The 237500-nt window shown below is 39.6% G+C and overlaps 11 protein-coding genes and 2 long non-coding RNA genes across 45 annotated transcripts in view; 2 read left to right on the plus strand and 11 right to left on the minus strand.

Annotated features, from left to right (window-relative positions):
- The window catches only part of stradb (STE20 related adaptor beta), an 11733-nt gene extending 7228 nt beyond the window's left edge, over positions 1-4505 (minus strand). Inside the window, exons 1-6 of the mRNA XM_046860337.1 lie at positions 4366-4505; positions 2754-2844; positions 1536-1619; positions 1018-1105; positions 721-842; positions 494-602 (exon numbers count right to left, since the gene is read on the minus strand). Coding sequence (XP_046716293.1) covers positions 494-602; positions 721-842; positions 1018-1105; positions 1536-1619; positions 2754-2765 — 415 coding nt within the window. The 5' untranslated portion in view covers positions 2766-2844; positions 4366-4505. The remainder of the gene's footprint in view (positions 1-493; positions 603-720; positions 843-1017; positions 1106-1535; positions 1620-2753; positions 2845-4365) is intronic.
- Positions 4506-5272: 767 nt separating this feature from the next.
- On the plus strand, positions 5273-25615 carry trak2 (trafficking protein, kinesin binding 2). Of its 11 annotated transcripts, none has more exons than XM_046847942.1 (17): positions 5273-5403; positions 9338-9552; positions 11354-11497; positions 15069-15137; positions 16030-16106; positions 16195-16311; positions 16408-16626; positions 18170-18248; positions 18325-18455; positions 18670-18744; positions 19239-19376; positions 19535-19614; positions 19711-19890; positions 19973-20271; positions 21179-21598; positions 21768-21867; positions 22010-25615. In XM_046847942.1, the coding sequence occupies exons 2-17, from the start codon at positions 9498-9500 to the stop codon at positions 22635-22637; spliced, it is 2811 nt and encodes a 936-aa protein (XP_046703898.1). In that variant the 5' UTR covers positions 5273-5403; positions 9338-9497; the 3' UTR covers positions 22638-25615. The 11 variants fall into 11 exon arrangements, with proteins under 11 accessions (XP_046703898.1, XP_046703924.1, XP_046703915.1 ...); XM_046847968.1 differs by having other exon boundaries at positions 21771-21867; XM_046847959.1 differs by having other exon boundaries at positions 19976-20271.
- A 1181-nt stretch (positions 25616-26796) lies between these two features.
- LOC124389161 (gastrula zinc finger protein XlCGF7.1-like) lies at positions 26797-29179 on the plus strand. Its single transcript, XM_046854465.1, has 2 exons — positions 26797-26897; positions 28165-29179. Exon 2 carries the CDS (start codon positions 28235-28237, stop codon positions 28949-28951), a length of 717 nt encoding a protein of 238 aa, XP_046710421.1. The 5' UTR covers positions 26797-26897; positions 28165-28234; the 3' UTR covers positions 28952-29179.
- Positions 29180-32704: 3525 nt separating this feature from the next.
- On the minus strand, positions 32705-54333 carry trim25l (tripartite motif containing 25, like). 2 transcript variants are annotated; one of them, XM_046859957.1, is made up of 23 exons: positions 53260-54333; positions 48745-48840; positions 46902-47135; positions 45594-45750; positions 43677-43742; positions 43510-43554; positions 43335-43373; positions 42442-42504; positions 41846-41911; positions 40742-40807; positions 39908-39970; positions 39739-39804; positions 39559-39630; positions 39078-39143; positions 38898-38969; positions 37336-37404; positions 37146-37208; positions 36957-37016; positions 36321-36371; positions 36212-36229; positions 35958-36020; positions 35778-35873; positions 32705-34070 (listed from the first exon to the last, which is right to left on the minus strand). In XM_046859957.1, the coding sequence occupies exons 1-23, from the start codon at positions 53917-53919 to the stop codon at positions 33493-33495; spliced, it is 2829 nt and encodes a 942-aa protein (XP_046715913.1). In that variant the 5' UTR covers positions 53920-54333; the 3' UTR covers positions 32705-33492. The 2 variants fall into 2 exon arrangements, with proteins under 2 accessions (XP_046715913.1, XP_046715907.1); XM_046859951.1 differs by having other exon boundaries at positions 43335-43376.
- A 2276-nt stretch (positions 54334-56609) lies between these two features.
- LOC124387633 (polymeric immunoglobulin receptor-like) lies at positions 56610-63495 on the minus strand. 2 transcript variants are annotated; one of them, XM_046852097.1, is made up of 9 exons: positions 63306-63343; positions 63174-63212; positions 62892-63075; positions 62124-62447; positions 61660-62001; positions 61027-61176; positions 60811-60915; positions 57650-57699; positions 56610-57460 (listed from the first exon to the last, which is right to left on the minus strand). In XM_046852097.1, the coding sequence occupies exons 3-9, from the start codon at positions 63058-63060 to the stop codon at positions 57056-57058; spliced, it is 1545 nt and encodes a 514-aa protein (XP_046708053.1). In that variant the 5' UTR covers positions 63061-63075; positions 63174-63212; positions 63306-63343; the 3' UTR covers positions 56610-57055. The 2 variants fall into 2 exon arrangements, with proteins under 2 accessions (XP_046708053.1, XP_046708044.1); XM_046852088.1 differs by having other exon boundaries at positions 62892-63212; positions 63306-63495.
- Positions 63496-67091: 3596 nt separating this feature from the next.
- LOC124387860 lies at positions 67092-84861 on the minus strand. Of its 2 annotated transcripts, XR_006926256.1 has the most exons (4): positions 84781-84861; positions 84592-84696; positions 67347-67402; positions 67092-67245 (listed from the first exon to the last, which is right to left on the minus strand). It is a non-coding gene; the product is annotated as an uncharacterized LOC124387860 (long non-coding RNA). The 2 variants fall into 2 exon arrangements; XR_006926257.1 differs by lacking the exons at positions 84592-84696; positions 84781-84861 and adding an exon at positions 67721-67748.
- A 10223-nt stretch (positions 84862-95084) lies between these two features.
- LOC124387485 (polymeric immunoglobulin receptor-like) lies at positions 95085-212354 on the minus strand. Of its 5 annotated transcripts, XM_046851896.1 has the most exons (17): positions 212181-212354; positions 211767-212087; positions 211292-211612; positions 210874-211194; positions 210458-210775; positions 207779-208120; positions 207318-207638; positions 204726-205067; positions 196721-197041; positions 113460-113801; positions 113162-113293; positions 99054-99158; positions 98666-98721; positions 98548-98563; positions 95526-95593; positions 95318-95433; positions 95085-95111 (listed from the first exon to the last, which is right to left on the minus strand). In XM_046851896.1, exons 1-16 carry the CDS (start codon positions 212221-212223, stop codon positions 95332-95334), a joined length of 3471 nt encoding a protein of 1156 aa, XP_046707852.1. In that variant the 5' UTR covers positions 212224-212354; the 3' UTR covers positions 95085-95111; positions 95318-95331. The 5 variants fall into 5 exon arrangements, with proteins under 5 accessions (XP_046707852.1, XP_046707868.1, XP_046707860.1 ...); XM_046851912.1 differs by lacking the exons at positions 95085-95111; positions 95318-95433; positions 95526-95593; ... (1 more) ...; positions 98666-98721; positions 99054-99158 and adding exons at positions 112078-112637; positions 112735-112799; positions 112970-113050; XM_046851904.1 differs by lacking the exons at positions 95085-95111; positions 95318-95433; positions 95526-95593; ... (1 more) ...; positions 98666-98721; positions 99054-99158 and adding exons at positions 112078-112637; positions 112735-112802; positions 112970-113050.
- LOC124387842 lies at positions 106435-110038 on the minus strand. 5 transcript variants are annotated; one of them, XR_006926254.1, is made up of 5 exons: positions 108645-110038; positions 108491-108551; positions 107245-108408; positions 106795-106862; positions 106435-106697 (listed from the first exon to the last, which is right to left on the minus strand). It is a non-coding gene; the product is annotated as an uncharacterized LOC124387842 (long non-coding RNA). The 5 variants fall into 5 exon arrangements; XR_006926252.1 differs by having other exon boundaries at positions 106795-106859; positions 107245-107343; positions 108226-108551; XR_006926250.1 differs by having other exon boundaries at positions 107245-107343; positions 108226-108551.
- LOC124387695 (polymeric immunoglobulin receptor-like) lies at positions 120743-130462 on the minus strand. 4 transcript variants are annotated; one of them, XM_046852216.1, is made up of 9 exons: positions 130241-130462; positions 128164-128207; positions 127750-128070; positions 126544-126885; positions 126227-126376; positions 126009-126113; positions 122405-122469; positions 122157-122305; positions 120743-121976 (listed from the first exon to the last, which is right to left on the minus strand). In XM_046852216.1, exons 1-8 carry the CDS (start codon positions 130246-130248, stop codon positions 122210-122212), a joined length of 1131 nt encoding a protein of 376 aa, XP_046708172.1. In that variant the 5' UTR covers positions 130249-130462; the 3' UTR covers positions 120743-121976; positions 122157-122209. The 4 variants fall into 4 exon arrangements, with proteins under 4 accessions (XP_046708172.1, XP_046708167.1, XP_046708160.1 ...); XM_046852211.1 differs by having other exon boundaries at positions 122405-122472; XM_046852204.1 differs by lacking the exons at positions 120743-121976; positions 122157-122305; positions 122405-122469 and adding exons at positions 123474-125544; positions 125648-125703.
- On the minus strand, positions 133351-189931 carry LOC124387734 (CMRF35-like molecule 8). Of its 7 annotated transcripts, none has more exons than XM_046852272.1 (9): positions 188004-189052; positions 187642-187688; positions 184999-185132; positions 177845-178002; positions 155353-155673; positions 134617-134958; positions 134381-134479; positions 133931-133995; positions 133395-133847 (listed from the first exon to the last, which is right to left on the minus strand). In XM_046852272.1, exons 4-9 carry the CDS (start codon positions 177885-177887, stop codon positions 133677-133679), a joined length of 1041 nt encoding a protein of 346 aa, XP_046708228.1. In that variant the 5' UTR covers positions 177888-178002; positions 184999-185132; positions 187642-187688; positions 188004-189052; the 3' UTR covers positions 133395-133676. The 7 variants fall into 7 exon arrangements, with proteins under 7 accessions (XP_046708271.1, XP_046708263.1, XP_046708228.1 ...); XM_046852265.1 differs by having other exon boundaries at positions 133931-133998; XM_046852315.1 differs by lacking the exons at positions 155353-155673; positions 177845-178002; positions 184999-185132; positions 187642-187688; positions 188004-189052 and adding exons at positions 136822-136860; positions 136943-137068 and having other exon boundaries at positions 133351-133847; positions 133931-133998.
- Positions 138710-142307, minus strand: LOC124387813. The gene is made up of 4 exons (XM_046852417.1): positions 141824-142307; positions 141538-141646; positions 141322-141426; positions 138710-140882 (listed from the first exon to the last, which is right to left on the minus strand). The coding sequence occupies exons 1-4, from the start codon at positions 142161-142163 to the stop codon at positions 140711-140713; spliced, it is 726 nt and encodes a 241-aa protein (XP_046708373.1). The 5' UTR covers positions 142164-142307; the 3' UTR covers positions 138710-140710.
- Positions 212355-216915: 4561 nt separating the features above from the next.
- LOC124387715 (polymeric immunoglobulin receptor-like) lies at positions 216916-220160 on the minus strand. 2 transcript variants are annotated; one of them, XM_046852243.1, is made up of 7 exons: positions 220061-220160; positions 219907-219967; positions 218992-219336; positions 218587-218694; positions 218372-218476; positions 217763-217803; positions 216916-217677 (listed from the first exon to the last, which is right to left on the minus strand). In XM_046852243.1, the coding sequence occupies exons 2-7, from the start codon at positions 219965-219967 to the stop codon at positions 217408-217410; spliced, it is 930 nt and encodes a 309-aa protein (XP_046708199.1). In that variant the 5' UTR covers positions 220061-220160; the 3' UTR covers positions 216916-217407. The 2 variants fall into 2 exon arrangements, with proteins under 2 accessions (XP_046708199.1, XP_046708190.1); XM_046852234.1 differs by having other exon boundaries at positions 219644-219967.
- A 3125-nt stretch (positions 220161-223285) lies between these two features.
- LOC124387768 lies at positions 223286-227209 on the minus strand. 2 transcript variants are annotated; one of them, XM_046852334.1, is made up of 7 exons: positions 226984-227209; positions 226561-226890; positions 225941-226204; positions 225698-225775; positions 225494-225592; positions 224730-224782; positions 223286-224622 (listed from the first exon to the last, which is right to left on the minus strand). In XM_046852334.1, exons 1-7 carry the CDS (start codon positions 227021-227023, stop codon positions 224482-224484), a joined length of 1005 nt encoding a protein of 334 aa, XP_046708290.1. In that variant the 5' UTR covers positions 227024-227209; the 3' UTR covers positions 223286-224481. The 2 variants fall into 2 exon arrangements, with proteins under 2 accessions (XP_046708290.1, XP_046708283.1); XM_046852327.1 differs by having other exon boundaries at positions 223288-224622; positions 224730-224785.
- Between the last annotated feature and the right edge of the window lie 10291 nt (positions 227210-237500).

Raw genomic sequence — 237500 nt, forward strand, 5'->3', positions numbered from 1 at the left:
AACCACCTAGCAACACTCTAGAAACCATATGAATTACCATAAAAACCACCTAGCAGCAACATAGCAACCACCTAGCAGCAACATCAAAACAACATAGATTACCATAGCAACCACCTAGCAAAAATCTTGAAACATCAGTGATTACCACAACAACCACCTTGTGACAACCTTAACACAACATCGATTACCATAGCAACCACCTACTGACAATCCTGGAATTACATAGATTACCATATCAACCATCTAGCAATACTCTAAAAACCATATGGATTACCATGGAAACAACCTAGCAATAACCTTGAAATAACAGATTACCATAGCAACCACCAAGTACCACTCTAGAAACCACACAGGTCATAGTAAAGTGTATAAAGCTTTACAAACACATTATTACACGATATGAACAGCCAAAGAATGTGACCTTTATAGATGTGTGTGTGTGTATGTGTGTGTGTGTGTGTGTGTGTGTGTGTGTGTGTGTGTGTGTGTATACCATAGCTCATCAGCGGAGAGAGCACCCACAGCTGGCAGCAGGAACTGAACACTAATCTGGACGTCAACAGGTTTGGGTGACGAAACAATCTGGACAAGAGCGCCTCGTTCTCATCACACACACACACACACACACACACACACACACACTTAGAGATAACGTTTATATAGCATATATAGAGTATTATTACAATTAAGCCATTAATTTTGCACAAAGCAGGAATTTACCATAAGTTGCAGAAGCTCCTCCTCCGTACACTCATCCAGATTGGTGTTTTTCACCGCCACCAGTCGTCCGGATGGTGTGTGACGAGCCATGCTCACCTGGCTTAGGTTATTAAATCCCTGCCCTACACACAGACACACAGACACACAGACACACACACACACGATGTTCTAACTCAATATCTAACTGAATATAGCTGTAATATCCAGTATTTCATGCAAACCACATCAATGTGTTTAAATGACTTACAAACACACACACACACACACACACACACACACACACACACACACACATACCAAGTACTGAGAGCAGCTGATAGTCTGCAGGATCAGCAGACAAGCTGGAGAGGTCATCATTAGCTCCGAAGAACGAGCCATCACTGCTCTGTTTTACACACACACACACACACACACACACACACACACACACACACACACAAACAATTTGCTATAGCTACAGCACTTAAATGAAGGTAACATTAGAGGGTGACTAATTTATTGGTTTTACTGATTAATTGCTGCAAAAAATCCACAACAATAGTTTTTCCAGGTTGCGCTATACAGTACGAGAGTGGCCTCTAGAGGTGAATACCTGACACCACATGCTGTTTATTTAAAGTGTCTTTTTTATTAATTCTGGAAGTAACTGTTTTTATTTACTTGGAGTGTTACTTTTGGTTTCAGTTTGAATGCTTGTCTTTTATTTACCTCAATATTATACCCTGTATAATGAACAAATTCATATTTATATAATTCTTTGTCACATTTTCATGATTCGGGTTTTTGTCCACAGTTAAAATCAGCTTCTTACTGACCAGGTACGACCCGCTTATGTCCTCATAGTGATCCTCACAGCTAACTGGCTGGACCTGAGAGTGGGTGGAGATACAGGAGCAATCCTGGGAGGAGCACAAATATGAACAACAGTCAGAACAACAGTGTGAGTGCACTACAACGACAGTCAGACAGTATTATATGTTAGTCATTACAGAAAAAACCTCAACACAGAATTGGGAGAAATTATGTGTTTTAGAACAGATTTTAAGTTTCGTACAAGGAACTGTGTGATTTAAATGGAGAATGTAATCCAATTTCGGCCATCATCAAACAAACATCAGATGGTCCACCACCCCCCAAATCTGTAAACAACCCTGTAAATGACCACAACAACCAACTAGCAACACTCTATACACAACCCTGTAAATAACCCCAACAACCAACTAGCAACACTCTATAAACAACCCTGTAAATGACCACAACAACCACTTAGCAACATTCTATAAACTACCTGAATTACCATCGCAACCACCTAGCAACACTGTAGAATCTATATAAAATCCCGTAGCAACCACCCAACAACATTCTAGGATTCACATAATTTACCATAGCAACAATGGAGAATTCATATTAACTACCATAGCAACCACCTAGCAACATTTCAGAAACCACCTAGACTACCTAGCAACCACATAGCAAAACTCTAGGAACCACTAGAATTACCATAGAAACAACCTAGCAACACTCCCAAAACCAACTGTTACCATAGCAACCACCTAGCAACACTGCAGAAACTGATAAGATTTCCATAGTAAGCACCTAGCATAACTGTAGAAAGCATCTGGATTGTATCAACCACAATAGCAACACTCTAAAAAAGCATCTAGAGCACCATAGCAACCACCAAGCAACACTTATTGTATTAAGTTTTATTTCAGAATTGTTCAGATTTTAAAACTGACTGTATTATTGTCACAAGAAAAAAAATACAAACAAATGAAATGTTAATAAAACCAATGGAAAAGTTGTTCAGGAACGAGAAATAAACAACCTGAAATGTGGGAAGAAAAGAAAGCAGGAAACAGAAAGCAGAGAGTTTGAGAGCAGCACATTCCCTCAGAGACACAGAAAAGATTAACAAGGACATTTATTCTTAATGGCTCGAGTCCCCAGGAGGACACAGAACCAGGACAGGGAGGATGTGTTTCTCAGACACTGAACCAAAATTCTGGATAAAAGCATGAGATCATTTTCACCAGGAACGACATGAGGGACGTCTGACGGCGGTTCTGCTGTGCTGCAGTGTCTTCATCAGCTTCTTAAAGCAACATGGACAAACCTGATCAGCTGTAACACACACAGACAGGAGAAGAGAATTAACACCAATACACACGATCTCACACACACACACAATCACACACACACACACACACACCTGTAACACCAGCTCACACAGTTCTCAGTAAACAAGTTCAGCTTAACTTAAGTTCCTAAAATTCCCGTAACTTCTTACGTGTCTTTCGTTCTCTTTCTTAAAACAATTATTTTATTAAATATTAAAATTTTTTATCTGAAATATTTTTTTTTTTTAAGTTTTAAATTAAACAAATACAATATTTCCTGGAATTAATAATAACAATAATTGTGAGTAAAAAAAATTTTTTTAGAAATTAAAAATACAAAAGCAAAACTAAAAATGTCTGGTTTAAAAACAAATCTAAAATGTCATCTAGATGTTATAACTGAAATTTTTTTTTTTATGTAATAATAATGTAATTAAAAAATATAATATAAAATTAAATATAAAAAGATATATAAAAAAAAAAAAAAAAAAATATATATATATATATATATATATATATATATATATATATATATATATATATATATATATATATATAGGTGTACATACAATTTTTTTTAAAGAAAAATAAAACAATAAATTAAAAATATGTCTGGAATAATAATAACATAAAAAATAATATTACAAATAATGTAATAATTGCATAATTTAATAAATTAAACCTTGTGTGAGGCATCTGCAAATAAAAAGTTTGGAATTAAAAAAAAATATTTTTTTAACTTTTAAAAATAACAAAAAATAATAATTATAATTTTAAACTTCAGATATAATTTACACATGATATTTTATATATAAATAAATAAACTATGCCTAAAAGTGAAAAATAATTATGCCTGAAGTGACAAACAAACAAACAAACAAACAGAAAACTAGTGAGTTTTCGGTGAACAACGAAACAGCATTAAGTATAAATGATCTTTAGCCATTACATTAGTGATTGAATCTTTTACATCGTGTAGCACAGGGTCGTCTGTCAAAGTGTTTAGAAACCCTGAGATCTCCTCCAGCATGGGGCCCAAAACGTTCTTCTATCACTTGATAGAGTCATTTGACTTCAGTCAACACTGAGGAGTGAAACCTAAGCAGGAAAAAGTGTTTGCTAAAAGGTCAGTGTATGAAATCAGATCCAAACAAAACAAACCTGACCATAAAGTTACTAATGTTGATCTTCAGTACGAGGAGAGTTTCAGTCTCACTGAGCCGTGATGTTCTGAAGCCCCCTGTGGGGCAGAAGGGCAGCTGAGATCAGAGAACATCTAATCTGATCTGACCCCATCTGCTCTGAGAATACTGATGACCACGACACCTTCAGTGAATTTTGGACTACTTAATCAGCTTTTAGAGACACACAGGGACAAGACACACACTTCAACATGACGTCACTTCCGGAGATAATTACATTACTGCAATCACATCAACACACTGATACACATCTCATTCATCTGGGTCACCTTTAACATGTCCAGCTCTCTCACACACACACACACACACACACACACACTCACCACGCGTGGTCTGGCTTCAAGGATGATCTTGGATTATTATGTTAGAATCAAAACTCCACTGTTACAAAAGGAGGGCAGCCTCTGAGTGTGTACACACACACACACACACACACACACACATACACACACACACACACACACTCCCCTCTTCGCAGCTGATCCCACATAGTGACGTCACAACCTATCACACAATAAAAGTCTCAAGCCTAGAAATCGTTATAACGATATTAATAAACAACCAAATAAATCAATTAATTAATTAAATAAAGTTAATAAATGATCAATTACATTAACGAACAATTACATTAATTCCAAAAACATTTTTAAAACAAACAAATACATGTAAATAAATAAAAAATAAAATAAATAAATATTTTAAGCATTTTAAAGAAAAAGGTCGCTATATCCTAAAGCATATTCCAAGTTATTTTTTATTCTTATATTACATTAAATGGAAAATTCTTACTTTTTTTACTCGTAATTATCTGATGTCGATGGGTCAGAAGATGAAGTATTTCTTTTTTTTTATTTCTAAAACTAATAAAATGTGTTATATAATGATGAATATATAAAGCAGAAATAGTAATAACGTAACACATTTTATAAGGGAATAGAGTATTTTTTTAATAAACATTTAAAGCAGAAATCCACGATCTCCTTTACATTAAGAAACGGGTTTTGCTCTAATAATGTGTTTAAAATAATAATAATAATAATAATAATAATAATAATAATAATAATAATAAAAAGTTAATAATAATGAAATATGTAGTTAAATTTTTTTGGATGTATTTCTCAGTCCGCGACTCTTATTCTAAAAAATGTTAGAACCGTTAGTAGCGATACGGCGGCCATGTTTAAATTCTTTTCCTTTTTTTGTATTCCGGAAGCGCGCGCGGCGCTTCTCCTTGGCGGACTTCCGGCTCGCTCGCGCGTCGTCGTGTTGTTGGTGGTTGGTTTGAGGAGTCGCAGTGTGACAGCAGCGGAGAGTCTCAGCGCGAAACGGCGTGTTTTCTTCATTTAAAGGAGGCGCACAAGGTCCGTGTGGGTTTATTGTTTTCATGTTATTCATTTGATGAAGAATGAATGGAGTTTGTATTTGTAAACGTGTAGAAAAGCGAAACTGAAGCGGTGGGATTGAGGTGAAAGCCCCGGATGTTGTGCGCTCGCGCGAATCAGGGCTGCAGCTCAAATACACTGCGTTTATTCTGATCTATTTATATTTCTCTTAAATCAAATATTCATACAGTTTAGATTAATGCACGCGTGCATGATGGACAGATGCATCATTAATTAATTTATTTATGTAGAAATGCATTGATCAACATTTGTTTTAATGCCAGAGCTTTTATATTTATTTGATGTGCATTTATTCCTTTAATAATAATTAATCCCCTTATATATTACATGCTGTACATATATTTGTATATTTATTTGCAATTGTCAATATGCACAATTGCTCCTATTTGCACTTGTGGTAGAAGCTAAACTGCTGTGTATCTGTACTGTGCAATGACAATGATGATCGATCATGAACATTGTCTCAAAGCAGCTTTACACAGATAAAGTGCTGATAAAGAATGAAGATGTTCTTAATAAGTGTAAGTTTGTCCCTGATGAGCGAGCCGGTGGAGACTGTGGTGAAGGAAACATGAGGGCATAAAGAAGAAACCTTGAGAGGAACCAGACTCTTGAGGGAACCTCATCCTCATCTGGGTGGCACCGAATGTCCATTTATTACAGATGTTGAGGTGCAGTGATGATGATCAGAGCAGACTGTAGTCTTGAGTCAGTGTAGCAGACTGTTGACATTAACTACAGTCTGATGAATGAATTAATGATTTAAACTGTATATTTATCTGAGCAGTTGAGTTGAGGATGGAGGAACCAGGAAGGAGGAAAAGAGGAAGATCAAGGAGGAGGTTTATGGATGTGGTGAGAGAAGACATGCAGGTAGTTGGGTTGAAAGAGGTTGTAGAGGACAGGGTGGGATGGAGACGGATGATCCGCTGTGGCGCCCCCTAATGGGAGAAGCTGAAAGAAGAAGTAGAAGATGCAGTGACTCGTTATTGTGAATGGAAGGATCTGTCAAAGCGTTTTGTTAAACTGATATTCGTGATCAGTTTTTGTACATTGGTATGAATCGGCAGGTTGTTTTTGTTGATCTACGTGAGCGCCGTGATGTGGTGTTAAACGCTTCTTAAGTGTAACCATGGAAACGACCCGTGGAGGATTTGAAAATCAATCGCTGTAGATCAGAAGAGCAGTGTGTTTAGTCCTTGATGTACGTTGAATAGATAAAGTCTTGGGAAAAAAAATGGAGCAACCCATAACATTCTAGTGGAAAACAATTCGAATCTTTAGGAAGAAAACTATTTTTTTTTCATCCACAAAATACCCTGGTTCACATTTGACCTTTCCATAAGTCCCTTTATCTCGATTAAAACTTCAGTTCCAGCTGAAGAGAAGCAGGTCTTTATGCATCCACCACCATGCTTCACCATAGATGTGATGATCTTTGAGTGATAAATTCAGGGAAAAATCACCCACAAAAAATGTTTGTGGACACCTAAATAGAAGATTGGTACGGGAAACTTTTTGAACATCCCATGCACATTTCATCTGCTGTTATAATGATCTCCACTCTTCTGGGAAGATGTTCCATTAGATTTTGTGGAGATTTGTGCTTATTAGCTACAAGACTGTTAGTAAAGTCAGGCAGTGATGGAGGTGAGGTGAGGAGGCCTGTGGTGTCGTTCCAATTCATCCCAGAGTTGTTCAATAGGGTTGAGGTCAGAGCTTTATAGCAGGAGCTCCTCCACTCCAACACATGTAAAGCAGATCTTCATGGAGTTTGCTTTGTGCACAGGGGCAGTGTCATGCTGGAGCAGGTTTGGATCTTCTAGTTCAAGTGAAAGGGAAAATTTCAGGCTACAACATTTCAAAACGTTCTACACAATTGAGGTCCTCCAGCTTTGTGGTAACAGTTTGAGGAAGAACCACATATGGGTGGAAAAGTCAGGTGTCCCAATAATGTCTTTCTAAAGCCAAAGTCCAAAGAGGCCTGAAAGCATGTTTGTGAGAAATACTTTCCATACCCAGACAACATGAAAGCCATCTCTCATATTCGTCACATGCCGTGGACTCACCAGAACTTGACAGATCTTCCAGCAGCTCGTTTAATGGTGCTTTGAGTCTCTTGATGTCCTCACTGTTCGGTTTGTCCATTTTATAGACACGCCTTGTTCTTATTGATGCTCCGTTTTCTCTGCTTGGTTACGGATGACCTTCACGGTGTTCTATGGCGCGTGATCCGGATGTCTCCATGTCTACAACGAGAGCCAGTGATATGCCTGCGTAATGCATAGTGCCTCTTTCCTGTGTGTGTGTGTGTGTGTGTGTGTGTGTGTGTGTGTGTGTGTGTGTGTGTGTTAGGGATCATGAGAATTAAGGGACAACAGGAACTAAAGTTTGTTTATGCAGAACTGAATTTACAGTAAACCTCATCAACCACAAAGTTATATCCAAGTGTAGGTCTCTCCCAAAATGGTGTGTGCGTGTGTGCGTGTGTGCGTGCGTGCGTGCGTGCGTGCGTGCGTGCGTGCGTGCGTGCGTGCGTGCGTGCGTGCGTGCGTGCGTGTGTGTGTTAGGGATCATGAGAATTAAGGGACAACAGGAACTAAAGTTTGTTTATGCAGAACTGAATTTACAGTAAACCTCATCAACCACAAAGTTATATCCAAGTGTAGGTCTCTCCCAAAATGGTGTGTGCGTGCGTGTGTGCGTGCGTGCGTGCGTGCGTGCGTGCGTGCGTGCGTGCGTGCGTGCGCGTGTGTGTGTGTGTGTGTGGTATTAAAAGACTGCGAGTGGCATCATGCTGCTCTACTGACAACTTCCTTTTTGAAAGCAAAATATTGAACAATAATGGCAATAAATAGCGGTTGTTTCTTGTGTGTGTACTCGCACGCGTGTGTACGCACACGTACACGTGTGTGTGTGAGAGAGCAACTCTCAGTCTCTGTTCATTTTTGCTAGCTGCCTCTCCATCTCTCTGTCTGTGTGTCTCTCTCTCTCTCTCTCTCTCTCTCTCTCTCTCTCATACTCTGTTGTTCTCTCTTTTCTGTATCTCATACAGTTTCTCTCTCTCTCTCTCTCTCTCTCTCTCTCTCTCTCTCTCATTCTTCTCACCCTTTGTCTCTGTGTGATTTATTTTCTGTCATACTTCCTTTTCTTTCTATTTTTGTTGCTGTTTCTCCATTTTTTTCACATTCTCTCTCTCTCTCTCTCTCTCTCTCTCTCTCTTTCTCTCTCTCTCCATTTGTTGTTCTCTCCTCTTGCTCTCTGTACATCGCCACTTATGACCTCACTTCCTGTTTGTGGCTTCTGTAAACTCGTGGCAGTGACTTAAGTCTTCAAAAACAGGAAAAACCCTGATTGGTGAAGCGCACACACTCTCTCTCTCTCTCTCTCTCTCTCTCTCTCTCTCTCTCACACACACACACACACACACACACACACACACACACACAGAATGAGCTGGATGAATGTTTGGCTGATGCACAGCTGTGGATGAAGAAATGTCACTGAGTGTGGGATGAAGGGAGAGAGGCACCAAGAATAAACAACCACAGTGAGATGAGAGCGAGCGATGAAGGGAGAGAAAGTGAAACAATGAACAAATCGAGAGAAACGACAGATCGTCTGAGACAAACATTTCTTCTGCTGTGTTCCAGTTTTTAGATACACTCTTTAGTAATCAAGCTGCATTGAATTGAACAAATGAGGGCATCTGCTGCTTTTAGAAAAGATTAATTTACATTTACCACCCGGGCATTGATTCATTTCCCCGAGAGCAGCACATCATGAAGCGGTTCTTTTATCCCTTTAACGTTTTGAAAGTAACGTATGTTGGAAGTCGGGTTTGTATGATCCCTTAATTTCTAATCCTGCAGCAGTGTGTTTTCTCTTTTAGGTGGAGGACCGCACGTGTGTGTGTGTGTGTTTGTGCACATGCACGTGAGGTGGAGGCGGGACAGGATGTGAGGTCATGATCGGCCTTTTCCCACTTGCCTTGCTGCACTTTGGGTAGGATTGAGGAGCTCCGCCCTCTCTCCACCCAGCAGCCAATCAGGATGCTCGAGGTCAAGCATATGAGTGCGGAGAAGAAGGAGGCGGCCGTGGGAACAGGTGCGTGTGTGTGTGTGTGTGTGTGTGTGTGTGTGTGTGTGTGTGTGTGTGTGTGTGTGTGTGTGTGTGTGTGTCTTTAAACGCATGGGTGTAAAGCATGCACCAGCATCTATATTTATCTGTTGCCCCAGTAAATTACATATTGACCCAGTTGAACTGCTCTGAACTCAGAGAGACAAGGCTGTGTCTCAAATCGTTCTCATCACATCCCTCTGGACTTAATGGACACTTGATGAGTATATGGGAGACGAGTCTGACACCGAGGGACAGCCTTTATTTTTTTTTTCAAATCTTCTTTAAGTGGGAAATACAGGCTCCCATCGATATTAGTGATCTTAATTAAAGCCGACGCTCGTTACAGAAAACAAAGCATCACCTTCTGACCAATCAGAATCGAGAGTTTAAGATTGCTAATTTAATTGAAACAATATTATAACACCGCCAGTCAGTATATCTGAGAATTTTGCTTATTTACTTTCTTTGCTTCTGTTGTGTTTTTGTTTTGTTTTTATGTCTAGAAAATGTGTTTATGTAATGTTTAATAATCCTATATTTATATAAGTGTGTATAGGTATTCTACATTAATAATAACGTCCACTCTTTTGGGAGGATGTTCCACTATATTTTGGTTTGTGCTCATGATAAAGTCAGGTGCTAATGAAGGTGAGATGAGGAGGCCTGGGGTGCATTCAGTGTTCACATTCATTGTTCAGTAGGGTTGAAAGTGAAAGCTCTATAGCGAGAGATTTTCCATTTAAAGCATATCTTCATGGAGCAGGTTTTGATCTCCTGGTTCATGTGAAGGGAATATTTTGTCCTACAGCATCCAAAGACTTCCTGTACAAATGTCTGTTTGGCAGTTTGGGGAAGAACCACATATGGCTGGAAAGTCATGTGTCCCAATACTTTTGTCCACATAGTGCATTTTTACTTTCTAAGATTTATTTATTTATTTAAAAAAATTTTTTTTTTCCTTGAAGCATTTGCATATCAATATTAACTATTGAAAAACTATGTTAAACTATATGGTTTGTTTGTATTCAAGCAAATCTAGAAAAGACAGCACTTTTCTAAAGTGTGGAAACATCTAGTCTTATATGTTTTTTGAGACACATGGATGTTCCTTTTGTTTCTAGGCAACAAACACGGGAAAAAGCAAAAACACACAAGAATTATAAAGTAAATGAGTGGAAGAAAGTTGGACATTTTTGTCTCTAGCAGGAGAACTTGTGACAGAGACCAGGAGAGAAGATGTTAGCAGACTGTTTTACCCCCACAGGTAAACACAGAGACAAAAGCTTAATGGTTTGGGGTTGTTTTGGATCAGGGAAGGTTGGAGACTTATTTCGGGTGAAAGGACCCAACATGGCAACCAGTCACTGCATCTAAATCCTATTGAACTGCTCTGGGATGAACTGGATCACAAAGAACATCTCCGACTAGTGACAAACATCTTGAACGTTTTGCATGTCAAAGTATTTCAGCTGAATGTTTGGAGAAATGAACTGTCGGGATGCTGAGTGTGTGTAAAGCTGTTCTTCATGCTGGGGGGGAGGGGGGACCTCTGGACATTTATCTATTTGTTTGGTCAAACGAAATCTTCATACTGATACCAAGTTTGTTGCGTAGGAAAAAAAAGGAACATGCACATGTCTCTTAAAAGACACTTTTGACTGAGACACATTCACAACAGGGGGTGTTGGTGTTATACTGCATTTCCTAAAAGGATTTTGTGTGTGGGTGTGTGTGTGTGTGTGTGTGTGTGTGTGTGTGTGTGTGTGTGTGTGTGTGTGTGTGTTAGATGAGGGCCGTAGCGTGTGCGTGACCAATGCAGAACCTGTGTACGTGTACGAGACTCAGGACTGGATGGTTTCTCCTGCGTGCTCTCCGGATGAACACGGCTCCATCTCTTCACTGCTGGCTGAGGAGACATTTCGCTACATGAGTGAGTCGTCTGTCTCTGTGTGTGTGTGTGTGTGTGTGTGTGTGTGTGTGTGTGTGTGTGTGTGTCTGTTTTAGATCTGCATTTTAAAACAGACAGAAACACAGAACAGTTTCTATTCATTCAGGTGTGATGACTGGACAAAAGAATAGAAACATGACCACGATCGTGAGACCTGCAAGAGTTGGAATTCTTACACACACACACACACACACACACACACACACACACACACAGTCTCTGTCTCTCTCTCACACATGCGCACACACACACTTTGTCTCTCTCTCACACACACACACGCGCGCACACACTCACTCACACTGTCTCTCTCTCTCTCACTCATGCCCGCACACACACACACACACACACACACACACACACACAGTCTCTGTCTCTCTCTCACACATGCACACACACACACACACACACTCTGTCTCTCTCTCTGCTCTGTGTGTGTGCACGTGTGTGAACCTGTTCTGTGTTTCAGACAGTGCACAGAGGTTCGGCTATTTATATACACTTTATTCAGTGTCAAGTGTACACTGAACGTCCCTGTGTGTGTGTCTGTGAGCGTGTGTGTGTGTGTGTGTGTGTGTGTGTGTGCGCGCGCAGCAGGCTCAGTGGAATTTATTGCTGGTCCCTTAAGTGTAATCTGACAGCAGATCCAGGGCTGAAGTCATGGGATAGAAGGATGGAGAGAAAGGGGGAGGGAAGTGAGAGAAGGGGGGAGAGAGAGAGAGCGAGCGCGAGAGAGAGAGAGCGAGAGCGGAGCAGCAGCCATGGCGGTTTTAAATCTTCAGAATGAGGAGCTGTATGACCGCTTCGTTATTGAAGGTCAGAGTTTAAAGGGCATTGAGTTGTTTGTGTGTATGTTGTGTGCATGCATATGCATGACCTATAATTACAAGGTTACATAGCAGTTGTGTGTGTGTGTGTGTGTGTGTGTGTGTGTGTGTGTGTGTTTTGATCTGTATCAGTGAAAAGAAGTATGTATTAAAACTGGTGTATTTGTCAGTGTTGATGTGAGTCTGGTATCATATTTCAGTGCTCATTGCTGATGTCATATTTCAGTGTACTCTACATGCTACCTCTAATGTCCTGACATATTTAATCTTACAGCCCAAACTGTAATATATATACTATATGGCCAAAAGTATGTGCGCCCCTAACAATCACTCTTGCATGTGCGGATCAGTGTGCACTCAGCTACAAGAGCATGATTTAGTTTGGGTACTGATATTGAGGAAGTCTGAGGTTCAAAAGGTTTTCCAGTTTATTCCAGAACACTTGAGTTGTACCACTCGAACCCTGGCACACACCATGTCTTTATGGACTTCACATTGTTATGCTGGAACAGGTTTGAGGCCTCTTAGTTCCAGAGAAGGGAAATGGTAAAGCTGTATAATTATGTGGCAACAGTTTGGGGAAGAAGATCTTTTGTGGTGGGCAGGTGTCTCTGTACTTTTGGTTTGTGGTAATGCACAGAAAGAATACAGAAACTATATAAACCACTAAAAGTGTGAATAGACACTGAGGACTAAGTTAAAAAAAGCAGAAGTTGTCAGTGTAAGTGTGTTTAATTGATTTCCTCAGTCGATTGTCTCATTTAGAGGACATTTAACGGTAAATAAAAAGGTCTGTGTTTGTTTTGATGCCTGTGCTGTGTATTAAGTCATACTGGAAATGGGGGAAGAGTCTTTGGCTGTACTTCTTTATGTGCAATGTGTATTGGTTTTGACACCGAGGCAGACATTGGGTTGTGTCCTCAATTGATCTTACGGTGCAGGGACACGGAGTTGGGTGAAAAATTCCAGATTGGAAACTTACCAGAAATCTATGGGAATTTATGTCGAATCATTAGAAATTTTGGGGAAATTGTATATAAACTGTATCATATACAATCATATAAATATAATCTTTTTGTTTAATCATAAACTGACATGCATGCAAACTAATCCAGATATAAAAAAGAAATTTTTGCCTGATGTAATAAAATGTATGTAATGTTTCTGAAATGTATGTGAATACTCACGAAGGTGGACATTATTTTGTGTTTTAACCAAGATATTTTTTTTCAACCACAATTAAGTTTCCTGTTATTGGATAACCTGCGATTTTAAAATCCCAATTTAATCCCATTAATACGTGTAAAGTCTCCAGCCTTGAAAATCCTTGGAATTTTGCAACCCTATCCGCAAACCTTTCTGTATAAAAGTGGTAAATGATGATGATGATGATGAGGGTGGATGAAAACTTGAATAATAAACGGCTCCAAACTTTGACCCTCAGTGTGAGATTGTGTGCTGCACTTAAACAGGCAGTAAAAAAGTGTTTTTACTTAGTTTATGTGTGTCTCGGTTATATAACGTAATAAACACACTTCCGTGCGTGATTTATTTACTACCTCTGCCCCATCCTGTATAATGTCATTGAACCTGTTTGGTGTTTATTGTCCGGGGATGAAACCGGTTCTGAAGGACAGATTTTTACAAGGAGACGTATCTGTACCGTTGAGTTTCTTGACCTGCAATAACCTCTTGTGACCTGAATGTGTATATATATAATTTTTGCCTCATCATTGTGAATCTGTGAAAAATTCACTTATTCGACGTACAGGAGTGCAGCTTCGTGTATCTTAAAGCGCCTCTGAAAGAAAAATCTTTGAACCTTGCATTGCATATTAACCGTTGCACCATGATCAGGGTGAATGATCAATTCACACACAAGGGTGTTGTTAAAGTGAGGTGGGTGAAGGGAGGATGTCAGTGTTCACATTCATTCTAACCCATGTGAATCATATCTGCATGGAGTTCGCTTTGTGCACCGAGGAACTGTCATGCTGGATCAGCTTTGGGTCTCCAAGTTCAAGTGAAGGGAAAGTTTCATGCTAACAGTGGTAACCGTGGTAACAGGGGGGAAAAAGGTGTCCCAATACTTTTTTCTCTTTTTTTTTTGTTGGCATTTGTCTTATTTGCTTTAATTCTGGTCACACTACAGGAAGGAGACAATAGACAACGAAGTGCATGATGAACATGTAGATCAATTCATTCCAGGAGTGTTTGTGTCTGTGAAGGATATGGTTTTGTGTACAGAGGTGTGTATTCTGGGATTTGTGTTTTTGTGTATGCATTCGTTTGGGGTGTGTGTGTGTGTGTGTGTGTGTGTGTGTGTGTGTGTGTGTGTGTGTGTGTGTAAAACAGATTGCACTTAAATGTGTATCTAAGAGGTGTGTGTTGTTTGTCTTGAAATGTTTGTCTTAATGTGTGTGTGTGTGTGTGTGTGTGTGTGTGTGTGTGTGTGTGTGTGTGTGTGTGTCTTTAATGCAAGCATTTGTCACATTATGAATTTCTCTTTGCCCAGGTGTGCTTGCTCTCTGGGTGAGGGGCGGAGCCTGTGGTCAGGTGCTGAGGCTCTTTGCAGCTCTCCACTCAACCCTCCATCATTTTCTCTCTTTTTTTTAACCATCCTTTTTCTCTCTCTCTTTTTTTCTCTCTCTGGTATATGGATTCAGCTGATTATACCCTCAGTGTCCAGCATTTAACATCTCTCTCTCTCTCTCTCGCTCTCTCTCTAGCTTTTCTCACCCTGGAGCCCTCCTCCTCCTCCTCCACCTCTCTCCCCCGCTCTCACACTTTCTCCAAAGGTATCTCGCTCCATAACTCCTCTAATAAACTCCTCTACCCCTCCCTCCCTCCCTCTGTATTATAGTATTGCATGTGACGTAGCTGCGCCCATGCTCAGTATCATGTGATTTGCTGTAGTTTTTGCAGTAGCTGGTGTTCCTGCTCAATGCTAATTGTAGCATGTAGCATGACCCTGTAGAGAACATTTAGTCTAGATTGTGTTTCCTGCATGCAGGGAATTATAGGTAGTACTGTGTGTTTGTGTTTGTGTGTGCAGGACTGTGAACAAATAGTCCTTGTGTATATACACACTGTGTGTAGGCATGTGCCAAAATTCAATATTGATATTACTAAAGTATTACAGGAGCTGACCCAGAAAGCCCTCTCAGTGTCCAGCTCATTCGGGAGGCCCTCTCAATGTCCATCTCATTATAGAAGTCCCTCTTAGTATCCAGCTCATCCAGGAGGCACTTTATGTGTAGATCATACAGAAGGCCCTTTCGGTGTGTTCAGATCCAAAAGATCTTCTTCGTGTCCAGTTCATTCAGGAGGCCCTTGCAGTGTGTAGCTTATCCAGCAGGCCCTCTCAATGTATATCTCATCCACTGGGCCCTCTCGGTGCAAAGTACATTTGGGATCCCTCTCAGTGTAGGTAACTTATCCAGCAGGCCTTCTTAGTTTTTAGATCTTTTATGAACCCTTCTCATTATGTAGCTTATCCAGGAAGCTCTCTTACAGCTTACAGATTTTACTGTAACCAGCACTAGTACTGGAGACTCCTTCCATAAATTATTAAAAGACAATAATTTATTGGCACATGCCTACATGTGGTGTATGTATCTTTGTGTGTGTGTGGGTTTGACCCTCTCTCTCTCTCCCTCTCTCTCTCTCTCTCCTCCTTTCTTCCTGCAGTTCTCACGTCTGATCGTGTGGAGCAGATGACCAAGACCTACAATGACATTGAAGTGGTCACACACCTGTTGGCTGAGGTGAGTAACAGATTGGATTGTTTGGAGCTGTAACAGGTCCTGATACCGATTCGCTGTCTGATTCCTGTACTCTGTATTGATTGAACAGCGGGATCGGGATCTAGAGCTGGCTGCTCGGATTGGCCAGTCTCTGCTGCAGAGGAACCATGTCCTTCAGGAGCGCAACGAATCACTGGAGGAGCAGCTCGCGCAGGCGCTGGATCAGGTAAAGACGCGTGCGCACGCACGCACAAAACACCAAGGGCTGTAAATATTTGTGTTATTTGTGTTGTGTGACTTATGGTCTTGTGGTCGTCTTCAGGTCCACCAGCTGCAGCATGAGCTGATAAAGAAGGATGAGCTTTTGCGAGTGGTGTCGAGTGTGAGTGAGGAGAGTGAAACAGACTCCAGCTCATCTCCATCGCTCCCCTACACTCCCTCTGCACACACACTCACACACACACTGACACTCAGCCAGCTGGAGGCACTGCAGAGCAAACTGCAGGAGCTCGAGGAGGAGAACCAGAAACTCCGGGTAGAGGTGAGGGACATCATGGTTAAACTCTTTCTCTCTCACACACACACACACACACACACACACACACACACACACACACACACACACACACAGGATGGAATCTAATGGGTCTTGTAAAATAACACAAAGTTTTGGCACCCCACATTTAATGATTGGTTGATCCTCTGTAGACCCTCTAACTAATCCAGGAAACCCTTTCAATTTAATGAGGAGGCCCTCTCAGTGTATGATCTACGCCAAACCTGGGCATTTTATGGCCTGCGGGCCACATACGGCTCTTTAGGCATCCCTGTCCAGCCCGCGGTATGTCAGTCATAAACACAAATGAACAAGTATTTATGCTGAGCATGCAATACAACTGTGTTGCTTTTATTTTAAAAAACCATGACATATAATTTACGTATGGTCGCACGTATCTGCGTCTGTCTGCGACAGGTGATGCTAGCTACCCTTGGCCCCCCCAAAAAATGTCGGCTCACATTAAAAAAATGCTGCGTTTTCAACAAGACATGGACTGCTAAATATTTCTTTACAAAAGTCAAAGGTAAAGCCGTGTGCTTAATTCTGGTACTTAGTTGGTACACAAGTCGAGCTTATCTGATAAAGAGCACACAAAGGAGTCGGAGGCTTTGCTAGCCAAGCTGGAAACTTAACAAACGCTTCTTACAAAACTTTACAAATCCAGATACAGATCCTCTATAACTGATCACCTCTCAGCTGTCCTTCGCATAGCCACCTCAGACATTCAGCCAGATTTCAGTGCACTTGTTCAAGCCCAAGACATAATATTAAGCAGAATTAATTTCTAGTTATCATTGGTTCGGCCCTCCAACACAGACCCCTATAGAAATAAATTGCCCTGCCCTGATCTACACTGTGGATCATACAGTAGACCCATTTAAAGTGTAACTCATCCAGGAGACCCACTCAGTGTGTAACTCATCCAGGAGACCCACTCGGAGTGTAACTCATCCAGGAGACCCCTTTCAGTGTGTAACTCATCCAGGAGACCCTCTCAGTGTGTAACTTATCCAGGAGACCCTCTCAGAGTGTAACTCATCCAGGAGACCCTCTCAGTGTGTAACTCATCCAGGAGACCCACTCGGAGTGTAACTCATCCAGGAGACCCCTTTCAGTGTGTAACTCATCCAGGAGACCCTCTCAGTGTGTAACTTATCCAGGAGACCCTCTCAGAGTGTAACTCATCCAGGAGACCCTCTCAGAGTGTAACTCATCCAGGAGACCCTCTCGGTGTGTAACTCATCCAGGAGACCCTCTCAGTATTCACTTTTTGTGTGTAGTTAATCCATGAGTTCTTTATTATTTTAGACGATACAGTAGACCCATTTAGAGAGTAACTCATGGTGTTTAGCTAATAGGTCCTCTTAGTATGTAGATCATCAAGGAGGTTAAAAAGAAATCCAGGACCACTAGCTACAATTCATTTATGATCTACATACACATTTTTCTCATTTCTGACAAGCATGATGTTCTACATGACCATATCTTTCAACTTTGATCTCAACACACAGTTTCTGTTCTACAGGCTTGTCAGCTGAAGAAAGAGACCATAACATACGAGGAGAAAGAGCAGCAGCTGGTCAGCGATTGTGTTAAAGAGCTCCGTAAGTTCATTACACGCTGTCTAATGTCATGTCTTTGTTTTGGAATGTTTTGGAAGAAGAATGTTGTGTTTCTTAGGTGAGTCGAACACTCAGATGGTGAGTCTGACTGAGGAACTTTCTCAGAAGAATGAAGATCTGATGAAGCAGCAGGAGGAAATCTCTCAGCTCCTGTCTCAGATCGTGGGGCTCCAACAGCGCCTCAAACAGGTGAACCACTGTGGGGTTGGGGGGAGAGAGAGAGGGGGGGGGATGCAGGGTAGAAAAATGAGAAAACAAGGAAAGAGAGAATAAGAGACAGAGGAAGGAGGTATAGAAGGTGAAGAGGTGGAATCAGACAGATGGAGAGAGTGAGGTTCAGAGGGAAAAGTGGAAAGACAGATGGAGATGTTTGAAGGTGATTTGTGTGTTAATGTTTTTTCAGTTAGCGCTGGAGAAAGAAGAGCTGAGGATTCATCTACAAGCCTCAAAGGATTCCCAGAGACAGCTTACTGCTGAGGTATACACACACACACACACACACACACACACACACACACATTTTAATAGAATAAAATTAATTGTTCACAAAAATATTAAAGATTTAAAGAAAGTATTTAGTCTTGGAAATAGACTATTCATCTGTGAATCAATGGATAAAATCGTAAAGGACTATTTTAGGTATAAAATATAGTTGGAACTGGGAGAAATACAGTCAGAATTGGGGAAAAATATAGTCTGAATCGCAAGGAAAAAAAATCAAACTCTTGGGGAATCAGGAGAAATCAAGTCGGATTTGCAAAAACAGGTTTTCATAAGCAAGCATGTTACAATAGTGTGTGAAGTTTTTTTTAACATTAAATTCAATCATGTATTTATATTTCTGTGGGGACCCTGGGACCTTGTGGACAAGAAAAACCTTTTCCTGGATTGTTGGTTGCTGAAAATGTTTGATGCTGGTGGACAAAGGTGTATGACTGGGACTGGATGGTGAAAAACTCTGTGTGTTTTTAGCTAAATGAACTTGCTGACAGGAATGCAGAATGTGTAGGGATGCTGCACGAGTCCCAGGAGGAGGTGAAGGAGCTGCGCAGTAAGATCGCGCCGTCCTCAGGGCTGCGCAGACATCTCTCCCACAGCCTCTACCCCATGGTGAGACACACACCTGTCTTTCTCTCTCTGTCTCCCTAAGCAGCCTTTCCTACAGGTAGTAATACATAATATTCCTCTGTCCCACTGTATCTCCCTTTACCTGTTTATTCAATATATATGACTTTTACATGTCTTGTCTGTCTGCCTCGTTTTCTCAGGAGTGTCTAGCCGCTGAGATTGAAGGCACCATGAGGAAGGAGTTGAGTGTAGAGGAGGAGATCGTGTTTCAGGACCAGAGGTAACACCTGAGATGTAGGATTTCCAGACCTACAGAGATGCTGTATGGTGTTTATGGTGTAATTATTTTTAAAAGGGCATTACTTGATTGTTGCAGGTCGAGCCATAAGCGTGTGTTTCAGACAGTGAGGTCAGCGAATGAGTCGATAATTCGAGCAGGAGCAGCAACACCTCCTATTCCCGGGTCAGGGCACTGCGGCGTGGTTATGACGTCGCAGCCGTTTCACTCCAGCACACACCAAACACCTAATGAAGACGCACAGCACGCCACGGACAGGTGAGTGTGTGCTCCACAACGTACGTTTCTCTGTGTCAGGGTTCTGGTAGTAACCCTTGTGTGTGTTTTGTGTCTATTTCAGCAGCGTGTTCGTGGGGTGTCCCGGGTCTCCCGGAGGAAGCGACCTCGTCTCTGCGCTGCGTCGCCTCACTCTGAGGAGGCAGAATTTCCTGTGTGAGCGCCAATACTTTCAGGCCGAGAAGAACCGGAAGCTGCAGGAGCTCTCCGAAGGGGTGGAGTCAGAGGGTGGCAGCAGCGGCTGCAGCTCTCCAACAGGAAGCGTCCGCTCATCCTTCACCAACCTGTCGGAGTTTTCAGTGTCCTCCAGCTGTTTCAGGACCTTTTTACCTGAAAAGCTGCAGATTGTAAAGCCCATTGAGGGTGAGTCCTAAATAGTGCCTTGTGCACTAGAGATGGAGCGATGGATTTGACCTGTACCGCTAGCTAGGCTAAATCGTGCATGCTAATAATCTGTTAATCAACTTATAGTTTTAAAAGTAGATGCTGGTAAAAAAAACACTGTAAAATAGTGCTGAACTTAATTACAAAAATAATTTACTGAATTATGAAAATGTGATAAAAATTATATAAATACAAATATATTAATTATCTTATAAATGTTAAGGTAATAAATGACATGCATTGAATTTGAAACGAAAATTAACAAATAAATAAAAAGAGTTGCATCCAAAATAAATTTAAAAAGACACTTTAAAATAAGAGTGTGTGATATCAGTGAATCGCCTCTAGTGGCCGCTCTTATGCTCTATAATACAACCCGGAAAAACCATCGGTATGGATTGTTGCCGATGTTAATTTGCCAAACCAATAAAGCGGTTGATTTTTAACGTTGTGACTCTGCAGTACATATGCAAACACACATGAACTGTATTATAAAAATATTTCTAAATGGATACTAAGATAAAAAGCAAACACTCCATGTACAATAGTACTGAACTTTATTACTTTATTTATTATATAAAAAAAAACAAATCTTGGAAACGTGCTAAATCAAATAAATATCAATATATTCATTAATAAATGGAATTATATAATTAATACATTTTAATGAAATTTTTAAAAATAAATTGATTTTAATCGTAATATAGGGTATAGGGTGCACAAACACCATTAGAATTGCCTGATTATTAAATGACCATGGGCATATACTCGGAATATTCTGTTCTCTGTGGATGTCCCTGAAACCAGACGTCCTACTTAAAACAGTATATTCAGTCTACCATGTCCCAATTCACGTCCTTTTCCTCTTTTCCATTTCCTCCTGAAGGCTCTCTGACCTTGCACCACTGGCAGCAGCTGGCAAAGCCTCACTTGGCCACCATCCTCGATCTGCACCCCGGGGTGGTCACTAAGGGCTTTAGGCCCCTCCCCCAGGATGCTGTGTATCATCTGAGCGACCTGGAGGAGGATGAGGAGAATGACAAAGCGCCGTGGATGGACAACACAAAGACTGAAGATGAAGGGATCACGTTCAATGTGCGCTCGTCCTCCACCCCGGATGGAAGAAAAGAGAGGAGTGTTTTTACGCCACTCAAAGCCCCGCCTCTTTCTCCATCTGTACGAGCGTCTCCTGTCTCCTCGGCTGCAGCAGTGACCTTTGACACCTTACTAAACCTGGCTTCGGGTTCCACGTCACTTCCTGTGTATCAACCAGGCCTGGGTGTTACTACAACAGCACCCTCTATAGGTCAGAGATTATTATTGTGTTTGTTACAGTGTTGCTGAATTCTAGAACCTGATTGGTCCGAAGATGTTTATTAAATTTCTATGCTGTGTGTGTGTGTGTGTGTGTGTGTGTGTGTGTGTGTGTGTGTGTGTGTGTGTGTGTGTGTGTGTGTGATGATTATTTTCTAAAGCAGTGAATCCTGGTAAGTGCCAGAGCTCCACGTTCTCCACCTACACCTTCACCACCTGTCGCATCCTGCATCCTAGTGATGTCACACAGGTCACACCCAGGTACTGCCCTCTGATTAGCTGTTGCCTCTCTTGTCCTCTTTCTCCTTTCTTACTCTCAAACTTAGTTTCTGTCTTTGGTATTGTTTCATTCTTGTATTTTTCCATCTTTTATAACAGTTTTTACCTTTTCTTTTTCCCTTAGCTGTGCGACCACCCCAAGTTCTCTCCGCTCCGTCCCCTCCACTCCGGTCACCCCGTGCAGGTTGAGTCTGGGTGACTCATTTCCTCCTCGCCGTGCCACAGCACCCCCTGCAGGCCTGGCTAAGCTCCTGTTGGAGAAAGGCATATCTGCCCAGAAAGTTCCTGCTTCCTCCAAACCTCCTCAGCCCCTGCACCTGCCCCCCAATACCCCTCCTAACTCCCTCTGCCCCTCCCCTGTACCCTTTGAGTCCACCTCCACACTTTCCGACAACTTCCTGACGTCGCGGCCGGCCGAGTTCTTCCTGCAGGACGTGTACGGTGTGAAACCCGACCTCGTCGAGCGTCTGCGCAAGCTCGGATTGGACAAACCCGTCATCCGGGCCGACTCAGACACCGCTCACTGCCCGTCCACTCTGTTACCCACAGGAGGAGGGAGCTTGTTGGTGGGTTTGAGGCGGAACCAAAGCTTGCCAGCTATGGTTGGTCAACGCAGCCCTTCTTACCCTGCTCCGCCCCCTCATCCTACCTCCCTCGCTCTGCACACACCTTCCTGGGGTAACTTGAAACCACGCCCTACTCGTAGACACGCCTCCCTTTCTCAAGCTTCTTCCCGTCCATATGAGCATTAAAGAGTGAAAACGGGGATTTTCAATCGGACGAGAATGTATCGTGTGGGTGTGGCCAAAGGGTATGGCGTAAACACTGACCTTTTTTCTTTCTTTTTTTTTTACCTTTGCTTGCCTTCTTGTTCACTAACTTCTATCAGAAAGCACAATTGTGTAAATAGATGTTTCGGCGTAGTTCTGAGACTAGTCGTTCGTATCAGCGAGAAATATTATGTCCAGATTGGCCAGGATCAACAAGGGTGGAGATTTGAGAGGTGGAGCTTAAGGGCGTGAGCACATGGCCTTAGCGTTGGCTCTTATTTCCTTTTCATAAAGCCTGAATATGCTGTCTTTACCATGATATCTTGCGAGCAAACTCTACAATGCGTTAGCCCGTATATAGCGAGCATCCAGATTCTAATCCCGCATATAATAATAATAATATTCACCTTAACCATAGCTAGCTTGCTCGGAAACATGATTAGCTATATGTAGTAAATGTTGAACAGAAAGGGATACCAGGCTAATGTTCTGTTTTCTTTTTTAACTAGCTGTCTAGATTAGCAAGTCAGACTGGATTGTGTAAATGAGACCAGTACTTTATGCTAAACACTGCCCTTGTTTACTCAGGAAGCTTTCATCCGAACAATATTTTCCCCCTACTACATTGAAGCATCTCAGCCTCTGAGTTCTAGTCACGGGGTCTGGTTATCCACGAGGCTCTGCAGGACAAGAAAGGTGAGAGAACTTTGAAGATGGATACTGCACGTAGGGGCAAAGGGGAAAGGAAAGTGTGTTAGGGAGTAAATTAGCGCTTTGCTATGGGTATGGTACATTTTTGAAAGTCTGAGGTAAGTCGCATATAAGAATGGGTCAAGAAGGTGACTTAAAGGTGATGGAAAAGTCGAATAAGAGGAAGAGAATAGATGAGAATGCAGAGCCTCTGGAAACCAGGCGTAGTCAACACTTTGGATCCGAAGGTTGAGAGTTCAAATCCCAGCTACACTAAGCTGGGCCCCTAAACAAGGCCCCTGACACTGTAGCGGCACAGTTGTACGAGTCTATGGATTCCATGTTCGCTGTACTGTGAGGGATTTAACAGTACATTAGGTAAGATAGTCGTCTCCTTGGAGCACTGAACGTTCGGTAGGTCTCACATTCGATTGAAGTTCACGAAGCTCCGCCCCTCTCAGATCCTACAGTGAGCCGTAGAGAGTGTATATATAAAACAACTGACAGGTGAGTAGATTTTCAAACTCGTTTTTTTCCTGCGATTTCTTTATCATGTACTACATATCAAGCGTGTATCGAGGGACGAGAGTCTCAAAGCCGATTGAAGAATATTGTCTTCAGGGAGGAAAAGGAGGGACGTGGACACGCCCGTGTTACGTATTTCATTTATATCGCGCTTATAATGAAGAGAACGCGTGTGCAAGTCCGCCTCGAAATTTACACAGTATTTAAATACGGATTTTAGGTTACTGTTTGTTTAAAGTCCTCGTGTCTGAGTATCATCCAGGTTCTCTGGTTTCCTTTAACTCCAAGAACATGTTAGTGTGTAGTATCTAATTTAAATGTGTGTGAATATCTGCCTGCCTCGAATACGTTCCGGATAAAACCCTGACCCGCTCATTACCACGGTTCAATAGTAATATTTCAGAACGCTGTGTTCTGATTGGCCGAGACCACTAACAACATGACACACAAATCAGTATTAGCATTAACGTTTCTGAACGTTTTTTTCTCATGACGCAGAGACTCCGTGACCCTCCTCAGTCTCCACTTTGCCACTGAAGTTTCCTTTATATTCAATGCACTTTTTTTTTTTATATTTTAACCAACTAACATACTCATATTTATTCTGAAATGACCACGTCGGATCTACAGAGCACAGTCAGGAGGCATGAAGGAATTTTATTAAGCACTTTTATTTATATTTCGTGATATACTTTGCTTGTGTGAGTTTATTCTGGCGAAAAAAAAGGGTTCGCTTTTTTTAAAACGTTTTCGTCCAGGTCCAAACCAAAACGAACCTGATCTGACCAGCTTTTTCTTTTTTTGCTGGCTCGGCTTTATTACTGTTATTTGTTATAATAATATTTTTGTTTTTTGTCAGCTAAACACGTATGTTTGGTGGATGTTGTGGGCAAAGTCTGGCTTTTTTTGTGCCTTTTTTTTTTTTTTTTTTTTTTTACCAGCCATTGGATAATGCACTAAAACAGGGCGGGGCTTGTAAGGTCACAACGTCTTCAGGTGTTTTTTTTTCTTTCATATAATTTAATAGACTTAAAATAAATTGTGCCGTGAATTTATAGCCATGTTTTTCTGTATAAATCCTGCTGGAAAAAAATAGTAGAAACCATCACATGTTGTAAATTCCACTACCATTACAAACTATCAGGTGTTTAACCACTCAAACCAAAGTGTGGAGATTAGTCAGAATCTGGATGCTTAATGGTGTCCTTATGGTCCCTATTGGTGTACCATGCGTTCTCCAAGTGGCTAAATTGGTCTTTAAGACATAACATGCCACCACCAATAGAAGGCATCTAATTACCACTAACATCAGTTTCCATTAAAACCAATATAATTCCCATTACAAATTCTATAGGTTTTTTTCCAGCAGATTTTTTTTAACAGATGTAAATAGTGCAGATTATTTACTCCAAAATGTTCCACCCATTTTACAGTATATTGCTTGTCTATTACAATGGTGTCCTAATGCCATATTTCTGAACATTGCGTGAAAAATTATAGCTTTGTAGCTCCAATTTAAATCTAACTACCGTCTATCTACTGTCCTCGTCCTCACTTACATCATCTCAGACACACACAGGGTGAGTGATGGAGACGACGTCTTTGCCCTGAGGATGTGTTTTTACGACATTTATTCAATAAGCACATTGATATGACTGTTGCCCCGACTAAACCCCGATCAGTGCCGATTTATTGCCTGATTTTGTTTGTTTTTGTTTTTTATAATAAAGCAATGAAAAAATGCAGTTGTCTTTCTTTATTTCTTCATTTAATATTTAACGGTGCACAGCCATTTTAGATCTCTCCAGAGATGTTCAATTAGGTTCAAGTCTGGGCTCTGGCTGGGCCACTCGAGGACATTCACAGAGTCGTCCTGTAGCCACTCCTTTATCTTCTTGGCTGTGTGTTTAGGGCCGTTGTCCTGTTGGAAGATAAACCGTTGCCCCAGTCTGGGGTCCAGAGCGCTGTGGTTCACCTACCACCATAACCACCCATCCACCCTAATCCTCCACCTACCACCATAATCAAAGATCCACCCTTACCTACCACCATAACCACCCATCCACCCTAATCCTCCACCTACCACCATAAACAAAGATCCACCCTTACCTACCACCATAACCACCCATCCACCCTAATCCTCCACCTACCACCATAACAACACATCCACCATCACCTACCACCATAACAACACATATACCATCACCTACCACCATAACCACCCATCCACCATCACATCCACCATCACCTACCACCATAACCAACTATCCACCATCACCTACCACCATAACAACACATCCACCATCACCTACCACCATCACATCCACCATAACCAACTAACCACCATCACCATCATCTACCACCATAACCACCCATCCACCTAATCCTCCACCTACCACCATAAACAAAGATCCACCCTTACCTACCACCATAACCACCCATCCACCCTAATCCTCCACCTACCACCATAACAACACATCCACCATCACCTACCACCATAACCACCCATCCACCATCACATCCACCATCACCTACCACCATCACATCCACCATAACCAACTATCCACCATCACCTACCACCATAACCACATCCACCATCACATCCACCATCACCTACCACCATAACCATCATCTACCACCATAACCACCCATCCACCATCACATCCACCATCACCTACCACCATCACATCCACCATCACCTACCACCATAACCAACTATCCACCATCACCTACCACCATAACCACATCCACCATCACATCCACCATCACCTACCACCATAACCAACTATCCACCATCACCTACCACCATAACCACACATCCACCATCACATCCACCATAACCAACTATCCACCATCACCTACCACCATAACCAACTATCCACCATCACCTACCACCATAACCACACATCCATCCTGAGAAAATGAAAATGAAATGAACACTGTTTGCCGCTAGGGGCGCGCTACTGTTCGCAACCGCCTATAATTGAAAGAAGAAGAAAAAAAGCAGCGATTGCGCAAAATAGCCAGGTAACGTGAACAAAAATACATCTTTACGCGATAATAAAACATAATTATATTACCATAAGTTTTAAAAAAGATAGTTTTTTTTATTTGTATATAAAATGGTTAATTACAGTCGCCTTTTAAAGGCGGCTTTAAGCTTGGTAATACTTTCTCTTCCTATCTTATCGAGCGGCTGAATCCCAAATCTGTCTCTGTGTGATGTTTAGGGAAACTACATAGGGACTGAATGACTTGTACATGCGCCCTATGCAGTGCACTATTAAGTCTCTTAAAGCTTCATTTTGTATTGGGAACACTGTCTTGTATGGATTTCACAGTATATTAAATTCTAATTCTTGAGATTGGATTGGTGAGATTGGATTGGTGAGATTGAAGCAATGATTAATTATTATAGATAATTAAGATCAATTTAATTACTTAGTTGATTTTTACATAACATTCTATGCCTTGAAATGCAACTCAGCTGTAAATGAATATTAACCTGCTGCTCTCTGGTGTGAGGGTGAGATTTCATACTAGGGAAGAAGTATTATGGAAGTATATATTCCCACTCTTTTGGTAAAGCTTTCCACTAGATTTGGGGGGATTAGTGCAGAAATCTGTTCTTCTTCTTCTTTCGGCTTCTCCCATTAGGGGGCGCCACAGAGGATCATCTGTCTCCACACCCCCCTGTCCTCTACATCTGCCTCTTTCAACCCAACTACCTGCATGTCTTCTCTCACCACATCCATAAACCTCCTCCATGGTCTTCCTCTTTTCCTCCTTCCTGGTGTCTCCATCTTCAGCATTCTCCTACTGATATACCCCATGTCCCTCCTCTGCACATGTCCAAACCATCTCAACCTCGCCTCCCTCACCTTGTCTCTAAAACGTCCTACATGCACTGTCCCTCTAATAAACTCATTTCTAATCCTGTCCATCCTTGTCAATCCCAACGAAAACCTTAACAACTTCAGCTCTGCTACCTCCAGCTCCACCTCCTGTCTTTTACTCAATGCCACTGTCTCTAAACCATACAACATAGCAGGTCTCACCACAGTCCTATAAACTTTCCCTTTTACTCTCACAGATACTCTTCTATCACAAATCACTCCTGCTATCACTCTTCTCCACCCACTCCACCCTGCCTGCACTCTTTTCTTCACTTCTCTAACACACTCTCCATTACTTTAAGTGCAGAAATCTGTTAAATGCAAAAATACTGATTATACATTAGATGTTTTGTATCGCACCAGGAAGGTTGCTTTATGAGGCTATTTTTCATTCTCAGTTTCAGGAACCAGAAACCCCCCAGGCACTATCCTCCTTCTTGTTTTCAATCAAATTGACTCTATTCTGCGATGATAAAATCGGAGGAGATTAAAAGCGAGAACGTGCCCGTGAGCATCTCCTGTGTTCAGAAGGTTTCTGGAATCCTGGGGGCGCACGGTTGCGTCGGTGCAGGAGCGAAACCGTATTTGTGCTCGGAGTGCGGGAAGAGATTCATGGAGCGAAGACATCTGGAGCGTCACGGGCGCATTCACACGGGGGAGAAGCCGTACCGGTGCTCGCATTGCGACAAGAGTTTTACCCGAGAGGACACGCTGCAGCAGCACCTGCGCCTCCACACCGGGGAGAAGCCGTACCGCTGTACGGAGTGCGGCACCAGTTTTACGCAGCAGAGCACGTTCCAGCTGCACCGGCGCGTCCACACGGGAGTGAAGCCCTACGAGTGTGTTCAGTGCGGCGCGAGGTTCAGGCGGCAGGACACGCTCCAGCAGCACCAGCGCATCCACACAGGCGAGAAGCCCTACCACTGCTCCGAGTGTGGAAAGAGTTTCCGGCAGCAGAGTCACCTCCAGCTCCATCAGCGCGTCCACACGGGGGAGAAGCCTTTCCAGTGCGTGTACTGCGGGAAGAGTTTTAGCGATAACCGCAATCTGAAAACGCACCTGTACGTTCACACGGGGGAGAAGCCCCATCACTGCTCACACTGCGGACTGAGCTTCACTTACTCAAGTGTATTCAAGACGCACAAGTGCATCGCAGCAGATCATCTGTCTGAGCAAGAAATATAATTCATAATGTTGCTTCAACTGGAGAAACATCTCGAGCTATAGCGAGACGTGAAGCTGATAACGGGATGAAAAAAAAATCACGGTTCAATACGTCGATATTTAAGTCTCGGTTCGGTTCGATTTCAGTATGATGTGGGGGTGGGGGGATTTTTTATTTTATTAAAAAGCAACGTTTATTATTATTACCATTTGTGAACCGTCGGCAGTTTATATTTTTCAAAACGATTTTAAATAAAATGCCTGTTTGGTTAACGAATATAATAAATAATATTTTATCATTTAAAAAAAAAAAATATATATATATATATATATATATATATAAAATAAATGTATGCAATACATGTTTTTATTAGATCGATCAAATTGAGTCATCAACTAACTTGGCACAAATTGAATGGATTCAATCAAATTCAATAAATAGAAATATTCAAATAAATAAATAAATAAATAGTTTTCATTTGTAACCCTATTTGGGTGATGCAGATGTGTGTGTGTGTATGTTACATTTAAAAGATTTTCATAACTGTTCTGTTTATTTCAGCAGCATGTCTTTATTCCTTCCATCCTTTATTCCAGGGGTTTTCAACCGGTGGTCCGCGGCCCCCTGGTGGTCCGCGGCGGCATTGCATGTGGTCCGTGACAGCCTACATAATTTCACTATTAAAATCACTTTTTTTCCATAATTTGTTTTTCCAAACATTTCCAGAATATTTGTACATTAGTGGGAAAACTGAATTTAATGGAAATATCTAAAATATTTAAACTGACACAGGATAGGCTAGCTTTGCACCTATCAGGCCTATGCCTTGCTAACGTTGTGTTTTGCGTCATTTACGTACACGTTCATCTTGAGCACGAAATAGACCAGCATCTCAGAGTTAAGAAAACATTTTGTTCAGGTTTTATTGAATAGACGCTTAATAGTTTTGGTGAATTGAAATTTGGAGTGGAGCTGCTAGCTAACGTTTCTAACTAAGGTGAAGTTTGCTAGTCAGCACCAGCATGGATCGCTTTTTACAATAGTGGGCCGTGGATTACTTGTTAGTCAGAATGGTGGTCCCTGGCACAGAACCAGTTGAAAACCCCTGCTTTATTCATTCACTCCCTCTATATGCGGATTGTCCGAAAATTGTCCGGAAAATCCGTAAGTAGCCGCGATTATCATTCTTTTCTTCATTAATAACGTAAGAATAAGTAAGAAGTGTCTTTATTTCTTGAACATTTTTTACCTCATATCCCTCAATTTGTATAAATTTAAATATTCCAATTTCTTAATTATTTAACATAAAATAATTTTCATGATATTTTCATGATATTTGGAAGTCGCATTCATGTAGCCATATCTGAACATTTATCTGCTATGGACTTTGTTCTTTGAGGTGAGGTGAGGTGAGGTGAGGGCAACAGTTATCCTGTTGATTATCTGCAGTATCTTCATGACATAACCTGCGGTACAGGAATAAGAAAGAGTCCTCACAGTGTATTATGTGGAATTGTTGTGTACATGGTATTGTTTAAAAGGCTATGCATGTGAGCAATCTAGAACACCTTCATGATTAAAATCATGAAATCATGATTAAAAAGCAATTTTCGCAACTCTGCTCGTTGACTCTGCTTGTAAAGTCCTCATGGGCACGTCTTTGTTTAGACCAGGCATCCCCTTGTGTCTTTCCCCTCTGATGAACAGTTTTTCTGAGGACCAGATGACTGCTGTCTGGGGGATATAGGAGACAGCATGAAGTCTTCAGGTTTATACTGTTATGGAACACTGTGAGTGCAATACCATTGTGGAACTGTAGGGGCCTTGGAGAGAAATCCTGGTTAAAACCATAGTCAGGCCTATAGTCAGGTCAGGCATAGTCATACTAAAAAATGTAAATTTTTTAGTAACTATTTCAATCCTGGATTCCCAGGAAAACTTTCAATTACGACTTTCGATTAGGAGGGACCTAATGGGACCCCAGGTACTGATCCAACACAAGGAATATTGTGAATCCTGGTTAATGGATGTGTGGAAAGGTGATGTACGAGTTCCCATCGATGATACTGCGACTTGCTGTGTATAAAGAAAAGTTTTTTGGCAGTTTAAGTACTGCAATGGGTCCAGATCATGAGGTGCAAGAAGTATGCAAGACTCATGTACTACTCATGAGGCTCAAGGTTGCGGTGCAGTTTATTCAGAGGTGCCAAATAGGGTTGCAAAATTTCAGAAATTTTCAAGAAAGTTTTCATGGGAATTATCCAAATATATGGGAATTATTTTAACTGGGAATTTGCTAAATTGCAGGTTAGCCAATAACATGAAACTTAAATGTATTTGACATTTTTTGTGCAGGATAATTTTGGTTAAAACAACCAGAATTAATGCAATTTAAGTCGAATTTCTACACTGCACATTCATTAATCACTCACACACAGCACACTTACTGCAGGGTTACTGAGGCCACACCCCACAAAAAATGTCAATCTTGGCGAAAATTCACGTAATTTACATGGATATTACATACTTCCTTGTGCTGTGTGTGAGCTGTTGTTCAACAAAATTATATCAGAAATGCCATTTTTTAAAACCTGTATTAGTTTCAAACCATTTAGCTTATGAAAAAAAAGACAATGTTTATGGTTGCATATGATTTCTAATTAATTCCCACAAATTCCTGGAAATTCAAATCAATTCCTGATAAGTTTCAAACTTGGAATATTTCCTAAATTCTCCAGATAAAGTTCCGATAAAAGGTTTTCGGAAATTTACCAGACATTGTACTCCCCTTTGCGACCGTGGTGCTAAATAACATGACTAGGGGTGCGAAATCCTTTTAGAAGTGCTCTCAGTCGATTTGGAACAGCAGGTCCGCTTACAGAAGAAGGATCTCATTCTAGATCTGGTTCTAACATGTCTGGATTTTGCTTAGTTAACAAACAGTGATTACAAAGAACCATGTCAAAAAGACTTTTATAATCAGAACAAAAATTATAATATAGTTTATATAACTTTAATTATTCATGACTAAAAGACAGGAGGTGGAGCTGGAGGTAGCAGAGCTGAAGATGTTGAGGTGTTTGTTGGGAGTGACGACGATGGACAGGATTAGAAATGAGTTTATTAAAGGGACAGCGCATGTAGGACATTTTGGAGACAAGGTGAGGGAGGCGCGATTGAGATGGTTTGGACATGTACAGAGGAGGGACATAGGGTATATCAGTAGAAGAATGCTGAGGATGGAGCCACCAGGAAGGAGGAAAAGAAGAAGATCAAGGAGGAGGTTTATGGATGTGGTGAGAGAAGACATGCAGGTTGGTTTAAAAAAGGCAGATGTAGAGGACAGGGGGGGTATAGGGACGGATTATCTCCTGTGGCGCCCCCTAATGGGAGCATCGGAAAGAACAACTGTGTTGTTTATTCATATTTGATTTAGTTTACATGTATAGCATTTGACAGACGTAACTTAGAATTATCATATTTATACACAAAGCAGTTGAGGGTTAAGGGTCTTTCTCAAGGGCCCAACAATGACAGTTAGATAAGACTGGAATTTGAATTGTCTTGAAGTGAGAAAACAGTAAGAACATTGCATGTAAAACATAAAAACAAGCAAATTAATGCTAGATAGTATGTAATGCTTTTACTATGTTAAAGTTCACTGGAGTAAATTAAAACCACAACGAACCAGCAGTGGCTGATAAAATACACCAGTGGTTCTCAAAGTGTGGTGTGCAGCTCCTCTACTGGGGAATAAAGACATGACAGGAGGGGCGAATTGAACGGCAGGATTTATTAAACTTTTTGTGTTTTTCATAATTCTTCATTTATGATTTTCTCTGCCAAAAATAATACACTCAAAGCAAACAATTAAGTCATTAATGCAAGTAAATTAAAACAACATCAGTTAAGCCACCTAACACAAGTACACCTATTTTTCTATTTTTGATTAATGTTTTTGATTAAGAAATTGATATTTCAATAAATTAGACATTTTTTTTTCTTGAAGTATTTCATTACAATTTTTTTGGGAGATGGAGGACAGAAGGGGATTTAATGGGGAATGGCAGCAAAAGTTTGGGAACCACTGGAAAATGCTACCTTTCTGTATTGCTAGTAGACATAAAGGCTAACTCCAAACCAAATAAACCTTGCAAGTAAATGAAACTGTATTGAGTGGTTGATGATAAACTCTCTCCAAGTTGATATCTGAAGGCAGCCAATTCATTCTTTACAAATGTTCAGAGTTCAAGAGAGGCAGTTTGTCCTATTATGTAACCATGTGCTAAGACTGTGATTGGATAGAGTTACTCTGATTCTCTGAGTGAGACAGAATTGCTTGTATGGTGTTTAAAGGCACACAAGGCCCATATTTAAGTTTTTTAAATTGCTCTCTTGTACATGGATATGATGACTAAATGTTAGTTCATCATGGCAAATAAATGTCTGTACCATTCCAGTCCAAATCTTTATGTCTTTACCAAAGCGCAACTCGTTTTCTTTTCTTCTAACTGAAATTGTGGCATCAGTAACCTGCAAAAAGGTTCGGCAACAATCCGAGTTAGATAGAGCAGATTTTAATGCTGTCTGTGGAGGCGCTGAAGTTTCCCATGGCGAAATCGAGACCGACTCCGACGCCGCTCCCGACTCCAAAAGCGGCAAACAGCGGCTGACTGCACGAGACGCTATGGAAAGTGTGTAGGTGCATGAGCACATCGTCAACACCATAAAAGGACAGAGACTCCTCCTCCTGGTTGAGGAACACACCCACTCGGGGGCAGTACGTCACCGAGATCTCCTGCTTCTGATTGGCGTGCATAGCAGCGCAGAACATGTCTGACAACTCCAAACTCCAGGATTGGTTGTTGTAACCAAGACCTGCCTTCGCGTCTGCACCTTTGCGAGGCATGGAGGCGCTGGCCACACCCACTGAGGAGCCCCGGCCACGCCACTCTACCTCCCAGTAACAGCGCGTAGAGCTGATGGGCTGGAGGCTGAGAATCTGTGTCCAGCTGTCAAATCGCTCTGGGACATCGGGGTAGGACTGGGCGGCAGTGTGCAGCGTGGCCTTGGTGTCGTCTTCACTGAGAACTAATCGGCGGTGAGCCGTGTTGGGGTCAAACGTCAAGTCGCAGGCATCTTAGAGAAAAGAGAAAAGAAAGAGTTATTAACAGGCTCACAGACTCAAGTCCAGTCTCAAGATGTTTTCCTGGATTTTATTGGAATTGGTACTTGGACTAGGATTTGGTATTGGTCTCATTAAAAGTAAACTAAAATGTTGACTGAATGTTCACAAAATTTATATCTTTGCTTTTGTAAACCCAAATTTGAGCCAAGAAGTATTTTCTTCTTGTAGCTTATTCAAAGCTAGTTGATGTTTGGCTGAACAACACCAAAATCTAAACACTTGGATTTGGACTCAATCTTGTCATGGCATTTAGATTCGGTGATCTTATCGCACTAGTTTACCTCTGTATATGATTTAGAGTAAGTAGACATTTAAAGCTGTGAAATAAACCATTAATGGTGTAATTTAATTACTATTATACATACATTGTCTGATTAAATTAATGATTTAATATTAGACACACTATATTACCAAAAAGTTTCCGGACACCTGGTCAAAAGTTATGGTATGTGCTTTTTGAGCATCGCGTCCCACATTTAGTACAAATTTGCTCTTATAATTCCCTAGTGCAGTCAGAGTTCACATTCATCCCAGACATGTTCAGTGGGGTAGAAATCAGAGCTCTATAGCAGGCCACTCAAGATCTTCCTCTCCAAACCATGTAAAGCATATCTTCTTGGTGCTGAAGATTTATAATCACACTCTCGATGTCACCCAAATGAGGATGGGTTCCCTTTTGAGTCTGGTTCCTCTTAAGGTTTCTTCCTCATAACATCTAAGGGAGTTTTTCCTTGCCACAGTCGCCACGGCTGCTCATCAGGGATAAATACACATCATTCACCTTAACTGTTGATTTCTGTAAAGCTGCTTTGAGACAATGTCTGTTGTCCAAAGCGCTATAGAAATAAACTTGACTTGACTTGACTTGCTCAGTTGGTGCACAGAGGCATCACCATGTTGGAACAGGTTTGGATTTCCATATGTGGCAAGAAAGATCAGGTCATGTTTCAAAGTTTGCAAAAATCAATAAAATGGAAATTAAAAAAGCAAATTTGTATTTAATTTTGTATGTGCAGCCTGGTACCTAATCTAATGCTACCAAATGATTGGGAGCCCCTGGTAAAGATGACCTTTCCTTTTTTTTTTTTTTTATCTGCATGCATAGAAGTGGTCATTTTTCTAAATTATTCAGGCAGGTGAAAGTCACTAAAATAGAAATAAAAGTGGATGATCCACATCCTGGTACCAGTCCATGGCAATGTGGTTTGGTGACCCCTACCTTACACAATATATCTTTAATATAAGTCTCTAATTAAGTGATCTGTGTGTGTGAGTGGTTGTAAAGATGAAATTAGAAGTGTAAAGTTTGTTTGAAAGTGTAACTGCTGTACTGTTTGTTTCTTTTTCTTTTGTATTTATACACTCTGATATATATTTTGGTGCTATGTCTCTACTTTATATTTGCACATTTATCTTTCTTTGCTGCTGTAACAGAGAAATTTCCCCACTGCGGGACAAATAAAGGTTTATCTCATCTCATCTCATCTCATCTCATCTCATCTCATCTCATCTCATCTCATCTCATCTCATCAAGTTTAACCCTTCAAGATATGTATTATGTAAATGAATTATGATCCCATGATCGCAATTCGTGCATCATGTGTGTGTGTGTGTGTGTGTGTGTGTGTGTGTGTGTGTGTGTGTGTGTGTGCATTTACACTGCAGGAACTCGTCTCTGTTCCGGGGTTCAGGAGCCTGAATGCTGTCGATGTCGATCTCTCTCAGAGCAGGGGGAAGCGAGAAGGACGGTGAAGCTGTCAAAAATAAAAGTATTGATATGTACACAGAGAGATTTGACGCATAGAATTAGACAATGACGAGAAGATAAAGATGCTCACTTGGAAATGCAGGTGTAAAGGAGGAGTCTGAGGATGGAGAGTCCAGGAAAATTCCAGGGTTGACTAAGCAAAGACATAAGCAGATTGAAGAGATCAGGCAGCACGATTACAGTCAGCAGGTAAAAAATGCAAAGCCTTTTTGGGATTTTTACAGTAGGAACTGAAACCCAACATCATCAATGTTATTAGGTTTATAAATACAATGTAAATGGAATCTAATCTGATGGAATCTAAGTACAAGATCATCTTTTTACCTTCAGTCTGGTTTCCCCCTGCAGAGAGAAACTTCAGTTACCAGACATGATACTAAAATGTAAAGCATGAACACTTCAGTGGAGAGTGTACTGAATGGGCATGGCTTACACTGATCCTGAGGAGACTCTATTTCCTGTTGAATAGGTGTGGCCTGTTTCACTGGAAGAACAGAACATCAAACGTTAACGCATCCCTGAATAGTAACACGAAGACTGACAGAGTGAGGTTTAGTTTTTTAGGGTTCCTACAAATTTCCAAACTCAAATCTGCAGACTTCCCTAAAGATTCCTAAGACCATATCAAATTCCGACTATAACGTACCTTACTTTAAAATCTCGGATGTATGTCAGAGTCAAAATCTCTGATGTTTGCTATTATATTACCAAATAATTGTCGGAAGGTTGTAGCTATTGTAGCTTATAGAAATGTACATCAAACCATTTACAGCATTTTAATAAAACTGCAATTCTAAAACAGTGCAATGTACAATCCAGACCTGGAAATCACTCAAACCAAATTCCATACTTTTCCAAAATGCGTAGGAACTCTGAGAATTATGTGACTAACTAGCAAAGCCAAATGATGTTTATTTTTGATACTAAGATTAGACATGGATTTGGGATTCGGTGTAGGTGTAGACAGAGTTTCATGGAAAAATCCAAGATGGGTTTTAAATTGTGTGTGTGTGTGTGTGTGTGTGTGTGTGTGTGTGTGTGTGTGTGAGTGCTTCACTCCTTCTCTCACCTGACTCTTGTCTTTTCTTGCGGTTCTTCGGTAACAGTGAGCTCAGACTCCAGCGATCAGCTGATATTACAGATCAGTATGAAAAAGAAAAAGACACTTTTAAATGTATGTGTGTGTGTGTGTGTGTGTGTGTGTGTGTGTGTGTGTGTGTGTGTGTGTGTGAGTGAATAAGTCTGTAGAGCAGCTTACATTGTCTTTCAGGCTGCTGTCTGACTGGTGCCATCTGCTGTTGGCTTTGGACATCTGCATTAGCTAAAAAGATAGAATAAAAAAAAGAGAGAAAGAGTGAGAGAGAGAGAGAGAGAGAGAGAGAGAGAGAGGGTGTAAATGTGTGTACAAAGACAGAATAAGTGTTAAGTCACTCTAAGACGTTTTATACCTGTTTTGTTCTCTTCTTTCTTCTCTCTGCCTCTGATGGACCTAATTGAACTTAAGCTCCAGGTGTCAGCTGGAAGAGAGGTAAAGTGTTAATATGTGTATCTGCATGTTTCTGTGTGTGTGTGTGTGTGTGTGTGTGTGTGTGTGTGTGTGTGTGTGTGTGTGTGTAGACACTGGGGCTGCATGTGATCTAATGATAATGCTTGTACTTAATATTTACTTTACTTAAACACATGCTGACCCCCTCAGACCTCCTAAACATCAGTACCTGATCTTACTAATGCTCTTGTAGCTGAGTGAACAACAATCCTCACAGCCATGCCGCAAAATCTATGGAGCTTACTGCGAGGGAATAAATGTCAAATCGGAAATAGGCTCCTATAGTGTTTACCTGTGCAGAGCGGGCGGTGCGCCAGTAATAATGGTTTGGAAACACAGTGCTCCATGTGTAGTTAAATAGATTAATGGTGCATTTTTGTATTTGAATTACTCGAGTTACTCGAGGAATAGTTTTACCCCTACTAAATATATATTAATACAAAAATAAATTCTGATTTTGTTGTCAAATGAATGTATCCATGCTGAACAACCACCATAAGCAGAGAAAAGATGCTGATGATCAGGAATGTGTCTGTTCTCAGTCATGTTTACATCACTGACTCCCTCTGTCAGAGCCAGTAAATTATACACATGCGGTAGATTGAAAAAGCAGCACAATGACAAGAAATAGGTTGATGAGATGAAAACGGCGTGCAATGACAAGAAAAAATATTGGTAATGTCACCGAATAGATTAAAACTAAAGTAACGAGGTAACAAAGTATTTGTAATTCATTGCTTCCCTCCTCTGCCCAATGAACACAATTCCACTAGTCTCCTTTCACTGTAGCCACAGCTGCACCACCACATACATCATCTCTAGCAGAAGCATTAATATTATCCTTATGAGCCAAAATGCAGTCCACTCCAGGTTTTTAATTCATTTGTGTAGTACTTTTTGAGTTCTCCAACCATAAAATTTTGATTCTGATATAGTTTAGGCTTTTTTTTCTTTTTTCAAACCTTAAAGATTATAGTCCCAATTAAGAAAGTAATCTAAAGCATTTAGATATTTAAAGACAATCAGAAATTGTAATAACCTTGTTACTTCATGTCCCTGGTTTTATTCCTCACAATTTCATCACCATTATGTACTTTTAGCCAGTGGAATCCATGCATTTCACACCTAGGTCCTAGGTCCTAGTCCTACCTAAGTCAATCCACTTAATAACATCAATAGGAGCTACAGCTGTAGAAACCATCAGTATTATAGAGAAATGCAGTAGAACAGAGCACTGCATCACACACAGGATCTCATACAGGAAGAATGAATGTCATCACTAAAGCAAGAAACCCAATGAACACAATTCAACACGTCTTCTTTTACTGTAGCCACAACTGCACCTCCCACATACATCATCTCTAACAGAAGCATCGATATTCACCTCATTACATGACCCAGTATGCCTGTATTTCTGTCTGTGCACTGGGAATAATTTGATACATATTCATATCGGAATCTTACATTGTCTCTCTGGTTGTTGTTTGGTCATCGCTGTGTCCTGCACTTTCTGGGAACCCTGCACTTCTCCATTAGCTAACAGAGAGATAATAATAGATCATTAGAGAGCCCAAGAGAGATCGAAGTGAAACACATTGTAGGTGTGTGAAGAGATCAGTCAGGTATGGTTACGATTCCACATACCCGTCTCACTTTCGTCTCTTCTCTGTCTGCCTCTGGACCTGACAGAACTTAAGCTCCAGGTGTCAGCTATAAAGAAAAAAAGAGTTTGTGTGTGTGCAGATGCAGTCATACATTTACAAGAGACTTCACTATGTACTTATTATGTGTTTGTGTGTAAGAGATGACATTCAGTAATAAATGTCATTACTGAAGCAAAAAACCCAATGAACACAATTCAACAAGTCTCCTTTCACTGTAGCCGCAACTGCACCTCCCACATACATCATCTCTAACAGAAGCATCGATAATAACCTTATTTTATGACCCCTTTTCTCTGCATTTCTGTCTGGGCATTGGGAATAATTGTATAAATATTTATAGACAAAAATATATTAAAATGTATGTCAGTGATTGATTTCTTATAAATCTAATGTGTGATGTTACTGAGCTGAAATATTCGGTTACTATAATAACACTTATTACACAATGTTCAGAATCTTACATTGCTTCTCTGGTTGTTGTTTGGTCATCGCTGTGTCCTGCACTTTCTGGGAACCCTGCACTTCTCCATTAGCTAACAGAGAGATAATAATGGATCATTTGAGAGCCCAAGAGAGATAAAAGTGAAACACATCGTAGGTGTGTAAAGAGATCAGTCAGGCATGGATACGATTCCACATACCCGTCTCACTTTCGTCTCTTCTCTGTCTGCCTCTGGACCTGACAGAACTTAAGCTCCAGGTGTCAGCTATAAAGAAAAAAAAGAGTTTGTGTGTGTGCAGATGCAGTCATACATTTACAAGAGATTTCACTATGTATTTATTATATGTGTGTGTAAAAGAGAAACTTACCTTGCTCCTGGTTTTCTCTTCTGTGTGTCGACTGTCGTAGAGATTGTACACCCGAGGTGTCAGCTAACGGGGGAGAAAATAATGAAAATAAATCACTTTTTTTAATGTACAAACACATTTACCTCAGAACACATCCTGATCATCTAAAACATCTGCATTATAATATAGTATATGGGCACAAGTTTGTAGACATCTGACCATAAGCTTGGTAATATGTATCTTTTTCAACATCACCTGGGAACCTAAGGAACATTATAAATAAAAAAAAAAAAAAAAAGGTCATTTTTGTATATCCCAGCTTGTCAGGAAGCTGGGGTCAGACCCGAGGTTTAGCCATGGGATGGCACCCCTAGAGGAGATAGGATTAAGTGTCTAGCTTAAGCGCCCTTCATGTATCCCCAAATGTATCATGAGTAACCCAGAACTCAAGAACAGAAATTAGTGATTAACCTCTGAATCACTACTTCCCCAGAAACACCACTGCCCTGAAACCACCACTAGCATATCTTCATGGAGCTGGCTTTGTGCAAAGGAACCAATTTGGGTCTCCTTTCTTAAGTTAAACGAAAAATATAAATCTATAAAATCGTGTGCCTCCAACTTTGTGGTAACAGTTTGGGGAAGACACACATATGGCTGGTAGAAAAAAAGACATCATAAGAACACAACAAAGCTTTTCTTTGTGTATAACCTTTTCTGTAATGCTGGATTTCTGTACTGTATTTCTCGTTTTTTTCACAAGCGTGATTGCTTTTTCTGTCTTGCATGTAATCTTGTACACAAGTGCTAATAATCATTACAAGGCTAATGCAAATTTAGTAAATGTAAACTTACCCTCGTCTTTATTTGTGCTGCTGTTTTGTCTGCTTTGAGATCTTGCTGTGCTCTGAATCTCCCTTTCTGTAGATAATAGACATGAAGAAAACAAATATAAATGATGAGGAAATACATGCCATATTCTCAGGACTGTAGAATGATCGTGTAGTCGATTTAACGAGTATAGTGTAACTATTGTAAAGGCAGTAACATATGACAGAACAGTGACCCGTTACACTGATGCAAATGATCAAATGAAGGAATTGGATGTGGAAACAGAGGTGGAAAAGGTAATAAAATATTCTACTTAAGTAAAAGTACTGTTAATTTAATAATATTTTTACTTAAGTATACGTTACCAGTCTAAAAACCTAATCACCTAAAAGTAAAAAAGGAACTTTTCAAACTAGTTGTTTTTAATTGAAGGGGCACCTTAACAAAATAAAGTGTAATACCAAAAAAAACAAACAAAAAAAAAACACTACAGGCAATGATTTGGGTCTGTTGTAAGTTTTGCAATTTTGCAGCAAAAATGAAATTCTTCTTTATAATGTAATTTATGACAATAAAAGAAATCGCAAATGCAGATTCCGAATTCAGAGCGTCAGCACACACATTGAACAACTCCGGCCATTTCTGCAGTGACAAATCAAAACGCTTGATTGGACACCACATTCTCAACAAAATTGTGTGATCGGTTATAGTAACACAAATCTAACGCAACATCAACATTAAAAATGTAACACTTTTCATTAATTTCATATGACACTTAAATCCTGATACTGATAACATAGCTGGCTTCATTTGTACACACAATTTTAATCCAAGTCCCCATTAATTTCCAACATTATGTTGGTTTAATCCTTTTGTTTAATCGCATTTGTTCTTTTTTCTATTTACTTTGTAACAGATATGATTTAAAATGTTAAATACAATTAAGTACAATATTACAAACAAAGCATACCTAAGTAAGAGTACAATTACATATTTCAAAAACGACTTAGTAAAAGTACCCAAAAAACTACAGTAAAGCGAGTAAATGTAATTTGTTACTTTCCACCTCTGTGTGTATGCTGTATACTGTGTGTATTGTTACTGTAGAATGAGGTATGATTAGAAGACCTTGCTCTCGTTCCTCTCTCCTCTGCCTCTCTCTTGGTCTCAGAGAACTCACACTGCGGTTATTAGCTAAAACAAAACACACATTTCAACACTGCTTATAAAGGAGACATGAGAAAAAAAATCAACATTTAATATGTTTTTACATTTAAGACTTTTTTTTACATTTCCGCACACAACTGAGAAGTTAAGGGCCTTGCTCAGGGGCCCAGCAGAGACAGCTTAGTAGGGGTGGGATGCAAACGTATGACCCTTTAAGACAAAGGCCATCAACTATACCACCGAACTACCACCTCCCTGATGGTCCCATGAGACTGATCAGGTGGTTTGCATCTGGCTGGACTGATACGCATGATGTTTCAGATAAAAGGGAAATGCACTTATGTGGTGCAAAGGTTTGCATATCCTCTGGGTGGAACTTAGAAACACATTTCTGTTTAATTCTGTTTTTAAGTCGCAAAATTCAAGTTCAATTAGCATTTTATTCATAAATAAAATTGAAAAAATCCTCTTTGTGCCGTAAACTACAGCAATGAAAACTTATAAACTGAAAAGATGATGCAATATAATACACGTATCATGTACATGTGTGTTCCTACCTTGCTCTCGCTCCTCTCTGTTGTAGCTCGCTCTTGGTCTCGGGGAATTCGTTGCTCTTTCAGCTAACACAAAGACAAAAGTGCTTCATAAAACATTTTATCGTACGTATTCATCGTGTATATTAGTGTCAAATATTGTCAATATTGTGATTATTACAGGATGCAGTCTTTTTTATACAGAAGACATTGAAAGGGCTGTTGATTAAATTAGATTGCCATTGTAAAAACAACGAAACAGTGTAATCTAGTCTAATCTAATATCAGCTAATTAATCTAATCTGAAAAATAGGAATAAAAAACCATGATAATTCATTTATGATTGTGTTTTTGGATATGATTTAAAAGTAGATTATTGTAAAACGGATTAATTTTTAGCTTGTATTAATTATTATTCTGTCCAAGATGGCTGTGGATTGTGAGCCTTGTTGGAAAACTCTCACTGCAATGCTTATACATGATCATGGGGTTGTCTAAAATATATTACTGGAAAGGTGGAGGAAACTTGAGAACCTGGAGGAAAACCCAGTAGGAAAATTTCCTTGTATAGAGTTATCAAAGCACTAATGTAAAAATGGAAATTTTAAGTTGACACGTGACCCAAGAAATTTTGTTTCTTTCTCTTGCTCTCTTTCTCACACACACACACACTCATCTTGTGGCTAGTTTTGCCTCCTAATATACCGTGGACGTTACAGAAAAGTAAACGTTTAACAGAAAGACAACTATTTTGTACTTAGTTATGATTTTAGATACAGATAGATATATTTTGTGAGAAATATAGGAAAGTTTATAGACAGAGGGTCAGATTTTAGAAGCAGAAATACACATAGAGTTGGATTTAGAGGCAGATTTTGAACCGCAAACATCTGATTAAAATGAAATAGTAATGATACCTGGGCCTCGAACGCTCACAGAGGGTAGTGGAGGGGGACCTGCTATACACACACACACACACACACACACACACACACACACACACACAGATATATTAAATTTAACACAAAATTAATAAAATATAAACATTTGTAAAATCATGTATTATTATAAGTATATACACTTAAAGGGCACCTTGTGTGCGACTGCTTGACGTTTTGCCTCCGATTGCAGAAAACACTGACACACACACACACACACACACACACACACACACACACACAGAAATTGTTTTATTTTATATAATACTTTATATTTAATTTGTTATATATACAGAGTAAATGTAGTGAACTTTTACTCACATTTTAAAATGCCCGGCTTCTGCCCACTCTGTCGGTCGGTTATCGTAAACGCTGTTGTGTTGAACACTGTAGAAAAACCATTGGTGGTACGGTTAAGCCGCATGTGGGCTTGTGTGAACAAGAAAGAAAAGTGTGGGACATGCACCAGTGCTTCAGTAAGAACCGCAGATTCTTATCAAACCAAAACCCAAGATTAGAATTATAATCATCTAATTCTAATGCAATTGCAAAATGTCCAATAATGAAGAGTTGGAATGGTTTTAACTGCTGTCAGTCTGGTCAGAAATATTAAAACATAATAATAATAATAATAATAATAATAATAATAATAATAATAGCAACAATAATAATAATAATAAATATAGTTGCAAGCAGTGAGGACCGGGGTTCAAGCACCTAAGGCATTGAAGCTCATAAGAAAAAAAACATTAGGAACATAATCACTCCATTCGACCTCCATTAACCTTGTGTAAAAGGTGCTTGAGATCCCTTGGCTAAATGGCGTCCATGTTTTTGAGATATGCGAATGTCCTCATAGACCCTTGAGGCACATTGAACATAGACACTGCAGGCCAATTTGATGGATGCGTAGTTATAGACGTTTTTAGGTTTTTTCTATCTTACAGCACCACCAAGTAGTCAAGCTCTGCAAAGTTTACAACTTGACCTCAAAGTGAGTCATACACACGTCTAAAGTTTGGTGAAGATATCTCATTCCATTCATGAGTTATAGCCATTTCAGTGAAAGTGGCCCCGCCTATATTTTTTTTCTAGAAGTTTTTTTTTTAATAACTTTTTTAAATAATTATTGATAGTCCAGGGAACGTGAGGAGGAGATCTTTCAAATGATATGAAGATTGAGTGTATCAATCATTTATACACCATAAAAACACGATATTGCCCCCTGTGGCCTATTTCTTTTTAAATTAAAACCCTTAAGGACACACGGGTTGAACATGCACACAGAGTTTCATTCCGATCGGCCTCCTTTAGCCACGTGGAATAGGTGCTCGATATTTATTGGCTTATTGGCAAATTTTTTGAGATACATAAATTTCCTCATAGCTCCTTGTATCCCATTGGACACAGTTAATTTTCAGGTCGATGAGACTTATGGTTGCGAAGTTATAGCCTAGGAATAGTTTGCAAAACTAGGTTTTAAACATAACTAAATTTAGCTGAAAAAAGACTAAATTTGTAGAGCGAACTCCCAAATATTGCAAGGATGTAAAACTTTTGAGTCAATGACATACGGAGTATGAGCTTTGGCCACAAATGTGTAAATTATATATATATATATATATATATATATAGTATAGTAGTATAGGAGTTATAGTAGCACCCCCCTTTGGCCAATTGGGTTGATGCGTTGTCAATCTCTCCCCAAATTGAGCTCTACCGTCTGGCTACATTTTAAGTCTCTAGGCCTTACAGTTTGGTCTACACGATCAGTTTTACGGCAGAATAATAAACATAATAATAAAAATCCCATAGGATTTCTGCACTACGTGCTTGAACCCCTAATAGTTTATAGTCTGAGTTCAATGTGAGTAGATCTAGAGTTGCATGGGAATAAAAGGTTATGCTAAACACTTTACTCTTATGATCCAGACCTCCCTGATTCATCCTGACTTTCTGCACATTCTACTGAGGAAGATTTTCTTCCAAGCGACACTAAACATCTGTATTTCCCATAAAAAGTTTATACCCAAGTTTAATTGCTTCAGGTAATAATTTTATCTGTAATTAGTACATTTGTTCCTAAAGGATTCTTTAATAGGGACTGAAATTTTAATTTTTATAGAGATATCTTATTAAACACTAGAGGAACATATAAAGTATACACAGGCACCAAGTAATCAATTTCTTACACGTGATGATCAATCAAGCAGTGGAAACTGGACAGTGGTTCCTGACCTGACTTGTTAATTTTTTCCAGCTCTTGGTTGCACATGTTCTCCACTTTCTCTCTGAGATCCGAAATGATGTTTCGTACAGGATCGAACGAGGTCTCCAGATTCGCTGTAACACTGCCAAGCTCACTGAGCTCCGGGGAACAAAGACACTGATACGTCTGGGGAAAAGCAGAGGGAGAAAAAAACAAGCAGGAAATATGGTTATGATATATGGTTTAACTCAGTGGCAAGCAGTGCATTTCACACCTTCAGTGGTGTCCTGCCTGAATCAATAAGTTTCTTGACCAAAACACGTCTCCTTTCACTGTAGCCACAGCTGCACTGCCGGCATACATCATCTCTAGTGGAAGCATCGATTTTATCCTAATAAAATAACCCTGGGTTTCCAATGCATTTTTGTAGTACCTTTTGAGTTCTCCAACCACAAAAACACCTAGGATTTTGGTTTCCAGGGGATTTGAAATGAAGGCAAATTGTGTGTTTTTGTGCATATTCTACAGGAAAGAACACGCAAAAGTATAAATGTTTTTATGAAAATGTTTAACTGTTTTGAACTGTTTCTGCCGACATGTTCTCACAATGTTCAGCTTTTCTTAAAAAGGCTATCTTGTTAATGGCCTTGTAAGTATATTTAAAACCAAATATATTTCTTCTTCTCTGTCAGCCAATGTGGAATAAAAAAAATTCAATCTACATAAATATATTTGATTTGAACAGTTTGCTACAGATGCAGCTTGCGAGCTCTGAGTAGTGCGCTCTCATCCAAACAAAGGACGTGAAATGTTATTGTAGGCCTGCTAGATGGCCCCAGTGTCGCCAATTTAAAATCTGATTGGTTAAAGCAACAGTTGGATTGTCATGTATTTGAAGCTATCTGGCCACAGCGCTGTTCATTCTGAAAGCCTCATGGCAGCTTTATTTTAACCCTGGCAACAGGTGATGACTGAAATATGATTGGATAAAAATTATAACATAAACATTCACTTCTGGAAGCAGAGCAGTCAAGAAGAAAATCTATGAAATTTTGAGAATAGAGTATTGGGAATTAGTCTTTTCTGACTCCTATGGCTTTCCATACTCTGCTTGTCTTGTTTGTTATATTCTTGGTTACCCACAAACAATTTTTTTTTTATTAGCATTTTATTTATATTTATATTTAATGCATCCAATTAATAAAGACACCAGCATTTAAAATAACTTTAAAGAAGCAAGACGCATTATTGATAATTTTCCCAGCATTTTCCTTCACTATGATTCAATCGTTAGCAAAATAATTAGATGATGTGAAAAAATGTTTGTGAGCACATACCCTGAGAAAGTAGATATTATCCTGGCACGTCACCAGATCCTTCAAATCTGAATCTTTCTTCCTCAGCTGACGGATCTCCATCTCCAGTTTGTCCACCACCTGCTTGGACTCATTGATCTTCTCCTGGCCGCTCGTGCTCATCACCTGCTGGATCAGATCCGCCAGACGCTGCACTGAACGCTGAAGCTCATCCAGCACTGTTTCAGTCTCCTCACTCGCTGTTACGGATGAGCACTACACACACACACACACACACACACACACACACACACACACACACACACACCTTCAGCTACTACATTACATACTCCTGGTATTCATTTATATGAATAAATATGATGTATACACAAAAGCTGATCTAATACATTCAAATACATAAAAATAAATACTTATATTACTCAAATAAATACATTAAAATGTATTTATTGATGGAGACCTCAAAGCACGTTTGTAATTTTTGTTAAGTGTGATGAATGTAGCTGCTCAGCTATTTTAGATAATATTTCTATATGCCATTGCTACAGAATTATTGTACTGATTTATAGTCTTTTATGGTTTTATAGAGACAAGTGCATGTTTCTTTTTGTCTATGCAGAAAACTCGGTCATTTAAAGGTATGAAGATGTTCTTTGACCAAACAAATCTAGAAATGTCCAGATGTTCCATTTTATTTTCAGTGAAACATCCTCTCTTATCATGAAGAACAGCTTTACACACTCTCAGCATCCGAACAGGTCGTTTCTCCAAACATTCAGCTGAAATACTTTGCCATGCCTCTTGTAAAACTCGCCAGAGATGTTCTTCAGTAGATGGAAATGTCTTTCTTGTGATTCAATTTATCCAAGAGCAGTTCAATAGGATTTAGGATGCAGTGACTGTGCAGGCCAATCCATGATAGATATCATGATGATAGATATCACTTCTGATGACTGCGGTTCCCATGAGCCGCAGTTTAGATGGAATTGTATGGTTTTGAAGTATGGAATGGTTGCCATGTTGATTCCTTTTACCCGGAATAAGTCTCCAACCTTCCCTGCTCCAAAACAAACCCCAAACTATTACACTTCCACCTCCATGTTTGACTGTGGGGGGTGAGGCAGCCTGGTAATATCTTCTATTCTGTTCTTTATCTTACACAAGTTCTTCTGTTAAAGACAAAACTTGTATTCATCTGTACACACTTTCATCAGTCCTTTACTGTCCGATCATTGTATTTTTGCATTTTTTAACAAGTTTATTGCATAAAAACAACAGAAACATGGATTTAAGTGTTCCATACCTTTTTCAGGCAATGTAAACTCGTACACCTTAACCCTGAATCTAATCCCTAACCATAACACAAACCCTAAAACTGCAGCTAAATAACACTAGACTACACCTTTAACTAACCCGAAGTTCAACCTCCAAAAGTGAAAGGAAATATTTCGGCCTTTTTCATACTGTACAAGGTGCAACTGTGGTTAAAAAGCAGTTTCCTGAAAGGAGCTAACAGGCAAATATTCTTATTCTTTCTCTTCTCTCTCTCTCTCTCTCTCTCTCTCTCTCTCTCTCTCTCTCTCTCCATCTCACACACACATGCCCAGTGTACATGCCAAGTGTGTAGAAACAGTGTGAAAGAATCACATGTGCATTCACTCATCCACCACCCTCACACATGATACTGAGCTCCTTTACCCGTCTTACACACATTCAGACCTGTTTAACTTGTGTGATGGCTTAATACCAGGACAGGGTGCATGCATATAAAAAGCATGAGGTGTGTTTAGGGTGTTCACAAACCTGTTTATTACTTTAATCTATGTCTAAAAAAAAGATAAAGTGGGTTAATGCACTTATCAGTCACCTTGAGGGTCTCCAGGACTTTCTTCATGTCTTTTAGTTCCCTCTCTCTGTCTTGTAGCTTCTGCAGATTCTCTGTTTGAACCGCCAGCAGGGTTTTCTGACAGGGGAGAGAGGCAGTGATGTGGGATTAAACATTGTTAATACGCCTCAGATATTGCAAAAAATACAGTACATACATTGATTAGGCATAACATTATAACCACCTGCCTACTGTAATATTTTGTTGGTCGCTCTTTTGCTGCCAAAACAGTCCTGACCCATGGAGCATTAAAAGCATTAACTTCTTAAGCAATTTGAGCTACAGGAGCTCGTCTGTTGGATCAGACCACATGGACCAGCCTTTGTTCCCAACTTTATCAATGAGCTTTAGACTCGGACTCACCACCGTTCCTTCCTTGGACCTCTTTTGATAAATACTGACCAGTAAACCTACTGTATGTAATACAGTACAATGTGCAAAAGAGAACTGGATATAGGAGTGAACTTGGAAATAAACACTAAATGTGGATGTGTATATTAAATAAAACAAATAAGTAAAATAAAGTTTTTACATTTTTTACATTTTTTTTCAACTGCTCCTATGTATCTTATACATGACACCTCATATGAGAGTTGGAAGCTCAGTGGTAAAGGCGTTGGACTTTGAACCATAGGGTTAAATGTTCAAATCCCAGCTTTAAACAAGCTACCACTGATGGGCCCTTGAGCAAGGCCCTTTACCCTTAACTTCACAGTTGGATAGGGGCATCTCCTAGATGCTGTAAATGTACAAAGCAGGCCAGGTGAAGGATCACCACAGGCTCCAGTTTGGGCGTCTCTGCTCTAATACACTACAAAACTCTCTAAGATTGTATCTTTGCTAACATACTTTATAGCACAGTGCTGTTCAATTCTTAATTCTGATTGGTCAGATGGAATTGAGCAATTTTATGTAACAGCTCGAACAGAAGTGCTACTTCAAGCAAACAGCCATTACTTGTCACATATAAGCACAGGGAAATGATTTTTTTCACATATAGCACCTTGTTTGCGTATGTTCCATGCAGTTTGCGTATACCCCATGCAGTTTGCGTATCGTCCAAACGGTTCCACGGACGATGCTATCTCCACAACCCTTCATCTGGCACTCACCCACCTGGATAACAAGGACTCGTATGTACGAATGCTGTTCATTGACTTCAGCTCAGCATTCAACACAATCATTCCTCAGCACCTGATCGAGAAGTTGAACCTTCTGGGCCTGAACACCTCCCTCTGTAACTGGATCCTGGACTTCCTGACTGAGAGACCTCAGTCAGTCAGGATCGGGAACAGCATCTCCAGCACCACCACACTGAGCACTGGGGCCCCCCAGGGCTGTGTGCTCAGCCCACTGCTGTTCACTCTGCTGACTCACGACTGTGTAGCAATGCACAGCTCGAACCACATCATCAAGTTCGCTGATGACACGACCGTGGTGGGTCTAATCAGCAAGAACGACGAGTCAGCATATAGAGAAGAGGTGCAACGGCTAACTGCCTGGTGTGGAGCAAACAACCTGTCTCTGAACGTGGACAAAACGAAAGAGATGGTTGTGGACTTCAGGAGAGCACAGAGCGACCAATCTCCACTGATTATTGATGGATCCTCAGTGGAGATCGTCAAGAGCACCAAATTCCTTGGTGTTCATCTGGCAGACAACCTCACCTGGTCACTTAACACCAGCTCCATCACCAAGAAAGCCCAGCAGCGTCTCTACTTTCTGAGAAGGCTGAGGAAAACCCACCTCCCTCCCCCCATCCTGTCCATGTTCTACAGAGGGACCATTGAGAGCATCTTGAGCAGCTGCATCACTGCCTGGTTTGGGAACTGCACCGTCTCGGACCGCAAGTCCCTACAGAGGGTAGTGAGGACAGCTGAGAAGATCATCGGAATCTCTCTCCCCTCTATCATGGACATTTACACTACACACTGCATCCGCAGCACACAGCGTTGTGGACGATCACACACACCCTCACACACACTTTTACACTCCTACCATCAGGAAAACGTTCCAAGCATTCGGCCGCCACAACAAGACTGTGTAACAGTTTCTTTCCACAAGCCATCAGGCTTCTTAATGCAGAGAAATGAAATGGAACTCTCACACACACACACACACACACACACACACACACACACACACACACACACACACACGCACTCAAATGTGTGTAACGAACTGTAAAATTTTTCCTGGACTTAACACTTAACACACTCATCACTCATCTCAATCCATTCCACCACCATTCATTTATTTATTTATTATTCTCAACTGTATCATACTCTCAACTGCTGTTTTTTGCACATTTATCATTATCATTGTATTATACTGTTTACATGCTGTTTTTTGCACCTTCGACTGCTGCTGTATTTTTGCACTACATTGTACTGTTTATACTCACTTCTGGGATAGTTTTTTTATTTTGTATAGTTTTTTACAGTTTTCTTGGACAGTACTGTATAATCAAGTATACAGTAGGTTTACTGGTCGGCGCTATATAGGGTTTTATGTCTTGTCTTGTGTCGTCTGTCTGCACTGTCTGTCTGCACTGTTTGCACCAGGTTGCACTCGATGCACTTTATGTAGCTTGTGTTGTAGCTCTATGTTGTTTTGTTTGTTGTTGTTTAGTGTAGCACCAGGGTTCTGGAGAAACGTTGTCTCATTTTTACTGTGTACTGTGTACCACTGTGTATAGTAGAAATGACAATAAAAGCCTCTTGACTTGACTTGACTTGACTTGTTAGGGGTCTGAGTGCAGGGTCAGTATGATACAGCATCCCCGAAGCAGAGAGAGTTAAGGGCATTGCTCAAGGACCAAACAGTCGTAACTTAACATTGCTGGATCTGATCAGTAACCCAGAGTCTCCAACACTGCACCATATATATTATTCTTAACAATGAAACTTGGTGGTGAATGAATGTCTGTTTAACACTGCAATAAGTAGGAGCTAGTAATAATAAATTGTAAAATGCGTTGCATTGTTCAGTCATACATTTAAAACTGTAATTGCTAATTCTTCATTTTTTTCTTTCGGCTGCTCCCATTAGGGGGCGCCACATCAGATCATCCGTCTCCACACCCCCCTGTCCTCTACATCTGCCTCTTTCACACCAACTACCTGCATGTCTTCCCTCACAACATCCATAAACCTCCTCCATGGTCTTCCTCTTTTCCTCCTTCCTGGTGTCTCCATCCTCAGCATTCTCCTACTGATATACCCCATGTCCCTCCTCTGCACATGTCCAAACCATCTCAATCACACCTCCCTCACCTTGTCACCAAAACGTCCTACATGGGCTGTCCCTCTAATAAACTCATTTCAAATCCTGTCCATCGTCGTCACTCCCAACGAAAACCTCAACATCTTCAGCTCTGCCACCTCCAGCTCCGCCTCCTGTCTTTTACTCAATGCCACTGTCTCTAAACCATACAACATCTCAGGTCTCACCACAGTCCTATAAACTTTCCCTTTTACTCATGCAGATACTCTTCTATCACAAAATTGTAATTGCTAATTAAAATGAATAATTAAAACACTTCAGGACAGGCAATTCTTCGATTGTAAAATTACAGTATGTGTAGAAGACATTTTTCACCACAGACTTTTACAAAGGGCCTCTGTAGGTTATCTAGTTTATGTTAGGCTGCTTCGAATGCCACACTTATTTACATAGATGAAGCGAAAAGAGGACCTGGCAAATTAGTACATTTCATAGGAATTTAAATGCAAACAATATGAATGTGAATGTGACCAATAAATGATAAATCAAACGTTTGATCACTGTACAGTATCTTTCACGGTACAGTAAGTTGGCAGTGATTTGACTTTAACCCTGCTTCCTGTGTGAAAACACACCTTCATTTTGTGTTTCAGCATCTTAATGCTATATTACGCTTTGAAACCGGATAATACTCATAACTGAGAAACCTGCTTTGACTTTCAATGTGCTCAGTCCAGTAAATCAGAGCAGGAAACTCATGAAAGAAAATAATCTGCAATAGTGATGGAAATTCCAGCTCTTTTCAATGAGTCACATCAGTTTGCATGAAGCTAGTCAGACCACTGCATACCGGGAACACCTCACCAGAGATGCAGTTTTGGAGCTTCATCGACCCAGTCGTCTAGACATCACAATTTGTCCTTTGTCAAACTCGCTCAAATCCTTGCACATGCCCATTTTTCCTGCTTTTAACACATCAACTTTGAGTGTAATAATGTCATAATGTTATGCCTGATCGTTGTATAAATTGTTAGGAAACACCTTTTGTTCCTTACCTTCCAAAAAATTATTTCAATTATTTCAGATAAAATTATTTCTGATAAATATAAATATCACCAAAGATGCTACACAAAGTAATACAATAATAAGCTGCTGTTAAATTAAACTGATTATCCTTAATAATTAAATAATTGTATACCACTATGAGGTGCAGAACCTCATCTTGACCTTCATCTTGCACCACACACACACACATGCACGCGCATCTCTCACCTGTTTCTCTGCGCGCTCCGCCTGCGTGGAGACGCTCTCGTGCTCCTTGTGCTGGTTGCTCGTGCACAGCCAGCAGATGTAGGTCTGGCACGAACGGCAGTAGAACTCCTGCAGGTACTTGTGCTCGGGGCAGATCTTCTGCGTCAGGTCCGCGGTGGGCGCGATGAGCTCGTGGCTCTTCAGCTTGGCCTGCGTCTCGTGCGGCTTGAGGTGGTCCTCGCAGAACGACGCCATGCACGTCAGGCAGGTTTTCACGGCCGCCCTGGGCTCCACGCACCGGCCGCACGGCGCGCTCGAGGCGGGCAGCTGTCTTCCGGAGGGGACCCGTCCGCCGCCGTCGCGCGCCGAGCGCTCCGACGCTGCGGCGGCCGCGCGGCGCGCGTCGCGGATCGACTCGCGCGCCTTCGAGCTCAGGTTCCCCACGCGCAGCTGCTCCACCGCCTCCGCCAACATGGTGTTCCTGCACAGCCGCGGGCGAGGGTCGAAGTTCTGGCGGCACTCGGGGCAGCTACAGGAGCCCGTCTTCTTGCGCTCCGAGTCCCAGAAGTCGGTGATGCACTCCATGCAGTAGCTGTGGCCGCACGGGATCGTCACGGGCTCGAAGGGCAAATCGAGACAAACGGGGCAGTTAAACTGCTCCTCAGTCCACAGACGACTCATTTTGGAGAAATAAAATAAATAAACCACCTAATGCATGCAGTGTAATGGAGATCTGGCACTAAACTCGATGTATTGGGTTTGATGGGGTGAGGAGTCACTGTCACCTTTCAGGTGTTCAGGGGCGGGGCTTCACCCACAGAGCAGGTTAGAGAAGAAAAACTGGGACCAACATTCCTGTCATTCCAGCATCTCTCTTTTCTTTCTCTTTCTTCCCGTCTCTCTCTATCATAACTTGTCATTGTCTGGTTTCTTGCAGTTGCATTTGCACTATTACAGCTTCAGCTTCACATCTCTATCCATGTAGAACAAATTCTAAGGTTCAGCTTGACCCGGTATCTCTCAAGGAACAAGGAAAAAACGATTCACAGTCCAATACTAAAGACCAACCTTTTCATGAAATAAGTACTTCAGTGTTTTTATCTATTACTATCTACCAGCCCTCATCCATAACTCTATACATTTATATTCTTTTTATTTTTTAAATTTTATTTAAATTACTCATCAATCACTTTTGAGTCACCAACGATTTTAAAATAATTTTCAAATTATTTTTTAAAATTTGATATTATTAGTCGATGTCCTGTAGATCTGAATAACTTTCTAGATCAGGGGTGGCCAACCAGTCAGAGACCGAGAGCCACACCGCAAAGTGCCACATCATACACATGGGCACACATGAACATCACCCATCCCTTTCTCTTACACACACACACACACGCACACACCTCTGCTCAGCCAGATTTATTGTAAATGTCACACACCAGCATAATGACAGAAATTGACTCCTACAGTTCTAAGACCACAGGACAGTCATTTTCAACAATGAACATTGTGTGCACTGTCTCACACACACAAACTCTTAGTTTAACCAAGTCTACAAACAAAAATATAATAATTTACAATAGAGTTTTTCTTTTACTATGCATGTTGCTTAGTGGGACTTTTGGCATTCCTTGCCTTGAACAATCCCCTTCAAATCTGCCTCGGATTCCGTTGTTGCCACTCGAAGCAATTCTTTCACGTGTCAGAACAGATCGATGCTTTAATTTCACGTGTTTCAGGGTAGAAAACAAGGACTTTGTTTGTGGTTTTTTTATGTGCGTGTTCACTTCGCTTGAGTTCAATACGGTATTTTCGTCAAATGCGCATGCGCGTGAGATGAATATACCGCAGGGGTGGGCAATTAATTTTTACAAGGGGCCACATGAGAAACCTGAATTGTGTCAGAGGGCCACACCAACGATAATATTTTAGGGATGCACCGAAATGAAAATTCAATTCAAAAGGCAATGAAATCCATAATTTTTTGTGTTATGCCTTTTGCCTTGGCACCATCACTGGAAAACTTTCCTGCCTTTTCAAAAACGTCCACTACAGACGGAGTGCGCATGCTCGGATTGACTACTTTTCTGCGCCGCGTTCTTCTCATATTTAGAAGGCAATCGGGATGTTTGGATTTCAGGTGATAAATTAAACCCGACTTGTAGAAACTCTTTGCAGATACACCCCCTCTTGAAATTTCAGCATTGCATGTTTTGCAAATCGCTCTCCGCACTCCGCAGACATGTTGCTCTTATCCAGACAACCGTGTGCTGCTGCGCTTTTTTATTGCGTCATTACAATTGTGTTTCTGCCGTGTTGTTTCAGTGATTTAGGTATTTCCGAAAATTCTTGGTGCATCCCTGTAATTTATAATTGGCCTCATGCCAAGGTCTGATATACCGCAAAGTTTCCCAGTAGGGGCAAGCTCATTTAAGTCTTAAAAATACCGTATTGAACTCAAGCAAAGCGAACACACACATTAAAAATCAAACACACACAAACTTCGAAAGTAACATAAGAGCCGCATGAAACCAGTTAAAGAGCCGCAGGTTGGCCACCCCTGTTCTAGATGTTACGCAATCGCAGTTCTCATTTGAACTCTTCTGAGTTATTTAACCTAGCGGTCAAACCAATGAACTACAACAGCACTAACTGAGACCCATTGGGACAGGTATCAGGATGCCCCATGCTCCAGGGAGGAAAAGAACATAACAGTTAAACTGGTTGCCAGATTAGACTAGTTGAAAAATATTGGGAGAGGGAATAGGTGAATCATAGATTGGATAATGTTTTTACATTAAACATACATTAAAGGCTGAGAAAAATATTTATTTATTGCTAGTTTAAAGCATTTTGTGTATTTGGGGTTAGAAGTCTTGTTAAATTTGAGCAATGCTTTGCTAATTATATTAATTTTAATGTTCACTGTTCACATTTCTCTGATCTTGCATTTTTTTCACCCTCTTAGGTTCATATTGTATTTTCAAGAAGGTAGAAATTCTAGGACTCTATGGAAAAACAATGCACTTGGTCTTTTATTGGCAAACTCACACTTGCAGCACAAACACAGGCTTGATGGTTAGCCATTGAACATATAGAATAGGAATAACATGGCAGTAAACAGAAACATGGCAAACCTATAAACACATTAAATTTTACACTAATAAATACTCATTGTAATAAAATATAAAAAAAAAGCATCATGGTATCAACAAGCCAACACAGGATATTTATACACTATATACACTTTATACACATATACACTATATGAACAAAAGTTTGTAGACACCATACCATAAGATTGCTATGTGCTTAATGAACATCTTATTTCATATTTAGTTACCATTTGCTGTTATAATAACATTTACTCTTCTGGGAAGATGTTCCACTAGATCCTGGAGTGTGCTTTATGGAGATTTGTGCTCATTCAGCCACAAGGTCTATATTATATACTATAGTATAGTGCACAAATGTGTTTATATTACATAACTTTTGGCCAAATTCAGAATTTTACAGACATTAGCTAAACATGAGTGTATTTGAGTGCATGTATGCTGAAGAGGGCAGATAGTGATGTTTCTATGGGAGTAATGCAGCATGAGTTTGCAGCAGTTTGTAATGATTTAGTTAATTAACTTTACATGTCTCAAACGATATACTACTAGTTAGTTACTGTCGCATGAAAGGGTTAGGGTTTGGACAAAACCAAATTAGGAAAAAAACAAGGAAGAAAGAATAAAAAATAATATATACTGTATATATAAACTGTTGAAAAGGTCAAGAATCACATTTTTGGAGCCCTAATGATGAGAAACTAGCCAGATGAAGGTAAATTACTGACCATATCATAGTCACATGAGACTCCTACCTTATTAAAGCTAATCTTTGCAACTGCATCATTAGACCTGGTGGATTTGGTGTGAAAACTCACTGTTGCGTAAATCGGACCTTGAGTGGATTTCTCAGCTTCGCGGCTTGTAGGTAACTGAACTGTGGAGTAGATGTCCTGCTCAGGCTTTCTGGGTAGTTGAGCATTAGAATAAACCCCAGAATCACAGGGGATTGAGGGTAAATCATGGTTGGCATAAACGGTTTGAGAAGGATCAGAGGGGTTTGTGGGGAGGTGAGCAGTAGAATAAACTGTAGAAGTATCAGTGTCCAAGGCAGGACATTGCGTAATGTTTTTAATCTCCTCATAATTACAGTCATCTAAGGGAACCTGAGAGCAAAGAGAAAGAGAAATAAAAGATGTATAAGTGTGTTTACCTTTTGTTTATTATTTCTTCCAAAGAAGGTTTTGCTACAGAACACACACACACACACACACACACACACACACACACACACACACACACACACACACACACACACACATACACACACACACACACAGTGATAAAGACATTACCCCATTGTTGTTTCCTGCGTTTTGGACAGACCCTCTGGCAGTAGAAGTTGCTGAAAGAAGCAATAAAAGAGTCAGTAATTATTTTTACTGTTTTTATTCAGTTTTGGACTGTTTCATGCCCAATGAGGTTATTCCACAAAGCACATCAATTCATAGGAAGGTATATCTATAAACAGAGATATAACACATTTATAATTGATTTAATTCAATATTTATATATTTGTCCAACTTTTGAATTTGTCTGTGTGTTCTTCTAATTATTAAAACAAAATCTTGAACACATAATACAGTTTCTAGTATACTGCATGTAAAGGAAAACTGCTTCTAACATATCTGTGTCCATAGATGTGTATCAAGGAAACCATCTGGGAGACATAATTTCAGTGGTTTAGTAGTTTAGTTTTATTCTCAGTAACAGGGTTAAAATATTATTTGAAGGCCTAGTACCAATCTAATTGTTTGTCTTTTCTTATTTTTAGGGTGCCAAGAGCCAAACATCATTCTATTTCTACATCTTCTACATCTTCATCTTGTTCTTCTTCATCTTGTTCTTCTTCATCTTCGTCTTCATCTTTGTATGGCTTGGGTGTCTATGACAGCTTATCAAACTCTCTGGTAAAAAATGGAATTTAAAAATTTAGCACTCTGTTTTGGTATGGTCTATGGAACTTCTCCAATTTGGGCCAAAATTCTAGCGCCACCATTGGGTCAATTTTGGACCTAATTTACATGTACAATTTTTAATTTCTTTTAACTGTGCCTGAAGTTTAAAATCCATGAGTTCAATCTGCAATATAATGTCAAATTCTGAACAAAAGTAAACAATAGAATTTTATATACAAAAAAAATAAAAAATAAAAATGCTGCTTTCAAGCTTAAATTATTATGGACATTCATTAGTCACATTTAAATCATTCATTAGTCAGTAACAAGATTTTTAAAAATCTTCTCCAAATCCATCATCAGCAGATATTACAATTATATATAGAGGTAGTAGACTCAGTAAAATAGACTACATATTGCGAATCTGAAGTAAAATAGTCCATAATTATTTTCTTACCACAATAACAAGGATAGCAGTGTTTATGAATAAAACAAAATAATAATAAAAATAACGACCTTAAATTCTTCCAGTTATTTCAGTTGTATGATTTTGTCAGATGTGAATAGAACAAAATATAAATATTTGTGTCTATTATTTATATTTCTATAATATATATTATATGCCTTGTAGAATTAACCCCTGCACCCCAAACACACACACTCACACACACACACACACACACACACACACACACACACACACACACACACACACACAGTGTGCAAACTGTGCAAAGGTTATAGGCAGGTATGAAGAAATCCTGTAATGTTAGAATGCTTTTGAAAATATATATTTTAATTTTTTTTTTTATCATTTTAAATTTGAAGTAAATGACAAAAGAAAAATTAAAATCAAATCAATATTTGGTGTGTCCATTGTTTGGGTTTCTGTTGGGGACCGTAGATGCAGTGATCAGCCAAGGAATCTTAATGCAGCAGATGAAAGACACATCATTCTTACGTCCCTCTGACATAGGAGGAGGTCCAGCAGTGCCATCAGCAAAAAAACGGCAGAAACCAATGGCACCCAGGTAAACCCATTTACTGTTAGAAAGTTTGACCAGAAGTGGTCTTCATGGAGGAATTGTAGCAAAAAATCTTACTTATCCATCATGCAGCACCATCAGAGAAGGATCTGATTCTGCAGAAGGACAAAGTCCCAAAACATACAGCCAATGTCATTAATAACTATCTTCACTGTTAAGAAGAACAAGGAGTCCTGGAAGTAATAATTTTCAGCCCCACAGAACCCTGATATCTCAACATCATTGTGTCTGTATGGGATTACATGAAAAGGCAAAAGGATTTGATAGCGCCATCCACAGAAGATCTGTGGTTAGTTCTCCAAGATGTCTGCAACCTAACTGCTGAGCCCAATTGTGCACTTGAAAGAATAGGTGCTGTTCTGCATGTACACAACAAAAATTGATTTCATTTGTATTACTTTTCTATTTATTTACTTGCCATTTATTTCTTTAATTACTAAAAACAAATGATTAACACTTATTTGTGAAAGCATTCTTACTGTAAATCGTTTTTCATACCTGCCTAAATCTTTTGCACAATACTGCATGTATTGATAAATATACATACACCAATCAGGCATAACTTTATGACCACCTGCCTAATATTGTGTTGGTCCCCCTTTTGCTGCCATAACAGTCCTGACACGTTGAGCTTTAACAGCATTAACTTCTTCTGCAATTTGAGCTACAGGAGCTCAAATTGCACAAATCTGTTTACATTTTTCTGTTTACATTTTTCTGCTACTGTGCACCTTATTCTGTCACGACAGGTTTTACTGGTGGAGCTATTGCTATTCTTATTTTTATATTTTGTGTATTGTGTATTGTCCTGCACTGTCCTGTGTTGTCTTGCACTGTCTTGTGTTGTCTTTTGCACTGTTTGCACCAGTTGCACACATGCACTTTATGTGGTGAGGATCTTAGTCCTTGGCCCTGTGTTCTTCTGTTCTGTGACTGTTGTTTTATGTTGTTTTATGTAGCACCTGGGTTCAGGAGGAACGTTGTTTCATTTTATTGTGTACTGCATCAGCTATATATGGTTGAAATGACAATAAAAGCTTCTTGACTTGACAGAGATCAACCTTCGCTCCCCACGTGCATCAGTGAGCCTTGGCAGCCCATGACCCTGTCACCTGTTCATCACTGTTCATTCCTTGGAGCACATTTGATAGAAAAAGACCACTGCAGACAGAGAATATTTCAGAAGAGCTGCAGTTTTAGAGATGCTCTGAACCAGTCCTCTAGACATCACAATTTAGTCCTTGTCAAACTTGCTGAAATCCTTTCGCTTGCCCATTTTTCCTGCTTCTTACACGTCAACTTTGAAGACAAAATGTTCACTTGCTGCCTAAAAAATCCCACCCACTAACAGGTGCCATAATGAAGAGATAATCAGTGTTATTTACTTCACCGCTCATAATGTTATAATGTCATGCTTGATTGGTGTTTGTGTATATATATATATATATATATATATATATATATATATATATATATATATATATATATATATATGTGTGTGTGTGTGTGTACCTTTAATTTGGTGTCTTTTTCGCAAAATCATAGTCAGGACTGAGATTCCAATCAGAAACAGCAGCAGAATCACAAACACAGTGATCACAGTGGAAGCTGAAAATCCTGTAAAAGAAACAGTCACTGTTACCTAAACGTTGAACATACATAAGGGATCAGATTAATCAAAGTCATGTAGTTAGAGTACGGATGTGATGTGCATCCGAGCAGAATCACCTGCTGCTGATGATGATGATGACGATGGTGTTGTTGGTGATGATGAGGATGATGATAGTGGTGATGTTAATGTTGATGTTGATGATGATGTTATTGAGGATGATAATAATGGAGAAGGCTGTTTCGAGGTTAAAGCCGGGACACTTGAATCTAAAGCAGTGAAAGGTTTAGTTGGACACTGAATGACATGAAGTGAGTGAATATAATATCTGAATGATAATAAACATGTATCACAATACAGTTTACATTTTGTACGTGTGTATGGCAGCTTTTAGCAGAGAAAGTCTCTATTTATAGACTTGTGAGAAATTGCTGTTGTTGCTATTAATACAACTAGAGAAGTGAGAACATCTAGCGATCTGAAGCAAAAAACATGTGCAAAGGAAGAACAGAAAACCGATTTGAGCCTAATAAAAAATCTGCTCATCACATCATTTGGTGTGAAAGGACAGAAGTCAGAAGTCATTCAGTTCCATGTGGTAACAAACTTCTTTCTTAAAAATATCTGCTCTATTTGTACTGCTAATGTCGTTCTATTCACTAATCACCGATAATATCACAGGCTAGTGTTGGTTATGATGTGCACTGACTCTATGCTTCACACAAAGTCTCTCCACGTCTCTACAAACTCACCAGTAACTGTCAGGTTGATCTGTGTGAAATAAACCTTGTATCCATGATCAGATGTCCAGGCTGCTTCAGCTCCACACCAGAATTCACCAGAGTCTGTTTTAGCTACATTTCTAATACTCACAGTGAAGATTTGTTCTGTTCTGTCATCATACAGGGAGAATTTCCCAAAATGTACATCTTTTCTACTTTCTGTAACAGATTCTTTATAAACACAAGCAGCAGGTTGCAGCCCCTTGCAGAAAAATTTGTGTTGATTCTTGAGGGATTGTGGGTATTTACAGCTGATGTTCAAATCTCCTCCTACTTGGACAGTCTTATTGATGGACTTATCATAGGACAGATCTGCAAATCACAACCAGTAAGGTCAAATCAGATGTCACTCCTAGCTCTCAGTAACCACATAAAGTGTTATAAAGTATTTTCTCACATTACATATCACATTGTTTCCGCTTATAACATCTTACCTTCTCCAACATTCAGCTTTACTACAGTGTAGGTCTCTATTTCCTCAAACACACTTACAGCACATGAGTATTTTCCAGTGTCCTTCATAATCAGTTCTCTGATAAACACACTGAAGTATCCTGCACGTCTGTTGTCATGAATTGAGAATTTTCCATTATGTGTCCATTCACTGTTCAGTTTTGTTGTTATTTGAGTAAAACACCACTGATGTGTTCCAATCTTACAGAAAGATTTTGGTTTGTCTTTATATGTATCCTCATATCTGCACTTGATGTTGACTCCTTCCCCTGCATATGCACTCACTTCTCTAGAGCCTGAGCTTCCTGTGAAAAGCAAGTTCAATTAAAATATCATTATCTAATAATATTTATGTTTATATTCAAGTGAACTTTTCCCCCCAAGATGTCTTACGGGCAAATTTATGATTAAAAGAGTCATGGCAAAAAATACTAAGTACATGAACTGTTTAAGGCAATCAAAAATAAAATGAAATATCTAAGCGAACAGTCAAACCACAAAAATAATGAGCAAAAACAGCATAGAAAGACAAAGAAAGGTGACTGATTCTGCAGCCAGGAAAATAAAACATAACAATAAATATTAAGATGTGTTAAAATGATATTATCTATTCCTATAATATAAAATTAATGTTAAAATTATACTTAAGCATTTAAATAAAATACCACTGCCTTCTGTTTATCTTCACAAAGCTCTAGTGTCATTAGAGCTTTGTGAAGATAAACAGAAAGCAGTGGTTGGAGACTCACCTTCCTTTACTTTTAGTTCCACTGGTGTGTAAATGTCGTTTCCCCAAGATATATCAACTCCACACTGATACGTCCCAGTGTCCTCTACAGTGATCTCTCTGATCATCACCCTGAACTCTGCTGATTTGGTGTCATCAAACAGTGAGAATCTTCCTGAAGTTACCCACATGTTTTTATCTCCTGTCTTTATTAGATCAGAACAGCCTGGCCATGATCCCTTACAGAAATATTTTTGTTTTTGTGTGTAATCTGTATCATACTTGCACTTGATAAGGACTTCACCTCCTGAATATCCTGTTACTTCCTTGGAGGCTCCTCCATCTAACAAAACACCAAATATCCATCTGAGCAAAACCTTCCTTCATGTAACACTGCTGCAAATAGTGAGGGTTATTATAAAGTGTATTTATTTACCTGAGATCAGGCAGATGTTAAAGATGAGGAGGAGGATCTTCATCCTGAGTTCCCAATTACAGATCTCCACACCAACTCCCATTCTCTTAACCACTGGTATTGTCTGCCTTTGTTAATGTGCAGTGTATTTGTTTTGCGTACATTTTAATCAGTTAAATGATGCAGTAACCACTTCCTCTTCTGCCCCGAAAAGGAAACAGCTGCAAACCTTATCACTACCAGAGCTCTAAGCAAGACCACCTGCTTTAGACCTGCTATTAAAGGACTTTGCAGTGCAAAAGCTAAGTGAAAAAAATCATACATGGCTTTAGGACTATGAAACAAACAAGTGCCCAAGCAACACAAACAAGTACCCATATGTAGTTTTATTGTCTGAATATGAAACTCAAGACAAATGTGAATGTATGAAAGTCAAAATTATTGTAGAGTTGGATATTTAGAGATAAATAGTCCCAGAAATGGTAAACATACCAAAATAAATGACATTTTCCTTTTTTTGTGGATTGTCAACTGATGAGTGATACTGGTCTCTACACAATGAAGAATTATTTTTAAAAGTAAGCTGTACTATTTTATAATTCTATAAATGTAGGCTTGGTTTGGCAAACTATTCTCAACCCAGCAGTGATACTAATTTGTTCTACCCAAGAAGAAATTTACAAGGCGCACCTTCATCAGCATAGACATCAGCACACATTTTCCAACCCATATGTCAGGCATAACTTTATGAAATTATAACATTATGAGCGGCACCTGTAAATGGGTGGTATATTATTAGGCAGCAAGCGAACATTTTGTCCTCAAAGTTGACGTGTTAGAAGCAGGAAAAATGGGCGAGCGTAAGGATTTGAGTTTAAAAATGGCCAAATTGTGACGGTTAGACGACTGGGGCAGAGCATCTCCAAAAGTGCAGCTCTTGTGGGATGTTCCTGGTCTGCAGTGGTCTTTATCTATCAAAAGTGTTCCAAGGAAGAAACATTGGGGAACCAGTGACAGGGTCATGGGTGGCTGATGCTCATTGATGTACGTGGGGAGAGAAGGCTGCCCCGCGTGGTCCGATCCAACAGACGAGCTCCTGTAGGTCAAATTTCTGAAGAAGTTAATGCTGTTGACGCTTAATGGGTCAGGAGTGTGATGGCAGCATAAGGGGACCAACATAATATTACGCAAGTGGTTATAATGTTATGCCTGATTTGTGACCATGAAGTTATGCCTGGTTGGTGTATGTCTTTGAAGATAAGCAGAACGAGTTACACTTGTGTTGAATGTGTCTGCATCACATAAATCTCAGAAAAAGTGTTTGAGTTATTTAGATCATACTCTAATTTGAGTATAGAGTCCCTTTGCATTAACATGATGCACTCAGATGAAACTATGAATTTCAGATATGTAACACTGAAATTCATAGTGTAATGGGTGGAAGGGTTTCATCTGTCATGATAGACACACTGATAACTCAGATTTACTGCTGCATGTAATACTTTGCTGTGAGGAATGTATTTGCTTCTAAATAAGTTTAGTTTGTATGTGGTAAAAAAAAACAAGAGAGGGATTTTAGGAATTAGGATCCCTTTTTATGCTTTATGCCAGACAGTCGTATAAAGCATTTCACTGCATGTCGTATTCTGTATGTATGTGTATGTGACAAATAAAATTTGAATGAATGCCATTACTAAAGAAACCCAATGAACACAATTCAATAAGTCTCATTTTACTGTAGCCACAGCTGCACCACTCATATACATAATTTCTTACAGAAGCATCAACATTAAAATCAACAGGAGAGAAACAATTCATTTTGTTATTCATTTAAAGTGAAAACAGCCAAATATAACCTAAAAAAACATGAACAATTTTGGGATAGGCAACACTGGTAAACTCGAGAAAAGACAGGAGACTCAGGAAAAAACAAACTCTGGAAATGGACCACACAACATCACAACGAACAGCAACCAACAGACACAAAAGGGAAACTCAAATGCACACAGGCTAATAGAAGTAGAAGCACTGAGAACTAATTAGGGACTAAGGAACACTCTGGCAACATTTGGTGGGGAACACTGGAAACACAAGGAGAGAAAAAACAAAGGGTCTCTGCTGGGTTCACGGCTGGCTTGTTTGTTCTGTCTATTTCCTGAGTGTTTTTTTTTTTCTCAAGTCTCCTGTTTCCCGGATAAGTCTTTGGGATTAATAATGTGGGAAGCACTTTATCTGGAATAAATCTGGAACAGCAGCGTATGAAATACCAAATTTATCAAAATTATGATATCGTTCTGTTTGAAATATAATATATACTGGTATTTTTCCACTATCTGAATACCGCACATCCCTAGCCCTGATCCTGACACCATTGGGAATATTTCCATCCATATTCGTGAACAAAAATATACTAAAACCTAAAGACAGCGATTGTGATAGAGTTTAGACGAGCAGAGACGACCTTGCTAGGCCACCACTGCTGCCAACTCTGATTTGTGCCTAATTAATACAGCCATCATTTAACATTATGTATCAAATAATAGACAAAGTAAATTGAGGCACAAAAAAATGCATCACAATCTGGACATAGTTTTATTTAATTACAGCATCCCCTAATCTCAACATCACATGGCTATGGATCAGAATTAAAATGTCTGAATTTAGGAAATCCATGAAAATAACTGGACCATGGGTAATGTGAGGTCACGTCCCAATCAGAACAGGCTGTATGTTGTGATTAATTAAAATGAGAGCAGGCGCAGGTTGTCTCACTGTAGAGGAAACTCTTGTTAGAGTTTGAGTATGAGTCACACTAGTTCCCTTATCAGAGCTGTACTTTTCAGTCTGACCCACAAGAACGCAATGACACACAGAGGGGAAACAACAAATATGTAGAAATATATTCATCCAAACCACAAGCATGAGAATGGAGCCCACAAAGCAACACACTGATCTTTTCCTCAAACGCTACTTACAGATTTTTGGCTAACTGAGACCCCCAGCAGCTGTCAACTGACTGATTTTGGACACAAAAAGCATTTTAACCACCTAATAAAAAACGAAGCCTCTTCCTGTTCTTGCTGCTCTTATCACACTTCTGATATGCACGTGTGACTCACAATACTGGTAGCTAACGCTTTAAAACCACAGATAGAAATAGCAAAATGAAATAAATAAATAATAATAAATAGTCTTCTATTATTAGGTCAAATTGTGTCACAGAATAATAGCAGTGCGGAGTCTATACTTTAGAGAAAAAAATAACCCTGTAAGATTGAACATTAGTTTAGAACTGAAGTAGGGCTTTAGTCTATTGAGGTAAATAATGATTTACATTTATATTTGCAGCATTTATCAGACGTCCGGAGCGTTGTCCAGAGCGCCGTACAAAGTGCTTTTTAACCAGTGCCTGTGATGCTACAGCATTTAAAATTTAATTTCAGGCTAAAATTACTAGATTTTGTTTCATACTATTTTGGGGATAAAAGATGGAAGGGATGATGAAAATAAAGAATTAGCTGAAGATCTGTCTAAACAAAGCAGTGCATGTCCAATGCCACTTACTCAGAGTTAAAATCAGTCACATGAAGTGACATGACAACTAAAATGAATATATAAATATAATCTGTGGTACTGCATCATTAATGCTGGTGGTTGTGGTTTGGAAACTCACTGTTGCTACGTCAAACTTTCTGCTGTTCTCTATCAGAGGGACTTTAGTGTAACTGAGCTGTGGAGTAAAAGTCCTGATCAGGAGGGTTTGTGGAGGTTTAACAGTAGAATAAACAGTAGTATGACAGAGGCTTGCAGGTAACTCAGTATTTGCATAAACAGTTTGAGGAAGCTCAGAAGGGAATGTGTGTAGTTGAGGAGTAGCGTAAATGATGGAAAATCCATTGTCTGAGGCAGAAAGTCGTCTGGTGTCTTTAATCTCCTCATACTCACAGAGAGCAGGAGGAACCTGACAGAAAAGTGAACTAGAAAGAAATAGAAAGGTTTTTCACCCCTCTTTGTTTGGTAATAAACTTTGTAGTGAATAAAGTCAGTGATAAAGACAATCACCTCTTGGTTGTTCCCTGAACTTTGGACAGAAGTCCTGTGAGAAGCAGCTGTACCTCCTTAAAACAGCAGTCAAGTCGTCAGAAAATGTTATAACATTTAATGTTAATGTTTGATTTTGTTTTGTTTGTATAATCAGTCATGAATCATTATTTTAATTAAATTCTTTACATTGGTGCATTACACCACACATCCCCCTACCAGTATGTCTTTATGAGGTCAGATATGTAGAGCAGGAACCTGAGCTCAGGATTAAATGCTGGACACTGGAACTGTGAGGCAGCATCAATACCTGCTTGACCACTGTACCACCTGATCATGAACCAATCACACATTTGATAATGTGTGTGTGTGTGTGTGTGTGTGTGTGTGTGTACCTTTCATCTTTTGTCTTTTTTGTAGAACCGCAAGCAGAAGCAGAATTACAGATACAGTGACCAAAGTGGAAGTTGAAGATCCTGGAAGAGAAACAAAACACTTTAACCTACACATTGATTATTCATATGGGGTCAGATCAGGGTCGGGGCTAGCTATAGTCAGAGCAGGAGACACAGTATCCATGGAGCAGCATGGAAATGGTCTGCTTTCTCCCTAGAAGGTCACTCTTAAACAAACGCTTTTCATGTTTGCTTTGATTAAAAAAGAAATCCTCTCAACAGATTTGTAGGCTAATTTATCTTAAGTTTGTAATCTAGCGTAGGATTGTAGGTCTATTCATTGATAGAGACTCTAAGCACTTTTGTACGTCCCTTTGTACGTCCCTTTACGACTCTTTGTTCATTGGATATAAAATAACTGTCACTCATCTAAAGTGTAACAAGTTAATATCACTACTACTAAGTGTGGGTCCCCACCATCTGAATGCATGAAGAGACTGCGTACAGTGATGAATAAAATGCATCTTTTCGGCGTACTTACCTGATAATGCAGAACAAATGCATTTTTGATTATAATGTATTTTGTTAATAAACTGAGCCTTATTCTTTCAATTCACGTCAGCGCCACCTGAAGATGGATCATTATTTGCAGCCATTTTTTAAAACAGCACGAGCACCACGATGCATTAAAACTTTACGTTCACGGATGTTTGACGCTTTTAATCTGATCTGATCGACTGTACAGTGACACTGCATCAGATCAGAATTATCCAAGTCATGTTAGAGTATTGGTGTGGTGTGCATCTGAACAGAATCACCTCCTGGAGTAGAAGCTGAAGTAGGCTCAAATGATGACATTGAAAATGATGATGAAGGTGATGAGGTTTTTGTTGGTTTTGAAGTTGAACCAGGGACATGTGACCCTAAAGCAGGAAAAAGAATGACATGAAGTGAGTGAATCTAGTATATGAGTGAACACAAGTACAGCTGCAACACAATACAGATTACATTTAGTAAATTTAGAAGATCAGAAATACTGGCTGATGGACATGGAAACAATGTGTATCCATTTCTCTACAAACTCACAAGTAAATTTCAGGCTGATCTGTGTGAAATAAACTTTGTATCCATGATCACATGTCCAGGCTGCTTCAGCTCCACACCAGAATTCACCAGAGTCCTGCTTAGTTACATTTCTAATACTCACAGTGAAGATTTGTTCTGTTCTGTCATCATACAGGGAGAATTTCCCCACATTTACATCTTTTCTACTTTCTGTAACAGATTCATTATAAACACAAGCAGCAGGTTGCAGCCTCTTGCAGAGAAACTTGGCATGATTCATGAGGGATTGTGGGTATTTACATCTGAGGTTCAAATCTCCTCCAACATGGACAGTCTTACTGATGGACTTCTCATATGACAAATCTACAAATCCCAACCAATCAGATCAGTTTATACAGTGAGGAAAATAGTATTTGAACACCCTGCTATTTTGCAAGTTCTCCCACTTAGAAATCATGGAGGGGTCTGAAATTGTCATCGTAGGTGCATGTCCACCTGTGAGAGACATAATCTAAAAAAAAAATTTAGAAATCACAATATATGATTTTTTAACTATTTATTTGTATGATACAGCTGCAAATAAGTATTTGAACACCTGAGAAAGTTGTAGCGACTGGGGGATAAGAGGGACAAACTTATAATACAGATAGATTGAGTATATAGTTGGAAGCACAATCTGCCCGCATTCTCCACCATCATATGTAGCGAATTTAGCTCGTAAACAAAGGTAACTATTTATAAGTAATTATAAATATTTAAATTAAGTTGAATTGACGGTAATGGAATTAACATTACACTTATTTGTCTGTTCGTCCGGCAAACAGACAGTATAATTTTATATTAATTCTTTAAAAGAGGTATCTCCCTGGCCAAGAAAGACATAACCCCCTTTTACTTTATACCGTAAATTAAATTAAATTAAATATAGCATGTAGTTCAGACCTGATGTTGCAGGAACTTTGCATTTATGAAACGTACTCAGAGACAATCACTTATGAAAAATACGGCGTTTAATGAATGAGACAAACACAACATAAAACTAACTACACAAACAAACAAACAAAGAGAAATAAAGAAAATTAAAATAAAATAAAAGAAAGTTGAAATTAGGAAAGGAGGAAGAGAAAGGAAAAGAAGAAGGAGAAAAAGGGAGGAAAGGCAGCTTAAGCTTCAAATTAATCACATCCTAACTGAGAAATCGTCACGGAAATTTAAATTCGCCTTAATATTAAGGGGTTCAAACTTAACACGCATCTAAATTAGTTGGTAAACCGGTTACTTGCATTGACTTGTTGCACAAGAGTCCGGATGCGGTAGACTAAAGAATGTTGGACGAGTCGGTTAGGATGGAGTCAGATGTTCTTCCAGCTTCTTCTGAAGATCAGAGCAGTTGGTGTTTTGAAGATAAAGCTTGCTGGAAGATCTCAAACGAGATTTGAGATCTCGTCCGGAAGAGTCGCTGCTGAGCTGTTCGAAGCATCCGACTCTCCGGGCCATCGGGGGTCCGAGCCTTTCCGGTCGAGCCGAGTGAGCGAGTTGCTTTCTTGACTGAACTCTGACTGGACACGACTGAACCCTGACTAGTTGGGTTCAAGATGTTTTAAAGGTCCTGAACCCCACCCATCTTTAGGGGAATGGCCAATGCTATGGCCTGAAATTTTGGAGGGAAAAACTTCCTTTGTTCATGCATCTGTGGGCATGGTTTCCGGGTTATACTTGCTTTTGGAGGACTTTAAAGTTTTATTCAAAGTGAATTAAGATGGTATGGTACATTTCATGATCAAATAAAATGCACCATTGTTTGAAAAATAAGGAAACAGATAATTTTGCGGTCATTTGGATACTAAACATGAAAAGGAATGACAGTATAAGGCAGAGGTACATTAACTTACAGAGATCAGTAATTAACTGATGTTAATACAATGTTGTATTCTGATAAATAAAATGCACCCTTGTCAGGAAAGTAAAGAACAGATAATTCTAAGTCAATCAAGCTTTAAGAAGAGAAGAGACAACATTTAACACAGAGTTATATTACTAAACATTTTAAGGTTTAAATATTATTGATGTAGAGTTAAACAATTGCTTTATTTATAGTAGAAGATACAAACAAGATGTATGTTTGTATCATGTGAATTGGGACATTCTATTTATTATTTAATTAATAAAAGAATGCTCCCTTTTGGTGTGTGTGTGTCTGCATATGTGTGTGTGTCACAAACAGACGTACTGGGGCCGAGTTCCGAGAGTGAATTGTTTTATGGGTCCCGGTAAACTAAACAAGAGTTCAGGGTTTGGTCCTGTTAAGTGTTTCCGGAGGGGGAATGTGACACTTTACGGATATACCATCCCAATAAAAGTTTCACCTTTTGATTGAAATGTAGATGTCATAGGTTAAAAGGAATGCCTGGGACATGAAGTCTAAATGACTTGTGCCAGACGCTACAAAGTCAATGTTAATATTTGGTACAGTAGCCTTTGTTTGCAATTACAGAAGTCAAATGTTTCCTGTAGTTTTTCACCAGGTTTGCACACACTGCAAGAGGGATTTTGGCCCACTCCTCCACACAGATCTTCTCTAGATCAGTCAGGTTTCTGGCCTGTCGCTGAGAAACACGGAGTTTGAGCTCCTGCCAAAGATTCTCTATTGGGTTTAGGTCTGGAGACTGGCTAGGCCATGCCAGAACCTTGATATGCTTCTTACAGAGCCACTCCTTGGTAATCCTGGCTGTGTGCTTCGGGTCATTGTCATGTTGGAAGACCCAGCCTCGACCCATCTTCAATGCTCTAACTGAGGGAAGGAGGTTGTTCCCCAAAATCTCGCAATACATGGCCCCGGTCATTCTCTCCTTAATACAGTGCAGTCGCCCTGTCCCATGTGCAGAAAAACTTCACAAAAATGCTTCACAGTAGGGATGGTGTTCTTGGGATACTCATCATTCTTCTTCCTCCAAACACGTTTAGTGGAATTATGACCCAAAGGTTCTATTTTGGTCTCATCTGACCACATGGCTTTCTCCCATGACTCCTCTGGATCATCCAAATGGTCATTGGCAAACTTAAGATGTGCCTGGACATGTGCTTCTGTTCTTTTTAGATTATGTCTCTCACAGTGGACATGCACCTATGATGACAATTTCAGACCCCTCCATGATTTCTAAGTGGGAGAACTAGCAGGGTGTTCAAATACTTATTTTCCTCACTGTATGTGTGTGTGTGTGTGTGTGTGTGTGTGTGTGTGTGTGTGTATATATATATATATATATATATATATATATATATATATATATATATATATATATATACAGTGCCCTCCACAATTATTGGCACCCCTGTTTAAGATGTGGTCGTGGACTTCTAAAAATTCTCCTTTTTCTTAAAACAACATAGAACCCAAATGCAAAAAAGAGAAAAATCCAACCTTTCATTTAAGTACATTACTTTGGTGGTAAAAAAATCACACATTTAGAAAAAAAAAAAACTTGAAATCATGTGTGCCACAATGATTGGCACCTCTGATGTTAATACTTTGTACAACCTCCTTTTGCCAACAAGACAGCACTTAATCTCCTCCTATAACATTTCACAAGATTGGAGAACACAGAGAGGATTTTGACCATTCTTCTTTGCACAATCTTTCTAGATCATCCAGTGTCCTGGGTCCTCTCTTATGCACTCTTCTCTTTAGCTCGCCCCACAGGTTTTCGATTGGGTTGAGGTCTGGGGACTGGCTAGGCCATGCCAGAACCTTGATATGCTTCTTACAGAGCCACTCCTTGGTAATCCTGGCTGTGTGCTTGGTCATTGTCATGTTGGAAGACCCAGCCTCGACCCATCTTCAATGCTCTAACTGAGGGAAGGAGGTTGTTCCCCAAAATCTCGCAATACATGGCCCCGGTCATTCTCTCCTTAATACAGTGCAGTCGCCCTGTCCCATGTGCAGAAAAACTTCACAAAAATGCTTCACAGTAGGGATGGTGTTCTTGGGATACTCATCATTCTTCTTCCTCCAAACACGTTTAGTGGAATTATGACCCAAAGGTTCTATTTTGGTCTCATCTGACCACATGGCTTTCTCCCATGACTCCTCTGGATCATCCAAATGGTCATTGGCAAACTTAAGATGTGCCTGGACATGTGCTTCTGTTCTTTTTAGATTATGTCTCTCACAGTGGACATGCACCTATGATGACAATTTCAGACCCCTCCATGATTTCTAAGTGGGAGAACTAGCAGGGTGTTCAAATACTTATTTTCCTCACTGTATGTGTGTGTGTGTGTGTGTGTGTGTGTGTGTGTGTGTGTGTGTGTGTGTGTGTGTATATATATATATATATATATATATATATATATATATATATATATATATATATATATATATACAGTGCCTCCACAATTATTGGCACCCTGTTTAAGATGTGGTCGTGGACTTCTAAAAATTCTCCTTTTTTTTAAAACAACATAGAACCCAAATGCAAAAAGAGAAAATCCAACCTTTATTTAAGTACATTACTTTGGTGGTAAAAAAATCACACATTTAGAAAAAAAAACAAAAACTTGAAATCATGTGTGCCACAATGATTGGCACCTCTGATGTTAATACTTTGTACAACCTCCTTTTGCCAACAAGACAGCACTTAATCTCCTCCTATAACATTTCACAAGATTGGAGAACACAGAGAGAGGGATTTTTGACCATTCTTCTTTGCACAATCTTTCTAGATCATCCAGTGTCCTGGGTCCTCTCTTATGCACTCTTCTCTTTAGCTCGCCCCACAGGTTTTCGATTGGGTTGAGGTCTGGGGACTGAGATGGCCATGGGAGGACCTTGAGTTTGTGACTGCTGAACCACTTTTGTGTAGATTTTGCCACATGTTTTGGATCATTATCCTGCTGAAAGACCCAATGACGACCCATCTTCAGCTTTCTGGCAGAGGCCATCAGGTTTTATTTAAAATATCCTGGTACTTCAAAGCGTTCATAATGCCATGCACCCTAACAAGGTTCCCAGGGCCTTTGGAAGAGAAACAGGCCCACAGCATCACAGATCCTCCACCATACTTCACGGTGGGCATGAGGTGCTTTTCGGCATACTCATCTTTTGTTTTACGCCAGACCCACTTAGAGTGTTTGTTGCCAAAAAGCTCAATCTTAGTCTCATCTGACCAAAGCACACGATCCCAGTTGAAGTCCCAGTACCGCTTAGCAAACTCCAGGCGTTTACGTTTGTGAGTGTTAGTGAGAAAAGGCTTTTCCTTGCATGCCTCCCAAACAGCTTGTTGGCATGTAGAGAGCGTCTGATGGTTGTTTTGGAGACTCTGTGACCCCAAGATGCCACTCTTTGATGCAATTCTGTGACGGTGAGCTTGGGAAATTTTTTTACTTCTCTTACCATCCTCCTCACTGTGCGTTGTGGCAAGATAAACTTGGGACCTCTTCCAGCCTTGTTTGTCACTGTTCCAGTTGTTTTAAACTTCTTAATGATTCCTCTGACTGTAGATACCGGCAAGTTAAGGCGAGTGGCTATTTTCTTGTAGCCATTGCCTGACTTATGAAGGTCGACACACATCTGCCTTACTTGAATGGTGTGTTCTCTTGTCTTTGCCATGTTGACAAATGGGTAAGAGAATTAGGCCTCTGTGTCACGTCATATTTATACCCCAGGAAACAGGAAATCATGAATTACTAATTAAAAGTCCCTAGATACCCTGACCAACCTTAGCAACTACAGAAAATATATAAAAAAAAAAAATTAAATTTTTCAGAGGAATTGTTAGGGGTGCCAATAATTGTGGGACACATGATTTCAAGTTTTTTTTTTTTTCTAAATGTATGATTTTTTACCACCAAAGTTATGTACTTAAATGAAAGGTTGGATTTTCTCTTTTTGCATTTGGGTTCTATGTTGTTTTAAAAAAAAGGAGAATTTTTAGAAGTCCACAACCACATCTTAAACAGGGGTGCCAATAATTGTGGAGGGCACTATATATATATATATATATATATATATATATATATATATACACAGGAGTGCAGAATTATTAGGCAAGTTGTATTTTGAGGATTAATTTTATTTGAGGATTTAATTTGAACAACAACCATGTTCTCAATGAACACAAAAAACTCATTAATATCAAAGCTGAATATTTTTGGAAGTAGTTTTTAGTTTTAGCTATTTTAGGGGGATATCTGTGTGTGCAGGTGACTATTACTGTGCATAATTATTAGGCAACTTAACAAAAAACAAATTTATACCCATTTCAATTATTTATTTTTACCAGTGAAACCAATATAACATCTCAACATTCACAAATATACATTTCTGACATTCAAAACCAAACAAAAACAAATCAGTGACCAATATAGCCACCTTTCTTTGCAAGGACACTCAAAAGCCTGCCATCCATGGATTCTGTCAGTGTTTTGATCTGTTCACCATCAACATTGCAGCAGCAACCACAGCCTCCCAGACACTGTTCAGAGAGGTGTACTGTTTTCCTCCTTGTAAATCGCACATTTGATGATGGACCACAGGTTCTCAATGGGGTTCAGATCAGGTGAACAAGGAGGCCATATCATTAGATTTTCTTCTTTTATACCCTTTCTTGCCAGCCACGCTGTGGAGTACTTGGACGTGTGTGATGGAGCATTGTCCTGCATGAAAATCATGTTTTCTTGAAGGATGCAGACTTCTTCCTGTACCACTGCTTGAAGAAGGTGTCTTCCAGAAACTGGCAGTAGGACTGGGAGTTCAGCTTGACTCCATCCTCAACCCGAAAAGGCCCCACAAGCTCATCTTTGATGATACCAGCCCAAACCAGTACTCCACCTCCACCTTGCTGGCGTCTGAGTCGGACTGGAGCTCTCTGCCCTTTACCAATCCAGCCACGGGCCCATCCATCTGGCCCATCAAGACTCACTCTCATTTCCTCAGTCCATAAAACCTTAGAAAAATCAGTCTTGAGATATTTCTTGGCCCAGTCTTGACGTTTCAGCTTGTGTGTCTTGTTCAGTGGTGGTCGACTTTCTGCCTTTCTTACCTTGGCCATGTCTCTGAGTATTGCACACCTTGTGCTTTTGGGCACTCCAGTGATGTTGCAGTGATGAATATGGCCAAACTGGTGGCAAGTGGCATCTTGGCAGCTGCACGCTTGACTTTTCTCAGTTCACGGGCAGTTATTTTGCGCCTTGGTTTTTCCACACGCTTCTTGCGACCCTGTCGACTATTTTGAATGAAACGCTTGATTGTTCGATGATCACGCTTCAGAAGCTTGGCTATTTTAAGACTGCTGCATCCCTCTGCAATATATCTCACTATTTTTGACTTTTCTGAGCCTGTCAAGTCCTTCTTTTGACCCATTTTGCCAAAGGAAAGGAAGTTGCCTAATAATTATGCACACCTGATATAGGGTGTTGATGTCATTAGACCACACCCCTTCTCATTACAGAGATGCACATCACCTAATATGCTTAATTGGTAGTAGGCTTTCCAGCCTATACAGCTTGGAGTAAGACAACATGCATAACGAGGATGATGTGGTCAAAATACTCATTTGCCTAATAATTCTGCACTCCCTGTATATATACAGTGAGGAAAATAAGTATTTGAACACCCTGCTATTTTGCAAGTTCTCCCACTTAGAAATCATGGAGGGGTCTAAAATTGCCATCGTAGGTGCAAAGCCAAGACCAAAGAGCTGTCCAAAGACACTAGAGACAAAATTGTACACCTCCACAAGACTGGAAAGGGCTACGGGGAAATTGCCAAGCAGCTTGGTGAAAAAAGGTCCACTGTTGGAGCAATCATTAGAAAATGGAAGAAGCTAAACATGACTGTCAATCGGACTGGGGCTCCATGCAAGATCTTACCTCGTGGGGTCTCAATGATCCGTCTTAAGTTTGCCAATGACCATTTGGATGATCCAGAGGAGTCATGGGAGAAGGTCATGTGGTCAGATGAGACCAAAATAGAACCTTTGGGTCATAATTCCACTAAACGTGTTTGGAGGAAGAAGAATGATGAGTACCATCCCAAGAACACCATCCCTACTGTGAAGCATGGGGATGGTAGCATCATGCTTTGGGGGTGTTTTTCTGCACATGGGACAGGGCGACTGCACTGTATTAAGGAGAGGATGACCGGGGCCATGTATTGCAAGATTTTGGGGAACAACCTCCTTCCCTCCGTTAGAGCATTGAAGATGGGTCGAGGCTGGGTCTTCCAACATGACAATGACCCGAAGCACACAGCCAGGATAACCAAGGAGTGGCTCTGTAAGAAGCATATCAAGGTTCTGGCATAGCCTAGCCAGTCTCCAGACCTAAACCCAATAGAGAATCTTTGGCGGGAGCTCAAACTCTGTGTTTCTCAGCGACAGGCCAGAAACCTGACTGATCTAGAGAAGATCTGTGTGGAGGAGTGGGCCAAAATCCCTCCTGCACTGTGTGCAAACCTGGTGAAAAACTACAGGAAACGTTTGACCTCTGTAATTGCAAACAAAGGCTACTGTACCAAATATTAACATTGACTTTCTCAGGTGTTCAAATACTTATTTGCAGCTGTATTATACAAATAAATAGTAAATACAAATAAATACTATGTAAAATCATACATTGTGATTTCTGGATTTTTTTTTTAGATTATGTCTCTCACAGTGGACATGCACCAACGATGACAATTTCAGACCCCTCCATGATTTCTAAGTGGGAGAACTTGCAAAATAGCAGGGTGTTCAAATACTTATTTTCCTCACTGTATATATATATATATATATATATATATATATATATATATATATATATATATATATATATATATATATTTTTTTTTTTTTTATTTTGTTGGTATTTGAGTAAAACACCTCTGGTGTGTTTTGGAGACGAGGTGAGATTGAGATGGTTTGGACATGTGCAGAGGAGAGAAATGTAGTATCTCATTAGAAGAAAGCTTAGGAAGGAGCTGCCAGGCAGGAGGAAAAGAGGAAGTCCAAGGAGGAGGTTTATGGATGTGGTAAGGAAAGTGTCGCCCCTAACAGGAGCAGGCGATAAAAGAAAAAAAGAAGATAATTGATGTGTTCTAATCTTACAAAATGATTTTGGATTGAATATATATTCATCCTCATATCTGCACTTAATGTTGGTTCCTCCCCCTGCATATCTAATTCTGTATATTCCAAGCTTCCTGTTAAAAGTTCAAATCATGCTCATTCAATTATACAAAAAAAAAATAGTAAAAAAAAAGTAAAAATATCAACTTCAAGGTGATGTCTCATTGGCAAATTCATGACTATGCACATAATTTAATTTGTATGAAACATTAAAAAGGTTCAGTTTAGAGTGAGACAATTTAATCAGAAAAGTCATGGTAAAAAAGGAAGAAGTTGAAATGTCAGGCAAACAGAACAGTACAGGACAATCAGATACATAATGAATGCTCAGAAACACACATACTAATGAAAAGTCTTGCAACAATGGATAACAAATGAACTGATATAAATACAGGAAGTGACTAAAGGATGCATAAAAGTTCAGTAGGCAGTTTGCAGGTTAGTTTGGATTTAATTTGCTGTTTTAAATATAATCAGGAAATAAAGTTAAAGGCTCAGAAAGGTGATTTATATTTTAGTCAGGAAAAATGGGAAACATTTAAATCATGATTTTAGTATTTAAAGCGTATAAATTTATATAAAAATTATACTTAAGTTTAGTACTGAAGGGTGATAACTTTGGCTTATGGCTAACAAGGTATTGACACTGGAGCTTTGTGAAGATAAACAGAAGGCAGTGGTTGGAGACTCACCTTCCTTTACTTTTAGTTCCACTGGTGTGTAAATGTCGTTTTCCCAAGATTTATCAACTCCACACTGATACGTCCCAGTGTCCTCTACAGTGATCTCTCTGATCATCACGCTGAACTCTGCTGATTTGGTGTCATCAAACATTGAGAATCTTCCTGAAGTTACCCACATGTTTTTATCTCCTGTCTTTATTAGATCATAACAGCCTGACAATGAAACCTTACAGAAATATCTTTGGTTTTCTGTGTATTTTTTATTATACTTGCATTTAATAAGAACTACATTAGCACAATACAAAATGTTTACAATTTCTGACACAAAAAGGTCTTCAGCCAGTTCCAGTGTCCAAACAATCAAATGTTAATAATAATGTGAGATAAAAATAACTACATGTGAGTAAATGTTTTCTCTTAGTGCTCCAGGATCAAACTTACTGAGGATATTTATTACTGTATGTCAGTGTGTAATGTCTACTGCCTTTTGGAGTACAAGGTGGTTAACAGAGGAATAAGTGAGAGCTGGACTGTGTTTGAGTTCTAAAAGGTTCAGAACATTGCAGAGTTCAGTTTTCTGCAAAACAAACTTTCTGCTGACTGTCTGTGAACATGAGGGGTGTAACACAGTGACACTTTCTGTATCTGTATCTGTATCTCTACATAGTCCCTTCTGTAAGTCACTGCAGATAAGGGGATCTGCTAAATTCTGTAAATATGTAATTTGGATGCTGATATAATATTACTTTTTTTGGTGTTTCAGCTTTGAAGCTCTTGAATATTTTATTTTGTATATTCCACCAGTCATGATTCTGAACTTAGAATGTTTAGACGGTAGAAGCATGGAGATGTTTAGAAGAGATGACATTGAGGTGGAGCAGGAGGTAGCAGAGCTGAAGATATTAGGATTTTCATTGGGAGTGACGACGATGGACAGGATTAGAAATGAGTTTATTAGAGGGACAGTGCATGTAGGACGTTTTGGAAACAAGGTGAAGGACATTTTGAATAAATTGACTTTTCATATGAAAATCTGCAAATCCCAACCAATCAGATCAGTTTACTGTCTAGGTTTTATGTATGTATGTATGTATGTATGTATGTGTGTAATATATATATATTCCTAGAACATAAAGAACATAACAAATGTTTAACCTGATAAATTTTACACTTTTATGCACAAAATGAGCTCATTTCAAATTTGATGCCTGCTACAGGTTTTTAAAAATGTTGGCACTGGGGGCATGTTTAACATGGTGTAGCATCTCCTCTTCTTCTTAAAACAGATTGAAGACGTATGGGCATTGAGGTTATGAGTTTCTGGAGTTTTGCTGTTGGAATTTGGTCCCATTCTTGCTCGATATCAGTTTTCAGCTGCTGAACAGTTTGGTCATCTTTGGCGCATTTTTTCATTTAATGATGCGCCCAAATGTTCTTTACAGGTGAAAGATTTGGACTGCAGGCTACGAAGCGATGCTGTTGTAATAGCTGCAGTATGTGGTTTTGCATTGTCCTGCTGTTATACACAAGGCTTTCCCTGAAATAGATGTCATCTGGAGGAGAGCATATGTTGCTCTAAAAACTTTATATACCTTTTTAGCATTCATAGACCCTTCCAAAACATGCAAGCTTCCCATACAGTATGCACTTATGCACCCCTATACCATCAGAGATGCTGGCTTTTAAACAGAATGCTGATAGCACGCTGGAGGGTCTTCTTTCTTTATGGGCATAGAAATTTCTAAATAATAAAGAGAAGTAAACAATTTGTCAAATGCTGCATTGACTACTGTAACTAATTTTGCTGTGTATTCACTGCGTTTTCTAAAAGATTGGTGTTTCTTCATGTAACAGTCAAGATTTTGGGGTAAGAAGAAAAAGACGTGACAATTTCCATCCAAAAATGTGTTCAATTACTGCAGTGTAACTGTCTGAAGAATATTCACATGATTCCTCATCCTTAATCCTCATTAGAGCTGGTGGAATTGCTGTACATAAATCACTGTTGTGTACATCAGACCTTCAGTAGATTTCTCCTCCTCATAGTCACACATTGGTAGATGAACCTGAAAGAAAAGAGAAATAGAATTAAAATATACTCACGATTTCACACTTATCTTTATTTTTTTCCAAATTAACATGCACATTTGACGATAATTACCCCTTTGTCATTTCCTGATTCTTGATCAGAATGCCTAGAAAAAGAAGCTGTAGTCCAAATAAAACCTGCTGAAACAAAAGCGGTCGAGTAATCAGTAGATATTACTGTTATTTACTGTTACTGTTAAACACCTCCTTATTTCTTTATATTTCTTTATGTTTTTAATTGCCATTTTCTATGAGACTCACACAGAACTTAAATTTGCTGGTGCATGTCAGTCTTTGTCTTTCACTGTTTGCACTAGGCTGCACACGATGCACTTTTGTGAATAGGACAACACATTTTAGTCCTTAGCTCTGCGTTCCCCATTCCGGAACTCATAGTCATAGTCGGGCGATGTTGCGACAACCAGGAGCTACAAAATGGCTGCACGGTGGTAGCGACATTAGATCGTTCGCATAGGGTTAGGGTTGAACCAGGGTTAGGGTTCAGTTCTGGAGTTCTAACAGGAGCAGTTTGCCACGGGGTTGACTCCTTCAAGCCTGAGGGTTTCTGTGTCCGCTATCGCGGCTTATATTACCCCGCCTGCAGGGCAGTCACTGGGTAGTCACCCTGTGGTGACACGTTTCCTACGTGGCGCCCAGAGGCTGAGGCCTGGGACACGACCCAGAGTGCCTGTCTGGGACTTGGCCGTTGTGTTGGTGACTCTATCTGAGCCCCCCCTTCGAGCCCCTGGCCGAAGTGGTCCTTAGGTACGCTTTCCTCATGGCAATTTCTTCCCTGAAGACGGTCGGGGACCAGCAGGCTCTGTCCGTGGCCCCATCTCGCCTGGAATATGCCCCTGGCATGGCCAGTGTGTTTCTCTACACAAAACCTGGGTACGTGCCTAAGGTGCCTACAGCTCCCTCACATCCTGTTGTGCTGCAGGCATTCTGACCTCCTCCATTCCGAGCCCCTGACCAGGAGAAGCAGAACCGGCTGTGTCCAGTGCGAGTCCGTGGAGGAAGTCTGAGCAGCTGTTTGCCTGCTATAACCATAACAGGAAGGTATTCCCTGCCAATAAGCAGACTCTCTCTTTTCATTACTTAACTTTAACATTTAGGGCATTCTCTGCAGGACTTGACGGCTGGGCGAGAAAGACAGCAGTCTACATAAGTCTTGTATTGCATACTTAAGGTCTATTGAATTGGCAAGGAGTGTCTTGAAGTGCTCTATTCTCTCCTGGTGCATGAGTCTAGAATTTAAGTGTCTCTGCTGGGTTCATGGCTGGCTTGTTTGTTCTGTCCATTTCCTGAGTTTGTTTTTTTAAGTCTACTGTTTCTCAGGTAAATCTTTGTGTTTGCATTTGTTTCATTCTGAGAGAGACTTTGTTTTTGTAGTCTGGAATCTTCTTCCTAAAGAGTTCTGCTTTTTCTTTTGATTTTTTAACTGTTTTTTTACTCTGCCTTTGTTTGAATTTGTTGGAACCTGAGTTGAGGGTATTTATTTTTCCTGCTTTCCCTTTATGGACATTTATAAATAAAATATAGATTTTTCATCATTCCTGAGTCTGTTTCTGCATTTGAGTTTAAATACATCCCTGTGTCAGATTGCATGAGCTCCAGCCTCTCATGAAGTTGTGGTTTTCGAGGGGCTTGATACCACAAGTTTAGCTTCGGGACGATACCAATGTAATACCTCTGCATTGATGCTACACCAATACCATAAGTGACAAATAACCAGCCTCAAAATATAAGTGAATTGAAAACAATTTTATTGAAATAATAATAAGAAAAGTAGATTCATATCTTAATACCTTAAACCTAAATTACATTTTGCTGTTGGATATATATACTGAAGTAATAGAATGAAAATATATTAAAATGTTCTTATATTTACAGTTCAAACACATATAAAATATCAGGATCATAGATTACATTTTGAAAAATAATGCAACTGAAGTACCACAATTAATGTGCATATGCATATCTTTTCAGTTTTCTAATGGTTTCGAAGCAATATGGGAAGCACATATTGAACACCTCTATAGATTATCAAAATAAATAAATGGACAAAGTGAATTCAGGCACAAGAAAATGCATCACAATCTGAACATGTTTAGTTTTATTTAATTACTGCATCCCGTAATCTCAACATCACATGGCTATGGATAAGAACTGAAATGTCTGAAATTAGGAAATCCATGGATATAACTGGACCATGGGTAATGTGAGGTCACGTCCCAATCAGAACAGGCTGTATGTTGTGATTAATTAAAATGAGAGCAGGCCCAATTTGTCTCACTGTAGAGAAAACTCTTGTTAGAGTTTGAGTATGAGTTACACTAGTTCCCTTATCAGAACTGTACTTTTCAGTCTGACCCACAAGAACGCAAAGACACATAGAGGAGAAACAACAAATATGTAGAAATATATTCATCCAAACCACAAGCATGAAAATGGAGCCCACAGAGCAACAAACTGATCTTTACCTCAAACGCTACTTGCAGATTTCTGGCTAACTGAGACCCCCAGCAGCTGTCAACTGAGTGATTTTTTACACAAAAAGCATTTGAACCACCTAATAAAAAAAGAAGCCTCTTCCTGTTCTTGCTGCTCTTATCATACTTATGATATGCACATGTGTGACTCACAATACCGGTAGCTGACACTTTAAACTTGACGTGCTTAGAGTCAGTTGGTTAAAAAGAAATGGCAAAAATGAGTAATGTCCTGTATTATTAGAGGTCAAATTGTGTCACAGAATCGTAGCTGTACAGAGTCTATACTTTAGAGAAAAATATAACCTGTAAGATTGAACATTAGCTCAGAACTGAAGAAGGGCTTTAGTCTATTGAGGTAAATAGTGATGCAATACCACAGCTATAACATTTAAAATTCTTAGAAATTGTTTAATACTGTTATGGGGATGGAAGATGGAAGGGATGATGAAGATGAAGAATAAGCAGAAGAACGGTTTAAACAAAGCAGTGCATGTCCAATGAAAATCACTCAGAGTTAAACTGATAAATAGAAACAGTCAAATTAATCAACATAACTGACTGCATTGTATTTTTTTGACAACTAAAACAAATATATAAATATAATCTGTGGTACTGCATCATTAATGCTGGTGGTTGTGGTTTGGAAACTCACTGTTGCTACGTCAAACTTTCTGCTGTTCTCTATCAGAGGGACTTTAGTGTAACTGAGCTGTGGAGTTAAAGTCCTGATCAGGAGGGTTTGTGGGATGTTTAACAGTAGAATAAACAGTAGGATCACAGGGGCTTGCAGGTAACTCAGTGTTTGTATAAACAGTTTGAGGAAGCTCAGAAGGGAATGTGTGTAGTTGAGGAGTAGCGTAAATGGTGGAAAATCCATTGTCTGAGACAGAAAGTCGTCTGGTGTCTTTAATCTCCTCATACTCACAGAGAGCAGGAGGAACCTGACAGAAAAGTAAAATAGAAAGAAATAGAAAGGTTTTTCACCCTTCTTTGTTTGGTAATAAACTTTGGTAGTGAATAAAGTCAGTGATAAAGACAATCACCTTTTGGTTGTTCCCTGAACTTTGGACAGAAGTCCTGTGAGAAGCAGCTGTACCGCCTTAAAACAGCAGTCAAGTCGTCAGAAAATGTTATAATTGTTGTTATTGTAATGTTTGATTGAGTTTTGTTTGGAAAATTAATTATTATCCATTTCCAGTAAATTCTTTAATTAGTCCATTACAGGACGTCACACATCCACCTACCAGTATGCCTTTATGAGATCAGATATGTAGAGCAGGAACCTGAGCTCAAGATTAAATGCTGGACACTGGAACTGTGAGGCAGCAAAACTACCTGCTGCACCACCTGATCATGAACCACTCACACATTTCTTAATATAATGTGTGTGTGTGTGTGTGTGTGTGTGTGTGTGTGTGTGTGTGTGTTTATACCTTTCATCTTTTGTCTTTTCTGTAGAATCACAAGCAGGACTGAGATTCCAATCAGAAGTAACAGCAGAATTACAGATACAGTGATCACAGTGGAAGCTGAAAATACTGGAAGAGAAACAGTCACTTTTACATCCATTCTGTACATTCATAAGGGACCAAATTCATCAAGATCATGTAGTTCAGAATCACCTGCTGGAGGAGAAGCTGGAGCAGGCTCATACAATGATGATGATGATGATGATGATGATAATAATGATGAATGCAACGATGATGATGAAGTTGATGATGATGATGATAATGATGATAATGATGATAATGATGAATACAAAGATGACAAAGGTTGTGTAGGTATTGAGGTTGAAACTGGTGCACGTGGATCTAAAGCAGTGAAGTATTTAATTCACTAATCAATAACATGAAGTAAGTGAATGTAATAAATGACTGATAGCAGTACAGATGCAACACAATACATTTTACATTTTCTAAGTTTGGAGCATCAGACAAACTGTATGATGGACATGGAGACAATGTGGAGACAAACTCACCAGTAACTGTCAGGTTGATCTCAATGAAATAAACCTTGTATCCATGATCAGATGTCCAGGCTGCTTCGGCTCCACACCAGTATTCACCAGAATCCTGCTCAATTACATTTCTAATACTCACAGTGAAGATTTGTTCTGTTCTGTCATCATACAGGGAGAATTTCCCCACATTTACATCTTTTCTACTTTCTGTAACAGATTCATTATAAACACAAGCAGCAGGTTGCAGCCTCTTGCAGAGAAACTTGGGGTGATTCCTGAGGGATTGTGGGTATTTGCAGCTGATGTTCAAATCTCCTCCTACATGGACAGTCTTACTGATGAACTTCTCATAGGACAAATCTGCAAATCCCAACCAATCAGATCAGTTCATATGTATTTGACAGTTATGCAGTATATTTAAAGATAAAAATTACCACAGGATGTTTTATCTGCAAAAAAACATTTTTGTTTCCCTCCTTCTCTAACATTCAGCTTTACTACAGTGTAGGTCTCTATTCTATTAGCCACAGAAACAGGACATGATCCAGTGTCCTCTATAATCAGCTCTCTTATTAACACACTAAAGAATCCTGCACTTCTTTTGTCATGAATTTATTATCTGCCATTATGTTACAATTCACTGTTTAGTTTTGTTGGTATTTGAGTAAAACACCTCTGATGTGTTTTGTAGACGAGGTGAGAGGTGAGATTGAGATGGTTTGAACGTGTGCAATGGAGGGATGTGGAGTATATCAGTAGAAGAAAGCTGAGGAAGGAGCTGCCATGCAGGAGGAAAAGAGAAAGTACAAGGAAGGGGTTATGGATGTGGTGAGGAAAGACATGCAGGTGGTTGGTCTGAAAGAGGCAGATGGGATTGAGAAAGATGATCCACTGTGGCCCCTAACAGGATCAGCCGAAAAAGAAAAAAGATTATCATTGATGTATTCTAATTTTACAAAACGATTTTGGATTGAATATATATATTTATTCTCATATCTGCACTTAATGTTGATTCCTTTCTGATCTAATTCTTTAGGGTCCAAGCTTCCTGTTAAACATTTAAATCATGCTTATTTAATTATACCTCTAAAAACATAATAAAATTAGAATTAATGTAAAAATATCTACTTCAAGGTGATGTCTCATTGGCAAATTCATGAATATGCACATGATTCAATTTGTATGAAACATTACAAAGGTTCAGTTTAAAGTGAGACAACCCGAAAACTCATGGTAAAAAAAGGAAGGAGTGAAATGTCAGGCAAACAGAAGAGTACAGGACAATCAGCTACTGTCAGGGAGCTACCTGTTCCTTCTCCTGTGCAGGCCGCGCCCACTCGTAGCTCATCCCCAGCATACTAAGGACACACACCTGAACCTCGTTTATTTCATTCATCACCTAACCCATATAAGCCCCTCACCTACACACACACTCGGTCAGTTATTGTTTCATGGTTTTGCTGCCCGTCACACGCTTTCCGTTGGACTGTTCAGCACCGTGCTTCTTCCCCGAGCGCACCGGGATTCATACACCGACTGCCCTGTGTTTGTTCTCATGCACCGTGGACCGCGCTGCTTCTGCGCCCCACCGGATATTATACCCTTTTTTCAGCGAGTGTATCTGGATTTGCCTTGTGTTACAAATAAACTTTCGTTTGCTTTCACTTCGGCTTTCGCCTCCAGTTTCCTCGCGTGACAGAATAACTGACCTACGAAGAACAGTAAGGAGCTGTTTTCCGGCTCTTACCTGTAGATGGATACCGACCCAGCGGCTCCTCCGGGAGCAGCTCCGCCGACCCGGTTCGATCTCGCCGCCGCTGCAAGCCGCCTTTCCAACAGCCGCGGCTCGAACAACCCCCTGCGGTTACCGGCAGTCCCATGGCGCCCCGGGACGCTGGAGAAGCGTCGGAGTGCCGCGGCTTCCTGCTCCAGGTGAACCTCTACATAGAGATGCAACCGCAGCGGTTCCCATCCGAACGGTCCAAGGTAGCGTTCTTTATTTCTCTACTTTCCGGGAGAGCGCTAGCTTGGGCACAATCACTGTGGGACTCGGAGAGCCCAGTATTAAACACCTACGCTTTGTTTACGCGCACTTCCTGGAAGTTTTCAGCGCCGCCTCCGGGGTCCTAACCACCGCCGACCAGCTGCTCAGTTTGCGACAGGGGAGTGATGACATCAGGGCTTACAGCCTGCGCTTCCGCACACTGGCGGCATCTAGTGGTTGGAACGAGTCAGCTTCTGAGCATATATCGAGTGGGACTCTCACCAGAAATTAAACAGGCAATGGCGATCTATGGCGACAGGATGGGGCTGGAGGAGTTCATAGGAAAGTCCATCGGCCTTTCACAGCGGCTCGCGGCATGCCCACCGATACACCATCCCTCAGGGACCCATCCTGCAACCACCCCGGCTTCCGATACCGAACCGATGCAGCTGGGCTCACAAAGGCTGTCCAGGAGAGAGAGAAACAGCCGATTGGCCACCGGAAAGTGCCTGTACTGCGGTGACCGGGTCATTCCATCGCCAGATGCACCAGGCGTCCGTTCGCGGCGGTGAGTACTGTTGAGTTCCCTGCAGACATATCTCCTTTGTCTAAGCTCACGGTAATGCTTCTAACCCCAAGCCTATCTGTCTCCGTATGTGCTTTGGTGGACTCTGGATCAGCAGGTAACTTCATCTCCCAAGCCTGCCTCGACCGCCTTGGCTCCCGAGAGGGCTCCCAGGACTTAGCCGTCCAGACCATCCAGGGCCGCCCACTGGGAAGGGGCTGGGTGAAGTACTGTCGCCAGTTGTCACCCTCCAGGTGGGGCTGTTCCATCGGGAGGACATCCGGTTCATGGTACTCGACGACTCTACAGTCAGTGTGATCTTGGGACGGCCCTGGTTACAACAACACGCCCCACGGTGTTCCTGGGACCCGTGCGACATTCTAGAGTGGAGTGCACACTGCCGGAAAACTGCCTCCCAGCTACCCACACGGGTCCATAAGGTCGTGGTCGGTGCCACCAGGGTGGAAGAAGCCACCACAAAGACCCAGGCGGCGATTCCTGTGGAATACCAGGCATTCAAGGATGTGTTTTGTGCCAAAGCAGCCACTCGTCTTCCCCCTCACCGGCCTGGGGATTGCTGCATCGACCTGCTTCCTGGGGCTAAGCTGCCCAAGGGCCGTGTCTATCCCCTATCCGCTCCTGAACATCGAGCTATGGAGGAGTACGTCCAACAGGCGCTCCAGCAGGGGTTCATCACCCAATCCACCTCACCGCAGCCTCAAGCTTTTCTTTGTGGGAAAGAAGGACGGGGGTCTTCGTCCATGCATCGACTACCGGCAGCTAAACGCCCAGATCGCTCCTCTCCCTTATCCCCTCCCTCTCGTACCGTCAGCTCTGGAGGACCTAAGGGAGGCTAGGGTATTCTCCAAACTCGACCTCCGGAGCGCATACAACCTAGTACGCATCAGAAGAGGAGACGAATGGAAGACCGCCTTCATTACACCCTCAGGGCACTACGAGTACCGGGTCATGCCGTACGGCCTCTCGATCGCTCCGCAGTGTTCCAGGGGTTCATGAGCGAGGTGCTCCGGCCCTTCCTCCAGAAGTGTGTCATGGTCTACATCGATGACATCCTGATCTACTCACGTAACCTGGAGGAGCACCATCATCACGTGCTTGACGTACTAGGGCACTTCGTTCCCACCAGCTCTATCTGAACCTCTCCAAGTGCGAGTTCCACCTGGACGAGATACAGTTCCTGGGCTACGTGATTAGTGCACGGGGAATACAGATGGATGAAGGCAAGGTGAAGGCTGTAAGGAACTGGCCCGTTCCTGAGTCAATCAAAGAGCTCCAACGGTTCCTGGGCTTTGCTAACTTCTATCGCCGGTTCATCCAGGGTTACAGCCAGATCACGGCACCCCTCACGACCCTCCTCAGGGGTAAAGCACGGACCCTGAGATGGACCCCAGAGGCTCAGGAGGCTTTCGACGAGCTCCGCCAGCGTTTCTGCCTCGCCCCTGTGTTACGTCATCCAGATCCCCGGAGACCGTTTGTGGTCGAAGTCGACGCCTCCTCCACCGGCGTAGGGGCGGCTCTCCCAGCTATCAGGCAACCCGCCACAGCTCCATCCCCGCGCTTACTTCGCATAAGCTCTCAGCGGCTGAACAGAACTACGACATCGGCAACCGTGAGCTGTTGGCAATAAAGATGGCTCTGGCGAATGGAGGCACTGGCTGGAGGGCGCCGAGCACCCATTCACTGTTATCACAGACCACAAGAACCTCCAGTACCTACGGGAGGCCCGGAGGCTCAACCCCAGGCAGGCCCGCTGGGCCCTCTTCTTCACTCGGTTCCGGTTCCACGTCACCTACCGAGCCGGGCGCTTAATGGTAAGGCCGACGCCTCTCCCGGGTGTTCGGGCCGAGGAACCCAGCGATCCGGACCCCATCCTTCCTCCCACACTCGTCGTGGGGCCCATCGCCTGGGACGTGGACAGTGAGATCCGCTCAGCTTCTCTCCAGGAACCGGCCCCCGAGGGGTGTCCTGAAGGACGTGTCTTTGTCCCCACCTCCTGCCGACGAGGGCTCATGCAGTCGGTACACGAGGGGCCCGCACGGGTCACCCAGGGAGAGGAGGACAGTTCAGCTCGTCCAGACGCGTTACTGGTGGCCGGGATGGCAGAGGAGATCACCGGTTCGTCCAGGGTGTGCCACCTGCGCCATGTCAAAGTGCCACGGCACCTACCCGTAGGCAAGCTGGTGCCACTCCCGTCCGCAGCGCCCTGGTCCCACCTGGGATCGACTTCGTGACCGACCTGCCACGGTCAGGGGACACACGTGCGTCCTGGTAGCGGTGGACCGCTTCTCCAAAGCCTGCCGTTTGTTCCCCTCAAGGGCCTGCCCACCGCCTCGAAACAGCCGAGGCCCTGTTCACCCACGTTTTCAGGAATTTTGGTCTCCGGAGGAGATAGTCTCAGATCGTGGGCCCCAGTTCACGCCTCGGGTGTGGAAGGCCTTCTTCCAGCTCCTGGGGTTTCGGTGAACCTAACGCCTGGTTACCACCCGCAGTCGAACGGCCAGGCGGAGCGGAAGATCCAGGAGCTGAGCAGGTACCTGAGGACTTACTGCAGCCAGGACCAGGAGGACTGGGCTCGTTTCCTGCCCTGGGCGAATCGCCCAGAACTCGCTCCGGCAGGATTCCACAGGTCTCACCCTTTCCAGTGCGTGCTGGGGTTCCAGCCACCCCTGTTCCCGTGGTCGGACGAGCCCAGCGACGCACTCGGTGGACGCCTGGTTCCGGAGAGTAACCGGGTCTGGGAGTCGGCGCACACCCAGCTGCGCCGGGCCCTTCGCAATACCGCCGCACGCTGACGCCAGGCGCCTGGAGGCTCCTCGTTTCCGCCCCGGGGATCTGGTATGGTTGTCAACACGGGACCTGAGGCTGAAGCTGCCGTGCCGTAAGCTGAGCCCCCGGTACATCGGGCCCTTCAGGGTTTCCAGGCAGATCGAGACGTATCCTACCGGCTGGAGCTGCCACCCGGGTACCGCATTCATCCCACCTTCCATGTGTCCCTGCTAAAACCATGTGTCTCGCCTTCCTCTCGTCCTCCAGGTGACCCCGACGTCCGTCCAGCCGGAGGTCGTGGCGCAGCCGGACGTGTATGCTGTGCGGGAAGTCTTGGATTCCAGGCGGCGCAGGGGTCACCTCGAGTACCTCGTGGATTGGGAGGGCTACGGCCCGGAGGAGCGGTCTTGGGTGGCCCGACGGGACGTGCTGGACCCAGCGTTGCTGGCGGAGTTCCACGCGGCTCACCCGCGCCGCCCGGCACCCCGGGCTAGGGGTCGCCCTCGCCGCAGAGTCCGGGCGTCCGGTGCCGCCCCTGGGGGAGGGGGTGGTGTCAGGGAGCTACCTGTTCCTTCTCCTGTGCAGGCCGCGCCCACTCGTAGCTCATCCCCAGCATACTAAGGACACACACCTGAACCTCGTTTATTTCATTCATCACCTAACCCATATAAGCCCCTCACCTACACACACACTTGGTCAGTTATTGTTTCATGGTTTTGCTGCCCGTCACACGCTTTCCGTTGGACTGTTCAGCACCGTGCTTCTTCCCCGAGCGCACCGGGATTCATACACCGACTGCCCTGTGTTTGTTCTCATGCACCGTGGACCGCGCTGCTTCTGCGCCCCACCGGATATTATACCCTTTTTTCAGCGAGTGTATCTGGATTTGCCTTGTGTTACAAATAAACTTTCGTTTGCTTTCACTTCGGCTTTCGCCTCCAGTTTCCTCGCGTGACAGCTACATAATGAATGTTCAGAAATACAAATGCTAATAAAAAGTCTTGCAACAATGGATAACAAATGAAATATAAATACAGGAAGTGACTAAAGGATGCATAAAAGTTCAGTAGGCAGTTTGCAGGTTAGTTTGGATTTAATTTGCTGTTATTAAATATAATCAGGAAATAAAATTAAAGGCCCAGAAAGGGGATTATTATTTTAGGCAGTAAAAGGGGAAACTTTTATATAATGATCTTAGTGTTTGAAGTGTAAAATTATACTTAAATTTAGTAATAAAGTATAATTACTTGGTATTGTGTTTGCCAATGACACTGGAGCTTTGTGAAGATAAACAGAAGGCAGTGGTTGAAGACTCACCTTCATGCACCTTCAGTTCCACAGGTGTGTAAATGTCTATCCAATTCTTATCAACTCCACACTGATACGTCCCAGTGTCCTCTACAGTGATCTCTCTGATCATCACCATGAACTCTGCTGATTTGGTGTCATCAAACAGTGAGAATCTTCCTGATGTTACCCAAATGTTTTTATCTTCTGTCTTTATTTGGTGAGGACAGCCTGGCCATGAACCCTTACAGAAATATTTAATGTTTTGTGTGTATTCTGTATTATACTTGCGCTTGATAAGGACTCCTCCTCCTGAATATCCTGTTACTTTCTTAGATGCTCCTCCGTCTAACAAAACACCAAATATCCATCTGAGCAAAACCTTCCTTCATGTAACACTGCTGCTGATAGTGAGGATTATCATGAAGTACATTTCTTTACCTGAGATCAGGCAGAAGGTGAAGATGATGAGGAGAATCTTCATCCTGAGTTTACACACACACACACACACACACGCACACGCACACACACACAGATCTCCACACCAAATCCACTTCAGAAAGATATTAAAGCTCCTGTTCTGCTACACACCGTTACTGTCTCTGTCCTGCTCTGTAAATGTGCTGCATCTTTAACAGTGTCTTAACCAGTAACTGATGTCATACCCACTTCCCCTTCTATATTCATGAGAACGAGCTTTTCAGGGAATGTGTGTGTGTGTGTGCGTGTGTGTGTGTGTGTGCGTGTGTGTGTGTGTGTGTGTGTGTGTGTGTGAAATATGTGTTAACTACATTAGCACAATACAAAATGTTTACAATTTCTGACACAAAAATGTCTTCAGCCAGTTCCAGTGTGCAAACAATCAAACTGTTAATAATAATAATGTGATAATTAATAATTATAGTCCATAAATTCTGGACTATAAAGCGCACCTATATATATATAAGCTGCACCCTCTGATTTTTACAAATATTTTTATTTTGAACATAAATAATCCGCACCTGTCTATAAGCCGCAGTCTACACTAATGAACTTTACACAGGCTTTAACAAAAGACAGTGTCTGTAACACGGTGTAACGGGTGAAATATGTTGCGCTTCCTTTAGGAGCATAGCGGTATTTTGGGAACAGCCTGGCACTGCATTTTTCCGCTACTACTGCATGTGTGGAGACCGAGGAATATGTCCTTATTATTTTCTGATGCTCATTTCTAAGTTTCTTTGACTAACCCGTAACGCTGTTGCAAAGAAAAATAAAAAAGCACGAGTTTTGGAAACCTGTCTGTGCTTATATGATTTCTGTTGTAACTGGAGTTAGCGAGCTCTCCCTTCACCCAGACTCAACGCGTTACAACGGCTTGTATCTAAACAGTAGCCTACCAAGAAAGTCATTGTTCACTGTCTTCCTCCTTCCTTTCACAACTATTTCTCTCTGGAGTTTATCTTTCGGCAGACCCTAACCCTTCGGAAAGCCGAAGTGAAAGCAAACAAGAGTTTATTTGCGACACAGGGCAAATCCAAACACAACACTCGCCTTGAAAGGTGAATAATCCGGTGGGGCGCAGCAGAAGCGCGGTCCACGGTGAAAGAACAAAAAAAAGAAAGGTAGTCGGTGTACAATCCAGGGTGCGCTTAGGAAGAAACGCGGCACTGAACAGTTCACGGATAACGCGTGTGATGAGCAGCAAAACCATAGATAATAACTGACAATGTGAATGTGGAGGTGAGGGGTTTATATGGGTTTGGTGATGAGTGCTCAATGAGTCTCAGGTGTGTGTGCCTAGTACGCTGGAGAGGAGCTTCGAGCGGGCGTAGCCCGCACAGTAGAAAGAACAGGGAGCTCCCTGACACGTGCGTTTAAAAAAACGTTTTTTCTCTTGATGCTGTGCAGTTCAGAACACACGTTATTTTGTTTCCGTTCGGAAATTTCATTGGTCTTTCATTGGGGTTTAGTTTTTTGGCTTGAAGTTTGTGAAACCGGGAAAAACCCAGGAAAAATCCACAAATTAGCCGCTTTGTTGTTTAAGGTTTCAAAACGTGGGGAAAAAGTAGAAAAATACGGTAAATTATTTATTACTGCATGTCAGTGTGTATTGTCTACTGCCCCCTAGAGTGCAAGGTGGTTAACAAAGGAATGAGTGAAAGCAGGACTGTGGTCAAATTCTGAAAGTTTCAGAACATTGCAGAGATCAGCTTCCTGCACAAATTTTCTGCTGACTGTCTGTAAACCGGAGGAGTGGAACAGAGTGACACTTTCTGTATCTGTACAAAGCCCTTCTGTAAGTCACTGCAGATAAGGGGATCTGCTAAATTCTGTATTTCTGTAATATAGATGCTGATATAATATTATTTTTTTGGTGTTTTAGCTTTTAAGCTCCTGATTATTTTATTTTGTAAATTCCACCAGTCATGATTCTGAGCTTAGAAGAGTGGAAAGTCAGTTGGACCAGATGACATACCAGTAGAAGCATGGAGATGTTTAGGACAGATGACAGTGTGGTGGTGCAGGAAGTAGCAGAGCTAAAGATGTTAAGATTTTCATTGGGAGTGACGACGATGGACAGGATTAGAAATGAATTTATTAGAGGGACAGCGCATGTGGGACGTACAACGTTTATCTGCTAAAACACACATTTTTGTTTTCCCCCTTCTCTAACATTTAGCTGCACTACAGTGTAGGTCTCTATTCCATTAGCCACAGAAACAAAAATAACTGAAAAACTTTCAAATCACCTGAGCCAATTTTCCTTTCACAATAGAACATAAAGAACATACCAAATGTTTAAACTGATAAATTTGACACTTTTATGCACAAAATGAGCTCGATTCTAATTTGATTCCTGCTACAGGTTTTTAAAAAAGTTGGCACCGGGGGCATGTTTAACATGGTGTAGCATCTCCTCTTCTTTTGAAAACAGATTGATGACGTATGGGCATTGAGGTCATGAGTTTCTGAAGTTTTGCTGTTGGAATTTGGTCCCATTCTTGCCTGACATCGGTTTCCAGCTGCTGAACAGTTTAGTCGTCTTTGGTGCATTTTCCGTTCAATGATGCACCCAAATGTTCTTTACAGGTGAAAGATCTGGACTGCAGGCTACGAGGCCATGCTGTTGTAATAGCTGCAGTATGTGGTTTTGCATTGTCCTGCTGTTATACACAAGGCTTTCCCTGAAATAGATGTCATCTGGAGGGGAGAATATTTTGCTCTAAAACCTTTATATACCTTTCAGCATTCATAGACCCTTCCAAAACATGCAAGCTTCCCATACAGTATGCACTTATGCACCTCCATACCATCAGAGATGCTGGCTTCAAGACAGAATGCTGATAGCACGCTGGAGGGTCTTCTTTCCCCTTGGGCATAGAGATTTCTAAATAATAAAGAGAAGCAAACATTTCGTCAAATGCTGTATTGACTACTGTAACTAATTTTGCTGTGTATTCACTGCGTTTTCTAGAAGATTTGGTGTTTCTACATGTAACAGTCATGATTTTGGGGTAAGAAGAAAAAGACATGACAATCTCCATCCAAAAATCTATTCAATTACTGCAGTGTAACTGACTGAAGAATATTCACATGATTCTTCATCCTTAATCCTCATTAGAGCTGGTGGAATTGCTGTACATAATCACTGTTGTGTACATCAGACCTTCAGTAGATTTACCCTCACAGTCACACACTGGAAGAAGAACCTGAAAGAAAAGAGAAATAAAACATATACTCACTATTTCACACTTATCTTTTTTTCCCCCAAATGAACATGCACACTGATGAAGATAATTACCCCTTTGTCATTTCCTGATTCTTGATCAGAATGCCTAGAAAAAGAAACTGTAGTACAAATAGAACCTGCTGAAACACAAGAGGTCAAATAATCAGTAGATATTACTGTTATTTACTGTTACAACACCTCCTTATTTCTTTATATTTCTTTATGTTTTTATTTGCTATTTTCTGAGACTCACACAGAACTCAGATTTGCTGGTGCATGTCATTCTTTGCACTGTCTTTGTTTTGCACTGTTTGCACCAGGCTGCACACGATGCACTTTATGTGGCTAGGACAACACATTTTAATTCTTAGCTCTGCGTTCTGTATGTAGCTCTATGTTGTGTTGTGTAGCTCTATGTTGTTTTATGTAGCACCAGGGTTTCTGGAGAAACATTGTCTGATTTCACTGTATACAGCATCATATATATATATATATATATATATATATTGTTGAAATTACAATAAAAGCTTCTTGACTTGACTCTTTGTTGTCAGAAATGTAAAACACACTTCTCAACCCAGTGTTTATGCGGTTAAAATAAACTGAAATTGATTTTGGGAATCAAGATCCCCTTCCCTGGTGTCATTCAGAAGATCACAGGTTCCCATTTTGAGACTGGTCTCTTCTTCAGGGACTTTTACTCCTTATCATTGTCACCTCTGACTTATTTAATATATAAAGCTAAAGTTCTGCAAAGTTCTTTTTAATAGATTCTATAGTTAAAAATCGGGACCTTCAAGGCCTTCTCTAATGGTATAAACACTCAGAACCAGTGAATTTAATATTTTTAACATTAATATGAATTCAATTATTCCCAATAGTCTATTCTCTTCATTACATAACTTTCACATTTAGGGCATTCTCTGTAGGACTTGACGGCTGGGCGAGAAAGTCAGCAGTCTACATAAGTCTTGTATTGGATACTTAAGGTCTATTGAATATTGAAGTGCTCCATTCTCTCCTGGTGAATGAGTCTAGGATTTAAGTGTATCTGCTGGGTTCACGGCTGGCTTGTTTGTTCTGTCCATTTCCTGAGTTTGTTTTTTAAGCATCCTGTTTCCCAGGTAAATCTTTGTGTTTGCATTTGTTTCAATCTGAGAGAGACTTTGTTTTTGTAGTCTGGAATCTTTTTCCTGAGGAGTTCTTTTTATCCCTTTTGAGTTTTGGAACCTGAATTGTTAGTGTTTATTTTACCTGCTTTCCCTTTTTGTGTTTCATGGACATTTTAATAAAATATGGATTTTTCATCATTCCTGAGTCTGTCTCTGCATCAGATTGCAGAGGTTCCATACCATAATTTTAGCTTTGGTACGATACCAGAATGTAATACCTCAGCAGCATTGCTAAATCAATACCATAAGTGACAAATAACCAGCCTCAAAAGATTGAATTGAATTGAAAACAATTTTATTGGAAAAATGATAAGAAAAATAGATTCATATCTTAATACCTTAAACCTAAATTACATTTTGCTGTTGAATATATATATATATATATATATATATATATATATATATATATATATATATATATATATATATATATATATATATATTTATATATAAAATTAACTGAAACAAACTGCAAACACATAGTGCAAACAAAATATCATGATCATAGATTACATTTGGACTTTGAAGAAAAATACTGCAACTGAAGTACCACAATTAATGTGCATATGCATATCTTTTCAGTCTTCTAACGGTTTCGAAGTAATTTGGGAAGCACTGCCGCCTACAGGTAATATTTGGAAGAGCAGCGTATGAAATACCTAACTCAGCAAAATAATGATATTGTACCGGTTGAAATATAATATATACCAGTATTTTTCAGTACCCGTATACCGCATATCCCTAACCCTGATCCTCGAGCAAGCCCAATTTGTCTCACTGTAGAGAAAACTCTTGTTAGAGTTTGAGTATGAGTCACACTAGTTCCCTTATCAGAGCTGTAATTTTCATCTCTGGCCCTCAAGAACACAATTACACAGAGTGGAAACAACAAATATGTAGAAATATATTCATCAAACCACAAGTATGAGAGTGGAGCCCACAGAGCAACACACTGATCTTTACCTTAAATACTACTTGCAGATTTCTGGCTAACTGAGACCCCCAGCTGCTGTCAACTGAGATATTTTGGACACAAAAAGCATTTTAACCACCTAATAAAAAAAGAAGCCTCTTCCTGTTGTTGCTGCTCTTATCACACTTATGATATGCATATGTGTGACTCACAATACCGGTAGCTAACGCTTTAAAACCACACGACTTGACGTGCTTAGAGTCAGTTGGTTGAGATAGAAATGACAAAATGAGTAATGTTCTGTATTATTAGAGGTCAAATTGTGTCACAGAATCGTAGCTGTACAGAGTCTATACTTTAGAGAAAAATAACCCGTAAGAATAAACATTAGCTCAGAACTGAAGAAGGGCTTTAGTCCATTGAGGTAAATAGTGATGCTATACCGCAGCTATATCTAAAATTTATTTTCAGGCAAAAATTACTAGATTTTGTTCCACACTGTTTTGGGGATAGAAGATGGAAGGGATGATGAAGATGAAGAATAAGCAGAAGAACAGATTAAACGGAGCAGTGCATTTCCGATGAAATTACTCATAGTTAAACTGATTAAAACATAAACAGTCAAATGAATCAACATAACTGACTGCATTGTATTTTTTTGACAACTAAAATGAATATATAAATATAATCTGTGGTACTGCATCATTAATGCTGGTGGTTGTGGTTTGAAAACTCACTGTTGCTACGTCAAACTTTCTGCTGTTTCTATCAGAGCGACTTTAGTGTAACTGAGCTGTGGAGTAAAAGTCCTGATCAGGAGGGTTTGTGGGAGGTTTAACAGTAGAATAAACAGTAGTATCACAGGAGCTTGCAGGTAACTCAGTGTTTGCATAAACAGTTTGAGGAAGCTCAGAAGGAAATGTGTGTAGTTGAGGAGTAGCGTAAATGGTGGAAAATCCAGTATCTGAGGCAGAAAGTCGTCTGGTGTCTTTAATCTCCTCATACTCACAGAGAGCAGGAGGAACCTGACAGAAAAGTGAAATAGAAAGAAATAGAAAGGTTTTTTACCCCTCTTTGTTTGGTAATAAACTTTGATAGTGAATAAACTCAGTGATAAAGACAATCACCTCTTGGTTGTTCCCTGAACTTTGGACAGAAGTCCTGTGAGAAGCAGCTGTACCTCCTTAAAACAGCAGTCAATTCGTCAGAAAATGTTATAATTGTTGTTATTGTAATGTTTGATTGAGTTTGTTTGGAAAATTAATTATTATCCATTTCCAGTAAATTCTTTAATTAGTCCATTACAGGACGTCACACATCCCCCTACCAGTATGCCTTTATGAGATCAGATATGTAGAGCAGGAACCTGAGCTCAAGATTAAATGCTGGACACTGGAACTGTGAGGCAGCAAAACTACCTGCTGCACCACCTGATCATGAACCAGTCACACATTTGATTGTGTGTGTGTGTGTGTGTGTGTGTGTGTGTGTGTGTGTGTGTGTGTGTGTTTATACCTTTCATCTTTTGTCCTTTCTGTAGAATCACAAGCAGGACTGAGATTCCAATCAGAAGTAACAACAGAATTACAGATACAGTGATCACAGTGGAAGCTGAAAATCCTGGAAGAGAAACAGTCACTTTTACGTACATTCTGTACATTCATAAGGGATCAAATTCACCAAAGTCATGTAGTTATAGTGTGTGTGTGATGTGCATTTGAGCAGAATCACCTTCTGAAGGAGAAGCTGGAGGAGGCTCATACAATGATGATGATGATGATGAGGATGACGATAATGATGATAATGATGATGATGATGATGTTGATGATGATGATGATGATGATGATAATGATGATAATGATGACAATGATGATGAAGGTTGTGTAGGTATTGAGGTTGAAACTGGGGCACGTGGATCTAAAGCAGTGAAGTATTTAATTCACTAATCAATAACAAATGAATCTAATAAATGACTGATAACAGTACAGATTTAACACAATACATTTTACATGTTCAAGTTTGGAGCATCAGAAAAACTGTATGATGGACATGGAGACAATGTGGAGACAAACTCACCAGTGGCTGTCAGTCTGATCTGTGTGAAATAAATCTTGTATCCATGATCAGATGTCCAGGCTGCTTCAGCTCCACACCAGTATTCACCAGAATCCTGCTCAGTTACATTTCTAATACTCACAGTGAAGATTTGTTCTGTTCTGTCATCATACAGGGAGAATTTCCCCACATTTACATCTTTTCTACTTTCTGTAACAGATTCATTATAAACACAAGCAGCAGGTTGCAGCCTCTTGCAGAGAAACTTGGCGTGATTCCTGAGGGATTGTGGGTATTTACAGCTGATGTTCAAATCTCCTCCTACATGGACAGTCTTACTGATGGACTTCTCATAGGACAGATCTGCAAATCCCAACCAAACAGATCAGTTTATATGTATATAAACTAGATATTTATACAGTATATTTACAGAGTAATCTGGCAGCAACGTTTCATTTTTTTAAACACAAAATTATAATTTTTCTAAACATTAACATTCAGCTTCAATAAATTGTAGGTCTCTATTTCATCAGACACACTAACAGCACACGGGTATGTTCCAGTGTCCCTTACTGTTTAGTTTTGTTGGTATTTAAGTAAAACACCACTGATTTGTTCTGATCTTACAGAAAGATTTTAGTTTGTCTTTATATTCATCCTCATATCTGCACTTAATGCTGATTCCTACCCCTGTATATGCACTCACTTCTCTAGAGCCTGAGCTTCCTGTAAAATGTTAAAATCATGTTCAAATAATTACAACTGTAATGAGGTAATTTATGGTGAAAAAAAGGCAGGAGTGAAATATCAGACAAACAGAACAGTACAGAGCAATCAGAAACATAATGAAGTGTCTAAGCAAAAAGGTGAAGGATATAATGAGCAAAGACAACATGCTCAGATTCACACATTGTAATGAAACGTCTTGCAAATGAACTGATATAAATACAAGAAATGACTGAAAGAAGAATAAAAGTTCAGTTTGCAGGTTGGTTTAATTTGCTGTTTTAAATATAGTCAGAAAATAAAATTAAATGCACAGAAAGATGATTAATATTTTAGGCAGGAAAATGGGAACATGTTTAATATCAGTATTTCAACAGAAGAGTAAAAAGTAAAAAATATGTTAAAATGATCAAGTTTAGTAATGAAGTGTGATTACTTGGTATTGTGTCTGCTAATGACACTAGGGCTTTGTGAAGATAAACAGAAGGCAGTTGTTGGAGACTCACCTTCCTTTACTTTTAGTTCCACTGGTGTGTAAATGTCCTTTCCCAAAGATATATCAACTCCACACTGATACGTTCCAGTGTCCTCTACAGTGATCTCTCTGATCATCACCCTGAACTCTGCTGATTTGGTGTCATCAAACAGTGAGAATCTTCCTGAAGTTACCCACATGTTTTTATCTCCTGTCTTTATTAGATCAGAACAGCCTGGCCATGAATCCTTACAGAAATATTTTAGGTTTTGTGTGTATTCTGTATCATACTTGCACTTGATAAGGACTCCTCCTCCTGAATATCCTGTTACTTCCTTGGAGTCTCCTCCATCTAACAAAACACCAAATATCCATCTGAGCAAAACCTTCCTTCATGTAACACTGCTGCTGATAGTGAGGATTATTATAAAGTGCATTTCTTTACCTGAGATCAGGCAGAAGGTGAAGATGAGGAGGAGGATCTTCATCCTGAGGTCACACACACAGATCTCCACACCAAATCCACTTCAGAAAGATATTAAAGCTCCTGTTCTGCTACACACTGTTACTGTCTCTGTCCTGCTCTGTGAATGTGCTGCATCTTTAACTGTTTTAACCAGTAACTGATGTCGTACCCACTTCCCCTTCTATATTCATGAGAAAGAGCTGTTCAGGAAGTGTATGTGTGAAATATGTGTGAACAACATACTGTAAACATAAAAATATATCTGATCAAAAAATAAATAAAATAAAACAGCCTTTGGTCAGTTCCTGTGTGTAAACAAACATAAGAAGGTGTATGAGTGTTTAATATCAGGGCATGTGAGCATTTTCCTCCATGTGTTATTTTTCCTCTCAGTGCTCCATGATTACATTTACTCAAGATATTTATTACTCCATGTCACTGTGGACTTTCTACTGCCCTCTAAAGGACAATGTGGTTAACAGCAGAATGAGAGAGCGCAGGACTGTGTATGATTTATAACAACAAATTCTCTGCTGTCCGTCTGAACACGAGGGGTGTAACACAGTGACACTTACTGTATCTGTATCTAAATCTACAGTAAATCTCTACAAAGCCCTTCTGTAAGTCACTGAAGATAAGGGATCTGCTAAATTCTGTAAATATGTAATATAGATGCTGATATAATATTAAATTGTGGTGTTTAAGCTTAAAGTTTGTGCTTAAACATTTTATTTGTTAAATTCCACCAGTCATGATTCAGTATTTGATATTTCAGCTCAGTAGTCATCACCATTGTTCCTCAACACCTGATCAGGAAGCTGAGCTTGTTGGACCTGAACACCTCCTTATTTATTTATATTTTTATTTGCCATTTTTTTCTGAGACTCACACAGAAATCAGATTTCAGATTTGCTGGTTCATGTAATACTTTTCTCTGTCTTTTGTGTGGGATTGTGGGTAGTTGAGGAGTAGCGTAAATTTAGATTACATTAGCGTATTTGGATCTGAAATATGCAACATCAAAATTGTAATATACAGATGTATCTAAAGACCTAAACACATGTCAGCTATATACAGGTGCATCTCAATAAATTAGAATATCATTAAAAAGTAGTTTTTATTAATTCAATACAAAAAGTGAAACTCATATATTATATAGATTCATCACACACAGACTGATATATTTCAAGTGTTTATTTATTTCAATTTTGATGATTTTGGCTCACATTTAAAAAAGCCAATCAAAAAAACTTTTTTTCTGTGTGCAAACAATCAAATGTTAATAATAATGTGAGATTAAAAAAAAAAAACTACATGCCAGTAAATGTTTTATCTTAGTGCTCCAGGATTAAACTTACTGAGGATATATTTTACTGAATGTCAGTGTGTATTGTTTACTGCCCTCTAGAGTACAAGGTGTTTAACAGAGGAATGAGTGAGAGCTGGACTGTGTTTGAATTTTGAACATGAGGGGTGTAACACAGTGACACTTTCTGTATCTGTATCTGTATCTGTACAAAGCCCTTCTGTAAGTCACTGCAGATAAGGGGATCTTCTAAACTCTGTAAATATGTAATTTAAAAGCTGATATAATATTACTTTTTTTGGTGTTTCAGCATTTAAGCTTCTGAATATTTTATTTTGTAAATTCCGCCAGTCATGATTCTGAACATAGAAGAGTGGAAAGTCGGTTGGACCAGATGACATACCAGCAGAAACATGGAGATGTTTAGGAGAGATGACAGTGAGGTGGAGCAGGAGGTAGCACACATTGTAATAAAACTTATATAAATACAAGAAGTGACTGATTGAAAAATTAAAGTTCAGTTTACAGGTTGGTTTGGATTTAATTTTCTGTTTTAAATATAATCAGGAAATAAAGTTAAATGCACAGAAAGATAATTTAATTTTTCAGGCAGGAAAATATGAACATGTTTGATGTCAGTATTTAAACAGAAGAGTAAAAAGTAAAGAATATGTTAAAATGATAAAGTTTAGTAATAAAGTGTGATTACTTGGTATTTTGTCTGCTAATGACACTAAAACTTTGTGAAGATAAAAAAAAAGTTTGCTGCATCTTTAACTGTTTTATCCAGTGTTAGATTCGTTTTCATGCTCAAACGAAACTTAATTCTTGGAGAGGTTTTCCATGCGACCTGCGATGCCCGTGGTGCCTTTCTGATATCAGGGAAGAATCACACAGCACACAGCATGGAGCAATGTTCTTCTTTGTTTTTTGCAGGCAACAGACACGTACAGTACAGACCAAAAGTTTGGACACACCTTCTCATTCAAAGAGTTTTCTTTATTTTCATGACTATGAAAATTGTAGATTCACACTGAAGGCATCAAAACTATGAATTAACACATGTGGAATTATATACATAACAAAAAAGTGTGAAACAACTGAAAATGTCATATTCTAGGTTCTTCAAAGTAGCCACCTTTTGCTTTGATTACTGCTTTGCACACTCTTGGCATTTTCTTGATGAGCTTCAAGAGGTAGTCACCTGAAATGGTCTCCCAACAGTCTTGAAGGAGTTCCCCGAGAGATGCTTGGCACTTGTTGGCCCTTTTGCCTTCACTCTGCGGTCCAGCTCACCCCTAAACCATCTCGATTGGGTTCAGGTCCGGTGACTGTGGAGGCCAGGTCATCTGGCGCAGCACCCCATCACTCTCCTTCTTGGTCAAATGGCCCTTGATGTCTTCAGTGTGACTCTACAATTTTCATAGTCATGAAAATAAAGAAAACTCTTTGAATGAGAAGGTGTGTCCAAACCTTTGGTCTGTACTGTATATATACACACATTGGAAAGAAAGCTGACCTAAAATTGTTTCCTGTTTAGACAAGAGGATATACTAGCCGGAGATGTGTAAGCCCAGATAAAGGCTCCCTGTGTACCTTACATACTAACATCATAAATATTCTATAGACACTGAACAGACAAAGAATGTATGTGAACCAGTGTGAGAACCATCTTAACACTAACAACCAGTAACTGATGTTGTGCCCACTTCCCCTTCTATATTCATGAGAAAGAGCTGTCCAGGAAGTGTATGTGTGAAATATGTATGAACTACATATTGTTAACATAAAAGTGTTTTTCAAATATATGACAAAAAAACAGCCTTTGGTCAGTTCCTGTATGTAATCAATCATAAGAAGGTGTATGAGTGTTTAATATCAGGGCATGTGAGCATTTTCCATGTGTTATTTTTCCTCTCAGTGCTCCACGGTTACATTTACTCAGGAGAATTTTTACTCTATGTCACATGGACTTTCTACTGCCCTCTAGAGTACAAGGTGGGTAACAGCAGAATGAGAGAGCAGGACTGTTTGAATTATTCCAAAAAATTCTCTTCTGTCCGTCTGAACACGAGGGGTGTAACACAGTGACACTTTCTGTAGCTGTATCTAAATCTACAGTAAATCTGTACAAAGCCCTTCTGTACGTCACTGAAGATAAGGGGATCTGTAAATTCTGTAAATATGTAATATAGATGCTGATATAATATTAAATTGTGGTGTTTAATCTTAAAGTTTGTGCTTGAACATTTTATTTGTTAAATTCCACCAGTCATGATTCAGTACTTAATATTTCAGCTCAGTATTCATCACCATTGTTCCTCAACACCTGATCAGGAAGCTGAGCTTGTTGGACCTGAACACCTCCTTATTTATTTATATTTTAATTTGCCATTTTTTTTATGAGACTCACACAGAACTCAGATTTATGTAATACTTTTCTCTGTCTTTTGTGTGGGATTGTGTGTAGTTGAGGAGTAGCGTAAATTTAGATTACATTAGCGTATTTGGATCCGAAATATGCAACATCAATACTGTTATATACAGATGTATCTAAAGACCTAAACACGTCAGCTATATACAGGTGCATCTCAATAAATTAGAATATCATTAAAAAGTTGATTTATTTTAGTAATTCAATACAAAAAGTGAAAATTGTATATTATATAAATTCATCACACACAGACTGATATATTTCAAATGTTTATTTATTTTAATTTTGATGATTTTGGCTAACATTTAACAAAAAACAACCGAACAATTATATACGTAGGTCAAAAAACATTTTTAATGCTAAAATAGATTAATAAAAAAAATTGGAGAGTGTAGTCATTAGCCCTTGGTGTCCTCCTGGTTCAGAGCCTGAATTGCCTGCAGGAAGAAGCTCGTCCTCACCGTCTACTGTATGTTTTGGCCTTTAGCGTGCAATAACATTTCCTGATCACAACAGAAAAAACAGTCCATAGTTATTATAGCTGTGATCCTTCTTTACATTCTTGGACTTGGTCCAGCACCACTTGCAGTAGATGTGTCAGCCCGCTTGAGCACTTCAGGCATTACCGCCTCAATCACCGAGGAAACGCCCACTCCCAACCAGCTGCACGGATATGGCGTCTAATTTTCTGGCACTTATAAGTCCCTGAATCGGCTTCCCGATTCAGCTCTGCACAGCTTTTCTCCCCTGCTCCTTTTGCATCTGCCTTGGATCCTATAACCTGAACTTTCTGACAAGATGGACTGCAAGTCAGGAAGCTCAGTGCAGATGGTACTCTCAGCTGATCACACCACCTTCTCGAGAACTTGGTGGAAAACCACCCTCTTGTCTGGCTTTTTTACTGTTCCCAAACCCAGCTGTAATGTTTCCTTTCAGAATCATCTCAATTGTGTAGGTGTAAAAGTTCCTGGTCACCCTAGAAAGCAAGTTTAAAGTCTCTAAAAAATCATCTCTAAGGTGGAAAAGAAGCTGATGGGCTTTCTTCACTGGGGTGTTGCTGTAACAGAATCATATCACGTCCTGTAGATGTTCACACAAAGGTATAGGACACTCCAATTATTTTTGTGTGTATTTTGTTCCTTCTTCTAGTGGAACATCTTCCCAGAAGAGTGGAGGGAATTATAAGGGCAAATTGGGACTAAATGTGAAATGCAATGCTCAAAAATCACATACCCTACTTATGACCAGGAATTATTTTTATTTATTTATTATTTAATTTTGGAAATATCAGGACCAGGAATATTCATAAAGATTTGACACAAAATCTAAGATGGCAGGAACTCTGGACTTGGAGCTTTCTAAATAATGAAGAGAAGCAAACATTTTGTGAAATGCTGTATTAATTGACTACATAACTAATGTTTTTGTGTGTTCACTGCATTTTATTGAAGATTTGGTGTTTCTACATGTAACAGTCATGATTTTGGGGTAAGAAGAAAAATAAATGACATAATCTCCATCCAATAATTTATCCACATAAAGCAGTGTAACTGACAAGTATATTCACATGAGTCCTCATCTTTAATGCTTATAACTGCATCATTAGAGCTGGTGGAATTGCTGTACATAATCACTGTTGTGTACATCAGACCTTCAGCATATTTCTCCCCCTCATATTCACACACTGCAAGAGGAACCTGAAAGAAAAATAAACAGTATCAAAATATACTCATGTTTTCACACTTTGCTTTTTTCCCCCTCCAAATTAACATGCACACTGATGAAGAAAATTACCCCTTTGTCATTTCCTGAATCTTGGTCAGAATGACTACAAAATGAAGCTGTAGTACAAATAGAACCTGCTGAAACACAAGAGGTCAAATAATCAGTAGTTATTAGTGTTTGATTTTTTAACAGTGTGTGTTACAGTGTGTGCAGATATTATATAATGTTTATGGTGGTAAATTTGAAATTATAGTAAAATTAAACATGATTAAACAGTAAATCAAGCACTAAATGTGTTTTTAGTGGATTAATAAAAACCCTCAGAATTGTAGTGGAACTTGAACTTAAGCCACAAATCTGCATATAGATGGATATGATACACACAGGAACTCAGTGTTCATTAATTCATTTATTTGATTCAACAATTAATTACTTCATAAATTAATTTAATAATACATTAATTTTCAGTAATTAATTTGGTCCCATTCATCACAAGGCAAAACTAATAAAGAGACTTACCTTGTATATTGCATCTCTTTTGTAAAATCACAAAAGAGATTAAAATTCCAATCAAAAGCAAAATTACAGACACAGTGATCACAGTGGAAGCTGAAAATCCTGGAGGAGAAACAGTCACTTTTATTTACCTGCTGTACATTTATAAGGGATCAAATTCACCAAATGTAGTTAGTGTATGTGTTATTGATGAGACAATGTGTCTTCATGTCTCTACAAACTCTCCAATGTGGCTGAATTACAACAATTCTGCATAGATGACAAAAATTTCTCCACAGCGCTGTAACAGACTCAGCACAAGTTATTGCAAAAGCTTGATAGCAGTTGTTGCTGCTAATGGCGGCCCAACCAGTTAGGTTTAGGGGCCAAACACTTTTTCACACAGGGCCATGTCGTTTTGGATTTTATTTTCCTCAATAATAAAAACCTTCATTTAAAAACTGCATGTTGTGTTCACTTGTGTTATCTTTTACTAATATTTAAATCATGTTCAAACAATTACAACTGTAATGAGGTAACTTATGGTGAAAAAAGGCAGGAGTGAAATATCAGGCAAACAGAACAGTACAGAGCAATCAGAAACATAATGAAGTGTCTAAGCAAAGAGGTAAATTATATAATGAGCAAAGACAACATGCTCAGATACACACATTGTAATGAAAAGTCTTGCAAAGATAAGTGGCACATGAACTGAAATAAATACAAGAAGTGACTAAAAGAAGAATGAATGTTCTGTTTGCAGGTTGGTTTAATTTGCTGTTTTAAATATAATCAGGAAATAAATTAAAATGCACAGAAATATAATTAATATTTCAGGCAGGAAAAGGGAAACGTTTTATGTCAGTATTTGAACAGAAGAGTAAAAAGTAAAAAATATGTTACAATGATAAAGTTTTGTAATGAATATGAATAAATATATGTGTGAAAACTTGGTCTTTCGTCTGCTAATGACAGATAAACAGAAGGCAGTGGTTGGAGACTCACCTTCCTTTACTTTTAGTTCCACTGGTGTGTAAATGTCCATAAAAATCTTTTCAACTCCACACTGGTATGTCCCAGTGTCCTTTACAGTGAGTTCTCTCACTGATCATCACCCTGAACTCTGCTGATTTGGTGTCATCAAACAGTGAGAATCTTCCTGAAGTTACCCACGTTTTTATCTCCTGTCTTTATTAGATCAGAACAGCTCAACTTTGGCCATGAACCCTTACAGAAATATTTTGGGTTTTGTGTGTATTCTGTATCATACTTGCACTTGATAAGGACTCCTCCTCCTAAATATCCAGTTACTTCCTTGGAGGCTCCTCCATCTAACAAAACACCAAATATTCATCTGATCAAAACCTTCCTTCTTGTAACACTGCTGCTGATAGTGAGGATTATTATAAAGTGCATTTCTTTACCTGAGATCAGGCAGAAGGTGAAGATGAGGAGGAAAATCTTCATCCTGAGGTCACACTTACAGATCTCCAAACAAACTTCACTTCAGAAAGATATTAAAGCTCCTGTTCTGCTACACACTGTTACTGTCTCTGTCCTGCTCTGTAAATGTGCTGCATCTTTAACAGTGTCTTAACCAGTAACTGATGTCGTACCCACTTCCCCTTCTATATTCATGAGTAAGAGCTGTTCAGGAAGTGTATGTGTGAAATATGTATGAACTACATACAGTAAACATGAAAAAGGGTTTTAGATATATGACAAAAAAAACAAACAAAAAAAACCCAGCCTTTGGTCAGTTCCTGTGTGTAAACAAACATAAGAAGGTGTATGAGTGTTTAATATCAGGGCATGTGAGCATTTTCCTCCATGTGTTATTTTTCCTCTCAGTGCTCCAAGATTACATTTAAAGTACTCAGCATATTTATTACTCCATGTAACTGGGGACTTTCTACTGCCCTATAGAGTACATGGTGGTTAACAGCAGAATGAGAGAGCAGGACTGTTTGATTTATAACAACAAATTATCTGCTGTCCATCTGAACACGAGGGGTGTAACACAGTGACACTTTCTGTATCTGATATATTTCTAGTGTATATATTTTTTTTATGTTGATGATTTTGGCTCACATTTATAAAAACCCCCACCAATTCACTCAATCTCAAAAAAATGAGAATACTTCCAATCAAAAAAACATTTTTAATGCTAAAATCTATTAATGAAAAAAACGTAGAGACTGTAGTCAGTAGCTTTTGGTGTTCTCCTGGTTCAGAGCCTGAATTGCCTGCAGGAAGAAGCTCGTCCACACTGTCTACTGCAGGGGTTACAAACGTGGTGACCCGCGGGCACCAGTTCGCCCGCAAGGACCACATGAGTCGCCCGCAAGCCTTTTCTAAAAATATCTGTTTCCTACCTTGTTAAATCATTGTTGATAATTATTGTGGGAAATCATTAACATGATCAGTGTCTTCACATAGATCAGGGGTGTCAAAATCAGTGTCAAATCCGGCCCATGTACAGTTATATCCGGCCCAAGAGATGATTTGATATAGATCTATTATTATTGTTATTAATGTCCCAGCGATATGAAGCGCTAATAACACAAACTACAGATCCCATAATGCAGCGCTTCAGCTGCCTTTCCAAACGCTAGACTACCTGGGAACATTCCAGCGTCAATCAAGTCGAGCTTCTGTTGATGTATTTAACCCTATTGTACAGTTATTTTGAAACAGCGCCTCACAGTGGCGAAGACTTTCAAAACTGATGGGATTTTGAGTAGATGTTTACTGACACTGCCGGTGAACACGTGTGTCTGATTTGTGGAGCGAATGTGGCTGTAATTAAGGAATTGAATTCAAGACGGAACTACGAGACAAAACATCAGGAGAAGCTGAAAGACCTGAATGCAGAGCAGAAGATACAGTAAGTCGAAGAGTTAAAGAAGAATCTGACATTTCAGCAGACGTTTTTTACCAGAGCAAAATCACAAAGTGAAGCTGGTGTGAAAACAGAGGAGATCAGTCTCATCAGCCGGTTATTTACTGAGGGAGCGTTTCTGAAGAGCTGCATGATGAAGCTGTGAGACGTCTGGTGTTTGACAGGAGATATTTTTATGGAGAGCAAAATATTTTAAGTTATTTATAGCTTGAAATTATTTTTTATAAAATGGCATAAGAAATCTAATTGTTTTGATTTGTTGTTATTTTAACGTTTACTTAAAAGCACAATTTTTATTTACAGCATGTTTTTCGCAGCATGTTCATATTTCTAACTTGTATAATTTTGACAGGAGATTTTTTATGGAGAGATATTTATTTAAATTTTAAGTTTATTTATTTTGGAATAATATTCCTGTCTGTTTTTATTTATGTTTATGTTAAAAAAACATTTAGTTTAAGTGTGTTCAATAAATGTTTATCCTGTTCGGCCCACAACCTAAAGTGTGCTTTGAGTTTTGGCCCCCTGTTCAATTGAGTTTGACATAGATAAATATAAATAATTATTAATAATAACATATAATTAAAGGTAAATTGAGCAAATTTGTTATTTCAGAAGTGTGTATCAAACTGGTAGCCCTTCACATTAGTCGGTACCCAAGAAGTACCTCTCAGTGTCAAAAAGGTTGGTGATCCCTGGTCTACTGTATGTTTTGACTTTTAGGGAGCAATAACATTTCCCTGACAGCAACAAAGAAAACAGTCCATAGTTATTATAGCTGTGGTCCTTCATTACATTCTTGGACTTGATCCAGCACCACTTGCAGTAGATGGACTGCAAGTCAGGGAGCTCAGTGCAGATGTTACACTCAGCTGATCACAGCACCCTCTGGAGAACTTGGTGGAGAACCACCCTCTGTCCTGCTTGGTGCTGTTCTAAAACCCAGCTGTAATGTTTCCTTTCAAGATGATCTCAATTGTGTAGGTGTAAAAGTTCCCGGTCACCCTGGAGGGCAGTTTAAAGTCTCTAGAACATCTAAGGTGGAAAAGAAGCTGATGGGCTTTCTTCACTGGGGTGTTGCTGTGACAGAATCATATCACGTCCTGTAGATGTTCACACAAAGGTATCGAAAACTCCATTATTTTTGTGTGTACAGTGGAACCTCGGAGCTCGCGAGGGTTAGGGACCAAGACCGGTCGCAAGTACCGAATTTTCGCGACCTTTTGATACTCCCCTTCCAACCCAGTAAAAACCCAAAGAACACTATACGAAATCGATTTAAATGAGTAAATAACACTATTTTACTCCACAATACTTAATTAATAGACTGTTTTAACAATACTTTTATGTAAATTAACAGCAATTAGCGTTTTGAGCAGCTCGCGGTTGCTCACAAGCCGATCTGAATGAGAGTCGCCGGTCGGAATGAAAGTCGCGAGCATGCGACGTCGCGAGCGCTGAGGCCACGAGCTCCGAGGTTTCACTGTATTTTGTTCCTTCTTTTCTTTGTTAAGCCACTGCTTACCAGGTTCTTTACTATAATTTCTAATGTAACTTGGGATTTCCTACCCATTAAATTTTGTACATAGTCTAATCATTTGATTGTGCTACTACCCCATCATACACTATATTGCCAAAAGTATTGGGTCACCTGACCTTTCCTGTTATATGTCGTTCTTTTTCTGTTACCACAAAGCTGGAGGACTCAATAGTACAGGACGTCTTTAGCTGCGCTATAATATAATTTTGCATTCACTTAAACTTGGAAAACCAAACCTGTTCCAGCATGGCGATGCCCCTGTGCACAAAGTGAGCTCCTTAAAGATCTAGTTCACATGCTTTGGAGAGGAAGATCTTGAGTGGCCTGCTATAAAGCTCTGATCTCATCCCCACTGAACACCTTTGGGATTAATTGGAATGCTGACTGCACCCCAGGTCTCCTCACCTACTGTACATCAGTACCTGCCTTTCGTAACACTCTTCTGGCTGATGAACAAAAATATCCATAAGCACACTCCAAAATCTAGTGGAACATCTTCCCAGAAGAGTGGAGGGAATTATAAGGGCAAATTGGGACTAAATGTGGACTGCAATGCTCAAAAATCACATACAACCAGGTGACCTAAGACTTTTGGAAATATCAGGATCAGGAATATTCATAAAGATTTGACACACAATCTAAGATGGCAGGAACTCTGGACTCTGAGCTTTCTAAATAATTAAGAGGAGCAAACATTTTGTTAAATGCTGTATTAATTGACTACATAACTCATTGTTCTGTGTATTCACTGCATTATATTGAAGATTTGCTGTTTCTACATGTAATAGTCATGATTTTGGGGTAAGAAGAAAAAGATGGACATAATCTCCATCCAATAATTTATCCACATAAAGCAGTGTAATGCTGATAACTGCATCATTAGAGCTGGTGGAATTGCTGCACATAAATCACTGTTGTGTACATCAGACCTTCAGCAGATTTCTCCCCCTCATATTCACACACTGCAAGAGGAACCTGAAAGAAAAGAGAAATAGAAGAAACATATAATCATGTTTTCACACTTTGCTTTTTATCCACCCCAAATTTACATGCACACTGATGAAGAAATTACCCCTTTGTCATTTCCTGATTCTTGGTCAGAAGGACTACAAGAAGAAGCTGTAGTACAAATAGAACCTGCTGAAACAAAAAGGTCAAGTAATCAGTAGTTATTACTGTTTAATTTTTTAACAGTGTGTGTTACAGTGTGTACAGATAAAAGTTATATAATGTTTATGGTGGTGAATTTGAAATGATGGTAAAATTGGTTTCATTCTTCACAGGGCAAAACTGATAAAGTGATTTACCTTGAAACATCACAAAAGGGATTGAAATTCCAATCAAAAGGGAAATTACAGATACAGTGATCACAGTGGAAGCTGAAAATCCTGGAAGAGAAACAGTCACTTTTACATTCATTCTGTACATTCATAAGGAATCAAATTCACCAAAGTCATGTGGTTATAGTGTGTGTGTGATGTGCATCTGAGCAGAATCACCTCCTGGAGGAGAAGCTGGAGTAGGCTCATACAATGATGATGATGATGATGATGACAAAGATGATGATGATGATGATGACAATGCTGATGAAGGTTGTGTAGGTATTAAGGTTGAAACTGGGGCACGTGGATCTAAAGCAGTGAAGTATTTAATTTACTAATCAATAACATGAAGTAAGTGAATTTATTAAATGACTGATAGCAGTACAGATGCAACACAATACATTTTACATTTAGTATGTGTGAAACTTCAGAAATACTGAAGAGACAATGTGTCACAACGTCTCTACAAACTCACCAGTAACTGTCAGTCTGATCTGTGTGAAATAAACCTTGTATCCATGATCAGATGTCCAGGCTGCTTCAGCTCCACACCAGTATTCACCAGAATCCTGCTCAATTACATTTCTAATACTCACAGTGAAGATTTGTTCTGTTCTGTCATCATACAGGGAGAATTTCCCCACATTTACATCTTTTCTACTTTCTGTAACAGATTCTTTATAAACACAAGCAGCAGGTTGCAGCCTCTGGCAGAGAAACTTGGCGTGATTCCTGAGGGATTGTGGGTATTTACAGCTGATGTGCAAATCTCCTCCTACATGGACAGTCTTACTGATGAACTTCTCATATGACAGATCTGCAAATCACAACCAATCAAATCAGTTTATATTAGGGATGCACCGAATATTCGGTCACTGAAAATGTCCGTCTGAAAATGGCCCAAAAGTGCAAAGAAACAGTTTGTTGTGATGACGCAAACAGAAACCGCGGCCTGCACGTGCTTGTCTGAAGCAACATGTCTGAGGTGTGGACGTATTTCAGTATATCTGAGAAAGACCCACGGATAGCGATTTGCAAAACATGCAATGCCGAAATTTCAAGAGGAATGCGTCTGCAAAGACTTTCTCCACGTCGGGTTTAATTTATCACCTGAAATCCAAACATTCCGATCGCTATGCTGAATATGAGAGGAACGCGGCACAGAAAAGCAAAACCCCTCCGAGAACGCGCACTCCGTCTGTGGCAGATGTTTTTGAAAAGGCAAAGAAGTTTCCCAGTGATAGTGTCAAGGCAAAGGTCATAACACAAAAGATTATGGAATTCATCGCCTTAGATGATCAGCCATTCTCTGTTGTAGAAGATGTGGGGTTTTGTAGGCTGATCGAGCACATTGAGCCCCGTTATGCCATGCCGAGCAGACAACATTTTTCAGAAGTGTGTTTACCTGAGCTGTTTAATGTTGTTGCAACTCACGTCCATAAGAATATAACTGCAAATATTTCAGCAATCAGTTTCACAACAGACATATGGAGCTCAGACGTCAGCTTTACCAGTATGCTCAGTCTAACCGCACAATGGATCAACATCGATTTCCAGCTGCAAAAGATTCTGCTCCATTCACAAGAGTTTCGAAGGTCACATACAGCAGCAGCCATTTCTGATGTTCGACACCTGGCATATCGACCGATCTAAAGTGCATGCTATTGTCAGTGACAATGCAAAAAATATGGCAAAAGCGATAGAAGACAGCCAGCTGAAGGGAATACGGTACATGGCCCATACACTACATCTGGTTGTGAGTAAGGGACAGAGGTGGGAAGTAACGGAGTACAAATACTTCGTTACTGTACTTAAGTAGATTTTTCTGGTATCAGTACTTTACTCCACTATTTATAACTTTTTACTTTTACTCATAAAATTTTTACACAAATATCTGTACTTTTTACTTCTTACATTTTCAAAACTGGCTCATTACTTTAGTTTTAATCCATTGATTTGGTGAAATATATATTTTTTATTTCCACTGCGTGCCGATTTCAGCCGAACAACCGATTTCCTGTTACTTCGCGTCTTTTTCAATCCGCTGGTGTATAAAGTCCTGACTCTCACTCTTTACGAAGATAAGAATCAGCAGGCAGAAGGTAGTTAGAAGTTTGGGGTTAATGTGGATGAGACAGAGGGAGTCAGTGATTAAACATGACTGACACATTCATGACATTTTTTTGTTTTTTCTCTGCTTGTTTTCTATACGTGGATCTTCAGCCTGGATACAGTCATTCTGTAACATTTTTAATTCGTTTTGTATTAATATATATATTTGGCTGTCAAAATTAAAATTATTTTAAACGGCACTAGATGTTAAGATCAGATGTTATCAATTCAGTGCTTATTTCTGTTTTTACCATTTTTATAAAAAATATAAATACATAAATAAATAACCAAATATAAAAGAGGCGAAATTAAAACCTCGAGCAAAACATACACAACATTCACGACGTCCTTTCTTTACTTATAGATATAAAATAAATAAATAAACTCCAGATAAAAATATTTTTAATCAGTAAACTTTTGTTTTATTTCTGCACCAAGTCTCAAATCAAACACAAAATCCACCATGTTTTACACAATTAACTCTAGGTGGTGAGTAAATTACTCTACGTGGCGTTTTGTGGGTTTTTCCCTCATAATGGCGACACGAACATAAATTACTGTCTTTATTGATCGTACAGATAAAAACAATACATCATTCAAATCTGTAAAATCTCTATGATTATATATAAAAGCTTCTTAATTTGAAGAGGTGCACTTTCTCCGGTATCACCTCATTACTGTCTGTGTGGAAACATAGCAAAGGCTCTTAATGATGTCCACACGTCTCTGCACTGTTATAGCCTTTATATTTAAACACTGTACATATGCTTACATATATATCACATGCTGTACATATGATACATGTTTATCTGCACTATTTGCACGATTGCTACTTTTTGCACTTCTGGTAGATGCCAAACTGCATTTTGTTGCTATCTATCTATCTATCTATCTATCTATCTATCTATCTATCTATCTATCTATCTATCTATCTATCTGTCTGTCTGTCTGTCTGTCTGTCTGTCTGTCTGTCTGTCTGTCTGTCTGTCTGTCAAATATTAATATGAGGTGAGGTCCAGTTAACAGCTAAAACAGGTAGAAGTAATAACTACTTTTTACTTAAGTACATGTCTGAGCCAAGACTTCTTTACTTTTACTTAAGTAAAAATGTATAATCAGTACTTCAACTTTTACCCGAATATTTTTAAACATGAGTATCTGTACTTCTTTTTAAGTAATGGATGTGTGTGCTTTTGCCACCTCTGGTGAGGGAGTGTTGTCTCAAAGCAGCGTAAACGACTTACTGGCTATAGGCAGAAGAATTGTTGGACACGTTTGGAACACAAATAAAACGGTTCCAGCAAGACGTGAGTACGCGGTGGAACAGCACTTATTACATGTTGCACAGCCTCTTTGCACAAAAACGAGTCGTGGCTGCATATAGCGCAGATCACGAGCTCCCCGTGACATTCACTTCACACCAGTGGGCTTAATAGAGAACATTCTCTCTCTTCTTGCCCCCTTTAAGCAGCTCATTAAAGAGATCAGCTCCTCTGATGCATCTGTGGCGGACGTTATTCCTTTAATCGCAGCACTAAAGCGTCTCTTAAGCAAAGAGGTTGAGACGGATCACGGAGTGAAAACAATGAAAAGTACACTCTTAGAGTTTCACTGAGATCTATTCGGATCCTCTGCACTTCATTGCGACTGTACTTGATCCGCGTTATAAAGATCATTACCTGATGCGGAAATAAAGCAGCGCGCAGGAGAAATGATCCAGACTGCGATAGAGAACCCACAGGGAGACAGAGAGGGAGCAGCGCACAGTGCAGGAGAAGGAGATCAGAGCACAGAAAAAAAGAATTGTCTCTCTGCACCAGATGAGGGGCATGCACCCTCGTTGTCTGATATGTTCACTGAAACCTGCAAGAAAGTGCCTCAAATAAGAATAGGTAGGCTATTTATTCTGTTTTGGCTTAGGCTACTATATGTGACTATCAGATTATAGCCATATTTTTTGCTAGATATTTTTTTAATTTAAAATTTTAATTTATGTACTGGTCCTATTTAAATACACTCTCTCAAATCTTTCTCAAATGTCAGGCAGTCGACAAGCTCAACCACTCAACAGCTAGATGGTTATCTGTCTGAAGTCCCCATCCCCAGAAGTGATAACCCTCTTGTCTACTGGAAAAATAATTACGGCCGCTTTTCTGACCTGGCAAAGTTGGCACGCAAGTACTTGTCTGCTCCGTGCACAAGCACTGACAGCAAGAGACTGTTCAGTGCAGCAGCCCATGTTCTCGATGAGAAAAGGAACAGAATTCACTGTGATAAAGCAGAAAAGCTACTCTTCATCAAGAAAAACCTGCTAGTACAGTGGAACCCGGTTATGTCACCGGCCTAGGGGAAGCCAAAAAGCGTCGAGATAACTGATGATGGAGATAAACGAAAACCAATATGGCGGCAATACATTAACTAATTAATATATTAATTAATTAATATGCGTTATTAAATGAGAATGTGCATGCACGTGTTTTTTGAGGTTTTTTTACACAGCAGCGTTGCCGCGATTTGTTTAATTGGTCATGCGGATAACCTGTAATGTGGATAAGGAGGTGGAAGCCGAAGTAAACGCAAACAAAGTTTATTGAGAATACTCAGGAGATAATCCACTAATACTTGTAGAGAAGCAGTAATATCCAGTGGTGCGCTCCGGGAGCGCGGTCCACGGAGTTCTGTAAAAGCAGAGACAGTTCGTGTAGAGAATCCACGGATCCACGCTATGGAAAGCACAGCACTGAGCAGCAACAGATAAACGTGGTGCAGACAGCGTAAACATAGAAAACAGCAGGAGCGGGGTAATCCGGGGTGCCGTTGAGAGAATGCGGAGTCCGAGAAGAAGGGTACGTAGCGGGATACGTATACGCGATTACACAGACCGACATGAACCAACACATACGATCATGCACAAACAATAACGGACCGCGAGTGTGTGGAGGTGAGGGGCTTAAATAGGAGATTGGATGAGTGAGTGAATGAGAGTCAGGTGTGTGTGATCAGCATGACTGCGAGGAGCTCCGTGCGGGAGAAGAAGGTGCTTTGGGGAATGCCGCCGCCAAAGGGGACGTGGGGGATTCCTGACATAAACGACGATAAGTGGCAAAGTTTTCCCCCCTTGTGCTCGAGATTTTAGGGTTCGGCGACATAAAAAAATCGACATAACCGATTAAAAAATGCTTAGACAAAGCGAGAATTTGGCGGTTCCACTTCATAAACGTCGACTTAATAGGGTTGGCGAGATAACCGAGGTCGAGATAAGTGGGTTTGACTGTATATTTACAGAGTAATCTGGAAGCAACATGTTTCATCTGTTAAAACACAAAATTATAGTTTTTCCTTCTCTAACATTCAGCTTTAATACAGTGTAGATCTCTATTTTATCAGACACACTAAAAGCACACAGGCATGTTCCAGTGTCCTTCACTGTTTAGTTTTGTTCTGATCTTACAGAATGATTTTGTTTTTTTCTTTATATTCATCCTCTTATCTGCACTTAATGCTGATTCCTACTCCTGTATATGCACTCACTTCTCTAGTGCCTGAGCTTCCTGTAAAATGTTCAAATCATGTTCAAACTATTACAACTGTAATGAGGTAACTTATGATGAAAAAAAGGCAGGAGTGAAATATCAGACAAACAGAACAATACAGAGCAATCAGAAACATAATGACGTGTCTAAGCAAAAAGGTAAAGGATATAATGAGCAAAGACGACATGCTCAGATACACACATTGTAATGAAACGTCTTGCAAAGTGTCAGGGATCCACCTGCCATTACCCCCTCGGAGGTTCTCACGCTTCCTCTCTCTGCCGCGCTCTGCTAAATGCCGACACCTGACACTCTTTACCGATTCCCCTACACCAGGGGTGTCAAACTCAAATTCACAGTGGGCCAAAATTAAAAACTGGGACGAAGTCGCGGTCCAAACTCAAATTGTGAGTGCAATTGTGCATGTTTTCCGTCTCTCCAGATCTGTAATGTTTAACCTTTTCATATGGAAACAAACTTTAGTTTTGCATAAACATTGAATCTGGAACAACCAAAGTTTAATATTATAAACACATTAGAAATTAAATTTGAAATAAAACACACCAGTGGTATTCGTTTCTTATTCTCTCTCTCTCTCTCTCTCTCTCGATCTGTAGACTTTCTAATTCCTTTATAATGTCAACCTTTTTTCACAGGGCAACAACAAAACAACCAAAATTAATAATAATTTCCTTCAATTAAAAAAAGCAATCATTCAACCATTAACAGTTCATGCTTTAGAGTAGAAAAAGTGCATAAAGACAACATTCATTCAAGCTCAGTTTTTACACTCTGATTTACTCTGATTGGTTAAAGTCAGATTCCTGCATCTCTTCTTAGATGCAAGTGCATCATGTCTGGGGTTTAGGCTCTGAGCTGAGCATCATGTCTGGGTTTAGGCTCTGAGCTGAGCATCATGTCTGGGTTTAGGCTCTGAGCTGAGCATCATGTCTGGGGTTAATCTGAGCTAATGAAATCCTCAGGATTAAGTGAAGATGTTCATCAGTGAGAATCCTGAGTGGTGTTTTGTTCATCTTCATTAAAGAGAACAGTTACACACCCAGATAATGTGCTGGTGAACTTAGAGAGTGTTTGAGCAGCTTGGGCACGGAGTTGGTGCAGTGTGTCGGAGAGAAACATGGAAACTGTGCAGCACACACAGAGTCGTACTTTGACTTGATCGTGTCTCTACACTGGAGTTCAATCAGCTCGATTTGGAGGTTGGTTGGTGCGCTTTCCAAACCAACCACAAACGGATTACTGAACAGTTCAAATATGCATTTCTGGGATTCAAAGTCGGTAAATCTCCTGGTAAATTCAGCGCTGAGTACGCGGAATTTTTCAGCGGTCCCGACTGACACGCCCGCGCGCTAACAAAGCATTCTGGGATTTGTAGTATTAGCGGTGTATGCGCTATACACTGGCAGGCTCTAATACACACTTGATTTGATCTCGCGGGCCAAATCTGGCAAGCGGGCCCGAGTTTGACACCCCTGCCCTACACAGTATAAACTCCCATTCCCATCTCACTTGTGTCGGATCTACTTCATGGCTTCTGTGAGTTCCTAGGTTCCTGACTGCCAGCATTCCCTACTGGTTCCTGATCCTTCTTCATGTCCCACGAATTACCCTCATTTACCTTAAACATTTTATTTGTTAAATTCCACCAGTCATGATTCAGTATTTAATATTTCAGCTCAGTAGTCATCACCATTGTTTCTCAACACCTGATCAGGAAGCTGAGCTTGTTGGACCTGAAGCCCTCCTTATTTATTTAGGTTTTAATTTGCTATTTTTTTAAGAGACTCACACAGAACCTACACAGATTTGCTTGTGCATGTAATACTTTGCACTGTCTTTTGTGTGGGATTGTGTGTAGTTGAGGAGTAGCGTAAATTTAGATTAGAGTAGCGTATTTGGATCTAAAATATGCAACATCAAAAATGTTTTATACAGATGTATTTAAAGCCCTAAACACATGTCAGCTATATACAGGTGCATCTCAATAAAATAAAATATAACTGAAAAGTTAATTTATTTTATTATTTCAATCTAAAAAGTGAAACTCGTATATATTATATAGATTCATCACACACAGACTGATATATTTCAATTGTTTATTTCTTTTAATTTTGATGATTTTGGCTCACATATAACAAAGACCAATCAAAAAAACCCTAGTTTTTCAGCCAGTTCCAGTGTGCAAACAATCAAATGTTAATAATACTGTGAGATAAAAAATAACTACATGTGAGTAAATGTTTTCTCTTAGTGCTCCAGGATCAAACTTACTGAGGATATTTATTACTGCATATCAGTGTGTAATGTCTACTGCCCCCTAGAGTACAAGGTGGTTGACAGAGGAATGAGTGAGAGCTGGATTGTGTTTGAATTCTGAAAGGTTCAGAACATTGCAGAGATCAGCTTCCTGCACAACAAACTTTCTGCTGACTGTCTGTGAACATGAGGGATGTAACACAGTGACACTTTCTGTATCTGTATCTCTGCAAAATTCTTCTGTGAGTCACTGCAGATAAGGGGATGTTGGATTTGGTGTTTCAGCTTTTAAGCTCTTGAATATTTTATTCTGTAAATTCCACCAGTCATGATTCTGAACTTGGAAGAGTGGGAAGTCAGTTGGACCAAATGACATACCGGTAGAAGCATGGAATTGTTTAGGAGAGATGACAGTGAAGTGAAGCAGGAGGTAGCAGAGCTGAAGATTTTCATTGGGATTGTGGACGATGGACAGGATTAGAAACATATAAAAATTACCACAGTATGTTTTATCTGCTAAAACACATATTTTTGTTTCCCTCCTTCTCTAACATTCTGCTTCACTACAGTGTAGGTCTCTATTCCATTAGCCACAGAAACAGCAATACAATGAAAACTGAAAACTTTCAAATCACTTGAGCCAATATTTTTTTTTCATATATGTTCAATAGAACATAGAGAACATAACAAATATCGGTTTCCAGCTGCTGAACAGATTAGTCGTCTTTGGTGCATTTTCCGTTTAATGATGCACCCAAATGTTCTTTACAGGTGAAAGATCTGGACTGCAGGCTACGAACCCATGCTGTTGTAATAGCTGCAGTATGTGGTTTTGCATTGTCCTGCTGTTATACACAAGGTTTTACCTGAAATAGACGTCATCTGGAGGGGAGCATATGTTGCTCTAAAACCTTTATATACCTTTAAGCATTCATAGACCCTTCCAAAACATACCAGCTTCCCATATAGTATGCACTTATGCACCACCATACCATCAGAGATGCTGGCTTTTAAGACAGAATGCTGATAGCACACTGGAGGGTCTTCTTTCTCTTTGGGTATAGAGCTTTCTAAATAATAAAGAGAAGCAAACATTTAGTCAAATGCTGTATTGACTACCGTAACTAATTTTGTTGTGTATTCACTGCGTTTTCTAGAATATTTGATGTTTCTACATGTAACAGTCATGATTTGGGTAAAAAGAAAAGAAAAAGACGTGACAATCTCCATCCAAAAATCTATTCAATTACCACAGTGTAACTGACTGAAGAATATTCACATGATTCCTCATCCTTAATCCTCATTAGAGCTGGTGGAATTGCTGTACATAAATCACTGTTGTGTACATCAGACCTTCAGTATATTTCTCCTCCTCATAGTCACACACTGGAAGATGAGCCTTAAAGAAAAGAGAAATAGAATTAAAATATATTTACGATTTCACACTTATCTTTTATTTTTTTTGCAAATTAAGATGCACACTGATGAAGATAATTACCCCTTTGTCATTTCCTGATTCTTGATCAGAATGCCTAGAAAAAGAAACTGTAGTACAAATAGAACCTGCTGAAACACAAGAGGTCAAATAATCAGTAGATATTACTGTTATTTACTGTTACAACACCTCCTTATTTCTTTATATTTCTTTATGTTTTTATTTGCTATTTTCTGAGACTCACACAGAACTCAGATTTGCTGGTGCATGTCATTCTTTGCACTGTCTTTGTTTTATGTAGCACCAGGGTTTCTGGAGAAACATTGTCTGATTTCACTGTATACAGCATCATATATATATATATATATATATATATATATATATATATATATATATATATATATATATATATTGTTGAAATGACAATAAAAGCTTCTTGACTTGACTCTTTGCTGTCAGAAATGTAAAACGCTTCTCAACCCAGTGTTTTTGCAGTTAAAAATAAACTGAAATGGATTTTGGGAATCAAGATCCCCTTCCCTGGTGTCATTCAGAAGATCACAGGTTCCCATGTTTAGACTGGTCTTTTCTTCAGAGACTTTTACTCCTTATTATTGTCACCTCTGACTTGCTAAATCTGGATCTCTGCAAAGTTGCTCTTTGATAAATGCTATAATTAAAAGCACATACATATAAAAATCCACATTTATAGCATTTCTCCAGTGGTGAAGAATCAGGACCTGCAAGACCTTCTTTAATGGCATAAACACTATCAGAACCAGTGAATTTAATCTAGATTTTTTATAAACTTTCACATTTAGGGCATTCTGGTTAGGACTTTATGGCTGGTTCACACCCCCAATGGGTTTGCATTTGTTTTATTCTGAGAGAGACTTTGTTTTTGTAATCTGGAATCTTTTTCATATATGGATTTGGAATATGGATTTTTCATTATTCCTGCGTCTGTCTCTGCATTTGAGTTCAAATACCTCTCTGTATCAGATTGCTTGAGCTCCAGCCTCTCATGAAGTTGACCCTAGTTTTCGAGGGGCTACAATACCAGAATGTAATACCTGTGCATTGATGCTAAATCAATACCATAAGTGACAAATAACCAGCCTCCAAAGATAAGTAAATTGGAAACAATTTTACTGAAATAATAAGGAAAATAGATTCATATCTTAATACCTTAATCCTAAATTACATTTTGCTGTTAGATATTTATATATTTTTAAATGAAGTAATACAATGAAAATATTTTTAAATCTTCTTATCTTTTCAGTGCAAAAACATAGTGCAAACAAAATATCAGGATCATAGGTTACATTTTGACTTTGAAAACAAATAATGCATCTGAAGTACCACAATTAATGTGCATATGCATATCTTTTCAGTCTTCTAACGGTTTCGAAGCAATTTGGGAAGCACTGCCGCCTACAGGTGACATTTGGAACAGCAGCGTATGAAATACCGAGTTCAACAAAATTATGACATTGTACCGGTTGAAATATATTATATGCAGGCATTTTTCCAGTACCGGTATACCGCATATCCTCGAGCAGAGATGACCTTGCTAGGTCGCCACTACTACCAACTCTTATTTGTTCAGTAGTGATCTTAGGCTAAATTTGGATCTCTGCACTGGTGTTTTCTTATAGTTTAAAAACAATTAATGGCATTTTGTGGCATCTCTTATCTAAAAAATAAAATAAAATAATGCAATCTAATAGTTGTTTAGCTGCTCAAACACTAAAGAAACACTGAACTGCAGAAATGTGTCTATTTTACTGAGTAACATCCTAACAAATGCAACAGTGAATATATAATACAGCCATCATTTAACATAATTTATCAAAAAAAAAATTATTAAACAGCAACATTATACCAATATATCAGCACCTCTATAGATTATCAAAATAAATGAATGGACAAAGTGAATTCAGGCACAAGAAAATGCATCACAATCTGGACATGTTTAGTTTTATTTAGTTACAGCATCCTCTAATCTCAACATCACATGGCTATGGATCAGAACTGAAATGTCTGAATTTAGGAAATCCATTAAAATAACTGGACCATGGGTAATGTGAGGTCACGTGCCAATCAGAACAGGCTGTATGTTGTGATTAATTAAAATAAGAGCAGGCCCAAATTGTCTCACTCTAGAGCAGGGGTCACCAACATGGTCATTATTGATAATTATTGTGAGAAATCATTAACATGATCAGTTTCTTAACATAGATGAATATCATTCATTATTAATAATAACATATAATTAAATGTAAATTGAGCTAATTTTTTATTTCAGGAGTGTGAAATATGCAAAAAATTAATCGGTACCCAAGTAGTAGCTCTCTGTGTCAAAAAGGTTGGTGACCCCTGCTCTAGAGGAAACTCTTGTTAGAGTTTGAGCATGAGTCACACTAGTTCCCTTATCAGAGCGGTACTAGGCCGACAAGAACACAATGACACACACAGAGGGGAAACCACAAATATGAAGAAATATATTCAATCAAACCACAAGTATGAGAGTGGAGCCCACAGAGCAACAAACTGATCTTTACATCAAATGCTACTTGCAGATTTCTGGCTAACTGAGACCCCCAGCAGCTGTAAACTGACTGATTTTAGGCACAAAAAGCATTTCAACTATCTAATAAAAAACTAAGCCTTTTTGAATCGTAGCTGTAGGGTTTTGGTCCATTGAGGTAAATAATAATGCAACACCACAGCTATAACATCTAAAATACATTTTCAGGCAAAAATTACTAGATTGTGTTTAATACTGTTTTGGGCATGGAAGATAAAAGGGATGAGGAAGATGAAAATAAGCAAAAGAACAGTTTAAACGAAGCAGTGCATTTCCAATGCCACTTACTCAGAGTTAAAATCATCAAAATAAAAACAGTCAAATCAATCAACATAAATGACTTTCTGCTGCTTCTATCAGAGGGACTTTAGTGTAACTGAACTGTGGAGTAAAAGTCCTGATCAGGAGGGTCTGTGGGACATTTAACAGTAGAATAAACAGTAGGATCACAGGGGCTTGCAGGTAACTCAGTGTTTGCATAAACAGTTTGAGGAAGCTCAGAAGGAAATGTGTGTAGTTGAGGAGTAGCGTAAATGATTGAAAATCCTGTGTCTGAGGCAGAAAGTCGTCTGGTGTCTTTAATCTCCTCATACTCACAGAGAGCAGGAGGAACCTGACAGAAAAGTGAAATAGAAAGAAATAGAAAGGTTTTTTTACCCTTCTTTGTTTGGTAATAAACTTTGGTAGTGAATAAAGTCAGTGATAAAGACAATCACCTCTTGGTTGTTCCCTGAACTTTGGACAGAAGTCCTGTGAGAAGCAGCTGTACCTCCTTAAAACAGCAGTCAAGTCGTCAGAAAATGTTATTATTGTTGTTATTGTGAAGTTTGATTGAGTTTTGTTTGGAAAATCAATTAAGTATCATCCATTAGGACATCGCACATCCACCTACCAGGATGCCTTTATGAGATCAGATATGTAGAGCAGGAACCTGAGCTCAATAATAAATGATGGACACTGGAACTGTGAGGCAGCAAAACTACCTGCTGCACCACCTGATCATGAACCAGTCACACATTTGATAATGTGTGTGTCTGTGCATGTGTGTGTGTGTGTGTGTGTGTGTGTGTTTTATACCTTTCATCTTTTGTCTTTTCTGTAGAATCACAAGCAGGACTGAGATTCCAATTAGAAGTAGCAGTAGAATTACAGATACAGTGATCACAGTGGAAGCTGAAAATACTGGAAGAGAAACAGTCACTTTTACGTACATTCTGTACATTCATAAGGGATCAAATTCACCAAAGTCATGTAGTTATAGTGTGTGTGTGTGATGTGCATCTGAGCGGAATCACCTCCTGGAGGAGAAGCTGGAGGAGGCTCATACAATGATGATGATGATGATGATGATGACGATGAAGATATTGATGATGATGATGATGATGATGAATATAAAGATGATGAAGGTTGTGTAGGTATTGAGGTTGGAACCAGGGCACGTGGATCTAAAGCAGTGAAGCATTCAATTCACTAATAAATAACATGAAGTAAGTGAATCTAATAAATGACTGATAGCAGTACAGATTTAACACAATACATTTTACATGTTCTAAGTTTTGAGCATCAGAAAAACTGTATGATGGACATGAAGACAATGTAGAGACAAACTCACCAGTAACTGTCACTCTGATCTGTGTGAAATAAACCTTGTATCCATGATCAGATGTCCAGGCTGCTTCAGCTCCACACCAGAATTCACCAGAATCCTGCTCAGCTACATTTCTAATACTCACAGTGAAGATTTGTTCTGTTCTGTCATCATACAGAGAAAATTTCCCAACATTTACATCTTTTCTACTTTCTTTAACAGATTCTTTATAAACACAAGCAGCAGGTTGCAGCCTCTTGCAGAGAAACTTGGAGTGATTCCTGAGGGATTGTGGGTATTTACAGCTGATGTTTAAATCTCCTCCTACATGGACAGTCTTACTGATGAACTTCTCATAGGACAGATCTGCAAATCAGAAAGATTCAGATCAGTTTATATGTATATAAACTAGATATTTATACAGTATATTTACAGAGTAATGTGGAAGCAACATGTTTCATCTGCTAAAACACAATTATAGTTTGTTTTCTTCTCTAAAATTCAGCTCCATTACAGTGTACTATTGCATCAGACACACTAACAGCACACGGGTATGTTCCAGTGTCCTTCACTGTTTAGTTTTGTTGTAATTTAAGTAAAACACCACTGATTTGTTCTGATCTTACAGAAAGATTTTGGTTTGTCTTTATATTCATCCTCGTATCTGCACTTAATGCTGATTCCTACCCCTGTATATGCACTCACTTCTCTAGAGCCTGAGCTTCCTGTAAAATGTTCAAATCATGTTCAAACAATTACAACTGTAATGAGGTAACTTATGGTGAAAAAAGGCAGGAGTGAAATATCAGACAAACAGAACAGTACAGAGCAATCAGAAACATAATGAAGTGTCTAAGCACAAAGGTAAAGGATATAATTAGCAAAGACAACATGCTCAGATACACACATTGTAATGAAACGTCTTGCAAATGAACTGATATAAATACAAGAAGTGACTGAAAGAAGAATGAAAATTCAGTTTGCAGGTTGGTTTAATTTGCTGTTTTAAATATAGTCAGAAAATAAAATTAAATGCACAGAAAGATGATTAATATTTTAGGCAGGAAAATATGAACATGTTTGATGTCAGTATTTAAACAGAAGAGTAAAAAGTAAAAAATATGTTAAAATGATAAAGTTTAATAATGAAGTGTGATAACTTGGTATTGTGTCTGCTAATGACATTAGAGCTTTGTGAAGATAAACAGAAGGCAGTGGTTGGAGACTCACCTTCCTTTACTTTTAGTTCCACTGGTGTGTAAATGTCCTTTCCCAAAGATATATCAACTCCACACTGATACGTTCCAGTGTCCTCTACAGTGAGCTCTCTGATCATCACACTGAACTCTGCTGATTTGGTGTCATCAAACAGTGAGAATCTTCCTGAAGTTACCAACATGTTTTTATCCTTTGTCCTTATTAGATCAGAACAGCCTGGCGATGAACCCTTACAGAAATATTTTTGTTTTTGTGTGTAATCTGTATCATACTTGCACTTGATAAGGACTCCTCCTCCTGAATATCCTGTTACTTCCTTGGAGTCTCCTCCATCTAACAAAACACCAAATATCCATCTAAGCAAAACCTTCCTTCATGTAACACTGCTGCTGATAGTGAGGATTATTATAAAGTGCATTTCTTTACCTGAGATCAGGCAGAAGGTGAAGATGAAGAGGAGGATCTTCATCCTGAAGTCACACACACACAAAATCCACTTCAGGAAGATATTAAAGCTCCTGTTCTGCTACACACTGTTACTGTCTCTGTCCTGCTCTGTGAATGTGCTGCATCTTTAACTGTGTCTTAACCAGTAACTGATGCCGTACCCACTTCCCCTTCTATCTGCGTGAGTAAGAGCTGTTCAGGAAGTGTATTTGTGAAATATGTATGAACTACATACCGTAAACATGAATAACGGTTTCAAATATATGACAAAAAAAAAACAACCTTTGGTAAGTTCCTGTGTGTAAACAATCATTAGAAGGTGTATAAGTATGAGTTGAATGTGGTGAATATCAGGGCATATGAGTTTTGTTCAGTTTAGACTACTGTAACGCTTTACTGTCTGGGTGTGCGAGTAAATGCATAAATAAGCTTCAGTTAGTTCAGAATGCAGCAGCAAGGGTCCTCACTAGATCTAGGGAATACGACCACATCACCCCTGTTTTAATCAGTCTACACTGGCTCCCAATCAAATCTCACATTGATTATAAAATATTACTACTGACGTATAAAGCACTTAACGGTCTCGCACCGCAGTATCTGAGTGAACTTCTGTATCAGTATGACCCTCCACGCCTACTGGCTATCTGTTGGTTCCTCACATAATGAAGACTACAGCAGGGGGCAGATCTTTCTCTTATAAAGCCCCACAGTTATGGAACAGCCTTCCAACCAGTGTTCGGGACTCGGACACAGTCTCAGTGTTCAAGTCGAGGTTGAAAACTTATTTATTTAGTCAAGCCTTTTATCAGTAGATTTTTCTTAGGTAAAGGCTCAGATCTGGAGGGAGCATGGATATAGAGTGTTTGGTGAACTGGTATATTTGTATGCTGTCGTCCCCTCACATTCACACGTTCACTCAGGTTTGTTGACGGTGGTGTGGTGGGTCGTCTCTTATCCCAGAGATCCCTCATGTCTGTGTTACCTTCTGGTTCTCCCTTTTAGTTATGCTGCCATAGCGAGTCTTGCCGGAGTCCAAACTGCACAGTGACATTAACTTTCATACACCAATAGTTACACTTAATAATCCATATCCTTCTCTTCCCGTCACCCCTCTCTCTCTCTCTCTCTCTCTCTCTCTCTCTCTCTCTCTCGATCGAGTTAAACATGCTCCTGAGGCTCCAGTGACCACTGTTCCTGCCCCTCTTCCCTCCGTGGATCTTCACACGTCTGTGCAGCTTGGGACGGTCTCTCATCGACACCTTGGGTGGTTCCATGTAATCCTGGAGTAGAACGGGTGCTTTTGAGGACGGATTGGACTGTAGTTGGTGTCGGCGGTCTGCTGCACTGACTCGGGAGTGCAGTTTGCTTCTTCACTGTACCCCGCAACATTGTATATCTGCTTCAAATGGACATTTGGTGCAACCCAGATGAGGATGGGTTCCCTCTTGAGTCTGGTTCCTCTCAAGGTTTCTTCCTTATGCCATCTCGGGGAGTTTTTCCTTGCCACAGTTGCTCATCAGGGACAAACATACTTACAAAGAACATATTTACGTTCAATCACCACATTATCTGTGTAAAGCTGCTTTGAGACAATGTTCATTGTTAAAAGCGCTATACAAATAAAAATTAATTGAATTGAATTGAATATGAGCATTTTCCATGTGATATTTTTCCTCTCAGAGATCCACGATTAAATTTACTTAGGAAATGTATTACTCCATGTCACTGTGGGCTGTCTACTGCCCTCTAGAGTACAAGATGGTTAACAGCAGAATGAGAGAGAGCAGAACTGTTTTTGAATTATTTCAACAAATTCTCTGCTGTCCGTCTGAACACGAGTGTCAGCCCGCTTGAGCACTTCAGGCATTACCGCCTCAATCACAGAGGAAACGCCCACTCCCAACCAGCTGCACGGATATGGCGTATGATTTTCTGGCACTTATAAGGACGCCTGAATCCTCCAGTCAGTGCCAGATTGTCTTTAGGCTTGCCCTGATCACTCTCCAGCGTATTCTGTTTTGCTTATTCGTTCTTTTGTTTGTTCTTTGTCTCTGACCTGACCATTCTGTCCTCCGGCTCGGCTCGGCTCGGCTCGCGCTGAACGCGCTCCGGTTTCCGGTTCGGCTCTGCTCAGCTCGCGCTGAAAGCGCGCCGGTTTCTGGTTCGGCTCTGCTCTGCTCGCGCTGAACGCGCTCCGGTTTCCGGCTCGGCTCTGCTCGCGCTGAACGCGCGTTTCGGTTTCCAGCTCTGCTCTGCTCGCGCTGAACGCGCGTTTCGGTTTCCGGCTCGCGCTGAACGCGCTCTGGTGTCCGGCTCGGAATCCTCACCCTCCGCGCACATCGGCTCCCTGAATCGACTCCCGGAATCGGCTTCCCGATTCAGCTCTGCACAGCTTTTCTCCCCTGCTCCTTTTGCATCTGCCTTGGATCCTATAACCTGAACTTTCTGACAACGAGAGGTGTAACACAGTGACACTTTCTGTATCTGTATCTAAATCTACAGTAAATCTGTACAAAGCCCTTCTGTAAGTCACTGAAGATAAGGGGATCTGCTAAATTCTGTAAATATGTAATATAGATGCTGATATAAACCCAGCCATTATGGATGCACAAGCCAGTGCACTCTTAGGGCCGGTCCCAAGCCCGGGTAAATGGGGAGGGTTGCGTTAGGAAGGGCATCCAGCGTAAAACATGTGCCAAATTAAATTTGCTGATCACCAATGAGAATTTCATACCGGATTGGTCGAGGCCCGGGTTAACAACGACCACCACAGGTATCGTTAGCCGACAGGGTACCGGTGGAAATTGGGCTACTGTTTGCCGAAGGAGGAGGAGAAGAGGAGGAAGACGTCTACAGAGACGGCAGGGAAAGGAGCAGTGTAGGAAAGTGGAGGTTCGGGTTGGTACTTTAAATGTTGGTACTATGACAGGTAAAGGGAGAGAGGTAGCTGATATGATGGAGAGTAGAAAGGTAGATATGTGTGTTCAGGAGGCCAAGTGGAAAGGAAGTAAGCCCAGGAACATTGAAGGTGGGTTTAAACTGTTTTATCATGGTGTGGATGAAAAGAGAAATGGTGTAGGGGTGATTCTGAAGGAAGAGTGCAGTAAGAGTGTAGTGGAGGTGAAGAGAGTTTCTGATATGGTGACGTGAAGGTGAAAGTTGAAGGGATGATGATAAATGTCATCAGTGCCTATGCTCCACAAGTTGGCTGTGAGATGGAGGAGAAGGAAAAATTCTGGAGTGAATTAGATGAAGTGGTAGATGGTGTACCTAGGAAAGACCGATTGGTTCAGGTACCTGGGGTCAACAGTGCAAAGTAATGGAGAGAGTTTTAGAGAAGTAAAGAAAAGAGTGCAGGCAGGGTGAAGTGGGTGGAGAAGAGTGGCAGGAGTGATTTGTGATAGTAGGGTATCTGCAAGAATGAAAGGGAAAGTTTATAGGATTGTGGTGGGACCTGAGATGTTGTATGGATTAGAGACAGTGGCATTGAGTACAGGAGGTTGAGCTGGAGGTAGCAGAGCTGAAGATATTGAGGTTTTCATTGGGAGTGACGAGAATGGACAAGATTAGAAATTAGTTTATTAGAGAGACAGCTCATGTAGGATGTTTTGGTTGAGATTGAAATGGTTTGGACATGTGCAGAGGAGGGACATGAATTATATTGGTAGAATATCAGTACTTAATATTTCAGCTCAGAATTCATCACCATTGTTCCTCAACACCTGATCAGTAAGCTGAGATTGTTAGACCTAAACACCTCCTTATTTATTTATATTTTTATTTCCTATTTTTTATGAGACTCACACAGAACATTGCAGGTGCATGTTATTCTTTTGTGTGGGATTGTGGGTGGTTGAGGATGCAAGTAAATTTAGATTAGAATAGCGTATTTGAATCTGAAATATGCAACATCAAAACTGTTATATTCAGATGTATCCAAACACCTAAACACATGCCAGCTTTATACCGGTGTATCTTATTAAATTTGAATATCATTAAAAAGTTGATTTATTTTAGTAATTCAACACAAAAAGAGAAACTTGTATATTATATAGATTAATCACACACAGGCTGATATACAAACCCGATTCCAAAAAGTTGAATCACTAATTCCCCCAATGCTGCGGTGAAAAATAGTAAAGCAATATCAGAAAGGAGTTTCTCAGAGAAAAATTGCAAAGAGTTTGAAGTTCTCATCATCTACAGTGCATAATATCATCCAAAGATTCTGGGAATCTGGAACAATCTCTGTGCGTAAGGGTCAAGGCCGGAAAACCATAATGGATGCCCTTGATGTTCAGGCCCTTAGACGTCACTGCATCACGTACAGGAATGCTACTGTAATAGAAATCACAGCATGGGCTCAGGAATACTTCCAGAAAACGTTGTCGGTGAACACAATCCACCGTGCCATTCGCCGTTGCTGGCTAAAACTCTATAGGTCAAAAAAGAAGCCATATCTAAACATGACTCAGAAGCGCAGGCGTTTTCTCTGGGCCAAGGCTCATTTAAAATGGGCTGTTGCAAAGTGAAAAACTGTTCTGTGGTCAGAAAAATCTAAATTTAAAGTTATTTTTGGAAAACTGGGACGTCATGTCATCTGGAATAAAGATGATAAGGACAACACAAGTTGTTATCAGCGCTCAGTTCAGAAGCCTGCATCTCTGATGGTATGGGGTTGCATGAGTGCTTGTGGCATGGGCAGCTTACACATCTGGAAAGGCACCATCAATCCTGAAAGGTATATCCAAGTTCTAGAACAACATATGCTTCCATCCAGATGTGGTCTCTATCAGGGAAGACCTTCTATTTTCCAACATGACAATGCCAGACCACATATTGCATCAATTACAACATCATGGCTGCGTAGAAGGAGGAGCCGGGTACTGAAATGGCCAGCCTGCAGTCCAGATCTTTCACCCACAGAAAACATTTGCACATCATCAAGAGGAAGATGCGACAAAGAAGACTGAAGACAGTTGATCAACTAGAAGCCTGTATTAGACAAGAATGGGATAACATTCCTATTCATAAACTTGAGCAACTTGTCTACTCAGTCCCCAGATGTTTGCAGACTGTTATAAAAAGAATAGTGGATGCCACACAGTGGTATACATGGCCTTGTCCCAACTTTTTTGAGATGTGTTGATGCCATGAAATTAAATATCAACTTATTTTTCCCTTGAAATGATACATTTTCTCAGTTTGAACATCTGATATGTCATCTATGTTTTATTCTGGTATTCCTGTATTCAGGAACAGAAACATTCATAAAGATTTGACACACAATCTAAGATGGCAGGAACTCTGGACTTGAAGCTTTTTTAATAATACAGAGAAGCAAACATTTTGTCAAATGCTGTATTTATTGACTACATAACTCATTTTTCTGTGTATTCACTGCATTTCATTGAAGATTTTGTGTTTCTACATGTAACAGTCATGATTTTGGGGTAAGAAGAAAAAGACGTGACCTAATCCCATCCAATAATTTATCCACATAAAGCAGTGTAACTGACTGAAGTATATTCACATGAGTCCTCATCTTTAATGCTTATAACCGCATTATTAGAGCTGGTGGAATTGCTGTACATCATCACTGTTGTGTACATCAGACCTTCAGCAGATTTCTCCCCCTCATAGTCACACACTGCAAGAGGAACCTGAAAGAAAAGAGAAATAGAATAAACATATACTCACTTTTTTCCCACCACAAATTAACATGCACACTGATGAAGAAAATTACCGTTTTGTCATTTCCTGAATCTTGGTCAGAACGACTACAAAATGAAGCTGTAGTACAAATAGAACCTGCTGAAACAAAAAGGTCAAGTAATCAGTAGTTATTAGTGTTTAATCTTTTAACAGTGTGTGTTACAGTGTGTACAGATAAAAGTTATATAATGTTTTTGGTGGTGAATTCGAAATGATAGTTAAATTAAACATGATTAAACAGTAAATCAAGCACTAAATGTGTTTTTAGTGGATTAACAGAAGCGCTCAAAATTGTAGTGGAACTTGAACTTAGCCACAAATCTGCATATGGATGGATATGATACACACAGGACCTCAGTGTTCATTAACTCATTTATTTGATTCAACAATTAATTACTTCATAAATTAATTTAATAATATTCATTTTCAGTAATTAATTTGGTCTTATTAATCACAGGGCAAAACTAATAAAGAGATTTACCTTGTATATTGCATCTCTTTTGTAAAATCACAAAAGGGATTGAAATTCCAATCAAAAGCAAAATTACAGACACAGTGATCACAGTGGAAGCTGAAAATCCTGGAGGAGAAACAGTCACTTTTATTTACCTGCTGTACATTCATAAGGGATCAAATTCACCAAATGTAGTTAGTGTATGTGTTATTGATGAGACAATTTTGATGAGACAATGTGTCTCCATGTCTCTACAAACTCACCAGTGACTGTCAGTCTGATCCGTGTAAAATAAACCTTGTATCCATGATCAGATGTCCAGGCTGCTTCAGCTCCACACCAGTATTCACCAGAGTCCTGCTCAGTTACATTTCTAATACTCACAGTCAGGATTTGTTCTGTTCTGTCATCATACAGGGAGAATTTCCCCACATTTACATCTTTTCTACTTTCTGTAACAGATTCATTATAAACACAAGCAGCAGGTTGCAGCCTCTTGCAGAGAAACTTGGCCTGATCCCTGTGGAATTGTGGGTATTTACAGCTGATGTTCAAATCTCCTCCTACATGGACAGTCTTACTGATGGACTTCTCATAGGACAAATCTGCAAATCCCAACCAAACAGATCAGGTTATATGTGTATAAATTAGACATTTATATAGTATATTTACAGAGTAATCTGGAAGCAACATGTTTCATCTGTTAAAACACAAAATGATAGTTTGTTTTCTTCTCTAACATTCAGCTTCAATACAGTGTAGGTCTCTATTTCATCAGAAACACTTATAGCACGTGTATGTTCCAGTGTCCCTTACTGTTTAGTTTAGTTGGTATTTAAGTAAAACACCACTGATTTGTTCTGATCTTACAGAAAGACTTTGGTTTGTCTTTATATTCATCCTCATATCTGCACCTGTTGCTGATTCCTACCCCTGTACAGTGAGAGCCATTATTCACAAATGGTAAAAACATGGAACTGTGGAGAACCTTCCCAGGATTGGCTGGATGACCAAAATTACCCCAAGAGCACATCGATGACTCATCCAAAAGGGTCACAAAAGACCCCACAACAACATCCAAAGAACTGCAGGCCTCACTTGCCTCAGTTAAGGTCAGTGTTCATGACTCCACCATAAGAAAGATACTAGGGGAAAATGGTATGCATGCAACCATGAATTCTGCTGTTTACCAAAAAATCCTGAAGCATAATGTCTCTCCATCTGTTCATGACTTCAAACTGAAGTGAACTTGGGTTCTGCAGCAGTGCAATGATCAAAAACACACTAACAAGTCCACTGCTGAATGGCTGAAGAAAAAAAAAAGAAGACTTTGATGTCGCCTTTTTCTGACCTGAATTCTATTGAGATCCTGTGGCATAACCTTAAAAAATGTGATTTATGCTTGAAAACATTCCATTGTGGCTGAATTACAACAATTCTGCATAAATGACAGAAATTTCTCCACAGCGCTGTAACAGACTTAAGTTATTGCAAACGCTTGATAGCAGTTGTTGCTGCTCAGGGTGACCCAACCAGTTAGGTTTAGGGGGCAAACACTTTTTCACACAGGGCCATGTAGTTTGGAATTTTATTTTCCCTCAATAATAAAAACCTTCATTTAAAAACTGCATGTTGTGTTTACTTGTGTTATCTTTTACTAATATTTAAATCACGTTTAAACAATTACAACTGTAATGACTTACAGTTACCGGTAACTTTTGGAGGAAAATATCAGTCAGGAGTGAAATATCAGGCAAACAGAACAGTACAGAGCAATCAGAAACATAATGAAGTGTCTAAGCAAAAAGGTAAAGGATATAATGAGCAAAGACAACATGCTCAGATACACACATTGTAATGAAAAGTCTTGCAAAAATAAATGGCACATGAACTGATATAAATACAAGAAGTGATTGAAGAAGAATTAAAGTTCAGTTTGCAGGTTGGTTTAATTTGCTGTTTTAAATATAATCAGGAAATAAATCAAAATGCACAGAAAGATGATTAATATTTCAGGCAGGAAAAGGGAATTATTTGAACAAAAGAGTACTAAGTAAAAAATATGTTAAAATGATAAGGTTTAGTAATGAATATGAATGAATATATGTGTGATAACTTGGTCTTGCATCTGCCAATGACACTAGAGCTTTGTGAAGATAAACAGAAGGCAGTGGTTGGAGACTCACCTTCCTTTACTTTTAGTTCCACTGCTGTGTAAATGTCCACTGCCCAAGATTTATCAACTCCACACTGATACATCCCAGTGTCCTCTACAGTGATCTCTCTGATCATCACCCTGAACTCTGCTGATTTGGTGTCATCAAACAGTGAGAATCTTCCTGATGTTACCCACATGTTTTTATCTCCTGTCTTTATTTGGTCAGAACAGCCTGGCCTTGAACCCTTACAGAAATATTTTGGGTTTTGTGTGTATTTTGTATTATACTTGCACTTGATTAAGACTTCACCTCCTAAATATCCTGTTACTTCCCTGGAGGCTCCTCCATCTAACAAAACACCAAATATTTATCTTCCTTCATGTAACACTGCTGCTGATAGTGAGAATGATTATAAAGTGCATTTCTTTACCTGAGATCAGGCAGAGAATGAAGATGAGGAGGAGGATCTTCATCCTGAGGTCACCCTCACAGATCTCCAAACCAACTTCACTTCAGAAAGATATTGAAGCTCCTGTTCTGCTACACACTGTTTCTGTCTCTGTCCTGCTCTGTGAATGTCATATTTAACTGTTTTAACCAGTAACTGATACCGTGCCAACTTCCCCTTCTATATTCATTAGAAAGAGCTGTGGAAAGAGCTCAGGATGTGTGTGTGTGTGTGTGTGTGTGTGTGTGTGTGTGTGTGTGTGAAATAAGTGTGAATTGCAATATAACAATACAAAATATTTCTGACAGAAAACACAGCCTTTGTAAACAATTATATAAAGGTGTATGAGTGTTTAATATCACGGCATGTGAGCAATTTACTGGATATTAATTACTTCACGTCAGTGTGTACTGTCTACTGCCCTCTACAGTACTTTTAGAGGTTAACCGCAGAATGAGAGAGAGCTTGACTGTTTGATTTATAAAAGGTTTCGAAAATTTCAGAGATCAGCTTCCTGCACAACAAATTCTCCGCTGTTCAGTGTGGGCACTAAAATACATGAGAATGAAGCTGTGGCTTTAAACAATCAGATCTGCAGTGGGTAAACTAGGGCTATCTAACAGGCATACAATAATGGTGGCATTTTCAAATACTTTGATTGGATGGTTACAGAGCGCACTAGTCAGAGCTCCCAAACCGCATCTGTAGCAGGCTACGGAAGCTAAAATATATTTTTGTAGCTAATAGATGTTTTTGTATTCCACAATGGCTGACAGAGAAGAAGAAATTCATTTGGTTTCACATACAGTTAAAAGGCCATTTTTAAATGAACTTTTCAAGAAAAGCTGAACATTTGTCTAGAATTGACACAAAAACACACAATTCGCCTTTATTAAAAATTCCAAGGAAACCCGCAATCCCCAGGGCTTGTGTGGTCTGAGAACTCAAAGGGTGCTAAAAAAATCCACGGAAAATTCGAGATCATTTTATGATGTTAATATTGATGTTTCTGCTAAAGTTGATGTATGTGGTGCAGGTGTAGCTGCAGTGAAAGGAGACTTGTTGAATTGCTTTAGTAATGCATTCATTCTGGCTGCATGAGAGAGACCTGTCTGTGATACAGCGCTCTGTTATACTGCGTTTCTGTTTGATATTGATGTATATATTTCGATAACTGTGGTGTAAAATGCACAGCCTGCCAATACATTTCACAGATGCCCTTAATCAATAAATACATCATTATATTGGTTCAGCCAATAAAATACTTAAGTAACATTAAACTGCAGAAAATTATTGTTCATTATTTTATTGCATAACAAATGTAACAGTGCCTAATCAATTTCTTCACAAAAACAACAACTTTATATCTGTAAAAGAACATATCATTATACTGTATCCTGTAAATAGAGGCACTGATGTCAATAAAAAAAATCAATTCAGACACAAAGAAATGCACCACAATCTGCACCTGTCTAATAATACAAAATTAAATTGTCTGAACTAAGGAAATTCATGGAATTAAGTGGACTACAGGTGTGGTAATGTCACTTAATAATATAATGTAATAATATATCTGAATAATGAGAATATTAGATATATAATTGAAATAATTAAATTATAAATAATCAAATACATATATATATATATATATATATATATATATATATATATATATATATATATATATATATATATATATATATATATATATATATATATATAAATATAAATGAGAGCAGTACAATTTTTTGTATCACTGTGGAAGAATATCTGCTCAGGTTATCACCCTATTTCCCTCATTAAAGCTGTTTTTTCAGTCAGGCCCACAACAGTGCAAGAACAACTAGAGAGAAAATGATAATGTCAAGAAATCTATCACAAGGAAGTCTATTTGTCCAGAAACAAATAACAGAAATCCACAGGAAAAAAAGGGGAAAACTAAATCTTCTCAGGAATACTAAAACAAAAGCCCAGCTCAGGAAATACAAGGTAAGCGCTTTGTGTGTGGATCTGTGCAGTCATGAGCTTTAAATGCAAGCAGAATTCCGACTGTGTGTGTTCCTTCTTGCCCCGCTTTATTCAGGGGGGATACACACAGCCGATGTGTTGTTTGCTTAGCTTTGGAGCTTGCTTAGTCGGCTCGAGAGAGTGTCAACTGTTATCATTTTTAGCCGTGCGGCTATGCACTCCCAGAGAGCGCTCTCCGAGGTAAGCGCTCTCCCTCGCGACACAGGTCCCGCTTTTGCCGAAGTGAAGCGGCGCCGAAGGTCGTGGGGCTCGTAGGCCGACCTAGCGGAAGGCATGGAGATAGATGAGTCCTCTCCAGCCTCTCCTGCTGGGCCGTGCTCCCGGGGAAAGCACCACATCGGCGGTTCCTTCTTCCGGCACATGTAACGTGGTGCTCATGATTTCTTCCTCCAAAGAGGAAAATTTTTAGAATGCTAGCAAGCCCATGGACTCCTCACAGCCTCAAGGAGCTCCTGGAGGTAGTGACATGGATCGTTGCTAAGCTAATGATAGCTTGGCTCGATGAGTAGCGGAAGCAATGCATTTCCAGCAAGCTGGAGGAGCATTTCCTGCGTCCTGTAGCACAGCCTCTGCCCCGGGGCCTACCGTTTTTTTTTTTCCCCCAGACCAACAGACCGAGGTGTCTAGGTCTCCCAGGAGTGAAGTAGGTTGGAAAAAAAAAACCAAGACCCCCAGGGTGGGCCCCGAGCAGGCTCTGGTCCTGGAGCAAGAAGTACGCATCCTCCTGAGGCAAAGGGGCCATCAAATTGGTTCCTCCCTCTGTCAGAGAGTCGGTCTAATACGGCCAGTGCTTTGTTGTTCCGAAGAAGGACGGCGGATTGAGGCCGATGGTATGGGACTTGGGCGTGGTATGGGACTTGACCATGCTGTGGGCAGTATTGTCTCCCGCCCGGATTGCAGCCATTCTCACAGCAGTCAGGAGAGTGAGAGAAGGCCAACCACTCACTGTAAGGCCAAAAGGACAGAGGGTTCTCCCGAGGGGGCAGGCCACTACGTACTATCAAGGTTTTGAGGTGAGCTCTTCGAACCTTGGATATATGGAGGGTTCCTGACTTAAGGCCCCTTCCTGGGAGCACCTTGTCATCACGTAACGCTAACGACAGACGCATCCCTCATGGGGTGGGGAGTGGTAACGAGTGCCAACTATACTCCCTGCATCCCTGAAAGTGCTTACCTTCTTTTTCCTCAGAAGCCTCCTACCATCGCTCAGCCGTTTTGTAGCTTCCTGGTTTACGCAACGTCTCCCGCTGATGACGTCACGACTTGCCAATTGGGTGGATTTTACACGTGATTCAGAGCGTGGACAATGCGGGGGCATTCCCAAAGCGGTTTGACGCAGTGTCTTGTACCCTCAGGGATCTACGGTTACATACGTAACCTAAAGACATTCTATACCACAACTAAACCATCTACATCTTTTTGCTTCACATTGTTCAGGAGATGGAAAACAATGAGAATAAGCAGAATAAATATCTAAACAAAACAGTACATTTTCAATGCCACTTAGAGTTAAAATGATGAAAAAAGAGTCAAATGAATCACCATAACTGACTGCATTGTATTCACTTGGCAAAAAAAAATCTGCCTTACTACATCATTAGAGCTGGTGGTTGTGTTGTGAAAACTGTTGCTACATCAAACTTTCTGCTGTTCTCTATCAGAGGGACGTTAGTGTAACTGAACTGTGGAGTAAAAGTCCTGATCAGGAGGGTTTGTGAGAACTTAAACAGTATAATAAACAATAGGATCACAGTCGCTTGCAGGTAACTCTGTGTTTGCATAATTGGATTGTGTGTAGTTGAGGAGTAGCGTAAATGGTGGAAAATCCAGTGTCTGAGGCAGAAAGTCGTCTGGTGTCTTTAATTTCCTCATACTCACAGAGAGCGGGAGGAACCTGATAGAAATGGAAACAGACAGAAATAAATAAAATGTTTTTCACCCTAATTTGTTTCTTAATAAACTTTGGTAGTGAATAAACTCAGTGATGAAGGCAATCACCACTTGGTTGTTCCCTGTGATTTGGACAGAAGTCCTGTGAGAAGCAGCTGTACCTCCTTAAACAGCAGTCAAGTCCTCAGAAAATGTTATAATTGTTGTTATTGTAATGTTTGATTGAGTTTTTTTTGGAAAATCAATTAAGAATTATCCATTTCCAGTAAATTCTTTAATCAGTCCATTACAGGACGTCACACATCCACCTACCAGTATGCCTTTACAAGGTCAGATATGTTAAGCAGGAACCTGAGCTCAAGATTAAATACTGGACACTGAAACTGTGAGACAGCAAAACTACCTGCTGTGTGTGGTTTTTTTTTGTGTGTATGTGTGTATACCTTTCATCTTTTGTCCTTTTTGTAGAATCACAAGCAGGACTGAGATTCCAATCAGAAGTAGCAGCAGAATTACACCTACATTGATCACAGTGGAAGTTGAAAATCCTGGAAGAGAAACAATCACTTTTACATACATTCTGTACATTCATAAGGGATCAAATTCACCAAAATCATGTAGTTATAGTATGTGTGCGGTGCACATCTGAGCAAAATCACCTCCTGAAGGAGAAGCTGGAGTACATACAATGATGATGATGATGATGATGATGATGAAGACAAAAGTGGTGAAGGTTGTGTAGGTATTGAGGTTGAAACTGCGGTGAATCTAAATCAGTGAAGCATTTAATTAGATAATGAATAACATGTAGTAAGTGTAAGTACATGAATCAAATAAATGACTGATAGCAGTAAAGATGCAACACAATACATTTTACATTTTGTAAGTTTGAAACGTCAGAAAAACTGTATGATGGACATGAAGACAATGCAGAGACAAACTCACCAGTAACTATCAGGTTGATCTGTGTGAAATAAACCTTGTATCCATGATCAGATGTCCAGGCTGCTTCAGCTCCACACCAGTATTCACCAGAATCCTGCTCAGTTACATTTCTAATACTCACAGTGAAGATTTGTTTTGTTCTGTCATCATACAGGAAGTATTTCCTCACATTTAATGTTTTTTTACTGTCTTTAACAGATTCTTTATAAGGACATGAAGCAGGTTGAAGTCCTTTGCAGACAAACTTGGTCTCACTCCTAAACAATTGTGGGTATTTACAGCTGACGTTAAAATCTCCTCCTTCATGGACCGTCTTACTGATGGACTTCTGATAGGACATCAAACAGTGAGAATTTTCCTGGAGTTACCCACTCGTTTTTAGCTCCTGTCTAGATGTGGAACTATCCCCAGCTGCACAGAGTGGTCTCCAATTAAAGAGAACTCCATCCATGTAGGGCATTCGGATGACTCATGCAGATCAGAAGAGAGGAAAATGACAGGAACACTTGTCACTGGTACCTCAGGAGCATGTAAACTAGACAGACAGAGAAAGAGAGTGAGAGAGAAAGAGTGAGATAGAGAGAGAGAGAGAGAGAGAGAGAGAGAGAGAGAGAGAGAGAAGGAGGGAGGGAGAGAAGGAGAGAAAAGGGGTGCCAGGAAGAAAGAAAATAAAGATTGTTTAACATTGTAAATGTTTGCTTGGCACCATCTTCCCACCTTTTATCATTATTGCACTGGTTCGGTGGGACATTATGAAGGAGACATAGCAGGCTCAATCCAATAAGCCCACTCCATCAAACTGTCCACCTAACAAACAATGCATGTCTTGCACCACATCCTTAAACCTCCTCGTTGGCCTTTTTTCTTTTCCTCCTTTCTGGCGGCTCCATTCTCAGCATTCTTGTACAGACAAACCCCATATCCCTCTTCTGCACATGTCCAAACCAACTCAATCTTGTCTCTCTAACTTTGTCCCCAATACGTTCTACATGCGCTGTTTCTCTAATAACCTCATTTCTAATCCTGTCTATCCTTGTCACTCCCAATAGAAATCTTTGCATCTTCAGCTCTGCTGCCTCCAGCTCCACCTCCTGTCTTTATTTGGACAGGACATCTCAACCCTGCCAATTAATCCTTACAGAAATATTTTAGGTTTTGTATGAATTTTCTATCATACTAGCACTTGATAAGGACTCCTTCACCAATATATCCTTCACAAGTGCAATGCAAAATGCTTTCAAATTTCTTCAAAATTCAGTTCTCCAGAATTAACTTCACTAAGGATATTTATTACTCTATTTATTTGATGCAAGTGTGTACTGCATTACTGCCCTCTAGAGTCCAAGGTGTGTAACAAAGGGAGAAAGATTTAATTATTCTGAATGCCACAGAGTATGGACGGTATGTGTGTGTGTAGTGAGGTCCTTTATGGGGCCTTTTATCTTAAAATGTACCTTTTTTTAAAAGCATAAAAAAACGCAGCCTATGGAAGAGAAAAACCCCAAAAAACAATACTTCTTTCTACCTGAACACAAAAGAAAACATCGATTGCTCACCTTATTAGAGAAGAAATCTGACGATGAAACAAACAGACAATCAAGCAGCAACCATTCCTCACAGCTGCTCAGACACTTTATAAGAGTACGGAATCTGAAGCGTTTGTTCATTCGCTCACGCTAATCGGGACACTTCCTCTTAAAGGGGCAATGCACTCACTGGGGCCTACCTCTTAAAGGGGCTATGCTTTTTTATGCGTTTAAAAAAAGGTACATTTTAAGATAAAAGGCCCCATAAAGGACCTCACTACAATCTACCCCCTTTTGTTATCGGCGCTCCGACGATAAGAGAAAAACTAAACCCATGGCCTAAAAACAGCCAATGTCATATTACTAGACCCAGGGACTTGAGAGGCTGTAGCCCTATCAACTCTACTTATAGCTACTGGCAAATGATGAGGATTGGAATGTCTTCCTGCAGTCTCTCTGGTACTCCGTCTGGGCTAAAATCCACTAGTACTAGGAACAGAATCCCAACTTTCGTCCGTGTGATTTACATCTTCATCAACGACTGGGACACCCACTTCTTGACTCAAGGTACGTTCAACAAGATCCAAAATTGGGGCCTCTTCTACAGACTGAGGAGCAATCCACCAATCTCCCGCCAGCTCTTCATCACCTACTGATGAACCAGTATCTGTTGATGGACCCAGGGATGCAGGTGGCAAGTTGACCGGTGCAGCTCGAAGATGGGCACAATGCACGTTTGACATTACCACTTCCATGAAGGGGCAAGATGGAATAGGCAGCCCCACCGTCTTTGGGGGCTTTAATTATTCTATAAACTGTAGGCCCCCAAACATCTTGGATTTTTGCTCTTCCTCGAATATCATTAGCTCGAAGATAGAACAGCTCACCTTCCCTGAAACCCACAGAAGTCACCTGCTGGTCATGACGCTCCTTCCGAAGGACTGCAGCAGCTCTCAGCCGTTCCTTAGCTGTATCAAAAGCTATTTGCAGACATTGGCGATGCTCTTGCACCCACTCACTCACAGATCCTGTTACTGGCTCCTTAACTCGCCCCTCACGCTACATGTGGATATACACTAGACCCCAACCCCTGGGCTGCGGACTGGCACCAGTCCGTGGGTCAATTAGTACCGGGCTGCACAGAAAGAATACATAACTTACATTATTTTCGTTTTATTTATTATCTGATTATGAACAATGTTTTATTTTGGAAAATTACCGGAATCTCTCCGCCACATCTGTCTATGACTCACTCTTGATGCATGTAAAGATGCCTCGGTCACATCTTACCAACATCCGCTACCTTCCTAAAGGGGCTGCTCCTGCCGGTAACACATAAAACATTACCGCTAAATTTAATCCCCCAAGCTAGCAAAATGAACATAAAACAACACAGTGGATTCACGTTTATTATTCATATTCAATATATCATTTTACTTTGTTGTATTAATCCACCACACCTTAAAGGCCGGTCCCTGTAAATATTGTCCAACATTAAACCCGGTCTGTGAAAATATTGTCCAACATTAATCCGGTCCGTGGTGCAAAAAAGGTTGGGGACCACTGCACTAGAGGTCTCTGTGACACTTTCTGCATCTGCCTTCACATGAATAATTTACATATACACACACATTTGCATGCAAATATTTGCCCTAATTAAAATTTATTCTGCAGATTCCAAATGTACTATTTGTACACAGGGAGCTCAGTGGTTAAGGTGCTGGGTTACTGATCGGAAAGTTAGGGGTTCAAGCCCCGGTATCGCCAAGCTGCCACTCTTGGGCCCTTGAGCAAGGCCCTTAACCCTCTATGCTCCAGGGATGTCGTATCATGGCTGACCCTGCGATCTGATCCCAGCTTCTGGGTAAGCTGATATATGCGAAGAACGAATTTCACTGTACTGTAATGTATATGTGAAAAATAGGCTATTCTATTCTATTCCAACAGTGCACAGTGTAACAAACTGAGTCACCCAACTATGAACAATAATGAATCTAAATTCAATAATCAATAATTAAAAAAAAATTTGTGGACCTACCACAACTGATTGGCTGAAAATAATATCAATTAACCTTAAAACAAACAACCTAATAGTGAACATATGAGACATGCCAGTAAACAATTATATTTTTAGTTTTAGTTTTGTATTTAGTTAATTTTTTGTATTAAGTTAATTTTAAATAATCAGTCAGGAATCATTAATTTCTAGTAAATGCTTTATACCAGTGCAATTCATTACATTGCACATCCACAGACCAGCTGTATTTCTGTGAGGCAGAGTTGCATTACTTTTACATAATCATTGTTCAGTTACACAACACTAAATGTGTTGAACATTTTGTAATGTCCTTTGTGTGCACATCTTTCATCTTGTGTCATGTCTGTAGAACCACAAGCAGGACTTCGATTTCAAACAGAAGTCCTAGAAGCAGTAAGGTAGAAGCAGTGATGGCTTGGCCATTGCCATATAATATTAAGGAATTACAAAGGTTCCTGGGTTTTGTGAACGTCTTTTAAATAATTTATTTGAAATGACAGGTCTATTCATTACATTTCCATTGTTGAGATGTGTGGTAATAGTTTCTCATTTTCAGAACTGTTCATGCAAACTGTGGTCCTGAGCTATTGTAGTAGACAAGTGATATTGATTACAGACCAAATCCATTCACAGGTTCTTGAGTTGCTCAGTGACTTCTTAAATCTTTAGACTAGATGTGGAACTATCCCCAGCTGCACAAAGTGGCCTTCAATTGAAGAGAACTCCATCCATGTAGGGCATCAGGACAGCATCTGACTCAGGCAGATCAGAAGAGAGGAAAATGACAGGAACACTTGTCACTGGTACCTCAGAAACATGTAAACTAGACAGAGAGTGAGAGAGAAAGAGTGAGTGAGAGAGAAAGAGTGAGTGAGTGAGAGAGAGAGAGAGAGAGAGAGAGAGAGAGAGAGAGAGAGCAGGAGGGAGGGAGAAAAGGAGAGAAAAGGGGTGCCAGGAAGAGAGAAAATAAAGATTGTTTAACATTGTAAATGTTTGCTTGGCACCATCTTGCCACCTTTTATCATTATTGCACTGGTTCGGTGGGACATTATGAAGGAGACACAGCGGGCTCAATCCAACAAGCCCACTCCATCAAACTGACCACCTAACAAACAATGCATTCTTGTACAGACAAACCCCATATCCCTCCTCTGCACATGTCCAAACCAACTCAATCTTGTCTTTCTTACTTTGTCCAAAAAACGTCCTACATGTGCTGTTCATCTAATAACCTTATTTCTTAACCTGTCTATCCTTGTCACCCCCAATGGAAATCTTAGCATCTTCAGCTCTGCTACCTCCAGCTCCACCTCCTGTCTTTTACTCAATGTCAAAGCCTTTAAACCATACAACATTGCAGGCCTCACCACAGTCCTATAAACTTTCCCTTTCACTCTTGCAGGTACCCTTCTATCACAAATCACTCCTGCCACTCTTCTCCACCCACTCCACCCTGCCTGCACTCTTTTCTTCACTTTTCAAACACACTCTCCATTACTTTGCACTGTTGACCCCAGGTACCTGAACTCCTGAACTCACACACATGTACTTTGTCTTACTCTTACTGACTTTTATTCCCCTTCTTTCCAGCGTGTACCTCCACCTCTCCAGGCTCTTTTAAACCTGCTCCCTACTCTCCCCACAAATCACAATATTATCCACAAACATCATAGTCCACAGAGACTCCTGTCTGACCCTGTCCTTCAACGTGTCCATCACCACTGCAAACAGGAAAGGGCTCAGAGCCGATCCTTGATGCAGCCCAAACTCCAGTCTGTCGTTCCTACTGCACACTTCATTGCTGTCACACTGTCCTTATACCTGTCCTGCACCACCCTCACATACTTCTCTGACACACCTGACTTTCTCATACAACTCCTCTCTCGCAACCCAGTCGTACGCTTTCTCAAAATCTACAAACACATCATGCAACTCCTTCTAACCTACTCTATACTTCTCCATCAACGTTCTCAAAGAAAATATTGTGTTCTCAGCATGGAACAATACTGTTGCTCACAGATGGTCACCTCGTCACTCAGCCTGACTTTCACTGATCTTTCTCATAACTTCATGGTTTGACTGATCAACTTTATTTCCCTGTAGTTACTGCAGGTCTGCACATCTCCCTTATTCCTAAAGATCAGCACCATCACACTCCTTCTCTTTTTCTCAGTCATCCTCTCACCTTCTAAAATCTTGTTAAACAATCTGGTTAAAAACTCCACTGCCATCTCTCCTAAACATCTCCATGCTTCTACTGGTATGTCATCTGGGCCTACTGACTTTCCACTCTTCATGCTGTTAATCACTGCTTTCACTTCCCCCTTACTAATCGTTTCCACTTCCTGCTTCACCATCTTCACATCATCCAACCTTCTCTCTCTCTCTCATTTTCCTTATTCATCAGCTGCTCAAAATATTCTCACCACACACTCCTCACTAGTCAACACACTTCCATCTCTATTCTTTATTGCTCTAAATTGTAGCACATCCACCGAGCCCCTGTCTGACCTCTTCCCTAAACCTCACACTACAGTCTTCCTCCTTCAGTTTCCACCATCTTATTCTTCTTTCAGTCTTCACTCTCCTCCTCTTCTTCCTCACCACCAAAGCCATCCAACAGACCACTATCTAATGCTGTCTAACTACACTTTCCCTTGCCAACACCTTATAGTCTCCAATCTCCTTCAGGTTGCATCTTCTACATAGGACATAGTCCAACTGTGTGTTTTTTCCTTCACTCTTATATGTTAACCACCGCTATTTCCATTCTTTAGCAAGCTCTACCTCCATCTCCCTTCCACATTCCTCTTCTTAAAGCCATACCTACCCATCACTTCCTCATCACCTCTATTCCCTTCACCTACATGCCCATTAAAGTCTTCCCCAATCACTAATCTTTCTTTCCTAGGTTAACTCTTCACCAATTCATTTAACTCACTCCAGAATTTTTCTTTCTCCTCCATCTCACAACCCACTTGTGGAGCAAAGGCACTGATACCATTTATCATCACCCCTTTAACTTTCAGCTTCACATTCATCACTCTATTAGAAACTCTTTTTACCTCCACTACACTCTTACTGTACTCTTCCTTCAGAATCACCCCTACACCATTTATCTTTCCATCCACACCATAATAGAACAGTTAAAAAGGTTGCACAAGTTTTGGGATTACCAATCCAAACCTCCACTCTCCTCCACTTCTCCTTTCCCTGCTGTCTCTGTAGATGTCTTCCTTCTCTCGTTCTCCTCCGGCCAACAGTAGCCCAATTTCCACCGGTACCCTGTTGGCTAACAATACTTGTGCCGGTCGTTGGTAACCTGGGCCTTGACCAATCCAGTAGGAAATTCTGGTTCGTGACTGTCAGGGATCCTCCTGCCACGCCTCCCTCCGAGGCTCTCTCTCAGCCTCTCCCGGCGCTAATCGCCGGCACCTGTTCCTCAGTTCCCGTTTTCACCTCACTCATTGTCGGATCTACATGGTTAATACAGTGATCTACTGGACTCCTGACCGCCAGCGTTTCCCGCTGGTTCCTGCTCCTGGTTCTGGAGGAATGGATTACACTCATGATCCTGGATCCGGGGCTTGAACCCCTAATCCTGGTAACATCATTATATGTTATTTTATAGTGCAATGTGCAATGAGGCGCAGTATTAGCTTTAATTTGCCACTTTTTAATGACACTCACACAGAAGTCAGATTTGCTGGTGCATGTAATTCTTTGCTGTCAGAAACATTCTAATGATGTTTCTTTATAAATCCCAGTGTTTAAGTGATCACAAAAAACCTGAAATGTATTTTGAGAATCCGGATCCCAGACACCGATTTCTTTCTCAGCGACTTACTTTTTCCATTTATCATTGTCACCTCTGACTTATTTAGTATACAAGGCTAAATCTGGATCTCTGCAAAGTTGCTTTTTGATAGATTCTATTAAATGCACATACAAATAAAAATCCAAATTATAGCATTTCTTCAGTGGCAGACCATCAGGACCTGCAAGGCCTTCTCATGGCCTAAACACTATCAGAACTATTGACTTTATTATATTTTTTACAGTAATATAAAATAAATTATTCCCAATAGTCTATTCTCTTCATTACAAAACTTCCACATTTAGGGCATTTGGCAGATGCCCTTATTCAAAGCATGTAACATTTATCTCAATCATACAGCTAAGCATCTATGGGTTTAAGGGCCTTGTTTAGGGGAAAAGGAATGGCAGCTTGGTGTGGCTGGGATTTTAACTCGAACTTTGGATGCAAAGTCCAATGACTCAACCACTAAATTACCACCTCCCTATTTTCCCTTGGTTGGGCTGCTTCCAGGAGTGTATGTTTATGTTAGAGTTCTGTCCAATTCTATTTCAGACAACGTGTTGCCAGAATCAAGGAAGATTGCTGTAAGGCCTTCAGAATCAGTGTGGGCACCTGAAGCCTAAAATACATGAGAATGAAGCTGTGCTTTTAACCAATGAGATCTGCAATGAGTAAACTGGGGACATCTAGCCATCACATCCTTTGATTGAATGACTACGGATGCGCACTAGTCAGAGCTCACAAACAACATCTGTACCATTCGACACAAGCTGAAATGTACAGCGGGGAAAATAAGTATTTGACACATCAGCATTTTTATCAGTATCATACAAAAGAATCAGAACATTTAAGTATACAAGTTGAGTCATAATAAATAAAGTGAAATGACACAGGGAATAAGTATTGAACACATGAAGATAACACGGTGCAAAATGGCATAGAAAGCCAGGAGATCACCTGAAATCTGTCAGTATTGAGAGGAACCCTGCCCCCTATCAGTACTAATTGATATCAGCTGCTTTAGTCCTAATTGATGGCCTATAAAGGCTTCTCATTACCCAGGAGGCACACAGGAAAGACTTCATAATGGGTAAAAGCAAAGAACTCTCTCAAGATCTTCGTAATCTTATCGTTGAAAAGCATTTTGATGGGAATGGTTATAGGCTCATTTCCAGAATGCTGAATGTTCGGGTGAGCACTGTGGGGGCCATTATCCGGAAATGGAAAGAGCATCAGTTCACCATAAGCTGGCCACGATCAGGTGCTCCACGTAAGATCCCTGTCTGAGGAGTCCAAAGAATAATCAGGAGAGTTTGCCAAGAGCCAAGAACCAATCGCGCAGAACTTCAGGAATATCTTGCATCAGCAGGTACTGTTGTTTCAAAGAAAACTATAAGCAATGCACTGAACCGCCATGGCATCCATGCACGCTGACCACACAAGACAGATCAGATGAAAGCAAAATTGAACTTTTTGGCAATCATTCTACACACCATGTTTGAAGAAGAAATAGCACTGCCCACCACCCCAAGAACACCATACCAACAGTTAAGTTTGGGGGTAGAAGCATCATGGTTTGGGGCCGCTTTTTAGCAAGGGGTACTGGCAGACTTCATATTATTGAAGGCAGGATGAATGGAGAAATGTACCAGGACATTCTGGATAAAAATCTGCTGCCATCTACCAGAAAGCTGAAAATGAAAAGAAGGTGGATATTTCAGCAAGACAATGTTCTCAAACACAAGGCCAAGGAAACAATGAAGTGGTTTCAAAGAAAGAAAATCAAGTTGCTTGAATGGCCCAGTCAATCACCTGACCTAAATCCCATAGAAATTCAATGGAGAGAACTGAAGATCAAGGTTCATAAAAGAGGCCCAAGAAACCTTCAAGATTTAAAGACCATTTGTGTGGTAGAATAGGCCAGAATCACTCCTGAGCAATGCAGATGACTGGTCTCTCCATACAAGAGGCGTCTAGAAGCTGTAATCACCAACAAAGGCTTTTCTACAAAGTATTAAATAAAGTGTGTTCAATACTTATTCCCTGTGTCATTTCACTTTATTTATTATGACTTAACTTGTATACTTAAATGGTCTGATTTCATTGTATGAATTCAATATTTGGCTTGATGGCTACATCTGGTGGAAATTTTGTCAATAGCCCACTTAGAAATCCCCTTACTGATAAAAATGCTGATGTGTCAAATACTTATTTCCCCCAATGTATTTGTTTAGCCAATAGCTGTTTTTTATTTTATAAGGGTAATATTGATGCTTCTGCTAGAGATGTGGCACAGGTGTAGCTACAGTGAAAGGAGACTTGTTAAATTGCTTTAGAAATGTCATTCCTTCTAGCTGCATGAGATACCTGTCTGTCCGATATTGATGATTTCTATAGCCGTGGTGTCATGATGAAATTATTATATGATGGTATTAAGAGGTGGATTGATTCAGGTAACACACATCTAAAAGGTGTAGGTGTAAAATATGCACCGCTGCATTTAACAGATGCCCTTAATCAATAAATACATCCTTACAGTGGTTCAGCTAATCTAATACTTAAGTAACATTTTACTGCAGAAAATTATTGGTTATTATTTTATTGCATATCAACAGTGCATACTCAATACATCCATAACTGTACAAAAAATATAATAAAAAAATAAACCAAAACAACATAGCATTGTATCAGTGCTTCTGTAAAATATGAAAATAAATACAATATTAATTAATTAAATATTAAGGAAATGCTCCTCAATATCAGCATGTCTATGTACCATGAAATGAACTAAAAAATCTATGGAAATAAGTGGACTACATGTGTTGTCACTTCTGCATCAGGCCAACAAACTGTACATAGTAAATAATTAAAATAAAAGCAGGCCCAATTTGTTGTATCACTCTGGGGAAAACTCTGCTCAGGGATTGAGTTTCTGGCACAGGAATGCAAATGACATAGTGTGGAAAATATATATAAAAAAAACTGTAGCCATGAGAAGGTAAACTGCAGAACAACATACTGATTTTTATCTCCTATGTTGCCTGCTGATTTCTATCTAATAGACAGGATCTCCAGCAGCTATGGTTTCAATGTACATATTTGGGCTGTTTCAAAAAGCATTTCAGCACAAACAGCATTTCAACTTCTTAATTACAAACGGAGTCTTTTCCTGTTCTCACTGCTCCTATTACACTTATTATGTGCACTTGCAATGTGACACAAAATAATGGTAGATAAAAAATACTCTAAAGTATATAGGAAAACAGGCATTAGGATTCACACATCATTAACAATACGTAGCTCAGAAATAAAGCAAGGCTTTGGTCTTTTTGAGAAATGACCTGAAACAAGAATATTAAGGTAAATAATAATGTTATACCCCAACTATAACATCTAAAATTTATTTTTAGGCTGAAATTACTAGATTTAGTTTTACACTGTTTTGGGGATGGGAGAATGAAGATGAAGAATAAGCAGAAGAACAGCCTAAATAAAACAGTATATTTCCAATGACACTTACTCAGAGTTAAAATAATGGAAAAAAATCTGTCAAATAAATCACCATAACTGACTGCATTGTATTCACTTGGCAACTCTTTTTTATTAAAAATAATCTGTGACACTGCATCATTGGAGCTGGTGGTTGTGATGTGAAAACTGTTGCTATGTCAAACTTTCTGCTGTTCTCTATCAGAGGGACTTTAGTGTAACTGAACTGTGGAGTAAAAGTCCTGATCAGGAGGGTTTGTGGGAAATTTAACAGTAGAATAAACAGTGGGATCACAGGGGCTTGCAGGTAACTCTGTGTTTGCATAAACAGTTTGAGGAAGCTCAGAAGGGATTGTAAGTAGTTGAAGAGAAGCGTAAATGGTGGAAAATCTAGTTTCTGAGGCAGAAAGTTGTCTGGTGTCTTTAATTTCCTCAAAATCACAGAGAGCAAGAAGAACCTGATCGAAAAGAGAAAACAAAGAAATAAATAAAAAGGTTTTTCAACCTAGTTTGTTTGCTAATAAATTTTGGTAGTGAATAAACTCAGTGATAAAGACAATCACCTCTTGGTTGTTCCCTGTGATTTGGACAGAAGTCCTGTGAGAAGCAGCTGTACCTCCGTAAAAAAAAAAAAAAAAAACAGTAGTCAAGTCGTCAGAAATTATTTTATTTTAATGGTTGATTCAAATTTTGGTTTGTAAAATTAATTACAAATGACCCATTTCCTGTAACATCTTTAATTAGTCCATTACAGGACATCACACATCCACCTACCAGTATTCCTTTATGAGGTCAGATATGTAGAGCAGGAACCTGAGCTCAAGATTAAAAGCTGGACACTGGAACTGTGAGGCAGCAAAACTACCTGCTGCACCACCTGATCATGAACCAGTCACACATTTGATAATGTGGGTGTGTGTGTGTGTGTGTGTGTGTGTGTGTGTGTGTGTGTGTGTGTATGTTTATACCTTTCATCTTTCGTCCTTTCTGTAGAATCACAAGCAGGACTGAGATTCCAATTAGAAGAAGCAGTAGAATTACACATACAGTGATTATAGTGGAAGCTCTAAATCCTGGAAGAGAAACAGTCACTTTTACGTACATTCTGTACATTCATAATGGATCAAATTCACCAAAGTCATGAAGTTTTAGTATGTGTGTGATGTGCATCTGAGCAGAATCACCTCCTGAAGAAGAAGCTGGAGTAGGCTCATACAATGATGAAGATGATGACAAAGATGATGAATGTTGTGTAGGTATTGAGGTTGAAACTGGGGCACGTGAATCAAAACAGTAAAACATTTATTTAGATAATAAATAACATGTAAGTGAATCTAGTATATAACTAATAACAGTACAAATGCAACACAATACATTTTACATTTTGTAAATTTGGAGCATCAGAAAAACTGTATGATGGACATGGAGACAATGTGGACACAAATTCACCAATAACTGGCAGGTTGATCTGTTTGAAATAAACCCTGTATCCGTGATCAGATGTTCAGGCTGCTTCAGCTCCACACCAGTATTCACCAGAATCCTGTTTAGTTACATTTCAAATTCTCACAGTGACGATTTGTTTTGTTCTGTCATCATACAGGGAGAATTTCCCCACATTTACATTTTTTCTACTTTCTGTAACAGATTCATTATAAACACAAGCAGCAGGTTGCAGCCTCTTGCAGAGAAACTTGGGGTGATTCCTGAGGGATTGGGGGTATTTACAGCTTATGTTCAAATCTCCTCCTACATGCAGAGTCTTACTGATGGACTTCTCATAGGACAGATCTGCAAATCCCAACCAATCAAATCAGTGTATATGTATATAAACTAGACATTTATATAGTATATATACAGAGTAATCTGGAAGCAACATGTTTCTGCTAAAACACACAATTATAGTTTGTTTTCTTCTCTAACATTTAGCTTCATTACAGTGCAGTATTGCATCAGACACACTAACAGCACATGATTATGTTCCAGTGTCCTTAACTGTTTAGTTTTGTTGTTATTTGAGTAAAACACCACTGATTTGTTCTGATCTTACAGGAAGATTTTGGTTTGTCTTTACATTCATCCTCATATCTGCACTTAATGCTGATTCCTACCCCTGTATATGCACTCACTTCTCTAGAGCCTGAGCTTCCTCTAAAATGTTCAAATCATGTTTAAACAATTACAACTGTAATGAGGTAACTTATAATGAAAAAAGGCAGGAGTGAAATATCAGGCAAACAGAACAGTACAGAGCAATCAGAAACATAATGAAGTGTCTAAGCAAAAAAGGTAAAGAATATAATGAGCAAAGACAACATGCTCAGATACACACATAGTAATGAAACGTCTTGCAAATGAACTGATATAAATACAAGAAGCAACTGAAAGAAGCATGAACGTTCAGCTTGCAGGTTCGTTTGGATTTTATTTGCTGTTTTAAAAATAAATAAAAGTTAAATGCACAGAAAGATGATTAATATTTCAGGCAGGAAAATGGGAACATGTTTGATGTCAGTATTTGAACAGAAGAGTAAAAAGTAAAAAACGTTAAAATGATGATAAATTTTAGTAATGAAGTGTGATTACTTGGTCTTGTGTCTGCTAATGACACTAGAGCTTTGTGAAGATAAACAGAAGGCAGTGGTTGGAGACTCACCTTCCTTTACTTTTAGTTCCACTGTTGTGTAAATGTCGTTTCCCAAAGATATATCAACTCCACACTGATACATCCCAGTGTCCTCTACAGTGAGCTCTCTGATCATCACGCTGATCTCTGCTGATTTGGTGTCATCAAACAGTGAGAATTGTCCTGAATTTACCCACATGTTTTTATCTCCTGTCTTTATTAGATCAGAACAGCCTGGCGATGAACCCTTACAGAAATATTTTGGGTTTTGTGTGTATTCTGTATTATACTTGCACTTGATTAGAACTTCACCTCCTAAATATCCTGTTACTTCCTTGGATGCTCCTCCATCTAACAAAACACCAAATATCATCTGAGCAAAACTTTACTTTATGTACCACTGCCGCTGATAATGAGGATTATTATAAAGTGCATTTCTTTACCTGAGATCAGGCAGAAGGTGAAGATGATGAGGAGGATCTTCATCCTGAGGCCACACACGGATCTCCACACCAAGTCCACTTCATACAGTTATTAAAGTTCCTGTTCTGCTACACACTGTTACTGTCTTTATCCTGCTCTGTGACTGTGCTGCAACTTTACCTGTTTTAACCAGAAACTGATGCCGTGCCCACTTCCCCTTCTATCTGCACAAGAAAGAGCTGTTCAGGAAGTGCGTGTGTGAAATATATGTGAATTGCATTAGCACAATACAAAATCTTTCTGACAAAAAAAAACAGCCTTTGGTCTGTTCCCGTGTGTAAACAATCAAACGAAGGTGTATGAGTGTTTAACTGAAGACACAGGCGCCCATCGCATGCCAGGCATTTCCATGGTGTTTTGTGGTCCTTACTGTAAGAAAGGATTCCTATTCAGTTGTATTTCCACGCGTCACTACTAGAGGCAGACATACAGTTAGCTTTGCATGCTACCATCCTCTAATCCATGGCTAAATGTCTTTCAAGGAATTATAGATTGCTTTGCATGTCTTAAGGATTTTGTCCATAAGCGGTTTTACTCTGAACTGACGGTCATGTTCAGATGTGCCCCTCTTTCTGTCATTTTCTTTGTCTGCATCTGGCTGACTCATGTGTACATTTCACGAAATTGTCCTGTATCTGTCCCTTGACATAATTGTTGCTGGAAAGGGAACTGTGAAAATACTGCTCTGTCATCAGTAGTCTATGATGGAGGGCAACTTTACCATTGCCATGTAAAATAAGAGCACAATGTAGCGATACATCTCACTCATGGTTACATCTCTCCATTTGTATTTGCGTCCCTTGGCTATTGACTTGGCAGCTTGAGCATTTGTGTTGTGGCACAGAGTTGACACAACACTCTCTGGGAAAAACATTTTAAATAGACTAAATGGAGAATGAGAGTCAGAAGACCTCAGTTGAGGTCCAGGTTCACATGTGCGGGCAGGAATCGCAGAGTCTGTGGAACTGTGTCATTATCTGTCTGATCCTTCCATGACATGGTGGACTGTGTGTGCTGCCTTTGCCCTTTTTGGAGCAGGTGCTTGATCACATCTGTTTATGAAACACACACACACACACACACACACACACACACACACACACACACATGAACATCACTAATTGTGTCATTGGTAAAGTTGTTTGCATATGTCATACAATGCAATAATGATTCAAACTAAATATAATTTAAGAAAATATAAAATATACTTACTCAGGATGATTCTCAGTCGAGCTTAAAATGGAGCGACGCCTGCGTGGCCTGGTGTGAGTTTTCAGTGAAGGCAAGGGTGAAGCAGCCACATTCCTAAAAATAACCAAACAATATATTTTAGGATGATGAATACACTTGAACAATATATATTTGTTAGCATTCATTGTATAGCCTATAGGCCTATTTGTTGATGGGCAATAGGACAGATAAATGTTTGTTGATGGGCCATAGACCATAATGCATCTCAGACATTTACACCATCACCATTTACAGCTGAGCAAATAATATTGTCATTGATAAAGTTGTTTGCATATGTCATACAATGCAATAATGATTCAAACTAAATATAATTTAAGAAAATATAAAATATACTTACTCAGGATGATTCTCAGTCGAGCTTAAAATGGAGCGACGCCTGCGTGGCCTGGTGTGAGTTTTCAGTGAAGGCAAGGGTGAAGCAGCCACATTCCTAAAAATAACCAAACAATATATTTTAGGATGATGAATACACTTGAACAATATATATTTGTTAGCATTCATTGTATAGCCTATAGGCCTATTTGTTGATGGGCTATAGGACAGATAAATGTTTGTTGATGGGGCATAGACCATAATGCATCTCAGACATTTACACTATCACCATTTACAGCTGAGCAAATAATATTGTCATTGATAAAGTTGTTTGCATATGTCATACAATGCAATAATGATTCAAACTAAATATAATTTAAGAAAATATAAAATATACTTACTCAGGATGATTCTCAGTCGAGCTTAAAATGGAGCGACGCCTGCGTGGCCTGGTGTGAGTTTTCAGTGAAGGCAAGGGTGAAGCAGCCACATTCCTAAAAATAACCAAACAATATATTTTAGGATGATGAATACACTTGAACAATATATATTTGTTAGCATTCATTGTATAGCCTATAGGCCTATTTGTTGATGGGCTATAGGACAGATAAATGTTTGTTGATGGGGCATAGACCATAATGCATCTCAGACATTTACACTATCACCATTTACAGCTGAGCAAATAATATTGTCATTGATAAAGTTGTTTGCATATGTCATACAATGCAATAATGATTCAAACTAAATATAATTTAAGAAAATACAAAATATGTACTTACTCAGGATGATTCTGGGTCGAACTCAAAATGGAGCGACACCTGCGTGGCCTGGTGTGAGTTTCCAGTAAAGGCAAGGGTGATGCAGCCACACTTCTAAAAATAACCAAACAATATATTTTAGGATGATAAATACACTTAAACAATATATATTTGTTAGCATGCATTGTACATATAGCATTTACACCTCAGCATTCCGGAACATCTCTGCTAGCTAACACTACATAACAGCCTTTCAGGATGATAAGTGAGACTAATCAAAACTGAACTGAGGCTAAAATATAACTTTATATAACGTCAACAATATTTAGGGCATACAATTACAAACAGTTAATGTTACAAATGAGCAGATATTGGCGTATTTTTGTTGTAACATTAAAAGGCAATGCTGACAAAAGCTAGGCAGAGATGTCTACAAACAATATTAGTTTTATATGATCAGAATGTAAGACTTAATAACTTACTCATCATAGCAACTTGATGGAAAGTCCTCGAATGGGTCGATTCGCTCTTCAAACTGCAAATGCTCCTCGTCGGAATTGCAATCTTCTTCGGATAAAAATGTAAATTCTTCATCACTGTCCAAAACCATCTGAAGAGCTTCCTCACCGGTATAGCGTGTCATCTTTCAAACACAGCTGGATGTGTAATAATCTCAGTGGAATCGCATTGTTTTATGCCACTGTCCGGGGGGCATGTGACTCATCGTGTGAACTATTTTACCTGTGAATAGCGGAGGGGTTCGTGTCTGGTCGCAGCTCATTATCAGATAATGACCTGCGGTGGAAAATCTGTGCCTCTACTTGGTTTCACATGATTTATATTCATTGGTAACTACATACTTGTCAGGGATCCACCAGCCACACCTTCACTTATCACTCCAAGCCACTCTCCCACTTACTAATCAGCTACACCTGGCCCTCATCAGCTCCCATGCTATATAACCTCCGTCCCTCCACCAGCTCATTGTCCGTTCTACAGCTTAGGCGATAGAACACTGTCGGACTACTTTGCATTGTTTATTTGTTTTGCTTCTGCCTGATCACCGCTCTTACCTGGTTTAGCAAACCTGGGGTTTCCTTATTTTTGTGCTTTTCTCATTAAAAGCCTTGTGGCATCTACTTCGGTTTCCGGCACGTTCTTTGCCTGACAGAAGAACGGACCTTTCACACACGGAGGGGCACCTAACACGGAAGAAAAGAAACCGCGTTACCTCAGCATGGAGGACCAGCCCGTTGCCACGTCCGAGTTTGTGAGGGAGCTCACCGCCGCGCTTCGAGAGGCTTTCCGGCCGGAAGCCGCGCACCAAACCCCTCCGTCATCTGGCAGCCCGATGGCTCTCCCAGCGTCTTTTTCCGGAGACGCGGCGGAATGTCAGGGATTCCTGCTCCAGGCGGCCGTCTACATCGAGATGCGACCACAATGTTTTCCTAGCGAACGAGCGAAGGTCGCGTTTCTGATTTCGCTGCTCACCGGAAGAGCGCTAGCGTGGGCAAGAGCGCTCTGGAGCGCAGCGAGCCCGGCCCTGACGTCATACGCCGCGTTCACGAGTCATTTCGCCGAGGTATTTAGCACCGCCCCCGGGGATACCTCAACCGCTGATCAGCTGCTCAATCTCCACCAGGGGACAGACAGCGTTTCGAGTTACAGCCTCCGCTTCCGCACTCTGGCGGCATCTGCTGGTTGGGATGAGAAAGCGCTGTTGGCTGTATACCGCAGAGGCCTAAATCAGGAGCTCAGGCTGGCGATGGCCACTTATGATGACTCTCTGGGGCTTGAGGCTTTTATTCAGAGATCCATCCGAGTCTCTCAACACCTGGCAGCCTGCAAATCCCCCGAGGTCGAACCAGCACAGGCTATGGCAGTACCAACAACTCCAGAACCAGAACCCATGCAACTCGGGTCACAGCGGCTGTCTCGGCAAGAAAGGGAGCGCCGGTGGGCAGCGGGAGCTTGCCTCTACTGTGGAGAGAGAGGACATCGCGTGGCCCAATGCCCAGTGAGGCCTCCTCGTCGGACGGTGAGTACGGTCACCCTTTCTTCTGACATTACTCACCTGTCACGCTCAGGGTCACCTTAGTAACCCCTGCTCTCTCTCTATCGGCTTCTGCCCTAGTCGACTCAGGATCCGCGGGGAACTTCATCTCCCAGGCGTGCCTAGAACGCCTCCAGCTACGCCGGCAGAGGGGATCCCAGGAACTGGCCGTCCAGACCATCCAGGGACGACCATTAGGGAAGGGCAAGGTGAAGTACTGTGCTCCACCTATTGTCCTCCAAGTCGGAGTGCTACACCAAGAAGAGATTCAACTGCTCGTACTGGAGGATTCGACAGTGGACGTGATCCTGGGTCGCCCCTGGTTAGCCAAGCACTCCCCACTTGTTCCTGGGACCCGTCGACATCCTGGAGTGGAGCCCGCCTGCCGGCATAAGTGCTTACTTCCACTCCCGACTCCTCCGGACCGTCTTAACCCTGGCAGCTACTCAAGTGGAAGGAGCACCCCAACCCGCTCAGGTAGAGATCCCGCATGAATACCGGGCCTTTTCTGACGCCTTTAGTGAGGAGGCCGCCACTCAGTTACCCCACACCGGCCGTGGGACTGTGCCATTGATCTAAAGCCGGGGCTAAGCTACCAAAGGCGGGTCTACCCTTGTCAGCCCCGGAACACCAAGCCATGGAGGGCTACATCCAACAGGCCCTCCGACAGGGCTTCATCACCCAGTCTTCCTCCCCGGCGGCCTCTAGCTTCTTCTTCGTGGCTAAGAAGGACGGGGGTCTGCGCCCTTGTATCGACTACAGGGGCCTAAATGCACAGATCGCTCCGCTTCCATACCCGCTCCCCCTGGTCCCAGCGGCCTTGGAAGAACTACGTGAGGCTCGCGTCTTTACCAAGCTGGACCTCCGAAGCGCGTACAACCTGGTGCGCATCCGCAAAGGGGACGAGTGGAAGACGGCGCTCATTACTCCCTCTGGTCATTATGAGTATCGGGTCATGCCGTATGGCCTTTCCATTGCTCCGCGGTCTTTCAGAACTGTATGAACGAGGTTTTCCGTCCCTTCCTCCATCGGTTTGTAATTGTTTACATCGACGACATCCTGATCTACTCCAGGACGCTGCAAGAACACCACAAGCACGTCACCCAGGTCCTAGACCGGCTGCGAGAACACCGACTGTTTCTCAACCTTCCCAAGTGTGAATTCCATCGCCGGAGATACAGTTCCTGGGTTACAACATCAACGCAGCAGGCATCAGGATGGATGAAAGGAAGGTGATGGCCGACGGGATTGGCCCGTTCCCACCTCAATCAAGGAACTCCAGAGGTTTCTTGGCTTCGCCAACTTCTACCGCCGGTTCATTGGAGGTTTCAGCCTGGTTTCCGCCTCACTCACGCCTCTCCTGCGAGGAAAAGCCAAGACTCTCTCCTGGACCCCGGATGCACAAAGGGCCTTCGAGGAGCTACGACGAGGTTCTGTACCGCTCCGCTTCTCCATCATCCTGACCCCAGCTCCCGCTTGTTGTCGAGGTGGACGCATCTTCCACAGGCGTGGGGCCACCCTCTCCCAGCATTCAGGAATCCCCTCGACTCCATCCCTGCGCCTACTTCTCAAAAAGCTGTCTCCAGCGGAACAGAATTACGACATCGGCAACCGGAACTCCTAGCCATCAAACTAGCCCTGGAGGAGTGGAGACACTGGCTGGAGGGGCTGTCCATCCTTTTATAGTCATCACGGATCACAAGAACCTTCAGTACCTCCGTGAGGCCAAGCGCCTAAATCCTCGCCAGGCACGGTGGGCTCTCTTTACCCGGTTCAATTTCAGCATCACCTATCGGCCAGGATCAAAGAACGGCAAGGCCGATGCTCTCCAGGGTGTATGGACCTGAGGAACCCACCGAGCCTGGGCCTATCTTGCCTCCGACGATCATTCTGAGCCCGATCATATGGGAGCTAGACGAGAACATCCGCAGGGCCACACGAGGAGAACAGACGCCCCCTGGTTGTCCCGAGGACCGGACCTTTGTTCCTCCAGAGTGTCGACAGGCCTTACTTAGAGCAGTCCACGAAGTCCCGGTTCAGGGCACCCAGGCAGGAGGCAGACCCTGCGTCTGGTTCAGGGACGATACTGGTGGCCAGGTATGAGCACCACAGTGGCCGAGTTTGTCCGAGGCTGCAACATCTGTGCCATCTCAAAAACTCCCCGACATCTACCAATGGGCAAACTCGTCCCCCTGCCTACTCCACAAAGGCCATGGTCTCATATCGGCATAGACTTTGTCACAGACCTGCCACGGTCGGAGGGTTTCACCTGCGTTCGTGGTCGTTGACCGGTTCTCCAAGGCCTGCCGCTTTGTCCCTCTCCGAGGCCTCCCCACAGCTCTGGAAACCGCGGAGGCGCTCTTCCATCACGTCTTCCGCAACCACGGCCTCCTGAGGAGATAGTGTCTGACCGGGCTCTCAGTTCACCTCACATGTCTGGAGGGCGTTTTTCCGGCTACTGGGAGTCACCGTCAACCTGTCATCCGGTTACCACCCCCAGTCGAACGGCCAGACCAAGCGGAAGATCCAAGAGCTGGGGAGGTACCTGAGGTCATATTGCCATCAGGACCAGGAGGAGGAGCCGGTTCCTGCCCTGGGCGGAGTACGCCCAAAACTCGTTGCGCCAAGACACCACAGGTCTCACGCCTTTTCAATGCGTGTTGGGGTTCCAACCCCCACTGTTTCCCTGGTCCGACGAGCCCTCCAACGTGCCCGCTGTGGACCACTGGTTTCGGGAGAGCGTCCGGACATGGGATGCTGCACACACTCAGCTGCGCAGGGCAGTGAGGGAAACCCGGCGACATGCGGATGCACGAAGGTCGGAAGCCCCCGCTTACAGGCCCGGAGACTGGGTCTGGCTATCCACCAGAGATCTCCGACTGCGGCTTCCCTGTCGGAAGTTATGCCCCCGGTACATCGGGCCGTTCAGGATTGAAAGGCAGGTCAACGAGGTGGCATACCGTCTGGAACTCCCGCCACAGTACCGGATACACCCCACCTTCCACGTGTCACTCAAGCCACACCATCCACCGACTGCCCAACGACCCAACGAGGTCAGGCCCCCTCCGCCTGAAGTGTTGGAACAACCCTCGGTCTATACGGCACGGGAGGTGCTGGACTCTCGCCGCCGAGGCAGGGTGCTGGAATACCTGTGGACTGGGAGGGCTACGGCCCTGAGGAACGGTCATGGGTGGCGAGGCAGAACATCCTGGATCCAGCGCTCCTAGAGGAGTTCCACGCTGCTCATCCGCTTCGGCCAGCGCCCGGGTCGGGTCACCCAGGCGCAGGGTTAGGCGTCGAGCCGCCCCTGGGGAGGGGGTACTGTCAGGGATCCACCAGCCACACCTTCACTTATCACCCAAGCCACTCTCCCACTTACTAATCAGCTACACCTGGCCCTCATCAGCTCCCATGCTATATAACCTCCGTCCCTCCACCAGCTCATTGTCCGTTCTACAGCTTAGGCGATAGAACACTGTCGGACTACTTTGCATTGTTTATTTGTTTTGCTTCTGCCTGATCACCGCTCTTACCTGGTTTAGCAAACCTGGGGTTTCCTTATTTTTGTGCTTTTCTCATTAAAAGCCTTGTGGCATCTACTTCGGTTTCCGGCACGTTCTTTGCCTGACAATACTTTAAGCTGTCTAAAGATATATTTTTTTTAATTTCCATGTGTCAGCTATTGGCCGAGTTTCAGCGCTTTTTGATGACGTGTTTCTAAACGAAGATCATGCAGACAAAGGCGACAGATGGCGCACCCTGATTATTTTATTAATTAAAAAAAAATACAACATTTTGTTTATATAGTGAGCATACACAAATGAAAGTAGACCCTTTACAGATAATGATGTATTACTTTGACATGTTTGATTAAATATGACCAAGCAGCCCTAACAGCCACAGAAATATATCTGTGGTTCACCCTGTCTGAAATTTCTGGCAGGGACAAGGCTGTGCTGCTGGATACACCACTCTTGCCCTCACTCCGTAACTCCCTAGTCGAAAGGTTTCATGACGCGAAGAAACAAATTTCACCAGTACCTCCGACTCTGCTCTCATGGGGCTGCACGGCGTTCGCAGCCCCAAACCTCACAACCCTCCCACCAGGAAGTGCAGAGACAGAGCGTCGCAACGTGCTCTCCCCGTGTAAGGGATCCCTCATGGCACTCTGGTCTGAAGCCCTGTGAGCTGACATATCTGAGGACTGTCATCTTCAATAAGAGGGCTTCGACCAAGAGGTCCTGACAGGACCTTCTGCGGGTGAAAGGAGTGCGTGTACCACCACCTTCCGCGTATCTCTCTTTACCCCCTCAGGGACCTGGCTAATTAACCCTGCCACAAAATGTGTTTCAGGGCATAGCTAGCTCCAGCAAGCTCTCTCCTTGGTTTCGGCCTGGCGTCGTTGTGGACCAGGAGGTCTCGTCAATAAAAGCTGCATCAGGGCACTGTCCGGCTCAAAGAGTACCAGAGGCTGATAGAGACTGATACCCATAAGAGGCAGCCTGGGAAGCTCTGCCAGATGTGTCTTGATGGTCCAATACAATTCAGTTCGGGTCTAGTCTGCCCCGGTTCAACAGGCTTTGCACCACTCTGGTGGAAATCAAACAGGCTCTGGTCATGCCTGCCTGCCTTGCATGTTTGGAGAGATCCCAGGTTCCTATCTCAAGGCCCCATACTGGGAGTCCCTGGTCGTTGCATAGTACGATGACCATGGTTGGGGAGTGGTCATGAGTGGCAGCTCCACACAAGGTCTATGGGAGAGGGCCCACCTTCTTCTTCCTCATTTGGCTTCTCCCATTAGGGAAAGCCATAGCAGATCATCCTTCTCCATACCCACCTGTCTGCTACATCTGCCTCTATTAACCCATTGCATGTCTTTCCTCACCACATGCATAAACCTCCTCCTTGACCTTCATCTTTTCTTTCATCTTGGTGACTCCATTCTCAGCATTCACCTACTGATACACCTTATGTCCCTCCACTGCACATGTCCAAAGCATCTCAATCATGCCTCCCTCACCTTGCCTCCAAAATGTCCCACATGTGAGGTCCATCTAATAAACCTAGTTACTCCTAACGAAAATGACAAACACTTCAGCTCTACCTCCTGTTGTTTAGTCAGTGCCACTGTCTCTAAACCAAACAACATTGCAGGTCTTACCACAGTCCTATAAACTTTTCCTTTCACTCTTGCAGATACCGTTCTATCACAAATCACTCCTACTATCACTCTTCTCCACCCCTTCCACCCCGCCTACACTCTTTTCCTCACTTCTTCACACAGTCCACCTATCTACACCTTCCTCCACAATTATACATTACCATATGCTCCTCTTTCTTCTTAAAATAAGCATTTACCACTGCCATTTCCATCCTTTAAGCAAAATCTACCACCATCTGCCCTTTCATATTCCTCTACTTAAGGCCATACCTACCCATCATCTCCTCATCACCTCTGTTCCCTTTACCTACATGCCCATTACAGTTTGCCCCAATCACCAATCGTTCATTCCAAGGTATACCTTCAACCACTTCATTTAACTTACTCCAGAATTTTTCCTTCTCCATCCTACAACCCACTTGTGGAGCATAGGCACTGATGACATTTATCATCACCCTTTCAGGCTTCACATTCATAACTATCAGAATCTCTCTTTATCTCCACTACACTCTTACTGTACACTTCTTTTAGAACCACCCCTACACCATTTCTCTTTCCATCCACACCATGATAGAACAGTTTAAACTCACTTCAAATGTTTCTGGCATTACTCCATTTTCATTTGGTCTCCTGAACACACAACATATCTACCTTTCCCCTCTCCATCATATGAGCTAACTCTTCCCCTTTCTCAGTTATAGTACAAACATTTCATGTACCAACCCTAACTTTCACTCTCCTACACTTCTCCATCCCCTGCCATCTTCCTCCTTTCCTTCTCCTTCTTTGGCCAACAGTAGCCCAATTTCCACCGGTATCCTGTTGGCCAACAATACCTGTGGTTGTCATTGGTGAATTTCTGGTTTGTGATCAGAACATTTGATTTGCCAAATGTTTTTACGCTGGATGCCCTTCTTAATGCAACCTTTCCAGTTTTTTTGGGCTTGGGACCCGCACTAATAGTGCACTGGCTTGTGCAACCCTAATGGCTCGGTTAGATGCCCCATCTACTATGGCACATTAATTGGCTAGAGATGCTGGCTGCGCTTCATGCTCTGGAGCATTTCCTCCCAGTCCTCAAAAGCCATCATGGGTTGATCCGCTCGGGCAACACCTCTGTGGTCTCGTACTTTAACCACCAGGGGGGTGTCTCAGATCCTCCTCTCACTGAGAGCAGCTTATATTCCAGGCTGGTTGCACAAAGCAGCAGACACCCTGGGGTGGTCGATACACCCTGGGGGGTCGAGACCCAGGGAATGGCACCTCCACCCTCATGTGGTGAAGCGGATCTGGGAGAAGTTTGCCAAAGCCCAAGTAGACCTATCTGCATCTCGAGAGATGTCGAACTGTCCTCTGTGGTTGTCCATTTATCCACCAGCCCCTCCAGGGCTCAACAGTATGGCACAGGCTCAGCCGAGGCTGCGCTTTACTCCAAGCATGCCAGGGTGGCCGGGCCGACCATGGTGTGCAGACCTGGTGGCCCTCCTCAAGCAACATCCATGGAAGATTCCTCTGAAGAGGGATCTCCTCTCCCAATCAGAGTCTACTGCCTGGTTGGTTCAGTGCTGGAGTTCCTGCAGGAACAGTTCGCAAAAGGGTTGAATCCTTCCCCCGTTAAAGTCGTCTGCCGTTTCAGCATATGGCCCCTGTGTTGGGGCATTTACTGGGCAGAGACTTGCTCCTGATGCATTTTCTCCATGGCACCAACAGTGCCTGGGTGGGACCTGGCCATTGTGCTGGAGCCTCTGTCTGAGCCCCCCTTCAAGCCTTTGGCTGAGACTTCATGGAGGCACTTGTCTATTAAGAGGTGGATTGATTCAGGTGGGACACTACTAAAGGCCTGGTTGTAAAATCCACATCCCACCACTGCATTTCACAGATCCGCTTAATCAGTAAATACATTATTGTAGTGGTTCAGCTAATAAAATACTTAAGTAACATTAAACTACTGGGATTTTGATTTAATACACAATAAAACTTCTTTTATTTCAGGATCGTCTGCTTGAGCTTGTTTTAGAACTGCCTTGGGGATCCCTACAACTGATTGGAGCAGCTCCTCTTCCAGTTCTACTGACATTGCTGATTTCATGGTGAGTGAACACAACCATGAGCCTCTCTCCTGGCATTGTACTATCACTGACTGGGATATACTGACCATAACTTCGGGTTGCACTTCTTTCGAGCAGGTTCCCATGCACTGTTACATTGACAGTGGCAGGCGTGAGAGACCATTAACATCCCCATTCAACTTCCCTGGACTGTATTTAATGACGAATCGAAAATCAGCAAGTTTGGCTACCCATCTGTATGTGGCTGCATTTAGCTTGGCTGTTGACAACACATTTGTGAGAGGGTTATTGTCTGTGTACACAATAAATGGTGGTGCATGGCACAAATAATCTCTAAACCGCTCACATATGCCCAAGAACTCCAACTTTCCTGAGTGCAGAAACAGAAACAGTTAAGCTTCTTGATTCATATGCTATTACCAATAACATGCCTCCTTGCCTTTGCCTAAATTATCATCTAAATAAAGCTGACACACCTCATCACACAGTTCTCTCAGGCACTTCTCCATGCTCCTTTGGAATTCAGCCAGTGCATTGGACAAACCAAAAAGGACCCTTACCAATTTATATAATCCCCACGGTGTTATAAACGCAGTGAGAGGTCAACTGGATTCCTCTACAAAGTCCTGGTGATAGGCATTACCTTGTTCGAGAACTGAAAACCAGGTGCTGCCTTCCATCCTTCTTATGCACACAGACTACAAGCAAAGAATTTGGTGACTTTGAGCTAGTGATCTTTCTCTTATTCAACAAATCGTCCAAATATTTTTTAACCTCTTTATGCAGTTTCTTCGGGACCGACATGTATGGTGCAAGCTTCCGGTGACGTAGCTTCCTGTGTTTGACTTGTTTGCCGCGAGTTCCGTGTTTTTTCGTGTTTGTTCTCTCGGCGTTTTCAAACAAACTTTACTATTTATCTATCCTTTTTTCCTCTTTTAATAATCCTAAATTGTTTTTGTCTTCCTGACTTGTGCCTGTAGTTTGTTAACTATTTATTTGATACAACACTGCACCAAAGTCTTCCTGTGAAGCACCACAGTGAAGTACAAAGGGTTCATTCAGATCTGGATAGCCCAACCCGGGTGGGTTGGACAAGCAGTCCACTAACTCACAGGGACCTTTTGATGCTCGATTGTCCTTGTGACAGGATGTGATGATGCAGGTGTCCCTGAAGACTTTTTCCCTTGCCCTTCTGCTTTGGCGGTACTTTTGTTTTTTGGTGTCATTGTATTAATGAGCCATATATAAAGAGGTGCAGCCTTGTGGGAGAAGTTCTTAATGTATGACCTTTAGTAAAAGAGAAATCCTAGTAACTCTCTTCACCATATGTTTCAGGGGTCCACTCTTTTAGGGCTTGGACCGGAGAAATGTCAGCAGGGTCCATCGTGTACCCATCTTTGGCCACCAGCCTCCCTAGAAATCAGTACTGATTCTGGATTCTGGATGCTCTCTGATAAACACACTGAAGAACCCTGCACTTCTGTTGTTATAAATTGAAAGTCTGTCATGTAAACATTCACTGTTACAGATGGTTAGTTGGTATTTGAGTAAAACACCACTGATGTGTTCTGGAAATGGTAAAAAAGGTGCAGTTGAAAGCAGCATGAAAGTTCAATTAGTAGTTTGCAGGTTGGTTTGTTTTATAATTTGCTGTTTAAAATATAGTCCGAAAAATAAAGTTAACTCTACACAAAGGTGATTAATATTTTAGGCAGGAAAAGGGAAACCATTTAAATCATTAACTTTACAGAAAAGTAAAAAGTTAAAAATTCTGTAAAACTTTACCCAAGTATATTAATGAAGTGTGATAACTTGTGCTAATGACACTGATTATTGTTAAGATAAACAGAAGGCAGTGTTTGGAGACTCAACATCCTTTACTCTTAGTTCCACTGTTGTGTAAATGTCTATCCAACGTTTATCAACTCCACACTTGTATTTCCCAGTGTCCTCTACAGTGATCTCTCTGATCATCACCCTGAACTCTGCTGATTTGGTGTCATCAAACAGTGAGAATCTTCCTGAAGTTACCCACATGTTTGTATCTCCTGTCTTTATTAGATCAGAACAGCCTGACCATGAAACCATACAGAAATATTTTTTGTTTTCTTTGTATTTTGTATTATACTTGCACTTGATAAGGACTCCTCCTCCTGAATATCCTGTTACTTCCTTGGAGGCTCCTCCATCTAACAAACACCAAATATCCATCTGAGCAAAACCTTCCTTTATGTAACACTGCTGCTGATAGTGATAATTATTATAAGGTGCATTTCTTTACCTAAGATCAGGCAGATGGTGAAGATAATGATGAGGATCTTCATCCTGAGTTCACACCCAAAGATCTACTCACCAAATCCATTTTAGAAAGATATTAAAGCTCCTGTTCTGCTACACACTGTTACTGTCTCTGTCCTGCTCTGTGAATGTGCTGCATCTTTAACAGTGTCTTAACCAGAAACTGATTCTGCACCCATTTCCCCTTCTATATGTGTGTGAAAGAGCTGTTCAGGAAATGAATGTGTGAAATATGTATGAACTACATACTGTAAACATAAACAAGGCTTTCAGATATATGACAAAATAAACAGCCTCTGGTCAGTTCCAGTGTGTAAACAATCATGTAAATTAGTAGGAGTGTTTAATATATGCATTCTGGATATAAGCATTTTTACTCTATGCAAGTATTTTTTCTCTCAGTGCTACAAGAGTAATTTCACTGAGGATATTTATTACCCATGTATGTGTACTGCTCTACTGCCAAAAGGTCTCTACTGCCCTATAGAACACAAGGTGTGTAAAAGAGGAACGAGTAAGAACAGGACTGTGTTTGAATTCTAAAAAATTTCAGAGACTTTCAGGACATTTCAGAAATCATTATCCTTCACAACAAACTCTGGATTCTGTCTGTGAACATAAAGGGTGTAACACGATGAGACTTTCTGTTTCTGTATTTATATTTGTATCTCTACAAAGCCCTTCTGTAAGTCACTGTAGACCAGGGCATTGCTAAGAACCGTTTTTTATTCAAGCATTCTTTAATAAACACTTTTTAACCTCAACAATGATACTATGGATAATAAACATCCAATGTCACCTCGAAGGATGGGTTATATACAGACATATCTAAAGACCTAAATACATGGCAGCTATATACATTCAATGTAGCAAAAAAATACATCAAACTCCACTCACCTATTTAAAACAGATATGCAGGCTTTATTAATGGTTGTGCAGTGGGAAGAAGAGGGCTGGTTTGTTCTGATTCATATTCAGTACTGTCATCTTTAAAAAGTGGTGAATCTTCATCAGACAACTTGATTGTCATGATTGGTGCTGTTTTCAAACCCAGCTGTAATGTTCCCTTTCAGAATGCTTTCAGTGGCACAGGTGTTAAAGTTCCTTCTTAAAGACTAGACCATATAAGGTGGAAAAGAAGCTGATGGGCTTTCTTTACCATGATGTTGCTGTGACAGAACCATATCACGTCCTGTAGATGTTGATACGAAGGTAGCGAAAACTGTCCACTCTCAATGGGGTGGAAACTCTGATCCAGGTCTTGCTAAAGTCCACAATCAGTTCTTTTGTACTGCTGAAATTCAGGCTCAAATTTTTCTCAAGGCATGAGTACTCCTGGCTTTTTATCACCTTCAAGCAGGCCTTCTTGTTGTTTTCAGAGATTAAAAGGCCTACTTGGATGAGATTACAAACCTTTTGTTTGTACTTTTGTCTGTATTTTGTTTCTTCTTTTCTCTTGTTAACCCACTGACAACTATATCTATACCATATTTCCTAATGCAACTTAGGATTTCCTACCCAAAAAAACTAATTTAATTTGCATAGTCTGGTCATTTGATAGTGCCCCTACACCGTCACGTCAGGATTAGAAATATTCATATTGTTTTGACACACAATCTAAGATAGCAGGAACTCTGGCCTTTGATCTTTCTAAATAATATAGAGAAACAAACATTTTGTCTAATGCTGTATTTATTGACTACTATAACTCATTTTGATGTGTATTCACTATATCTTTCAAGAAAATCTGACATTTCTACATGTAACAGTCATGATTTTGGGGTAAGAAGAAGTAATCGCCATTCAATAATCTATCCACATAAGTATATTCACGAGTTCTCATTCTCAGGGGCGTAGCCATCATTTCAAAAGTGGGGGAAACGAAATGTGTAGTGTTACCTGTTTTTTTTCCCCCCCACTAAAAAAGTGAGGGGGACAAATTAACTTTTTATAAAAAGTGCGGGGGACATGTCCCCTGCGTAATCTACGCCCCTGCTCATCCTTAATGCCTGGAACTGTATCATTAGAGCTGGTCGCATTGCTGCTGGTTCGCATTGCTGTTTCTACTCACTGGGGTGAACTGGCCATCTGCCAGACCGGACCCTTTTCTGCTGGGCCATCATACTTTTTGGGACAATACATCATTTAATTGAAATTTGACTGACCCAATCACAGCTTTAAACATCTCCCATTTTGGGCTCATCCAAAGATTTCACAAGCACCCATTTGACTGAGTTTACAGTTTATTTAATGCTATATTATAAAAAAAGTGATAATCTGATCAACAGTTTATCAAATTTTCTTTTTTTCCCCTCATACACACAGGCACACACAAGATGGATTTCATAAATAATTTTAGAATTCATCAATGTGGATTATTGTTTTATTGTATTAAAATTACGTGTTTTAGAAGTTTTTAATGCGTCAACTCTTACTCTTTCCTACCTGTTATTATATGGCTTTTGTGCTTTTATGGAAAATGAGTTGGTATACATATTCAAGGGCATGCAAAGATTGGAAGTATTTGTGATCATATGTAGTGTGCCAAAATTCCAGGTATTATTTTTTGTCCCAGTCCAGCCCTGTCTCCTCATAGTCAAACACTGCAAGAAAAACCTAAAAGCAAAGAAAAATAGTATCAACATATACTCAGTAATGTCCACAATTTACCGTTTTTTTTTTTTTTTTTTTTTGCAAATGAACACGCACAGATGAAGATAATGGCCTCTTGGTCATTTCCTGACTTTTGGTATACAATGCCAGCTGTACCTGCTAAAACAAATGCAGTCAAATAATCAGTTCTTATTATTACTTTTCTTAATTTTTTACAGCATGTGTGACATTGTGTATACAATCATATGAAGGTGTATAGGTGTTTAATACTAGCATTTTGCATGTGAGCATCTTTCTCTATAATAGTAACTTATTCCTCTCAGTGCTTCTTTCATGAGAATGTTTATTACTCCATTTGACCATTTGTACTGCTCTACTGCCAAAAACACTCTAATGCACTTTAGAGCACAAGTAACGAGTAACAGATAGAAAATGATCACTACAGTATTCACCATGGAGGTTTAAAATAGTCTGTGTGTGAACACTAGGTGTAACACAGTGACAACTTTCCTATTAGTATCTCTAGTAAGCAGTACTGTATGCCATTTTGGTTAAGGTTGTCCTCTGAATGCTGTAAATTTAAATATTAATGTAGAATGTTTGGATTTTTCCAAATTAGCTAAGAATCTCTTTGTGTACAACCTATGGGCTTGGTTTTTTTACAAAATAATAAGCAAAAATGTGATCGTACATGTTATAATTATCATTCATCGCTTTATTCATTGTACATATCATTGCTTTAAACACAGATTGAAGAAGATGGTGTCATGTCTTCTGCAACGCTGGGTGAATAATCTGATCTAACTATAAAAATCCCCTGAATTCAAACTGTGTGCATCCGGTGTACCTTCTATATTATTTTCCTTTCCTTCCCTTCCCAGATTTCCATTATGTTTAGCCTTTTGGTTTTTGGCATCTCCTTATTTTTCCTTTTCATTGTTTAATCTTTTCCTGGCATATAAAAAAAAACTTCTCACTCCTGCTCAACATTTGTTTCCTGAGACTCTGAACTCTGCACAATAATCCTAAATTTTTACCATAATATGCTAGTATATGTTAAAACAAGAAAAGATGGCACCAAGGAGATCAGTTGCCATCCTGACTTTAGTGGAGGTGAGGCGTATCAGGCATGGAGAGGAGAAGTAAAGACCTAGTCAAAAACTTTGTTAAATGGTGTGGGGGAAAAAACACCATTGTATCTCAATTGCAATCATGGGTCAGGATGTTGAACTGACAGGATACATACAGGGTCAGCACTGACATTTTTTTTATAATAATCATATAATTATAATATTCTACAAACCTGTGGTATCCAGTGCAACCTTATTGCAACAGTATGCTGGGGAGACAGCATAAAAACTGGAGATAAAAAAAAAAAATCTCAATAACTGTTCAAGAAGGTACAGTATGGTTGGTCTTAGGCTGCTCATTGGATAGTTTTAAGATGCTTTAAGCACAAGATACATTCAGGTTAACTGTGGGTACTACACAACATTGCACTGCACTGAGCCAGTCTTAGGAGCCAAATATGAGCACTGGTAGTGGTTCTACCAATATTCATTATTCAAATGCACATGCACGGTCCCTTTACTTTCATTCATTACTCTGATTTACATAGGTTATAATATTTACATTTTATTACTTTGCAGGTGCTGTCACATTTGAAACTTTGGCAACAAGTGTGCAGAAGAGACCACTGATTGTGTTTACAAGCTTACATGCTTAAGAGACTTCAAACTGCACTTTATTGAGCCTAGGAACTTTGTGCCAGCACCAGTATCAGCATTCTAATGGAAACATCACAGACTTGTTTGGGAACAGCATGCAGTGCTGAACCATGGCCAGAAAGATAGGTGTAGGAATTCAGCTCTGCAAACAATGGACTTTTTCCTGTGATGTGGTCAGGGAAAAGCTTCCATTTCCTGCAGTATAAAACTGAGATAATATAAGTAGCTTCTTTCCACAGGCAAATTGGGACCTCAGCAAGGACACCTAGGACTTGGACTTGAGATTAGAGTCATTGCACAATGACAATCCATAATCACAACCTGCTTTTACACATCTTGCACCATTATTATATATGCTCATAATAACTCGCACTGTTTCTGTCTTCTGTTTTTTAAGTATATTTTAGATTCTATTTCTATTTGTGTTTTTATTGTAATTTCTATTTTCTTGGAATTATATTTTGTTATAATGTAAATTCTATTTTATTCTGTTTATTCCATTTTTCTTTGTATTTTATTTATTTATTATTTAAAAATCTTATCCTTTTAACTATTTATTCTATTTTGTGTCACAGACCACTGCATTAAAATCATTTCACTGCATGTCGTATAGTGTGTATGGTGGTAAATTAGACAAATAAAATTAGAATGTAAAGTTGAACATGACTGAAACCTTTGTGGTATAATTAAACAAGACATCAAGCACATGTGTTTAAAAAAGCTTCAGAATTGTAGTGGAACTCTAAATTAGCCACAAATCTGATATACACACAGTGTCTGGAGAAATCTCAAACAACATTACAAGAAAATGCACAGGAACTCAGTGTTCATTCATTGATTTATTTGATTTAAAATTCATACACAAACTCATTCAATCATTTATTAATTTTCAGTAAGTAATTGGCCTCTTACAAGGACATAACAATTGAAGCGGTTTACTTTGCATCTTTTAGCTCTTGCATCTCTTTTATGAAATTACAAAAAGGACTGGAATTCCAATCAGAAGCAAAATTATAGACATAGTGATCACAGTTAAAGTTGGAAATCATGAAACAAGAGTTAAACAAACAGACACTTTAAAATACAAGGCATGAAATTGATCAAAGTCATGTAGTATGCATGTATAAAAATAAAAATAAAATCACCTTTTCCTGCATGATTAGATGCATTGTGCTGTTGCAATATAAATATGGTGGATTAAAAGGAACAGCATGAATACTCAGAAGTTCCTTGTAAAATTGTTCACATTGAACATCTGAGCAAAATTACCTACTGGAAAAGAAGCTAGAATAGGCTTAGAGGTGATGACACAGGTTGTGTTGGTTTTAATGTTGAAACCGTGACATATATATATCTAAAGCATTAAAATGTTTGGTTAGATAATAAATGACATGAAGTGAGTGAATCTAGTGTCTGGCTGATAGCAGTACAGATTCAACACAATAAAGTTTACATTGAGTATGTGTGAAACTCCAGAAATTCTAATGAGACAATGTGTCTTCATGTCTCTACAAACTCACCAGTAACTGTCAGGTTGATCTGTGTTAAATAAACCTTGTATCCATGATCAGATGTCCAGGTTGCTTCAGCTCCACACCAGTATTCACCAGAGTCTGTTTTAGCTACATTTCTAATACTCACAGTGAAGATTTGTTCTGTTCTGTCATCATACAGGGAGAATCTACTTTCTATAACAGATTCACTATAAACACAAGCAGCAGGTTGCATCCCCTTGCAAAGAAACTTGGAGTGATTCCTGAGGGATTGTGGGTATTTACAGCTGATGTTTAAATCTCCTCCTACATGGACAGTCTTACTGATGGACTTCTCATAAGACAAATCTGCAAATCAGAAAGATTCAGATCAGTGTATATGCTTATTTGCATCCTAATTCTAAAACACAAACAGTTTATAGTAAATTTAGACACAAAACATAATTATAATAATTATATAATATAATATATGATTCTTGCTATGATATGATATTCAGATTCACTACAATGTAGATGATCAGATTTATCTTTATTGTATCACGTTGTCAGGGTGCGAGCGACACAGACGGCGGAAGCATTGACCGCACGTAAAGTCCAACACATACAATATTGAACGGGGAGTGAGTGTGAATGAGGGGTTTATGTAGGAGCAGGGTGAAGTAATGATGAGTCCCAGGTGTGCATAGTTAAGCCTGGGGCTCCAGAGAGAGCGGAGGCATGAGAGACAACGAGCCCCAGGTGTACGTGGTTAAGCCTGGAGCTCCAGGGAGAGCGGAGGCATGAGTGCTACAGGAGGGGGTGTGGCAGGTGGATCCCTGACACACATACAGTAACAACACATAATTATGTTCCAGTGTCCTTCATAATCAGCTCTCTGATAAACACACTGAAGAATCCTACACTTCTGTTGTCATGAACTGAGAATCTGCCATCATGGTTCCATTCACTGTTTAGTTTTGTTGTTTGATTAAAACATCACTTTTGTGTTCCAATCTTACAGATAGATTTGGATTTGTTTTTATATTCAACCTCATATCTGCACTTGATGTTGATTCCCTCCCCCTGCATCTGCACTCACTTCTCTAGAGCACAAGCTTCCTGTTACAAGTTAGAAATTTTAGATTTCAATCAACTTATACTTCAGTTTCAGTTCTTATTTTGGATGAAATCTTAGCTTCAAGACTTAAAAAAAATAAAAAATAAAAATTACTCTGTCTGTGAGAAACATGCAGGTTAGGGGTAAATATTTGTACCACAAAAATGTTAATAAAACAACTGGTGGTAAAAAAAGAACAGTTTAGTTCAATATGCTGCATAAAAAGGTATTATTTTGGATTTTAAAAGATATTTTAGTCATAGTTAGAAATTATAATAGTTATTAATAAATAGTAAAGGCAGTGGTTTGAGACTCACCCTCCTTTACTTTTAGTTCCACTGGTGTGTAAATGTCCTTTCCCAAAGATATATCAACTCCACACTGATACGTCCCAGTGTCCTCTACAGTGATCTCTCTGATCATCACCCTGAACTCTGCTGATTTGGTGTCATCAAACAGTGAGAATCTTCCTGAAGTTACCCACAGGTTTTTAACTTCTGTCTTTATTTGGTCAGAACAGCCTGACCATGAACCCTTACAGAAATATTTTAGGTTTTCTTTGTATTCTGTATCATACTTGCACTTAACAAGGACTTCACCTCCTGAATATCCTCTTAGTTCCTTGGAGGCTCCTCCATCTAACAAAAGATTATTTTGGATTTAAAACAATATTTTAGTAATAGTTAAAAATTATAATAGTTATTGTACAGATGGAATTCTCAGCCATTTTGTGTGTCTGCTAGTGACACTAGAGCTTTGTGAAGATAAACAGAAGGCAGTGGTTGAAGACTTACATTCCATTACTTTTAGTTCCACTGGTGTGTAAATGTCCTTTCCCAAATATATATCAACTCCACACTGATACGTCCCAGTGTCCTCTACAGTGATCTCTCTGATCATCACACTGAACTCTGCTGATTTGGTGTCATCAAACAGTGAGAATCTTTCTGAAGTTATCCACATGTTTTTATCTCCTGTCTTTATTAGATCAGAACAGCCTGGCCATGAACCCTTACAGAAATATTTTAGGTTTTGTGTATATTCTGTATCATACTTGCACTTGATAAGGACTCCTCCTCCTGAATATCCTGTTACTTCCTTGGAGGCTCCTCCATCTAACAAAACACCAAATATCCATCTGAGCAAAACCTTCCTTCATGTAACACTGCTGCTGATAGTGAGGATTATTATAAATTGTATTTCTTTACCTGAGATCAGGCAGAAGGTGAAGATGATGATGACGATCTTCATCCTAAGGTCACACTCACAGATGTCCACACCAATTCAACTTTAGAAAGATATTAAAGCTCCTGTTCTGCTACACACTGTTACTGTCTCTGTCCTGCTCTGTGAATGTGCTGTGTGTCTGTGAATAAAGTAGTGTGAAGCATCAGAAAAAAAGGAAGTTTGGAGACAGGCGTCAGTATATAAAAAACAAATGTATGTTTTTGCCAAGTTTTTTTTTTCACTTTTCATTTTTTTGTTTTCCCTCGTGCTCTCTCTCTCTCTCTCTCTCTCTCTCTCTCTCTCTCTCTCTCACACACACACACACACACACACACACACAAAAGTTAACGCTGTTCGGGTCAGAACTGTTTTGGCAGTGAAATAGGGACCAACACATTATTAGGCAGGTGGCCATTATGTTATGCCTGATTGATGGCCATAAACCTAAAACTGGTCAGTGTATATTCAGTATCCACAGCCCAGTTTTTGTCCTTTCAGCTGCTAGCGGATTTCCCTCTTTCACAAGTTTTTGATTAAGCATCACCCATAGGAAGGACACAAATTCCTAGATACAATAATAAAGGAAACAGATGTGTTTAACAAATTAGCAAATGTTCATACAGCTTAAAACATTTATAACAACAATAACAACAAAAACAACAAGAATAAAAATAATAATCTTGTTGGAACAAACAAAAACAATGACAAGTTATATAATTATCAAAGCTTGTTACAGGGTACAGCTACAGGGTTTAATCCATATGCAGTTGTCACCTGTCTATTTTCATTTCCAACTCTAGTCAAAGCATCTCTGATGTTCTGGGGTCTATTTGATATAACAGGTTCTTTTTTCCTTAGGAAAAATTATCTGTGTTTACCAGAGGGGGAAAGTAATGAAGTACAAATACTTTGTTACTGTACTTAAGTAGATTTTTCTGGTATCAATACCATAATTTCCGGACTATTAAGCGTGCCCAAATACTAGCCGCACCAACTGAATTTTAAAAAGATTTTTAGTTTGAACATAAATACGCCGCACCTGTCTATAAGCCGCACCTGTCTATAAGCCGCTACACTGAAACTAATGAACTTTACACAGGCTTTAACGAAAGACAGTGTCTGTTACACGGCTTGTATCTAAACAGTAGCCTTCTAAGAAAGTCATTGTTTACTTTCTTCCTCCCTCCTAAAAAAAAAATCTCGAAATCACAATATATGATTTTTTAACTATTTATTTGTATGATACAGCTGCAAATAAGTATTTGAACACCTGAGAAAGTCAATGTTAATATTTAGTACAGTAGCCATTTTTTGCAATTACAGAGGTCAAACGTTTCCTGTAGTTTTTCACCAGGTTTGCACACACTGCAGGAGGGATTTTGGCCCACTCCTCCACACAGATCTTTTCTAGATCAGTCAGATTTCTGGCCTGTCGCTGAGAAACACAGAGTTTGAGCTCCCTCCAAAGATTCTCTATTGGGTTTAGGTCTGGAGACTGGCTAGGCCACGCCAGAACCCCTCCATGATTTAGTTTCAGAACCCCTCCATGATTTAGTTTCAGACCCCTCCATGATTTCTAAGTGGGAGAACTTGCAAAATAGCAAGTTGTTTAAATACTTATTTTCCTCAGTGTACAGCTACATGGCAGAGTGAATGCAAATGTTTATCAGAACCTTCTTCAACAAAATATGGTTCCTTCCCTGCATTCATCACCCAATCAGCCCGCAGTGTTAATGCAGGACAACGCTCCATGTCACACAGCAAAACGGGTAGAGAAGTTCCTTGAAACTGAAAACAACTGAAATAATGACATGGCCTGCCCAGAGTCCTGATCTCAACCCAATAGAGAACCTCTGGAAAATCCTTGGCGACAACGTTATGCCCAAGAAACCCACTACAGTCACCGAACTATGGAGGAGACTGGAAGAAGAGTGGACCAAAATCACACCAGAGCAGTGTGAGAGACTAGTGCTGTCCTTTGGCCTTAGATGTGCTGAAGTCATTCAGAGCAGAGGCCTGTACACTTCCTACTAATTGCTAACTGTTGTAACCTTCATTTTGTTGTAATCTTTTTAAATGCTACAGTCATTGTTGTTCTCTAATTTTCATCAATGTGTTTTCTGCAAAATAATGTTTTTTTTTTTAAATGCCTTAGTTAATTTGTGAAAAAGGTGTTCTGGTAGCATGGTATAGACAGGACAAAAACTCATTTAACTGTTGAGCAGTAAAGATGATATTATTTCAAAATTGTTCAATTGTTTATAAATGTGTGTGTGTATATATATATATATATATATATATATATATATATATATATATATATATATATATATATATATACAGTGAGGAAAATAAGTATTTGAACACTCTGCTATTTTGCAAGTTCTCCCACTTAGAAATCATGGAGGGGTCTGAAATTGTCATCGTAGGTGCATGTCCACCTGTGAGAGACATAATCTAAAAAAAAAATCCAGAAATTACAATGTATGAATTTTTAACTATTTATTTGTATGATACAGCTGCAAATAAGTATTTGAACACCTGAGAAAGTCAATGTTAATATTTGGTACAGTAGCCTTTGTTTGCAATTACAGAGGTTTGCACACACTGCAGGAGGGATTTCGGCCCACTCCTCCACACAGATCTTCTCTAGATCAGTTAGGCCTGTCGCTGAGAAACATGGAGTTTGAGCTCCCTCCAAAGATTCTCTATTGGGTTTAGGTCTGGAGACTGGCTAGGCCACGCCAGAACCTTGATATGCTTCTTACAGAGCCACTTCTTGGTTATCCTGGCTGTGTGCTTCGGGTCATTGTCATGTTGGAAGACACAGCCTCGACCCATCTTCAATGCTCTAACTGATGGAAGGAGGTTGTTCCCCAAAATCTCGCAATACATGGCCCCGGTCATCCGCTCCTTAATACAGTGCAGTCGCCCTGTCTCATGTGCAGAAAAACACCCCCAAAGCATGATGCTACCACCCCCATGCTTCACAGTATGGATAGTGTTCTTGGGATGGTACTCATCATTCTTTTTCCTCCTAACACGTTTAGTGCAATTATGACCCAAAAGTTCTATTTTGGTCTCATCTGACCACATGACTTTCTCCCATGACTCCTCTGGATCATCCAAATGGTCATTGGCAAACTTAAGACCTGCCTGGACATGTGCTGGTTTAAGCAGGGGAACCTTCCGTGCCATGCATGATTTCAAACCATGACGTCTTAGTGTATTACCAACAGTAACCTTGGAAACGGTGGTCCCAGCTCTTTTCAGGTCATTGACCAGCTCCTCCCGTGTAGTTTTGGGCTCATTTCTCACCTTCCTTAGGATCATTGAGACCCCACGAGGTGAGATCTTGCATGGAGCCCCAGTTCGAGGGAGATTGACAGTCATGTTTAGCTTCTTCCATTTTCTAATGATTGCTCCAACAGTGGACCTTTTTTCACCAAGCTGCTTGGCAATTTCCCCGTAGCCCTTTCCAGCCTTGTGGAGGTGTACAATTTTGTCTCTAGTGTCTTTGGACAGCTCTTTGGTCTTGGCCATGTTAGTAGTTGGATTCTTACTGATTGTATGGGGTGGACAGGTGTCTTTATGAAGCCTATGACCTCAAACAGGTGCATCTAATTTAGGATAATAAATGTAGTGGAGGTGGACATTTTAAAGGCAGACTAACATGTCTTTGAGGGTCAGAATTCTAGCTGATAGACAGGTGTTCAAATACTTATTTGCAGCTGTATAATACAAATAAATAGTTTAAAAATCATATATTGTGATTTCTGGATTTTTTTTTTTAGATTATGTCTCTCACAGTGGACATGTACCTACAATGACAATTTCAGACCCCTCCATGTTTTCTAAGTGGGAGAACTTGCAAAATAGCAGTGTGTTCAAATACTTATTTTCCTCACTGTATATATACACATACAGCTGAAACCAGATACTTACATACACCAGAAAAAAAACACAAAAACTTTTATTTCTTTAATGTCATACATTAAATCAGAGTAAACTTTTTCTGTTTTAAATCAATAAATATTAAAAACAATTAATGGCATTTTGTGGCATCTCTTATCTAAAAAAAAAAAAATGCAATCTAATAGTTGTTCAGCTGATCAAACACTAAAGAAACACTGAACTGCAGAAATGTGTCTATTTTACTGAGTAACATCCCAACACATGCAACAGTGCCTAAATAATACAGCCATCATTTAACATAATTTATCAAATAAAAATTTATTAACAGCAACATTATACCATTATATCAGCACCTCTGTAGATTATCAAAATAAATGAATGGACAAAGTGAATTCAGGCACAAGAAAATGCATCAGAATCGGGACATGTTTAGTTTTATTTAATTACAGCATCCCGTAATCTCAACATCACATGGCTATGGATAAGAACTGAAATGTCTGAACTTAGGAATTTAATTGAAATAACTGGTCCATGGGTAATGTGAGGTCACGTCCCAATCAGAACAGGCTGTATGTTGTGATTAATTAAAATGAGAGCAGGCCCAATTTGTCTCACTCTAGAGCAGGGGTGCCCTGCATGGTGCCTGTGGTGCCCATGGGCACCAGGTCCCCTGCAAGGACCACATGAGTTGCTCCTAAAAATAGCTGTACATGAACAATATCATTAATTATTCAAAATAATATATAACTTAATGTAAATTGAGCAATTTTTTTTAATTATTCAATAAGTGTGTATCAAACTGGTAGCTCTTCACATTAGTCGGTACCCAAGAAATAGCTCTCTGTGTCAAAAAGGTTAATGACTTGTTAGAGTATGAGTCACACTAGTTCCCTTATCAGAGCTGTACTAGGCCCACAAGAACACAATGACACATAAAGGGGAAACAACATATATGAAGAAATATTCATCCAAACTACAAGCATGAGAATGGAGCCCATAGATCGCATGTGTCAAACTCACATCTGGCACGATGTACAATTACATCTGGCCCACGAGATGATTTTATAAAGATCTATTATTATTGTTATTAATGGCCCGGCGATATGAACTGCTGATAACACAAACTACAGATCCCATAATGCAGCGCTTCAGCTACCTTACCGAATGCTAGGCTACCTGGGAACATTGCTGCGTCAATCAAGTCGAGCTTCTGTTGATGTATTTAACCCTATTGTAAAGTTATTGTGAAACAGTGCCTCACAGTGGCGAAGAGAAAAGTTGCTTCTAAAAACAGACCCTTTCAAAACCAAAGGGATTGTGAGTATATGTTTACTGACACTGCAGGTAAATGTAGTGGTTATAAATGACAAAGAAAAAGAAACATTATGGTCCATTATAATGTACTAAATGTATTGAATCTAAGGCAAATGTGTAATTTTGAACTATTCCAGTAGAGGGCAACCTTAGGAAATAAGGACAGACACTCAAGATCCCTTCCCCCTAGTGATGGGAAGTCCGATTCTTTTTTGTGAATCAGTTCTTTCGGACAGTTCGTTTCAAAGAACCGGTAAAAAAAAACGGTTCACCAGTTCTTTTACGTCCTTACGTAATGACGTAATGCATATCCAAATATCATCTCAGCGGATGAACATACACACTAAACACATTTAAATAAAGTCATGTCTATTGCATGAGGGCATATAGCTTATCTGTTTAGATTAAATCATCATCATCATCTTAAAAATGTTCCTTACATTTATGTTTTGCACTAAATCACCCAATACAGGCACTGATGGGCAAAACGTTGATGTTTTAAGTTGTTAGTAAATAAACTTACTTTTCATTTAAGTCCTCAGTTCACCTGTGCTCATATATCAGCAGTGCAGCACCAACCTTTACTGTATGTCGAACGCATCTGATTCGGAGTCCAAAAAGTGTGTGTGTGTGTGTGTGTGTGTGTGTGTGTGTGTATTAAAGTCAGACAGCACGCGTACTGCTCGGTAGGTCACGCATGCTCAGTCTCAACAATTCGTTGGTATCAGTAGTGTGTCGGACGTGTCTGAAAGAAACGGTTCTTGATACAGTACTGGTGACTCGAGAACAGCAGTATGTGTGCTGCTCGGAATCGGCAGGTATGCGCATGCTCAGTGATGATCACTTGTTCAGCAGCATGTTTCAGTTTAATGTGTGTACTGTTGGAGAAACTAGAGAACAAACCCATTCTCAGGGATATCGATTTATTTTCCGTCGGATAGACGGTCATACACATTCAAAAGTGAGTACCTTGAGTAATTTTGTTGATTAGTGCTGATTTGAGACGAACTGTTTTGAACGATTCAGTCCGATTTGGTGAACCGGTTCGACCGGTTCACTAAAAAGAACCAGTTCAAATGAACGATTCGTTCACGAACCGGACATCACTACTTCCCCCACACTTGTTACCGATCAAGAAAGGAAAGCAGATCAAATGTGCTTGTGTCTTACTTTATTTTAAAATATTAAAATTCTCTTTTTAGGTAAGCTCCAATAACTATTAAATATGATAATTGAAAGGGTGAGCAAGTTTATTGTTGTTAGAGATGTGATGTCTTTGAGATGTTAAACTAAAAGACTAAAAGTAAAACTGTTTCTATGCTTTTGTGTTCATGTATTAAGTGAGATCTAATGACTTGGACCAATCTTGTAATCAATCTTTATGTGGGTTACCATGCTTTTGTTAAACTATATATATGGAAATGTTATAAAAGTGAGAATGTTACTATTTTTGAGGCCTGTCTTGGATGTTTGCACATATGCAGAGATATTCAACCTTATATAGTATATTTGTTTTGTTATATATTAATTGGGGCAAATTTCACACATATACTTTATACTTTTCATATAGTAATGCGAGGCATTTTACAGATGGGGTATAAAGCATGTGATGTTCTGTGTTAATGTATATTTCTTTGGTTATTTATTTTGTCTGATGCAGAGAAAAGAACAATGTTCCAATATCATCAGATATTCCTCTTTCAAATATATGTATTTAATTAAACACACTTGTTACAGATCAAGAAAGGAAAGCAGATTAAATGTGCTTGTGTCTTACTTTATTTTAAAATATTAAAATTCTCTTTTCAGAGGATTACATTTGGAGGCACCGCTGGGATGGTTAGTGAGAGGTTGGTGTCCTGTAACAGAGGAAGTCACCTCCAAACAACCATCTCGTCATACTAACCCAGGTGGTGAACAGCACAGCGTGTCAGCTACAGGAGTAGCGGGAGCAGGGTTTGGAAAACTGTGAATCCGCTATACCATGTTCCTTGTTCACCTCTACCACATCGATGCAGGAGGCCAACAGTGTGCAGCAGTCTAACAGGGGAGAAAAAAAAAGTGCATGTTATCTGAGGTCCCTCACCGTGACCAGGAGAATTGCAAGTTTTTCCTCACCACAGACATTTTGCATTACACTGACATTGACCACATATCCACCATCAACATGGACATTTTAGAGGACTTGAAACTCAAAGAAATCGGGGCACTTTATACTCTCAGTAGTGATCATCTGATTGTAGTTTGTGACTTTCTAAAGATATCTGGGACTGAACATGAGAATGTTTTGGATAAAGGTCGTTCATTTCTGATTTCAAACATTGTAAGACATGTTGAAAGGGATGAGGTAAATGAACTGGAGGATCAGGGTATGTCTTTCCTCCTTAACCTTAAAGACAAAATAACTGAAATTCAGATGTCTATTGAAATTCAGCCCATAGTTCATAAATCAAAACATGAATTGCAGGGAGTTAGCCAGAATGATCAGACTGTCCAGGGTGTCCCAGCAAGAGACCTTTCACAACCAATTTTTTGTCAGAGGGAGTTTAAGATATCTGGCCAAAGGAGAACCAGGACAAAGGGAGAAACTTAGTTTTTCCAGCCTGGCCCATCAGATAGAAAATGGAATAAAGAAAGATTTCCCTCAACATGAAAGCCATCTCACCTGGTATGCAGCTACGCAGCTACTTAGAGGGAAGAGCAAATTTGACACTGCCCACATTAAGGAGGAAACTTTGTTAACATTACCAGGAAAGGGGTGCGACAGAACTGTACAAACAGCTCATGGCAGAAGTACTAGACAGTAAAGAAACCCCTCAGAACTTCTTGATTCGTGTTTTAGATATGAGACAGAAAATGTTGTTTGCATCGCAGGAAGCTGAATCTAGTCTAAAATATGATCCTGTCTTGGTGAAAAATATGTTTCTGCACACAATCCTTACTGGCCTGCCCAATGATTACATCAAAAGTGATCTCAAGCAATACCTACAACAATCAGATGATGAGTGAGTGAGTGAGTGAGTGAGTGATGAGCTGTTGCTAGAGAAATTAAACACTGCATGCATGACTGATGTCTTTATTAAAAAATCTCAGTATCACAGATACGAGAATCAATACAGTTGCCTCAAACTTACACAGAGCAGAGCCTGGCCTCACCCAGACGACAATGCAGTGCCTCATCCAATCGACTTGAGTATATGGCTGCTGGGTACTGGCCTGGCCATGGCATGGGACAGAGATATCGAACGGCTCAATTCCATCAAAGATTTGCACCACAGTGTCATTTCTCTCAAAACCGAAGTCGTCTAAGGATGTGTTTCAACTGTCAACAAAGTGACACTGACAATTACTGCACACACTGCTACAGGTGTGTAAGTAGTGAACATTTTCATGCCGGTTGCAGTGCCAGGTCAGCTGACCTACCTGGAGGTGCCAATTTAAACGAAAGAGGGTTGCTTTCACGGGACAGGGGGCGACCTGCCACTTTTCAGAGTCCCACCAACAGTGCTCATTGTGTGGGGTAAATGGAGATGGCCATACTTTAAGATTATGTGCATTATGTCACAAGACTCTCTACTGTTTTAAATTATGTCAAGCTAGTCATTGGAGTGAGCATAAGAAGGATTGCAAACAAAATGAGCACAAATATGTGAAAGAGATAAATGTCAAAACCAAAGATAAGTTGAACAAATCAACAAATGTGGCCGGTTTAGTGGGAAAACAGTGTCTCATTGATTGTAACATACTTGGTGTCAAATCAACATCACTGTGGGACACAGGTTCCCAAGTTTGTATAATTGATGAGCATTGTAAAAATGAAGTGCTACCTAAGGTGAGATTGAGGCTTATCTCTGAGATAATTGATGCACCTGACACACTTCAAATCATAGCGGCAAATGGACAGGACATACCATATGTTGGCTGGATCGAAGTCACATTTCAGTTACCAGGAGAAAGTAGTGATAACAGAGATTCTGTCATTCCTATTCTTGTGACTAAAGGTAAACACCTCTCCCACCCTATCATTGGGTACAATGCTATTGAGCTAATTTTGAGTAGCAGTACTGATGAAAGTGCAAATCTGGTGGTCAGAGAGCAGCTGAAGGGGATAGTGAAGATGACCTTTCCTAGACTAAATGCAAACCACATTCAAACATTTATAGACAAAGAAATCACAGGAGTATTTGGTGAGGACCCCAAAAGGAAATGTATTAATACCAAAACGCACTTCTGTACAAATTGAGTGTCGAATAAAGACCAGCCCACTTAAGAAAGACACAACTTTGATGTTCGAGCCTGATATTAATCCCAAGTGGACAGAGGGACTTGAGTTTCGAGAGACACTTGTCAAAGTAAAGAAGGGTGTACCACCATATGTTATAATTGATGCACAGAATCCCATGGATCATGACATTGCCTTGATTAGTAAGACAGTCATTGGGACAGCACATGAAGTAAAAGGGATTTTTCCAGCTATCTCCTCTGATCAGTCAAGTCATCCCATGTCTGTTTCAGTAAACCAGGTCCAAACAGACAGTGCTGAACTCACCAATGATGCTTGGGACCCTCCAGTTGACCTGAGTCATCTGAGTGAATCTGAAAAGGAAACAGCACGACAGATGTTACGAGAGGAAAGTGCATCATTCTCCAAGTCAGATAAGGATATTGGATGCATTGACAATCTTGAGATGAAAATATCCCTTAGAGATACAACTCCAGTCTCACGCTCCTATGTCTCTGTACCAAAGCCACTGTATAGAGAGGTAAAAGACTATCTACACGACCTCATCGCTCAGGGATGGATTAAAAAAATCAATATGGTCATACTCATCCCCTGTTGTCTGTGTCAGGAAAAAGGATGGGATGTTACGTCTTAGTATAGATTACAGAGAGCTGAATAAGAAAACTCACCCAGATCGCCAGCCCATTCCGCGGGTGCAAGATATCCTTGGTAACTTAGGTGGAACCTCGTGGTTCTCCTTATTAGATCAGGGCCAAGCATATCATCAAGGGTTTATGGCAAAGAAAAGTAGGTCCTTGACAGCATTTGTAACTCCGTGGGGGCTATATGAATGGATACAAATTCCATTTGTATTAATGAATGCCCCAGCCACCTTTCAGAGTTGCATGGAGCAGTGCCTGGAAAACTTAAGAGAGGAAATATGTGTCCCATACCTTGATGATGTCTTGGTTTACAGCAAATGTTTCGAAGACCACGTCCACCATGTGAAAAAAGTATTACAACAGCTTCGACAGAATGGAATCAAGTTAAAACCAAGCAAGTGTGTCCTGTTCAAGAGGGAAGTTCGCTATTTTGGAAGGATTGTCTCTGCTGAAGGCAGCAAAGTGGATCCAGCTGATACAGAAGCTGTGCAAGCCTTAAAGAAGAAGAGACCCAGCACTGTTGGACAGCTGCGAACTATGACTGGCCTTTTAAGTTTTTACCGGCAATATATTAAAGATTTTTCAAGGATTGCTGGACCAATAAATGACTTGCTTAAAGGTACTCCAGGGGAAGAAAACACATGTAAGACATCAAGACAGAACAAACACAAGAACAGTGGATTACCCTCAAACCAGCCAATAACATGGACAGCGGAGCACCAAGCAGTTTTGGAGCAATTAATCAACTATCTGGTCGAACAACCTGTCCTCGGCTTCCCAGACTTTTCACTACCATTCATTCTGCAAATTGATGCTTTAAACCAAGGTTTAGGTGCTGTGCTATACCATAAGCAAGATGAAAAGCTCCGCGTAATAGCATATGGCTCACGAACGCTTACTACGTCGGAACGTAACTACCACTTACACTCTGGAAAGTTAGAGTTCCTTGCTCTCAGGTGGTCAGTGACAGAGAGATTCAGAGACTATCTATATAACGCCCCAACATTCACGGTTTTCAGTGACAACAACCCACTCACGTATGTCCTCTCCAGTGCGAACTTATGGTGAAAAAAGGCAGGAGTGAAATATCAGGCGTCTAAGCAAAAAGGTAAAGGATATAATGAGCAATGACAACATGCTCAGATTCACACATTGTAATGAAAAGTCTGGCAAATGAACTGATATAAATACAAGAAGTGACTGAAAGAAGAATAAAAATTTCAGTTTGCAGGTTGGTTTGGATTTAATATTCTGTTTTACATATAGTCAGGAAATAAAGTTAAATGTACAGAAAGCTGATTAATATTTTAAGCAGAAAAATGGGAACATGTTTGATGTCAGTATTTGAACAGAAGAGTGAAATGTAAAAAAAAGTTAAAATAATAATTAAGTTTTGTAATAAAGTGTGATTACTTGGTATTGTGTCTGCTAATGACACTAGAGCTTTGTGAAGATAAATAGAAGGCAGTGGTTGGAGACTCACCTTCCTTTACTTTTAGTTCCACTGCTGTGTAAATGTTGTTTTCCCAAGTTATATTAACTCCACACTGGTACGTCCCAGTGTCCTCTACAGTGAGCTCTCTGATCATCACCCTGAGCTCTGCTGATTTGGTGTCATCAAACAGTGAGAATCTTCTTGAAGTTACCAACATATTTTTATCTCCAGTCTTTATTTGGTCAGAACAGCCTGGCCTTGAACCCTTACAGAAATATTTTAGGTTTTGTGTGTAATCTGTATTATACTTGCACTTGATGAGGACTCCTCCTTCTGAATATCCTGTTACATTCTTGGAGGCTCCTCCATCTAACAAAAGACCAAATATCCATCTGAGCAAAACCTTCCTTCATGTAACACTGCTGCTGATAGTGAGGATTATTAAAAAGTGCATTTCTTTACCTGAGATCAGGCAGAAGGTAAAGATGATGAGGAGGATCTTCATCCTGAGGTCAAATTCACAGATCTCCACACCAACTCCACTTCAGAAAGATATTAAAGCTTCTGTTCTGCTCCACACTGTTACTGTCTCTGTCCTGCTCTGTGAATGTGCTGCATCTTTAACTGTTTTAACCAGTAACTGATGCCATATCAACTTCCCCTTCTTTTATGCATAAGTAAGAGCTGTTCAGGAAGTGTATGTGTGAAATATGTGTGAAATACATTAGCACAATACAAAATGTTTACAATTATATTAATTATATTAATAATTACAAAAATATTTTTAGCCAGAATGAAGGTAAATAAATGTTTGATATCACTGTGAGCATTTTCCTCCATGCGAGTTATTTTTCCCCTCAGTGATTCACAATTTAAATGTACTGGATATTTATTATTCAATGTCAGTGTGTACTCTCTACTGCCCTCTACAGTACAAGGTGGGTAACAGAGGAATGGAAGACAGCAGGATCGTGTGTGAATTATCAAGGTTTCAAAACATTTCAAAAATCAGATTCCTGCACAACAAATTCTTTTCTGTCTGTCTGAAGACGAGGGGTGTAACACAGTGACACTTTCTGTATCTCTATCTATATTTGTATCTCTACAAAGCCCTTCTGTAAGTCACTAAATATATATATATATTTAAGGGAATCTGCTAAATTCTGCTGGTGAATGCTGATATAACATTACATTGTGGCATTAAAGCTTAAAGTAAATAAAGTTATAGTATAAGTTTAAGTAAATTCAACCAGTTATGATTCAGTACCCAATATTTCAGCATTCAACACCATCATTCCTCAACACCTGATCAAGAAGCTGAACCTCTTGGGCCTAAAAACCTTTTTTAATTTATATTTAGTTTTTATTTGCCATTTTATATGAGATTCTGAAAAGCTCTGAAAACGATACAATAAAATAAATACAAAATTAATTCAGGTGCAGGGAAATGCACCACAATCTGCAACTATTATAGAAGACACTTCAAATCAAGGCACTAATTTAAATGTGTTTCTTTCTCTATACTGGGCCCAGTTTGTTTTAGGTAATTATAGAACTCCCTAATCTCAGCATGCCTATGAATCAGAAATGAAATCTAAAAAATTATGGAAACAAATGGAACATGGATATGTTAATGTCACTTCTCAGTAAGGCCAACAGGCCGTACACAGAAAATAATTTAAATGAAAACAGGTCCAATTTATTGCATCACTGTGGAGGAAAATCAAAAAGGGTTTGAATGCAAGTCATATTAGTTCCCTCATTAGATCTGTCTCTCAGTCTGGCTCACAAGAATGCAACGACAATAGAGAAATAAATGTTAAAGTCTGGACTTAAATTGAAGACAGTTGTGTGAAAGACTCTGGCACTGTTCCACCAAGAAGTTCATTAATCCAAAAACAAAACAGAAATCCACAGTTACACTGGTGTACGTTTTTGCTCTTTTCTTTGTGTTGCTGTTTACTTTTTCTAGTAAAAGCTTTTGGGGTGGGCTTTTGTCTTAGTTTTCCTGGTGAATCTTCTCAGGAAAACTAAGACAAAAGCCCACCCCAAAAGCTTTTACTAGAAAAAGTAAACAGCAACACAAAGAAAAGAGCAAAAACGTCCACCAGTGTAACTCAAGAAAAGGCTACAGGGGAACAAAACACAAAATGCAAATCAGAAAACATTCAGAATAGAGCAAAGAAAACTAAGACAGGACGGGAACTTATACACTAGTGGTGATTGTTGACAGGTGGGGGAACTATTATCTAGGAAAAGGCAAAGGAACACACTGGCGACATCTGTTGAGAAAATAATTGAAATACAACGACAGAAAAGAAGACAAATGTATATTCATAAAAACTATAGCCATGAGAAGGTAACCTGCAGAATAACGTACTGATCTATCTCATATGTTGCCTGCAGATTGCTGTCTAACTGACAGGATCTCCAGCAGCTACTGTTTCAACTGACACATTTGGGCTGTTTTAAAAATCATTTTAGCACAAACAGCATTTCAACTTCCTAATTATAAACTGAGCCTCTTCCTGTTCTCACTGCTCTTATCACACTTAAGATATGCACTTGCAAAGTGACACAAAATAAGATAGCTGACACATGAAAACTATATGATTTGAAATGGTTTTATTCAGTTGGTTGAGGCATAAATTCTCAATTCAAAGTCACATTCTGTGTTATTTGGGGTAAAAAAACAGTAAACCAGTAAAACAGTATCGTAAATGTATCATAGAGTCTATACTTTAGAGCAGGGGTGGCCAACCAGTCAGAGACCGAGAGCCACATTTTTTACTGTGTTACTGCAAAGAGCCACATCATACACATGGGCACACATGAACATCACCCATCCCTTCCTCACTCACACACACACACCCACACACACACACACACACCTCTGCTCAGCCAGATTTATTGTAAATGTCACACACCAACATAATGACAGAAATTTACTCCTATAGTTCTAAGACCACAGGACAGTCATTTTCAACAATGAACACTGCACTGTCTCACACACACAAACTCTTAGTTTAACCAAGTCTACAAACAAAAATATAATAATTTACAATAGTGTTTTTCTTTTACTATGCATGTTACTTAGTGGGACTTTTGGCATCCTTGCCTTGAACAATCCCCTTCAAATCTGCCTTGTATTCCGTTGTTGCCACTCGAAGCAATTCTTTCACATGTGTGTCAGTCAGAACAGATCGATGCTTTGATTTCACGTGTTTCAGGGTAGAAAACACAGACTTTGTGTGTGTTTTTTGTTTGTGTTTTTGTTCACTTCGCTTGAGTTCAATATGGTATTTTTGTCAAAAGCGCAAGTGCATGAGATGAATATACCGCAGGGGTGGGGCAATTAATTTTTACAAGGGGCCAAATGAGAAACCTGAATTGTGTCAGAGGGCCACACCAACGATAATATTTTAGGGATGCACCGAAATCAAAATTCAATTCAAAAGTCAATGAAATCCATAATTTTTTGTGTTATGCCTTTTGCCTTGGCACCATCACTGGAAAACTTTCCTGCCTTTTCAAAAACGTCCTCTACAGACGGAGTGCGCATGCTCGGATTGACTACTTTTCTGCGCCGCGTTCTTCTCATATTTAGAATGGCAATCGGGATGTTTGGATTTCAGGTGATAAATTAAACCCGACTTGTAGAAACTCTTTGCAGATACACCCCCTTTTGAAATTTCAGCATTGCATGTTTTGCAATTTGCTCTCCGCACACCACAGACATGTTGCTCTTATCCAGATAACCGTGTGCTGCTGCGCTTTTTTATTGCGTCATTACAATTGTGTTTCTGCCGTGTTGTTTCGGTGATTTTGGTATTTCGGACGAAAATTTTTGGTGCATCCTTGTAATTTATGATTGGCCTCACGCGGGCCGGACAGGGACGTACAACGGGCCGGATGTGGTTTGCCAGGTCTGATATACTGCAAAGTTTCCCAGTAGGGGCAAGCTCATTTAAGTCTTAAAAATACCGTATTGAACTCAAGCGAAGCGAAACCGCTCATCAAAAATCAAACACACACAAACTTCGATATGAACGTAAGAGCCGCATGAAACCAGCCAAAGAGCCGCATGCGGCTCGCGAGCCGCGGGTTGGCCACCCCTGCTTTAGAGGAAAATAGGCCCTAGGATTCACAAATCATGAACAATAGCTGTGGTCTTTCTAATGAATGAACAGAAACAAGAATATTAAGGTGACATGAAATGCTTACAGTCAGTTGGGTGAAGTATAAATGCCAAAATGAGTCAGTACCTGTATTATTATTGGTAAAATCATGTCACAGAATCGTAGCTGTACAGAGTCTATATTTTAGAGAAAAACAGGCCTTAGGATTTACACATCGTAAACAATAGCTCAGAAATGAAGCAGGGCTTTGGTCTTTCTGAGAAATGACCAGAATCAAGATTACTGAGGTAAATAGTGATGCTATATCACAACTATATATCTAAAATTCATTTTTAACTTAAAATTACTAGATTTTGTTTCACACTGTTTTGGGGATGGAAGATGGAAGGGATGATGAAGAGTTTAAATCATAAAAAACAGTCAAATTAATCACCATAACTGATTGATTGTATTCACTTAACAAATCATTACAGCTGGTGGTTTGAAAACTCACTGTTGCTACGTCAAAATTTCTGCTGTTCTCTTTCAGAGAGACTTTAGTGCAGGGGTCACCAAAGTGGTGCCCGCGGGCACCAGGTAGCCCGCAATGACCATATGAGTAGCCCGCAGGCCTTTTCTAAAAATAGCTGTTTCCTACTTTGTTAAATCATTGTTGATAATTATTATGAGAAATCATTAACATGATCAGTGTCTTCACATAGATGAATATCATTAATTATTAATATTGACATATAATAAAAGGTAAATTAAGCAAATTGGTTATTTTAGATCAAACTGTGTGTTAAACTGGTAGCCCGTCACATTAATCGGTACCCAAGAAGTAGCTCTCAGTTTCAAAAAGGTTGGTAACCCCTGCTTTAGTGTAACTCAGCTGTGGGGTAAAAGTCCTGATCAGGAGGGTTTGTGGGAGGTTGAACAGTAGAATAAACAGTAGTATCACAGGGGCTTGCAGGTAACTCTGTGTTTGCATAAACAGTTTGAGGAAGCTCAGAAGGGATTGTAGGTAGTTGAGGAGTATCGTAAATGGTGGAAATTCTAGTGACTGAGGCAGAAAATCGTCTGGTGTCTTTAATCTCCTCATACTCACAGAGAGCAGGAGGAACCTGACAGAAAAGTGAAATTGAAAAAAATAGAAAGGTTTTTCACCCCTCTTTGTTTGGTAATAAACTTTGGTAGTGAATAATGTCAGTGATAAAGACAATCACCTCTTGGTTGTTTCTGTGAGTAGCAGCTGTACCTCCTGAAAACAGCATTCAAATGGTCAAAAAATGTTAAATATTTTCTACATTTTTATGTTTAACTAAGTTTACTTTTGATTAGTCATGAATCACCCATTTACTGTAAATTCTTTATATTAGTCCATTACAGGCCATCACACATCTACCTGGTAGTATGCCTTTTCGAAGTCAGACCAGTCACACATGAGGTATGTGTGTGTGTGTGTGTGTGTGTGTGTACCTTTAACCTTTAGTCTTTTCTGTAGAATCACAAGCAGGACTGAGATTCCAATTAGAAGTAACAGTAGAATTACAGATACAGTGATCACAGTGGAAGCTGAAAATACTGGAAGAGAAACAGTCACTTTTACGTACATTCTGTACATTTATTAGGGATCAAACTCACCAAAGTCATGTAGTTAGAATATGTGTGTGATGTGCATCTGAGCAGAATCACCTCCTGGAGGAGAAGCTGAAGCAGGCTCATACAATGATGATGATGATGATGATGATGACGACATCGACAATGGTGATGAAGGTTGTGTTGTCATTAAGGTTGAAATGGTGACACGCGAATCTAAAACAGTGAAACGTTTAACTGGATGATGAATGACATGATGACTGATGATGACTGATAGCAGTATAGATGCAGCACTATACAGTTTACATTTTGTAAGTTTGAATAATCAGAAATACTGACTAATGGACATGGAGACAACTTGTCTTAATGTCTCAACAAACTTACCAGTGACTGTCAGGGTGATTTGTGTAAAATAAACCTTGTATCCATGATCAGATGTCCAGGCTGCTTTTGCTCCACACCAGAATTCACCAGAGTCTGTTTTAGCTACATTTCTAATACTTACAGTGAAGATTTGTTCTGTTCTGTCATCATACAGGGAGAATTTTCTAAAATGTACATCTTTTCTACTTTCTGTAACAAATTCTTTATAAGCACAAGCAGCAGATTGCAGCCTCTGGCAGAGAAACTTGGGGTCACTCCTGAGGGATTGTGGGTATTTACAGCTGATGTTCAAATCTCCTCCTACATGGACAGTCTTACTGATGGACTTCTTATAGGACAGATCTGCAAATCCCAACCAATCAGATCAGTTTATATGTATATATACAACCAACATTTATGCAGTATATTTAAACATAAAAATAGACAACGTTTTTTATTTTATCTGCTAAACCAAAATGTTTGTGTCTCTTATATTCTAACATTCAGCTTCACTATTCAGGTCTGTATTTAATCAGAATCAGTAACAGCACATGAATGTGTTCCAGTGTCCTCCATAATATGCTCTCTGATAAACACACTGAAGAATCCTGCACTTCTGTTGTCATAAATTGAAAGTCTGTCATCATGTAAACATTCACTGTTGGTATTTGAGTAAAACACCACTGATGTGTTCTGGACAAGGTGAGAGAAGTGCAATAGAAAGCAACATGAAAGTTCAATAAGCAGTTTGCAGGTTTGTTTGTTTTATAATTTGCTGTTTAAAATATAGTCCGACAATAAAGTTAAATCTACAGAAAGGTGATAAATATTTCAGGCAGGGAAATGGAAAAAATTTGAATAATTAACTTTATAAAAGAGTAAAAAGTAAAAAATTTTAACGAAGAAAAACTTTACGAAGTATATTAATGAAGTGTGCTAACTTCATTAATATAAAAGAAGAATGAAAGTTAATTTTGCAGGTTGGTTTAATTTTCTTTTTTAAATATAGTCAGGAAATAAACTTAAATGCACAGAAAGATGATTCATATTTCAGGCAGGAAAATTGGAACATGTTTGATGTCAGTATTTGAACAGAAGAGTAAAAAGTAAAAAAAATATGTTAAAATAATAATTAAGTTTAGTACTGAAGTGTAATTACTTTGTATTGTGTCTGCTAATGACACTAGAGCTTTGTAAAGATAAACAGAATGCAGTGGTTGGAGACTCACCTTCCTTCACTTTTAGTTCCACTGGTGTGTAAATGTCCTTTGCCCAAGATATATCAACTCCACACTGATACGTCCCAGTGTCCTCTACAGTGAGCTCTCTGATCATCACACTGAACTCTGCTGATTTGGTGTCATCAAACAGTGAGAATCTTCCTGAAGTTACCCACATGTTTTTATCTCCTGTCTTTATTAGATCAGAACAGCCTGGCGATGAACCATTACAGAAATATTTTGGGTTTTGTATGTATTCTGTATCATACTTGCACTTGATAAGGACTCCTCCTCCTGAATATCCTGTTACTTCCTTGGAGGCTCCTCCATCTAACAAAACACCAAATATCCATCTGAGCAAAACCTTCCTTCATGTAACACTGCTGCTGATAGTGAGGATTATTATAAAGTGCATTTCTTTACCTGAGATCAGGCAGATGGTGAAGATAATGAGGAGGATCTTCATCCTGAGGTCAAACCCACAGATCTCCACATCAAATCCACTTCAGAAAGATATTAAAGCTCCTGTTCTGCTACACACTGTTACTGTCTCTGTCCTGCTCTGTGAATGTGCTTCATCTTTAACAGTGTCTTAACCAGAAACTGATGCTGCACGCATTTCCCCTTCTATATGTGTGTGTGAAAGAGCTGTTCAGGAAATGAATGTGTGAAATATGTATGAACTACATACTGTAAACATAAACAAGGCTTTCAGATATATGACAAAATAAACAGCCTCTGGTCAGTTCCAGTGTGTAAACAATCATGTAAAGACGTAGGAGTGTTTAATATATGCATTCTGTATATATGCATTTTTTACTCTATGCAAGTATTTTTTCTCTCAGTGCTACAAGAGTAATTTCACTGAGGATATTTATTACCCATGTCTGTGCACTGCTCTACTGCCAAAAGGTCATTACTGCCCTCTAGAACACAAGGTGTGTAAAAGAGGAACGAGTAAGAACAGGACTGTGTTTGAATTCTAAAAAGTTTCAGAGACTTTCAGGACATTTCAGAAATCATTATCCTTCACAACAAACTCTGGCTTGTTCTGATTCATATTCAGTACTGTCATCTTTAAAAAGTGGTGAATCTTCATCAGGGAATCTTCATTTAATGTAAAGGATATGTTAGATAATCTTCTTAGAATATACCTGTGATTTGTAGAAATGCTCTTACTATGAGTACCTGTCCATGTAGGGGTCAAAGGAAATGAGGAAGTGGACAATATTGCCAAACTAGTACTAAAACTTTCAAACACAGAGATTAATTAAAAAACCTAGAGGGTGTAGTTTCTAACTCTTGGTGTTCTCCTGGTTGAGAGGCTGAATTGCCTGCAGGTGCTCACTCTCTACTCTATGTGTTGAAATTTAGGGAAATATTCAGTTAATGTTCTCTGACTGCAACAGTGTGAGCTGTCCATAGTTAGGATAGCTGTGGTCCTTCATTATTTTCCTGGCACTACTTGCAGTAGATGGACTGCAAGTCAGGGAGCTCAGTGCGGATGGTACACTTAGCTGATCGCACCACCCTCTGGACAACTTGATTGTCATGATTGGTGCTGTTTCCAAACAAAGCTGTAATGTTCCCTTTCAGAATGCTTTCAGTGGCACAGGTGTTAAAGTTCCTTCTTAAAGACTAGACCATATAAGGTGGAAAAGAAGCTGATGGGCTTTCTTTACCATGGTGTTGCTGTGACAGAACCATATCACGTCCTGTAGATGTTGACACGAAGGTAGCGAAAACTGTCCACTCTCAATGGGGTGGAAACTCTGATCCAGGTCTTGCCAAAGTCCACAATCAGTTCTTTTGTACTGCTGAAATTCAGGCTCAAATTTTTCTCAAGGCATGAGTACTCCTGGCTTTTTATCACCTTCAAGCAGGCCTTCTTGTTGTTTTCAGAGATTAAAAGGCCTACTTGGATGAGATTACAAACCTTTTGTTTGTACTTTTGTCTGTATTTTGTTCCTTCTTTTCTCTTGTTAACCCACTGACCACTATATCTTTACCATATTTCCTAATGAAACTTAGGATTTCCTACCCAAAAAAACCAAATTTAATTTGCATAGTCTGGTCATTTGATAGTGCCCCTACACTGTCACGGCAGGATTAAAAATATTCATATTGATTTGACACACAATCTAAGATAGCAGGAACTCTGGCCTTTGATCTTTCTAAATAATATAGAGAAACAAACATTTTGTCTAATGCTGTATTTATTGACTACTATAACTCATTTTGATGTGTATTCACTATATCTTTCAAGAAAATCTGACATTTCTACATGTAACAGTCATGATTTTGGGGTAAGAAGAAGTAATCGCCATTCAATAATCTATCCACATAAAGCAGTGTAACTGACAAGTATATTTACGAGTTCTCATTCTCAGGGGCGTAGCCATCATTTCAAAAGTGGGGGGGGACAAAATGTGTAGTGTTACCTGTTTTTTTTCCCCCCAATAAAAAAGTGAGGGGGACGAATTAACTTTTTATAAAAATAATCATAATCTACGCCCCTGCTCATCCTTAATGCCTGGAACTGTATCATTAGAGCTGGTCGCATTGCTGCTGGTTCGCATTGCTGTTTCTACTCACTGGGGTGAACTGGCCATCTGCCAGACCGGACCCTTTTCTGCTGGGCCATCATACTTTTTGGCACAATACATCTCATACTGTTTTTTTCTTATCGGCCCATAAAACTCTTATCAGCCTATTCTTTTTTCTGCATAATTAGTTGATTGTGTTAGGGTTTTTTTGTCAGTGTAATGTTTTTGTGAAAAATACATTCAAAGTAAGTTTTTTTTTTCTCAGACAGACCGGCCCATGAGAAATTAATCAGCGGTCCATTGGTTCTTTTCTTAATTGAAATTTGACTGACCCAATCACAGCTTTAAACATCTCCCATTTTGGGCTCATCCAAAGATTTCACAAGCACCCATTTGACTGAGTTTACAGTTTATTTAATGCTATATTATAAAAAAAGATTTTTTCAACAGATCTGATCAACAGTTTATCAAATTTTCTTTTTTTCCCCTCATACACACAGGCACACACAAGATGGATTTCATAAATAATTTTAGAATTCATCAATTTGGATTATTGTTTTATTGTATTAAAATTAGGTGTTTTAGAAGTTTTTAATGCGTCAACTCTTACTCTTTCCTACCTGTTATTATATGGCTTTTGTGCTTTTATGGAAAATGAGTTGGTATACATATTCAAGGGCATGCAAAGATTGGAAGTATTTGTGATCATATGTAGTGTGCCAAAATTCCAGGTATTATTTTTTGTCCCAGTCCAGCCCTGTCTCCTCATAGTCAAACACTGCAAGAAAAACCTAAAATCAAAGAGAAATAGAATCAGCATATACTCAGAAATGTCCACAATTTACCTCTTTTTTTTTTGCAAATGAAAACAGACACAGATGAAGATAATGACCTCTTGGTCATTTCCTGACTTTTGGTATACAATGCCAGCTGTACCTGCTGAAACAAATGCAGTCAAGTAATCAGTTCTTATTATTACTTTTCTCAATTTTTTACAGCATGTGTGACATTGTGTATACAATCATATGAAGGTGTATAGGTGTTTAATACTAGCATTTTGCATGTGAGCATCTTTCTCTATAATAGTAACTTATTCCTCTCAGTGCTTCTTTCATGAGAATGTTTATTACTCCATTTGACCATTTGTACTGCTCTACTGCCAAAAACACTCTAATGCACTTTAGAGCACAAGTAACGAGTAACAGATGGAAAATGATCACTACAGTATTCACCATGGAGGTTTAAAATTGTCTGTGTGTGAACACTAGGTGTAACACAGTGACAACTTTCCTATTAGTATCTCTAGTAAGCAGTACTGTATGCCATTTTGGTTAAGGTTGTCCTCTGAATGCTGTAAATTTAAATATTAATGTAGAATGTTTGGATTTTTCCAAATTAGCTACGAATCTCTTTGTGTACAACCTATGGGCTTGGGGTTTTTACAAAAGAATAAGCAAAAATGTGATCGTACATGTTATAATTATCATTCATCGCTTTATTCATTGTACATATCATTGCTTTAAACACAGATTGAAGAAGAAGGTGTCATGTCTTCTGCAACGCTGGGTGAATAATCTGATCTAACTATAAAAATCCCCTGAATTCAAACTGTGTGCATCCGGTGTACCTTCTATATTATTTTCCTTTCCTTCCCTTCCCAGATTTCCATTATGTTTAGCCTTTTGGTTTTTGGCATCTCCTTATTTTTCCTTTTCATTGTTTAATCTTTTCCTGGCATATAAAAAAAAAAACTTCTCACTCCTGCTCAACATTTGTTTCCTGAGACTCTGAACTCTGCACAATAATCCTAAATTTTTACCATAATATGCTAGTATATGTTAAAACAAGAAAAGATGGCACCAAGGAGATCAGTTGCCATCCTGACTTTATTGGAGGTGAGCTGTATCAGGCATGGAGAGGAGAAGTAAAGACCTAGTCAAAAACTTTGTTAAATGGTGTGGGGGAAAAAACACCATTGTATCTCAATTGCAATCATGGGTCAGGATGTTGAACTGACAGGATACATACAGGGTCAGCAATGACATTTTTTTTTTATAATAATCATATAATAATTATAATATTCTACAAACCTGTGGTATCCAGTGCAACCTTATTGCAACAGTATGCTGGGGAGACAGCATAAAAACTGGAGATAAAAAAAAAAAATCTCAATAACTGTTCAAGAAGGTACAGTATGGTTGGTCTTAGGCTGCTCATTGGATAGTTTTAAGATGCTTTAAGCACAAGATACATTCAGGTTAACTGTGGGCACTACACAACATTGCACTGCACAGTCTTAGAAGCCATATATGACCACTGGTAGTGGTTCTACCAATATTCATTATTCAAATGCACATGCACTGTCCCTTTACTTTCATTCATTACTCTGATTTACATAGGTTATAATATTCACATTTTATTACTTTGCAGGTGCTGTCACATTTGAAACTTTGGCAACCAGTGTGCGGAAGAGACCACTGATTGTGTTTACAAGCTTACATGCTTAAGAGACTTCAAACTGCACTTTATTGAGCCTAGGAACTTTGTGCCAGCACCAGTATCAGCATTCTAATGGGAAACATCACAGACTTGTTTGGGAACAGCATGCAGTGCTGAACCATGGCCAGAAAGATAGGTGTAGGAATTCAGCTCTGCAAACAATGGACTTTTTCCTGTGATGTGGTCAGGGAAAAGCTTCCATTTCCTGCAGTATAAAACTGAGATAATATAAGTAGCTTCTTTCCACAGGCAAATTGGGACCTCAGCAAGGACACCTAGGACTTGGACTTGAGATTAGAGTCATTGCACAACATCCATTATCACAACCTGCTTTTACACATCTTGCACCATTATTATATATGCTCATAATAACTCACACTGTTTCTGTCTTCTGTTTTTTAAGTATATTTTAGATTCTATTTCTATTTGTGTTTTTATTGTAATTTCTATTTTCTTGGAATTATATTTTGTTATAATGTAAATTCTATTTTATTCTGTTTATTCCATTTTTTCTTTGTATTTTTATTTATTTATTATTTAAAAAAATCTTATCCTTTTAACTATTTATTCTATTTTGTGTCACAGACCACTGCATTAAAATCATTTCACTGCATGTATAGTGTCGTATAGTGTGTATGGTGGTAAATTAGACAAATAAAATTAGAATGTAAAGTTGAACATGACTGAAACCTTTGTGGTATAATTAAACAAGACATCAAGCACATGTGTTTAAAAAAGCTTCAGAATTGTAGTGGAACTCTAAATTAGCCACAAATCTGATATACACACAGTGTCTGGAGAAATCTCAAACAACATTACAAGAAAATGCACAGGAACTCAGTGTTCATTCATTGATTTATTTGATTTAAAATTCATACACAAACTCATTCAATCATTTATTAATTTTCAGTAAGTAATTGGCCTCTTACAAGGACATAACAATTGAAGCGGTTTACTTTGCATCTTTTAGCTCTTACATCTCTTTTATGAAATTACAAAAAGGACTGGAATTCCAATCAGAAGCAAAATTATAGACATAGTGATCACAGTTAAAGTTGGAAATCATGAAACAAGAGTTAAACAAACAGACACTTTAAAATACAAGGCATGAAATTGATCAAAGTCATGTAGTATGCATGTATAAAAATAAAAATAAAATCACCTTTTCCTGCATGATTAGATGCATTGTGCTGTTGCAATATAAATATGGTGGATTAAAAGGAACAGCATGAATACTCAGAAGTTCCTTGTAAAATTGTTCACATTGAACATCTGAGCAAAATTACCTACTGGAAAAGAAGCTAGAATAGGCTTAGAGGTGATGACACAGGTTGTGTTGGTTTTGATGTAGAAACTGTGACATATATATCTAAAGCATTAAAAAGTTTGGTTAGATAATAAATGACATGAAGTGAGTGAATCTAGTGTCTGGCTGATAGCAGTACAGATTCAACACAATAAAGTTTACATTTAGTATGTGTGAAACTCCAGAAATTCTGATGAGACAATGTGTCTTCATGTCTCTACAAACTCACCAGTAACTGTCAGGCTGATCTGTGTAAAATAAACCTTATATCCATGATCAGATGTCCAGGCTGCTTCAGCTCCACACCAGTATTCACCAGAGTCTGTTTTAGCTACATTTCTAATACTCACAGTGAAGATTTGTTCTGTTCTGTCATCATACAGGAAGAATTTTCCAAAATTTACATCTTTTCTACTTTCTGTAACAGATTCTTTATAAACACAAGCAGCAGGGTGCATTCTCTTGCAGAGAAACTTGGGGTCACTCGTGAGGGATTGTGGGTATTTACAGCTGATGGTCAAATTTCCTCCTACATGGACAGTCTTACTGATGGACTTCTCATAGGAAAGATCTGCAAATCACAACCAATCCGATCAGTTTATATGTATATATACAACCGACATTTATGCAGTATATTTAAACATACAAATGGCCAAAGTTTTTTTTTATCTGCTGAAACCCAAATTTTTGTGTCTCTTATATTCTAACCTTCAGCTTCACTATTTAGGTCTGTATTTAATCAGCATCAGTAACAGCACATGAATGTGTTCCAGTGTCCTCCGTAATATGCTCTCTGATAAACACACTGAAGAATCCTGCACTTCTGTTGTCATGAACTGAAAGTCTGTCATCATGTAAACATTCACTGTTACAGACGGTTAGTTGGTATTTGAGTAAAACACCACTGATGTGAAGTGCAATGGAAAGCAGCATGAAAGTTCAATAAGAAGTTTGCAGGTCGGTTTGTTTTATAATTTGCTGGGTAAAATATAGTCCAAAAATAAAGTTAGTCTACAGAAACGTGATCAATATTTCAGCCAAGAAAAGGGAAAACTTGAAATGAAAAAATTCTGTAAAACTTTACACAAGTATATTAATTAATGGAGTGTGATAACATGGAATTGTGTCTGCTAATGACACTAGAGCTTTGTGAAGATACAGAAGGCAGTGGTTGGAGACTCACCTTCCTGCACCTTCAGATCCACAGGTATGTGAATGTCCATTCCCCAATATTTATAAACTCCACACTGATACGTCCCAGTGTCCTCTACAGTGAGCTCTCTGATCATCACGCTGATCTCTGCTGATTTGGTGTCATCAAACAGTGAGAATCTTCCTGAAGTTACCCACTTGTTTTTGTCTCTTGTCTTTATTAGATCAGAACAGCCTGGCGATGAACCATTACAGAATTTCTTGAGGTTTTGTGTGTATTCTGTATCATACTGGCACTTGATAAGGACTTCACCTCCTAAATATCCTCTTACTTCCTTGGAGTCTCCTCCATCTAACAAAACACCAAAACACCAAATAGTCACCAAATATTCATCTGAGCAAAACCTTCCTTCATGTAACACTGCTGCTGATAGTAAAGATTACATTTCGTATGTGTGAAACTTCAGAAATTCTGATGAGACATTGTGTCTTCATGTCTCTACAAACTCACCAGTAACTGTCAGGCTGATCTGTGTGAAATAAACGTTGTATCCATGATCAGATGTCCAGGCTGCTTCAGCTCCACACCAGTATTCACCAGAATCCTGCTTAGATACATTTCTAATACTCACAGTGAAGATTTGTTCTGTTCTGTCATCATACAGGTGGAATTTCCCCACATTTATATCTTTTCTACTTTCTGTAACAGATTCACTATAAACACAAGCAGCAGGTTGAAGCCCCTTACAAAGAAACTTGGCGTGATTCCTGAGGGATTCTGGGTATTTACAGCTGATTTTCAAATCTCCTCCTACATGGACAGTCTTACTGATGGACTTCTCATAGGACAAATCTGCAAAACAGAAAGAATCAGATCAGTGTATATGCTTATTTGCATCCTAATTCTAAAACACCTAAACCAGGGGTGGCCAACCAGTCAGAGACTGAGAGCCACATTTTTTAATGTGTTACTGCAAAGAGCCACATCATACACATGGGCACACATGAACATCACCCATCCCTTTCTCTTACACACGCACACACACACACACACACACACACACACACACACACACACACACACACACACACCTATACTGGTTTTTATGTATTAGGTGGACTTTGCCTACACACACACACACACACGCCTCTGCTCAACCAGATTTATTGTAAATGTCACACACCAGCATAATGACAGAAATTGACTCCTACAGTACTAAGACCACAGGACAGTCATTTTCAACAATGAACATTGTGTGCACTGTCTCACACACACAAACTCTTAGTTTAACCAAGTCTACAAACAAAAATATAATAATTTACGATAGCGTTTTTTCTTTTACTATGCATGTTACTTAGGGGGACTTTTGGCATTCCTTGCCTTGAACAATCCCCTTCAAATCTGCCTCGTATTGCGTTGTTGCCACTCGAAGCAATTCTTTCACGTGTGTCAGTCAGAACAGATCGATGCTTTAATTTCACGTGTTTCAGGGTAGAAAACACAGACTTTGTGGGGTTTTTTTTATGTGCGTGTTCACTTCGCTTGAGTTCAATACGGTATTTTCGTCAAATGCGCATGTGCGTGAGATGAATATACTGCAGGGGTGGCCAATTGATTTTTACAAGGGGCCACATGAGAAACCTGAATTGTGTCAGAGGGCCACACCAACGATAATATTTTAGGGATGCACCGAAATCAAAATTCAATTCAAAAGTCAATGAAATCCACAAGTTTTTGTGTTATGCCTTTTGCCTTGGCACCATCACTGGAAAACTTTCCTGCCTTTTCAAAAACGTCCACTACAGACGGAGTGCGCATGCTCGGATTGAATACTTTTCTGTGCCGCGTTCTTCTCATGTTTAGAATGGCATTGGGATGTTTGGATTTCAGGTGATAAATTAAACCCGACTTGGAGAAACTCTGTGCAGATACACCCCCTCTTGAAATTTCAGCATTGCATGTTTTGCAAATCGCTCTCCGCACACCACAGACATGTTGCTCTTATCCAGACAACCGTGTGCTGCTGCGCTTTTTTATTGCGTCATTACAATTGTGTTTCTGCCGTGTTGTTTTAGTGATTTTGATATTTCTGCCGAAAATTTTCGGTGCATCCCTATAATTTATGATTGGCCGCACGTGGGCCGGAGTTTGCCCAGGTCTGATATACCGCAAAGTTTTCCAGTAGGGGCAAGCTCATTTAAGTCTTAAAAATACCGTATTGAACTCAAGCGAAGCGAAACCGCTCATTTAAAAAGAAAAACAAACACAAACTTCGATATGAACGTAAGAGCCGCATGAAACCAGCCAAAGAGCCGCTTGCGGCTCGCGAGCCGCGGGTTGGCCACCCCTGACCTAAACAGTTCTATAGTAAATTTAGACACAAAACATAATTATAATAATTATATGATATATGATTCTTGCTATGATATGATATTTAGCTTTACTACAGTGTAGATTATCAGCTTCATCTATCAGCTCATCTATTTTATCACATACAATAACAACCCACAAGTATGTTCCAGTGTCCTTCATAATCAGTTCTCTGATAAACACACTGAAGAATCCTACACTTCTGTTGTCATGAATTGAGAATCTGCCATCATCGGTCCATTCACTGTTTAATTTTGTTGTTTTAATAAAACATCACTTTTGTGTTTCAATCATACAGAAAGATTTGGATTTGTATTTATATTCATCCTCATATCTGCACTTGATGTTGATTCCTCCCCCTGCATCTGCACTCACTTCTCTAGAGCTTAAGCTTCCTGTTACATTTCAGATCGAGCTCAATCAACCTATACTTCAGTTTCAGTTCTTATTTTGGATGAAATCTTAGCTTCGGGACTTTAAAAAATAAAATAAAAAATGACTCTGTCGGTAAGAAACATGCAGGTTAGGGGTAAAGGGTGAGGTAGGTGCTAAGCTTGTTTGTTTGTTTTTTTACCACAGAAATGTTAGAAAAACAACTGGATGTAAAAAAGAAACAGTTTAGTTCAATATGCTGCATAAAAAGAGATTATTTTGGATTGAAAAAAATTTTAGTCATAGTTAGAAATGATAATAGATATTAGTAAATAGTAAAGGCAGTGGTTGAATACTCACCTTCCTTTACTTTTAGTTCCACTGGTGTGTAAATGTCATTTCCCCAAGATTTATGAACTCCACAATGATACGTCCCAGTGTCCTCTACAGTGAGCTCTCTGATCATCACGCTGAACTCTGCTGATTTGGTGTCATCAAACAGTGAGAATCTTCCTGATGTTACCCACATGTTTTTATCTCCTGTCTTTATTAGATCAAAACAGCCTGGCGATGAACCCTTACAGAATTTCTTTAGGTTTTGTGTGTATTCTGTATCATACTTGCACTTGATAAGGATTTCACTTCCTGAATATCCTGTTACTTCTTTGGAGGCTCCTCCATCTAACAAAACACCAAATATCCATCTGAGCAAAACCTTCTTTCATGTACCACTCCTGCTGATAGTTAAGATTACATTTAATATGTGTGAAACTTCAAAAATTCTAATGAGACAATGTGTCTCCATGTCTCTACTAACTCACCAGTAACTGTCAGGCTGATCTGTGTGAAATAAACTTTGTATCCATGATCAGATGTCCAGTCTGCTTCTGCTCCACACCAGTATTCACCAGAATCCTGCTCAATTACATTTCTAATACTCACAGTGAAGATTTGTTCTGTTTTGTCATCATACAGGGAGAATTTTCCCACATTTACATCTTTTCTACTTTCTGTAACAGATTCACTGTAAACACAAGCAGCAGGTTGAAGCCCCTTGCAGAGAAACTTGGCGTGATTCCTGAGCGATTGTGGGTATTTACAGCTGATGTTTAAATCTCCTCCTACATGGACAGTCTTACTGATGGACTTCTCATAGGATAAATCTGCAAATCAGAAAGAATCAGATCAGTGTAAATGCTTATTTTACATTTACATTTGCGGCATACACCCTTATCCAGAACGACTTACAACTGAGCAGGGGAGGGTTTTAGGGCTTTGCCTTCAGGTGCCCAGCAGTGGCAGCTTGGTGGTGGTGGGATTTGAACCATGTGATCTTCTGTTTCAAAGCCCAATGCCTTAACCACTGAGCTACCACCTCCTTATTTGCATCCTAATTCCAGTGTTGGGCAGTAACGGTTACCGGTAAAGCATTACTTTCACAGTAACTAATACTGTAACGCGTTACTTTTAAAAAATAAAGTAACTTCGTTACCGTTACCGTATGGTACGTTACCCCGTTACTTTTTTAAATGAATGAATTTCGGCTGAAGTGTAGCGTACAGTCTAACCTGTTTACAGCAGCGATGTATTGTAGGATTGGTGGATTACCGGATTACCCCCTTTGTATACACAAAGAAATCGAACTGTGGGTGTGTCTCAGTTTATTCAGGTCTGTGCGGCAGTAATGGCGAGTCGAGGCGAGAGCAAGACGAGTTTCTCAAAGTGGAAATATGCTCATTATTTCACTTTAGTTGAGTATAAAGACAAAAACTTTTAAGTCAAATGTAAGCTGTGTCTTTCTGGTTCGAAGCTCGTATCTACTGCGATAAACAGCAACTCCAATCTGTTGAAGCTCCTCCAGGAACTCCATGCTAGAAGCTAGAAGCTAACCCTGTGTTGAGTTGAACCTGAAATTGAGTTTTTCTGCTGTGTTTAATGATGCACTGGCAAAAAAAAACGAAAACAAATTGTTGATTTTTTGGCACTTGATGAAACTAAATTTGCCAAATCTCTAATGTAAGATATATATATTTTTTGTTTGTGTGTGTGTGTGTGTGTGTGTGTGTATATATGTATGTATGTATATGTATGCACGTATGTATATGTGTGTATATATATATATATATATACAGTGGAACCTCGGGTTACGAACGCCCCGGCATACGTATAATTCAGGTTACGAATCGCAGTTCATCAAAATTTTTGCCCCTGGTTACGAACAATATATCGGGATACGAACGTCGCGCACCAAAAAATCACAGGCAAGTTGGTTGTTTTTGCTCTATCCACGCAGCTCGTCACATCAGTTAGTGTCCTGTGTCCCTAGCGAGAGCATCGTGTTACTTATCCGCTTGAACTTTTCCCGGCGGCAGCGTAACAACTCGTTAGTTGATGCTCGTGGAATGATGAGATGGACAACATTAGCCGATGCATAACCACTTTACTTGTTTTTATGAAGATAGATTAGCAGGGTTACAGTCTTTTCCAGTACAATACCCATAATGAATTTCACTCTGGACTTCAATACCAACTGATAGTAGCCTTAAAGAAACAGCTCTTATTTTCCCTCTAATGCAACAATTGTCTCAGCGTTCGTGTTAATAACACTGTCTTTAATATTCTATAATATAATATATAATAATATATAAATAATATAATATAATAAGATTCTCCTTCCAAACAATAACTCTCCCTCCTCCCCCTTCTACGAACGTCGTCTCCTGCAGCGAGTCTTCTCAAAGGAAAGTACCCGTAAAGATCTTTTCTTCTTTGTATGTTTTTATGTGGTATGATTTTAATATAACATGTTAAAAGTAAATAATATTAGTGAATATTGGCTTTATTTTTATTAAAGTAATATTTTTGGTTGTCCAGAACGAATTACCGAAGTTTCTGTTCATTATTATGGGGAAATTTTGTAAAAAATTTATATCGGGATTCGAACTTTTCAGGTTACGAATAAAGTACCGGAACGAATTAAATTCGTAACCCGAGGTTCCACTGTATATATATATATATATATATATATATATATATATATATATATGTATATGTATATGTATATGTATGACCCGGGCCCTCTGTCAAATTTTAAAACCCATTGTGGCCCGTGAGTCAAAAACTTTGCCGATCCCTGGTATAGACCATAACGCATGAAAGGGCATGAATAGGAACATTAAAGAACGTTCTTTAAAAAAGTAACTAAAAAGTTACTTTTAACAGTAACACATTACTTTTTGGTGTAAGTAATCAACAAAGTAAGTTACTTTTTGAATCAAGTAACGAGTAACTGTAACTAGTTACTATTTTTTAGTAACGAGCACAACACTGCCTAATTCTAATACACCTACACAGTTATATAGTAAATTTAGACACAAAACATAATTATAATAATTATATGATATAATATATAAATCTTGCAATCATAGTTAGAAATTATAATTATTTAATTCAATAATTAAGTTATAAGTAAATAGTAAAGGCAGTGACTGGAGACTCACCTTCCTTTACTTTTAGTTCCACTTGTGTGTAAATGTTTCCCCAAGATTTATCAACTCCACACTGATACGTCCCAGTGTCCTCTACAGTGATCTCTCTGATCATCACCGTGATCTCTGCTGATTTGGTGTCATCAAACAGTGAGAATCTTCCTGAAGTTACCCACATGTTTGTATCTCCTGTCTTTATTAGATCAGAACAGCCTGGCCATGAACCCTTACAGAAATATTTTAGGTTTCCTTTGTATTTTGTATTATACTTGCACTTGATAAGGACTCCTCCTCCTGAATACCCTGTTACTTCCTTGGAGGCTCCTCCATCTAACAAAAGATTATTTTGGAATTAAAACGATATTTTAGTCATAGTTAGAAATTATAATAGATATTAGTAAATATTAAAGGCAGTGTTGGAGACTCACCTTCCTTCACTTTTAGTTCCACTGGTGTGTAAATGTCCTTTCCAAAAGATATATCAACTCCACACTGATACGTCCCAGTGTCCTCTACAGTGATCTCTCTGATCATCACCCTGAACTCTGCTGATTTGGTGTCATCAAACAGTGAGAATCTTCCTGAAGATACCCACAGGTTTTTAACTCCTGTCTTTATTTGGTCAGAACAGCCTGGCGATGAACCCTTACAGAAATATTTTATGTTTTCTTTGTATCCTGTATTATACTTGCACTTGATAAGGACTCCTCCTCCTGAATATCCTGTTACTTCCTTGGAGGCTCCTCCATCTAACAAAAGATTATTTTGGAATTAAAACGATATTTTAGTCATAGTTAGAAATTATAATAGATATTAGTAAATATTAAAGGCAGTGTTGAGACTCACCTTCCTTCACTTTTAGTTCCACTGGTGTGTAAATGTCCTTTCCAAAAGATATATCAACTCCACACTGATACGTCCCAGTGTCCTCTACAGTGATCTCTCTGATCATCACCCTGAACTCTGCTGATTTGGTGTCATCAAACAGTGAGAATCTTCCTGAAGATACCCACAGGTTTTTAACTCCTGTCTTTATTTGGTCAGAACAGCCTGGCGATGAACCCTTACAGAAATATTTTATGTTTTCTTTGTATCCTGTATTATACTTGCACTTGATAAGGACTCCTCCTCCTGAATATCCTGTTACTTCCTTGGAGGCTCCTCCATCTAACAAAAGATTATTTTGGATTTAAAAACAATATTTTAGTAATAGTTTGAAATTATAATAGTTGTACAGATGGAATTCTCAGCCATTTTGTGTGTCTGCTAGTGACACTAGAGCTTTGTGAAGATAAACAGAAGGCAGTGGTTGGAGACTTACCTTCCTTTACTTTTAGTTCCACTGGTGTGTAAATGTCCATTTCCCGAGATATATCAACTCCACACTGATACGTCCCAGTGTCCTCTACAGTGAGCTGTTTGATCATCACCCAGAACTCTGCTAATTTGGTGTCATCAAACAGTGAGAATCTTCCTGAAGTTACCCACATGTTTTTATCTTCTGTCTTGATTAGATCAGAACAGCCTGGCGATGAACCCTTACAGAAATATTTTGGGTTTTGTGTGTATTCTGTATCATACTTGCACCTGAAAAGGACGTCACGTCCTGAATATTCTGTTACTTCCTTGGAGTCTCCTCCATCTAACAAAACACCAAATATTAATCTGAGCAAAACCTTCCTTCATGTAACACTGCTGCTGATAGTGAGGATTATTATAAAGTGTATTTCTTTACCTGAGATCAGGCAGAAGGTGAAGATGAGGAGGAGGATCTTCATCCTGAGGTCACACACACAGATCTCCACACCAAATCCACTTCAGAAAGATATTAAAGCTCCTGTTCTGCTACACACTGTTACTGTCTCTGTCCTGCTCTGTGAATGTGCTGTGTGTCTGTGAATAAAGTAGTTTAAAGCATCAGAAAACACACACACACACACACACACACACAATGTTTTGGCAGTGAAATAGGGACCAACACATTATTAGGCAGGTGGCCATAATGTTATGCCTGATTGATGGCCATGAACTCAAGACTCATTCAATATCCACAGCCCAGTTTTTGTCCTTTCAGCTGCTAGCGGATTTCCCTTTTTCACAAGTTTTTGATTAAGCATCACCCATAGGAAGGACACAAATTCCTAGATACAATAATAAAGGAAACATGTGTTTAACAAATTAGCAAATGTTTATACAGCTTAAAACATTTATAACAACAACAACAAGAATAAAAATACAAATCTTGTTGGAACAAACAAAAACAATTCCAAGTTATATAATTATCAGAACTTGTTACAGGGTACAGCTACAGGGTTTAATCCATATGCAGTTGTCACCTGTCTATTTTCATTTCCAACTCTAGTCAAAGCATCTCTGATGTTCTGGGGTCTATTTGATATAACAAGTTCTTTTTTCTTTAGGAAAAAATATCTGTGTTTACCAGAGGGGGAAAGTAATGAAGTACAAATACTTTGTTACTGTACTTAAGTAGATTTTTCTCGTATCAGTACTTTACTATTTATATTTCAGACAACTTTTCACTTTTACTCATTACTTTTTTACACAAATATCTGTACTTTCTACTTTTTACATTTTCAAAACAGGCTCCCTACTTTAATTTTAATCTATTAAGTTGTTGAAATTGTATTTTCAACATTGGAGTTCAGCCCAGCAACCTATTGAACCAGTCATTGTGCTTCACGTTTTTTCAATCTGGTGTATAAAGTCCTGGGTCTCACTCACTAGTTTACGATGCTCACAATGAGCAGTCGGAAAGCAACAAGAAGTATATGGTTAATGTGGATGAGACAGAGGGAGTCAGTGATGTAAACATGATTGAGAACGGAGACATTCCTGATCATCATCATCTTTTCTCTGCTTGTGTTCTACCGTATATGGTGGATGTTCAGCCTGGATACAGTCATTAGATAACTAAATGTTTAATTAGTTTTGTATTAATATTTATATATAATGCTGTCAAAATTCAAACGCAAATTCCTTTTTAACAGCACTAAATTTTATTAAAGCTTTATCAATTCAGAGCGCATTTCTGTTTGACAATTTTTATAAAAAAAAATATATAAATACATAAAGAAATAACTAAATATAAAAAAGGTGAAATTAAAACCTTCAGCGAAACATACATTTATTCATGACATCCTTTCTTTACTTAGATATAAAATTGATGATGCACCAAGTCTCAAATCAAACACAAAAATCCGCCATGATTTACACAATTAACCCTCTAGAGGCGCGTTTTGTGGTTGTTTTCCTCTTAATGGCGAAATGAACTTAAATGACTGTCTTTTATGATCGTACAGATAAAAATAATACATCATTCGAAAATGTCTACTTTTATTTGTACACACAATCATAACAAAACGCTGTGCTTTTGTAAAATAAAGTAGACAGACAGGGGGCGCTACTCTGCCACGTCATCTCCCTTCACGAACACAAATAAAACGACCTGAATTTTAGGGAATCTTTTCCTCACAGACATAATAAATATATGTACAGAAAGTTCAAAATGTCTTTGACATAAAGCAGTTCACATCAAAACAAATATTCTCTGATTATGTAAACCGTATAAAAGTTAGGTACAGTTGAGGTACAGTTGCTCCGGTATTACCTTAATAACTGCCCATGCAGTAATATAGAAAATGTTCCATTTGGTGTCCTGATGATTTATGTAATTCAAACCACCATAATTATGATTTTTTTTGTTTCACTAATAATAAACATACATTTGCATAAAGCATCAATATTTCTTCATGTCCATGTTGCTTAGAGTATTAAAAACATGAAGTATTAATATTATATTTAGAACAGAAAAAAATGTGAGATTAAGTTGTGATTAAGTATTTTATCCGATTGACAGCCCTTATAATAATATGATGTGATTTCCAATTCCCAGCATGACACTAAAACAGGTAGTAGTAATGGCTGCTTTTTTACTTAAGTACATGTCAGAGCCCAAACTTCTTTAATTGAAATTGAGTAAAAAAGTATAGTCAGTACTTCAACTTTTACCTGAGTATTTTAAAACATGAGTATCTGTACTTCTATTTAAGTGAAGGATGTGTGTACTTTTGCCACGTCTGGTGTTTACCAACCATCTGTGGGTGTTTGAAAACATGAAGCCCTGCAAACTAAGGGGGCATCAGAGCACCATTCACAAGTTTCACAAAAAATTTTTTAAGCTATGTCTGTACATTCGCATTCTTGCGATACGCTGCAGAAAAACTCTGGATGTTAAGGAAATTTTGTCTCATTTTATATATTAATTATTTTTTTATATTCCAGATATAATTATTAATTGTGCTGTTATAAATGTAATACAATATCAATATCAATTGGTACCGGGCCGCACAGGAAGAATACATAACTTACATTATTTCTGTTTTATTTATTATCTAATACTGACCGATGTTTTACTTTGGAAAATTACCAGATTCTCTCTGCCACTTCTATCTATAACTCACTCTTGATTCATGTCAAGATGCCTCGGTCACATGTCTTACCTCCATCCGCTACCTTCTTAACAGGGCTGCTCTGGCCGCTAACACATAATACATTACCGCTAAATTGAAACCCCCAAGCTAGCAAAATGAACAAAAAACAACACAGTGGATTCACGTTTATTATTATATTTAGAAAATATAATTGTATTTAGTTGTATTTATCTGCCACACCTTAAAGGCCGGTCCGTGAAAATATTGTCCGACATTAAACTCGGTCTGTGAAAATATTGTCTGACATTAATCCGGTCCGTGTTGCAAAAAAGGTTGGGGACCACTGTTCTAGAGCACAAGGTGTGTGACAGCTAAACAGAATACTACATAATTCATATAATAATGAGAAAGCAGTGTCTGAGATGTGTCAATGTGTCTGATTTGCAAAAGTTTCTGGTGCTGTTTTGGGGGAGAATTAACGAATAACTACTAATAAATAAACTAATGAACTAATTTCCCTGCTGTCTGTGTACATTAGGGTGTAACACAATGACACTTTCTATATCTCTACAAAGCACTACTGTATAGCATTCTGGTTAAATATGTTTTAAAGTGTTGTAAATGTTTGATATTAAAGGAAATTGTTTATTCCGCTGTTGTTTTTTCCCAATTTAGTCACTCTGAAAACCTAAAAAATCTGTTGCCTGGTCCAGACTTACATTGCTTTTTCTAATAGCTTTACATTGTAATATGAGCAAGTAAAGAACTTGATCATGAAGCGTTAAAACAGTTGCTTGCTTTTTGCACACTTACAGAACAAACACATTCTTCTCTTCACATTCTCTTGTTAGCTATAGAACTTATAGAGTTGGGATTACTGACAAGGATGTTTGGCTCTCCAATACAATACTGGTCTAATATTCTAAAAGGTGCACTTAACTGACAGATACAACATGGCAATTGGTCTGATCTAACAGTTTTTATATGTTTAGATTCTTCTTCTTCTTCTTCTTCCGGCTTCTCCCATTAGGGGACGCCACAGCGGATCATCAGTCTCCATACCCCACCTGTCCTCTACATCTGCCTCTTTCAAACCGATTTATAGGTTTAGATAATATTTGTACATTTCACAAGTCATGCAAATTACCTGAGCTGATCTCCAGGCGCTCTACACCTTTTACGATCGCTTCAAGACTGCAGCTAACCACACTAGCAGCACAACCACATGCACGCTGAGAGAGCCGGAGAGGTAAACACGTTCACCATCTTGAAGCATGATGTGAGGAGGGCATTCAGGAACGTGAATACCAGGAAGGCAGCAGGACCAGATGGCATCACAGGTTGGGTTATGAAAGCCTGCACTAACCAACTAGCATTGGTGTTCATCAAGATATTCAACCTATTTCTGGAGCAGTCTGTAGTCCCCTCATGCTTCAAACAGTCCAACATTGTTCCTGTCCCGAAGAAACCCCAGCCCGCCTGCCTCAATGACCACCCTGCAACCCTGACCTCAGTAGTAATGAAGTGCTTTGAAAGAGTGGTCAGAGACTTCATTATAGCTTCATTGCTGGACACAGTACCGTCAGAACCGCTGTACAGAAGATGCCATTCCACATCTTTTACACACAACGATGAGCCACCTGAACTGCAGAAAAAGGAATTATGTGAAAACGCTGTTTGTGAACTACAGTTCAGCATTTAACACCATAATTCACTCCACACTCAAATCTAAGTTAGAGGTCCTGGGACTCCCATTCCTGTGTCAATGGATTTCCAACTTCCTGACAGACAGACCACAATCTGTACGGGTGGGCAAACACACCTTATCCACCCTCACAATCAGCCCTGGAGCTCAGGATTGTGTTCTGAGCCCTCTTCTGTACCCATCCTGTAAAAGCTGCAACAAGAGCCAAGAATGGCAAGACATCTGCCTCATATCACAATTGCTCGAGTCTTAAATTCCTCACCATCGCAGCTTCATAATGTAATATGAGCAAGGATGAAACTTGACCAGCAAGCATTGGTAAAATGCAGTTTCTCTTTTATTGACAGAATAATAGCCCGAACACGTGGTTGGTTAACTGTAGAACTGCTAGAAGAGAGATAAATGGCTTGTAAATGTGGAGAGAGGTGGGATAAATGCCAGGATTAGACAAAATCCTTATGTTTCACAAATCATGCAAATCAGTATCAGATATACACAAACTGATATGCACAAACTGTAAGCCTGAAGCTTTCTAAACAATAGGAAAAAAAATTAAACAATCCATTTTACAGCCACTGCTTTAAATATTGTTTGAAGAAGAAACAAAAATCTCAAAAAACAAAAAAAAACAAATGAAAAAACAAAAACCAGTACAGTTCTGGTGCCACTTTCTTGGCGCTCTAATGTTGCAAAACTAGCCACATAAAATAACTAAAGCATAACCAAACAAGACCTCTTTCTACTTAAAAATATTGGAAGGAATCTTTAATGGTATTTGAATAAAAATAGTTGCTGCATTTGATTTCTCAATCAACTGAAGTATCAGAGAGGCATGTGGGTAACTGAGCTGTGGAGTAGATATCCTCATCAAAGAGGTCTTTGGATAATTGTGGAGTAGCAGAAATCGACTCATGGGAACCTGTGTGTGACAACATATTGACATAAACAGTTTGAGAAGAATCACAGGGGATTATGGAAAATTTTGTAAAAGAGTAAACTGTGGAAGCTCCAGGGTTAGGAGCATGAAGTCGCCTGATGTTGTTGATATCCTCATAATGACAGACATCAAGAGGAGCCTGAGAGCAAAGAGCAACAGTGCAAATCAGTAATGAAGAGATAACTGCTAAACAAACACAGACACACTCATATGAAGACTCTTACCACATGGTTGTTTTGTAAATCTTGGACAAAAACTGCACCTTCTAAAATAAATAAAATAAAAAAACATTTAGTCATGGTTGTATATTCTATTGTTCTTTTTATTTCAGATGTTATTAGAGTGTTTTGACTAATGATTGAGGCTAATAGTAAAACATACAAAAACTGCATGCAGATATCTTTTTTTAATTATTAGATTAATATACAATTATAAATCACATTTGATTATGAGCTTATCAATTCAACTGATATACACACACAAGCAGGATCTTGAGAAATCCCACAAAAACATGGAAAGAACATGCAGAAGAACTCAGTATTAGTAAAATAACCAACCCATCAATCAACTTTGAGTATGTTCACAAACGACATATAAGTACAACACAAACCACACACACACAGAGAATGAAATAGAGAGAGAGCGAGAGAGAGAGAGAGAGAGAGAGAGAGAGAGAGAGAGAGAACAAACTGTGATGACACCTACCAAATATTCAAAAGCTTCACAGAAAAAGCAACCGGAGCTCATGAGCACACCCCAAACATGGATTTATGAACATCCTGATTCTGGAATTTTGTGTTAAACATGTTATTCTGTGTTTATGGGGTGTGTACCTGGCATCGTGCATCTCTTTTTTAGAATCACATTGAGTATTGAAATTCCAATCAGAAGCAGCAGCAGAACTACAGACACAGTGATCATAGTAAAAGCTGGAAACCCTGGAAGAGAAACAAACACTTTAACCTACATTTTAATCATGCTGATGGTATCAGATTCCACAAGTCGTGTAGTTAGAGTACGGCTGTGGTGTGCATCTGAGCAGAATTACCTGCTGAAGCTAAAGGAGTAGGTTTAGATAATAATGATGAGGAGGATGATGAAGTTAATGAAGATGTAGATTTTGGTGACATTGAGGTTGAAACTGGGATTTGTGGTTCTATGAAAAATTCAAATAATTGCAGAGTTGATATTATTTGCATCTGATAAGCCACAGGAAGTTTAGCTAAGCAAAAATACATGGCACAGGAAGAACAGAAAACAGACTTTTAGCCTAATAAACATAATTTAGGCTAAATAATCAGAAGTAGAAGGTTAACTGATAAAGCAGTAACATTAAAAAGTGTTTTGTAAAAAAATAAAAAACTGTATAAATGTATACTGACTCTATGCTTTACACAAAGCTTCTGTAATGTCAAACAGTTTAATGCAGAGTGTCTCCAAGTCACAAACTCACCAGTAATATTCAGGCTGATTTGTGTGAAATAAACATTGTATCCATGATCCGATTTCGACACTGATTCAGCTCCACACCAGTATTCACCAGAGTCCAGTTTATTTACATTCCTAAAACTCACACTGAGTTGTTGTTTTGCTCTGTCGTCATACAGGGAAAATTTCCCTACATTTAAAGTTTTTCTACTTTCTTTAACAGATTCTTTATAATAGCAATCAGAACTTTGCGGCTTTATCCTGCAGAGAAACTTGGGCTTACTTCTGACGGATTGTGGGTATTTACAGATGATGTCCAAATCTCTGCCAATATAACCAATCTTACTGATAGACTTCTCATAGGACAGATCTGCAAATCACAACCAATGAGGTCAGTTTATATGTGTATCTGTATCCTATTTTAGCTCAGCCAACACTTTAGACAATTAAAGTGTATATTAACATATCAATCTGATCACAACATGTTTCTTCAAAAAACACAAGACTAGTATTGGGAGACAGATGAAAATGTAAAGAGAAAGAGAAGAAGAGTAAATGAATTCTAATAATTATAATTATACTAACAATGCATAATTACTTTTCTACTTTGTATTTCCCGTCTGTGTAACTGTTATTGGATCTTTGGGATAAACAGACAGCAGTGGTAGGAGACTCACCTTCTTTTACCTTTAATTCAACTGACAACAACTTATAACTACTGTTCCGAAATCGTATAATAACTCCACAGTGGTACGTCCCAGCGTCCTCTACGGTAAGCTCTCTCATCATCACTCTGATCTCTGCTGATTTGGTGTCATCAAACAGTGAGAATCTTCCAGTTAACTGATAACCTTTAGCTCTTGTCTTTACTTGGACAGTACAGTTTGGCCATGAACCCTTACAGAAAATTTTTTGCTTTTGTGAATATTCTGCATCATACTTGCACTTGATAAGGACTCCTCCTCCTGAATATCCTGTAACTTCTTCAGAGGCTCCTTCATCTAACAAAACACCAAATATCCATCTGAGCAAAAGCTTTGTTCATGTGACACTGCTGCTGATAGTGAGGATTTTTATAAAGTACACTTCATTACCTGAGATCAGGCAGATGGTGAAGATTAGGAGGATCTTCATCCTGTGTTCACACTCACAGATCTCCACACCAACTTCACTTCAAAAAGATGTTAATGTGTCATGTTCCATTACACACTCTGACAGCCGCTCCTACTCAGTGACAGCGCTGTGTCTTTATCAGGATCTTAATCAGTCTCTGATGCATTTACCACTTCCCCTTCTGGCTGATTAAGATACATAGATTGCTTACCGTGTGGACCTAGCTTTATAAAAACTGTCGTAAGACCTATAATCTCCTCTGTAGATCTATAGATACTCTAATTATATGTGCCTGGTGCCTAGGAGCATAAGCAATGGTTTAAAATGACAGAGAAACAATGCGTAAATGGAAGAATGGAATTAAAATAGAAATATTCTCTAGTTAAATTATAAAACATTTACAGATAAACATCCACAGGTATATACAAGTAAAATTAAAAGGAGATTATAATGTATGCAGCAAAAAGATTGTTTTTGCTACATAGGGCTCTACCTAGTAGTTCTTATGTTTATTTTTCTGAGAAATTAAGCTGTCTGTATGTCTTGCATGAGCAAATTCAAATTAGAACATTCATACAGATTAGACTCAGGTCGTGATCTGTTAATACAGCTCAATGTCGTGAGTTTTCAAGGGCACATTATAAACTCAATATCAATTGCAAATGCAATCCTACACACTATACCCAACCTATTTAAAGAAGATGCGAATGAAACCGTGTTAACATGTAGTTGTTTACACATGAATATATTTAGGACTCCAGTCAAGGCTATGATTAGTAGTTTATTTGTTTCTGGTTGGTTTGCTTTCATTCACCATTAGTTCATAAGGTAGTAATCTATTTATTCAGATGCTAACACATGATTAATCATTTACCCTTATTGTAAATCGTTACCTGAGAAACAACTAAAATAAGAGGAAAAAATTGATGATGGCAGAACTAAGCCCAGTAGGAATATAATAAGGTTGAGGAAAGCAACATTGGAGGTTTTTAAAGCAACATGGTCACATCAATAAATGTAGGCATTTCACTGCGTGGAGCCAGAAAAACCCTTGAATCCAAATTCAAACCCTTTAAATTCAATTTTTCTTAAATTATGCAAACATATGCATACAATACCCTGTCTAGCTTCTCTCAAAGATTCTAACTCATATTGTGTTAGGGTGTTTTTTTTTTTTACATTTCCTTTAGGGATCTACTTGTATTAAAGTTGTAAAAAATATTGTCTATCAACATATTGCATACTGTAAGTTTTGAAAAGACACAAGGTAACTATACTGCATCACCAAGGTCTCTACTAGGAAAAGATTTCAAAGCAGACTGGTGTTTCAAGCTGTGCTAAATACATGAAAGAAACTTATCCTCATCTGCATAGGAGAATGCTGAGGATGGAGCCACCAGGAAGGAGGAAAAGAGGAAGGTCAAGGAGGAGGTTTATGGATGTGGTGAGGGAAGACATGGAGGTAGTTGGGGTGAAAGAGGCAGATGTAGAGGACAGGGGGGTATGGAGACGGATGATCTGTTGTGGTGACCCTAATGGGAGCAGCCGGAAGAATAAAAAGTAGAAAACAGTGTTAATTTATTTAATTAAAATTAATTAAGTGTAAATTAATTACATATATTATATTAATTAAATAGTAGATTTAGACATTAGCAAACACCAACAGTGAAAAGTAAACAATGAATAGAGAAAATAAGAGTCTCTGGTGGCTAATGAATGGAAAATAGGCAATAAACAGGGATTACTGGATGGGAGGGACCAGGAGGCATATACAATTTTTTTTTTTTATTAAATTTGCTTTCAATATTAATGTAGTTAAAATAAGAATGCACAGATGTCTCCCAACCAATATATGAGAAAATAATGTTTAATTGGCATCTCACTATATGAAAGGTCTGAATGAAAATTTTCCTGGAAGTGGGTGTGTGGTCAAGAGTCAGGACACATTATTATTATACGTGGTTGTCTACAAAATAATGAAATATAATACTTCCTAATATAATACTTAAGTAAAAATGAATTAGGATTACGGTGTACTTTGTGTTTTCCACATCTGCTAAGACTATTCGAGTTTTGGAAAATTAAATAGAATACAGTTTCACCTATTTTTCAATGTGTAAGTGTCTAAAATTTATATCATTTTCAAACCCGTATGTCTCAGTGAATTCTACAGTGAATAGTTATCCTCCTCCTGAATATACCCCCATAAAAGCTCCTCCAATGTAACAAAACACAAAAGCAAAGCTTTCCTTTATGTAACAATGCTGCTGATAGTAAGGATTATTATGAAGTGCATTTCTTTACTTGAGATCAGGCAGAGGGTGAGGATCTTCATCCTGAGTTCACACTCAGATCTCAACACAAACTCCAGATAGATAATAAAACTCCTGTTCTGTTAAACACTGTTACTGTTAATTTCCTGGTCTGTAACACTGCCGTCTTCATTTGCAACATAATCAGGAGGTACTGAAGTAATGACTTCCTCAATTGTTTTTATTAGAAAGAACTGTACAGTAAGTGTGTGTGAACTACATAAGTGCAGTGCAAAATGTTTTCAAATGTATGCCACAAAATGCTCCAGGATTAGCTTCACTAAGGATATTTAATTTAATTTAATTTAATTTTTAATTTAAAGGATATTTAGGTGGACTGATCTACAGAGCACAGTGTGTGTAACAGAGGGTGAATAGTGCAGAAACAGTGAGAAGAAGAATGACTGCAGAAAGATTTCATGGCAATTTATATTAGGCATTCAGTAAAAACACATTGCTGGCAGCAGACAAGTTGAAGGATTTTAAGGTCCTGTCACAATTGTGTATTTTCACTCTTGTGCACAATAAATGTCCCCATTGTTCCAATGTTGTTTCCCAAATTTGTTAAGAATATTCACTGGAACCTGTTTGCTAATCCCCCAATGTGCATTTAAATTTCCTTGCTCCCAGTTTTTTACATTTACATTTGCGGCTTTTAGCAGACAAACTTATCCAGAACAATGTACAATGTACGAGCAGTGGCTGAAAGGGGAGAGCAGAGAGTCATGAAGTGTTATTTGGAGATCTTGGGTTAGGATTAGGGATAGTTAGGGTTAGGGTTAGTTCTGTTTTGCTGGGGTTGAGTTTTAGTTGGTGAGCACTCATCCACGAAGATATGTCTGACAAGCATGCCAAGATCTGAGCGGAAGTTGTGGTATAATGAAGTGGTTTACTCACTTTTTTATTTTTGGAGAAAAGTAATTCATAAATAAAAAAGCACAGAAATAAAAAAAATTCTAAGTATTTTCTATGACAAAGGTAGTGCAAAGCAAATGTAATTAAAAAAAATGACAGAGACCAACCGGGAAAAGGTGCAAAGGAACAATATTGCAACATCTGGCGGACAAAAAACCCACAAACGACAATCCAATTTAAATTTTTTTAAGTTTAATTATGAAAACATTAACCAAGCTGGGAAGTTTTCTCCATAACCACTACTGAAGACAAATTGTTTACAATACAAAAAACAATCACTCAATTCAGTTTGTAAGATAAATTCTGCCATAGAGATGAACCTAAAAGTTTTCCAATAAACATTGTGTGTTCTAAAACAGTGTCTAGTTAAAAGCATTATACAAATAAAGATACAAAAAAAATAATTGTAGAGTAAAAAGAACTTACAGTTTGAAGGTTATTCAAATTCTTGATATTAAAAAAAAACTCTTGTGTAAAAAAAAATGTTCTCCTTTATAAATCATTACACATAGAACAAAATAGAATGAATATAACCACAGGAAAATACCCCACAGTGCGATTATTAGGCAAGACATTTACTGCTATTTCTGATTACACCAGCCCCTTAAATATTGTGTGTTTTTTAATAGGTGACAGTTACATGTAGATGAGTCTAATGTGCTCAAAAGTGAAATCCTACACCAAGCAGAAGCAACCAGGGAAACACGAATGCTGCAACATATAAAACAGAAGAGCCAAAACAGAAACCACAGGGTCAAGCCAAGAAGATCTGAACCACACAATAATGTACTGATCTCTCCCTCAAAAGCTGCATCCAAGTTTTCCAACTACCTGACAGGACAGTTGCAAAAATCTCGAAATAGCTAAAATTTTAAAACTACACATCTTTGCTACACATATTGTATAGATTTTGACAGGTTGGAGAAGCAGAATAAAATTAAGAAAGGGTATCAGTAGAGTCAGATCAGTAGAGTTACATCAACCGGAGCATTGAGCCTTAATAATGTCCGATTGGTCACATTAAGCAACAGGAGTAACTGAGACATAATCACATGAGACAATGTTGAGAATAGCATTATTAAAACTGGAGGCATTGGCTTGGAAGTTCACAGGTATGTATTTCAAACCTCAGTGTTGAGCAGTATGTTTGAGGAAGCAAACAGAACTGTGGGTAACTAAACATTGTAATAGATGTCCTGATCAGGAGGGATTTTGGGAGGGTCAGCAATAAAATAAATACATGTAGCAGAATCAGAGGGGGATTTATGTAAAATTGTGTTGGAATAAATATTTGGAGCAGGATCATGCAAAGGTCTCTGAAAGCAAAGAGAAGCAAAACGAAATATATAAATGTTTTTAGTTTTAAAAAGGAAATACATTTTGCTAATGAACACACAGCAGCAATAGTGGTGAAGGCAATTACCTTTTGGTTGTTTCCTGAGCCGTTGGCAGAAGTCTTGGCAGAAAAGGTTTTACCTGCTAAAATATGTAGTTAGTAATTATTACACACACACAAACACACACACACACACACACACAAACATAGTCACTCATCAACTTCTAGAAGCTATTTGTGAGCAAATCCATTCACTAGCATGTTTTGGGAAGTTGAAAATGCAAAACAGTAACCGGCTCTCAGGAATGAAAACCAGAACCATTGCCAAAAGTTTGTGGACACATAGTCATAAATATGATATGTGGATTTTAAGAATTGATTTCCACATGTAGTCCCAATTTGCCCTTTGAATCCCCTCCACTTTTCTGGGAAGACGTTCCGCTAGATTTTAGAGTTGAGATTTTGTTGAGATTTAGACACAAGGGCATTAGTAAAGTCAGATATTAATGTAGGTGAGGTGAGGAGGCCTGGGGTGCAGTCAGCATTCCAATTCATCCCAAAGGTGTTTAATAGGGTTGAGGTCAGAGCTCAATAGCAGGAGATCTTCCACTCCAAACGATGTAAACATCTTCATGTTTGCTTTCATGCTCAACTGAACGGAAAATTTCCTGCTACTGCATCCAAACATGTCCTATAAAATTGTAAACAGCTTTGCGATAACCGTTTGAGAAAGAACCACATATGGCTGGGAAAGTCAGGTGTCCCAATACTTTTGTCTATATAGTGTATTAAACCACACTAAATGTATAAAACCATTGTTATAATCATTAATGTAACATGTCAATGGCTACCTTTAATCCTGTGTCCTATTTGAAGAATCAGACTGTGGACTGATATTCCAATCAAAAACAGCATCACAAGTACAGACACAACGATCAAAGTGAGAAGTCCTGGAAAAAAAACAGTCACTGTAACCGACATGCTGATCATGCATAAGTGACCAGATTCAAAATTTATTGAGTTAGCATATGTGTGATGTGCATCTGATTCACCACCTTCAGTAGAAGTTGGAGCAGGGTTAGTTGATGGTAAGACGGAGGATGTTTCCACTGCTGTTGGTGATGATAATGATTCTAGTATAAGTAGATAATAAATGATTGCTTTATTTGTACTGCCATTATTGTTATATTCACAAACTGGCAATAATATCACATGCTTGTGTAGGAAATGTAGACTGGCTATGTGCACTGATAGTTATATAGTTAATGGAGTGTGTCTCCATGTCTCTTTAAACTCACCATCAACTGCCAGGATGATTATGGTGAAAAAACCCTCAGCTCCACCCCAGTATTTACCAGAGTCCTGATCATGTAATTTTTCAATACTCACACTGAGGGCCAATCCTTCTGTGTCATTATGCGAAGATAACTGACCAGATAATATAGAAGAACAAGAATGTTCTTGTTGCATCGTGCAAATAAACTTGCACACTTTCTTGATTTTTTTTGTGTATTTACAACTAAATTCCAAATCTTCTCCTGCTTGGACACACTTACTGAGAACTGCAAATCACAAGCAATCAAGTCAGTCTTTATACATATGTGTCCAACACTCTGACATTTATAAAGTATACATTTACACATATGAACCTGAAAGGTTAATAGGAAATGTTAAATAGGAAAGTGTAGGGATTGTTATTATGTAATGCAATTAGGTATAATTATTACAGTTAATAAAAATTTTAATGGACTTATGATTTTAATAATCTGAAGGCCAGAATGGGGAAAGTATGACTCTCCTAAAAGGTTGCATAAGTTTAGTGATGAAGCATAATTACTTCATACTTTGTATTTTACAGCTTTGCTAATGACACTAGAGCTTTGTAAATATAAACAGAATGCAGTGGTGGGAGACTCACCTTCCTGCACATCCTGTTGCATATCCAGTTTCACAGGTGTGCAAATGTTTGTCCCCCAACTCTTAACAAATCCACATTGGTATTTTCCAGGGTCCTCTTCAGAGAGCTCTCTGATCATCACCCTGATCTCTGCTGATTTTGTGTCATCAAACAGTAAAAATCTTCCCCAGAAATGTACCCACTTGTTTATATCTTCAGTCGCTACAGAACAGTTTGACCATGAATCCTTGCAGAAATAATTTAGGTTTTGTGTGTATTCTGTATCATACTTGCACTTGATTATTACTCTTCCTCCTGAATATCCTGTTACTTCCTTGGATGCTCCTCCATCTAACAAAACACCAAATATCCATCTGAGCAAAACCTTCCTTCATCTACCACTGCTGCTGATAGTGAGGATTATTATAAAGTGTATTTCTTTACCTGAGATCATGCAGAGGATGAAGATGAGGAGGAGGATCATCCTGAGTTCACACTCTTAGATCTTCACACACTTCAGAAAGATATTAAAACTACTGTTCTGCTACACTGTTACTGTCTCTGTCCTGCTCTGTGAATGTGTGCTCAATTCATTTGCATAATAACCAGGAGGTGATGCAAAATAAATTCCCCTTTTGCTTTTATTGGAAAACTGTACTGTACAGTACAATTACTGTGTGTATGAAATATTTGTGAATGCAAAATTCGGTCAGTTCCAGTGTGCAAACAAACATACAAAGGTATGACAGACGGCCTCTACTGCCCTCTAGAGCACAAGGTGTGTAACAGAGTGGGAAAGGTACAGTTAATTCTAAAAGTCTAAAGATCAATATTCCCATCCAGAGTCACATTATTTCTTTTTGAACATATAAAAAAGATTATGCAATAATTTCAATAAAGTTACTGCCTTCTCTTTTACATAAAAATGCAAACAAAAAATCCAGAAAATCACATTGTCTGATTTTTAAAGAATTTATTTGCAAATTATGTTGGAAAATAAGTATTTGGTCAATAACAAAAGTTCATCTCAATACTTTATTATATCCCCTTTGTTGGCAATGACAGAGATCAAATGTTTTCTGTAAGTCTCCACAAGGTTTTTACACACTGTTGCTGGTAGTTTGGCCCATTTCTCCATGCAGATCTCCTCTAGATCAGTGATGATTTGGAGCTGTCGCTGGGCAACACAGATTTTCAACTTCCTCCAAAAATTCCTCCAAGACCTCTGTGACGCTGCGGGCTGGTCAACCCCGCTCACCTTTGCCAGGTTTTACAACCTTGACCTCTGTGCCACTCCTGGCACCTCTGTCCTTCAGCGTAACCGTGCTCATTCACACTTGTCAGGGACTGGTCGGTGTGGTGTTATTGGACTCTCGTTCCCAAAGCGTTCAGACACAGCTCGAGTTCTTGAAAGGAAACATCTCTAGGCCACGTTATGTAACCCTAGTTCCCTAAGGGAACGAGATGCTGCGTCTCTTGCCACACCTTCAGTGTCCCTTCAGCACTTCCTTCTCAGTTACAGAAGGGGGTTTAATATTTCCTGGTTGTGACGTCACCCCGCCGGTGACAGCCTGCCTTCAATTTTGACTGTTTAGACTCATTGTTCAGACCGTGGACAACGCAGACACGTTCCCAAAGCGTTCCGACGCAGCAGAAACTAGGGTTACATACGTAACCTAGAGACGCTCTTTGGCAACAAGCTAAACCTCATTCTGCCTTTATTAAAACAGCATGGCTTCATAGTAGCCCAGACGTTTCACCAACTGAAAACATTTGGTGCATCATGAAACAAGAATTAGGACAGAAAAGACCAAGAACTGTTGAGCAGTTTCATTTATGTTTCAGACATGAATAGGACAACATTCCTCTCCCAAAACTCTGCAACTGGTCTCCTGATTTCTCAGTTGTATACAGATGGTTAGTTAAAAGTAGATGGGGTGCTACACAGTGAAACATGGCTGTGTCCCAACTCTTTTGAGACATGTTGCATGTCTCAAAAGAAATTTTTAATTGCCTTATATTTTCCATAAAATCTCAACAAAAAAATTTCTACAGTTTAAACTGTGTGTTTGTGTTTGTGTTTATTGTATATCCACAAAACAAAGAGGTAGTCATTCCTAGACAAATAAACTACATAGACCTTAGGCTGAATATGCAAAGTGCATCAGCAGAGTCAGCAAATTTGAGTCGGATTGTGATGCCTAGTAGATGTATGCTCAATAAATCACCAATAATATCACAGGCTAGACCTGGTTAGGATGTGTACTGACTTTATGCTTCACACAAAGTCTCTGTAATATCAAAATAGTTAATGCAGTGTGTCTCCATGTCTCAACAAACTCACCAGTAACTGTAATGTTGATCTGTGTGAAATAAACCTTGAGCTCCACACCAGTATTCAACAGCATTATATTTCTAATACTTACAATGAACATTTGCTCTGCTATGTCATCATACAAGTAAAACGTCTCCTTATTTTTGTGTTTTATACTTTCTAGGCCTTCTGCCTAGAAACGTGGTTTGAATCCTGAGGGGTTGTGGGTATTAACAGCAGGTTTCCTCCCAGATATCATAGGTGGATTGGCTATACTAAATTTTAGCTAGCACTGTGCAACCATGTCACTGTCACTGTGCAACCACTTTTTATTTTATTTTATCAAGCACAAGTAAGCTTTTATCATTCTCCAACAAGGAAAAGTAAAAAGATTAAAGATTTGAATCTAACTGTAATGTTTAAACATATTGAAATATTAGGCCATTTTGAATTGTTTATTTGCTTCTGCTTCCATGTAGAGGATAGTGTGGGAAACACAGGGGGAAAACAGAAAATGTACAGCAGTGTGGGAGGAGAAACTCTGCAGTGATGTCATCTTAGGGAGAAAAAAATCTTTGGCGAAATCTAAATACCATCAGCATTTCTGCATTACATATTCATGTGCCACTGCTTGATCATGAACTTAAACTGTTTGTAAGGTTTTTTGCATATTCTTTATTTGTCTATATGGGTTCTTTGTGGGTTCTTCATTTTCCACCTTGTATCCTGAAATACTCGAGTGCGATTTGGTTGAAACCCAAATAGTGATGCGAATCGGTCTTCAGATATTTCTTGGCCCATTCTTGATGTTTCAACTTGTGTGTCTTGTTCAGAGGTGGTCGTGTTTCAGCCTTTCTTATATTGGCCATGTCTCTGAGAACTGAACACCTCGTACTTCTTCCCACATAGCAATTTTTCTCTGGCCCAGCTCCGGCCCACAAAACCAGCTTTTGCGTGGTCCACATACCGCAATGAATTAAGGTACTAGTGGACCAGGTCTGGATTCCAGACAAGGGCCATAACTGGCACAAGTCTCAGCCAAGGTAAATACCCATAACTGGTCCTGAAATGGGCCAGGTCAAAATATGACACTGGAACCAAAATACAACCATAAGTAAACCATATCAACAGCAGAAAGCCCAACACTTAGCCACACCTGAGCATAATCCAGAGGTTAACTAAACCTGGCAGCCAAAATATGGGCCATAAAAGGGCCATGACAGAGCCATAGCTCACCCACCTGTATGACCATAGCTGGCCCTATTGTGGTCCTATACATTGGACCAGATAGGTTCCACATGTCAGCCTTAACAAAACAATAACCAGGCCACTTGATACACACCCCTCCCAAATGAATAGTCACAACAACGACAGTATTCTGAACAAATATTTTATTATATTTAACATCAAAACATTGAAACCTGACATATACACTTGTACAAACAACTCAATAAAGTTTCTGCTTCTTCTGGAACTGCTCCTATCATTGTACTTCCAAACCTTTTCCATACTGTGTCTTTACTGAAGCCTTTTGTTCTTCCTCCTAAAAAAAAATACCGTCCGCCCACTTTTTCAACAGACACTTCCTGGAGTATTTTCATTCACTTTTCCTCGTTGGAGATTTGTTACTTAAAGCGTTATAAGCCTTGAATCATAACAACCAGCTACAACTTGAATTACAACATGTAAAATATTCGATCTGAAATACAAATATTTGAAAATTTGTCATAAAGGCAATACGAGACTGTGTGTGTGTGTGTCACGGCTAACTGGGTAAATAAAACTACAATCCCATGAAGCATTGCAAATTATAATTGTGCTTTTTGGCCAACTTTGCTCTGATAGGCCAATTTCGCATTTCCAGGTTTTTAAAATCATGATTGGTGCACGCTGGGTAAAAGATATTCCAGTAAAAATTTATATAATGTTCTATCTCTTAAAAAGACCACAAATACAGGTAAACTTTGCTTAAGAAAATAATTTAATTTATAATAAAACAAATGTTTTTTTTGTGGGGTCTGAGTCAAAATACCCAAATATAACATTTCTCATTTGTAATGAAAATTCTGCCAAAATCTTCAATTTAACAAAAACACCAATATCATACCAAAATTCACCTTTACTATTTCACCTTTACTATTATTATACAGTGCGACAAAATTACAGTATACTGATGTGCGCATGCCCAGTAGTTTTAGATTTAGCTATGGATTAAATATAATGAAAATGTTTAGACTGTCTTAATTGGTGGTTTATTTGTCTACAAGTTTATATTAATCGCAAAAACCTTATAAACTGAAATCAAACAATTACAACTGATTTTCATAATTCAGAAATATAAATCTTTATTGTTGCCTGAATTAACTTGAAGGCATTAGACACAGAAAGATGGAAATATCTTTGTGAATTAAAACATTGGGATTTTACTCAAAGGTATTTGAAATGGATTTTAAATATGGGTTAAGATCGGCCATACGTATGTGGCCCACATATGTATACTTGACATCTGGGCCGAATACTACAAATGACATCTGGCCCATGTCTTGTGAGCCGCCTTAAAATCGGTACCACCTCTGCCAAACCTGGGCCATGTTTGACCCACATGCTGTATGCCAGTGCCGGATGAATGCCAGCTGTGCCAGATGAATGCCAAGTCTGGGCCAAATTTGTTTGCTGACTGGGTTGACACTCCTGGTAGGTTGCAGTTGTGGAATATGGCAGCACTGAAGGATAATTGGTTCCTGGTATCTTCATGTATGATTCTTCTCAAATCTTTTGCGATTAATTTGCGTCTTTTCTTCTCGACACGTTTCTTGCGACCCTGTTGACTATTTGCTACAAAACGTTTGATGGTTCTGTGATCACGCCCCAATATCTTAGATATTTCAAGAGTGCTGCATCCCTGTAAAAGAATTTTTGACTTTTCAGAGTCAGTTAAATCTCTGTTTTGGCCCATTTTTCCTGAGAAGAAGAATCTGCCTAATAATTATGCACACCTTGATATAGGGTGTTGATCTCCTTAGGCCACACCCTCCCTCGTTACACAAATACACATCACCTGATATGCATTACATCCAATAAGCTTTCAAGTTTTTACAACTTGGACTTGGAAATTATGGATAAAATGATGATATGGTCAAAATAATCACTTGCCCAATAATTTTGCAGACAGTGTATTCTGTCTGTGTCCATATGGGTTTTCTGTGGATTCTAATTTCCACCAACTGTCCCAAAATACTTTTGGGATTTGAGTGATTGGTTGAGATCCTAATAGTTGATGCAAGGCCATGAGAACCAAAACCCATGTATGGGACTAGACAGAGTCTAGATTTGACCTTACAGAGAACATAAAATAACCAGGATGCTCTCTGCATAGTGCAAGGAAGAAGCAATGATCTGACCAGAGAAAGCAGGCTAAGTCGTGCTCGCAGCTAAACATCCATGGTGGAATGGACTGTAGTGAGAACTAAGTTTTTCTCCTGGTGAACTCTGCAATGCAGGGAAACAGATTCTCATCCTCTGAATAGCAAAGTGATTTCATCAGTTGTGTAGGGAAGGAGGAAGATGGTTACCACAGGGTCAGTCAGAACCACTCTCTATGTTTCCTTGGTGGAGAGTCACCCTATGTGTCTCAGACCAAAGTTTTCCCTTCTTGTTTTTCCTAAATCTTTCTAGGTTACAAAAATGCATCTGCTACCACAAGACAATATAGTTCAGGCATGAGTGATCAAAGACATGTGACCAAGTCATGTGGTCGTGCAGTACAGAGTCTTGGATCATAATCCTGACAGAGTACAGAATTAAAAGGCTGATTTGCTGAAATCTTTTATAAAAGCACAGAACCACCACGATCAACCACTCAACCAGTGACTGTGACTGATTTGATGCAGGATTCTGGTTACCTGGCAGAACTCCATCACAAAAGAACTGACACTTCAGGGCTGGAAATGTGAACAAACATGAACTGCTCTCATCACATTCCTTTTGGGACAGAGATTCAGATCATAAATTCTAGATTTGTACTAATTTCCATGGTATAATGTATAATAATATATTAGTAAAATATTGTTTTGAGGGAGGGACAGAGGAGGACAAAGAAAGAAAAAGTTCATCTGAATTAAAGAATAAAGTTCCACTGCCACATCACTGAAGCCCTAATGATGCTGAACTAAACAGATGAAGTCACGTGACTGATTGAAGAGTAGACAGTAGAGGCGTCTTCCTTGATCTGTGGAACTGAATTATTAGAGCTGGTGGCATAGGAGTAAGAAACTCTATTTCTACATAAACAGTCTGAGAAGGCGCAGAGGGGATTATGGGTATTTGAGCAGTTGAGTAAACTGTGGAGGTTCCAGCTTCTGAGGTAGAACATCGTTTGGTATCTTTAATCTCCTCATAATTAGAGACAGCAAGAGGAACCTGAGGGATCAACAGAAACACACATTTATTTGCCCTTTTCTTAAATGGAAATAAGGTTTGTAACTGAACAGATTCATAAACATACAGTGAGGAAAATAAGTATTTGAACACCCTGATATTTTGCAAGTTCTCCCACTTAGAAATCATGGAGGGGTCTGAAATTGTCATCATAGGTGCATGTCCACTGTGAGAGACATAATCTAAAAAAAAAATCCAGAAATCAAAATGTATGATTTTTTAACTATTTATTTGTATGATACAGCTGCACATAAGTATTTGAACACCTGAGAAAGTCAATGTTAATATTTGGTACAGTAGCCTTTGTTTGCAATTACAGCGGTCAAACATTTCCTGTAGTTTTTCACCAGGTTTGCACACACTGCAGGAGGGATTTTGGCCCACTCCTCCACACAGATCTTCTCTAGATCAGTCAGGTTTCTGGCCTGTCGCTGAGAAACACAGAGTTTGAGCTCCCTTCAAAGATTCTCTATTGGGTTTAGGTCTGGAGTCATCCTCTCCTTAATACAGTGCAGTCGCCCTGTCCCATGTGCAGAAAAACACCCCAAAGCATGATGCTACCATACCCATGCTTCATAGTAGGGATGGTGTTCTTGGGATGGTACTCATCATTCTTCTTCCTCCAAACACGTTTAGTGGAATTATGACCCAAAAGTTCTATTTTGGTCTCATCTGACCACATGACTTTCTCCCATGACTCCTCTGGATCATCCAAATGGTCATTCGCAAACTTAAGACGTGCCTGGACACGTGCTGGTTTAAGCAGGGGAACCTTCCGTGCCATGCATGATTTCAAACCATGATGTCTTAGTGTATTACCAACAGTAACCTTGGAAACGGTGGTCCCAGCTCTTTTCAGGTCATTGACCAGCTCCTCCTGTGTAGTTCTGGGCTGATTTCTCACCTTCCTTAGGATCATTGAGACCCCACGAGGTGAGATCTTGCATGGAGCCCCAGTCCGAGGGAGATTGACAGTCATGTTTAGATTCTTCCATTTTCTAATGATTGCTCCAACAGTGGACCTTTTTTCACCAAGTTGCTTGCCAATTTCCCCGTAGCCCTTTCCAGCCTTGTGGAGGTGTACAATTTTGTCTCTAGTGTCTTTGGACAGCTCTTTGGTCTTGGCCATGTTAGTAGTTGGATTCTTACTGATTGTATGGGGTGGACAGGTGTCTTTATGCAGCTAATGACCTCAAACAGGTGCATCTAATTTAGGATAATAAATGTAGTGGAGGTGGACATTTTAAAGGCAGACTAACAGGTCTTTGAGGGTCAGAATTCTAGCTGATAGACAGGTGTTCAAATACTTATTTGCAGCTGTATCATACAAATAAATAGTTTAAAAAACATACATTGTGATTTCTGGATTTTTTTTTTTGATTATGTCTCTCACAGTGGACATGCACCTACGATGACCATTTCAGACCCCTCCATGATTTCTAAGTGGAAGAACTTGCAAAATAGCAGGGTGTTCAAATACTTATTTTCCTCACTGTATAAAGAGAATTACCCCTTGGTCACTTACCGAGTTTTGGACAGAATTCTGGGCAACAGAATCTGTTGGGAAAAACACAGTCACCTAATCAGTAGGTATTAATGCTGTTATTTTCAGTTTGTGATGTCATGATCTCCAGACATCCTGTATTTATTTATCTCCAATAAAAATATAAGTAAATTTGCATGTGAAAATGGCACAAAATTACAGGTCAAGGTTTTTTTTTTGTAGATAAAAATTACAATATCACAGTTATAAGTTACAAGTTCATATGTCATAAGTTTATAATGTAGAATGTGGCGGGTTAAAATTAATTCATTAAACACTGAATGTGACAACAATCTCTCATAATCTTCAACATATCCAGAATTTGGGGGAGGAAAGATAAATTAAAGCCCATTTTCCTGTATTAAACAAATTCAAGTTCACATAAATGACCCCAAAATAATGTATAACACATAATGCTATAATGCGTTATGGGCTGATCAGACCCATAACATAATACTTGGGAGTCATTCAAAAAATATATATTTGATCTGAAAAGTCAGCTAATCACCCAAAGAACATTATACACAATAAAACATATATAGGCCTGCTTATCTTAAACTGAGACTGAAGGTCTAATAAGTATAGAATGAATCATGGAGCATAATAACATTCCAAAGCACAAATACATACAGTATGAACAAAGGAATGGCTTCCAAAGAAAAGTAGGTTTTCGAATGTTTCAGTCAGAGCCTGGATCTAAATGCTGCCAAAAACACATAGAGTGATTTGAACAGAACTGTACAGTGGAGCCCAGACTCATGGCATTTTGTGATTATAGTCACGAAATTTAATCCATTGATTCTTGTTCATGGATATAAATGTATATATATATTAATGTAACAGATCTACATTAGAACACATTTGCATAACAAAACTGGTCCAAAAGTCAAGGTAAAACTGCTGTAGGAAAAGTTGCTGGAAATAATTAGTAAGTATGTGTTGTACTTAACTATCTTACATGAACTGCATCTGTGTTGACAATAAATTTGTTTTATTACTTAGATTTCTCTGTCTGGATTTAATAAATGCTGTTTTACTTGCATTTGCATTACAAGATACATGTTTATATTTATGTTTATAATTATGTTTATATTTTATCATGTGTTTGAGTTTATGTACCGTGCATCCTGCGTCTCTTTTGAAGAGTGAAAGTGAGGAATATGATTCCAATCGGAAACAGCAGCAGAATTACAGACACCGAGATCACAGTAAATGCTGGAAATCAATGAAGAAAAACAAGCAGACATTCACTTTAACCTACATGCTGATCATTCATAAGGGATATGATTCATTAAAGTTATGGGTCTGACGTGCACATGAGGAGACTCACCTGATTGAGTTGATGATGATGGTGATGATGATGAGGATGATGACAGTGATGGTGGTAATAATGATGATGAAAATGATAAGAAGAAAGATGTTGATAGGGATAGTGATGATGATGGTGATGATGATGATGGGGATGATGGTGATGGTGATGGTGGTGGTAATGATGATGATGATGGTGGTAATGATGATGATGATGATGATGATGATAATGGTGATGATGATGGTGGTGGTAATGATAATGGTGATGATGGCGATGGTGGTAATGATGATGATGGTGGTGGTAATGATGATGATGATGATGATGATGATGATAATGGTGATGATGATGATGATGATGATGATGATGGTGGTGGTACTGATGATGTTGATGATGATGGTGATGATGACAGTGATTGTGGTTGTAATGATGATTTGACGAAGGAGAAGGAAGATTTTGATGGGGATAGTGGCGATGATGATGATGATGATGGTGGTGGTACCGATGATGATGTTGATGATGATGGTGATGATGACAGTGATTGTGGTTGTAATGATGATGTGACGGAGGAGAAGGAAGATTTTGATGGGGATAGTGGCGATAATGATGGTGATGATGATGATGGTGATGGTGGTGGTGATGATGATGATGATGATGATGGTGATAATGTTGACGATAACAGTGATTTTGGTTGTAATGATGATGGGACAAAGGAGAATGAAGATTTTGATAGGAAAGTGTCGATGATGGTGATGATGATGCTGATGGTGATGGTGGTGGTAATGATGATGATGATAATGGTGATGATGGTGACGATGACAGTGATTGTGGTTGTTATGATGATGGGACAGAGGAGAAGGAAGATTTTGATAGGGATAGTGGCAATGATGATGGTGATGATGAGAATGATTTTGATGATGATGGTGATGGTGGTGGTAATGATGATGATGATGGTGATCATGGTGATGGTGACGATGACAGTGATTGTTTTTGTAATGATGATGGGACGGAGGAGAAGGAAGATTTAGATAGGGATAGTGGCAATGATGATGGTGATGATGATGGTGATGATGTTGATGATGGTGGTTTTAAGGATGACACTGATTGTGGTTGTAATGATGATGTGACGGAGGAGAAGGAAGATTTTGATGGGGATAGTGGCGATAATGATGGTGATGATGATGGTGATGATGACAGTGATTGTGGTGGTAATGATGATGTTAAGGAGGAGAAGGAAGATGTTGATAGGGATAGTCATGATGGTGATGGTGATGATGATGATGGTGATGATGGTGGTGATGATGATGATGATGGTGATAATGGTGAGGATAACAGTGATTTTGGTTGTAATGATGATGGGA

This window comes from Silurus meridionalis, chromosome 1 (assembly GCF_014805685.1).
Source record: "Silurus meridionalis isolate SWU-2019-XX chromosome 1, ASM1480568v1, whole genome shotgun sequence".
In the NCBI taxonomy this organism is placed as follows: Eukaryota; Metazoa; Chordata; class Actinopteri; order Siluriformes; family Siluridae; genus Silurus; species Silurus meridionalis.

What these genes read in the sequence shown, in the direction of transcription:
- trak2 (XM_046847942.1), top strand. Translation starts at nt 9,498, where the DNA reads ATGCTCGAGGTCAAGCATATGAGTGCGGAGAAGAAGGAGGCGGCCGTG. An exon ending in GGAGACATTTCGCTACATGA is followed by an intron (nt 11,498 to 15,068) that starts GTGAGTCGTCTG and finishes CTCTCTCTCTAG; the next exon opens with CTTTTCTCACCCTGGAGCCC. An exon ending in GATTGTAAAGCCCATTGAGG is followed by an intron (nt 20,272 to 21,178) that starts GTGAGTCCTAAA and finishes TTCCTCCTGAAG; the next exon opens with GCTCTCTGACCTTGCACCAC.
- LOC124389161 (XM_046854465.1), top strand. Translation starts at nt 28,235, where the DNA reads ATGATAAAATCGGAGGAGATTAAAAGCGAGAACGTGCCCGTGAGCATC.
- trim25l (XM_046859951.1), bottom strand. Translation starts at nt 53,919, where the DNA reads ATGAGTCGTCTGTGGACTGAGGAGCAGTTTAACTGCCCCGTTTGTCTC. An exon ending in TGTGAGCGTTCGAGGCCCAG is followed by an intron (nt 42,505 to 43,334) that starts GTATCATTACTA and finishes TCTTTGTGTTAG; the next exon opens with CTGAAAGAGCAACGAATTCC. An exon ending in GAAAGAAGAGAACAAAACAG is followed by an intron (nt 37,209 to 37,335) that starts GTATAAAACGTC and finishes CTATCTTTTTAG; the next exon opens with CTAATGCAGATGTCCAAAGC.
- LOC124387633 (XM_046852088.1), bottom strand. Translation starts at nt 63,387, where the DNA reads ATGGGAGTTGGTGTGGAGATCTGTAATTGGGAACTCAGGATGAAGATC. An exon ending in AAAAAGACACCAAATTAAAG is followed by an intron (nt 57,700 to 60,810) that starts GTACACACACAC and finishes TGCTTCTTTCAG; the next exon opens with CAACTTCTACTGCCAGAGGG. An exon ending in ACGCAGGAAACAACAATGGG is followed by an intron (nt 57,461 to 57,649) that starts GTAATGTCTTTA and finishes CTTTGCTCTCAG; the next exon opens with GTTCCCTTAGATGACTGTAA.
- LOC124387695 (XM_046852204.1), bottom strand. An exon ending in GGAACTAAAAGTAAAGGAAG is followed by an intron (nt 126,886 to 127,749) that starts GTGAGTCTCCAA and finishes TCTGATTTGCAG; the next exon opens with ATCTGTCCTATGAGAAGTTC. An exon ending in GATCAGAGTGACAGTTACTG is followed by an intron (nt 126,377 to 126,543) that starts GTGAGTTTGTCT and finishes TCACTGCTTTAG; the next exon opens with ATCCACGTGCCCTGGTTCCA.
- LOC124387813 (XM_046852417.1), bottom strand. Translation starts at nt 142,163, where the DNA reads ATGTCCTATCAGAAGTCCATCAGTAAGACGGTCCATGAAGGAGGAGAT. An exon ending in GATCAACCTGATAGTTACTG is followed by an intron (nt 141,647 to 141,823) that starts GTGAGTTTGTCT and finishes TCACTGATTTAG; the next exon opens with ATTCACCGCAGTTTCAACCT. An exon ending in TCCAGCTTCTCCTTCAGGAG is followed by an intron (nt 141,427 to 141,537) that starts GTGATTTTGCTC and finishes TTTCTCTTCCAG; the next exon opens with GATTTTCAACTTCCACTGTG.
- LOC124387734 (XM_046852265.1), bottom strand. Translation starts at nt 177,887, where the DNA reads ATGAAGATCGTCATCATCATCTTCACCTTCTGCCTGATCTCAG. An exon ending in GGAACTAAAAGTAAAGGAAG is followed by an intron (nt 134,959 to 155,352) that starts GTGAGTCTCCAA and finishes TGGGATTTGCAG; the next exon opens with ATTTGTCCTATGAGAAGTCC. An exon ending in GATCAGACTGACAGTCACTG is followed by an intron (nt 134,480 to 134,616) that starts GTGAGTTTGTAG and finishes TTTCTCCTCCAG; the next exon opens with GATTTTCAGCTTCCACTGTG.
- LOC124387485 (XM_046851889.1), bottom strand. Translation starts at nt 212,223, where the DNA reads ATGAAGATCCTCCTCCTCATCTTCACCTTCTGCCTGATCTCAG. An exon ending in CACCTTCTGCCTGATCTCAG is followed by an intron (nt 212,088 to 212,180) that starts GTAAAGAAATAC and finishes GTGTTTTGTTAG; the next exon opens with ATGGAGGAGACTCCAAGGAA. An exon ending in GGAACTAAAAGTGAAGGAAG is followed by an intron (nt 210,776 to 210,873) that starts GTGAGTCTCCAA and finishes ATCTTTTGTTAG; the next exon opens with ATGGAGGAGCCTCCAAGGAA.
- LOC124387715 (XM_046852234.1), bottom strand. Translation starts at nt 220,100, where the DNA reads ATGAAGATCCTCCTAATCTTCACCATCTGCCTGATCTCAG. An exon ending in CACCATCTGCCTGATCTCAG is followed by an intron (nt 219,968 to 220,060) that starts GTAATGAAGTGT and finishes GTGTTTTGTTAG; the next exon opens with ATGAAGGAGCCTCTGAAGAA. An exon ending in TACTCCTTTAGCTTCAGCAG is followed by an intron (nt 218,477 to 218,586) that starts GTAATTCTGCTC and finishes TTTCTCTTCCAG; the next exon opens with GGTTTCCAGCTTTTACTATG.
- LOC124387768 (XM_046852327.1), bottom strand. Translation starts at nt 227,023, where the DNA reads ATGATCCTCCTCCTCATCTTCATCCTCTGCATGATCTCAG. An exon ending in TGCTCCAACTTCTACTGAAG is followed by an intron (nt 225,593 to 225,697) that starts GTGGTGAATCAG and finishes TTTTTTTTCCAG; the next exon opens with GACTTCTCACTTTGATCGTT. An exon ending in GCTCAGGAAACAACCAAAAG is followed by an intron (nt 224,623 to 224,729) that starts GTAATTGCCTTC and finishes CTTTGCTTTCAG; the next exon opens with AGACCTTTGCATGATCCTGC.